The 232,981-nt window shown below is 33.9% G+C and overlaps 32 protein-coding genes, 1 long non-coding RNA gene, 2 other non-coding genes and 14 pseudogenes across 65 annotated transcripts; 23 read left to right on the top strand and 26 right to left on the bottom strand.

The window, feature by feature from the left end:
* The first annotated feature begins 8,379 nt into the window (after nucleotides 1–8,379).
* LOC111297290 (protein VACUOLELESS GAMETOPHYTES-like) lies at nucleotides 8,380–9,544 on the top strand. The gene has a single exon (XM_022891972.2). It carries the CDS (start codon nucleotides 8,625–8,627, stop codon nucleotides 9,489–9,491), a length of 867 nt encoding a protein of 288 aa, XP_022747707.1. The 5' UTR covers nucleotides 8,380–8,624; the 3' UTR covers nucleotides 9,492–9,544.
* A 135-nt stretch (nucleotides 9,545–9,679) lies between these two features.
* LOC111297847 (NADPH-dependent aldo-keto reductase, chloroplastic-like) lies at nucleotides 9,680–12,555 on the bottom strand. Its single transcript, XM_089741704.1, has 3 exons — nucleotides 11,009–12,555; nucleotides 10,675–10,920; nucleotides 9,680–10,540 (listed from the first exon to the last, which is right to left on the bottom strand). The coding sequence occupies exons 1-2, from the start codon at nucleotides 11,327–11,329 to the stop codon at nucleotides 10,879–10,881; spliced, it is 363 nt and encodes a 120-aa protein (XP_089597830.1). The 5' UTR covers nucleotides 11,330–12,555; the 3' UTR covers nucleotides 9,680–10,540; nucleotides 10,675–10,878.
* LOC149515929 (aldo-keto reductase family 4 member C10-like) lies at nucleotides 11,427–12,573 on the bottom strand. The gene is made up of 6 exons (XM_089741820.1): nucleotides 12,566–12,573; nucleotides 12,365–12,409; nucleotides 12,111–12,249; nucleotides 11,868–11,906; nucleotides 11,682–11,758; nucleotides 11,427–11,553 (listed from the first exon to the last, which is right to left on the bottom strand). The coding sequence occupies exons 1-6, from the start codon at nucleotides 12,571–12,573 to the stop codon at nucleotides 11,427–11,429; spliced, it is 435 nt and encodes a 144-aa protein (XP_089597946.1).
* Nucleotides 12,574–13,514: 941 nt separating this feature from the next.
* On the top strand, nucleotides 13,515–15,783 carry LOC111296384 (CASP-like protein 5B2). Of its 2 annotated transcripts, XM_089741493.1 has the most exons (4): nucleotides 13,958–14,055; nucleotides 14,198–14,307; nucleotides 14,893–15,025; nucleotides 15,430–15,783. In XM_089741493.1, exons 2-4 carry the CDS (start codon nucleotides 14,261–14,263, stop codon nucleotides 15,628–15,630), a joined length of 381 nt encoding a protein of 126 aa, XP_089597619.1. In that variant the 5' UTR covers nucleotides 13,958–14,055; nucleotides 14,198–14,260; the 3' UTR covers nucleotides 15,631–15,783. The 2 variants fall into 2 exon arrangements, with proteins under 2 accessions (XP_022746400.1, XP_089597619.1); XM_022890665.2 differs by lacking the exon at nucleotides 14,198–14,307 and having other exon boundaries at nucleotides 13,515–14,055.
* A 487-nt stretch (nucleotides 15,784–16,270) lies between these two features.
* On the bottom strand, nucleotides 16,271–18,652 carry LOC111296383 (mannose-1-phosphate guanylyltransferase 1-like). 2 transcript variants are annotated; one of them, XM_022890663.2, is made up of 5 exons: nucleotides 18,366–18,652; nucleotides 18,064–18,204; nucleotides 17,743–17,805; nucleotides 17,378–17,617; nucleotides 16,271–17,287 (listed from the first exon to the last, which is right to left on the bottom strand). In XM_022890663.2, the coding sequence occupies exons 2-5, from the start codon at nucleotides 18,172–18,174 to the stop codon at nucleotides 16,616–16,618; spliced, it is 1,086 nt and encodes a 361-aa protein (XP_022746398.2). In that variant the 5' UTR covers nucleotides 18,175–18,204; nucleotides 18,366–18,652; the 3' UTR covers nucleotides 16,271–16,615. The 2 variants fall into 2 exon arrangements, with proteins under 2 accessions (XP_022746398.2, XP_022746399.2); XM_022890664.2 differs by having other exon boundaries at nucleotides 18,411–18,594.
* Nucleotides 18,653–20,351: 1,699 nt separating this feature from the next.
* LOC111297150 (uncharacterized) lies at nucleotides 20,352–21,267 on the bottom strand (annotated as a pseudogene).
* A 2,052-nt stretch (nucleotides 21,268–23,319) lies between these two features.
* On the bottom strand, nucleotides 23,320–25,839 carry LOC111296023 (tropinone reductase homolog). Its single transcript, XM_022890023.2, has 5 exons — nucleotides 25,441–25,839; nucleotides 25,122–25,329; nucleotides 24,153–24,369; nucleotides 23,956–24,062; nucleotides 23,320–23,864 (listed from the first exon to the last, which is right to left on the bottom strand). The coding sequence occupies exons 1-5, from the start codon at nucleotides 25,527–25,529 to the stop codon at nucleotides 23,646–23,648; spliced, it is 840 nt and encodes a 279-aa protein (XP_022745758.2). The 5' UTR covers nucleotides 25,530–25,839; the 3' UTR covers nucleotides 23,320–23,645.
* Nucleotides 25,840–27,504: 1,665 nt separating this feature from the next.
* LOC149515928 (protein PSK SIMULATOR 1-like) lies at nucleotides 27,505–29,342 on the top strand. Its single transcript, XM_089741488.1, has one exon. It carries the CDS (start codon nucleotides 27,657–27,659, stop codon nucleotides 29,214–29,216), a length of 1,560 nt encoding a protein of 519 aa, XP_089597614.1. The 5' UTR covers nucleotides 27,505–27,656; the 3' UTR covers nucleotides 29,217–29,342.
* A 217-nt stretch (nucleotides 29,343–29,559) lies between these two features.
* LOC149515927 (ribulose bisphosphate carboxylase/oxygenase activase, chloroplastic-like) lies at nucleotides 29,560–31,098 on the top strand. Its single transcript, XM_089741492.1, has 2 exons — nucleotides 29,560–30,006; nucleotides 30,852–31,098. Exons 1-2 carry the CDS (start codon nucleotides 29,934–29,936, stop codon nucleotides 31,031–31,033), a joined length of 255 nt encoding a protein of 84 aa, XP_089597618.1. The 5' UTR covers nucleotides 29,560–29,933; the 3' UTR covers nucleotides 31,034–31,098.
* On the top strand, nucleotides 31,061–34,498 carry LOC111296022 (ribulose bisphosphate carboxylase/oxygenase activase 2, chloroplastic-like). 3 transcript variants are annotated; one of them, XM_089741491.1, is made up of 6 exons: nucleotides 31,061–31,193; nucleotides 31,303–31,408; nucleotides 31,490–31,575; nucleotides 31,788–32,260; nucleotides 32,345–32,626; nucleotides 32,747–34,497. In XM_089741491.1, the coding sequence occupies exons 1-6, from the start codon at nucleotides 31,102–31,104 to the stop codon at nucleotides 32,857–32,859; spliced, it is 1,152 nt and encodes a 383-aa protein (XP_089597617.1). In that variant the 5' UTR covers nucleotides 31,061–31,101; the 3' UTR covers nucleotides 32,860–34,497. The 3 variants fall into 3 exon arrangements, with proteins under 3 accessions (XP_089597617.1, XP_089597616.1, XP_089597615.1); XM_089741490.1 differs by having other exon boundaries at nucleotides 31,193–31,408; nucleotides 32,345–32,660; nucleotides 32,747–34,498; XM_089741489.1 differs by having other exon boundaries at nucleotides 31,193–31,360; nucleotides 32,747–34,495.
* Nucleotides 34,499–35,273: 775 nt separating this feature from the next.
* On the top strand, nucleotides 35,274–37,837 carry LOC111296320 (L-type lectin-domain containing receptor kinase S.4 pseudogene; annotated as a pseudogene). The gene has a single exon (XR_016326205.1). The product of XR_016326205.1 is annotated as an L-type lectin-domain containing receptor kinase S.4 pseudogene (transcript).
* Nucleotides 37,838–39,334: 1,497 nt separating this feature from the next.
* On the bottom strand, nucleotides 39,335–40,195 carry LOC111297152 (subtilisin inhibitor CLSI-I-like). Its single transcript, XM_022891779.2, has 2 exons — nucleotides 39,950–40,195; nucleotides 39,335–39,710 (listed from the first exon to the last, which is right to left on the bottom strand). The coding sequence occupies exons 1-2, from the start codon at nucleotides 40,014–40,016 to the stop codon at nucleotides 39,481–39,483; spliced, it is 297 nt and encodes a 98-aa protein (XP_022747514.1). The 5' UTR covers nucleotides 40,017–40,195; the 3' UTR covers nucleotides 39,335–39,480.
* Nucleotides 40,196–42,093: 1,898 nt separating this feature from the next.
* Nucleotides 42,094–44,685, bottom strand: LOC111296578 (L-type lectin-domain containing receptor kinase IV.1-like). Its single transcript, XM_022890962.2, has one exon. It carries the CDS (start codon nucleotides 44,412–44,414, stop codon nucleotides 42,405–42,407), a length of 2,010 nt encoding a protein of 669 aa, XP_022746697.1. The 5' UTR covers nucleotides 44,415–44,685; the 3' UTR covers nucleotides 42,094–42,404.
* A 5,146-nt stretch (nucleotides 44,686–49,831) lies between these two features.
* On the bottom strand, nucleotides 49,832–51,246 carry LOC111297292 (subtilisin inhibitor CLSI-I-like; annotated as a pseudogene). Its single transcript, XR_016326307.1, has 2 exons — nucleotides 50,453–51,246; nucleotides 49,832–50,229 (listed from the first exon to the last, which is right to left on the bottom strand). The product of XR_016326307.1 is annotated as a subtilisin inhibitor CLSI-I-like (transcript).
* Nucleotides 51,247–53,828: 2,582 nt separating this feature from the next.
* Nucleotides 53,829–56,273, bottom strand: LOC111296583 (L-type lectin-domain containing receptor kinase IV.1 pseudogene; annotated as a pseudogene).
* A 5,354-nt stretch (nucleotides 56,274–61,627) lies between these two features.
* Nucleotides 61,628–62,477, bottom strand: LOC111297056 (subtilisin inhibitor CLSI-I-like; annotated as a pseudogene). The gene is made up of 2 exons (XR_016326204.1): nucleotides 62,275–62,477; nucleotides 61,628–62,051 (listed from the first exon to the last, which is right to left on the bottom strand). The product of XR_016326204.1 is annotated as a subtilisin inhibitor CLSI-I-like (transcript).
* Nucleotides 62,478–63,397: 920 nt separating this feature from the next.
* LOC111297145 (L-type lectin-domain containing receptor kinase IV.1 pseudogene) lies at nucleotides 63,398–65,691 on the bottom strand (annotated as a pseudogene). Its single transcript, XR_016326203.1, has one exon. The product of XR_016326203.1 is annotated as an L-type lectin-domain containing receptor kinase IV.1 pseudogene (transcript).
* Nucleotides 65,692–82,712: 17,021 nt separating this feature from the next.
* LOC111297845 (subtilisin inhibitor 1 pseudogene) lies at nucleotides 82,713–83,587 on the bottom strand (annotated as a pseudogene). Its single transcript, XR_016326356.1, has 3 exons — nucleotides 83,519–83,587; nucleotides 83,355–83,433; nucleotides 82,713–83,132 (listed from the first exon to the last, which is right to left on the bottom strand). The product of XR_016326356.1 is annotated as a subtilisin inhibitor 1 pseudogene (transcript).
* A 2,890-nt stretch (nucleotides 83,588–86,477) lies between these two features.
* On the bottom strand, nucleotides 86,478–88,984 carry LOC111296587 (L-type lectin-domain containing receptor kinase IV.1 pseudogene; annotated as a pseudogene). The gene has a single exon (XR_016326202.1). The product of XR_016326202.1 is annotated as an L-type lectin-domain containing receptor kinase IV.1 pseudogene (transcript).
* Nucleotides 88,985–92,296: 3,312 nt separating this feature from the next.
* Nucleotides 92,297–94,044, top strand: LOC111297844 (putative cyclin-D7-1). The gene is made up of 6 exons (XM_022892442.2): nucleotides 92,297–92,699; nucleotides 92,814–92,900; nucleotides 93,011–93,109; nucleotides 93,206–93,410; nucleotides 93,573–93,709; nucleotides 93,808–94,044. Exons 1-6 carry the CDS (start codon nucleotides 92,448–92,450, stop codon nucleotides 94,042–94,044), a joined length of 1,017 nt encoding a protein of 338 aa, XP_022748177.2. The 5' UTR covers nucleotides 92,297–92,447.
* Nucleotides 94,045–94,780: 736 nt separating this feature from the next.
* On the top strand, nucleotides 94,781–95,676 carry OHP (one helix protein). The gene is made up of 3 exons (XM_022890972.2): nucleotides 94,781–94,997; nucleotides 95,116–95,238; nucleotides 95,433–95,676. The coding sequence occupies exons 1-3, from the start codon at nucleotides 94,854–94,856 to the stop codon at nucleotides 95,499–95,501; spliced, it is 336 nt and encodes a 111-aa protein (XP_022746707.2). The 5' UTR covers nucleotides 94,781–94,853; the 3' UTR covers nucleotides 95,502–95,676.
* A 101-nt stretch (nucleotides 95,677–95,777) lies between these two features.
* On the bottom strand, nucleotides 95,778–99,190 carry NDP1 (Tetratricopeptide repeat (TPR)-like superfamily protein). 3 transcript variants are annotated; one of them, XM_022890968.2, is made up of 12 exons: nucleotides 98,926–99,190; nucleotides 98,661–98,793; nucleotides 98,504–98,577; nucleotides 98,360–98,406; nucleotides 98,114–98,261; nucleotides 97,978–98,022; nucleotides 97,695–97,899; nucleotides 97,543–97,604; nucleotides 97,336–97,436; nucleotides 96,700–96,754; nucleotides 96,577–96,624; nucleotides 95,778–96,340 (listed from the first exon to the last, which is right to left on the bottom strand). In XM_022890968.2, exons 1-12 carry the CDS (start codon nucleotides 99,116–99,118, stop codon nucleotides 96,162–96,164), a joined length of 1,290 nt encoding a protein of 429 aa, XP_022746703.2. In that variant the 5' UTR covers nucleotides 99,119–99,190; the 3' UTR covers nucleotides 95,778–96,161. The 3 variants fall into 3 exon arrangements, with proteins under 3 accessions (XP_022746703.2, XP_022746704.2, XP_022746705.2); XM_022890969.2 differs by having other exon boundaries at nucleotides 96,577–96,618; XM_022890970.2 differs by lacking the exon at nucleotides 96,577–96,624.
* A 696-nt stretch (nucleotides 99,191–99,886) lies between these two features.
* LOC111297843 (thaumatin-like protein) lies at nucleotides 99,887–100,929 on the top strand. The gene is made up of 2 exons (XM_089741487.1): nucleotides 99,887–100,171; nucleotides 100,256–100,929. The coding sequence occupies exons 1-2, from the start codon at nucleotides 100,108–100,110 to the stop codon at nucleotides 100,927–100,929; spliced, it is 738 nt and encodes a 245-aa protein (XP_089597613.1). The 5' UTR covers nucleotides 99,887–100,107.
* Nucleotides 100,930–101,279: 350 nt separating this feature from the next.
* Nucleotides 101,280–103,719, bottom strand: LOC111297922 (hsp70 nucleotide exchange factor FES1-like; annotated as a pseudogene). The gene is made up of 6 exons (XR_016326201.1): nucleotides 103,357–103,719; nucleotides 103,130–103,272; nucleotides 102,985–103,035; nucleotides 102,411–102,632; nucleotides 102,184–102,286; nucleotides 101,280–101,977 (listed from the first exon to the last, which is right to left on the bottom strand). The product of XR_016326201.1 is annotated as a hsp70 nucleotide exchange factor FES1-like (transcript).
* A 1,806-nt stretch (nucleotides 103,720–105,525) lies between these two features.
* LOC111297842 (uncharacterized) lies at nucleotides 105,526–109,680 on the top strand. Its single transcript, XM_089741486.1, has 3 exons — nucleotides 105,526–107,029; nucleotides 108,261–109,279; nucleotides 109,377–109,680. Exons 2-3 carry the CDS (start codon nucleotides 108,996–108,998, stop codon nucleotides 109,513–109,515), a joined length of 423 nt encoding a protein of 140 aa, XP_089597612.1. The 5' UTR covers nucleotides 105,526–107,029; nucleotides 108,261–108,995; the 3' UTR covers nucleotides 109,516–109,680.
* Nucleotides 105,640–107,196, top strand: LOC111296788 (E3 ubiquitin-protein ligase RDUF2 pseudogene; annotated as a pseudogene). The gene has a single exon (XR_016326200.1). The product of XR_016326200.1 is annotated as an E3 ubiquitin-protein ligase RDUF2 pseudogene (transcript).
* Nucleotides 109,681–110,883: 1,203 nt separating the features above from the next.
* LOC111296357 (laccase-17-like) lies at nucleotides 110,884–113,630 on the top strand. The gene is made up of 6 exons (XM_022890620.2): nucleotides 110,884–111,310; nucleotides 111,403–111,554; nucleotides 111,648–111,892; nucleotides 111,976–112,104; nucleotides 112,204–113,169; nucleotides 113,322–113,630. The coding sequence occupies exons 1-6, from the start codon at nucleotides 111,074–111,076 to the stop codon at nucleotides 113,450–113,452; spliced, it is 1,860 nt and encodes a 619-aa protein (XP_022746355.2). The 5' UTR covers nucleotides 110,884–111,073; the 3' UTR covers nucleotides 113,453–113,630.
* Nucleotides 113,631–114,446: 816 nt separating this feature from the next.
* Nucleotides 114,447–117,870, top strand: LOC111297311 (putative protein S-acyltransferase 16). Of its 2 annotated transcripts, XM_022892011.2 has the most exons (8): nucleotides 114,447–114,859; nucleotides 115,937–116,029; nucleotides 116,111–116,212; nucleotides 116,459–116,536; nucleotides 116,614–116,712; nucleotides 116,816–116,911; nucleotides 117,241–117,292; nucleotides 117,462–117,870. In XM_022892011.2, the coding sequence occupies exons 1-8, from the start codon at nucleotides 114,587–114,589 to the stop codon at nucleotides 117,473–117,475; spliced, it is 807 nt and encodes a 268-aa protein (XP_022747746.2). In that variant the 5' UTR covers nucleotides 114,447–114,586; the 3' UTR covers nucleotides 117,476–117,870. The 2 variants fall into 2 exon arrangements, with proteins under 2 accessions (XP_022747746.2, XP_022747745.2); XM_022892010.2 differs by having other exon boundaries at nucleotides 117,241–117,491.
* A 910-nt stretch (nucleotides 117,871–118,780) lies between these two features.
* Nucleotides 118,781–121,605, top strand: LOC111296995 (uncharacterized). Of its 5 annotated transcripts, none has more exons than XM_089741485.1 (5): nucleotides 118,781–118,927; nucleotides 120,028–120,662; nucleotides 120,888–120,957; nucleotides 121,060–121,091; nucleotides 121,188–121,365. In XM_089741485.1, exons 1-4 carry the CDS (start codon nucleotides 118,887–118,889, stop codon nucleotides 121,088–121,090), a joined length of 777 nt encoding a protein of 258 aa, XP_089597611.1. In that variant the 5' UTR covers nucleotides 118,781–118,886; the 3' UTR covers nucleotide 121,091; nucleotides 121,188–121,365. The 5 variants fall into 5 exon arrangements, 4 of the variants coding, with proteins under 4 accessions (XP_089597611.1, XP_022747249.2, XP_089597610.1 ...); XM_022891514.2 differs by having other exon boundaries at nucleotides 120,888–120,961; nucleotides 121,188–121,364; XR_016326199.1 differs by lacking the exon at nucleotides 121,188–121,365 and adding an exon at nucleotides 121,379–121,605 and having other exon boundaries at nucleotides 120,888–121,091.
* A 112-nt stretch (nucleotides 121,606–121,717) lies between these two features.
* LOC111296994 (laccase-17-like) lies at nucleotides 121,718–124,568 on the bottom strand. Of its 2 annotated transcripts, none has more exons than XM_089741483.1 (6): nucleotides 124,204–124,568; nucleotides 123,965–124,110; nucleotides 123,624–123,868; nucleotides 123,403–123,531; nucleotides 122,219–123,181; nucleotides 121,718–122,099 (listed from the first exon to the last, which is right to left on the bottom strand). In XM_089741483.1, exons 1-6 carry the CDS (start codon nucleotides 124,471–124,473, stop codon nucleotides 121,969–121,971), a joined length of 1,884 nt encoding a protein of 627 aa, XP_089597609.1. In that variant the 5' UTR covers nucleotides 124,474–124,568; the 3' UTR covers nucleotides 121,718–121,968. The 2 variants fall into 2 exon arrangements, with proteins under 2 accessions (XP_089597609.1, XP_022747247.1); XM_022891512.2 differs by having other exon boundaries at nucleotides 123,965–124,116; nucleotides 124,204–124,537.
* Nucleotides 124,569–128,346: 3,778 nt separating this feature from the next.
* LOC111297179 (cyclin-dependent protein kinase inhibitor SMR4) lies at nucleotides 128,347–128,787 on the bottom strand. Its single transcript, XM_022891816.2, has one exon. The coding sequence runs from the start codon at nucleotides 128,665–128,667 to the stop codon at nucleotides 128,470–128,472; it is 198 nt and encodes a 65-aa protein (XP_022747551.2). The 5' UTR covers nucleotides 128,668–128,787; the 3' UTR covers nucleotides 128,347–128,469.
* A 3,020-nt stretch (nucleotides 128,788–131,807) lies between these two features.
* Nucleotides 131,808–133,587, top strand: LOC111297841 (putative WRKY transcription factor 49). Of its 2 annotated transcripts, XM_022892438.2 has the most exons (3): nucleotides 131,968–132,514; nucleotides 132,589–132,735; nucleotides 132,938–133,576. In XM_022892438.2, the coding sequence occupies exons 1-3, from the start codon at nucleotides 132,246–132,248 to the stop codon at nucleotides 133,437–133,439; spliced, it is 918 nt and encodes a 305-aa protein (XP_022748173.1). In that variant the 5' UTR covers nucleotides 131,968–132,245; the 3' UTR covers nucleotides 133,440–133,576. The 2 variants fall into 2 exon arrangements, with proteins under 2 accessions (XP_089597607.1, XP_022748173.1); XM_089741481.1 differs by lacking the exon at nucleotides 132,589–132,735 and having other exon boundaries at nucleotides 131,808–132,514; nucleotides 132,938–133,587.
* Nucleotides 133,588–134,289: 702 nt separating this feature from the next.
* Nucleotides 134,290–140,148, top strand: LOC111297321 (ATP-dependent zinc metalloprotease FTSH 3, mitochondrial-like). Its single transcript, XM_089741480.1, has 8 exons — nucleotides 134,290–134,524; nucleotides 134,620–134,848; nucleotides 134,933–134,998; nucleotides 136,231–136,349; nucleotides 136,944–137,429; nucleotides 137,552–138,319; nucleotides 138,741–138,968; nucleotides 139,506–140,148. Exons 1-8 carry the CDS (start codon nucleotides 134,465–134,467, stop codon nucleotides 139,983–139,985), a joined length of 2,436 nt encoding a protein of 811 aa, XP_089597606.1. The 5' UTR covers nucleotides 134,290–134,464; the 3' UTR covers nucleotides 139,986–140,148.
* Nucleotides 140,149–145,329: 5,181 nt separating this feature from the next.
* LOC111297323 (suppressor of disruption of TFIIS-like) lies at nucleotides 145,330–148,044 on the top strand. The gene is made up of 9 exons (XM_022892037.2): nucleotides 145,330–145,462; nucleotides 146,277–146,386; nucleotides 146,472–146,537; nucleotides 146,628–146,725; nucleotides 146,822–146,859; nucleotides 146,946–147,033; nucleotides 147,129–147,455; nucleotides 147,551–147,616; nucleotides 147,715–148,044. The coding sequence occupies exons 2-9, from the start codon at nucleotides 146,326–146,328 to the stop codon at nucleotides 147,865–147,867; spliced, it is 897 nt and encodes a 298-aa protein (XP_022747772.1). The 5' UTR covers nucleotides 145,330–145,462; nucleotides 146,277–146,325; the 3' UTR covers nucleotides 147,868–148,044.
* A 1,589-nt stretch (nucleotides 148,045–149,633) lies between these two features.
* On the bottom strand, nucleotides 149,634–154,075 carry LOC111296507 (scarecrow-like protein 9 pseudogene; annotated as a pseudogene). Its single transcript, XR_016326198.1, has 2 exons — nucleotides 153,298–154,075; nucleotides 149,634–153,212 (listed from the first exon to the last, which is right to left on the bottom strand). The product of XR_016326198.1 is annotated as a scarecrow-like protein 9 pseudogene (transcript).
* A 1,053-nt stretch (nucleotides 154,076–155,128) lies between these two features.
* Nucleotides 155,129–155,988, bottom strand: LOC149515926 (uncharacterized). The gene is made up of 2 exons (XR_016326197.1): nucleotides 155,734–155,988; nucleotides 155,129–155,521 (listed from the first exon to the last, which is right to left on the bottom strand). It is a non-coding gene; the product is annotated as an uncharacterized LOC149515926 (long non-coding RNA).
* A 665-nt stretch (nucleotides 155,989–156,653) lies between these two features.
* LOC111296209 (oxysterol-binding protein-related protein 3A-like) lies at nucleotides 156,654–161,341 on the bottom strand (annotated as a pseudogene). Its single transcript, XR_016326196.1, has 10 exons — nucleotides 161,060–161,341; nucleotides 160,665–160,758; nucleotides 160,027–160,143; nucleotides 159,855–159,927; nucleotides 159,663–159,778; nucleotides 159,398–159,522; nucleotides 158,499–158,680; nucleotides 158,141–158,279; nucleotides 157,392–157,570; nucleotides 156,654–157,127 (listed from the first exon to the last, which is right to left on the bottom strand). The product of XR_016326196.1 is annotated as an oxysterol-binding protein-related protein 3A-like (transcript).
* Nucleotides 161,342–162,706: 1,365 nt separating this feature from the next.
* LOC111296414 (RHOMBOID-like protein 2) lies at nucleotides 162,707–165,987 on the top strand. Its single transcript, XM_022890701.2, has 6 exons — nucleotides 162,707–163,236; nucleotides 163,346–163,509; nucleotides 164,225–164,388; nucleotides 164,501–164,757; nucleotides 165,014–165,140; nucleotides 165,635–165,987. Exons 1-6 carry the CDS (start codon nucleotides 162,920–162,922, stop codon nucleotides 165,755–165,757), a joined length of 1,152 nt encoding a protein of 383 aa, XP_022746436.2. The 5' UTR covers nucleotides 162,707–162,919; the 3' UTR covers nucleotides 165,758–165,987.
* A 3,492-nt stretch (nucleotides 165,988–169,479) lies between these two features.
* On the top strand, nucleotides 169,480–171,178 carry LOC111296073 (expansin-A4-like). The gene is made up of 3 exons (XM_022890120.2): nucleotides 169,480–169,806; nucleotides 170,003–170,321; nucleotides 170,553–171,178. Exons 1-3 carry the CDS (start codon nucleotides 169,644–169,646, stop codon nucleotides 170,860–170,862), a joined length of 792 nt encoding a protein of 263 aa, XP_022745855.2. The 5' UTR covers nucleotides 169,480–169,643; the 3' UTR covers nucleotides 170,863–171,178.
* Nucleotides 171,179–173,896: 2,718 nt separating this feature from the next.
* TRNAK-UUU (transfer RNA lysine (anticodon UUU)) lies at nucleotides 173,897–173,969 on the bottom strand. Its single transcript has one exon. It is a non-coding gene; the product is annotated as a tRNA-Lys (tRNA).
* A 448-nt stretch (nucleotides 173,970–174,417) lies between these two features.
* On the bottom strand, nucleotides 174,418–177,126 carry LOC111295933 (ABC transporter I family member 20-like). The gene is made up of 7 exons (XM_089741479.1): nucleotides 176,827–177,126; nucleotides 176,589–176,722; nucleotides 175,925–176,044; nucleotides 175,671–175,764; nucleotides 175,368–175,522; nucleotides 175,184–175,260; nucleotides 174,418–175,091 (listed from the first exon to the last, which is right to left on the bottom strand). Exons 1-7 carry the CDS (start codon nucleotides 176,993–176,995, stop codon nucleotides 174,857–174,859), a joined length of 984 nt encoding a protein of 327 aa, XP_089597605.1. The 5' UTR covers nucleotides 176,996–177,126; the 3' UTR covers nucleotides 174,418–174,856.
* Nucleotides 177,127–177,187: 61 nt separating this feature from the next.
* LOC111295932 (uncharacterized) lies at nucleotides 177,188–179,060 on the top strand. Its single transcript, XM_022889775.2, has 3 exons — nucleotides 177,188–177,339; nucleotides 177,424–177,592; nucleotides 178,627–179,060. Exons 1-3 carry the CDS (start codon nucleotides 177,280–177,282, stop codon nucleotides 178,821–178,823), a joined length of 426 nt encoding a protein of 141 aa, XP_022745510.1. The 5' UTR covers nucleotides 177,188–177,279; the 3' UTR covers nucleotides 178,824–179,060.
* Nucleotides 179,061–179,874: 814 nt separating this feature from the next.
* On the bottom strand, nucleotides 179,875–182,513 carry LOC111295931 (receptor-like cytoplasmic kinase 176). Its single transcript, XM_022889774.2, is given in 7 exon segments — nucleotides 179,875–180,026; nucleotides 180,029–180,369; nucleotides 180,700–180,823; nucleotides 180,935–181,077; nucleotides 181,165–181,300; nucleotides 181,547–181,872; nucleotides 182,167–182,513. Coding segments are annotated over 7 exon segments (1,179 nt in total). The 5' UTR covers nucleotides 182,219–182,513; the 3' UTR covers nucleotides 179,875–179,969.
* Nucleotides 182,514–192,577: 10,064 nt separating this feature from the next.
* LOC111296509 (transcription factor AS1 pseudogene) lies at nucleotides 192,578–196,199 on the top strand (annotated as a pseudogene). 2 transcript variants are annotated; one of them, XR_016326195.1, is made up of 3 exons: nucleotides 192,578–192,697; nucleotides 192,887–192,963; nucleotides 194,725–196,080. The product of XR_016326195.1 is annotated as a transcription factor AS1 pseudogene, transcript variant X2 (transcript). The 2 variants fall into 2 exon arrangements; XR_016326194.1 differs by lacking the exon at nucleotides 192,578–192,697 and having other exon boundaries at nucleotides 192,781–192,963; nucleotides 194,725–196,199.
* A 4,203-nt stretch (nucleotides 196,200–200,402) lies between these two features.
* Nucleotides 200,403–215,333, top strand: LOC111295838 (E3 ubiquitin-protein ligase PRT6-like). Of its 4 annotated transcripts, none has more exons than XM_022889595.2 (20): nucleotides 200,403–200,964; nucleotides 201,112–202,224; nucleotides 202,772–203,994; nucleotides 204,103–204,243; nucleotides 205,617–205,860; nucleotides 205,955–206,665; nucleotides 207,347–207,538; nucleotides 207,634–208,310; nucleotides 209,303–209,354; nucleotides 209,437–210,076; nucleotides 210,971–211,179; nucleotides 211,512–212,044; nucleotides 212,136–212,240; nucleotides 212,380–212,446; nucleotides 212,526–212,603; nucleotides 213,985–214,053; nucleotides 214,153–214,245; nucleotides 214,340–214,499; nucleotides 214,618–214,648; nucleotides 214,790–215,333. In XM_022889595.2, the coding sequence occupies exons 1-17, from the start codon at nucleotides 200,911–200,913 to the stop codon at nucleotides 214,225–214,227; spliced, it is 6,183 nt and encodes a 2,060-aa protein (XP_022745330.2). In that variant the 5' UTR covers nucleotides 200,403–200,910; the 3' UTR covers nucleotides 214,228–214,245; nucleotides 214,340–214,499; nucleotides 214,618–214,648; nucleotides 214,790–215,333. The 4 variants fall into 4 exon arrangements, with proteins under 4 accessions (XP_022745330.2, XP_022745329.2, XP_022745328.2 ...); XM_022889594.2 differs by having other exon boundaries at nucleotides 214,610–214,648; XM_022889593.2 differs by lacking the exon at nucleotides 214,618–214,648.
* Nucleotides 215,334–215,855: 522 nt separating this feature from the next.
* On the bottom strand, nucleotides 215,856–220,244 carry LOC111295839 (transcription factor MYB3R-3-like). Of its 2 annotated transcripts, none has more exons than XM_022889598.2 (9): nucleotides 220,094–220,244; nucleotides 219,512–219,663; nucleotides 219,102–219,153; nucleotides 218,808–218,865; nucleotides 218,459–218,553; nucleotides 218,267–218,370; nucleotides 217,900–218,028; nucleotides 216,652–217,736; nucleotides 215,856–216,326 (listed from the first exon to the last, which is right to left on the bottom strand). In XM_022889598.2, exons 2-8 carry the CDS (start codon nucleotides 219,655–219,657, stop codon nucleotides 216,662–216,664), a joined length of 1,659 nt encoding a protein of 552 aa, XP_022745333.2. In that variant the 5' UTR covers nucleotides 219,658–219,663; nucleotides 220,094–220,244; the 3' UTR covers nucleotides 215,856–216,326; nucleotides 216,652–216,661. The 2 variants fall into 2 exon arrangements, with proteins under 2 accessions (XP_022745333.2, XP_089597604.1); XM_089741478.1 differs by having other exon boundaries at nucleotides 219,512–219,660; nucleotides 220,094–220,229.
* A 339-nt stretch (nucleotides 220,245–220,583) lies between these two features.
* LOC111296918 (kinesin-like protein KIN-10B) lies at nucleotides 220,584–224,664 on the top strand (annotated as a pseudogene). The gene is made up of 12 exons (XR_016326355.1): nucleotides 220,584–220,649; nucleotides 221,528–221,700; nucleotides 221,805–221,972; nucleotides 222,225–222,618; nucleotides 222,710–222,918; nucleotides 223,029–223,306; nucleotides 223,391–223,432; nucleotides 223,577–223,626; nucleotides 223,760–224,049; nucleotides 224,132–224,178; nucleotides 224,372–224,434; nucleotides 224,524–224,664. The product of XR_016326355.1 is annotated as a kinesin-like protein KIN-10B (transcript).
* Nucleotides 224,665–225,370: 706 nt separating this feature from the next.
* On the bottom strand, nucleotides 225,371–226,282 carry LOC111296919 (metallothionein-like protein type 2). Its single transcript, XM_022891399.2, has 3 exons — nucleotides 226,138–226,282; nucleotides 225,885–225,965; nucleotides 225,371–225,790 (listed from the first exon to the last, which is right to left on the bottom strand). Exons 1-3 carry the CDS (start codon nucleotides 226,200–226,202, stop codon nucleotides 225,700–225,702), a joined length of 237 nt encoding a protein of 78 aa, XP_022747134.1. The 5' UTR covers nucleotides 226,203–226,282; the 3' UTR covers nucleotides 225,371–225,699.
* Nucleotides 226,283–229,715: 3,433 nt separating this feature from the next.
* Nucleotides 229,716–229,788, bottom strand: TRNAK-CUU (transfer RNA lysine (anticodon CUU)). Its single transcript has one exon. It is a non-coding gene; the product is annotated as a tRNA-Lys (tRNA).
* Nucleotides 229,789–232,981: the final 3,193 nt, after the last annotated feature.

Below are 232,981 nucleotides of genomic sequence, written 5' to 3'. Positions count from 1 at the left end.
AATTATTTGAGTTTAAATTTTGTTCAATAATAATTTAAATTATATTCAAAATGAATCTAAATAATTTGTTAGAATTAATTATAGGGACTCTCGATTTTTGGCCTTTTTGTCAACTATGTTATCAATCATCACTTCCGTGGGGCGTGGGGTAAAGAGGAACTTTTGTCAATGAATATTTCTATCCTTATTCGCAATATTTAAACAATAAACTATGCCTTCTTGCTTAGGTCTGCTATTGTAAAGAAGGGTAAAGAAGGGTTGGGTACGTGGATTTGTAAGGCAAGCGGTGCCCTAAACTCTCTCTTACCTTGATATGGAGCTTCGTGTCATTTTTATTAAATACGTATAAAATATAAAAATAATTATTTTATGTTATACGTTTTAAAAATAGCATCAATTATTATCTTTATTTTTTAAAAAATAATTTCTTTTATAATTTTGGATTGTCTTGTTCTTATTATTTTTTTTATTTCACTTTTTTTATAAAATTTTCTCTTGTTAAATTTTTAATTTTTTTTAAAAAATATTACTTCATTTTTAATTGAAAAAAATAAATTGAAACTTTGTTATTGAAAATTTTTTAAAATATTCAGTAACATTAAAAATATTTTTTTATTTTGAGATTTTTTAAAATTTATTGTTAAAATTCTTTTAAAATTTCATCATCGAAGGTTTGTACTTATAATTAATTAATGTGAATAATATTAATATATTATTATATGTAATTTTATTTTTAATTAAAAAATAATAAGTAAATAAAAATATTTTTACGTCAAATATATTTTAAATACTTTAATAATTTGATAATATTTTTAAAAATTTATTTTTAACTAAAAATTTTTAAAAAATTATTAATCGAAGTTCTTTTATATCTCTTACCAGAAGGATTTTCAATTTTATTTAAAATTTTTTAAAAAACTTTTTTTTTAACAGGATCCCTTCAGCCGATCTTCTTCTTGTTAAAAAAATGGTCTCTTATTTTGATCTTTTGTTGTGTTCTTATTGTGCTGATATGAGACCGAATCCCTTCTAACTCGAGGGACTGCAATCCCAGATATTGACATTCCGGGACATTTAATGGTTGGATCGTTTTTCTTCTCTATTAATCCAGAGGACGGAGAAAAGAGATGTATGGCCAACATTTAATGCTTGGGACCTTTTCTCTAAATTTTTTTTGGAATCTTTTATTATTTTCGGATAAAATTAATTAATTAGGTGCCTATTTGTTTGAAAAGTATAAGGTAGTACGAGATTGAGGACGCAGCAAAAAGACGTGTGGCCAACATTATTGGGAATTTTTCTTTTTTATTTTTTTGATCTTTTATTATTTTCAGATAAAATTAATTATTTAAGTACAATTGATTAAGCTTTTTTTTTTAAAAGATATTAAATTTAAATTTCATTAATAATTATTTGTTAAAATTATTTAAAATGTATAATTTATAATTATTTATTTTAAATTATAAAATAAGATATATTTTATCTCGAGGGATTAAATAATCCATTTACCGCGGATTTCTCTTAAAAAAAATAAAGTATAAGACAGTGAGAGATTAATACCTACATCCCTTCGGCTAAACAAGGATGGAACTTTGGGCAATTCCGCTTATTATTTTCGCTGCAATTTTCTGTATTGGTGTTTGCCTCAGCCTATGTGGTTACGGAGGCGGTAATTTTGGTGACGGCGGTGGTGGGGGTGGTCATATGCCTCATGACTCTGGTGGAGGAGGTATTGATGGTGGAGGTTGTGGTGGTACCAGTGGTGATGCTGGTGGAGGTGGGGGCGGTGGTTGCGGTGGTGGAGGTGGCGGTGGAGACTAATCATGTATGTTACATCGAAGGCCAAATTGCTTTCGAGCAAGAAGCCAAGCTTTGCTCGTCGACTACATGGGGAAAACGTATTTAAATCAGCTATAGGTAAATTTCATTGTTACTGTCAGGACCTTCTTGTTTCTTAAAGTAGACCATTTGTGTTTTTAGTCCACATCGGAGACAAATTGGAGGATGCTTTTATTGATACCCCTTCTCTACGGAAGAAAACAAACAAAAAAAAAAAAAGTGCAGAATCGATATAAGCAGTTAGCTCATATATGCTTATAGTTGTTGGGCAAGCTGGCTGCTAATGTTTCTTTTAGTTGTACTTGATTCTTAGTTACTTCTAGTAGTTTCCTAGTGTGAGTTTAATGTTAACATAATGTAAACGTCTTACCTTTAGAAAAAAAATGTTTGTTGTGAATGATTTTACGCCTATGCATTATTTTCTGTTCTTGTTTATTTGGTCCTTTTCTCCATGGTTTGGAATGGATTCTTAAGTCCATGCATGCTGTATGTAGTTTTTGTCATTTTTGAAGTGAAATGTATGTATATGTAAACCTAGATAAATAACAAGCCTAGGTAACAAGAAAAAAGGTAGTTGCCATCCGATTGTAATTCATTCAGATCACTTCCGTGGTTGAGGTTGGGGTCTCTTTAATCTTGTCTGAGCTTAAACACTTGGTAAGGTGAACCTGTAAAAAGACAATGACGAATTTGTGGCCTTCTTCCATTCAGTACTTGGCTTTCGAGGCGTTACCATTGCTTTCTTTTTCTATTGGTAATTTCCAAATTTCCTGCTTCTTTTTTTATCCAAAGAAGTTTAAAGTCAAAGAAAGTTATATCATTTTTAAAATCAAATTAAACTGTTAACTTATAAAGTAATTTACGAATTTGTTATATATATGTATTTGAATTCTTTAAATTTACATATCGCCTATTAACATAAGACCTGAAGTTCACATTTAGATGCTTTATATTCAAACCATTAATATAAGCAATTACATTCTTTTTTACACCTACCTGTCCAACCTTATATCCTGATACCTGGTGACGATAGAATCCAGTCACATTATGCCACTTGTCTTCAATTCATTGCCTGAATTTATTTTTCAGAATCTTTTTTCCCCGTTTTAAGATTATGCAATTTGTGGTAATTATGATGACTCGTTATATTTCGCCATTTGTCAACGATGTTATAAATCATCAGTTCGGTGGAGCAAGGAGTAAAGAAGAACTTTTGCCAATGAATATTTCTATAGGTATTCACAATATTTAAACAATAAACTAAGCCTTCTTGCTTAGATTTGACCTTGTAAAGAAGGGTTGGATACCTGGATTTGTAAAGCAAGCCGTGCCCTGAACTCTCTTTTACCTAAAAGCTCATTTATTTTTGTTATTATGTATAATTTTTATTAAATACATATAAAACATAAAAATTAACGTATTAAAATTTTGTTGACATATCAAATGCAAAATTTTTTTTTTTATTTTTTTAAAAATTGGAATCTGCTGAAGAAGAATGATATTATGACACTCGTTGCTGTTCAGCATCCACCCAAATGGCCCGATTCAAACTTAAATTCGACTTCTTTTGCATTATGACCCTACTAAACAAATAGTAGCAATTATGTAACTTCAAAGGCAATAATGAACCCGAGACTCTGAAGATTTGAGTAATTGTGCCTGCTCAATCGTATTTTATAAGTTAATGAAATTGCGATACTGTCAAACGCCGCGTTATTCTGGCAGAACCAGTCAAGCTCCGCCCACCGCCCACCACCACCCCTCCCCTATAACCAATTCAGCTATTTTGCTTAAAAACATATTTGTTTGACCCGCAAACGTAATGCTCCTAAATTATACTGATTTTTTATTTTTAAATTTTTCATTAATATAGCCAAACGCGTTTTATGAGTTTATTTGTTTAAGAAGTGTAAGATAATAAGAGATTAATACCTACGTCCCTTCAACTATAAAAGGAGTTGATGAATAGACAACTTCATCATCGTCATCAAGACCATCAAACCTTTTCTGTACATTAGAAACAAAGAGGGAATGGAACCTTGGGCAATTCCGCTTATTATTTTCTCTGTATTTTTCTGTATGACGCTTTTTTTTGCTTGCCTTAGTCGATGTGGTAACCTAGGGGGTGGAGGTCATCACTTTAGTGGAGCTGATGTGCCTGATGGCTTTGGCGGAGGAGGTGATGTAAGCATAGATATTGGTGGCCCTGATAACGTTGGTGGTGATACAGGGTTTAGCAGTTGGGGAGGTGGAGGAGGTTTTGATGGTGGAGGTGCTGGTGGTTTTGGCGGCGGTAGTGGCGGTGGAGGTTGTGATAGTGGTGGTGGTGCTGGTGGAGGCGGTGGTGGAGGTGGAGGTGGTTGTTAGTGAGACTAATCATGTATGTTACATTAAAGCCAAATTACTTACGAGCAAGAAGCCAAGCTTCGTTCGTCGACTACACAGGGAAGACGTACTCAAATCAGCTATTGGTAAATTTCATTATTACATGTAAATTTAACAGTTTCATCATTCGTTATTGTAAACAAATAAACAATGCCTATAGGAAAATCCGAAAAAGAGAAAGATTATTTTCATTATCGACCGCTCGGACATACCAAGTATCTAACAAATTATATAATATTTCAATGCCTAAGCCAATAATCATTTAGTCAGCAGAACAGAATTTCTTTCACACAGAATAAGCTAAAAACTCACCAGAACTTTTAAACTTGGTGATGATGGGCTCAACAAATCAAAATTACACATACGTTGTTTCTTCTTATTTTTATTTTCAGTCATGTACCATAGCTTCGATCTCCTGCATCTCCAAGTCCAGGAATTATAAACCTGAAATCGCTCAAGTAACAGTTATCGAATATACAACCGCCGACAACATCCATAAGTCCTGTGAAAAGACAGAGCTTACCCTTTCTCATTGACAGTGGGATCGATGATTCCAGTATATACATAATGCCTGAAATTCACAAAAACCAGTAAAAAATTTAAGCTGCTATACAAAAGCCCAAATTTTGCGTACATAGATTTTATATTCAAACTTCATTTATCCAGGGAATTTCTCACTGAGCTTTTGAAGGGCTGAAGGAGCTGCCAGAGCAGATATCTGTAATAGAGTGGTTCCATTCATTAGTAAAATACATATAGAAAATGACTGTTTCTGTCTAAGTGAGTTGAAGATAGGAAAATATAAACAATAAATCATATTTGATCTGGGTTTTCCCGTCTGCATATGCTTGCTATGTGGGAAATTTAGTAGCTGAGGCCCAACTATTGACACGGGGTGCTTAAAAACTTCCAAGAAAGGTCATGCTCCTCTAATTTATTTATGTTGACACAAGAACATGCAGACAATAGAAGAAACTATTAAAACCGATTGATCCTAATGCAATAAGAATTTGATATCATAAAAGAATGCTTTAGTAACGATGTGAGAATGCAGTACTTAACTACATATCTGATAAAATGAAATCTTTGACAAAGCGCAAGCATTCCAAAGAACTTCCAAAATATAAATTCAACTGAAACAGAAAAGAATCTTCCAAATTATTTACCACTTTCATTTGTTTGTTGTCAATTCCACATTCCTTTAAAAGGCCAAGTGCTGCCACAATTGTGCACCTGAAATTTTTAACAAGAAAATTAGCAAAAGGTCAATAACAGAATAAACCTCAGTCTCAGGAAAAATAATCACTTAAAATACGATGCACACAAATGTAACAATATCTTCTGCGCTGCTACAAGCATAATAGTTATATTATCTTCACTTTGAATGAAAAATCAATGATTTTCTTCACTTTGAATGCTGAAATGAGAGGGAAAATGCTAGAAATATTTAAAGTTATATCGGATGCATATGACATAAGATTTCCAGCTGTTAGATGAAGATTAGTACCTGTTGCCAACATAGGATCTACCACAAAAACGCGAGATCCTTCAGGAAATTTGTCAGGCAACCTACAGAGGACTTTACCATAAGTTACACACACAACCTAACATAAAATAATAAACAGCCTTAATGATAACCCCTTCATTCACAAAACCATAAATAATCATAAACTGTTTGCAAAAAGTGAAGTATGTTCTTACTTATTCAGATAAACTGTTGGCAAAAGTGTCTCTTCATCTCTGCTTACCCCTTCAGTCACAAAACCATAAATAATCATAAACAACTAAACTAGTTGGCCAAATAAAGAACATGAGGGATGAAAGCTACAGTCTTGAAGAACAAATAGGATCAAAAGCCAAAATAAAGAACCCTTTGAACACATGAACCACAGTATTTTTGTACGTTGGGTGGTGGAGTGGAAAAATTGTAAAGATTATGCATCAACTTTACCTAAATGGTATATTTTTTGTAGCCGGCAAAATGGATGATGCCTGTTCAGCCAGAGCAAGACCAGCTCTCAAAATAGGAACAATGACCAGCTCTCAAAATAGGAACAATCTAAGAAACTAAAAGAATATAAGTATTAGTTACTGGCTTAACATATGTAAGTGTTAAACCGTGATGTTGTTGGTGTTGGGTTTAAAAGGAGGAAGGAGAGAAGGGTTTTTGAAGGGGAGAGATGTGGCCAAGAAACACGGCGTATCGGAGGAACAACACCGGAGACTAAAGTTACTGCGGCACGCCATGCATCCGATAATGATTTCGATTTCCCGCTTGTTTAGTTTGGTTGGAACTGCTTTTTGGTTTTGTCATTTGCGATAGATTTTTTTAGGTTCCAAAAGGAGATTTGTTTTTGGATCAGGTTTTTGGGTCCAGTTTCGATCATTGTTGGCCTTCTATCGCTTCTCTAAATTTATAGCAGACGTTGGGTTTTAAAATTCAAGGAGATGTGGATTCGTTTTGGGTTTCTAGGTTGAGTTAGCCAGCTGGCTGATGGCCTCCTTTTGCATTGCATCCAATTATCATTTTATATCTGGGTTGGAGTCGTTAAAATTTAATTTAAAATTAATTAATAATAAGGAAAGAAATTTACTTTAAATATAAAATAATAAAAAATAATATTTAATAGTATAACATAATATTATTTTAATAAATTTTTATCATGTGTAAGTGAAGATAAAAAAAATTTATTACGTGATAAATTAAAAAAAAATGAACGAAATAAAACATAAATTTTGATATAATATTAAATATTTAACTTAAAAAATTAATTAATAACAAATAAAAATATCCAACTTAAATATAATACTACAAGTGACCAAAGACTTAATATGCGATAATACCATTTAAAAAAATTCCATCACTCATAGGCAGGGATAAAAGGTTATACCATATGAGAAATTTGAAAAAAATAACAAGTAAAAAATAAAATAGAACCTGAAATTTGATACTTTGAAAATAAAATGATAAAAAAGAAGAAGCCATTAAAATAAAATTTTATATCATTTTCTTTTGACGAGTTAAGTCGGTAATAATTTTTTTTGTGAATGATTTGGAAATTTAATATATATATATATATATAATTTTTTTTATAGAATGTCTTGATCTAAAAGGAGAAGCACCTTCACCCAAAACTTTTATTAAAAAATAAGGCTTGGCAAATACATTTTTTAATTTTTTTTAAATAACTAAAAGTTGTATTTAAATTCAAAAAGAGCAAATATTAATTTTGTATCGCTCTAATCTCACATCAAAATAATTTAAAGTTTTGTTATAATATATATGTAAAAATTTAAATTTAAACTTATAAAATATTTTTTGTGAGATAAAATTATAAAATCTTCAGTTAAAGTGAACAATATCTCGTAAGTTGAATGCAAGCTTTTACAAATAGTATCAGAGCTCTAAGTATTATTACGTGATGAGAGTCACCTTTATAATCTTAATATCTAATGTGATTTTATGCTTTTGGTGTGAGTCTATGCTTTGTATTGAGCTTATCTAATATTTGATGTGATGTGATGGATTTACGTATTTTGTATTGAGCTTGATAGAAACATCAAGCTTTAAAGAGGAAGCCTAAACTCAATTTTGTGAGATACATATCATGAGATTTTTAAATTAAAATAAATTATATTTTATAAGTTAAGTGTGAATTTTTATAAATCTATTAATTAAAATACATTAAGAGTATAACTTATATATATTTAGCTACGGTGATTTATACTTCACCATTAACAAAGATTTCTATTAACATCAGTATTGTAGACATTAAAAACAACACCAAATCGAATTCTCACAACGACAGCAACAATTAATTGGAATAATTCCTCTGGAGATTCCCATCTTGTTGTGTGCTTCATAGAGTTCCTTTCCACCATAGATAGTAAATGGTATCAGTCCAAACAGAACACAATAAGATAGCCTTAAAAAACTTACCCCTGAAAGTAATGATTGCCCAATGAAAATCGTCACCCCATCTTCTAAAAGTTCTCTTAAAATAAGATAATTGGAGTAGTGTTTTATTTTAAGATTTTAATAAATAAATCTTTCTTGCTTATTATTTTGTTGCCATCGTTGGAACACACAATATGTTCCAAATCGGCATCAATGTCAAACAGTAACAATTTGTTGTTTTAAATGAATTGATTCTCTCTCAAATTTATCAAACGTTAAACAATTTTAAAATTAGCAAGACTACTTCGTTATGGACGTCTGTCATCATCAATTAACAAAATCCAAAGTCGCATTTGGACAACATTTCTTAATTAAATCTTAAATGTCAACTTCTATGCTCAATAAACCTTTAACCAATTTAATCTCAACATGTAATTTTCAATTCAGTTTTCAATCTATATCAACAAGCAAGTAGCAAGCCCTTGCAGAGAGAGAGAGAAAGATGGCTCCATTATCAAAGAAAACTATACAACATTTCACCCATTGCCATACGTTAACAGAAACTTCCGCAAACATAGAGTTCCTCTGCAATGGCTGCTGGACTCCAGGTTTTGGCACAAGGTATCGATGTGAACCCTGTGATTTTGATCTCCATGATCACTGTGCCACCTGCTCTATGGAGCTCTCTTCTTTTATGCACCAACATGATCTCAAACTAGTAGTTCGCAAGCCACAGGCTACGCGCCAGAACGACCGTGTCTGTGACTTGTGTGGCGACCCTGTCGAAGGGCTTTTCTATAGGTGCAAGCTTTGCGATTTCGATGTGCACCCTCTTTGTACCCAATTGCCTGAATATGTACGGCACGTGATGCATAAGGATCATCCTTTGAGGCTCCAACGTTCGGTGCCTGGTAGGTGCAAGGTCTGCAAAGACACGTGCACGTCTTGGCATTATAGATGTGGGATTTGCTGCTTTGATCTTCACCTTGAGTGTGTTTTAGCACCTTGTGCGGAGGCGACGAAGACTACGACAACGTCAACGCCTCGATCTTTGAAAACACCAGCTCCACCACCATCAGCTCCGCCATTTTATGATGCTTGTTATGCTTATGGCTATGGGGCCATTCCGCCGCCACCTTATTTTTCGTATGCTTGCGGGGTCCCTCCTGCACCGCCTTATTTTGGTCCTTATGCTCATGGCTATGGAATCCCCTCTAGCTCTGGCCAACATAACGTTAATAGTCAGCATAGTAATAGTAGTCAAGTTCAGGGACGTAGTGGAAAAGTTCGAAAGAAAATGTACGCAATTGCTGGGAATCTGGCTCTTGGAGTGCTTAGTAACGTTGTTTTTGGAGCCTTGTTCTCGTGATCGAACTCGTAAAAACATTGAAGTTTCAATTGCTTTCTTTGCATCAAATTTACTATTTGTTTGAAAGCCAAAACATTGTAATTTCAGCCTATTGACAGAATGTTAAATTTTAGTTCCAGTGATCAGAAATCAATCTTGACAATCTCAAGTATAAAAATAAAATATCATAGTTTCAGTCAATTAATATTGTATAATTCCTAGAGTATATAATTCCAACATAGTCCATCTGTTGTGATTATTTCTCTGTTTTCTCTTGCTCATTATAAAGTTAGAATTTGAGGGAAGGAAATATTAGAAGCATAACATGACTTCGGACTTCAATCTTCTATAGCTATTTTTCATCCAAATTTTGAAGCTAGTCAGGTCAGACTTTAGCTGCCTTTCTAATGTTTCCAGAAAATTTTTTGTCTGGATCAAGCATGGCGCATAAGCATAACCTTGCATAATTATCTTATTTAATGAATAAGAATTTTATGATACAGCTTCTAGGAGTGTTGGGTAGCTGAGAAGTGAAAGATTCGTATGGCAGATTGAGATCTTGATCATTGGATGTCAAATGATTGATTTACCCATTAACAGAATATATCATTTCTTGTAACCAGCCTGAAAAGGGGTTGTAGTCTTGTAGATAACATCAGATGCTGGATATCTCATGCGGACCTGTTGAAGTAGTTCAACAATGGTTCAACACATTGTTGTCCGTAAAACAAATTTAGTTCAGTCAGTATAGAATTTAGACAAGTACTCAAAGGCCAAGAATTGATTGTTCCTGAATTAACACAAAACTTTGCCTAGTAGTCAGACATGAAAAGCTACAGTTTCAGAATGCAACTGCTATCTATAACTAACTATTGCTGTGAAACAGGATTGTCCTGATTCTTTTAAGGAATCAATACTGGAAACTTGCCTCTGCCTCGATTTTGTGTAGAGAAAGTAGGAAACATAATAGCATCGACATCATCTCATATTTCACCATCCCAGAGTTCTTCAAGGCTCTCGTAAGGACTACGAGTTTCATGTACTGCAAATTCTGCTCGGAGGAGCCTTTGCTGCAGAAGAAATTGGAAAGATTTATTAGTGGCAGGCAGTATAAATTCTTTATTATGCAAGCATGTGTCATGTGTGTCCATGTGATGAGCGATTTTTTCCCGCGAAATACAAACATGAGACAAGGCATCTTGACCTGATGGATGCCTGAGAATTTTGAAAACAGCTCGGGAGGTATGGACCAATCAAACAAGCTAAAATTTTCCTTGATCCTAGACTCATTCACACTTTTTGGAAGGACACTGTGACCACTCTGAATACCCCAGCGCAGAGCGACTTGTGCTGGAGACTTGTTAAGTTTTTCAGCAATTTCAACCAAAATTGTCTCCTTTAAGATTTCTCATTTAATCCAAGACCCTGGAGATCCTAGAGGGGAATATGCCTGGACGGATATTCAAATTCATATGATTAGAAAAATCAAGTATTTGAGTGCATATAAAGATTAAAACTAAATCAATTAGGCTTTATACCAATAGAAGAACTCCAGTGGACTTGCACAAGTTGTGTAGCCCAGGCTGCTGCCAAACAGGGTGGCATTCTACCTGATTGACAGCAGCCGGCACTTTCGTGTAATTGAGCAGGTCCTGCAGCTTCTTAGTCGAGAAGTTGCTGACACCAATGGCCCGTGCTTGACCAGACCCATACAAGCCCTCCATTGCACTCCATGTCTCCGGAAGACACAGAGGAGCCATGATTTCAGGATCCCACCCTCTCATGCCAGACTTTGTACGAAAAGGCCAATGTATCTGTAATGCAAAGGTCAAATTTAGGTGCTTTCCAAGCATCATCATTTCAGTTCAAACATATAATGAAAATGGGGAATGAACTAAGATAGCAGATTTTCATTGATGGTTTGAGGCAAGATCAATTCTGCTTTTAGTGGTAATTTTAGATCTTCCTATTACAATTAAGAGCACAGGGACATACAAGATACAGATCAATATAGTCAAGTTGGAGGTCTTCCAGAGTTTTGGTCAATGCCTTGGAGACGTCTTCACGTGCATGGTCGCTGCACCTGTCCAGGTTTCAAGAAAGGAAAAAAAAATGGAACTAAATTCAAAATAGGCAGCCAGATTCTTTAACCTGAAAACAACATTTGGGTTTCAAAGCTTAAAGTCTTTCTCACAATCATATAAACTAAACCATAGTTTTGATGTAATGAACATTTCACTGCGCTTCACAACCCCTGTGGAAAACACTCCCTTCAATGCAAGCCCAACCTACATTGCATCAAGCATATAGCAAAATAAACAATTAGCCATATCAGGTGCCATTTGTAAACAAATTGGAAAATTAAAAAAAAAAAAAAAAGAAACGGGAAAATGTTACCTCTTTTTCGTTATCATAAACATGGCACAGTCGATGTGCCTATAGCCAGCCTGCATAAAAATGATACAAGAGTAATCAACGCTTCAGAGATTGTTTTCGATTTTAACAGTTGAAATTCATCTGAAATTTTATTAATTATATTGGAAAGTAGAAGCAACTCCCTGGACAGAATAAAATTGATGAAAACTGGGATCATTAACGGGTAATGGACCGAGATCAAAAGCAATAAATTAAAGATCAAACCTTGACTGCGGCAATGACAGCTTCACCCACAACACCTGGAGGAGCCATTCCACGTTCCCAAACCAACAGATGGCATCTTAGCTCCGGTGTTATGCTCAAAATAAAAAGGTCCATGTCCAGTTTCCATGTCCATTTTACTCTATAGGAATAATCAAAACAAATAGCAAACACCAACAGTAATATTAACTTTGTACTATTATATGGCAACACAATTTAAATACAATTTAAAGAGAAACGATTTCAATGATACATACCTTGTTTGATCCCAATGATAAGCAGCAGCTCTTTGGAATAGATTTCTGGAAGAAAGAAGAAAAGATATAAACCAAATCAGAGGATAACCGGATCACGATTCCTCAACTTCAGACCCGGCAACTAATGGTCAAGTTTAGACACAGGTTGTCAAACATTAATGGAATTGCACATGTAACAGTTTTGTACACATCTATATGGACAGTACCATATTCATTTGGATTAGAAATTTAGAATCCTTGCAGTAATAAAGTTTTATCTTCATACGAAACTCAAAAAAAAAAAAAAAAAACCAACAAAGAAAAGAGCTTATTTGACTCGTCTTTCATATTGAAATTGCATTTTACTACAAACTAGAAAGAGAAATTAATGAAAATAGCACACCAAACAATAAAATATAGCTTAGGGCCTAGATTTTATAAATTTTCTAAATATATGTTATAGAGCACCTTTTAAATGGACAATGTAGAAGATATGTGAAAAGTAATTGGCAGTAGATTTTGATATTTAATTGAAATGTGAAGGGGAAATGAAGGTTTCCTATTATGATGTGTTAAAGTTAGGAAGTGATAGCTCTAGGGATGTTTTTCCTTTCACAGTTTGGTTCAAATTTGTACATGATTTGTTCTTTAATTTTATGTTTAAAAATTGAAATTTTGAAGAAAACATTTAAGATCTGAGTTTCAATGGCTTTTATTTTTTTTTTGGCTTTGTTAGGTATGCAAGACAACATCCTTGCAGATTGATATTTGAAATACATTTTTTCATTTTTCAATGACAATAAGCACATACATTATAGATAAAGAATATAGAATTAGAGGTTGAATTAAGTAGCTGCCTTGGTTCTTAAAACCCTTTTGACAATTTATGCTTATTTTCCTTGCCACCCTCATTGATGATGATTCGAGGCCTTAGTTAATATGGAAGCTAGGCCCACTGACTCCCTACAGAGCAGGAACACTCCAGACTAGGCCATTAGGCCTATAATTGAAGATGTCCTTTGTCTACAAAGTAAAGTCCAACTAGTAACCTCCAAGATAGATAGAAGCATTCGAACTTCAAATTAAATATTGGCCAAATTCATACTAGATTATATGAGGGAAGAAAATTACTGTTTTTAAAGTTGGGACAAGGTCTTTAATCAAACTGTCTGAAAAAAGAAAAAAAAAAGACACCCACGTAGTATGCTGTCAGTCACTTTCATGTCAACCGCTAAACTAAAAAAACACAATCCTTCTGTTGCTCTTTATCGAGTCAAAACTATCAATATCACCAAGTATATAAATCATGATCTGTTAAGCTAATCAAAAGTTTCAGGGTATCGCTTAAATCCTACGCTTTTAATTTTAGCTGGGTGGTCCAAACTCCAAAATCCCTACATCCTACTTTTATCTTTTTTGTTTTCTTAATATATGGAACCAAAAAGATGCTGATTTGGACTCTGGATTTGGGTTGCCATTAATGGAAGCGCTTTAAGATTCTAGGGTTGCTTTTCTTGTATTCTGAAAGGAGGGCCCTTTGATTTTAGGGGATAGGGGGGCCCTTTCGCTAGAAGGAAGACGATGAAGGAGTTGATAGGGAGTCCAGGAACGGTGAGTGGGTTAACCCTAAGGATAACCCAATGTGCATTTGCTGCTGCTTCCATTGCAGTCATGGTTTCTGCCTCTGGTTTCTCAACCTACACCGCTTTCTGGTATTTTTTTTTGTTTTCCATTTTCTTCTTTTGGTTCTGCTTTCAAATTTACAGTTTTAGATTTATTGTGAATTTTTTCTTTTATTTGTTCTTAGGTTTAATCATTAAAAAAATTTTAGTTAAAATGATGTTTTTGAATCAGATTTGTCTTAAGCCAAGGTTGATTGATCAGGTCGGGAGAAGAGTTTGATAAGCAAAAGTATGGATGAAAGATAGTTTCCTAACTGGTAGAAAGAATAGGAAAAGTGAAAGGTGAAGTTGACCTGATTTTCAGACATGTGGATGTTACTTCTTTGCATATGTTTAATAGTAATAATAGCTAAATGTGACACCCCAATCCTACATTGGAATGTTGAAGATTTGCTATGATATATAAGTTGAGATTTAGACCTAAACTTGTGAAAAGCGTGGTACAAAATCATAAAATCTTTGGGTTAAAACGGATAACACATCACAGGTTGGGTACAAGTCTCCACACTAAAAAATGAATCAGCTGTTTTTACTACTCTAGTGTTTGGTTTGAATTTGTTGAATAAGGTTTAAGTTATAGATTTCTAGTTTGCAAATGTGCATGAGGAGTGGGTAAAAAGACTGCCCTTTCAGTTTTAAGTTTAGCTCAATTTTCTATTTTGGGCCCAAGTTTTTATGATTTCATTTGTCAAAGTGGCTGTGGATGTTATGGTTGCTATTCTAATCTTTCATCATACTATATCCCTAGGAAAGGGAAACGGAGGTTAGGTCGGATCGGTAGGCAAAGAGTGTTAAAGTAGAATATAAATGCACTGTAATAATTGTTATTGTCTGCAGTTTTGATGTTTATTATGTACTCTGTTTCAGCTATTTGATTGCATCTATGGGGCTACAAATGTTATGGAGCTTTGGACTTGCATGTCTTGATGTATATGCTTTGAGGAGGAAGAGAGATCTTCATAATCCAGTTTTAGTGAGCCTATTTGTTGTAGGTGATTGGGTATGCAGCCTCTCTAATATCCTTTAGTCACCAAATGGATGCATGCACAATGATGTAAATCATGTTTTTATTCTATCAAATACAATCTTTCCATATGTTATATTGCTAGTTTTTATGATAACTTGTTCGCATTTCTGAATGACAATAGAGTACAAATCTTACATCGATGCAAGATCACTGTGTTCATAATCTGTATCTTAACTCTGTGTGCATTTTGCTTTAATTTTTTTAATGGTTGTTGGGATATTCAGAATTCATTCTTCTTAGTTTTCAATCAGTTTTTCCTACATGCAGCTTAAGTTTTGCAAAATCCTTTTTCTTCTTGATACACTTCAGCCAAAATTGTGCATCACCTGGCTAATCAAAATTGTGCATCACCTGGCTAATCCTTCTTGAATTTGCAGGTTACAGCTATGTTATCCCTGGCAGCTGCATGTTCATCAGCTGGGGTTATAGTCCTGTATGCAAGAGACTTGGACTTCTGCAGAGTTCAAAGTAATCTCTCTTGCAGGCAATTCGAAATATCGATAATTTTGGCATTCATAACGTGGGTTCTGATTGCAATGTCATCTCATGTCATGTTCTGGATCTTAGCTGCTTTCTGAAGGACTTGGGGGTTCCCATCCTTATCAGTGACATGTAAATGCTTCTTTTTTCTTTTTCTTCCATGCCTTAAGTTTTGACAATTTTGGAGAATTGGAGAAGTTTTGCATGTGCACATCAAAGATTTTTGTTTTTTATTCAGTTTCATTGAAATCTTTCTTGTTCTCAACCTAATTTTCAACCATTAACAAACAATCTTGTCAAATTCTTGTGGATCGCTTGTCGGTGTGGGTAGCATCTTTGGGATCTTAAATAAGGTCTTGAACTGAGAGGCTTGTGAACGTGCTTTTCTTACATCTTACAGACTTCATGTTTTGTCTAATGTGTAATAGTGTCATGTTTGATCAAGAGATAAGCACCAATAGCCATCAAGCTTACTCCTACAAATGGAACATGTTACATGCTCGAAAAATCTTAAGTTGGTGGTTTAGATTTCATCTAGGAAATCTTTATTTTCCAGGGCTGTTGATCATCATGAAGAAAACATGGATCAGATTATACCAATCAATTAAGAGACTTAGATGACCAAAGGATCCCAAGTCCCAAACTTAATGCTGAAAGTGGCATTTTGAGAATGAACAAAATCTGTCCGAACGGTATCATTCTGAGAAAGAGGGGAGAGAGAAGCAACTACACAACAAAGACCAAAGATGTGATGCAATTAACTTGAAACTTAATCAACATATAACTTAAGTTTATACAATGTCACATGTTTGTTGTTTATATTTCTTTTTTTTTTCCTTGCACTTTGGTCTCCCTCACAGATGTTTGCCTCTGCATCTCGTCATCACCAAAGATGTCCTCCATTGTAAAAATGCCCGCTGCTCTCCTTGAGTCTACAAACCTATCAGCCACTTACCCTTCGAACTTATTCCAACAGGAATTTTGCCTAACGAACAAGAAAGAAAAGCGGGAAACAGGACAAGGTAGACAACCAAATTGCAGTATTGAACTCTCAAACTGCTAATTCCAAGTTCAACCATGTGATCACATGACAATTTCTGGCTTCAAAATGCTAGACTTTATCTCCTTGTGAGGCAGGACAACACCTCCATTGCTGTAAACTTCATCTCCAAGATGAACATCTTCTCCTAAGATTGTCATGTTCTCCACCCGAGCCCATTTTCCAACAGTGGAATGCCAACCAATAATGCTACCGGAGATGCAGGCATGCTTCTTGATACGAACTCCACGCATTATAGTACAGCGCGACAGCCTTACCCCAGACTCAATGATACATCCAGGACCAATGGCTACATCAGGCCCAATGAGGCACCCATCGCCTATTACAGCACTCTCATCTACCAAAACATTACCGACAAAGTGAGATCCAGCTGCTAATTCTGTAGAGGATTTCTTACGCAAGGAATCTAGGTACAATCTCAGGCCAGTAATGTAATCCTTTGGTTGTCCAATGTCCATCCAGAACCCAGGTAGCACCATTGCATAAAGCTTATCCTCTGCTGCAATCTTTGGGAAGACCTCTTTCTCAATTGAGGTGGGTCTCAGTTCAATTCGGTCAAGAACAGATGGATTCAACAAGTAGATTCCAGCATTGATTTTGTTACCAACAAATATCTTTGGTTTCTCAACAAACTTTTCAACTTTGCCTGTAGTTTCTTCCATGACCACAACACCATATTTTGAAGGCTCATCCACCTTGAAACAAAAGTAAGATCCTTTTAGTAAATCAAAATGGTTTAGTCCTTGACTAAGAACAAGAATTCTAGATCCATTTTACTACTTTACCTTGGTCACCATAATGGAAGCTTCTCCTCCATGACCCTTGTGAAAATTTATCATTTCTTTTAGTGGATACTCACTTATAACATCACTATTAAGGACAAAAAATGGCTCACCAGAGCCATCGATCAACTTGTCTCTAGCCAGAGCTAGAGGACCTGCTGTGCCAAGTGGTTCAGTCTCTTGTGAGCAGGTGATTTTAATGTCAAGCTTTTTCTCAAATTCTTTCAGGAAATTCATCATAACCTGCAAAAAAATTAGGATAAAAAACCTACTAAGCATTATAAAAACTAGCTTCAAGAAAAAAAGTCAATAACTCATTGTTATCAACGTCAAATTTGCAGCCATAAAAAGGGCCCTTTCGATGTTACCTCTGGTTGGTAATTGATGGCCAGAACAACTTCAGTAACTCCAATTGCTTTGAGAGCTTCAATCTGCTAGCATTAAAAAGAAACAAACAAACTAGGCTTGATTCACACGTTTAACACATAAAAGTAAAGCCACACACAGTCACACTTTGTTATTAGAATCATCAAATATATCTTGCAAACAAAGCTCTGTCTTGACAAATCTATTGTAAACAGGATTACCCGTTATTGAAAAATCTACAAAAATTTCAAGTCAATAGCGCATATAGAATTACCACAAACAATAAGTAAACTAAAGGCAGTCAGGGAAAAAAAAAGGAAAACCTGGTGCAGTATCATGGGTTTGTTAGCAAAATCCACCAGAGGCTTTGGCACGCTAAGAGTCAATGGTCTCAATCGGGTTCCGAACCCACCAACAAGAATGAGTGCTTTCATTCTGATAACTCACCAAAAAGTCAGTATTTCCTGTAAAATATCAGACCCATAACCACAAAAAAGTGAGTCGATAGTGTATCTAATAAACAAATCCCATAAATCATAAACAAAAACATGGGCAAAGAATTTATCATAGATGGATCTAAGGTGGCAAAGACGTTGAAAAAGTGGGGAGCTTAACATAGACTTACAGAGAGTTGTTTTTCAATTGCATTAATGGCAGAACAGGGGTTGACCTGAGTTTAGTCGTTAAGAGCTGTGACAGTGATCTTTGCGGGCTTTGAACTCTGAACAAATCTGAAAGCATACAGTTTGTTGATACATACGCAATTGAACGGAAATAACAAAGCTGTGATGGGACTCTGCGTCGGAGTCCAGCAAGGCTTTTGATTCTTTGATGAATTTACAAGGCCCTTGTCCCCTGAGGCCATCTGGGCTAGCGTAATAAGGTGGCCTTTCAACTCTTTTGATTTGGTCACGTATAAGGGTAACTGGGCACATGAAAATGCAGTCTTATAATTTAGTCCATCAAAAACTCAAAACAATTTTTTGGATCATATATACATTGCACTTTGATAATTTTAAATAAGGTGGTACGACATAAAAATATAATAAAAATATATAAAAGTTATATGATATTAAATTTTAACAAAAAAAAATGATATATGAATTTGATAAAACAAAAAAATATGTGTTATATTTATTGTATCGATATAAATTATAATATATTAATATTTTATATTTTATACATATTTAATATAAAATAAATACAAGATAAATACACGAACTTGAAAAACAACAAAGCTGACCAAATAGTTTTAGATATCGCATGGTTAATGTGAGATTCATTTACAAAAGCACACAAAAAAATTTTAAATGAAACTATCTTACTTCATTCAAAAGCAAGTAGGACTATGCTACTTATATTTTAAAATTTTCATAGAAAAATTACATCCCAACCTTGCTTTCCATCTTTACCATATTATTATTATAGTAATCATTAAACATATCCTAATCAAAACCATTAACACTTGTGATGTTTGATCATATCCATATATTTTAATTTTATTCCAAGGTCGAGGAATAAGTTTTTCCTGCTAGAAAATACTTCGCTAAACCATTGCTACGTAACTGATAACAACAGGACAAGTTTACTACATATAGATGACATAATTCTAGCATACTTTAACAATGGAACTTGTATAATTTGTGTTATTAGTCAACTAAATTTTAAAAAACTTGAAAGTTGAAATAGCTTGAAGGGATTAGTCTGTGGATTTTGTTAACAAAAAGATGTTGTTTAAACTATTTTTTTTTTTTAAAGATTCTCAAAATTTAAATTATTAAAATTAAAAGTTCAATATTTTATTATTCGCGACCGTTGACAATTTAGAAAAAAATTTTAAAGCATTTCTAACGTAACATTTATAACTTTTTATTACTTTTATTTATGTCAAATTTAAAGAATAGGGTTCCTTTCATTCTTAATAGTAGTACATAAAAAGGTTGACTATTTCTTTCTCTCAATTAATTGTGAATATTTTATAAAAATATCAAATATCTACTTATTCATTGAAAACAAAAATCTAACCAATTTGTGCAACTTGTTTCAGCAAAGGTATTTTTCAAGTTATTTCTTTCAAAGTTAAATATCTTTCTCAAACCCCATTTCTTATTGTTTTCTTGTGAACTTATCCAATTTCAGAAAATGACAGTCCAACCGTGACAAATACCAAAAGTAAAGTTTTTATTAGGAATCCCTTCCATAAAACACTTCTCTTCTCCAAGGATATGTAACAGAACAATTAAAAGTTTTAGCTTTAGATATGATATTTTTATCTTATTAGTACATACCAATATCCACAAAATTAGTGTTTATTCATTCAATGGAATTAATACATGTAAGATAAGAAAATGGAACAACTATTTGATATAGTTTTCATTGATAATTTTCACGAAACCAAATTCGTAGAATTATTACTATTTGTATTTGTCACATTTGTAATATATACGAACAAAAAAAAAATCCCAATTAACCTTCAGTCCAAATTAATAACCTTTCAAGTTTAACTTAATTTATTTTTTAATTTTTGTGGGCAATCAAAGTTTTTAATATTCATCCATCAAAGCCCTTCTGTGTTAAGAAACAATAACCACTCAGTAACTCCCCAGAAGAATTCAAAGAGGAAAAACACAAGCACAAACTGATTATTACTATATTTGATTCCACAATTAACATAATAAGAAGCCCTTTGGCCTTGAAATATTGATGAAAACATCTCTCAAACATTACAGTTGGATATATTTACACACTAGCCTAATAACAACACAAAGGCATAAGGCAATCCTTTTGGTCTCCCCACACCCTTGACTCTTTGTTCATCCTTTTTCTGTTTTGCTACACGATCCCTTCATATTTCACACTAAAGAAGAAAAATACAAATTACGCATATGCTTCCCCTTTGGGCTTTCCATACGCTTATTAATTGCCCCAAACCCATACTTTATTTGACTAGAGTTGCATACACATCTTCGGCTTCCTTCAGACATGTCACTGCAGTATGTAATGTTTAGCTTCGATGATGATGATGATGATTATCATGTAACGACGCGGCGAGAAGTCAAACGAAGACAGGAGACTGAACTCCGGTTGACAAAATAATCTTAGTAGTAGAAGAAGAAGTAGCCAGGGAAGATGGTGATGAAGAAGAAGTAGAAAAATTCCCATAATCTGATTGAAAGACTTGTTTATCAGATATCTGAAACCTGCCAGAATCTCCAGTAGGGAGTCTCATGTATGAAGGCGAGGGTGACTCATTGAACCAACTTGCTAAAACATGGCCTTCTCTTCCATTCTTGTATTGGACTATAGCCCTGTAAACAAATGGAATAAGACCTTCCATTTCTTCTTTTTATTGTGTGAAAGGAATAAATAGAGCGACAGAGAGGGTACTTTTGGTTTTTGGAAGAAAACCAAATATTCTGAAAATATTGGTTTGGTCTGAATCTGATTGAAGGAAATGAAGGGAGAGATCGGTTTTAAAAGACAAGGTTCGGGTGGTGACCTGGCGTAATGGCGTGGAACTCCAGCTCTTCACGCTAAAATCAAATCCCCACGAAGTCTTAAATTACAAATTCACATTTTTATTTATTATTATTTTTTTACAAAGGAAGCTGCATATTGAGGATAAGGGAAATATTATACATATTGGGATTTAAACGTGTTTCTGATGACTATATAAACCGACTGAGGTTTATTACCCTTTTGAAAGCTATAACCTAACTGATTTGGTCAATTAATTTTTAGTTTCCATCATGTTTTTTTCTTGTTAACAATGTTTGTCTGTTTGGACATGGTTTTAGAGTAGGGTATTTGATTAAAGTTGGTGGTACATCATGCGCCCACTTGTTTAATCAGTACCAAGCTTTATAGAAAAAAAAAATTCTTGCTTTACCATATCCTGTTGAATACCAGAGAGGTTATACCAAGATCAGATATCCTGGATTATTTTTGTTTTCTGTTTCCCTTCCAGTTGTTCAATATTGACTATACGTCCCAATATATATATATATATATATTTTCCTTCAGAGGAATATCCAATACAGTGTAAAATAATGAATATTAAAGCCCTTCCAGTTGTTCACTAAGCATTCAGATATAGTTTGAATTTGGGTTTGTAATGAAAAAATTGCCACCTCTTGACAATTGGTTACCTTCTAAGACAAATCCCTTGCCTACCAGCCAACTTGGTGGCTCCAACCTATCTTTGTCAGCATTGACAGATATTTTTCCTTTTAATCAACCACTTCTAATAAAAACCAGGTAAGATGGCTCAAGTTCTCATGTTTTATCCAAAAGTGACCAAACCAGGTAAGAAGCTAAATCTACCCTTTGACTCAATTCAGATTCCTAAACAGGAATTTCCATGGTTAAAAAAAAAACCATCTTTCAATCAAAGGATGAGAAGCTATCAACCATTTTCCATTGCATCTTAATTCTGATTAATCAGAAACCAAAATCTAGAATTAGGGAAATTAATGAAAGATATGGATAGAGTAAAAAACCCAAATAAGGAACTTCTGAAACACCTCCATCCACATATTCATCTTGCTGTCAATGGTTTCTATTAGCTCTATTTCAAAATCATATGGCTAAACAGAAATTAAAAAAAAAAAAAATTGCCAATCAATACCTTGGGTCGGCACATAGCCATAGGACAAGATCAGCCGTGCAGAAAATAAATTCTTGACCACTTCATACTGTGAAATTATATAAATTTAAATTAGCTCTTGCAAAAACTAAAAAAGTTGGCAAGGCTTGAGATGAAAAGATTGCAAGTTACGAAATTTAAATTTCAGATTTATTGTATGCTATTGATCTGTTAAATTTTGATTTTTTTTTTCTCCTGTTTTCTTAAAATTAAAAATTGCTTACCGACTTCATTGTCTCAGTTGTAGACTAAGTCATTGTTTGCATCAACATACGGCTGGAAATTAATCTTCGACAAGTCCTTTTCTTAATGCAATAAACAAAATTTAGCTTCAAAGGAGCGGTGGATGATCATGCCAACTCCGAAACAAAACCAAAAACTGCGTGTGCCCTTTTACTTTGTGGAGGGTTAGGTGATGAGAGAGCGCAAAGCTGGTGTCACACTACACGGTCTCCCTTAATATTATTTTCCCTTTTGAACTTTGTTTGTTCCTGCCACCATCAAGGCTTAGCTGTCTATGTTTTTAGCTCATTTCAGTCATTTTATAACCTCAGTGGAGGTCCAAATTTAATGTTTCGAAAATCATACGCACAAATAATTTTATAATATCATTTTATTTTATTTTATTTTATTTTTATATATCAAATATGATCTAAATATACTGTATGATTCTTAAGTATATAATTTACATATAATTGAAATCAATTTAAATATTATAGGACCATTATTTTCGCACAAACCAAAAAGAAAAATTCATAATAAAAATGGCAATTTTGCACCCTAAGGTTGAAAGATTTGGGTTAGCTTATTTTTTGAGTCCAGTATGATTGCGCCGAGTATCTAGAATGCAATCAGTTTTGTTCTTTTGCCTGGCGGAACTAATTTGGTTGAAGTTTTGCTCATGTTTCAGCTATACACACAAAAGGCTGAATTTCTGTTCTGTTGAACAAACAAAGCCCAAAATGTCTGCCTTTCAGCCCAAATCCAGGACGTTTTCCTGGATTCAGCCGCTTGTGTTTCCAACTTTGGAGATTCCAAAAAGATGTTATGGTTACTCTTTCAGCTTTGCTTGTCTTACATTTATAGAAGCACTAACAAAGGAGAAAAGAAGATGGCAATTTCCACCCAAGATTAGCTTAAAAGTTCCATTTAACACATAAGCACTTAATCCATATAAGAAAATGATCCTTGAACCCCTATTGATACATTTTTTGGACAAACTTTATGTTTGACACATGCCGGTAGCTCGACGCTCGGAATTCAAGAACTAGAGAAATTAAAGGTAAAATTTTGAAATGGCCAACAGCCACCCGCTGTATACCCTCCATCCACAGAAATAACCTGTCCAGTGATGTATGAGGCAGCAGGAAGGCAAAGGAATGCCACTAATGATGATATCTCTTCAGGTTCTCCGATCCTGGGCATTGCTGTTCCAGCTATTAGCCTGAGAAATTCCTGAACGGCAGGTGAGCCTGGCTCCTGGAAGAGAAATACAAAGAATCTTAACACAAATCAGCACGAAAAGATATGTCCATAATTCTTCTTTAAGGTAGGTTTAAAGGTAATTTACTGGTGCTTTAATCGAGGTTCTGACACCCCACGGTGAAACAGTGTTCGTCCGAATGTTATCCTTTGCCCACTCGCATGCCAAGTTCTTTGTAATTTGGTTGATTGCTCCTGGAATTGCAACAACCATGTTTAATTTGTATGATTCTGAATATCCAGCAAAACTTAAGCTTGCTAGCATCTACAAATCACATAACACACCTTTAGATGCTGAATAGGCTGATAATCTAGGTAGAGCCACTGAACCAGCTACTGAGGAGATAAACACAATACTTCCATTTCCTGATGCTTTCAGGAACCGATGTGCAAGTTGACAAAGATGGTAAGGAGCCTCAACGTTGGTAGTCATTACAGTTGAGTAGTCTTCCAAAGTGTGTTCCACGCAAGGTTTGATCATACTGATTCCAGCATTATTGACCTAAGGAGAAAACTTGCTTTCAATTAATTATTCTAGTTGTTGTACTTTCCCCAAGGAAAAGTAATTTGTTTTCCTCTGAGTATGAGTTAACAACTAATCAAATTGCAACTTATTTGACAACTTGATATCCAACTACAAGTATTAAATGTGCAGCTAGGCCTCAGCATCAATAGTCAACAATAGCAAATCACAGAATATTAGATTAAAAAAAAAAAAAACAAAAGTTTTTCTTATGGGTATGAACCAAATATTATTCAAACCTTGTTAGTAGGTAGTAGATGTAAGATATGTTTGATATATAAAATTATGATAAGATATGATAAAATAATATTATGAATAAAATTAGATTAAATAATTTTATTTTATTTTATATTTGATGTGTGTAAAGATTAAGATAGGATAATTTTATTTATTGGTCAAAATTTTTTTTTTTTAAAATTTATATAATTTAAATTATTGATATAATTTTTAAGAGTATAATTAGACATGTAAGATTAATCTTATAAATTAAAAATAATTCTCTCAATGTTAGAAGGATTAAATTATCTTATACCTAAAAAATGATTAATTATTCTTGCAATCTTATTCCTTTCGTTATATACAAATAAAATATAATATAAGATGATCTTTTTTTTTTTTTATCCGTCATCTTATGCACTGACCATAGTTTACAGTAGTTTACAAGACAGTAGTATTTTCAGCTAAGGCAGCTTGGCTTGCTTAGAAGAACATATTCTTAGAGCTAAACTTACAAGGATGTTGAGTTTGCCATCAAAAACAGAGGAGACAGTCTCCATAAGCTTCTCTCTCTGCTCCCTAGATGAGAGATCACAAACAGAACCACTCACTTTAAACCCTTTACTCTTCCATTCTTGTAAGCTTTCATTAATCTCAGTCTGGTTCCGGGAACATGTATGAACGACTGCCCCAAGTGCTGCTAGTTCTTCCACAGTGGCATATCTGACATACAATTAAACCATCATACTAATGAAAAGTAGCATATGAAGTTCAAGAGCATATAAAACAGAAAGAGAACATGAAAAAAATGGAGAGAAAAGATGGAGGTCGAACCCTATGCCTTTTGTTCCACCAGTGACAAGGGCAGTCATACCCTGAAGAGACCATCTTTGATTCTGACAACCTAGTTCTGCTCCAGCCATCTCTGACACTGCAACTTTCTTTTTCTTCAGTTTTTTGGATGAATAGAAACACTAACTACTGCCAGTTTTTTATACTAGCTTAACCTGAAACGTCTATCAATAGTTTATATCAAGCATTCATTGGCTATTGTCAACCCTTGTCACCAGACCAAAGAAAATTAGAATCCAGAAAAAGACAAACCAGAAACGTCGAAAATATCGAGTTACCTGCTTTTTTAAAATGGGTTCAAAAAATTTTCTCCTGAAAATCTAGCTCACGATTTCTCTTTGCAAACTCTTCAAGTCTTTCTTTTTTTTTTTTTTTTGTGTTTTTAATTAGGATCAGCCGGCAGCGGCATACCCCAAGAAAGAGACTGTTTTTCTCGTCTAAATGTCTAATTGTAGGAGCTGTCGCCAGCATTAACTTTGTAACTAGAGAAACAATAGTCACTATCCGATTGTCGCTTTTTCCTACTAATTTAAGATTTAAGACTTCCAATCCTTCTACCTTTTCAACTGAAAAAATTGGGTTCAGGGCAAGGTATTGTTCTGGTTCAGGCCCATGTTTTGTCGAGTCGTTGTCATTGTATGAAACTCTAATCTCCATCACCAAAGACCATAATAAAGCCCATAATTGTTCGTTCTTCTTTTTGGTGCTTGGTCCATTGATTAACTATTATTTTTTATTTAAAATTATTGAAATTTTAACTGTTCTTGATTGGTCAACAATAGGATTTCTGTTGTTTGATCCCCTCAAACTCAGATCCATCACGTCATCTCATGGTTTTGCCATTAGACCCTCCTAAACGTTTTATTGCAGTAGAAGTCGTCATTACATAATTTTTAGTAATTTTTTTTTTGTCTTCAGGTCTTTGACATAGTCAAAGACTCGAAGTCTTCTTGACTATCAGGACAATAAAAGCAGTCTCAACGACTCTTTTTCGTACACAAGAATTCAGTCCAAACTGAAAGTAGAAACAAAAGCAGCGACAGTAACCCATCGATGATTCAAAGATTTGATTTCATTTGCCGTATAATTTTCTAGTTGAACCAGTCAAACCCTACGCGGAAATTGAATTACAATGTGAGGCGGGCCAGATTGGCCTCGTTGGCCCTTCCCAGCTGCTTTCCTACCGCAAAATGCTCACTGGTAGACAAACAGGAATTAAAAACATATTTCCACTACGTTAATACGTAATGGGATTACATTTGCCCTGAAATTCCAGGGCAGTTAAAAATTTTTCGTACACGATACGGCCATAAATGCAACTTATTTTTGCTACATATGTCATTATGCAGTAGTTAGTGAAGAAACTTGGACTCTAGAGACTTGGTAGTGTTTTTTGACTGAATCAGCATCCAATATCTCAAAATTCTTGGTGTTTGAAAAAATACAGCACACCCCAAAGCCAAAGGCAAAATCAACACAAAGAGGGAAAACAAGACTTGGATTGGACTGACCTTAAAGGATTGTTTTTCTTTTGTACTAATGTTCCGATACTGTATTTCACAAAAAGTATATGCATCCATCGATTACAATTACAGATGCATAAAATAAAAGAGATGAAGTGAAGGTGATGGGAATTATTATCAACCATCGGATCAAGCAAGTCAAAAAATTTGTCAAAAAGTCAGACCTCAAAACAATTTTCTCCCTGTTGGCACAGACATATATAGATGATATAAGCAAAAGAAGATTGAATTGGCATACTGTTGGTTGAATTATGGCTAAAAATATCGAGCTAAAGCGACATAAATAGAAAGAAAATGATAATAGAATCCTACGTGGCAGTAAAACCTCAAAAGTAGACCATGAAAATTGTCTCTTTCTCTCTCTCTCCTTTCAGACACACCCAAAAAATTTTCATAATTTGTGTTACAATTATCCGTATCTTCCTCTGGTAGACCAGCAGAAGAGGCCAAGCGCGTCCCAATGAAGAAGCTTGGAAATATCCCTAAATCTGCAACGTCTCCTTAAATACCCATTTCTCTCCTCTACAATTTTATGCCTAAAACCTTACCAACCAAACCCCAAACAACATAACAGATTAACAGAAACTATTACAACGTTGGCAGCAGCAAAACCAAAAACAAGAAACAAAGTCGGAAGAGGACACTTGGCTAACGCCATAATTGTGGCGTACGTCCATGGCGTGGCACACTGCAAGGGTAGATAAAGCTGGTTCTGTCTCCAACAAGTGCACTATTTTTCACCATGAAAGGCCTCCTTCTCCCAAGCTTGAAATCTTAGCCTTCGAGACAGCCAAAACCATGTCCCGCCTTGTTGCCCTGTATAAGTCTCTGTCTGATGATGAATTCTTCAAACTCCGGACAGGTCCCATGAAATCCACTGGCGTTGCGGTTTTGAACTCCACAAATGAAAGCTATCTTCTTGGCCTTGCGTGTAAAGAGAAGTTCGATGATCTCGATCAGGCTGCCAGCATAGTTTCACGTTTGGGTAAAAAATGCACCGTTGAAGAACTTAACAGGTTTGAATTCGCTTACCACAAAATCAAGCAGGGAATTATTGATGTCAGTAACCTTCATTTTAACTCCAGAAACGTTGGAAAAATCATTGAGAAGATGCAGAAATACGCGAATGCGACATCTATTCTGTACGCATCTTTGGCAGCCCTCAACGAATTAGAAATATCAGAGAAGAACATGCAGAAATGGAAGAGAAACGGCTGCCCCAAAAAATCATCAGAAAGGACCAACATTGACTACTTCAACAAGAAAATCTCTTTCCAAAGAAAACAGGTCCAACATTTCAGACAGATTTCCCTTTGGAGCCAAACATTTGATAAGAGCGTTGGGTTAATGGCTCAAATCGTTTGTGTTGTTTATGCCAGAATATGCACCATTTTTGGACCCTTTGTTCCTAGCCTGCCTCGCAGCACCAAGAACAGACATTTTCATACGCGCCTTGTTATGTCGAACCCCAAAACTTTACACATGAAGGTTTATCCAGGGACCAATTATAGCCTCCTTGTAAATAAAGAGAAGTACAAGAAACAGGCCTCCAAATCGGCTCCAATCATGAAAACTTCCAGGATCAAACCAGGTTCCACCCGTTTCCACAGCAGGGAACTGTCACCTGAAGATAAAAGCTTAGGTTTCCGAATTTCAGCTGTCACCATAACCGATAAAGTCTCCTCCAGAACCAACAAAATTGAGGGAAAAACTAGAAGAAACCAAAAGCTGATCCATTCGGCTCCAGATAACACTGTAGGAGCAGCAGGGCTCGCAGTTCGTTATGCAAACGTAATCACCATGGCGGAGAGCTACTTCTACTCAACAACAACCATCAGCGACGAGGCAAGGGAGCACATGTTCGAGATGTTACCAATAAGCCTGAAACACAGACTGAGAGGGAAGCTCAAAAGCCATTGGTGCAAGGAAGCTGAAGAACGTGAGGGGCAACAGGATTTGGCAGTAGGGTGGAGGGAGGCCTTCGAGGCGATAATAGGGTGGTTGGCTCCAGTGGCGCATGATACGTTGAGGTGGCAGCAAGAGAGGAACTTGGAGCAACAAAAATTAGATGCAAAGTCGACAGTTTTACTGTTGCAAACATTGCATTTCTCGGATTTGGAGATAACCGAGGCTGCAATTGTGGAGGTTTTGGTGGGGTTGAGTTATATATATAAGTACGAGAGTAGGCGGGAGAGGAGTGGTGTTGGCTATAGTGAACCCAACGTTAGTAGATGATCATGATATTGGGCTTAACCTAGGAGTAAGCTGGGATTTTTTATTTTTTTAATTTCAGATTAGGTTTTCTGGTTCTTTTTTCTTTGTTTTAAAAACTATAGTATACTTGATTGGTTGATTCTTTTATGTTCTTGTTCAAGCCCTTCTCGACGAAGGGGAAAAGAAGGAAGTGAATGACAGATATTGTTTGGTGGAAGAATAATTAGGGGGTAAATTAAACCTATAGTCAAGACTAATAAACTTCTGTTCCTTCTTTGCCAAGAACTCAAATGTTTCACGCAGAGATTGAAAGGAACTAGGGGCTTTATTTGCTGCCGTGTGGATAATAGATTCTTTACAAAAGATGAGGTACGTACAATAATTTGCTATTTGTGGGAAAAACAGGCACCGGAAATAATTAAACTGATACGATGTTCTCGATGGGAAAAACTAAGGGAAACCTGGTGAGAGATTGCTTTGTGTCTCAAATAAAGGAAAATTATCCTTACCTTATAGCATTGCTAAAAAATTGTACATTAAAGATTGATACTGACAGAAAATCATGAGATTCAAACCCAAAATGAAGTTTTAAGACAGAATGAAGTCATAAACTTTGGCAGTGATTAACTGATTAGCTGCATTGGGGAGGCTTTCAGACTCAGGCTTGCAGGTACCACCAGGACTTCCAGTGATCCTGTAAACAGCAATCTTTGCTCGAGCTGGGGCTTGAGTGACAGTATGTTTGGATTGGAATTGTTTCCTTTGCGCTCTCTAGATTTGCTACATCTGGCAATTGTTATGCTTCTAACAGGTTTTCCACTTATCCTGTTATTTTCTTGAGTAATAAAATTTTCAATTATCCATAAAAAAATAATAATAATGAACTTGCCCTCAAGCAAACCCCTTTTTAGCAACATGGATGCTTTACGGCCACATACCTCCCCTTGGACATATGGAACCGAAGCCCATATTTTTTGGGTCAGAAACTTCTCCAAGTGAACCTGGGCCCATATTTTTTGGGTCAGAAACTTCTCCAAGTGAACCGAGGCCCATTTTTTTGGGCTACATAAAAAGCTAAAAATTTCAGAAAAGTCCAAGGCAGAAACTGTGAAACTCCTAACACCGCCTATTTAACTTGGGCCTAATTCCAACAGCAAGTTCCAATGGAAAATGCTACGCTATCCCAATATCCAAACCAAGCCGAATTTCATCTTCAAAACACTACGCTCCAAAAACTATTTTGGGTTTTTTTTTCAGTTTCATTTTGTCTTGTAGCCATTAACCTTCCTAATTATGATCTCAGCCGTTGAGTCATGGCTACTGTTGTCTCAACCGTAGGAGCTGTTAACTGAGTGTCTGTACTACAATGTTTTTTCCCGCCTGTTTTGCTTTTGTCTTAGTCATTGCCGAAGCATCTCTGGACTTTGCAGTCCTTCAACCATCTCTTTTTCATTGTTTTAATCGTCTTTTATCTTCTAGGTCTTAAGAAAATGTAAAACGAAATGCATTTCCAATCATCTGTTTCTTGCTTCCAATTCAATTTGAAAACTGTGAATTCTTTTCTTCTTTTTCTTGGTTTCTAGTTTATAGAAAATTAAGAAGAAGATCATAAGGATATGGATTCAGTTATTTTATCACAATCTTGTGGTGTTGTAGAAAAAAAGACTAAGTCTTTGTTGCAGTTGAACTTGGATGGCTCTGCTGCTGGAGCATCAATTTCAAGCTCAGCATTCTTGGGGAACAGTCTGAAGAAGGTTACCTCAAAAATCAGCCACCAGAAGTTTTTCCCCAAGAATTTAGAGGTCGTTTCTGAATATGAGGAGTCAAAGCAGACCTAAAGGACAGGTGGAAGGGACTTGCCTATGATGAATCTGATGATCAACAGGATATTACCAGAGGAAAAGGAATGGTGGACACTCTCTTCCAGGCTCCTATGGGGACTGGAACTCACCATGCTATCATGAGTTCCTATGACTACATCAGTCAAGGTCTTCGCATGCAAGTGGCTAAGGAAATTCCAAAACAGTTGTTGCAAATTTAAGGTTAATTCAAGGAATTGCGGTTTGAGATTGAATTTTGACAAGGGACACTGCTGAACTGTTTGTAGGTACAACTTGGACAATAGCATGGATGGGTTCCACATTGCTCCTGCATTCATGGACAAGGTTGTCGTTCACATTACCAAAAACTTCTTGAACTTGCCAAACATTACGGTTTGTTCATAGAATGTCTTGAGATTCGTTTAATCAGCAAGTATATCATTTTGTTGAATAATTTGTGAATAACTGTTACAGGTCCCTCTCATCTTGGGTATTTGGGGAGGTAAAGGTCAGGGCAAATCATTCCAATGTGAGCTTGTTTTGGCCAATATGGGAATCAAGTAAGTTAATATCTCTACTGCTTTCCCTTTCTTTTACTTCAATGATTCAGGAAACTTGTAGAAAAAGAGTGAGATAATTGAAATATTGTGAGCATACTAGTAATTGTCTTGACAAAATGATTGACACAATGTTCTTGATTTGTAAAAGACTAGAACCTTTTCAATATTCGTTTAAATCCTTACTCTTGAATCTTATGACAATGAATTTTCAGTCCCATCATGATGAGTGCTGGTGAATTGGAAAGTGGGAGTGCTGGAGGGCCTGCAAAATTGATTAGGCAAAGGTATCGTGAGGCAGCAGACATCATCAGGAAGGGAAAGATGTGCGGCCTCTTTATCAACGATCTTGATGCAGGTGCTGGAAGGATGGGTGGAACCACCCAATACACTGTCAATAATCAAATGGTGAACGCTACCCTTATGAACATTGCTGATAACCCCACAACCGTTCAGCTTCCTGGCATGTACAACAAGGAAGAGAACCCTCGTGTTCCTGTCATAGTTACCGGTAATGATTTCTCCACACTGTATGCTCCTCTCATCCGTGATGGTTGTATGGAGAAATTTTACTGGGCCCCTACTCGGGAAGATAGGATTGGTGTGTGCTCTGGTATTTTCAGAACGGACCATGTTACTTGGGAAGACATCATCAAACTTGTTGATACTTTCCCTGGACAATCTATTGGTAAGCCTTCCTTACCTTAAGGATACTTTCTATTGAGTGCAAAAATGAAGTTGATGGGAGAATACTAATATATGTTTATTGCAGATTTCTTTGGTGCCCTCAAGGCAAGAGTATATAATGATGAAGTGAGGAAATGGATTTCAGAAGTTGGAGTAAATAATGTTGGGAAAAGGCTTGTGAATTCGAAGGAGGGTCTTCCAACTTTTGAGCAGCCAAAAATGACTCTTGAGAAGCTACTTGAGTACGGAAACATGCTTGTCCAAGAACAGGAGAATGTGAAGAGAGTGCAGTTGGCTGATAAGTACTTGAAAGAGGCAGCTCTTGGAGATGCTAATGATGATGCCATCAAGAAAGGCCGTTTCTATGGTTAGACCCTTGATCCTAGAGGCCTTGATGGAAGGTTTTGCATCTGGCTTTCGGATTATAAATACATAAAAAAAATGTAGGAAGAATAAAATTAAGCTTTTCATAATTGTTTGGATGCAGGCAAAGCAGCTCAGAAGGTTAATCTTCCTGTCCCTGAAGGCTGCACTGATTCATCAGCAGCACACTTCGGTCCAACCGCCAGAAGTGATGATTGGAGCTGTGTTTACAATTAAAAATGTTCTTAAGAGAAAATAATCTCCAAAAGTTACTGACCTACTCTGTTTGATAGTATTTTTTTAGTTGTATTTTAGCAGTTTTATCTGTTTCCATAATTCAATCCCTATAGTTATACAACTTAATAGACATAGTTATGTATAATTGCAGTGATGCTCTCTCCTCATCCAAATAAGACCCTCAACCATGTGCTACTTGTATGATAACCGGAATGTGGTTGCACCTATTTTCTAATTTCCAAAGGGCACAACCGGAAAACAAGCCAACAAGAAGCCACTGGATTTGTCATTTGTGTACAGCAAATGATTTATGCTAACTTTCCCACTTGGGCTAGTAAATGTTCAAGAAATTATCCCAATTTTTTAACCCAGACAACCTGACGTTTCGATCTAGCTTCAAATGGGCCAGTCTTAGTCTTTATACTTCTACATATTTGTGCAAAAAGCTGTACCTGGTATTTTTGTTACCAGAAGAGCAACACTGTGATTGTCAGATAATCAGTTGTAGATAAATAATTGTACAGTTTTTTAAATAAGAAGCACATGCTGATTCTAATTGTCAGAAGGGTCCGGACAACCATTGTCCGAAAAGCTCCCCATGCTCCAACTATTTGCAATATCTGTAAAAAGTTCAACTTAATTTAAGCCAACTGGGGCGAGGTTGCTGTTTTTCGTATTGAATTTTTCAATAAACAGAGAATCTAGGCTGCAAAAAAATCTGTGGACTCATCTCTTCCTCTTGGTTTCTCAGGGTTTAAGTTTGTTCTAATTTTTTATTGTCTTCCTCGAAAAGAGTTCACAATACAACGGCAGTAATCCTAGATGGGGTCAAATCTTAACAAGGGTTATCAGACAATAGAATCATCATCACGTCTACGTGGCATGAAGTGAGGAATAAAAAGTTTCAAGTGCAAGTTGATCTGTGATTAAACTAATGAGAGCAACATGTTAAAATAATCCTTTGTTTTGTCCCCAAGCCAAGTCATCTGAGTCACTCTTTCTTCCCACTTTTTCTTTCATAAAGTCAGCAAAATGAGGTTTGAACTTGGAAAGTTTTGAAATCCTTATCTTCAATCAACTGTCAAATCACATGCGCTCAGACTTCATCCAGAAGCAGATTTGAGTCTCTATTAATTTGGGCTGCTTGAAAATTGAAATTCCTTTGAAGATGTTTACCCATCAAAAGAAGACAAGTTCCTGAGTTTTGTGGGCATTCACTCATCTACTAATTCTATCCTTAGAATTTCGAATTTTAAGACACATTTTGCTGCAGCACGTGATGCTTGTAGGGACATGTTATCATTGCATCAAGAAACATAGATGAGAGACAGAGAAGAACGTCAGAAACAGAATCTTACGATTCCTTATCTTCTCATTTCAAGTTAGGTCGAACACTAAGCCAAAAAAAAATCCTTAATCTTATGTTGAAACAACAATTAAAGTGATTTAAATCAAACTTGCCTGGTGTGGTGGGGCAAAGCCTGGCAAGCTCAAGCTTATTTCTCAACCACTTCCCTCTCTTTCCTTTAGCCTCTCTTACAAGAAAGAATGGCAAAAGAATGCAAATTTTATTTGACCTCTGCAAGCCTTCTTTTTGTTGCCACAAAACAATATGCAAAGCACTGAGTCATTAATTATTCTTCTATAAGTGTCAGATCAGCTCCATGGAGTGTGATTTTTAGGTTTGCTTTGTCCCACATCCCCCACCTAAAAGAATAAAAGGTATTGCATTTAAATTTAAAAAAATGTGTTCCACAACCTTTATGCCATCGATTCAAAGAAATGATTTTAATTGTTGGGAGCATCAAGAAGAATGTCTTACTTTTAATTTTAACAGACAAACATTTTAAAAATCCAAGATTTTAGCTGTAAACTTGAAATTCTAAATTTTTTTAAAGTTTTTAATTTATTTTTAATTTTTTTATCTTATTATTTATTTGAATAAAAAAAATTACACTTATAAACTCCTTTAAAGTTATAATCTTTAAATATCAATTGATTCAAAAGAAAATCACTGGAATTCGCTGTAAGGAACCTGTAATTGTCAAACAAATTTGTTTCCAAGGGAAAATAAAAAAGTTCGTCACTTTTATCCATTGACTCGATCCACTCCAGAAACATGGCTTACCCTTCTCCAAAGGGTACGTTGAAGACTTGACGTGGGCTCATCAGAAAAGGAAAATCACGTATGCATCATGAATGAAAACTTTTTTGCACAAGATGAAAAAATAAGCCACCCCCTGCTCGTTTCTCATCAAGAGTTCACTCTGGCTCGGGATGGTCTGCGCCAAAACCTGACCATAACCCAAATTAAAGCGCCACTCTTTCTCTTTCTTTAGTAATCAATATCTGTTGGCCCATGTGAGAATTGGACAAATTGATAGCCAATGTTCCTGCTTAGAACCCACCACTTCCCCTTTAATCTCTATCATTGGATCTCTTTTAAGTTTCACCAACACTTTGCTTTCTTTTTTATTTTTTATTTTTCTTTCTGAATCAATCACCAACCTTTTCTCTTTCAACAAAAAGACCTAAAAAATGCTTATAGATTCTTCAAAGCTTAAATTCCGTGATCACCATCGTTTTCCAAATTCTTATCCCTTTTAATCCTGGTGCCCTTGATTTCGTTCTCTCTTGTCCTTAACATGGTTTATTTCCTTCCACTTCTGTCTACTCTCTTCTTCCTCTTAATCTCAGCTTCTTCTTCCCAATCCACCGAACTTTTCTTTCCAGGATTCAAAGACTCAAATCCCAACAACTTCATATTAACAGGACTTGCACAGATTGAAAAAAAGGGCATTTTACGCTTAACCAATGACACCAGTCGTTTAGTGGGTCACGCTTTTTATAGCTCTCCCTTCAGATTCAAGAACTCAACTAATGACCAAGCTTTTTCCTTTTCTACCTCCTTTGCTTTGGCTATAGTTCCTGAGTATCCAAAGCTAGGTGGCCACGGCCTTGCTTTCACAATCACCACTTCTAAAGATCTCAAAGCACTTCCAAGTCAGTATCTAGGAATCCTCAACGCAACTGATATCGGTAACTTCTCAAACCATCTTGTTGCAGTTGAGTTCGACACCGTTCAGGATTTTGAGTTCCAGGACATCAACGACAACCATATTGGCATCGACATCAACAGCTTGGTCTCAAATGCCTCGGTTCCTGCCAGCTACTACACGGATGGTTCCACAAAGCAAAATCTTACTCTCAAGAGTGGAAAAGCAATCCAAGCTTGGATCGATTATGATTCAGTTGAAAACGTCATCAATGTAACGGTCGCACCAAATTCTACAAGACCAAGATTGCCGATCTTGTCTTTCCATGTAGATCTTTCACCGTTTCTTCAGGAGTTTATGTACGTTGGTTTCTCAGCTTCAACAGGGTTACTTGCTAGCTCGCATTATATTTTAGGCTGGAGTTTTAAAATCAATGGACAAGCTCAGGCTCTTGATCTATCTTCTCTGCCTTCGCTTCCCGGACCACCAAAAAAGCATACAGCTTTAACAGTTGGTGTCTCAGTTTCTTCTGTCATTCTTGTCATAATTGCTCTATCCATTGCCATTTATTTCATTATCAAAATCAAGAACGCCGATGTGATTGAAGATTGGGAGCTGGAGATCGGACCACAAAGATACTCTTATCAAGAACTCAAGCAAGCAACCAATGGTTTCAGTGACAAAACCTTACTTGGACACGGTGGTTTTGGTAGAGTTTACAAAGGAACGCTTCGAAATTCAAAGACTGAAGTTGCTGTCAAGCGAATTTCTCATGAATCAAAGCAGGGTTTGCGTGAATTTGTATCAGAAATTGCTAGTATTGGAAGGCTTCGCCATCGAAACTTAGTTCAGTTATTGGGATGGTGCAGGAGAAGAGGTGATCTTCTTATTGTTTATGATTTCATGGCTAATGGCAGCTTAGATAAGCTTTTGTTTGATGAGCCTAAAACAATCCTGAATTGGGAGCAGAGATTCAGGATTATAAAGGATGTGGCTTCTGGTCTTCTCTATTTACATGAAGGCTATGAACAAATTGTAATTCATAGAGATGTTAAGGCCAGCAATGTGTTATTAGATGATGAGTTGAACGGAAGATTAGGAGATTTTGGCCTGGCAAGATTGTATGAACATGGTTCAAATCCGGGGACAACTCGGGTGGTTGGGACGTTGGGGTATCTGGCACCAGAGCTGCCCAGGACAGGAAAGGCCACAACAAGCTCCGATGTCTATGCTTTTGGTGCACTCTTGCTCGAGGTTGCTTGTGGGCGTAGGCCCATCGAGCAAAAGGCATTGCCAGAGGAATTAGTGTTGGTTGATTGGGTATGGGAGAAGTTTAGGCAACGGAGGATCCTTGATGTGGCAGACGCTAGGCTCGGTGGCCAATATGATGAAGGTGAAATGATGATGGTGCTTAAATTAGGCCTAATTTGTACAAATGATGCGCCTGTGGCACGGCCTACCATGAGGCAGTTAGTGAGGTATCTTGATGGAGAGGCTGAAATACCGGAAAATTTGAGGCCACCGGGGGCATTTGAAGGAGGGAAGGGTTTCACAGAAGGGTTTGATTCTTTTTTGCATTCATTCGCGTCCTCATCATTTGATAAAATGAGCTCACATTCATTCATGGAAAATGGTAATGGTGGTACTGGTTTGGCTTCTCTTTCAACCTCTCCACTTTCCCTTCTTCGAGAAACTAGATAGTGTAATACGTTTGAAAGAGTGTTTTTCTTTTCTAATTTTTTCGAGGGCTGTGCTTGTAGTATATGCAAAACTGTGGAAAATTTTAACCAAAAGGGCAAAAGACAGTGATACTTCAACGAGGTTTTCTGTTCTGACAATGTCTGGCCAAATGTTTGATGGGTTTTTCCTTTATTTTCAGTTGTGACCTCCTCTTTTTTTGTGTAGTGAAAAATCCTATGTCCTTGTATGTTGTATGGGCATTATTGTCCCAGATGAAATTAGAAATTAGTTCACTTAATACCATAAGAGATCTCCATTCCTTTTCTTCTTTTAAGCAATAATTAGTAGCAGTAAATATTCTTGAAATTCTTGAAGTTTAAAGAGTTGAAAATGATATTCAGAAACTGAGCTGCAAATTCACCAAATTTAAAGGTAATTGGAATGAGTATAATAAACTAATAAAATATAGCAGAGTCAATGAGTTATAATGACAAATTTTAATGGAACAGTTATATGTTAGGCGTGGGAAAAACTCATTTTGAAAGGGAAATGCTTTAAAGGGACCATCTTTTGTACCAAAAAGCAAGGTAAATTAAATGAAAGATTATCAATGAATGATTAATTTAATTGATCAAAGCTAATCTTTTTTAATTAAAAAATTTTATATTCAAAATTTATCGATAATTATTTGTTAAAATCATTTAAATTATCAAGATTAACCTATCTATTCCAAATTCTTTCGTAACTAAAAAAAATTAAACGATAGATCAAAGTCAATCATAAAGCAAATGATTCACATTTTTTTCCAAATGGGTTGTTGGGATTTCTCAAGTTTTAAGGCTTGAAGAGGTGGGCCTGGCTCTGAAAGTTGAGCAGTTCTCTATTTGAGTCCAGGACTCTTTGAAAGAATCAAAAGAAGTTATGAACTTAGTGGAGTTTTTCCGGTGGACAGTATCTCCTTTCCCCTTCCAAACGCTGGAGTATTCCTGGGGACTTTGCTGACCAAACTATTGACCAAGTGGGACTTGGGAGTTTGATATTTTTGAAGGGAAATAGCCAAAGAAAAGAGCACCACAGATCAGTCAAAACTCAAAATTCTGGCTGAATGCACAGAAGACGAGAAGAAGACTTTTCTCTTTTCATTTCTTGAAGATGTTTTTTCTTGTTTCCTGATAGAGGAGCAGAAGATGATTAAATACTCCAAACTTCCTCTAGGCTTTTGGACCATTTCTTCAGCATTTGTCTACACGGAGATGAGATAATGAATAAAGATCTCGAGGCACCACGTTTATTTGGTAATCTTTTTCTAGAATGGATCATTATTCAGTGGGATTTTCTGCTTTTCTCCATAATCCGTCAATGCAGTTTGTCGGGCTGGGCATTATAACAATATATCAGTTGAAACACAACATTGGCTAAGCTTCATTCTTTTCAATCCATCTTTGATGAAACCATTTATTACCAATATTGAACGAAAACGTCATCAAAATTGTCAACTTTGACAAGTGAATTCTACGGTTCAAGGAATTTAGCAACCACGACCACCACCTTTCTTTGACTTCATAATTCCTTCCCCTCAAGAAGGTTTGTAATTATGAGGCTCAAGGTCGGCCTTGTTGTGCCAAGCATTTTGTACTTTTGTTGGTGTTTTCAGTTTCGCAATGCCCTGGGCCTCTTAGTCGGGGAGGAAATTTGCTTGGTTGCTAATACCATAGTTTTGTTTAAAAGATTAACTGTAATAACAAGTTCTTTATCGTCCATTCATGTAATAGTGCAATAGTACTAGAAAGAAAGAAAGAAACAACAATAAAAAACTTTATACGGCAAAGGATATTCACAACCGATGAACAATTTTCAAAGTCCAAAGACATTAAGAAAAATTAAGGACCTGCTGTTTCAACAGCTATTATGCAGTAATATAATTTAGAATGGAGACAAGCTGCTCTTAGCCAATTTTTGGAGGTCTCTGAACTTTTCCCGAAGGGTCAAGATACAATCGAACCCGTCCTTGGTTGAAATCCATGGTAACAAAAGAATTAGCTTCTACCACCTGAATCTGGACTCTTGGCATGTCTTCCTTAATCTTTTTCTCTGCTTCCTCTGGGGTCAGCCCTACTAACTCGGGCCATTCCATTTTTGGAGCAGTGTTCGATCCAAGCAAACGCCCGTAAGTTCCTGCAAGAGCACCAGTAAATATCAAATATAGCATGCAAATTGTTTCATTCTGAAGAAAATAAATATTTAATCAGGTTCCCTGTCAAAGTATAGGAAACAATCATTTAGATCAAGCTACTCCTCAATGGTCAAAAAACAGGATAATCCCATCGAAGATACAGCAGAATAGATGCCTGATTATTTCAATAATCAAATATCGGAAACTGTTGATATAGGAAGAAGGGAAGCAAATAACTTACTTGGTAAGATTGGTGTTGAATCTGTTAATTCACCAGGTTCTTTTTCAGTGAGCTGGTTCTCAGCCATGGCAAAGCAACACTATTTTGGTGACTTATGAAGGGCAAACTGGTTTATATGTCCTCTTCCTGATTGATTTTATCGAATTTTCTTTGGTTTTGCCACATGGAGAGTGTTCCAGAGTCCAGACAACTCCTTGACATGGTTGGCATAGAATTTGATAATTACTATGCGCCACAAGAATGCCCCTCTCGTGCAGGGCCAGCTTGTTAATGTTGACTTTCTTAGAAAATTCAGGATATAGCCTTGAAAAGCAGGGACAATGGCCCAAAAGCATGAACCTTCAGCCTGTGAATCCATCCACTTAATTATCTTTAATTCATATTATTAGGCTTTTTTTTTCAGAGTTCAACAATCTTAGCTTCCTGCCAAAGGCCCAAATTGGTATTTATTGCCATGCTCTGAGCTCTCTGTTACCAGTCTTGCCCTGGGACTTTTCTCTCTTCTGAACAATGGGCCTCTACGAGCATTTGCTTAATCTACTAGAATAATGATAAAAGTCATGTTTTGCAGGTGTAGACAGAAAAGATATTTGATATTAACGAAATTCCAGAAGTTTTTCAGGGCATATGTCCAAGTTATTAGCGGTCTAAATCAGAGGAATTTGAATCATGACAAATCTTGTGGCCTGACTTGCCAAGCATGAAAAATACAGCTAAATATAAATTCAATTACTTGGTTGAAACCTGAAAGAGAGATCACCAAGGATTAGAAATGTCACAAACAAGTTCTTTCACACGTTATATACTCTTTTTTTTTTTCTTTTAATGTGAATCATTACAGCCAACTTTCAGTAGATTGGACAAAATCCACATTTTTTCAAATTTTCTATGTTTTTTTCTAAGTTCAGTCACAATTTTTCATACAAGTGTATAATAGTGCATTAAAACATAATGAAATTTCAAATACCATGCATTTCTCACAAATTACCCATTTGCATAGGTAAGTCACGGCTGCCTAATTCCTTCAAACTCCCTTCTCAAGGTATTTTAATAATATTTTCTTTAAATTTTGTGTGAACCTAATTTTTTTTTATTTTTTGGAAATTTTCATATATCCATTTTCTTACCCATGTTTTACTAGCAACTTGCAATCATAGCGATTGGGATGAATTTCAGAGACAGTCACTGAATTTTGTAGCAACTTGCTACAAAATTATGTTGATACTGTATTAGTTGTGGTTGAATCTTTGAGTACGATTGAATCAGGTTTCGGGTTTAAAGAAGAGGACACTCCAAAATTCTAAGACCAAGGTTATGGTAAGCAATTAACAAAAGAAAAAAAAAGTTTCAATGGTTGTCAAATCTTGTGATTTCAAGAAAATGTTGTTGGGTTGGTTTTGTTAGATAGAATTATGAATTTGGTTGTTTGTCCAACGGTTTATATGCAAGAAAGTTTTAACCTTTATTGAATATTTTATTATTTTCAGCGAGAAAGTTTTGTTTTCCCTATTTTTTTTGCTGCATCTGTTGGCATCGTCAAACTTGGGTTTGGTTGGAAATTCTTGGATTCAGTATTATTGATTAGAAATTTGGTATAGGAGAGTGGTCCTGAATCTCTTTGCCTTTTTCTTGTTGTAGCTTCGTTCATATAGATCTGAATTCTGCTGTTGATCTAATAATGGATCTTTGCTGATAACTGAAAGGTGGAAGAATTGCTGTCAATGGGGGCTGTCAATGGTGGTTTTTCTAGTGGTTATGGCGAGGCTGAGTTGATTTTTTTTTTATTCGCCCACTTCAGGCTGAGAGCTTGGTCAAATGAAAGGTGAAATGGATTTTTTTGGCTTTGGCAGCTGATATTACAGTCTATGTGGCTGGCATGTCAGTTTTTTGTTAATATTTTAGATAAAATATATTAAAAGTGACTAAATTTTTATATTTAATAAACTTCAATGACATTTTTAATTCAAATTAAACTTGAATGACAAACTTGAAAAATCGGGTATAATTTAGTAACCATTCATGTAATTTACTCCAGCGTTTCTGGATTAACCATTTCTAAAAGCATAACCAATAAGATTAATGGGATTTTATGGCAATAAGATGATGAATTACAGCATTATTGGTATTGAGGAAGGTGTTTAAAATTGAAATTGGGTTCCACATCAGACATTTTGGACCCCTTTACTATGCTCCAAAATTAAGTTGATTGGTTGTCGGGTTCGCATTTCATAATTGCAGAACATTCCAAGCAACCCACTCACCCTACTGGCCTTGCATGGACGGGGAAGAATGTTTTGCGGTTGAAAAAACAACATCTAAAAGATATAAACACACAAATACCAGGTTTTTAAATATCTAAAGGAAATAAAGATTGAACCTCTGCCGAAATTTTCTATTTCAATGTATACAAAGCAATGGATTCAGATTTATTAAAAACCCCGAAAAAAGTTTACAATCATCGACCTCCTGAAAGTAGAGACTCTGCAACAGAAGATGCATCGGAGAATCCCTTGTAAGCAGAAGATATATATGGCATGGCAAAGTCATCAAAGCCTTCTCGATGGGCAAATGTTAGGCCACTGTACGAGAGACAAAGTGATGACATTTCTGGGAAAGGAATATCTCCTCCTAAAAACTGAACAACTTGGCGCATGGTTGGCCTTGCTTCAGGCTCTGAGTGGGAGCAGAGCAATCCAAGTTTTAAGACCAACTCAACTTCCTCTGCTACATAATCTGTACCCAAATTCGGATCCTTTGCCTCATGAATATTACCTTTGTACCAACAAGAGTACACCCAGTCAACCAAGATTACATCTTCTATTGGAGATTGTGCCTGTATTGGTCTTCTTCCGCAGGCAACTTCAAGCAAAAATGCTCCAAAAGCGAACACATCAGTGCGTGGTGTGGCTTTCCCAGTTCGAGTATGCTCTGGAGCCAGATAACCAAGAGTGCCTACAACGTGAGTTGTTTGTGGATCCGTTCCATGATCATATAATCTAGCAAGGCCAAAATCTCCCAATCTTCCATTTAATTCACCATCTAGCAAAACATTACTAGCCTTAACGTCTCTGTGAATCACTACCTGCTCCCATTCTTCATGTAAATAAAACAATCCTGATGCTACACCTTTGATGACTCTGAATCTTTGTCCCCAATTCAGGGTGACCTTTGGCTGGTCATGCAAATACTTATCGAGACTTCCATTAGGCATGTAGTCATAGACCAAAAGAAGCTCACCTTTACGCCGGCAATATCCCAAGAGTTGAACTAAATTCCGGTGACGGAGACGACCAATGCTCACAATTTCTGCAACAAATTCCTTCATCCCTTGCCTTGATTCATGTGAGACTTTTTTCACTGCAACCTCGAGTTTACTGGTTGGTAGAACTCCTCTATACACCTTACCAAATCCACCAGCACCTAATAGCTCCTTGTCTTTGAATCCTTTTGTAGCAATATATAGATCTTTATACTTGAATCTATGAGTCCCATACTGACGCTCCCAATCTTCGACAACTTCAGCAAACTTTCTCTTCCTTCTAATGTAATAAACCAAACCTGAAACTGCTGCCAAAACCAAACTCGATAAAATCAAAGGCAGTCCAATTGTCAAAAATTTTGATATTTTCTTTGGCCCTAACCGAGGAAGCTTGGGAAGTTGAGACAGGGTAAGCTCTTGCGCCTGACCATTAATCTTAAAGCTCCAACCTAAAACATAATGAGATGGGTGAATAGAACCGGTTGACGATGAAAACCCAACATACATCTCGTTGTTAATAATTGAAGAAAGATCACGAGACAAAGATAAAAGTGGAGTATTGGGTTTAGGAACATTAAATGGAGCTAAAGTAACATCCATTCTCTTCTCTAGACCATGATATTCAACCCAAACTTGCATCCGTTGCCCACTGATCAGAGTCAGGTTTTTGAACTGATGGGTGACATCCTCATAATATCCAGCCGGAAAAGATTTATCAGACACTAATCCATTAATATCAATCCCAACGTGATTGTCATTGATGTCAAAAAACTCGTTATTTTGTATCGTATCGAGTTCCACAACAACAACGTGGTTTGTATCATTGCCATTGTTGGTCCCATTGAAGAGTCCAAGATACTGGCTTGGAAGAGCTCCAGGGAGCCCCCTGGTGGGTGCAATCACGAAAGCGATTCCATGGCCGCCGAGATTTGTATATTCAGAAACAATAGCGAAGACAAATGTCGTAGAGAAGGAAGAAACTGAACCGTTTGTTGAGTTCTTGAAGCTTATAAGGTGAGGGTAGAAAGCATGGCCTTTTTGTCGACTGGTTTCATTGGTGAGCTTTAGGAGTCCATTGGAAGTGAATTCTGCGATGCCATCAAGGCTTACATTAGCGGACCGAAATGCGTTGTATATGAAACCAACATCATCGGCAGCGGCTAAGTTTATCAGAAGAGTTAGCTGAAATGCTAATCTGAAACACATGGCCAAAGTCTGCTTGCCCTGTTCTCCTTCTCGGTCTTTGTTTTTCTTTGCCTTTTTTTTTTCTCGATCATCTAATAGTGCTTGAGATCAGTATGAAAGTTCATAGAATCTCTCACTCATCAGCCGTTCAAGTACTTGGCCCGTTACTATAGTAGTAAGAAAGTTTTAAATTTACCCGCCACCACTGCAAAGCAAGCTTGGTCATATGTTTATCCCAAAAAACATGGAAAAAGAAAAAGCTTGATCCTTAAGTCTTTACCTCTAACATTAAAAAAAGAAAATAAAGGTCTTTACCTCTGAAGTTGCTGTCGCACGGTAAGGAGTGGGGACAAGAGACTAGTAAATTCGACGCCGGTTTCCCCACGCAATTCTCAATGATCATTGAGACTAGGGTGTTTGTTCGTCATTTGATTTTATATATTTAATATTTAAATTTTATCTAATTTAATATTAAAATATTATTTTTTGTTTGAATTCGATTCGATTTTCATATATACAAAACAATAATTAACATGATTAGAGTCAAAATTAATAAAATATTTTTAATATAAAATATTATTTTTTAAATATATATATAAAATTAAATAATTAATTAAATAATATTTCATATATCAAGTTAGGTCAAGATAAATTTATCTAAAATTTAACTCTAACGTTTAGAAAAAAAAATCAACTTGATCATACCCGATTTTTTTTAAAAAATTTAATTTTATATTTTACTTTTTTCTTTTTTTTTTTTTGCATTTTAAAAATATATGAAGAAAAAATAGGGATAATTATTCTTTAATTTAATCAAACTGAGAATAAGAGAAGAGTTAGTAAAAAGTTTAGGTGATAAATATATATTGACAATTAAAATTGTCCCTGTAACTTTTGAAATATTTATTTGAAAATAAATATAATAAATAATTTTATATTTGAAATGTAATGAATTAATTAAAATAATAATAAAATAATATAAATATTTTCATATCAATAATATTTAAAATGTGAATAACATACTAATTGATGTAATTAAAAATATATATTTATAATACTTAAAAGCATAATATTTGCTACCAAAAACCATGATTATTAATTTAAAAATATTGTTGTATTTTTAAATTACATCAATTATTATATTTCAAATGCTCTAACTATCGTTGAGATGAAAATATTTATATTTTTTTTATTTTTGTGGTTTAGAGATTACTTTTTTTTCATTGTCAAGTACGTTTTGAAAGAAAAAAATATCTTTGATAGATTATCAACAATATTTTTAAATTAATAATCATGGTTTTTGGTAGCAAATATTATGCTTTTAAGTATTATAAATATATATTTTTAATTACATCAATTAGTATGTTATTCACATTTTAAATATTATTGATATGAAAATATTTATATTATTTTATTATTATTTTCAAAACGTACTTGACAATGAAAAAAAAAGCAATCTCTAAACCACAAAAAATAAAAAAATATAAATATTTTCATCTCAACGATAGTTAGAGCATTTGAAATATAATAATTGATGTAATTTAAAAATATATATTTATGATACTTAAAAATATAATTTTTATTAATAAAAATCATGTTTATTAATTTAAAATTTTGATTAATAAATTATTAAAAACGATTTTTTTTAATTTTAAAATATAATTAATAATAAAAAAAAATTAAATTTAAAAATAATTTAGACTATATTTTTACATAAAATATATGATATTTGAACCATAAAAATTACATAATCTTTGACAAAAAAAGATCAAATTTCTTTTCCTTGCATCTATCTCTCACCTACTCCACCATCCAATTTTTTTATTTTATTCCTTTATTTTCTTTTCATATTAATCTCTCTAACTAACCTATATAATTATTCTTACTCATTTGACCATTTTTATGAACCTGTCACATCTCAATTTGAAAATCAGTCATTTTTGTTTTTACTTTTCAACTTTCTTCCCTTTTCTCTTTCTTTCCTTTCACTGTCACATCAATGCAAAATTAAACATCATTTATTTATTCTGACACTTACCTTCCATTCCATTTTCCCTTTCTTTTATTTTCTTCTTTTATTTTTCTTTTTTAATTAATATAAACACAAAAAGTATTACTTAATTTACACGTTCATTGAAGAAGGATAATTAGAGAAAGTCAAAATTACCGCGTAATCAATTGGAATTAAACGAAAAGCTGATGTAGAAATTGATGTTCATGATATTTAAAAATAGAGATGATAATTAGCGTCATTATATCATATAAAATAATATATTTTATATAAAAATTATATGTCATCATTTATATTAATATAAAAATATAAAATATAATTTTTAAAATTTTATTAAATTTATTTATAATTTTTTTAAAAATTTAAATTATATTATTTTTATATATTTTATTCATATAATGTAATTATTCCTATATTAAATTATTAAATTTACTTAAAAATATGAAAACAAAAAAACTAAACCGACGTTATGCTAAAGTCAGTGTTCACATTTCTTTTTTTTTTCCCCTTTTGATTCCTTTTATATATATTTTACCTTTTTTTTTTTTTTTTTTGACCTAATTTCTTTCATTTGGTATCTTTGGTAAAGATATTAATAAGTTAAAGTAAAGATGATAAAATAATTCGGTTTTGTGTGGTTTAATTCATCCCGACCTAATTGTTGTTTTATTTTATCCAAGCGTGTAAAGTTTTTTTTTAAATGATTCGGATGGATCATAAACGAATTTTGGATGTCCTATTTTTTAAAGGTATACATGAAAATATGGTTTTGATTTTTTAAAATTTATTTACATATGACATATTTTTATTAATTTATTATTTATTTTTGAAATTTTATAAATACTTGTCACATTTTTATTTGACTTTTTTGTCATTTTTCTAAATCAGGACACATTTTGAAAACAAATATTACAATATAAATAGAAATTACAAAACAATTTATATTTAATAGGTTTCATTTACCTTAATTAAATAAGTGTGATTTAAAAAAAAAATCAGGATCGAATTTTTTTTTAATTGAGGTTAAGCTTAGATAAGGTTTTAGATCTTTTGATATATTTTTAATATATACATATATATATTTTATTATTAAATTTGTTTTATATTTATATATCAAAATTATATTAATTAAGTTGTTCCTTTATACTAGTTGACTATCCGCGCTTCATTGGAATGTTTAAATGAGAGAAATATTTTTTAATTAGATTTAATAACAATGAAGTGATGAATGGTAATAGAAATATGAGAAAAGAAATAATAAGTTTTATTAGATAAAATATGTAACGAGAAACAATGCATAAAATAGTTCAACACTGCATTAGATAAAAAGTTAAGAAGAGAGAAAGAGCTTATATCAATAGATGGAAACAAAAATTCAAAATAAGGCATTTTAAATAGATATAGTTGAAAGAGGAAAAAGTAAATCAATCATCAGCGAGATAGTAGCAAAAGAACATTAATAATAAAGAACTACAAAATGATGCTATTTGATATTAACAAACAGACTTGGAAGGAATACATGAAGTAGCAATCTTGGAAATAGACAAATTTTCTACAAACTTTATAAAAAGCTAATAAAAACGGTGTAGTTTTTCACATTATTCCACAAAAAGTTACCTAACATAGTTGGACTCTCTACACCATTTTGTTAAAAATATTGCATTTAAGTTAAAGCATGGAATTCAAAATAATATTATACTTAGCAAATTAATGTGCCGCAATTTTTTATTTAGTTAAAGGATTACCCCAAATAACAATTAATTTTTTTCAAATTTAGATTGATGGAATAACTAAAGGTATGCAAACTAATATCGTGTAGGAAAATTTCTTATAATAATTTGCAAAAGCTAAGCAAAATAACTAAAACTATCATGATAATCAGCATAAAATGCTAAGCAAACCAAATTTATTATATTTTAAGAATCCAAAGCTAAGCACATTGACCACTCAGGTAGGCAGCTAGTAAGAGGAACAAATAGCCTAAAGTACAAATATCATTGTCAAAGTTACAACTATAGAGAAAGCCTATATACACTCGTAGAATTAAAACTGCAGCAGTGTTCGGACATACATAATTTGATCATCAAGAATATGAGTAGAGTAAGCAGTTGAACTGGAAAAAAAATCGTTAGGTCAGCATGCTTTTCGAAATCATTTGCTTGAATCAAGAAATAACATTTATGATAGATTTTTTAAAGGAGATTGATATCATCAATTGATGTCTATGAATGAAAATGATTTTGAAATATGCATGTTTGAGATGATTCAACAAGAGATACTTCATGCCATTATCTATTGTGATTGTGTGTGAAGCTCTGCGAAATGTATATTCAATCTTAACTATACTACTCTAACTTTACCTTAAACTATCATGCTATTTTGGACATTTAGTTTTTATGTTCTTTCAATTTCCTATGATCTTAACTTTGGACTGCACTGCTTTCTTTATTTTGTTACAAGCTATGTGTAGACATGATTATCTTTTCTTTTTTCTTTTTTTTTTTTATTACCAATTATATATTTAATTTTTTTGCCTGTGCTGTTACTTCTGCTTTTAATGTCTAAACAAAAAAAATGCACCTGCAACATAGCGCGGACACATCGCTAGTTATTATTAACTAATAACAATAACACTCGGAAAACATGAGGCAAAAGCAAAGAAATAAGTTGTTAATTAGCTGTTTGAGAGTGTAGAATCCATATCTCAAAGGAAGCATTTAACTGAGAAACCCAGTAATTTTTTTGAGTATCAAGAATAGTTGTTTAAGTTGATTTTCCGAGTTTTGAAAAACGAAAAGCCAACCTATCTAAATCAAAGTAATTAGTGAATAAGAAATTATGTCATGTGAGATGATGAAAGATTACGAAAGCATTGATTTTTTTTTTTTTAAGATGCATCAAATTATTTATTAAGATTTCATTTGATAACTCTTCAATTTTCATTTTTGCATTTCTCAAACAGAAAAAGTATATAACAGCATCAGTTGCATCTTTTTCTCAATGAATCAATGGGTAAATATGGGGCATATATTTAGCATTATCTTTGATTTTGAGAGTTCTTACATTTTTTCTCTTCCAATCAACTCCAGTTTGATTTGAAAATAAAAGATTTAATTTCTTTTTCCCTTTAAGATACGTTCAATATTGAAAAAAATATTTGTGTTCTTTCAGTTGCGATTCAATCAAGCATAGAAACTAATTCAATCAAACTTAGAAATTAATGAAACATTCATGTCGTTCATATATACTAATTCTAGGTCAGTGAAGTCTCTAATTCAATCTAATCTGGCAAGTTACTAAAACCTGTCCTCATTTGTAAGCTAGTCCAAGCTTATACCATATTTTAAGAGCTTATATCATATTGCTTGGTAGTTAATACCATAGTTTTCGTTAAAAGATGAACTGTAACAAGTTCTCTAATTGTCCATTCATATAATAGTGTAATATTATTAGAAAGAAAGAAAGAAACAACAATCAAAAACTATATATGGCAAAGGAAGTTCACAACTGATGAACAATTTCCAAACACATAAAGCAAAATTAGGGACTTGTTACTATGATATACTAATAAAATTTAGAATGGAGAGAAGCTGTTTTAGCCAATTCTTGGAGGGCTCTGAACTTTTCCTGAAGGATCAAGATATAATCAAACCCGTCCTTGGTTGAAATCCATGGGAACAAAGGAATTAGCTTCTACCACCTGAATCTGGACTCTTGGCATGTCTTCCTTAATCTTTTTCTCTGCTTCCTTTGGGGTCAGCCCTACTAACTCGGGCCATTCCATTTTTGAAGCAGTGTTTGATCCAAGCAAACTCCCGTAAGTTCCTGCAAGAGTAAAAATAAATATCAAATTTAATTCTGAAGAAAATAAATATTTATTCAGGTTCCCTATCAAAGTATAGGAAACAATCATTTAGATCGAGCCACTCCTCAAAGATCAAATAATAATATAATCCCATCAAAGATCTAGCAGAATAGATATCTGATCATTTCAATAATCAAAAACTGGGAACTGTTGATATGGGAAGAAGGGAAGCAAACAACTTACTTGGTAAGACTGGGGTTGAATCTGTCAATTCACCAGGTTCTTTTTCAGCGCGTTGGTTCCTAGTCATGGCAAAGCAATACTAGTTTGTTGACTTATGAAGGGCAAACTGGATTAAACGTCCTCTTCCTGTTGACTTTATCGAATTTTCGATCTTTGGTTTTGCCACATGGAGAGAGTTCTAGAGTCCAAACAACTTCTTGACACGGCTGGCATAGAATTTGATAATCTCTATGCGCTACACGAATGTCCCATTCCTGCCAGGCCGTCTTGTTAAATGTCGACTCTTATAAAATTCAGGACTTAGCCTTGAAACGCAGGGACAATGGCCCAAAAGTATGAACCTTCAACCTGTGAATACACAAACTTTTGGGCTTTTAATCCAACCATTTAATTATCTTTAATTCATAATATTGGGCTTTTTTTTTTTTTTCAGAATTCAACAGTCTTAGCTTCCATTATCCTGCCAAAGGGCCAAATTGGTATTTATTGCCACGCTCTGATCTCTCTGTTACCAGTCTTGCTCTCTGGGACTTCTCTCTCTTCGGAACCATCGTTCCCACGAGCATTTGCTGAATCTCCTAGAATCATGATAAAAGTCATGTTTGCAGGTGTGGACAGAAGACGAAATTCCAGAAGTCTTTCAGAGCATATATTCAAGTTATCAGCGGTCTAAATCAGAGGAATTTGAATCATGATAAATATTGTGGCGTGACTTGCAAAGCATGAAAAATACACGTAAATAGAAAATTCAATTACTTGGTTGAAACCTGAAGGAGAGATCTCCAAGGATTAGAAATGTCACAAAGAAGTTTTTTTTTTTTTTGGATAATTTATAAGTTTATTGTCTAAAAACAGTTATTTACTGCTACCAATATATCACTTATATAATTTCATCTCTCACTCTTGCTTCTATACAAATATATCCCTTCTTAAACCCCATTTCTCACGTAAATCTTTATTTACACTATCAAAAGCAATATGTTTCAGTCCCATCAATCTCAGTTGTATCACTTCTTTTATCATTCTAAGGATCTGCCCTTCATTACTTTCCTCAACAACAAACTGCCTCTTGTTCCTTTCACTCTAAATCAGATAAATGTATGCACCCCATGCCAGTCTCAATATGATAGATATTAGTGCCTTCCCTCTCACCCTGCTTATAGCCCAATGGAATTCCTCTTTCCAACTAGATACCTCTCTATGTAAGTTGCAGAGCTATAAAACCTGTTTCCACACAGCTTTAGAGTAATTGCAACTAAAGAAGATATGGCTCCTAGACTCATCCTCTTGTTTGCATAGCACACACCCTATTTCATTTGTAATCCCCCATGCGTTCAATCTATCCTTGGTAGGGAGTCTATTTAATATCGCCATCCAAGCTATGATTGCATGTTTGGGTACATGCATCTTGCACCATATTAGCATGTGCCACACTACCTTCATTTGCTTCGGTCTCAATTCTTCCCATATAGCTGTAACTGAGTTCTCAGTACCTCCCCCATTCCATCCTATCCTCTGTTTGCAATCGAGTGGCATGTCTCCTCATTTGTAATAGTTTTTTCATGCTCCAACTGCTACTTTGTGTAATAGGTACCTCCCATATATTGCGCACTTTAAGCACATAACTATGCACCCATGCAATCCACAATGAACCTGCTTGTGAGAAAATAGACCATAGATTTCTAATCATACAAGCCTGATTCCAAATGAACAAGTCTTTTAACCCGAGTCCTTCGGATTTAGGCCTACATAGAGTTTGCCATTAACCCTTGCCCCTTTAGCTGATTCATTCTGCCCTTTCCAGAAGTATCTAGAACATAGCTGTATAACCTTTTGGATCACCCTTTTTGGCAGCATAAAATGTCTGCACCAGTAGCTTTGAATACTAAATATGATCGATTGTATCAGCTGCAGTTTACCTGCATAAAATAAATTTTTTACTGCCTAACTACGTATTCGTTATCTTCTCTATTAGTGGAGTACAATCCTTTATGGAGATCCTACGTGTTACTAATGGAACCCCAAGGTATCTTACAGGGAGTGTGCCTAGTTTGAATCCTGTCACCTACATTATCTCTTGTAATGCACTTCTTGGAACACCTGTAGAAAATAGTTCACTCTTCTCGCAATTAAGCTGAAGTCCCGAATATGAATAAAATAATTGTAGTACCTGCTGTATCCCAGAGATGGACTCCAACTTTCCTTTTGTGAAGATTAGCAGATCATCAACAAAGCACAAGTGCGTTAATCTTATCTTCTTGTATTTTGGATGATAAGAAATAACCTCATAATGTGCTGCTGCATCCAAGAGCCTCGATAAGACATTCATTGCTATAACAAAGAGATAAGGCGATAAAGGGTCACCTTGCCTGACGCCTCTTGCACCTCGAAAGTAGCCTACCAGCCCCCCATTGATGGATAAAGAAAATCTTGGAGTAGTTAGACAACTCTTAATCCATCCTACAAATCTCCTTGGAAACTCCATAGCTAACAAAACATTTATTAGAAATTCCCAATTTAAGGAATCAAATGCTTTCTTCAAGTCTACTTTTATCGCACATCGAGGAGAAAGTGTTGCTCTACTATATCCCTTTACCAGTTCTTGGCCCATAAGAAGTTTTTTCACACGCTAAATACTCTTTTTGTGTGTGTGTGTGGGGGGGGGGGTGTTATTGCAGCCGACTTTCAGTAGATTGGACAAAATCCACATTTTTTCAAAATTTCTATGTTTTGTTTAAGCCACAAGTTTTCATGCAATTTCAAATACAGTGCATTGCTCAGAAATTACTTACTTGCATAGGCAAGTCAAGGTTGCTTAATTCCTTCAAACTCCCTTCTCAAGGTATTTATTATTTTAATAATATTTTCTTTAAATTTTGTGAGAACCTTTTCTTCTTTTTTTTTTTTTTGTGAGATTTCCATTTATCCATTTTCTTACCCATGTTTTACTAGCAACTTGCAATCATAGTGTTTCTGGATTAACCATTTTTAAAAGCATAAGCAATAAGATTAATGGGATTTTATGGCATTAAGATGATGAATTTTAATATCAGGTATTGAAAAAGGTGTTTAAAATTGAAATTAGGTTCCACAGCACATTTTGGACTCCTTTACTATGCTCCAAAATTAAGTTGATTGGTGGTCGGGTTCATATTTCACAATTGCAGAAAATCCAAGCAACCCACTTATCCTGCCACGGACGTGGAAGAGTGTTTCGAGGGTTGAAAAAGCAACATCCAAAAGATATAAACACACAAATACCAGGTTTTTAAATATCTATAGGAAATAAAGACTGAACCTTTGCCGAAATTTTCTATTTCGATGTATACAAAGCAATGGATTCAGATTTATTAAAAACTCCAAAGAAAGTTTACTGTCATCGACCTCCTGAAAGCAGAGACTCTGCAACAGAAGATGAATAGGAGAATCCCTTGCAAGCAGAAGATGTATACTACACAGCAAAACATCAAACCCTTCTCGATGGGCAAATGTTAGGCCACTGGAAGAGAGACAAAGTGATGACATTTCTGGAAAAGAAATATCTCCTCCTAAAAACTGAACAACTTGGCGCATGATTGGCCTTGCTTCAGGCTCTGAATGGGAGCAGAGCAACCCAAGTTTTATGACCAACTCAACTTCCTCTGCTACATAATCTGTACCCAAATTTGGATCCTTTGCCTCAAGTATATCACCTTCGTACCAACAAGAATACACCCAGTCAAACAAGATTACATCTTCTGTTGGAGATTGTGCCTGTATTGGCCTTCTTCCGCAGGCAACTTCAAGCAAAAATGCCCCAAAAGCGAACACATCAGTGCGTGGTGTGGCTTTCCCAGTTCGAATATGCTCTGGAGCCAGATAACCAAGAGTGCCAGCAACATGAGTTGTTTGAGGATCCATTCCATGATCATAAAATCTAGCAAGGCCGAAATCTCCCAATCTTCCATTTAATTCACCATCTAGGAAAACATTACTAGCTTTAACATCTCTGTGAATCACAACCTGCTCCCTTCTTCATGTAAATAAGACAATCCTGATGCTAAACCTTCGATGACTCTGAATCTTTGTCTCCAATTCAGGGTGACCTTCGGTTGGTCATGCAAATACTTATCAAGACTTCCTTTAGGCATGTAGTCATAGACCAAAAGAAGCTCACCTTTACGCCGACAATATCCCAAGAGTTGAACTAAATTCCGGTGACGGAGACGACCGATACGCACAATTTCTGTTACAAATTCCTTCATCCCTTGCCTTGATTCACGTGAGATTCTTTTCACTGCAACCTCGAGTTTACTGGTTGGCAGAACTCCTTTATGCACCATACCAAATCCACCAGCACCCAATAGCTCCTTATCTTTGAATCCTTTTGTAGCAATATATAGATCTTTATACTTGAATCTATGAGTGCCATACTGAAGCTCCCAATCTTTAACAACTTCAGCAAACTTTCTCTTCCTTCTCATGTAATAAACTAAACTGGAAGCTGCTGTCAAACCCAAACTCTCTAAAATCAAAGGCAACACAATTGTCAAAAATTTTGATGTTTTCTTGGGTCCTAACGGAGGAAACTTGGGAAGCTGAGACAGGGTAAGCTCTTGCGCCTGACCATTAATCTTAAAGCTTCAACCTAAAACATAATGATATGTGTAAAAAGAACCGGTTGACGATGAAAAACCAACATACATCTCATTGTTAATAATTGAAGAAAAATCGCGAGACAAAGATAGAAGTGGAGAATCGGGTTTAGAAACATTAAATGGAGCTAAAGTAGCATCCATTATCTTCTCTAGACCATGATATTCGACCCAAACTTGCATCCGTTGCCCACTGATCAGAGTCAGGTTTTGAACTGACGGGTGACATCCTCATAATATCCAGCTGGAAAAGCTTATTAGACATTAACCCATTAATATCAATCCCAACGTGGTTGTCATTGATTTCAAAAAACTCGTTATTTTGTATCGTATCGAGTTCTACAGCAACAACATGGTTTGTATCATTGCCATTGTTGGACCCATTGAAGAGTCCAAGATACTGGCTTGGAAGAGCTCCAGGGGGGGCCCTGGTGGGTGCAATCACGAAAGTGATTCCATGGCCGCGGAGATTTGGATATACAGAAACAATAGCGAAGACAAAGGTCGTAGAGACGGAAGAAACTAAACCGTTTGTTGAGTTCTTGAAGTTTACAAGGTGAGGGTGGAAAGCATGACCTTTTTGTCGACTGGTTTCATTGGTAAGCTTTAGGAGTCCATTGGAAGTGAATTCTGCGATGCCATCAAGGCTTAGATTAGCGGAACGAAATCCGTTGTAGATGAAATCAGCATCATCGGCAGCGGCTAAGTTTACCAGAAGAGTTAGCAGAAATGCTAATCTGAAACACATGGCTGAAGTCTGCTTGCCCTATTCTCCTTCTCTGTCTTTGCTTTTCTTTGCTTTATTTTTTTTTTTCTCGATCATCTAATAGTGCTTGAGATCAGTATGAAAGTTCATAGAATATCTCACCCATCACCCGTTCAGGTACTTGGCCCGTTACCACAGTAATAGGAAAGTTTTAAATTTACCCTTCACCATTGCAAAGCAAGTTTATCATATATTTATCCCAAAAAAAAAAAATAGAAAAAGAAAAAGCTTAATCCTTAAGTCTTTACCTCTGAAGTTGCTGTCGCACAGTAAGAAGTGGGAACAAGAGACGACCGTAAATTTGACGCCGGTTTCCCCACGCAATTCTTAATGATCATTGGGACCCCTGACACCGGCACCATGCAGTCAAGTTCACCATTGGAAGTTTCCAAGAGAAGGGCATTGGTCAACCCCAGTAAGCGATAAAGGTCCAGGCAAGGTTGCTCTGTTTTTTGGAATTTTTTTTGGATAACCAGTTTTTGAGTCTAAAAAAGGTCTGTTTTTAACAATTTTTATTAACTAATAACAATAAAATTCGGAAAACATGAGGCAAAAGCAAAGAAATAAGCTGTTAAACTGATTAATTAGTTGTTTGAGAGTGTAGAATCCATATATATTTCGAGGAAGCATTTCACTTATCAAAGGTGTTTAAGCTGATTTTCCGAGTTTTGAAAAGTAAAAAGCCAACCCATCTGAATCAAATTAATTAATGAAAAAAGAGATTATTTCGTGTGAGATAATGACAGATTACGAAAGCATTGATTATTTGTTTAAAATGCATCAAATTATTTATTAAGATTTCATTTGATAACTCTTCAATTTTCATTTTTGCATTTTTCAAACAGAAAAAGTACATAATAGCATCAGTTTCATCTTTTTCTCTGAATCAATGGGTAGATATCCATGGGATATATATTTAGCATTACCTTTGATTTTGAGAGTTCTTATATATTTTCTCTTCCGATCAACTCTAGTTTGATTTGAAAATAAAGGATTTAAATTCTTTTTCGCTTTTGGGTACGTTCAACATTGAAGAAAATTCTTACGTTCTTTCAGTTGCGATTCAATCATGCTTAAAAATTAATGTAAAATTCATGTCATTCATATATACTAACTCTAGGCCAATGAAGTCTTTAATGCAAGCTAATCTCGCAAGTTGCTAATGTTAAAAAAAAAAAAGTAAGAAAAGAGAAATAATAAAAAAAAATTTTGGTTTTGAAGTGTAAATAACACTTAAAGGTAATTATGTCTTAAGGATACAATAAAGCTTCAAACTCTTCAGTCAAAAGCAATGAAAATTATTATACTGAAAGATTTATTTATAATGAATAAACAGACATAAATTCATATTCAGATGGTTATGACCTTCAGTATAATCATGACTTTTATGAATAATAATCTATTTATATTCAAATAGTTATGACCATTTGTTATATGATAGTTGTTTATGTTTAAACATAATTATTTAAAATATCAATAAAATTAATACAAAATTAATTTTATTAATCAATAATTAAATATTTCTATCCAATATGAGATGCATCATATTCTAAACTACTAACAATCTCTCATTAGTTTGGAATGTTGGTGCTTAATTTTTACCTTTTACACAAATAAATATTATGAATACAAGAAGATATATCTCAATTTAAACATTCAATTAGCGTATATATATCTTAAAATTTTAATGAAGTTGATGGTGTCCGTAGATTAAACCTCAATTCCTAGTAATAAAATTGAAAATATAACACACATAATATTTATTTATTCTTCTATCAGAGGTTTATAACTACTTTTAGCACTATTATGGTCATGTGTTTATCCTATTCACAAATATTTACAAGAGAGACTCCAATTCTTATTGTTGAAGCAACATCACTTTTATGTTTATATAGGTAGAATTCTCGTTATATCTCCATTGCTTTAGACATTTAAAATTTTATTAAAAGTATAAAAACACATCCTTCACACGCAATAAATCACACTAGTTTCTAAAATTTGAATGAATTTTACTAGTATTTAACAGACACATAACAATAACTTGTTTTTGCCTATTAAATTTTGTAATTAAAGGTTACTAATTCAAAGTTAGGTTCCCATTATTGATGTCTAATAGTAAAAGTTTAAATCCATTATACTTGTAGTACTACTAACTGATATCTTGGAATTTGATTTTCTTTTATGGTAATTACCTCCCCTTGAGATTGAATCTCTAATATAATCACTTCAGGCTAATATGTTCAAACTTTTTATTTTATATGTCATTTATATGCTCCAGACATTATTGCCTTATTCTTATCAAGTTAAGAAACAGTTGGTTTTAATTGTGGTCACAACTTTATATTTATTAATTTTAACCATTTTATTTCCATACTTTTATATATTTTTAATACAATTATATTTATAGTACAATTGAAAAAACTCAATGAATAAACCAAACGATTTTAGTCCTTTTAAGGTTTTTAAGGACCTTTTTATAACTTTACTTTAATAAGTGTTTAAATTTATTAGCTTGTATAATTTGCTTATAAAATTATACTAAAATCTTACAACATTATGGTGGTAATTTTTATTTTTTTTTTATTTTTATCCCCTCCAACATGCGCAAATATGCATTTTTTTATTAAAGAATAGCTCATTTAATTATCAAGATATATACTTAATCAAGTTGCCATTTCATTTATCTTTTCACTATTTGGTTTTTTTTTTTAAGTATGAGGCCTCTAAATCCACTCTTAGTGAAAGATAATTAGCTAATATCTTAATATTTCAATAAAAGTTTCAAAACTTTTATATTTTAACTCAATATAAGAGTTTACACCAATAAGCAGATTTCAAATATAATCATGTTTCTATAGTCTTCTTTTAAAATTGTTATGTCAATTCATAAATATTTATATGAATCTTTTCATCATGGATACTGTTAATATATTTTTATTACCATGAACAAGACCATTTTCATCACTTAAATGGATCAAATAGCATTCTTTGTTATAAAAGTTTTCAAATTCATAAGATCTTTGAATCACTTATGGCTTTCAAAGTAAATATACGTTGAAATTTTCACTATATTAAACCATAGATGATAAATCATTTGTACAATCAATGAAGTAGATCATATACATAACAAAAATTACCACAATGTGATCAAGATTGTAGTATCAATTTTGGCTTATGGCTATTCTAAGCCAACCATAATAATCTACTTTATACCTACAAATCATGTAGATTTGGTTATTAAAATTATCATATTTATAATAATGACTTTTAGTGAAAATCAACTATTTTAAATGTTATCATGAGTTTTCAATACATATAGTAATTGTCCAATAGCCAATTTCAAGTTCATGATTATTGAAACTTCTAAACTTGATTTTAAAATTTTATAAAAACTTTATTTCTCCATCATTGTGTAGCCTATATATCTATGTTATTTACCACTTTAAATTGGTCATAACATTTTTGGATATATAATAAATTCAAACTTAACTCATATAACCAATATGACTATATACAATAAAAGTTCATAGTATATTAAACTCAAATTTCAAAGACTTTCACAATCATTTTGTGATCATATGTTCATTTCTAAATCACCATATCAATACAAGTCACGAAACATGAATCCAAAAAATTGTTTTCATATAATAGTATAAACAATAATTATAATATGAGTTCTACTCATATTTCAAGCAAAAATTCGTGATGAATTTGTATTGATTAAATTATTGATTGACTAACTTTAAGGTTTACGGTTTTCACAAATCAATATTATTATCTAAGCTCATATGTTAATATGATATATAACCAGCCATATCCTTGCCATTGTCATAAAACTATTGAAGACCTCGAAAACTTATTCACATTTCATTTTAACATCCTGTAAAAAGCCATTCTTTCAGGTACAAAAAGCAAAAATATCTCCATTGTATTTAACTAATAATGTACTAATTGGATGATGGCATTCTATCTCTATAGCTCATATCTTTCTTATATGTATAAGAAAGAAAATTTTATCTCATCCAGTTCATTTTCGTAATATATGGCAAACTATACCTATGTTCTCCATGCCATCACAAAATGGAATTAAACACATATATGTATTGGTGCCTTTGGAACTTTTAATTTGCATGTTCTTTTCTAATTTATAAACATGCCTAATTAGACATTGATGGGCATCCTTCAAAATGCTAGTAATCGACAAATGCATCAATATTTTTTATGACATGCTTTTTCGTTTAATCAATATCCCATATGCGAAAAGCAACAATGCTTTTTTGTAGCTATTTATTAACTCTTTAACGGCTTTTTATGATTTTTATTTTGTGATTGTTCACAATAAAATTTTATTTTGTAAAATCACTTTCAGTGTAATACACCTAGTAGGCAAAATACATGTCACACTGACCATATTTCTAATAATAACAATTATTTGATTTATTATCCACCAATTAATCCAAGAAACACCATATCTTAATAATAATTATTCACATATATCAATTTAATTTTAATTGATTTTCATGAAAATTGAACACAAATCAAAATTTAAACCAATAATAAATTTAAAATATATATATCAACATTTGATTTATAAAGATCAACAAAGATAAACTATACAAATAGCTTGACTCAACTTATTATCTTAATTTTGCTGTCATGATTTAAAAATAAAACTAATCTTGTGGTCAAATCTTATTTTCTACATATATTCTCCACTTATATCCAATTTTTCATGGTAAATACCTTTACTTATTTTCAATTGTTTTCATAAAAACCATGAGACAACTTGCCTATTCTATATATAACCAAGACTTGATAATTAAATAATTAGTTATTCTATTAGAATCCAATTTAATTCGTTACTTGATAATAAATGATAATTCTTTTGGTTATAAATCAATTCATGTCTTTCTTTTTTATGTTATCATGCTATTTCTCATCCCAATCTTAATAAGTATCAATTTTTCAAATAGATAAAATACAATTGTAGAGCCAATTTCAATACATGTATAAACTTATGCAATATAATCAATAGTTTGTATATTATGTTTTGACTTTACACACTAATAAAATTAATTGTTAACATATTTATCTCATTCAGTCAATCTTTTTACCAAAAATTATGCAAAAAATAAAAAATCTTTATGAAAATTAATATTTTGGTCCATAGAAACATTAATCATTTGACACTTTGAGCCTTCTCCAATAATAATCTCCAAATCATGCCAATTTCTTTTCTTTATATTTTCGTCATACAAAATATAACTTTCTCATAATTACCTTTAAATTGTAAGAAAAAATAAATATGAGAAGAAAAATAATAAAAAAAAAAATTTTAACTTTGAAACATGAAGCACACTTTTTTAAAGGCAATTATGCTTTTGGGATATAATAAAATTTCAAACTCTTCAATCAGAAACAATAAAAATGATTATACTAAAAAATTTATTTATAATAAATGAATAGACAAAATTTTATTTAGATGATTATGATTTTTTGTATAATCATGATCTTTATAAATAATAATCTATTTATATTCAAATAGTTATCACCATTTGTCATATGATAATTATTTCTGTTCAAACATAATTATTTAAAATATTAATAAAATTAATATAAAAATTAATTTTATTCATCAATAATTAAATCTTTCTGTCCAATATAAAATACATCACATTCTAAACTACTAACAACTAAAACCTATCTTCATTTGCAAGCTAGTCCAAAGTTATATCATATTGCTTGGTAGCTAATACCATAGTTTTGGTTAAAAGATGATCTGTAACAGGTTCTCTATTAACCATTCATATAATAGTGTAATAGTACTAGAAAGAAAGAAACAACAATAAAAAACTATATATTACAAAGGAAGTTCACAACTGATGAACAATTTCCAAGCACATTAAGAAAAATTAAGGACCTGTTACTATGATATAATAATATAATTTAGAATGGAGAGAAGCTGTTTTAGCCAATTCTTGGAGGTACTCTGAACTTTTCCTGAAGGATCAAGATATAATCGAACCCGTCCTTGGTTGAAATCCATCGTAACAAAAGAATTAGCTTCTCCCACCTGAATCTGGACTCTTGGCATGTCTTCCTTAAATCTTTTTCTCTGCTTCCTCTGGGGTCAGCCCTATTAACTCGGGCCATTCCATTTTGGGAGCAGTGTTTGAACCAAGCAAACTCCCGTAAGTTCCTGCAAGAGTACCAATAAATATCAAATTTAATTCTGAAGAAAATAAATATTTATTCAGGTTCCCTGTCAAAGTATAGGAAACAATCATTTAGATCGAGCTTCTCCTCAATGGTCAAATAACAGGATAATCCCATCAAAGATCCAGCAGAATAGATGTCTGATCATTTCAATAATCAAATATTGGGAACTGTTGGTATGGGAAGAAGGGAAGCAAACAACTTACTTGGTGAGACTGGTGTTGAATCTGTTAATTCACCAGGTTCTTTTTCAGTGCGCTGGTTCTCAGCCATAGCAAAGCAATTCTAGTTTGGTGACTTATGAAGGGCAAACAGGTTTCAATGTCCTCTTCCTGTTGATTTTATCGAATTTTCTATCTTTGGTTTTGCCAGATGGAGAAAGTTCCGGAGTCCAGACAACTCCTTGACATGGTTGGCATAGAATTTCATAATCGCTATAAGCTACAGGAATGTCCCATTCCTACCAGGCCGGCTCGTTAAATGTTGACTCTTATAAAATTCAGGATTTAGCCTAGAAACGCAGGGACAATGGCCCAAAAGATTGAACCTTCAACCTCTGAATCCATCCACTTTGGGCTACTAATCCAACCACTTGCTTATCTTTAATTCATAATATTGGGCTTTGTTTTGAATTCAACAGTCTTAGCTTCCATTATCCTGCCGAAGGCCCAATTTGGTATTTATTGCCATGCTCTGATATCTCTGTTACCAGTCTAGCTCTGGGACTTTTCTCTCTTCGGAACCATCGGTCCCGCGAGCATTTGCTGAATCTACTAGAATCATGATAAAAGTCATGTCCGCAGGTGTGGACAGAAGACGAAATTCCAGAAGTCTTTCAGGGCATATACCCAAGTTATTAGCTGTCTGAATCAGAGGAATTTGAATCATGATAAATATTGTGGTGTGACTTGCAAAGCATGAAAAGTACACGTAAATATAAAATTCAATTACTTGGTTGAAACCTGAAAGAGAGATCTCCAAGGATTAGAAATGTCACAAGTTTTTTCACACGCTAAATACTCTTTTTTTTTTTTTTGGTGCGTGGGTTATTACGGCCGACTTTCAGTAGATTGGACAAAATCCACATTTTTCAAATTTTCTATGTTTTGTTCTTAAGTCAAGCCACAAATTTTCATACAGGTGTATAATGGTGCTTTAAAACATAATGCAATTTCAAATACAGTGCACTGCTCACAAATTACCCATTTGCATAGGTAACTCACGGTTGCCTAAATTCCAAGCAACCCACTCATCCTGCCATGGACAGGGAAGAGTGTTTTGGGGGTTGAAAAAGCAACATCCAAAAGATATAAACGCAGAAATACCAGGTTTTTAAATATCTAAAGGAAATAAAGATTGAACCTTTGCCGAAATTTTCAATTTCAATGTATACAAAGCAATGGATTCAGATTTATTAAAAACTCCAAAGAAAGTTTACAATCATCGACCTCCTGAAATTTCAGACTCTGCAACAGAAGATGAATGAGAGAATCCCTTGCAAGCAGAAGATATATATGACATGGCAAAATCATCAAAGCCTTCTCGATGGGTAAATATTAGGCCACTGGAAGAGATACAAAGTGATGACATTTCTGGGAAAGGAATATCTCCTCCTAAAAACTGAACAACTTGGCGCATGGTTGGCCTTGCTTCAGGCTCTGAGTGGGAGCAGAGCAACCCAAGTTTTAAGACCAACTCAACTTCCTCAGCTACATAAGCTGTACCCAAATTTGGATCCTTTGCCTCAAGAATATCACCTTTGTACCAACAAGAATACACCCAGTCAACCAAGATTGCATCTTCTGTTGGAGATTGTGAGTGTATTGGCCTTCTTCCGCAGGCAACTTCAAGCAAAAAGGCCCCAAAAGAGAACACATCAGTGCGTGGTGTGGCTTTCCCAGTTCGAAAATGCTCTGGAGCCAGATAACCAAGAGTGCCCACAACGTGAGTTGTTTGTGGATCCTTTCCATGATCATACAACCTAGCAAGGCCAAAATCTCCCAATCTTCCATTTAATTCACCATCTAGCAAAACATTACTACCCTTAACATCTCTGTGAATCACAACCTGCTCCCATTCTTCATGTAAATAAAACAACCCTGATGCTACACCTTTGATGACTCTGAATCTTTGTCCCCAATTCAGGGTGACCTTTGGCTGGTCATGCAAATACTTATCAAGACTTCCATTAGGCATGTAGTCATAGACCAAAAGAAGCTCACCTTTACGCCGGCAATATCCCAAGAGTTGAACTAAATTCCGGTGACGGAGACGACCGATACTCACAATTTCTGCAACAAATTCCTTCATCCCTTGCCTTGATTCATGTGAGACTCTTTTCACTGCAACCTCGAGTTTACTGGTTGGTAGAATTCCTCTATACACCCTGCCAAATCCACCAGCACCCAATAGCTCCTTGTCTTTGAATCCTTTTGTAGCAATATATAGATCTTTATACTTGAATCTATGAGTCCCATACGGAAGCTCCCAAACTTCAACAACTTCAGCAAACTTTCTCTTCCTTCTGATGTAATAAACTAAACCTGAAACTGCTGCCAAAACCAAACTCACTAAAATCAAAGGCAACCCAATTGTCAAAATTTTTGATATTTTCTTTGGTTCTAACCGAGGAAGCTTGGGAAGTTTAGACAGCGTAAGCTCTTGCGCCTGACCATTAATCTTAAAGCTCCAACCTAAAACATAATGAGATGAGTAAAAAGAACCGGTTGACGATGAAAAGCCAACATACATCTCATTGTTAATAATTGAAGAAAGATCACGAGACAAAGATAAAAGTGGAGTATTGGGTTTAGGAACATTAAATGGGGCTAAAGTAACATCCATTCTCTTCTCTAGACCATGATATTCGACCCAAACTTGCATCCGTTGCCCACTGATCAGAGTCAGGTTTTTTAACTGATGGGTGCCATCCTCGTAATATCCAGCTGGAAGAGATTCATTAGAAACCAACCCATTAATATCAATCCCAACGTGATTGTCATTGATGTCGGCAAACTCGTTATTTTGTACCGTATCGAGTTCTACAGCAACAACATGGTTTGTATCATTGCCATTGTTGGACCCATTGAAGAGTCCAAGATACTGGAGTGGAAGAGCTCCAGGAAGCCCCCTAGTGGGTGCAATCACGAAAGCGATTCCACTGCCGCCGAGAGTTGGATATTGAGGAAAAATAGCGAAGATAAAGGTCGTAGAGAAGGAAGAAACTGAACCGTTTGTTGAGTTCTTGAAGTTTATAAGGTAAGGGTAAAAAGCATGACCTTGTTGTCGGACGGTTTCATTGGTGAGCTTTAGGAGTCCATTGGAAGTGATTTCTGCAAAGCCATCAAGGCTTAGATTAGCGGGCCGAAATCCGTTGTAAATGAAATCAACATCATTGGCAGCGGCTAAGTTTATCAGAAGAGTTAGCAGAATTGCTAATCTGAAACACATGGCCAAAGTCTGCTTGCCCTGTTCTCCTTTTTGTCTTTGTTTTTCTTTGCCTTCTAATAGTGCTTGAGATCGGTATGAAAGTTCATAAAATCTCTCACCCATCAGCGGTTCAAGTACTTGGCCCATTACCATAGCAATAAGAAAGTTTTAAATTTACTAGCCACCAACGCAAAACAAGCTTGATCATATATTTATGCCCAAAATAATAGAAAAAGAAAAAGCTTTATCCTTGAGTCTTTACCTCTGAAGTTGCTGTCGCACTGTAAGGAGTGGGGACAAGAGACTACCATGAATTCAACGCCGGTTTCCCCACGCAATTCGTAATGATCATTGGGACCCCTGACACCGGCCAGCACTATGCACTCAAGTTCACCATTGGAAGTTTCCAAGAGAAGGGCATTGGTCAACCTCAATAAGCGATAATGGTCCAGGCAAAGTTGCTTGGCTTTTTTTTTTGTCTATTTTTTGGAATTTTTTTTGGATAACCAGTTTTTGAGTTTGAAAAAGGTCTGTTTTTAACAATTTTTATTAACTAATAACAATAACACTTGGAAAACATGAGGCAAAAGCAAAGAAATAAGCTCTTAAGCTGATTAATTAGTCGTTTGAGAGTGTAGGATCCATATATATTTCCAGGAAGCATTTAACTTATCAAAGTTGTTTAAGCTGATTTTCCAAGTTTTGAAAAGTAAAAGGCCAACCCATCTGAATCAAATTAATTAATGAAAAAGAGATTATTTAATAGTTAAGACAACCTTAAACAAGACATTAAGATCGGGATTCTAGCCTTTTCCTCTCTCTTAATATAAGATTCTGTCTTTCTTAAATGATAAAAAAAAAAATTATGAAAAGCATTGATTATTTTTTAGTATGCATCAAATTATTTATTAAGATTTCGTCTGAGAACTTTTCAATTTTTATTTTTGCATTTTTCAAATAAAAAAAGTATATAATAGCATCATTTCCATCTTTTTTTCAGTGAATCAATGGGTTGATTTTCATAGGATATATATTTGACATTATCTTTGATTTTGAGAGATTTTACATATTTTTTCTTCTAATTAACTAGGTTTGATTTGAAAATAGAGGATTTAAATTCTTTTTCCCTCTGGGATACGTTTTGTTAGGATTGTGAGGTCTAATCCCTTTTTTTTTTTTAGATCAATCAAAGATCGTTTTGTTAGGATTGTGAGGTCCAATCCCTTTTTTTTTAAGATCAATAAAAGATTATGGGCTTTTTGACTTTTGGCTTTTAATTAAAAAAAAAAAAGAGTCCTAAAAAGGTGGGACTGTTTTTGGCGTGAAGAAAAAACGAGGGTGTGGCGCCGAAACTGAGAGGAAAAGAAGCTAAAAAAGATAGAGAGAAAAGGGTTAACGAGAAGAGAGAGTTAGCTTGAACATTTAGCTAAAATTTTATTAGTAGATTCATGATTTAATGTTTTATGTTATAAGAGATTGGATTTAAAGATTTTTAAGAATAAATTGAGAGTGTATTTATTTATTTATTTATTTGATTATTTATAGATATTTAATTTGATTTAGGTCCGGATCAATTGAGCTTGATTCAAATAGGTAAGTCTATGTTTTTTTTTTTTCTTCTTTATTTTATTTTTATTTTATTTTATTTTTATTCTATTTCTATTTTATTTTATTATTATTATTATTATTGTTTTTATATATATATATATTCTTTTATTTTTTATCTTAGATATTTACTTATTTATTAATATGTATATATCTTGAATATTATTATTTTTTTCCTGTTAATATTTATGTATATCAGATTATGTATTATGTATTATTTAATTTTAATTTATCTGTTAATTTTCTTGATTTATCTGATTTATTTTCATCTGATTTTTTTATTTTTTATTTTTATTTTTTGGTTTATCCAGTGGGAAATTGGATTGGGATTCAATCAGAAGAGTCCATGTTGGATTCAATGATTGAATCTCGATCCAAAGAGAAATTGAGATTGATCAGAAACTCCTTTGATCAATCCCTATAAAAAGGATCTTCTGGAATAGAAGAACACACAAAAAAACAGTGAGGAAAAAGCTACTGATTGAGAGAAAAGTGCATATAGAAGATTTTTTAAGGCTAAGAAAAGGTTTAGAAGTGTTAGAACAGCTGTAGGAATCGAAAAAAATTTTTGAAGATTTTTGGCGAAATTTTTTTCTGGAAATTTTTGAAAAATTTTCAGATTTCGGTGAACTTTCCGATGAAAGTTGAATTTTTCGACTACAATTTCGGTCAAGTTTGAAGTTTTCGGCCAGCTGCCAAGTTTTCGATGAAGATTCTCAAAAATCGACCAACTTTTCAACAAACTTTCGATAAAAAACTCAAATTCCAATGAAAAATTTCAAAATCTGGTGAATATTCAACCGGAGTTCTTCGACCGTTTTAGAGAGAAAAGAGAGAAAAAGAAGGAAGAGAGAGAGAGGGGAGAAGGTTTCTGTCGAAAAAATAAAGGAAACAGCCTTATATACCCTCCCAAAATGACATCGTTTTTGCGTTAAATAACCTAGAGGATCCGCGCGTTTTGCCAAGATCCGACCCGACCCGAGCGTCGACCCGCTTTTTGATCCTCCGTGTTTTGCCTCCCCGAGCCGTTAACCGAGCCGAGCTGACATCCCAAGCCGCTTCTCCGAGCCGTTTCTCTTCTCCGAGCCGAGTCAAACTTCGAACCGCTCCAAGTTTCTTTTATATTTATTTATTTATTTATTTTATTTATTAAATTAGGATTATTTAATGTTCTTTTATCTTTATTTTATTTTTATTTTTTTTACTTTTTTTCACTTTTATTTTGTTTTATTATTTTATTTTCTTTAAATAAAACCTAAAAAAAAATATTTTTGGGAAAAAATTGAAAGTATCAATTTTCCTTAAAAATAAATTTTCAAAAAAAAGTTTTTGAGGAAAAGTTGAAAGTATCAATTTCTTTAAAAATAAATTTTTAAAAAAAGTTTTTGAGAAAAAGTTGAAAGTATCAATTTTCCTCGAAAATCAAAGTTTTCAAAAAATATTTTTGGGGAAAAGTTGAAAGTATCAATTTTCCTCGAAAATCAAAATTTTCAAAAAATATTTTTGAAAAAAAGTTGAAAGTATCAATTTTCCTTAAAAATAAATTTTTAAAAAAAATAAATTTTTGAGGAAAAGTTGAAAGTATCAATTTTTCTCGAAATTAAAGTTTCAAAAGAATATTTTTGGGGAAAAGTTAAAAGTTAATTATGTCATTCATATGCATGTGCATAACATGAGCTCTACACCCGAGCTCCGTCCCTCTAGGAGGGAGTAAAGTACCTATTGCTTTCATGAGGTCTAATACCTCCGCAGTGGCTAGCGAAATACTTCCACTCAAATTGAACCTTTTTCGCTTGTAGCCTGTAATGGGTGAAGATTAGGGTACCTTACTAGTCTGTGATGGACAAAAATGTAAGGAGCAATTTTAGGACCTTTAGATTTTGACCTTAAAATCGCATATAGTGAACCTTAAGAGCACCTAACCTATAGATAGAGCCATCACTCTTCCCTTTTAGAATTGACCAAAAGCATAGGACTCATCCCTTTTACTCTATGTGATGTTACTTAGTTATTTATTCTTTTTTTGGGTATACTAACCTTCTTCTTATTCTTTTGCATTGGTTCATACGTATATCATAAAGTTACATAAAGAACATTTGCTTGAAAAACAATCTTCAACAAATTTTTTCATAGATTCCACTGAACGACTAATTTGTTCTTCATCCGTATTATTAGGATGATAAACTCAATGTAGATAAAAATTTTTTGGAATAAATGAAATCTTTTAGTTGAATACCGTTTTTAAGGCAAATGTTCTTTGCATACATGCATTTTTCATTCATTGTATTCTCATTCATTACACTTAACAAAGTAACTATGTGATAGTCATGTAAATTTACTAATTCTAAGATATGGTACTCAAGGTTCAAGGATAGCTCTATCTAGCGAGAACCCTGCTCATCGATACAACACAAGATCCAGAGCAAGGCAAATGGAGCAGAAAAATTCTCATAGATTTGAAAAGATAGAAAAGGCATAAGAGAAGATTAAAAGTGAGTTGAGCAAGATTCTGGATACTCAAGTTCAAGGATAGCTCTATCTAACGAGAACCCTACCTATCGATACAACATAAGATCCAGAGCAAGGCAAATGGAGCAGAAAAATTCTCATAGAGTTGAAAAGATAAAAAAGGCACAGGAGAAGATTGAAAGTGAGTTGAACAAGATTCTGGATGCTCTTAATAACCTGAATAAAGGAAAGAGAGTTGAAGAAAATACAAGCCAACAAGTTCCCCCATTACAAAAAGTGGCTGACCCTATATATCCTTCAGGTTTTGGCCCACCTCAAGCTCAATCTGCTCAAGAGGTCCCACCGTAATACTTCACATATCTAACATATCTTGAAATATCGTAAGCTTCCAATCCAGGGCATTATAATAGCTATGTAAATCCTGTCTTCACTAAAAAGACAGTAGAACCAATTCTTAATCTAGATGATTTGAAAGAAAAAGAGAAAGAAAAGATAAGAATGAAAAATCAAGAAAGCTCAAAGATTAGCACGCTAGAGCAAAGGCTACGGGTTGTGGAAGAATTTAGTTTTTATGGGTCGGTGGATGCTGCTGGGCTCTGCTTAGTCCCTGATGTGGTTATTCTTCCTAAGTTTAAAGTATCAAAATTTGAAAAATATGACGGTATAAAGTACCCCAAAACTCACATCACAATGTATTATCGGAAGATAGTAGCTCATGCTCATGATGAAAAACTATTAATGCATGTCTTTCAGGATAGCCTTACTGGCTCTGCTGTCAGGTGGTAGATTCAGTTGGATAGGACCCACATTCGCTCTTGGAGCGATATGACACATGACTTCATCAGTCAATATCGACATATTATCGATTTGGCTCCTAATCGTTTGTCTTTACAGAATTTGAAAAAAAAAGTAAATGAGTCTTTTAAAGAGTATACCTAGAGGTAAAGGGATGTTACTTCTCAGGTACAATCTCTTTTGACCGAAAAAAAGACTACAGTACTGTTTGTTAGCACTTTAAAACCTCCTTATTATAAAAAGATAATAGGAAATGCAACGAAAACCTTTGCTGATATGATAATTTCGAGAGAAATTATTGAGAGTGCCATCAAGAGTGACAAGCTAAAAAAAAATGAAGCATCTAGCAAGAGAGTCCTGAAGAAGAAAAAAACTGAAACTCAGGTTGTGAGCTTTGATAAACAGTAATTTGAAGGCTATCCACCCTACTCACTACCAAAATATCTGCCCTATTACCCTGCTATAAATAACACTTTTCTTCACCCATACCAACCATTTGCACAATCACCATACCCTCAAACATATCAAACCCCTCATATGCCTCAAAATACCATGTACAGTCCTAACACTCAGCCTACCCCAAGACCCTAAAATCATCCAACTAACCCTATTGGTGGTTCGAAGGAGCAACGAACTACCCGTGAGAAACCTGTGTTTGACCTAATTCCAATGACTTATACGAAATTATATAAAGAGCTTTACAACAATCATTTGATTGATACAAGTAAATTGGAACCTCTCAAGCCACTTTACCCCAAGTGGTACGATCCCACAGTCCACTATGATTACCATTATGGGATTATCGATCACTCCACCGAAAATTACACCACCCTGAAACATAAAGTGCAACGGTTAATCAAGGATGGGATGATTTGCTTTGATATGGAAGGGATTACTGCATCAAATGTTAATGGAAATCCTTTGTCGAATCATAATGTGAATGCTATAAGTAGAGATAAAGTGGGGCTTAATCAAGAGGAGTGGGTTCGTCTTTGTCCGTCAGATTATGAGCTGAATAATTTAAGTGCTATCGAGATGCCTGTGACTTTTGAGATTAAAATAATGTAATTGTAACATCCCAATAGCTATTGCCCAAGGCATTAGGGTAATCTTTCTTGTTTGGGCCATTCATCATTTATTATTTTTAATAAAAATAAGAAAAAAAACATTTTCATTCATTTTTTCTTATGTCTTCATCTTTTCAAGCACATCTTGCCAACATATCCCATTTCATTCAATTTCAGGTCTTTAAATGAACATGAAGATAATCATGATAACAATCAAGAGGTTAGCTTTGAGAATTCAATTAACATTGATGAACTTGACAATGAAGAGAATTTTGAAGAATATGTTATGCCTTTGGACATAATGAGGATGATTAAACAAAAAAATAAGCCAATTGAGCCTCATCAGGAAGTAGTGGACTTAGTGAATCTGAGAGATGAAGAGAATAAGAAAGAGGTCAGAATGGGCACTTCACTTTCATCAGGAGATAGGCAACGATTAACAGACCTACTTCAAGAATTTATAGATATATTTGCTTGGTCTTACCAGAATATGCTAGGACTGAGCATAGAGGTAGTGGAGCACAGATTGCCCTTAAAGCCAGAATGTAAGTCAGTTCAGCAGAAATTAAGACGGATGAAGCCTGAAATGCTACTAAAGATTAAAGAAGAGGTGAAAAAATAATTTGATGTAAGTTTTTTACAAGTGACTAAATATTCAGAATGGGTAGTCAATATAGTCCCAGTTCCTAAGAAAGATGAAAAAGTATGAATGTATGTAGACTATCGGGACTTGAATAGGGCTAGCCCAAAAGATAACTTTTCTTTACCTCATATCGACACACTGATAGATAACACGACTAAGCATTTGATTTTTTCCTTTATGGATGGTTTCTCGGGGTATAATAAGATAAAAATGGTTGTAGATGATATGAAAAAGACTATTTTGATAACCATGTGAGGAATCTTTTGCTATAAAGTCATACCTTTTGGGTTAAAAAATACTGGGATAACATATCAAAGGGCCATGGTAACGTTTTTTCATGACATGATGCACAAAGAGATCGAAGTGTATGTAGACGATATGATTGCAAAGTCTTGTGATGATAAAGATCATGTCACCAGCCTCAAAAAGTTATTTGAGAGGTTGAGAAAATTTCAACTCAAATTAAACCCAGCCAAGTGCACCTTTGGGGTAAAGTCAGAGAAGTTGCTAGGCTTTGTGATCAGTGAAAAAGGAATTGAAGTTGATCCAGATAAGATACGGGTCATTCAAAATCTGTCACCTCCTAGCACGCCAAAGGAAGTTCGAGGTTTTCTAGGGAGATTGAACTACATTTTTTGGTTTATCTTTCAGCTTACTTACAAATGTGATCACATATTTAAGCTTCTCCGTAAGAATAATCCTGAGAAATGAAATGAAGAATGTCAAGAGGTGTTTGATAAAATTAAGCAATATTTATCGAACCTTCCAGTATTGATGCCACCTATTCTAGAAAAATCTTTAATTTTATACTTAACTGTATGTGAAAATTTAATTGGATGTATGCTGAGACAGCAAGACGAGGCTATCCGAAAAGAGATAGCTATTTACTATTTAAGTAAAAAGTTCATGAAATATGAATCCAAGTATTCTTCATTAGAGAAAATGTGTTGTGCATTAACGTGGACTACCAAAAGACTCAAACAGTATATGCTTTATCATACTACGTGGCTCATAGCGAAACTGGATCTCATTAAGTATATCTTCGAGAAGCCTTCTTTGTCTGAAAGAATTGTTAGATGGCAAGTAATGCTCTTGAAATATGATATTATATACGTGAGCCAAAAAATAATAAAAAGGAGGCTATAGCAGAATTTTTTACAGATCGTGCTACTGAAGAGTATGAGCCAATAAAGTTGAAATTCTCTGATGAAGACTTAATGACTATTTCTCAACTGAAAGAAGGGGAGCATGGAGAAAAATGTTGGAGAATGTACTTTGATGGAGCTACTAATGCCTTGAGGCATGAAATTGAAATAATTATGATCTCTTCAAAAGAACAATATTACCCTGTAACAGCAAGATTAAATTTTAATTGTACAAATAACATCGTTGAATATGAGGCATGTGTCATGGGCTTACAAGCTGCTATAGATAAAAAAGTAAAAGTACTAAAAGTGTTTGGAGACTCAATTCTACTTATATATCAGTTGAAAGGAGAATGGAAGACGAGAGATTCAAAATTCATTTCATATTATAAGTATATTTTATAGTTGACGAAACAATTTGAAGATATCCAGTTTGACCACTTACCTCGAGAAGAAAATTTGATTGCTGATGCATTGGCTACTCTAGCTGTAATGATTCAAATTAATGACAATACTGACATTCAGCCCATCTAGCTAGATGTTAAGGATATACCAACTTATTGCTCTAATGTAAAAGAAGAAGAGGATGGAAAGCCCTGGTATTATGACATCCTACAATATATTAAGGATCAGCAGTACCCAGTTCAAGCAATAAAAAATAATAAAAGGATCATCCGAAGATTGACTATGAGCTTTTTCCTGGATAAAGATGTCTTATACAAAAAAAATAGGGATCAAGTATTATTGAGGTGCGTAAATAAGACTGAAGCAAGGAGAATCATTGAAGAGGTGCATGATGGAATATGTGAAGCACATACTAGTGGACATATGATGACGAGATAGATCATGAGAGCAAGATATTACTGGTTGACGATGGAGAATGATTGTATTGATTATGCTCATAAATACCATAAATACTAAATATATGCTGATAAAATCTATGCTCTGCCATCTGTTTTACATGTTATGGCACCACCATGGCCATTCTCAATGTGGGACATGGATGTCATTGGTCCAATCACCCTAAAGGCTTCTAACGGGTATAGATTAATTTTTGTGATGATAGATTACTTCACGAAATGGGTAGAGGTAGCATCATATGTAAATGTGACACGCTTTGTGGTTTGTAAGTTCATAAAGAAAAAGATCATCTGTAGATATAAACTTTCAGGGAGAATTATTTCAGACAATGTCAAGAATCTAAATAGTAAAATGATGCAAGAAATATGTGTTCAATACAAGATCAAGCATCATAATTCGATACTATACCGTCCAAAAATGAATAGGACAGTTGAGGTAGCCAATAAGAACATAAAAAAATTTTTGGAGAAAATGATTGAGACTTACAAAGATTGACATGAGAAGATGCTATTTGCATTACATGCATATCAAACGTCAGTTCGTACCTCTATTGGGGCAACCCTATTTTTTTTGGTTTATGGGATGAAAGTTGTACTACCAGTGAAAGTAGAGATCCCCTTTTTGAGAGTTTTAAAAGAAGTTGAGTTGGAAAAAGTTGAATGGATTCGAGAACGTTATGAGCAATTAAATTTCATAGAAGAAAAGAGATTGACTGCACTGTGTCATGGGCAGCTATATCAAAGAAGAATGATGATAGCTTATGATAAGAAGATTTGACCTCGTTGCTTTCGAGAAGGAGAGTTGGTCTTGAAAAGAATTCTCCAAATCCAGCATGATAGTAGAGAAAAATGGACTACGAATTGGAAAAGGTCGTATGTGATGAAACAGGTTTTTTCGGATGAAACGCTGATACTGACTGAGATGGATGGAAATGATTTATCCCATCCTATAAATTTTGATGTTGTGAAGAAATACTATACTTAAAAAAATGAAAAAAATGAAAAAAAAAGTGAATGAAAAAGGAAGACTCAAGACGAAAACCCTAAAAGGGCAGTTTGAGTCATAGGGGGTTTGTCTAAGTTGAAAACCTGAAAAGGTAGCTTAGATAAAGAGAATACAACATTGAATTTAAAAGTCCGCTGACATGGAGGCTAGCAAATTCAGAAGAGTTCCAAGTTGTTAAGTACATCAGAGGGTTAGATTTTTAGAAAAAAAAAACTTTGAGATGTGTTATCATGATTATCTGATTGTTCATTTTGGGCTTTGTCTTCATACTTATCCTTGTAATTCTCCCTTGGCCAAAATTAGCCAACATTTTGCTAATAAAAGACATTTTATTTCATTCTTTATGTCTTTTTCTGATGATTATTTCTCAATCATTCATATTCCTTTCTTCTTAGTACCTCACCATAGAAGAAATGTGTAAATGCATTCTTACTTTTTGAGTTTGAAATAATGATTGATGAATGAATAACAACATGAAAAGATTTTTACATTACATTGAATAAGTCAAGAGTGATAAAGGTAGAATCGAGATGTTCAGTTCTTGATTAGGATATTAAATTTGGGAAGGGATTTCTTACAAAAAGAATGTGAGTGGAAAAGACAATTGAGAGCTACATTGGTTCGATCTTAAAAGAACAGTGTAATTAGATCTTTGAAGAATCAAAAGGCTTGATGCCCAAGAAAAAAGCTTGAGAAACTTGAGTACCATACATTGAATAGGAATTAATTGGCCAACATTTGCATAGCATGCATTGAAATTCATATGCATTGCATAGCATACACTACTTTCAGAAAAATATAGTGTATAAATTCAAGAAGCAAGGGTGTTCCAAGATCCCACATAGAGAAGACAGATATGAAGATATTTTTCAAAGTTGAGAAGAAACTTGTCAGGTAAGTTCCTAATCCTTGAAATAGGATGTCTTTTGGTATCAGGGTTGATTTATAAGATTTTTGGGCATAATCTCCTGAAATTTCTTCAAACATAACTTTCAACTCCTTTGGACATGATTGCTAAGGAGTAATTTACTTTTCAAAGTCGTGGTGCCTCTATTTAGAGGAGCAATTTACTTTCCCAAAGTCGTGGTGCCTCTGTTTAGAGGAATAATTTACTTTCTAAAGTCGTGGTGCCTCAATTTAGAGGAGCAATTTACTTTTCCAAAGTCGTGGTGCCTCTGTTTAGAGGAGCAATTTACTTTTCAAAGTTGTGGTGCCTCTTTTTAGAGGAGCAATTTACTTTTCAAAGTCGTGGTGCCTCTGTTTAGAGGAGCAATTTATTTTTTCAAAGTTGTTGAGCCTTTGATTAGAGGAGCCATTTATTTTTCCAAAGTCGTTGAGCCTCTGATCAGAGAAGCTATTTATGTTTTTCAAAGTCGTTGAGCCTCTGTTTAGAGGAGCTTTGATCGAAAACAAAAAAAATAAAAATAAAAAGTAAGAAGGTCGAATTGAGTCTTGATTGGGTGTCTACGTCTTTGCGCAATTTTTGTTTCACAAAAAATGTGCAAAGAAGGGCAGCTGTAGACACCCAATTTGGTCTAGGCCTGAATCAATTGGGCCTGATCCAAATAGGTAAGTCTATGTTCTTTTTTTTTTCTTCTTTATTTTATTTTCATTTTTATTTTATTTTATTTTTATTTTTATTCTATTTCTATTTTATTATTATTATTATTGTTTTATATATTTTTTTTTCTTTTATTTTTTATCTTAGGTATTTACTTATTTATTAATATGTATATATCTTTATTATTATTTTTTTCTGTTAATATTTATGTATATCATATTATGTATTATCTATTATTTAATTTTAATTTATCTATTAATTTTTTTTATTTATCTGATTTATTTTCATTTGATTTTTTTATTTTTATTTTTTGGTTTATTCGGTGGGAAATTGGATTGGAATTCAATCAGAAAAGTCCATGTTGGATTCAATGATTAAATCTTAATCCAAAGAGGAATTGGGATTGATCAAAAACTCTTTTGATCAATCCCTATAAAAGGGATCCTCTGGAACAGAAGAACACACAGAAAAATAGTGAGGAAAAAGTTACTGATTGAGAGAAAAGGGCATATAGAAGATTTTTGAAGGCTAAGAAAAGGTTTAGAAGTGTTAGAACAGCTGTAGGAATCGAAAAAAAATTTTGGAGATTTTTGCGAAATTTCTTTTTGGAAATTTTTGGAAAATTTTCAGATTCCGGTGAACTTTCCAGTGAAAGTTAAAATTTTCAACGATAATTCCAGTCAAGTTTGAAGTTTTCGACCAGCTGCCCAGTTTTCGATAAAGATTCTTAGAAACCGATCAACTTTTCAACGAACTTCCGACGAAAAACCCAGATTCCAACGAAAAATTCTAAAATTTGGTGAATATTCAACCAGAGTTCTTCGATCATTTTAGAGAGAAGGGAGAGAAAATGAAGGAAGAGAGAGAGAGGAGAGAAGGTTTCTGTCAAAACAAAATAAAGAAAACAGCCTTATATATCCTCTCAAAATGACGTCGTTTTTGCATTAAATTACCCAGAGGATCTGCGCGTTTTACCAAGATCTAACCCGATCCGAGCGTCGACCCGCTTTTCGACCCGTACGTGTTCTGCCTCCCCAAGCCGTTAACCGAGTCAAGCCGACATCCCGAGCCGTTTCTCCGAGCCGTTTCTCTTTCTTGAGTCGAGCCGAACTCCGAGCCGCTCCAGGTTTTTTTTATATTTATTTATTTATTTATTTGTTTATTTATTTATTAAATTAGGATTATTTAATGTTCTTTTATCTTTATTTTATTTTTATTTTTGTTTTACTTTTTTTATTTTCACTTTTATTTTGTTTTATTATTTTATTTTCTTTAAATAAAACCTAAAAAAAATATTTTTGGGGAAAAGTTGAAAGTATCAATTTTTCTTAAAAATAAATTTTCAAAAAAAAGTTTTTAAGGAAAAGTTAAAAGTAGCAATTTTTCTCGAAAATAAAAGAATCCAAAAAAAAATATTTTTTGAAAAAAGTTGAAAGTATCAATTTTCCTTAAAAATAAATTTTCAAAAACGGTTTTTGAGGAAAAGTTGAAAGTATCAATTTTCTTTAAAAATAAATTTTCAAAAAAATAAATTTTTGAGGAAAAGTTGAAAGTATCAATTTTTCTTGCACAAGAACAATCATTCTTTTCTTCTTTTTTTTATTTTTTTTGTTTATGTTAAATAATCCGACGATGAAGCCTCTGTAAGTGAAACAGTAGTTTTCTTGCATACACCTGAGGTGAGAGAATTTTCTCAATTTTTTACTAAAAGTATTAGAGTCAATTGAGAATAATTTTTAATAATTAATTACTTGGTAAAATTTTAAGGCTCATTGGATAACACAAATTTAAGTTGGTACCATCTTTTGATGGGCGTTATGAGGGTGCTATAACCTTCCTCACACGTAACCGAACTCCGAACCCTGTTCTGATTAGTAGACCTGAACCTATTCTTTTAAGAACTTTTAAACTTAGGTGTTCCCTGAAAGGACAGATTCCTTAGGTGATCAATCACACCTAGATAAAAAAAAATTGGTGGCGACTCCTAAAAGTTAATGTCTAGCGATAGATTCCTGAATCTAGACGTTATGACACTATTTATGTATAATTGTTAGAAAAATTAGAAAGTGTTTATAAAAAAAAAAAACATTAATAAATTTTTTTTAGAATAATTAACAATTATCCAATGATGAAACTTTTAAAAATTTCATATGATAAATTTTTTAAGAAATCTCTAAATGAAGAATTTCTCTAAATTTAACATAAATAGTAAAATAATTTAGACTAAATTTCAATAAAAATATTTTTTTTCAAATAAATATTTTAAAAATATAAAAATAAAACTTAAGAATTTAGGTGAAAATATATGATAATTATCTAGCGATAAAATCTTTAAAAAAATTACAAATAGTTAAATTTTTATAAAATTTTTAGGTGGAAGGTTTTATTTAAATTCAACTAAACTGGTAAATGAATTTAAATGAGACTTCAAAAAATAATTATCATATTATTTTTTTCAAGAATTAAGAAATTAATAAGAGTTTAGATTCTAAATTTAACCCAAATAGTAAAAAATTTAGAAATAAAACTTATAGGAAAATTTTTTAAATAAATTCAAATGGTGAAAATTTTAAAAATAGAAAAAAATTCTAAGGATAAAATTCTTAGTAATTATAAATGGATTATTATATAAGATATTTCAAGGTGAGAAAATATTTTTAATTTTAGCTCAAATAATGGAAGAATTATATATTTTTTTAATAAAATAAAATTTTAACAAAAAATAAATTTTATTAAGCTTTTCGACGATTGAGCCTTTTCAAAAAAATAAATGAAAATTTTAAATACTCTTAAGGTGAAAAAATATTTTTTAAAATTTTATTAAATTGATGAAAAAATCTTATAAGTCATTTCCAATAATGAAACATTAAAGTAAAGACCATTGAACTAAAATGATTGCTAGAATAATTTAAAATTAAATGATATTATCTTAGGATAGATGTTGTGGAGGTGCTGTAACTTTCTTCATACTTAATCAAACTTTGAATTTAGTTTTGTTCAGAAGATTATAACATATTTTTTAAGGACCTTTAGTTAAGTTTAAGAACTTCTTAAAAGAATAAATTCATTAGATAATTAATCACACTCAAATAAAAAATTAGTGACGACTCTTTAGGTTATGTTTAATTATAGCTTTATGGATCTATACCTCATGATATTACACGAAAATCGCATGTTATAATTTATGTTGACATGAAAATATAAATTATAATTTTTTGATTTTATTAAATCTATTTATAATTTTTTAAAAATTTAAATCGTATTATTTTAATATCTTTTATTCATATAATATTATAATATTGTATTTCAAATCATTAAATTTAGATCCACCCAAAAATATGAAAATTAAAAAAGTAAACCCACATTGATGTCAACGTCATTGTTTACATTTCTTAAAGTTTAAATTAACCCTGATAGTTTGTTAAAAAATATATATTAAAAGATAGATTGGAAATCCTTTAATTACTTTTTAATATAATTTTTATCGTCGTTTAAAAAGTGTAAAAAGTATAATTTTTACAATTTAATCTTACAAATGTTAATGATATATGACAATAAATATATTAAAAATAATAAATATTAAATAATAAACATGAATTATCATTAGAAGTTAGAACCCACAAGAATTACTAATTTGCTAAAATTATTTATAAAAACAAAATAAATATATACGACTAATACTTCAGTCAATACTTTTAACCTTTTAAGTCCTACTACTGATATCATGCAATATAGGCAAAAGAAATCAACTGGCCATTAATGCCAATGGTTTTTGCCGTTGTTATTTAACCCATGCAACGACTTTTATTTTTATTTAATTAATAGTAGGTCCTACCATGGGTCATGTCAATCACATTTTTTTTTGTTTGTTTTCTTAGAAAATTTTAAAAAATTTTAATTTAATTGACAATGGGTTCTACCATGATTTATGTTAGTCAATTATTAAGAAACTTAAAAATTAGGTTATTATAATAAAAATATTTAATAATTAAAGAAATATTAATTTTAAAATTGAAAAAATAATTATTTTTTATCTTATTATTTAATTAAATATAAAGTTATAATATGTATATTTAATTTTTTGGTTACTTTCCTTTTGATTCCTTTTATATTTTACCTTTTGTTATTTTTTGACCTAATTTATTTTATTTGATATCTTTTGTAAAAATATTAATCAATTAAAGTACAGATGATAAAGTAATTTGCGTTTTGTGAGGTTTAATTCACCCTGGGCTAATTGTTCTTTTATTTTATCCAATTTTTTTTTATTTTTTAAAATTATTCGGATGGATCATAAACAAATTTAGGATATCCTATTTTTTAAGGGTATGATTTTGATTTTTTAAAGTTTATTTATATATGATTTATTTTTATTAATTTATTATTAATTTTTGAAATTTCATAAATATACGGGACATTTTTATTCGACTTTTTTGTCATTTTTCTAAACCAGGACAAATTTTGAAAACAAATATTACAATATAAATAGGGATTGCAAAATAATTTATATTTAATAGGTTTTATTTACCTTGATTAAATAAGTGTGATTTAAAAAAAAATCAGGATCTGAGTTTTATATTTTTTTAAATTGAGATTAAGCTTAGATCAGGTTTTAGATCTTTTGATTTATCTTTAATATATTAATATGTATTTTATTATTAAATCTGTTTTATAGTTATATATCTAAATTATATTAATTAAGCCATTCCTTTATACCTTGTTTTGATTAAACATATTGGCTTTAGACATATATATATATATATATTTATATTTATATACTAGTTGACTATTCGTTGTAAAAAAAAAAAAAAAATCAAAATAAGGCATTTTAAATAGGTATAGTTGAAAGAGGAAAAACTAAATCAATCATCAGCAAGATAGTAGCCATCAACAACATAGTAGCAAAAGAACATTAATAATAAAGAACTACAAAATGATGTTATTTGATATTATTAACAAACAGATTTGGAAGGGATAGATGAAGTAGCAATCTTGGAAATTGTCAAATTTTCTACAAACTTTATAAAAAGCCAAGGGAGATGGTGTAGTTTTTTACATTATTCCACAAAAATTACCTAACATCATTTGACTATCGACACCATTTTGTTAAAAATATTCATTTAGGTCAAAGCATGGAATTCAAAATAATATTATACTTAGCAAACTAATGTGCCACAATTTTTTGGACAACCTAGCATGTATGTTGCAAAAATGTATTCCACATGGTAAAGCAAAAACCATATCAAAAGACATTTTTATTTTGAAGATCAAAAAGTGTCTTCCAAGTCAGCCTTTTCATCATTTTTCACATTTTTATTCACCAAAAATTTTTTTGATTTAGTTAAAGGATGCAAAACCCCAAATAACAATTAATATGTTTCAAACTTACATTGATGAAATAATTAAAGGCATGCAAACTACTATTGTGTAGGAAAATTTCCTATAATAATCTGCAAAAGCTAAGCAAAATAAGTAAAACCGTCATGATAATTAATCAGCATAAGATGCTAAGCAAACCAAAATTATTATTTTTTAAGCCAAGCACATTGACCACTCAGGTAGGCAGCTATTCAGTGAAACAAATAGCCTAAAATACAAATATCATTGTCAAAGTTACAGCTTTAGAGAAATGCTATGCACACTCATAGAATTAGAACTGTAGCAGTGTTTGGTCATATATAATTTGATCATCAAGAATAAGAGTAGATTAAGCAGTTGAACCAGAAAAAATGGTTAGGTCAGCATGCTTTTTTAAATCATTTGCTTGAATCAAGAAATAATATTTATGATAGATTTTTTTAGGGAGATTGATATCTACGAATAGTTTTTTAACTGAGAAACACTGCAATTTTTCTGAGTGTCAAGAATAGTTGTTTAAGTTGATTTTCCAAGTTTTGAAAAATGAAAAGCCAACCCATCTGAATCAAAGTAATTAATGAATAAGAAATTATTTCATGTGAGATGATGAAAGATTACGAAAGCATTGATTTATTTTTTTTAATATGCAGCAAATTATTTATTAAGATTTCATTTGATAACTCTTCAATTTTCATTTTTGCATTTCTCAAACTGTAACAAGTTCTCCATTATCCATTCATATAATAGTGTAATAGTACTAGAAAGAAAGAAACAACAATCAAAAACTGATATGGCAAAGGAAGTTCACAACTGATGTACAATTTCCGAACACATTAAGAAAAATTAAGGACGTGTTACTAGATATAGTAAATAATTTAGAATGGAGAGAAGCTGTTTTAGCCAATTCTTGGAGGTCTCTGATCTTTTCCTGAAGAATCAAGATATAATCGAATCCGTCCTTGGTTGAAATCCATGGTAACAAAAGGATTAGCTTCTACCACCTGAATCTGGACTCTTGGCATGTCTTCCTTAACCTTTTTCTCTGCTTCCTCTCGGGTCAGCCCTACTAACTCGGGCCATTCCATTTTTGGAGCAGTGTTTGATCCAAGCAAACTCCCGTAAGTTCCTGCAAGAGTGCCAATAAATATCAAATTTAATTCTGAAGAAAATAAATATTTATTCAGGTTCCCTGTCAATGTATAGGAAACAATCATTTAGATGGAGCTACTCCTCAATGGTCAAATAACAGATAATCCCATCAAAGATCTAGCAGAATAGATGTCTGATCATTTCAATAATCAAATATTGGGAACTGCTGGTATGGGAAGAAGTGAAGCAAACAACTTACTTGGTAAGACTGGTGTTGAATCTGTTAATTCACCAGGTTCTTTTTCAGCGCGCTGGTTCTCAGCCACGGCAAAGCAGCACTATTTTGGTGACTTATGAAGGGCAAACTGGTTTCAATGTCCTCTTCCTGATTGATTTTATCAAACTTTCTATCTTTGGTTTTGCCACATGTAGGGAGTTCCAGAATCCAGACAACTCCTTGACATGGCTGGCATAAAATTTGATAATTACCATGCGCTACGCGAATGTCCCTTTCCTGCCAGGCCGCCTTCAAATGCAGGGACAATGGCCCAAAAGTATGAACCTTCAACCTGCAAATCCCTTCATTTTTGGGCTTCTAAACCGACCACTTAATTATCTTTAAACCATATTTTTGCGCTTTTTTTTCAGATTCAACAGTCTTAGCTTCCATTATCCTGCCAAAGGCCCAAATTGATATTTATTACCATCCTCTGATCACTGGCGTTGCTCTGAAACATTAAAATTTATATATTTATTTTATATTTTATATAAAAATTATATGTTATAATTTATTTTAAAATAATATATATTTTTAATTATGTTAAATTTATATATAATTATTATTAAAATTTTAATTATATATTTTTTATATTTTTAAAATCATATCATGTTATATTATTGTATAATATTTTAAATTATAACTCTATCCACGAAGATTCGTTGAATCCACTAGAATCATGATAAAAGTCATGTTTGTAGGTTTGGACAGAAGAGATATTTAATATTTAACCAAATTCTAGAAGTCTTTCAGGGCATATATCCAAGTTCTTGGCAGCCTAAAGCACGGAAAATTGAATCTTGATAAATCATGTGTCATGACTTGCAAAGCATGAAAAATACACCTAAATATAAAATTCAAAACACTTGGTTGAAACTTGAAAGCGAGATCTCCAGGGATTTCACAAACAAGTTCTTTCACACCCTAAATACTTTTTCGTTTTTGTGTTATTACAATTAGAAGTGAGAAAAAAAATTTTAAAAATTAAAAATTATTCGGTTTAATTTGGTTAATTTTTTTATTTGAATTGGATTAAGTTTGAATATTAAAAATATATATATTAAATTTAGATTAAATTTAAAATTAAGATATAAAAAAAATAAAAAATTAAATCAAATCAAATTATATATTTTTGTTAATTTAAATATATTTTAAATTATATATAAAATAAAATAATTATTTTATATATAATTTTTTTAAATATATTAAAAAAATTACATAAATATACCATGAAATTTAATGCGATTTGAGTTTGTTTCTTGAGATTTAAAAAGTAACATTTAATCACTATGAATTGTGTATCCGTGATATTCCGTTAATTTTTATAAATATGTTAACGCTTAATCAATAAACCTTACCTCTTTTCTTATTTTTTTTGTTTGCTTTTTCTTATATTCAAATTTTAAAAAAAAAAATTAAGTTGAAAACATGAATTCTTCAAAATATTCAGCAAGTGAGAGATCAAATGTTGAAAAAGTATATTATTATGGTGTGTGCCACTAGTTGATCTTTTTCCTCTTTCTCTTTCTGTCTCTATTTTTAAAAACTTAAAAATTCTTAAAAAATTCAAATTAAAACCCATAGAAAAAAATCCTTCTTGATGAGTTGTTGTGATTGTTACGTGAATTTATGTTTGTTTTGAGGGTTTATTGTGTGTAAGTAATTCATGGTGGATTTAGATTCTGTAAATTTTTTTTGTAAGTGTTGGGTTTGTTGATGGTTGTCTCTAGATTTTTAGTGGCTATCAAATGAAAATTAGTTATTTGTTTGATGCTTGACATAATTCATAATAGCAAAAATTTCATTTCAAAAAAGACACAAAATTTAAAATTTGCATATAAACAGATAAGCAAAAAAATTGAAAGTCTTAATAAAAAATAATCAACATAGCCAAAGAACACCATTAACAGCAGCATCCAAGAGCAAATCAAAATTTTAGGTTTTAATTTGAGATTGTTTTTCTGGGTTTATGAAGAAGAGTTTTTTGTTAGTTTTGGATTTAGTTGTTTAAAAAAAAAATTCATCTAATTTTAGAGAGAGAAGATGAATTGAAGATGAAGAAAATAAAAAAAAAAGAAGAAAAGGTAATGATTTTAGAAAAAAATACAATAAAACAAATCATAAAGTAATTAAATATCACTTTTTAAACATAAAAAAATAAACTCAAGTAGGTTAAATCTCATTGTATATTTATATAATTTATCTTATATTAAAATTTTCATTAAAATGATATATAAAAAAATTAAATTTTAAAAATCAATAAACTAAACCGAATTGATAAAATTCGATTTAAATCAATTTTAAAAAAATCACTTAAAATTCGAATGATTTTTAAAAATTAATAATATTATATATTATTTAAAAAAATTAAATTCAATCCACTTCAATCCAAACTATTATCATTCCTAATTACAGCAGATTGGACAAAATCCATATTTTTTTCAAATTTTCTATGTTTTTTTTTCTAAGTTCAGCCACAAATGTTCGTACAAGTGTATGATAGTGCTTTAAAACATCATGAAATTTCAAAACCATGCATTTCTCACAAATTACCCATTTGCAAACGTAAGTCACGGTTGCCTAATTCCTTCAGACTCCCTTCTCAAGGTGTTTTTTGTTATTATTTTAATAATATTATCTTTAAATTTTGTGTGAACTTTTTTTTTTTTGAGATTTTAAAAATGTATTTTTCCACGTATCGATTTTCTTACCCATTTAATATTTGAAATGTCGGTGTAGAAAAATATTCTACCGACACGTTTTACTAGTCAACTTGCATCATAGCGTTTCAGGATTAACCATTTTAAAAAGCATAAACAATAAGATTAATGGGATTTTATGGCGTTAAGATAGATGAATTACAACATCATTATTCGTATTGAGAAAGATGTTTAAAATTGAAATTAGGTTCCACATCAGACAATTTGGACCTTTTTACCATGCTCCAAAATTAAGTTGATTGGTGGTAGGGTTCACATTTCACAATTGCAGAACATTCCAAACAACCCACTCACCCTGCCAGGCGACCATGGACGGGGAAGAATGTTTTGGGGTTGAAACAGCAACATCCAAAAGATATAAATCACAAGTACCTGGTTTAAAATATCTAAAGGAAATAAAGATTGAACCTTCGCTCAAATTTTCTATTTCAATGTATACAAAGCAAAAGATTCAGATTTATTAAAAACTCTGAACAAAGTTTACAATCATCGACCTCCTGAAAGTAGAGACCCTGCAACAGAAGATGAATCGGAGAATCCCTTGCAAGCAGAAGATGTATATGTCATGGCAAAATCATCAAAGCCTTCTCGATGGGCAAATGTTAGGCCACTGGAAGAGAGATAGAGTGATGAGATTTCTGGAAAAGGAATATCTCCTCCTAAAAACTGAACAACTTGGCGCATGGTTGGCCTTGCTTCAGGCTTTGAGTGGGAGCAGAGCAACCCAAGTTTTAAGACCAACTCAACTTCCTCTGCCACATAATCTGTACCCAAATTTGGATCCTTTGCCTCAAGAATATCACCTTTGTGCCAACAAGAATACACCCAGTCAACCAAGATTACATCTTCTGTTGGAGATTGTGCCTGTCTTGGCCTTCTTCCGCAGGCAACTTCAAGCAAAAAGGCCCCAAAAGAGAACACATCAGTGCGTGGTGTGGCTTTCCCAGTTCGAAAATGCTCTGGAGCCAGATAACCAAGAGTGCCCACAACATGAGTTGTTTGTGGATCCGTTCCATGATCATATAACCTAGCAAGCCCAAAATCTCCCAATCTTCCATTTAATTCACCATCCAGCAAAACATTACTAGCCTTAACGTCTCTGTGAATCACTACCTGCTCCCATTCTTCATGTAAATAAAACAATCCTGATGCTACACCTTTGATGACTCTGAATCTTTGTCCCCAATTCAGGGTGACCTTTGGCTGGTCATGCAAATACTTATCAAGACTTCCATTAGGCATGTAGTCATAGACCAAAAGAAGCTCACCTTTACGCCGGCAATATCCCAAGAGTTGAACTAAATTCCGGTGACGGAGACGACCAATACTCACAATTTCTGCAACAAATTCCTTCATCCCTTGCCTCGATTCATGTGAGATTCTTTTCACTGCAACCTCGAGTTTACTGGTTGGTAGAACTCCTCTATACACCTTACCAAATCCACCAGCACCCAATAACTCCTTGTCTTTGAATCCTTTTGTAGCAATATATAGATCTTTATACTTGAATCTATGAGTCCCATACGGAAGCTCCCAATCTTCAACAACTTCAGCAAACGTTCTCTTCCTTCTAATGTAATAAACTAAACCTGAAACTGCTGCCAAAACCAAACTCACTAAAATCAAAGGCAACCCAATTGTCAAAATTTTTGATATCTTCTTTGGTCCTAACCGAGGAAGCTTGGGAAGTTTAGACAGGGTAAGCTCTTGCGCCTGACCATTAATCTTAAAGCTCCAACCTAAAACATAATGAGATGTGTGAATAGAACCGGTTGACGATGAAAACCCAACATACATCTCATTGTTAATAATTGAAGAAAGATCACGAGACAAAGATAAAGGTGGAGTATTGGGTTTAGGAACATTAAATGGAGCTAAAGTAACATCCATTCTCTTCTCTAGACCATGATATTCGATCCAAACTTGTATCCGTTGCCCACTGAGCAGAGTCAGGTTTTTGAACTGATGGGTGCCATCCTCATAATATCCAGCTGGAAAAGATTTATCAGACACTAATCCATTAATATCAATCCCAACGTGATTGTCATTGATGTCAGCAAACTCGTCATTTCGCATCGTATCGAGTTCTACAGCAACAACATGGTTTTTATCACTGCCATTGTTGGACCCATTGAAGAGTCCAAGATACTGGAGTGGAAGAGCTCCAGGGAGCCCCCTAGTGGGTGCAATCACGAAAGCGATTCCATGGCCGCCGAGATTTGGATATTCAGGAACAATAGCGAAGACAAAGGTCGTAGAGAAGGAAGAAACTGAACCGTTTGTTGAGTTCTTGAAGTTTATAAGGTAAGGGTAGAAAGCATGGCCTTTTTGTCGCATGGTTTCATTGGTGAGCTTTAGGAGTCCATTGGAAGTGATTTCTGCAATGCCATCAAGGCTTAGATTAGCGGGCCGAAATCCGTTGTAAATGAAATCAACATCAACGGCGGCGGCTAAGTTTATCAGAAGAGTCAGCAGAATTGCTAATCTGAAACACATGGCCAAAGTCTGCTTGCCTTGTTGTCCTTTTTGTCTTTGTTTTTCTTTGCCTTCTAATAGTGCTTGAGATCAGTTAGAAAGTTCATAGAATCTCTCACCCATCAGCCGTTCAAGTAGTTGGCCCGTTACCATAGTAATAAGAAAGTTTTAAATTTACCAGCCACCATTGCAAAGCAAGGTTGATCTTATATTTATCCCCAAAAAATAGAAAAAGAAAAAGCTTGATCCTTAAGTCTTTACCTTTGAAGTTGCTGTCGCACAGTAAGGAGTGGGGACAAGAGACTTCTGTAAACTTGACGCCGGTTTCCCCACGCAATTCTCACCAGCACCATGCATTCAAGTTCACCATTGGAAGTTTCCAAAAGTAAGGGCATTGGTCAACCCCCGTAAGCGATAACGGTCCAGGCACGGTTGCTTGGCCTTTTTGTCTGTTTTTTGGGATTTTCTTTGGATAAACAGTTTTTGAGTTTAAAAATGGTCTGTTTTTAACAACTACTATTAACTAATAAGAAAAACAGTCAGAAAAAATGAGGCAAAAGCAAAGAAATAAGCTGTTAAGCTGACTAGTTGTTTGAGAGTGTAGAATCCATATTTCGGGGAAGCGTTTAACTTATCAAGAATAGTTGTTTAAGCTAATTTTCCAAGTTTTGAAAAGTAAAAAGCCAACCCATCTTGAATCAAATTAGTTAACGAAAAAGAGATTATATCATGTGAGATAATGAAAGATTACGAAAGCATTGATTATTTTTTAATATGCATCAAATTATTTATTAAGATTTCATTCAATAATTTTCAATTTTCATTTTGCATTTCTCAAACAGAAAAAGTGACCTTTTGGTAGATATCCATGGGGTATATATTTGGCATTTTCTTTTATTTTGAGAGTTCTTACATATTTTCTGTTTCGATCAACTCTGTTTTGATTTGAAAATAGAGGATTTAAATTTTTTTCCCTCTTGGGTACGTTCAACATAAAACAAGATCCTTAGGTTCTTTCCGTTAGGGTTCAATCAAGCTTAGAAATTAATGTAACATTCATGTCATTCGTATATACTAATTCGGGTCAATGAAGTCTTTAATTCAATCTAATCTGGCAAGTTGCTAAAACCTGTCCTCATTTGGAAGCTAGTCCAAGTTTATATCATATTGCTAAAACCTCTCAATGTCTGATATGAAGAGGGAATTTGATCCAACAAATTATCTCTTATTCGTTTCTCCTATATCTCATCTGTTTATTCTAGTGATCTTCCCGTGGAGTTGAAATTATAAGAAACATAGACATTTCAAATCTGTGAGCCTGACAAATCAAAGATACATGCAAAGATGGCGGCTTTATGCACATTGAAGATGATGATTTCTTCCATTTTAGACCCATTCAATCAATTAAGAAATATGATATTTACAAGTAACTGCAATGCGTGACTCAGTTCCTTGGTTTCTCATAGGGTTCATTACATTCTCAGCTGATAGAATTTCTGATTGATCGGTGGATTCACTAATTTTTATCAGAAATAAAAGCAATGAATATTTAGTGCTCTTCATTCTCACTTACTCACTTATCAGGTATCTAGTTTTCCCTTCATTCTAGGCTATATTGTCTAGATAAAGATTACAGGTTTGTGCTTATGTTTTTGGCCCCTGAGATGGAAATAAGTTCTATAATTCAATAAAACAACAAATGCATGCATACATTCATACAGAAACAATTAATATTAGCGGTTGAATACAATAAACGATAGTAGACAAAGTTTAATTAATTTGTGAAGGTGATAGTTAAATCAAGTCAAACAGTTTCAACTGGAAAATTATGCGCGTGTACTACTAACTATATCAGTTATATAGCAAATACAATTAACGATCTGCAAATAGCAATGAGTCAGTGACTGTCATGGTTGCTACGGATTCCTTTGTTCAGGTTAATGAGTAATCAAGGGACTGTTCGAGGAGATCCAGCGTACGAAAAATTTGTTGGATTAAAAGTTTTCAATCCAATCACATCAACGAAAGTAAAATTAAATAATAAATCAAATACACAAAAAACAATAATTTAACGTGGTTCAATCTAATCAACTTACATCTACGAATGAGAAACAAGATCCATTAGTCATAGAGAATTACAAACATATATCAAATCATCAATCTCACTCAATAATTAATACTCATAAGATACTCTCAATCTACTTTAATCTTATGGAATATTCTCAACTTAAACAAACACAAACCCTTGTACACCCTTTTCAACATAACCAAACACATACCCATATACTCTTATACTACATACTTATGTGGACCCTCTTAGTTTCCTCTAGTCCACTCATAAACAAACATGCACATCCATAAAACGTAGAGTCCCAATAGTCCTATGAGATGTCTATCCCACAAAACCTTAGAACTCTCTTACATCTTTTTCTCATATCTAACCCTGTAAAGACTTCACATATTTATAACCATACAAACTTGTCCATTAAAAATCTCTTTCCTCTTAGAATTCTTTTCTTATAAGTTAAACTTGCCTATTAAAAATTCATTTCTTTTTAAAATTCTTCTATTGCAAGTTAAATTTATTTATTAAGAATCTATTTTTTTTTTAAATTCTTTTTTTACAAGTCTTCTTGTTTATCATGTAATATTTAACAAATTCCAAACAAATTTTTAACAAATCTTAAATAAATCTCTTACGAAATTTGAGTCATTATTTTCAACAAAATTGTATCCAATTTTTCAGGGAATGAAGCTTGGCCATTCAGATATGAGATAACTTGCGACATATTTGGCATTATGTGGGCAAAATAGTCCAACCTTTAGTACTAGCTCAACTTCTCCGACCTCAAAATCCTTGTCAAGTTCAGGGTCTGCTGTTTTCAGGATATCTCCTTCATTCCAATATTTGAACACCCAATCCACAAGATGCACCTCTTCAGCTGAGGCTCGTGGCATGACTGGCCTTCTACCACAAACAACCTCCAGGCAAAATGCCCCAAATGCATAAACATCAGGCAAAATGCCTTGTAATCATTATGGTCAACTCTCTTTCTTTCTCCTCCTTCCTCTTTCGTGTTCAAATGGTTGACAAAGTTGTCCTCAATGAACTTGCAGTCCTTTTCAGAAGCTTGAGCTGAAATCCACCAACGAAGGAAGATCTGGATTCAGTTTTTCATCATATGAATTGCAGTAAATAAGAATGTAGGCTGTTGATTCCAATATATATCAGGGTAAACTTGATTTCTCAAATAGATGTGAACTTCGTGATTTACATTTTCATATGTTATTTTGTCACTCTACTTTTTTTTTTGGGATGAGTCCTGGCAGATGTTCACCTGCTCTGATTAACTAGTTGGCTGTGCAGTTACTGCGGCCTCATGATCAACTGGGTTGAGAGTTGAAACGTGGCCCCATGAACAACTGGCAAACCAAACGTGAAGTGAGACCCACATTGCCAAACACAAACTGCTTGATTAAAAAAGAAGTACAGTGATTCTTTCCCAATGTTTAAGGGCTGTTCATTTATGAAACGAGCTCTACCATCCTCGTGCGCTCACGCAATTGGTTACTGCACAGTAAAAAAAAAATCCCTCCAGCATTTACCCCTCTTCATGAGGGACGTCTCCTCCCTTTTATGTCTTCCCCTCTCTCCCCATTTCTCCATCCAACTACCCCACGAGCCCCTGGAAAAAGACTATAACTGCCCCAAAGCCCCTTAGCCCTTTCTGGCTCAATTGTTTATGTTGCTTTCCCTTTTTATTTTGTACCAAAATATCCAAGGAGGGTGACTATCCATCTCCCTAGTGGCATTGTCATTGAATAATTATAAACTTACGTACCTTTATCTATGATTTCTTTGTGAAGAGCAACAAAAGCAATGGAGAATTTGCTTTGTGAAGAGGTATGGCTTTCGAGTCCTGGAACTCCTGACATTAGCCATGAACTTGAACATTGCACTTTGAAGGGCTATGCTGATTCATTTTACACGACAAAGGAAGATTCTGAGCAGGCTCTTGCACTATGCCTGGAGAAAGAGTTCAGTTACATGCCTGAACCTGGATATATAGATTGTCTCCAATCAAATAATTTGGTGTTTCTTAGGTTTAGAGTGGTTCAGTGGCTTATTAAGGTTAAGTTTCTTTCCTCATCAAAATCCTCACGCTTTCCCCTAGCTAACTGTTAAGTTGAAATGGTTTTATAATAAATCTCAATCTGCACTTTTCTCTCATTTTATGTTTTTCAGACTTGTACTCGGTTAAACCTCTCGATTGGAACCGTGTTCAATGCGGCAAACTACCTAGATCGTTTCCTGTCTCTTAGTCAGTGCCATGTAAGGAGGGGGTTTTTCTTCTTCTATTACTTGCCTTCTTTCCCTTAACTTCGAAGCAACATTTTGTGGTTTAAACATTAAATTAACTACTTTTGTACGTAACATTCTAGGGATGGAAACATTGGATGGTTGAGTTACTATCCATAGCATGTTTATCCATTGCCTCCAAGTTCAATGAAACCTGCCTTCCTTCCTTGGATGAACTCCAGGTGATTAATCAATATTGTTTTATGATGGCACTAATCAGTATTTTTTTTATGAAAATGTTGATGTTAAACAGTTGGCCGTTAATGTTTTGGTTGAAGATGGAGAACTTGGAGCATTCTTTTCGATCAAGCACAATCCAACAGATGGAACTGATGCTGTTACAGGCTTTAAAATGGCGTATCAGTTCTACAACAACCTATTCCTATATAGAGCTGATTACATCAAATATTTTCTATCTCAAATGTCACCTTCAGAAGGAGTTAATCAACCAAGTTAATAAAACCCTTCTCAAAGCTATATTGGGTACAATTTGGATTCCCTTTTCTCTTTGATTTTTAATTTCCCAACTGGACAATGCATTTGATTATATCGTTCAACAATACAGATGGAAATTAAAATAAATCTAGTGAATTTTTGTTGTTGTAATGTAATGACCATACTGAAAATTAAAGTAAAATGGTGCAGATTTCAAGTTTCTGCATTATCCACCCAGCGTTGTTGCAATATCTGCTCTTTGTTGTAGTCTAGAAGAGTTAAATATTCCGTCATCCTATAATGTTCATCTCACCAATATCATGAATCTCATAAACCAAAATCACGAGGTAAAAGATATTAAAATCCCAGTTTTTCTTATCTTGAAATTATATATATTTCTAGTTTACTGTTCCATTGATATAACTAAAATATTCCAAGTCTGCAGGATGATATTAGCAAGTGTCGTAGGATAATGAAACCATGGTTGGTTGATCCATTCTACAGCTTCAAAGTTTCTGAGAACTCCCACTACAACCCTTCAAGTCCTGTGACTGTTCTGTTGATGGAGCGGATTGACATCAATGATTGCCAAGTCGATCTCTCACTCTTCAGGATGCCAAGTTCAAATGTCAACATTTCTGAATCAAGTGGGACTAAAAGGAAGAGATCTGAAGAAGAGTAGATCCTAGAAACGGTCATAATGTGGTCGTAGAATATGTTATACTTATCATTTTCACTCGGTTCATTCATTTAATCTCGTTACAACTTTTAATATCACGTAAAAAATTTATGTGATGGATAGTTGTGATTGGAAGAGTGAAAATGATGAATAGATATATTTATAATATGCCATTATCATCTATAACAAAGTTGGTGTGCAAACTCTAATTTGTTAATTAAATCATGCAAGAACTAATAACACAGTGCTGAAAGTTCGTCTCAAGACACAAATTTTCAACTTGTAAAGCTTAATTATAAAGCTTTTCTTCAATGCATGATCTCATAGATTGTAGTAATTGATAAGATAGATATCCTGATCAATAGCTACCATTTTTTCTTCTCCATTGAATTATAGCAATATTCCATATTTCTATTGGTGAAATTATGAGATTGGTTCTTGTATTTATGCAAAAATAAGAAACTAATATTTATATTTTTGAGACATAAAATGTCAATTTAAAATATAATAGAATTATAAAATCATCATCAAGTTAATTAAAGAAATCATACTATATTTTTCTGAGAAAAAAAATAAGATTATTTCAAATTGTATTTTAGGGAAATAAAATCCTTTCCATGTAGAGCATCATCCCACGAATAATTTATTCGAACCGCAATGAACTGTCTGCTTGAAAACCGAATGTAACCGAAGCCCGACACCATAACCACATGCTCTTCTTGTGGGGGGACCCACTGGCTTTTGAGGTTGAAGTAGGATAAAGCACAGACAGCCACGCGATTCGCCTTGGCTTTGGAGGCAGACCGAAAGCAATGGCTACTTCTGCACTCATTTCCTCATCATTTCTTCTTCCCACTAAGCGCTTAACAATTCAACGCCAAAACCAGCATCATCACACGACTAGCTTCAGGAACCGAGCACCCTTCAAGGTCCAAGCTGCCAAGCTTCCTGCTGGGGTACGTTCTTGGTTTTGGGTTTTCTTCCATTTCTTTTCATGGGTTCTTTTTATTTCCAAATAATGCTGGGTTTTTGTTCATAAGAAAATTTGTTTCCCAAAAATAAACAAATTTTCAGGTCGAAGTGCCAAAAGTAGAGCCTAAGTTCAATGCACCTTTTCTTGGATTTACAAGGACTGCTGAAATATGGAATTCCAGGGCCTGCATGATTGGCTTAATTGGTATTTTCATTGTAGAACTGGTAAGTTTTGTATCATTTTGTCTCGGTCATTGGCAATAGAGTAAAGGGTTACACATATAAGATAACTGTTGCCTTCGTCCTTTGACGTGCTTCGCATGGTACAATCACTGAAGATTTCAAGGAAGCTTACGGCAGTTTGGGGCTTTTGAATTATGGTAATTGTGCCTAATTGTGTGGGCTTTTGGGTTTTGCAGATACTAAACAAGGGAATTCTTCAGACTATTGGGGTAGATGTTGGTAAAGGTCTTGATCTTCCTCTATAAAGATTCAGGCCAAGAAGACAAGTTAGCTCAATCTAAATGGCGCTTTCTTTTTTATTTGGAACAAGAACACACACTATTTTGTAGTGAAAAATGAAAATATTGTACTCCATAACTTAACTCAGTTACACTTTGACGATTATATGAAGTATTTCATTACACTTTGACGATCATATAAGTATTTCATTTTCCTCCTGTTCAACCTCGAACAACATGGAATTCGTAATATGATGCCCCCAAATGACATTGAAAATATAAACTGATCTCAGGCTAGATCAATGAGGCTAAACTACTCCGTCTCACCAACTCTGAGACGGACGAGGTCTGTACAATCTATTTTTTAAAATTATAAAACTGTCAACAATGTTACATACCCTGCAGCACAGGGTCTCTCGCATTAGATTTAGGTACAGCCGTCTACAGATGCTTGTTTTGCACACTGCATCATCTACAATCTGCTGAATAGAACTTATTGCCAAGGAAGGATTTCCTAACAAATTAACCTAACCAGATGAAGAAATGGCAGGATGATTTAACTTCCTTTCGCAGTATGTGGAGGAGGTGAATTATTGTTTCAGAGGCTCAGAGAAAATTATCATATTTCTTTTTCGATGCATAAACAAACCATATTCAACTGCCATAATCAAACAAGAACAAAATGATCTACAGCACTCGGCCAATTCGAGCATCTATAACTGGCACCTTATTAGAAGGCACTGAGAAGTCCAATGCATCGGCTAGTGACATACGACTGTTACTCCATGCAGCTTCTGCCCATGTTTTCATTTTCTCTCCTTCAGTCTTCCTGTTCTGTTGAACACAAAGTACTTCTGCATACCCACCTGCACAAATAAACGACCAGATTATTGCAGTGCACTATGAACAGATACATGCTCAGAGCCCCTTGAAATTGAATATACACATCTTGTTGACATTGCAGAATGCTCAACTTATATCATATTTGCTGCTTTATTTGTGTTAAATGTTAGCCACATCACACCAAAGTTAAGTAGGGCATATCATGCTCAGATTATTATCTCTCCAAATTAAAGAAAAGATGTAACACATTTGACTATACCTCTTGCAAGGGCTAAAATATCCCTTCTATCAGGTTTTGTCTCTGCACCTAAGAAATTAAAAGGTGAAATAGTAATTCACTTGCTTAAACATCTAGCAAGAGAAATATTTTAATATTCCAAACCTTTAGACTCCAATGGTGGAGCTTTCAGAAACTCTATTGCCCTTCTGTAAAGTCCCTGCCGGTCACAAAGTATCAAAACCATTACACCACATAAGTCCTTAGATAGATTAAAAGAATGGCTACTATAACTCATGCAAAGTGCATATTATTATGCTCATTTCAACCCAAATTTTAATCCTAAATAAGCTAGGATTACCTATATGACCTTCTTGGCTTCTTCTGTTTCACCTGGTCTGTGGCAATCTTGCTAAGATGCAAGATAAATATACATGCAAACTCACAGCATTCATACATCAAAAGGCAGGTGATTAAAAAGAGATTAATAATCTTTCAGAAAATAGGGTGCATTACATTTACAAATTATCATTTTCTAATGCTCAAACTTCTCAAATCAGAATGCATTCTAAATTTTTCTTCTTTCACACTGGATTACAGATCCAGTCCCTCATGCAACCTCTTTCCTCCCCTCTTTTACAATTTTCCCATAGAAAATTAAAAAAAAAACAAAAAAAAAGGAAGGTAAGGAGATATGTGTCCTACAAATGAACAAATCATGCAAAACTTCAGAAACCAGATAAATAAATGCAGGCTAATGCAGCAGAGCCAGAATTAAATACACAAGGTGGAAGTTCTGACCTCTTGAATTAGAAGAGAGCTTGAACGCTCTTGTCTTGCTTTGTTTCGATACATGAGAGCTATACAGGTTAAGACAACACCAACCTTGGGATGATTAGAGCCTGCATGAAGTCAATAAATCACAAGGAAAATAATAATGTAATAAGCAAGCAGAATCAGAAGAACACTAGAATTTGAGTACATTAACATAAATCCAAAGTTAGGCACCAAAGTATTCTTCTGTTTTAGTTAGTGCCTTTGTCAATATCTCCTCTGCAGCACCAAATTTCCTGTATAACAGGTTGTTTTAGACATTGATAAGAAAGAGGTGTTGGAACAGATTAGGAAACAAAGATATAAACAAGTGACCATAAAATCACCCCATGTGTGACTCAAGTTGCCCCAAGGCCAAGGTTGCAGCAACTAAAACTTCATCTGAAGCCATATTGCAAACTGCTAATGCATTTATGTCACCAAAATCTTCATTTTTAGGCAACCCTTCAATAATCTTTTGGTATAATTCTTTGGACAGAGAAAAGTTTTGTGTAGCATGCAGAAATTCTCCATATGACAAAGCAACACTGCCTGCATTGCCCAACAGCAATTATTATGCAAGAGACTCTACTATAGCCAATTAGCAACTGATAAACTGAAGGACCTCACCATTCCAATCATTATTATCTTGGAGACCTTTAAAAAATGATTCGGCTGCAAAGATGCAGATCACATTCAATACTTACACAAATCAAGGAGACAACAAAACAATGAACCAAAATTTGGACAAGGCCTTTAGCTTAACCTGACTCGAGGTTACCACTGACAAGCTCAACTAGCCCCTTCACTGCTTTGGCACGAGCAACCACAGAGTCTATGCTCCCACCATTACTTAAATCATCTTTATCCAAAAGTTCTAAGCATTTTTCTGTGAGCACTGATGAAGTATCATCCTATATAGGGAGAAGAACCATCTCCAGGTAAATCAAAATCATATATGCTACAAGCCATTAGTTTAAACTAAAAAATAATGATCAACGGCTTCACTTACCTGGCCCAACTGCAAATAGAGACCAACAAGAGCTTCCATAGCAGCAACTATACCAAATACCAAATTTAGTGAACAACCTTTTCGGCAATGGAATTCCAAAGAAGAAATAAACTGAAAAACAATATTGAAATAGTCAAATTTGACCTCTAACACCCAAGGAAGATCGCTTTAAATCCTGAACTCTATGGAGCTTTTCAATTGCTTCTTCAAAACTTCCTCTAAAAGCAGAATCATCATCAGTTCCCAGTCAGAAAAAATTATTTTAAAAGAAAGAAAATAAAGAAGTAAACAAAAGAACTACCTTTCATACAACAAAGTGGACATTGCAAGTAACACCGTTCCAACAGAATTTTGAGCAAATTGACCTTCAGTTTCACTTGCCTGAGTAGAAAGACACTGCTCCAATATCAGCATGCCTTGAGCATATGATTCATCTACAAAACCCAATCACTCAAAATTTAAAAATAAAGCTTCAATTTTGAGCAAAGAACAATAGAAAAAATAGAAGCTTTAAACTGATATCCATTGAAATTGGAACTTTAGATAAATGGGATGATTGTATAAACCTGATTTCTGGGATCTGGCATGTGATAGGGCGTAATTGATCATCTGAACAGCAACTGGGTTGGCACTAGGACCTTTCATTCCATCGTGGAGGAATCTCAACGGCTGTGATGAAGTTCTGGCAATGTGTCCCACTCGGGAGGTCCGAGACAAGGCAATGGCCGATCTTGATAGCTTAACTGTGGCTTGAATCATCGCCGCTGATTATTGTTCTTTGTTGCTAAAACCCTAATTAAAATATCCAAAGGGGTTTAGGAGGTTTTTAGAAATCTGATGAAGCAGGAGTTTTAATCACCTAATAACTGAGTTTCTTACACGTGTAACGTGCACTTATCTAAACGACACCGTTTCTTCTCTTGTTGTTATCTTTTTTGAAATATTTTTCAATTCATTAAAAATTTAAAAAAAATACTAAAAATAGAATTGATATCAATTCAAAGATTTTTTTTTTAAATTTATAATCTATCCTTAATCCTAATTTCTTTATTTCAAAAAAAATATTATATACATAAATTTTATCAAACTCATAATTTTAAAATATTAATTGATTTAAAAAATAATCAACAATACAAACTATATCTATAGTCATAAAAGCTGCTCCCCCCCCCCCCCCCCTCGACAATACAACACAGCCTGTTATCTTTTTTTGATTATTTAAATCAATTTTTTATTAATCACAAACAAGCTTGGCTATTTCGGTATCACATGATATCCTTTGAGACCAAAGTGAAAAAAGATCTTAAGCCTCATGACTAAGAAACTAACAGGCATAATCATATCTCCTGAATTCCCTTTCACTTTTCTCTTTAATTGTAGTTATTGCAATTTTCAAGGTATCTTTTAGCAGTATCTGAATTTGGAATTGTTTTAAACTTGGTTGTTTTAGTTTCAAATCACATATATTATACTCTTAATACAAAAATTTAATATATATTTTTGGAAGGAAAAAACAAACCCCTGATTTGAAGCTATGGATATATGCCATATTATCATCACAGTAAAAAGTGAAAAGAGAGTTGAAAAAGAAAGCAAAAGGCACCTAGTGATGCAACTGTTGAGATTTTCTGTTCTTATTTACCGTTCAAGTTAAGCTGTCCTTGTGGAGCTGATATTTAAGCTTCACTCTATGGCAGCTCAGTACAATAGGGCAACTTCTCCTTAATCCAATTCAGAAACTTGAGACAATGCCAACTTCTTCAATCTTCTTTTCTCTCTTCGTTTATCTGTTAGCATTTTCCTGGATTGCAGGTACATGGTAGAATATTGTTTGCTTGTTCTTGTGTGTAAATTTAACAATTTTTGTTAAGGGTTTGGTTTTTTTTCCCCTCGCAGATGGGGAGCAAGTCATACTGGTGAACAACTGCAAGGAAAGCATTTGGCCTGGGATACTTGGCAATGCAGGTCAGTCCACTCCTAAAAATGGCGGCTTCCATCTTGGTAGCGGCAAAGAGGTAGTTCTTGACATGCCCAAGAAGTGGTCAGGGAGGATATGGGGCAGGCAAGGTTGTAATTTTGACGGTAATGGGAAGGGTTCTTGTGATACAGGTGACTGTTCTGGAATGCTTCAGTGCCAAGGAACGGCAGGTGCACCCCCTGCAACTGTGATAGAAATGACTCTTGGGTCATCTTCTTCACCATTGCATTTCTATGACGTTAGTTTGGTTGATGGCTTTAATTTGCCGGTTTCGATGAAACCAGTTGGTGGCGGAATTGGTTGTGGACTTGCATCATGTGAAGTTGATATGAATGTTTGCTGCCCATCAGCGTTGGAAGTGAAGAAAGGAGCCAAGGTAGTGGGATGTAAGAGTGCCTGCTTGGCCATGCAATCAGCTAAATATTGTTGCACAGGGGAGTATGCTAATCGAAAGACCTGCAAGCCAACGCTTTTTGCACATCTCTTCAAGGCTATCTGTCCAAAGGCCTACAGCTATGCTTTTGATGACTCTAGCAGCCTCAACAAATGCAGGGCTTCACGTTATGTTATCACTTTCTGCCCTCCTAAATGATCAATAGCAATAAAAAGTCAATGTTGGTGCCATGACAGTGTTAAAAAATAAATGCCAACACCAACAGATAACAGAGGGATCAGTCAATTTTTTCCCTTTCTCTATATATGATAGCTGTTACGATTATGAAGATATGTCAGTAATGAAATGGATGGAAAATTGTCCTTTCTCTTTATATCTTAGCTAATTCCAAACTCTTGTTCCGAGTATCCAATTACTCCCCTAATGATTGAGCAACAACCAGACAAAGAAGAATGTTATATTTAATGTGCTACAGATGTTTATTTTGGCAAACACAATAGAAAAACAAACTTGTTTACATCTACGTAAACATTTTTTCAAGAAGCCAGTGGAGAAGATCATATATTAGATTTAAAATTTATGATACAGTAAGCAAAAAACAGAAAACAGACGAAAATACAATTCTAGGTGAAAAATAGAGGAAAACAAACAAATTCTATTGCCTATATTATTAGGCCTGCCCTTCAGCTTCAGCTTCTTGGCTTGTGGTACCTTGAATATTGGCAGCATCAGTTGGAGCCTGTAGTGCCTGCTCTCAATAATAGAGGAGTCTCTTGCTTTTTTGTACTGGACTTGGAATCAACAGTGTGATTTGCAGCCCAACCTCTGAGAGGAGGTTCAAAATGCTTGCTGGCAACATCAGGTGGACGTGCATCTTCACCAGGAAGAGCAAGAAGTCCCTTCTCTCTGAGAGAAGAAGGCTCCTTAGCATGTACTCCAAAGGGAGTCCACAAGTTGCCTCTCTTCCTCCGCAGCCCCAAGATCATCAGGAGACATCAAGCTAATGCCTTTAATTCGTTCTTCAAGAAGTTACTTCAGCTTCTCATCTTCTTCACCTAATCCACCATTGTTCCCACCTGTCTTGTCCTGAGCAAGCTCAAGAAGGCCGCGGAGAGCAGCTTCTCTTACTTCTGCATCCTCACTTGATGCAAGATGCAACATTATGCAGGGAAACCCCAGCTCACTTGCAACACTGCAATCTGAACTATTTTCATGCAGTAGGTAATGAATCAAGTTTAAGGCTTTCCTGGAAGAAAAAAAATAACAAAATGAGAAAACCAAAATTAAAACTAACTAGAAAGAAAAAACCTATTACCAACATTTAACTCTAGGAAACTATTTGACGATCCAAATTCTATTTATTTTTATTTCGGATACATCTTATACTGAAAACTAAAACCTATTATCAACAAAAAGAATATTCATAACTGAAAAGAGTTGATCTAAGATTACCTTTGGAATCCTACACTCTCAATTCCCAAAGCATCTCACAAGGCAGCGTAACCATTTGCGAGTCGAAATGCTGCAATACCAGGTTTATTATGGCGGATTAAAGCCGAAAAACAACGGAAAAAAGATTTCATGTCAAAATACTTTCAAGATTCTGTAGGAGCATGTTCAATTGAATTTATTGGTGTTAATAACCATAAGATATATTCTAAAACAAAAATTGTACTCACAAGATATTGCACCAAGTGCTTTGGTTTGAACAGTTACATCAGGATCAGAGGTAAAATTAGAAAGGAGAGGCTCTAAGCCATTTGCTTCCATAACCATCTGTTGACTCCGAGGATTATTCTGTACAATAGTTGATACAACTTCTGCTGCTTTTGCTCGAATGTTGGCATGCGAATTCTTCAGATAACCAAGGAGAGGGACCAAACCACCAATCGAATGTAGATCTGCCACAAATGCATACAGACCGTGTAAAAATGTTTTTTCTGAAAAAAGATGAAAACGAAGAGGCCAGAGATCAACTGAAAAGCATGAAAGGATAAATAATGGGGAACCATTTTTCATTTAGTCATTTCAAAAAAAAAAGAAAACTTATTCTTGCAAGAACAGTAACAGGACCAGAGAAAGAAAACGAATATATTGCCAATTCCATCATTGGTAGCATCCTGTAGATTAATTTATCACATAAAACGCAAAAAGATTCCCCTTGTTTTAAGCAGCCAAAAACTATAGCTAACACGACAATTATTAGAGATATAATGCATCAAGTTAAGCATTCCATGAACAGAAAAGACTTACCATTTGCCATGTCAATAGACTCAACGTGCTCTTGTAACTCATTCAACATATCTGCCACCATCAAATAAGCATGTAAAACAAAGCTACCCTAAAACCCAGAAACGAAAAGAGAGCTTGAAACAACTTGGCGATTTTGCAACAGTACCTTCAATATCAGCAGCAGTAACTCCTTGAGCTTCCAAGACTTGCTCTGGAGTTTGCATCACCAAAGTTATCTCTTTCATTCGCTTAATCACATCAACGCTCTGCTATTGCATTGCTTCCATAAACCATCTTCTATCCTCCTCACTGTACCAACAACAAAAACCCACTTAATAATCAATCGAAAATGGGCAAAGAAGGGTCATTCAAGAAAAAAAATGATGGGGTTACCTCAAATTACGAGTGGGTCGAGTTCCATCAGAGTTAGCAATGCTCCACTTCAGCAATCCATCCCAGTTGGGTCCGTCTTCAGCCATAGTTTTTGTGATAAGTTAAATCACTTCCTTCGTTTTTCTTGCTGATGAATTCGACAGTGATACTAATACAAGATAATTTGAGAACCGTTCAGGGTCTCTCTTAATTGAGGGTTTTAGCAAGAACTCCGAACGATTCGAGATTATTCATTTTAGAGCGACAGTCGTTTGCTGATTTCTCGACTGAATTGACCCTTCTGACCTAAGCTGATTATTTTGATTGAATCTACCATCGGCCCAAACTAATTATATGTCGGTTTGGGATTATATAATTTTACAATTTGTGCATCTCTATTGTGTAGAATATTAAAAATTTATATATTTATATTATATTTTATATAAATATTAAAATTTATAATTTATATTAGTACGAAATTATGAATTATATTTTTTTGATTTTATTAAATTTATTTATAGTTTTTATTAAAATTTATAGTTATATTTTTTTCATATTTTTTATTTATACCACTTATATGTTATATTATCATATTATATTAGAAATTATCAAATAAGTTTAAAGACTCAAAATTTTAACTCTTTTTTAATATAAATTAATTTATTATCTAATAAATAAATAAATTTATGATAAAATAATTTAGATTAAGAAAGAAAGAGATTTAAAGTTATAGGATTACTCGTTTGAAAAATTGGGTACTGTATGCATTTTATTTTTTTTATTTAAAATTATTGAAATTTAATTATTAATTATTGAAATTAAAAATTTGACATACTTATAAATTATACATTTCATATCATATCGAATTATTTGTGCACAAATTAATAACCCAAAACAAAATTATGCAAACATTTTTTTAATAATATAAATATGTGAATTACAATTAAATGGTAATTTTCAATAATATGACATAATTATTATATAAAGTGAAAAAACATGAACAAAAGCAAATAAAAACACAAAGATGAACTAACCTAAACATAATGATTGCTACTATAACATTTTTACCAAGCATAATATTTTCCATTACTCAACCCAATGGTAACTATAACCAATATGGCCACCTTTTCACTTGCGGTTAAATATCTAGCTTAGCCTTTTCTCAATCTTTCCGATTTTTTTTTTTCAATGTTAATGAAAAAGGATATAGTAAGCAAATATTGGAGCAATGATTTTTCCTTGACCATGATTAAATTATAAGAAATTAAGAATAAGAGCAGGCAAAGTGACATGAAAACAATCTAGTCGTTAGTCACATAACAATGTCTAGTAATTTCTCAACCTTATCATCAATCCAATGACAAAAACTATAATTATGTCTCATGTCTAATAATAATAATAATAATAATAGTTTATCAATCCAGTCATCCATGGCAAATTAATTTTTCAGTGCTTTTGGATTGATGTCCATGCCTTGACGATGCACATTTAAGCCTTTTAACTTATTATTGTTAATCTAAATCTATAAATACTATATATATTTGATATAATTAAGTTAATTTGATAATTTTAAATATAATATAATATAAATATATATTATTTAAAATTTTAATAAAATTTATATATAAATTTAATAAAATTAAAAATATATTTTATATTTTACGTATCAATATAAATTATAATATAATAATTTTTATATTTTATATATATTTAATATAAAATTAATATTATATAAATACATAATATTTAATATTAAGTTTATTATTTCGATAAATACAAAAATCAATTAAGTTTTAGGATTGGATTTATTATTTGCTAAGAAAAGGCTATAAAATAAAGGAACAAAAAAGGAAAAAGTGATTAGACACATGACCGCTGACCAACAAGTTGAGAGGCTCTAGGCATCTAATCTATGATCCGGTTCGCATCATTTGGCAAAAAATTCCTGAACCGGTGGACCCTGTCTCCCCCTGGCGTGGCCCCCACCATCCAAATTCCAACGCTTTCTCTTTAATTTTCACTAACGCCGTTAACTGAACAACGCATCAAGCAGCTAAATTCCGTTAAGTACTCCCTCTTAAAAATAATTAAAAGCGTATAATCCACGTTTAATTAAACACCACGCGCTTACACCGTTGAGTCTTTGTGCCTCGACTTCCCCATTTTATCATTTCTCTTACTCTTCCTCTCTTGGCCTCTCTCTCTCTCTCTCTCTTCCTCTCTGAAATTCTAGGGTTTTTAATTTTCTCCGATTTCTCAAATTTCTTAGTTTTAATTTCTTCAAGTCTTTTAGTGTTTCTTTCGATGGAATCGATTAGATCTCCATATTGGTGCTACAGATGCAACCGGTTTATCCGGGTCCGATCCCATCAAGATTCTGTCCACTGCCCCGATTGCGGCGGAGGATTCATCGAAGAAATCGAAACGCCGTCTCGATCTCCCGTCCACCATCGTTTCCCCGCCTCCTCCATGTACTCCGACGCACCCAGCCCAGCTCTCAGTCCCAGCCCACCTGACACTCCTCGTTTCTTCCGAGCTCGACGAAACGCTGGCGATCGGTCCCCTTTCAATCCCGTCGTCGTCCTTCGTGGTCCCACACCGGAAACCGACGACGTAGTTCCCGATAGAGGGAACAATAATTTCGAACTTTATTACGATGATGGGTCCGGGTCGGGTCTTCGACCCTTACCTGCTAGCGTGTCGGAGTTTTTAATGGGTTCGGGTTTTGATCGGCTTCTTGATCAGTTATCTCAGTTAGAAGTGAACGGAATTGGCCGTTTCGAGCATCCGCCCGCTTCAAAGGCGGCGATTGAATCAATGCCGGTGATTAAGATCGTTGGAAGCCATGTGAGCACAGAATCTCACTGTGCAGTTTGTAAAGAGCCTTTCGAGCTCGATTCCGAAGCTCGGGAAATGCCTTGTAAGCATATTTACCATTCGGATTGTATTTTACCTTGGCTTTCGATTCGAAACTCTTGTCCAGTTTGCCGCCATGAATTGCCAACGGAAAATAACGGAAACAATATAGGGGGAAATGAGGCGGTTAGAGACGAAGAAGCTGTGGGATTAACGATATGGAGGTTACCGGGAGGTGGGTTTGCGGTGGGGAGGTTTGCCGGAGGAAGGAGAGCAGCGGAGAGGGAGTTTCCGGTAGTGTTTACGGAGATGGATGGTGGGTTTAATAATGCGGGTGCTCCTAGAAGGATATCGTGGGCGCCTAGTGGGAGAAGGTCACAAGAGAGTAGAGGATTGGGGCGGGTTTTTCGGAATTTTGTTTCGTTCTTTGGGAGGTTTAGAAGTTCACCTCGTTCAGGTGCTGATTCTGGGTTTATTAGAAGTAGTAGATCGAGTTCAGTGTTTGGTAGGTCATCTAGAACGGACAGTAGCTGGGATTTCGAGGATTGAATGTTGGTTGAATGTATTTTTTGTCCATTTTTAGGGTAACCTTTTTTTTTCTTATAATCTGATACTGTAATGTTGCAGTTTTCCTTAAGGAAGGGAATGTCTGTAGATTGTATGATTTTACTTTGATGTAAATAACAACACTTTGGTGAAGGATTGAAGAATTACTCGAGTTTAGTTTCTGTCGAAAGAGAAAGAGGCTTTGATGAGTCGTTATGTGCATCAATGAGGCAGAAGAAGTGGATGAAGGATAAAGTTTTGTGGTTAGCACGATCCTTTAGTGGTTGCTGAGGTACTAATCCTCACATATAAATTGATGTTAGTCCTTAAAATTTTCAATTTGTATGTTTTGTCATGATAATTTATTTTTTTTATTTCTTTCTTATGTGTAATTCGTTATCAGGAATTATGTTGTTTATTTGCAGTTCTTAGTACAAATTATTGAGTTGTTCATGTTGATTTTTCTGGTTTACTTTGCTGGTTTGGGGTTATTACTTATCCATGTGATGGATTCAATAAATTTTAAGTTTTCAATCAATTATTCATTATTGAGCATAAATGTGATATTGCACCAATGAAGCATTGATCATTAATGTAGGTTTGGATAGAGACATATGTACAAGTCAAATGGATTGCTTGGTTGGATTGCTTGGGTAATACCTTTACCATATTAAACCGTTATCAGTCACACTGATGCAAGGGGGGGGGGGGGGGGGTGTCCTACTGCCTTTTGTTCTCCTTTATTTCGTTCTTTCAACGTGAAGGCCTTAATTAGTGAAATTAATTGTTATCTTGAAGAACACGTGCCTTAGAAGTTTGGTTTTAAAATTTTTGGTTAGATAGGGCTGCTTCTGAATCAGATAGTACGCATTTCTTTTTTCCCTATAAATTTGTGCAAGTTTTGTTTTTCTTCCAAAGAGACATTTACTTCTTCAGTTGATGTGAGAGTTTGAAATGATGGAAATCAATAGTCATATGATGCATGGTATTTTATCTCACAGAGGTTATCGTAGAGAAAAGCAACCAAAAGCTGCAATCAAGAACCTCAGCATTTTACAAAATTTAGAAAGCAGATATCCTAAATACAAATAGAACATGGTAGAACGTTTTGTGGAGCATATATTGTACCATGAATTTCCTGTACTTTTCAGTTACAGTTGTTCTAATATTAATTTATCATTTACATCTTCATTTCTTTTATATGCTTTGCATGTCATGAATACAATGTTTTTCTTTGATTTCCTAGTATTCTCAAATTAGAAGGCCAGGTAAAGTGTCTTTATGATTACTTTTTTATTCTCTATCTCTCTCTCATGGACTGGGTTCTTCTGTCTAGAAAAATTGTGATGTAAAGTTTTTGAAAATTTGATTGATAGTTTATCCATCAAATATCTATATAAAGAATCCTTGAACAGTTCTTCACTGTAGCTTGCGGTTTGGATGTCATTTAGGATCAATGTTGTCAACACTTTCTTGAACATCATTGGTGAAATTGTGTTGATTACTTTATCTGTTCTTGTTAGTTTGAAATATTCGACAGCAGCACCCATACTTAGAATCTAATCCATTTCAACATGTTTGCGGCTTTGTGTGTACTGATGTACGGAATCACATGCTAACAGTTGGTGTAGTTGGCACTCTGGTATACTGCTGTGTTAATTGTTACCAAGGTTTGTTATGAAAACGTGGCCTGTGATGTGAAGGTGAATTTGAGCTTTTGAATTGTTTGTATATCTATCGGGAATGGCATCGCCCGTGCAATATGGATGTTAATATCTAGAAGTTAACCTTTGTCAAGTTTCCGCCTTACTTGCATAAGGTAGTGTGAGGTATTTGCAACCGAAGTGCCTATTTCGGATTTACCTATTGCAGATTGTGAGTTGATTTACTCGAAAGTTGTCAAGAAAATTCCTGATTGCGAGAGGTTAGGCTGCAAAATAACGGCTCTTGGTCCTGGATTCCTTGCCTGTTAGAAAGGGGGTAAAATTGGGCATCAAAAACGAATAAATCTTTGGTGGGGACCATCCCTATCCAGGAAACCACAAGAATCTTGAGTTCTGACGTGGCCTTATCCACTAGTTAGCAACCAAATCCATTGATACATGCTAGATACAACCCCGGCGCAGAACCTGCAATGTGTCACTTCTAGCATCCACAATATAAACCCTCGTTCTTATTTCTCCAAGCCGATATAAGGACACCTTAGGATGCTTCTCCCCTTACTTCCGCGGTTACAGTAGGAATTGAACCTGTTAGCAATGGCATCCGTTGCATCTTTCCAGTCTTTATATGCAACAAGTCTGAAACAATCGCCCGTGTCAAGGAGTCATTCTCTCTCTTCCCGTTATGCTGTGGCAGCAGCACCCCTGAGGTCAACAGTTTTATCCAGGACCAAGAGCCAGAAGAACCAAAAGAGATCTCTGACAGTGGTTGCAGCAGTTGGAGATGTATCACCTGATAGTACGACCTATCTAATTGCTGGCGCAGCCGTTGTTGCTCTGGTGGGAACAGCCTTCCCACTCCTCTTCTCCCGCAAGGACATGTAATTACTCTGTTTCTCTGTTTAAATTAAGCGCCCTTGAGCCCTTTTGTTATCTTGTGTATGGCATTCCATGTTTGTTTGTTGTGCTTTATCTCAGCTGTCCTGAATGTGATGGTGCGGGCTTTGTTCGTCAATCTGGAGTGGCTTTGAGGGCAAATGCTGCACGGAAGGACCAGACTCAAATTGTCTGTGCTCGTTGTAATGGCCTTGGCAAACTGAATCAAATTGACAAATAAGCGCCTTTACATCCTTCTCTGTTATGTGATTTTAATCCCAATTTCTGCTGTAAAGTCCAAAGACACTATCTTTCTACTCTAAGTCAATTTTCCCTACAGTTTGTCTTCAATCTCCTAGATGTACATATTTATATCTAATAATTGAATCATATTTGATGTTAATCATTTTTAGTTTGTTTTTCTTCCTCTTTTATAGTTCACGAACAGCCTGTATCAGCAAGAAAACCGCTTATATATTCTCCACTTTAATGTCTCTGACAAGCCCAGCTGAAATGAGCTAAGTTTTAGGGCCTTTAAGTTGGGGCAGATCTTGGATTTCTGTTTCATCTTGGGTTGGTATTGTTGGCCTTCATTGGTCTAACATATTAATGGTTTGGGTCTCACATTTTTACTAAATTCAACCTTCAAACCCTTATAATTCTTTTTCATTTTACAAACTATAAAGTATGTATTTGATGTATTATCATTATATAAATATTATATATTATCAATAAATTACACAATAATATCTCATAAAAAATTAAATTAAATCCAAGTGACATAGTTTCAACAGTTTAGATATTTCAAAAACTATAATTACTTTATGTTTTTAAAGGGATGGAATCATCCATCAATAATAATTTTCCCTTGTTTAGAATTTTCTTTTAAACATGTCCAAAACCATTCCTTCCCTGTCCAAATCCCAAGTTTATGCTTTTCCAATCGTTTAGAATATGGTAGTTAAGATTAGGCATAATGATGAAGAGCTAAGTCAAGGGGTTTCCTACGAAGAAGGGAGCTGAAAGATGAAGCACAAGGTTAACATCAAAAGCTGTTAGATTTGAACAGCAAGGAACAACCGACCACTAGCCAGATTGTCCAACACCTTCCTTTTGTCTTGATTAGCAAGTATCTAAACAAGAGTTTGAAGAAAAGTAATCCCAACCCACACATTACTGATACACATGATTCACGAATATATCAAGTTACCATTAATAAATTATATCTAGCAATTATTTTCATTTAATTTCTACTCAAACTATAGAGTTTTCTTACTATATGCATTGTACTAAAATACCCCTGAATTGTAATTCATACCACAATTACTATATTTCTATTTCATCCCCTTTCAACCATATCTTAATGGGGTTACAGTTTATGGCCTTTTCAATTATTATAATAGAATAAATTATAATAAACTTTGTTGATCAATATCTTGATTAAGTCTGAAAAAAACATTGCTTTTAGTTTGCATTTTAAAAAAGGCACATAGGAAATTTAAACTGAATTCAAATGGTTCATTCACCTCATTCTTAAAATGTAAAATTTTATAAGATTGAAATTCGATTCTTAGCACTTGCAATTTTCATTTATCTGTCTTCTTTAAGTTTGGTGTCTTTTGTACTATATACAAGAAGGCATTGGAAAATTTGGGAATAATTTATTACAGTTTTTAGGATTATTAAACTTGAACATTACCACCAAATTCAATAACTTGACCAGCAGCTAGTTGGGTTAATGGGATTTGTTGCAGAAGTCACCTAATTAACAAACCAAACCATTTGTCCGTCGCTATAAAATGACTATCTCTTGCATATCCAATCAAAACATTGTTTACTATCCTTTTTCGCAATATCATTTTCGTATTCTCAACAGTTTCAAGGGAAATCTCAAAGGCAAGATGATGGTTTCCAGTCTTCCACCTTATTCATCAGCATTTTTCAGAGCTGTTTTGCTTGCATTGTCTGTTCTGTGGTTATTACCAGAGATGGCATTTGCAAAGCATGCAGCTATTACCAGGCACTACAAGTTTGACGTACGTATCAGCTCCTTCCAAGAGCTTGTCTTTTTGAATTAATGCACTACCCTTTTCTACTCATTTATCTGTTTCATATACATTTTGGGTAGATCAAGATGCAAAATGTGACAAGATTGTGCCAAACAAAGAACATTGTGACAATCAATGGCCAGTTTCCAGGGCCTCGGATCATAGCAAGGGAAGGTGATCGTCTTGTTGTCAAAGTGGTTAATCATGTTCAATACAATGTCTCTCTTCATTGGTGCGAAACCGATCAATGTTTTTGTTCCAATATTTTTGTTTTTTTGTTTTTCCCAAAAAGTCCATTAATATTGCCTTTAACCTGGAGAAACAGGCATGGAGTAAGGCAACTAAGGAGCGGTTGGGCGGATGGACCTGCGTATGTCACACAGTGCCCCATTCAAACAGGACAGTCCTACGTATACAACTTCACCGTCACAGGCCAAAGGGGAACATTGTTTTGGCATGCTCACATTTCTTGGCTCAGAGTAACTGTTTATGGCCCCATTGTCATCCTCCCCAAGCGACATGCCTCTTACCCATTTCCCCAGCCCTTCAGAGAAGTTCCCATAATTTTTGGTAAAACGTTTAGCTTCTCATATCAGGAACTGAGTAAAGCACTATAGAAATTGACATTAATTAAGCTTTGCCTCAAATTACAGGAGAATGGTGGAAAGCAGACACGGAGACAATTATCAGCCAGGCCCTGCAAACTGGAGGTGCACCAAATATCTCTGATGCCTATACCATTAATGGCCTGCCAGGTCTCTCGTACAACTGCTCAGCAAAAGGTAGATATATACTACTAAATATACCATATCAAACATCCACAATTGTCCATTTCTTTAATTTTAGCGTTGGACATGGTTTGTGAAACTCTGTTCGTGCAGATATATTCAAGCTCAAGGTGAAGCCTGGTAAAACCTATCTCCTCCGTCTGATCAATGCTGCACTCAACGACGAGCTCTTTTTCAGCATTGCAAACCACACCCTGACCGTGGTGGAAGCCGATGCAATCTATGTCAAACCCTTCAAAACACAAATTGCACTCATCAGCCCAGGTCAAACCACTAATGTTCTTCTCAGGGCCAAATCTAAGGTTCCCAGCACCACCTTTGCTATGTCAGCTAGGCCGTACGCCACTGGCCCTGCCGCCTTTGACAACACCACAACAACCGGAATTCTAGAATATGAGAAATCTTCTTCAGCCTCAAACTCTACGATTAAGAAACTCCCTCTTCTAAAAGCAGCACTTCCAAAGTTTAATGACTCAACTTTTGCCATGAAATTCAACAAGAAAATCCGTAGCTTGGCCAGTGCCAAATTCCCAGCAAATGTCCCTAAAAAGGTTGATAGACTCTTCTTTTTCACAGTTGGGCTCGGGACACTTCCATGCCCACAAAACCAAGCGTGCCAAGGTCCCAACAATACCAAACTAGCAGCTTCAGTTAACAATGTGTCGTTTGTTCAACCAAACATTGCACTTCTTCAAGCTCACTTCTTTAACAAAGCAAAGGGCGTGTTCACCACTGATTTCCCTGCCAACCCTCTAATCAAGTTTAACTACACAGGCACACCACCAAGAAACATTATGGTAAAAAATGACACCAAAGTTGTGGTTCTACCCTTTAACACTAGCGTGGAGTTGGTGATGCAGGACACTAGCATAATCGGAGCAGAAAGCCACCCTCTGCACCTTCATGGGTTTAATTTCTTTATGGTAGGTCAGGGCATTGGCAACTTCAACCCCAACAACGACCCTGCAAAGTTTAACCTTGTTGACCCTGCAGAGAGAAACACAGTGGGGGTACCCTCTGGTGGATGGGTCGCCATTCGATTCCTTGCAGATAACCCAGGTATTTCACATGTAACAATTAAAATCCATGAATACGAAATTTAATAATCCGCAGCGAATTGAATTAAAAAAAAAAAAAAAAAACTCTATAGCCAGCATATGGTGATACTATGTGATCTGATTTGTTGTTGTTTGTGATTATGGTATTATCAGGAGTTTGGTTTATGCATTGCCATTTGGAAGTGCACACCAGCTGGGGCTTGAAAATGGCTTGGGTTGTGAACGACGGAAAGGGTCGCAAACAGAAGCTCCCACCACCACCTTCTGATCTCCCTAAATGCTAAATTTTCACTATCCACATTTTTTTTTTCACTTCAATTTGTCTGATCTTTTATTCTTTCTGACACCATAAATAATGTAACATAGTCGACCTTCCATGCACCAACCCATGGGAGTTTTTGAGCAGATTTTTAGTCTTTATAATTGTATTCCCCTCATTGAAATGAAAGCGATTAAAAGTTTCTATTATCTCTAGATTATCTACTTAGTTTAGAGCAATATATGGCTTGATTTTCTATATAAGTATTATTACTATTATTATATATAATCATGCACATAAAGTAAGTTCTAATACATATGAATTATTGCATTGAAAAAGGAGAAAAGGGAGGTACAATTTGTTGAAAATAATTGGTATGTTTTATGATTAACGCACCTCTAATTTACCAAAAAATAATAATAATAATAATAATAAAGGAATATAATTGGTATGTTGATAAATATAGTAATCAGTCTTCCTTCAATTTTTTAATATATATTTAAGTTGTTGTACCTATCTAATAATTAAAACATATATTTATATATATATATAAGAAAGATATATATTTGTTTCATGTCAATACCCCTACTAATATGTAATTTTTTTAATCCACTAGTATCTTATTAATACATAATCAAATTTGATATTAATACGAACAAAATTTTAATTTAATTAATTATTTATGTAGTTAATATTTTAAATTTCAATAATGCATAAAATATATAATGACAAAAATTAATGATTGAATTAATTAGATAAGTTTAAGATTCATAAATTCAAGATCCTTACCATACAAACCTAGAAGATTTAGATTCGAAGTTACCAAATTCGACTAGCCAAGCCAACAACTCGCTTGTCCGTAATTACCAAAAATGTAAAATCAAAATCTAGGGGTCAATCTGAGAAAGGAATAAAACAAAGGGGCATTCGAGTAAAAAAAAAAAAGAGAACCCTTTAGCGGCATCGTCTTAGATATAAACAGTTGTTTCCCACAGCTTCCGAAATTAAAGCTCATTACTTTTCCCCACAAACAAAACCAAATTTAAAAAAATAAAAAAATAAAAAATCCACCTTGAAATTCACCAGGACCGGAGACGCCGTCGTTTTCAACGCCGGCGCCTCGGCCGCTTGCCTCAACATTATAGAAAACAGCTAAACCATGAAGCGAGGCTTCAGCTTTTCGTTGCCTGTAACCGTTGTCGTTTCGGCCATCGTTTTTATTTATTTTTGTACGGTATTTATTTTCATTGACCGCTGGTTTGGTCTTATGACCTCTCCTGGTATTATGAACGCCGTCGTTTTCACCGGTGTTGCTTTCATGTGTGTGTTTAATTACGGCTTTGCCATCTTCACGGATCCGGGTCGGGTCCCGTCTACTTTCATGCCGGACATCGAAGATTCCAAAGTTCCTATCCATGAGATCAAACGCAAGGTACTCTCAGTAAAACAAACAAATTAAAAAGCATAGACAAGTTCGAATCTTTCGCTATGTCTTGTTAAGATTGTTTATTTTTCCTATCTGAAGTACGAGAACGCTTGATTGTGTTTTCCGGTTGTAATAATTCTGGTAAAGTTTTATTTTTTTAATAGAACATTAATTCTTGCAATTTGGGTTTGTTACTTAGAAATGAATAATGTTGGGGTTGTTACAATTTTGATGCAAATGAGCTGATTTTGGAGTTGGAACATATTAGCAAATTTTGCATGTGGGAAAAAAAGGATCTTGGGGGATTTAATTAGGTCTAGATTTGGTGAAAGTTTGGGAATTTAGTAGAAATGAGATAAATGCAATTACCTGAATAGAGGATTTAATTAATTTTTTCTTAATGTGTCAAAGATGGCCAAAAATAAGATGAGCAAAATGCATTATCAAAGACATTCTATTCTACTATGAGTAGATGACCTATTCGAAAAATCTGAGTCAAAATAATTGATTCATTAGTGTGGGAAAGAAAGCAGAATAAGTTACTGCCCCTAAGCTGCTCCTGTGTTTGAGGGTTTGATTGATTCGTTCCGCATTGTAGAAAGCCCTTATAATAGTACCAATCATTTTGTTTGGATGACACTGTAGCTGTTGTTGAGGTCTCTCTAACTGCTAGTACTTTTGTTGCTGTTATCAGGAGAACGATTGTCATCTTGCGTCACCATTATAATTTCCTTGTTTTTCAAAGGGATAAATTAAAAGCATAAGTTGACTTAATTGTGGGTGGGTCACGTTTGATCACACTTATTAACATTGACTTTTACTTGGAAACAGAACAATTAAAAATTTGGTTTTTCCTGTTTGCTCAAATGTTTTCTTCCATTCAAAGACTGAATTTGATTTTGTTGCTTGTTAAGGATTTGTGCGGAATTTTAAAGTCAAAATAATCTCAATGGGTATTTAATAACAGGAATAGATGTAGTTGATGAAATTGTATCTGAGAGGTTAATAGACTTATATTTTTGCATAACTTTTATTTCAGTCAACCATTTCCAGATTATGACCTTTGTTTGGAATGTTTTGTAGGGAGGGGACTTGAGATACTGCCAGAAGTGTTCTCATTTTAAACCTCCTCGCGCACATCATTGTCGTGTGTGCAAGAGATGCGTTCTGAGAATGGTACGTGCAATCTATGTCATCATTCATGCATGTCTATAATGTCCTCAATAACGTACTAAAAGTTCTCTCTTTGATTGTAAGGATCACCATTGCATTTGGATAAATAATTGTGTCGGCCATGCCAACTACAAGATCTTCTTCATCTTCGTTGTATATGCTGTAATTGCTTGCATCTATTCTCTGGTACGTTGTATCATAGTAACATATTTATTTCCCCTGTGATCCTGAAATTGTCATTGCTGATTTATGAAAGCTCTTTCTTATGCTTTAATTATGTACTTGACTTGATTTCCTTGCACATAAGTACCTCTTCTTCCTTTGGATTGACCTCTGCCATGGTGGTTTAGTTTTACAGTGGTATCCCAGCTGGATTCTTATGAGGTCTTTTGGTCCTTTTCTCATGTATATTTTATGTTCCTTAAATTTCAGGTTTTACTTGTGGGTAGCCTAACTAATGATTCCCAAAATGATGAGCAGCAAAGTGCAGACTCTTTCAGAACCGCATATGTAATGTCAATGATTACCTATGTTCTAGAGCTAGAACTTATCATATTTGTGGTATGCTTATGACTTAGCAATTACAGGTTATTTCTGGACTGTTGCTAGTCCCCTTGAGTGTGGCTTTAAGTGTTCTCTTGGGTTGGCACATCTACCTCATTTTGCAAAATAAGACCACAATTGAGGTAATTAGGATTATTTTTTTGTATTTTGTTTAGTTATAATCTGGTTTTACTCATAGAACGATTTTTCTACTTATTTCTTTGATTTTTGTTTTAAAATTGGCAGTATCATGAAGGGGTGAGAGCTATGTGGCTTGCAGAGAAAGGAGGGAATGTCTATAATCATCCATATGATCTTGGTGCCTATGAAAATCTAACAATGGTAATGCTTCTCTCCTTTTTCTATGTTGAGGGATGTAAGATGTTGCATTTATGGCTTTTAGAAGATTCCATTATTAGGACTTTTTCCTTGATGAATCAGAGAAAACTTCACTTTTTTACCGATAGCTTTAGATCATAGTTTGTGGGTGTTCAAGTATTAGCCTGCCTACTATGATGATCTGATCATCTAGTAGGCCGGCCGAGGTCGATCACCCCTGGATCCATCATCATTAACTTGGTGCATTCCCAGTTTCCTTCTCATTTATTTCTATAGAAGGCTAGAACATATTTATAACTCTTATTTCAGCTTTTGCTATCTGATTGTTTCAGGTATTGGGTCCTAGTATCTTCTGCTGGCTATGCCCCATATCAAGACACATAGGTAATGGTCTCCGCTTTCTAACAGCCTATGATGGCATATCTGCTGCATCAACATCAAAATGAAGTTTAAATTACTTTTGACTTTGCATTGGCAATAACAAGAGCTTTTGACGCTTGAGTGATTGATGAATGCTTATCTCGTGATCATATCTGGTTGTCCGTTTTCCTAGCGCATCTGTGGTAGTCCAGGAAAGTGACCATTATACTTTCTGTCAACAACTGTGAGTCAGAGAGCTTTTGAAGCTGTTGCTGCAAGTGATAATGGATGAGGATTTGAAAAGGCCCCATGTCAATAACCAGGCAAAGCAGTCTGAAAAGCAATTAGAAATAGGATTGGTGGGATTTTACTCTTCTTTTTTTCTCTTGCCCTTTCTTGATCTTCTGGTTGTAGGGGGTTTACCGATAGGTTTTGTACTTTTGACACCTTTTCCATAAAGAGGCCTTCAATGTAGAAGTGATCATGCAAATCAACAGACAAAAGTGTATCAATCATTTTAAAAGAACTGTAAAATCCTTGTAACTCTAAAATACAAACAAAAGTTTTGATACATTCCTGTTTCTTACAGTGTTCTTTTCCTCAGTACAATTGCTCTTCTGCTTCTATCTCTTTGGTCATCTCCAGCTCAACAGTCATAATCCTAAAGACAGCAAAGTGGATTCATTTGTTTGATGTCTTTATCCCATATCTTTTACAAAATTGCAGATACAGACAGCTCATCAAGAAGTGGCATGCCAAGCCAATCTTTAAATCTTATGGTGTTTGGTCTCAACCTTTCTGTCTCCTTTCTTGTCTTAAAATCTTAAAAGAAAAATAATAATAATAATAACATCATGTTCATACACATGTATATGATAAAGTACAACTGATGTAGCAGTACAATTTTGTAAGTAGTAATTACAAACTAGTAATAAGTATTTGATTTTAGTTACATCCGATAATTTTATATGTAATGCGAAAATGATATTAAAATATATATAAAAATAATATAATTTAAAATTTTTATAAAAATTATTTATGAATCGAAGAAAACAAAAGTATTTCTTGTTTAGCTTATCAAAATGAATTGTGATATAATAATATTTGATATAAAATACGTAATTTTAATAGAAGTGGTTAAATATAAATTTTCTGAAATGTAAATGGTTATGAGTGTAAATTTGAGAAAAATACAGGTAGATTTTGAAATTTACCCTATTTAACAAAAATCATTGACGTAAACAAATACCAATACAGTAATTAAGAGTAATAGATTGGGTAGTGGGCCCTTATCCACTGAACATAGCGCCAGCGCCATCGCCATCTTCGGGAAACTCACGTGGCCTAAGCGTGGTCCTTGTTTGAGTTACCATCTCACGCGCTCTCACAGAATGCAAAACAAACGCTTCGAAACTTTAAACAAAGTTTCCACTTTTCAACATGCTATTTGCTCGTGTTTTCCACACTAATTGACTGAGACTTTATAAAGTTTTCAACAGCATGCGAAGTTAAAAAAAGATAGATTTTTTCTGGGAAATCCGCGCAGATGGAAAAGGGTAGTCTGTAGTCTAAGTTTCCTCTTCATCAGGGAGTTTCAGGCGTTCTGGCATTGTCCGAAATGGAAGTAGAAAACGAAACCAACCCGTCTCAGATTAAGAGGTTTGGCGTCTGGTTATTTGATCATGTTTTGTCTTAATGATCTGTAGCTCAGTAATTGCATGTAGTTGTTCGTTAATTTCTTCAAATAATGAAATCTTTGTCTTGATACCAGCATGGTTTTTTGTTCTTGTTTTTGTTTGTGAATCATCTGACACCTTTACTAAATTGATAATCGTTTAGAATTTTGAAGGAGGATTTTGTGTGTGAAAGTCTTGATTATGTGTGTTAAGTTAATAGTTTAAATTTAATCCTGGTCATTAGTTAAGCAACTGCTATTACCAGCTACGGTTCTCTTTTTTTGATCATTTTTTATTGTTTTAGCTTGTTAGCGTAAGTTTTGAGGGAAATTATTACGACCAGTTTTTATTTGTGGTTGATCAAGAACTAGACATGTTTTGTTCTGTTCATGATTTGGATCAAGTTCTTGCCTTTTTTTGCCAAAATTACTAAGTATGGTGATGATTCTCTGTTTCGTCTGCTAGCTTAGGATATTAAGTTAAGGACATAACCTTTGTTTGCCCATCATCTTCTGGACCCCTCAAAATAATCTTTTTAAACTAAAGGAAGGCATTTTAAGATCAAGGATGATGTCTATGATTCCTTGAAGTTGGTCACTTTTAAGAACATAGCCAAGTGCACTATGCATTGTGATAGTCAACACACATGACCTGATCCCTCATAACTTAAATACCACTCTAATTCCCAATATTTGAACTTGAAGCCTCCAAGTGGGAACTCTCAAGATCTAACCATTTGGTTGTGCCCTTGGAACAAAATATCAATTTTCATAACTAAGAAAAATAATATTAATTCTTTGATGGCATCATTTCTGCTTGTGTGAATCATTTAAAGGTTTATTGTACTGGAGTTTAGGTGCCTTAACTTGTAGGTCTGGTCTTCAACCTTAATGGTGCCTTAACTTGAAGGCATCTTGAATATTTTTCTATGTTTTAAATTCTGGTCAGCAAATGAGAAAGAAAGTCGATCTGCGAAGTAGATCGCCTTCCCTTTTTCTTTTTGTATGTATCATTGCACCATCTAGCCTCTTACTTGCGAACACATCTCCTTTTTCTTATTCCCATTTCTATTATCATTTTCAGCTTGCTCAACATTGATCACTTGAGCAAGAAAAGGAAATTAGGGGCTGAGCTGTTGGGTTTGCCTGTATCGAAGCATCAATGTTGGAAGCGAAGCCTATCATCAAAGCCTCCTACATCTGGCGGTATACTGGAAGTAGAGGGGTTTAGTCCATGCACTTTCAGAGGAAAGGGAGGGGCTGTTTATGATATATCCGAAACTGGATCGGCAAAAGATAGCAATAGCTTTGCCAAAGATTCTGACTCTGCGATGTCTGTGCATGCTGAAGCTAAATTTCGAACAGAGGATGCAAATTACTTACAATATGACAGGTCTTCCTCCTTCTCATCTGATTGGGGATCCAGCTTCCAAGTTTCCCATTATTCTTCCAGTGGTACAACAGTAGCATCAAGGGGTGTCGAAAAAGAAGTACTATCTTCTCCAGGTGGGGAGCCTGAACCTGCTGATGTTGAACTAGCTGAGAATCTTGAGGAGTCCCTTGTGGAGTATGGAAGTCATATAGATTACATCTACTCAAGATATGGAAACTACAACATAGAGCAATACCAAGATAAGGAAATTGAAGAAATTCTCAACTCCAATGGGGCAAAACCAAATGTTTATGTTCTTTCATCCGGAAGATGGAGTGTCAACCTAGGTAATTCCTATGACTTTGAAAATATATATGCATACATAGGAAGCTTATGATTGTATGCGTGATGCAGAGCCATTTGGGGCGGGGGGCAAAGTTTCTTACTCTATCCCTCCCTATCCTTTGCTTTGTTCATCTGCACTGCACATACAACATCACTAATTGAACACTATTAAATTTGGTTTTCCTGCATATACTGAAAGGAGAAGTATACTTTTTACTTTAATGCAGAGGCTCCACAAACCAGAAGGAAACCAACTATTGATCAAGAATTTGAGCAGTATTTTTCGATGCTTATGCTGTAGGGGAGAGTATTTCAAACTGAATGTCTAAGCTGTGTATATATTGTTTTATGTGGCTTTACTTTAAAGTCAAAATGTAAACGTTGGCTTGTTTTTTGCAGTTGTCTAAGTAACCATTTGCAAGAGATTTGAGGTAACGCTAGCTTTGTCTTTTCCCTTACCATCTTCAAGCCAACTTAAGTTAGGTTGTATACACTATTTGATACTAATAAAATGCCGTTTTATGCAGCTATTATGATTACTCTTTTCATAATTTCCGTGCAATTTTTGTCTTTTTCATGTTCATCTTTCTTTTGGCTTTTGCTCGTGGAATGCTTGTGCCTCTGGGGATCGCAATTCCCACTTGATTCAAACATGATGGATGTTCCCTGCTAAACGTGTTGGAAGGTGTATTATATCTGGTTCATTTTGTGTTGGCAGATAAAATTTTAGGTCCTTTACACTATCTAGCATTGTGGATTTACTCTACGGCTGCTAGCTATGATAACAAAACCAGTTAAGAGTTTCATTTTTCATCAAATTGCATGTTGTCCTAACTGCTGGATCTTCCCTAAGAAGATCCCAACATGGTCAAACAGGACTGCATTTGCATTGTAAAATGATGCAATAGGGATGGCACCTGATTATCCGCAATCTTCTAGAATTAACCATGGATGTCAAGTTTAGGTGGAAGTTATTAGATCAACTTCTGTTTGCAGCAAACTATTGATGATAGCAGGAAGGAAAGTAATTGAGGGAGGAGGATGGTTGAACTTAATATTAAAAGCAAAATAAATAAACAAATTAACTGAGATAAATCCATCGGATGTTACATCTCAGCTGCTGTTCTTTCTCTCGGCCAACAAACCAGACCATTCATCCATCCGTCAATGTCATATGTACCACATCAAAGAAAACAAAAAGAATAGCATGAAAATGAGAATTAAGTTACAAATGGAAAGTGCAGACAATTCAGAAACACTCAAAATGTGACCAAAAAGGAAAAATCGTATAGCCCTTGGGTATTAAAATCAACACTGTGGAAGATCGGACGGTGGTGGCTGCAACTTCTGATTTGGTTGCGGACCATCCAGGACTATCCATGCCATTCTCAGTCCCCAGCTTGTGTGAACATCCAGGTGACAGTGCATGAACCATGCTCCTGTTCATAACTCAAACATAATTTCCCAAGTCAAAATAAAAGAGAAATCAGATTATTTCCTTATTCATAGGTACCCCATTTTCCTTTGTTGCGGGAAAAAGAGAAAACGTATTATTTACCTGGGTTGTCTGCAAAGAACCGAATGGCTAGCCAACCACCAGCAGGAACACCAGCTGTATTCCTCTCCATGGGGTCGACAAGATTGAAGTTGGCGGGGTCCTTACTAGCATTAAAGTTGCCAAAACCTTGTCCAACAACGAAGAAATTGTAACCATGAAGGTGAAGTGGGTGACTTTCAGCACCAAGAATGCTAGTGTCCTGCAACACCAGCTCTACACTCGTGTTAAATGGTAGCACCACTGTGCGTGTGCCATTGCTCACATTTGTGTTATTTGGTGCTGTGCCAGTATAATTAAATGGAATTAATGGTTGTGTAGGAAAATCTGTAGTGTAAACTCCATTAGATTGTCCAAAGTAGTAAGCCTGGAGAATAGCCACAGATGGGAGTTGAAATGACACATTGTTAACTGAAGCAGCAAATTTGCTTGAATTATTAGGTCCTTGGCAGGTTGTGTTTTTAGGACAGGGATTTGTTCCAAGTCCTACAGTGAAGAAAAATTTCTTGTCCACAGTTTTTGGTACATTCGCAGGGAATTTAGCATTGGCCAAGCTACGAAATTTCCGTGTGAAGTTTGCAACAAATCCTGTAGCATTAATAGAAGGGAGGGTTGGTTGAAGTAAAGTAAGATTTTTAGAGGATTTGTGATGGGATGGATGTTCATATTCAAGAATTCCTACAGTGGTGGAGTTATCAAAGGAGCCTCGTCCAGTGAAATAAGGTCTAGCAGCCATGAGGAAGGAGGCATTTGGGAATTCAGGCTTGGTTTTTAGGAGAACATTTGTGGTTTGGCCCGGGGTGATGAGGAGCTTGTCAGTTTCGAAGGGTTTGACATAAACGGCGTCACCTTCAACCACTGTTACGGTGTGGTTGGCGATGCTGAAGAAAAGCTCATCGTTGAGTGCAGCGTTGATTAATCGGAGGAGATATGTCTTCCCTGGCTTCACCTTCAGCTTGTATGTGTCTGCAACACTCACACAGAAACAAACACGTTAAACCCAAACTTGAATGGATGGCTTAACTTAGATTGGAAAATAGTCAAGATACAAATAGTACTGCAGTCTTCCTAAGAACCTTTTTGACTAATCTTTTGTGACAAACCACGTTGTCCAAAAAACATAAAAGTTAAAGCCAACCTGTCCATTTCATTAAAAAAAACGTTTATGCTTTAGCATTAACTGGAACCTTTAGAAGAACAGTTGTAGAGTAGCCCTGGAAGCCCATTGATAGTATATGAATCAGAAATATTGGGTCCAGCTCCTGTCTGGAGTGCTTGGCTGATTATAGCTTCAGGGTCTGTATTGAACCACTCTCCTGAAATCCCAAACCCATGCAGATAGTAGTTTTAGAAAACCTGAAGACATGAAGTTAATGCTTATGGATACATTATTATGTCAATTTCTTACCAAACATGATGGTGACTTCCTTAAGGGGTTTCTCAAATGGGTAAGATTCATTGCGCTTTGGGAGGATGATTATTGGTCCATGGATCGTTACTCTCAACCAGGAGATGTGAGCATGCCACCAGAGAGTTCCTCTTTGTCCTGTGATTGTGAAGTTGTAAATGTATGATTGGTTTGTTTGTATGGGACACTGTGTTACGTAAGAAGGTCCATCCGCCCATCCAGTAGTTAGCTGTCTAACGCCATGCCTGTTTCCCAAATAAAAACAAGAAATTTTAAAATCACCAAATTACTAAAAGTTTAACAATACGGTATGCATTAACATTTGAATTAAAGATTCATACCAATGAATGGTAACATTCTCTGCAATATGGTTAACCACCTTAACAATGACTCCGTCACCTTCCCTTGCCACTAAACGAGGCCCTGGGAACTGTCGGTTCACGCTCAGAATGGTCCTTGTGTGGCATAATCTCGTAACATTGTGGTACTGAATCTTTAATCAGTGAACAAGAAAAAGATATTAACATCAAACTAAAAGTTCAAAAGGAAAAGTGAATTAAGAACTGTTCCAATAATGTACATTGAATGTGTAGTGCCTTGTTTTGCCTGCTGCATTCTCCAGTAATAGCAATAGAACACAGAAAAAAAAGAGCATTGCCATTGAAGGAAATGAAGGGAGATGTGAGGTTGCCATATTCTTTCTTTCAGCTGGTGACTTGGCAAAGAAATTATGGGCAACTTTGATTTGCTGTAAGTTTGAAGAGCAACTATGGCTGCAGAATGCAAGGCTACAAATATATAGGGATATATATGATTGTTGTTGATTAGGTACTAAGATTTTCATTTCCATCGATGAGTTGCACGTCCAATGTTATGATGGTCACCTTGTTTGGTCCGTATTGGTTTTGGTCGAGCTGAATTTTAGAGTGTTGATAAAGTAAGATTTTTCTCTTAACCATTCAAGTAAATCTTGATTACCAGAATGACCTTTCACTAGTGGTCCTCCAGAAAAGACATGAACAGGTAGATTATACACATCAAATCCTCAGTTAAAGTCTACTTAGTATTCCTTAATATGCAATTAAAAAGTCAATTTACTAGGAGTACTATATGTCTTTCAAGAAAATCCCATAGCAGCCATTATACTGTAATTAAGCTAAGTGGCACAAGAAAGTCAATAAGAACCTTGACCTTCTAATCAGCTATATGCCATATGTTAAATCTAGTACCTGAAGAGCACATTGAAATGCCATATGCCATATTCTGTTGCCATACTTCTATTCCCATTTTCCTGGAGCGCCTCTTTCCTCTCTTCAGTATCAAGTTGCATAACCAATAGATGGTAGGCTCCGTGGCAAAGAGAATATGCTTTTCCCTTTGTTGTTTGTATTCGAATCCAGTGGGAGCCTATGGAAAGATAATTTCCCATGAATTTACTAGATTCGGTGTAAAACAACCTGCTTGAATCGACCTGAGGAGAAAATGTATTGGGCAAAGTTCAAAAACCGCTTACCGCTTAACAAAAAAAATTATGAGAAATTCTTTGCAAGTTTGGATGGTAAAATATCAGGGCAGGAGAGGCTATTAAAACATTGTTTTCCCAGGGTGCATGTCTGCAGTTTCTCGGTTTTTTTTTTTTTTTTTTTCCAGGGTTTTCCATTTTGAACTATATTAGAATTTTCATTGCAGATTTATACAGGCTTTAGCAATTAATGGTCTTTTATTTGCGTGCATAAGAACCAAACAATTAATTCTAATAAAGCAAATATGATGAAATTTCAAACATGGGATTAAGAAGCCTCGGCTTATCGGAGAGCCGAGTTTGTTGCAGGTACCTGCCCTTGTTACCATATTCTCAAGGTACTTCCTACTTCCCTTGTCTCTAAATTCTTGGAGCCTAAATTGGATCTCCCTCAACTATTTTGGCTTTCAAACTAAGGAATAACGTTGTCGCCGTATTATTAAATGATTTTCATGTAAGTAAACATTAATTATGTTAAATTATATTGTTAAACATCCGTTTCATGTTTTTTCAATCTAACTCTTTATATCTTTGTTATTCTCCTCGTAAGAACGGTGAGATATAAAGTATCCAATAATCTTAAATATAATATGATAACACGATACGAAAATTATATAAATAAAAAATATAAAAATAATACGATTTAAAATTTTAATTAAAATTATAAATAAATTTAACAAAACAAAATATATATATTTCATTTTTTATGTCGATACAAATTATAACGCGTAATTTTCTTATAAATATAATATGAATATACGAATTATTAATATTTTACATGAAATAAATATATGAATTATCATATCTATTTTTAAGATGATTATAAAAAGAGATTAGGCATAGAAAACTGTCTCATGTATGACAAAGAACTAACTTAGAAAAGTTTGAAATTTTAAGATATTAAAGTTGTAACAGTTGAATAGTCCCACCATATTTTTTGCGTTTTTCATGTTCAATCCTTTTCTTCATCTGTTGCAACTGCAAGTTTTGAATGAAACCAAAGACAGCGTGTGGAAACTACAAAGACATTCCAAACTATACAAAAGTGTGTTGAAAACCAGGCATTGAAAGTTTGAAACAAAAAGACCAGAAGACGTTTGATATGTTGGGTTTAGTTGGCAAAAGTTTCTTTCTACCGCATCGTTCGGAGAGAACGATGTGCCATCCGATAAGTGTCCACTCTTGAAAATGAATGATATCTGCTTCTTAAAAATGGGGTGGATTCTGATAGAATCCATGCTTATGGCACTAGTTAAGTGATGTTTGATTAAGGGTCATGATCAAACAAGCTCAAGTGCTTCAGTTGCTTGCACTGTGAACAAAATTGATTGGTCAAACCTATAAATCTTCGACATCACTGGTTACATTGCGAGGCCTTACTGTTGGGCTTGGTTTCCCATGGAGGTGGCCTAATTCAAAACTCATTCATCATGAAATTTTTTAGTCATTTTATGTTTGGTTACAGAGTTTTAAACTCTTATACGACTGAAAAAGAAACAAGAAAGGTGTAGCGGCAACAAAGAAAAAAAAGGATTTTGTGTAATTTCGATTAAGTAGTTTAATTGATATTAGTTGAAATTTTATCAGTGTATTCACGATTCATTATTTTTTAATTTAAACGGTGAATATCAAATTTTGAATTTTTTATTTAATTTTGTGGGTATCTATTAATTTCTAAATTTATTGAATTTTTTTTTTTGTAATATTTTTTTTTTATCAAGATGATTTAATCTTGAAATATTATGATTATATATCTTATGTTTTATGTAGAGAAAACTTTGTATTTTTATTATTTTGATAATAAAGATTATTTGTTAGTGTCTATAATTTTTATTTTTTGTTTTAAAGAGATTTTTTACGTAAATTACTTGTGTCTTTATATTTGTGATTTAGAGATTTATTTGTTGGTTTTATTTATTTAATTCCTATTAATTTCACATAAAAAAAATAATGTAATTTTTTTTTTGTTATATAACATATTTGATTTGAATATTATTTAAAATTATTTTATCCTATCACTTACACTTTACACGAATCAAGTTAGTTGTAGACAAAACTTGGATCAAGAACTAGACAACTCATATTTTCTGGTTTAAACAATGTACAATTATGAGATCAATGTTATATAAAGTTACCGTCTTTATATTAGCAATCTCTCCTTTTCACTAAGATGATTAGTTCCTTTTTTTGTTCTCAATTTTTAATTTATTTCTGAGCTTTCACTTTGAATTCGTACTATGATGATTAGTTAATTATTAATTTACAGCAGAACAATCAATTTTGATTAAGCTGCAAATTATCATTAACCTGTCCCAAGAGTAGCAAATATCATGTAAGGTGGGATTGCAACTTCAATCCGAAATGCAGACATTTTTTTTTACCAGCAATTAATTTCTATTACTGGAAGTCTAATTGTTATGAGAAATTTAAATTCTGAAGAATTGTTATTTGTTGTGGATCCATTGGATTCCTGTAGTCACAAACTTATCTGATCTGACAGAACAGGATTCACATTTTTCAAATTGCATCTTTGCCAGCTATTGTTTCGAGCAGGAAAATCATTGCCCTGACAACACCCACATCCACAATATTGGAAATTGGAATAAACAAGTAAAAGAACATTACTAATAGCCCCAAAATTTCAACGATATGAACGTTTCCTTAGATTTTTTTTAGATAAAATCCACCAATTCATAGCTTGAAATTGGCTACAATTATCAGCAAGATTAGCATCACCATCAAAATGAAGGTGGGAACTACTCACCATAATATACTAAAAATTAAAGTTATAGAAAAAGATATGCTATCACTTTAATAATAAAAAGTTTTTTATGTTAAAAATGTACATAATATATTTTATAAAAAAAAATACATAATGAATATTATCTTAGGATTGATATGATCCTATGTCGAAAGAAAACTTTTCATTGTGCTGTGATGTCGTCTTATAAATGTGACACTTTAATATTATACGAAATAAATTTTAAAAATTTATTATGATATATAAATAAATATTTATATTTATGAAATAAATTTTATAAGATAAAATTATAAAAATTTTAAATCAAACGAATAATGTATTTAATATGTCATATGTCATAGTAACAATTTTTTTTGATAAATCTTATTTTCATAACTTTAGAACAAAATTTAATATGTAAGAAAAGCAAAGAGCAAAAGAGAATTAAGCAGAGGGATAAATTAATAAAAATAAATCAATTATCTTCTACATTACAAATTTGAAGAAAATAAGAATCTAAATCATATATTTACGATTGAAATTTATAAAATAAATATATAATGCAAATTAAGTCTTTGAAGTCTCTAAGCACAAGCTTCACGAATAGGCTGCATAGTGAAAAGAGCATCAAGATCAGGCGGCTGAAAGTAACCGTTCTTCGGTGGCTCCCTCTTTGCTCCGCCTTGTGATTTCTTCCTAGGCGGTGGTGGACATTGAAACGCCTCCGGAATTCTATGCTTCGGCGTCGTACAGCCTTCTTCTATCGAATCAGATCTCTTCATTTTTCAAAAATAGAATTGAATTGAATTTCGTTTCCTTTTGAAAATTTGAAAAATTGGGGGGGGGGGGGAGAGGAAAAAATTGGAAATGTCCGTGCTATCGTAGCGATGCTGTTGAAATATAAAAAAGACTGGTATTTTTTTAATCGTGCGGTGGACGGGTGACAGCTAAGCAGGATTTGTTGGGTCCATGTGGCGGATGATGAGTGGGTTGGTTAATATAATGCGTACTCGTGGCCCACGTTGAGCCGCGTTCTGATAATCGTGGGCGCTTTTTCAGATAGGCGGCCACCGACCTGGGTCGGCGTTTGCGCGGGAAAATTAGGTCTTTGAATCTTGACCGCCCGTTTTGGGGTTTTTTTTTTTTTGTTCAGAGAATTTTATGTTTTCTTTTAATTGGATTTGAGTCGGTGGTCATAAATTGGAGTACTGAAACGCTGTCGCTGTCCATGGGCCCACTGGTAGAATTGTTAATGGGCTTTATAATGAAGACAGTGCCACGTCGAAAGAATATATGGCCTTCAATTTGTTGGGCCATGACCCAAAGATAGAACTCTCGCCACCATTCTTGGGCTTAACTTCTAGAACAACGATTAAGAAAAATAATTACACTTTTAAAATGAAAAAGGATTTTTATTAAAGTTTTTTTTTTTTAATGTCGAGTTTATTGAAATAAATATTCATCCTTCAATACTCAAATATAATGTTTAATAAATAATTTTTTTTTCAAAAAAATATGATTATAAAATATGGCTTAAACGCGTTTGCTTCTAAAATATATATAAAAAAAATAAGATGAATGAGAAACATAAAAAATTTGGACCCACTAACAAAAAAAAAGGTAGAATAAAATAAATAAATAGTAGATGGGCTTTTTGGGGTTAGAGACAGAGGATTTGAACCCTCATGATTTTTAAGGTCGATGAATTTTCTTTTTATTATAAAATTTTATTATTGTTGGTATTGATATTAACATGTAGAATGAAACTTTATTTTTATTCTTGTCCTATTAATTAGTTTTTAAAAAGATTTATCAGATTATAAAATGAATAATTTGATTAATGAATGTTTTTATTTTATTTTTTCTTCAAATTGGAATTGATTTACAATAAAATTTTCTTTTGCTTTTCATAAAATTTAATTTTACATATAAATAAAAAAAGGTTCAAATCATCTTTTTTGAAATAGTTTTTTCATTTTAATAATACTTATTTATTTTATATTTTATATAAGTATATCTTGACACAAGGTGAGTAAATTAAATTTGATGATCATAAATCATAACTTTGAGTCTATGATCATAAACATGGCTTGTTTTATCAAATATATTTTAATTCAATCACACTTGTGTAATATTTTTTTATGTAGAAGTGATAACGATTTCATACAGGTCATATTCAATTGCTTTTTTAAAAATATTACGTAATAATATAAAATTTTAAAATTAAAATTAAAATTAAACCGAAACGAATTTTATTAGTTTAATTGGATTTAATTTATCCATTTTTAATTTTTAATTTATATATATTATTTTAACATATTTAAATAAATTTTAATATAAAATTATTATTTTATTTTATAAAATTTAAAAATATATATAAAAATTTAAAATTATATAATTTTATTTAATTCAATTTATATAATTTTTATTTTTTTAATTCGAATATAATATATATAATATTTAAATTTAATCAAATTTAAATATAAAAATATCAATTTAAATCAAATCAAATACTATAATTTTAAATCATATTTCAGTTCTGTCAAAAAAATTTTTTTTCATCCCCACTCATGCACCCAAGACAAATTAAAGGGGTCCCTCTTCTGTTTTGCGCTAACATGGTTTTGTTGGTTGCACCGTCTCTCCAGGGGCTTGATCGACACGACGGGGACAGCTCAAACTGCTCCATTTTCTCCGCACGTGAATTTTGACCATGACTGGGGCCCCCCAATCGTATACACGTGTAGCTAAATCACAAGCCAGATCCCACATTACAAAGGGTTGACTTTTTAGAAAACGTCCACCTTAAGCAGCTAAACCCAAACCGATTCTGACAGTCAAAACCAATTTGTCTTCACGTTCCAAGAGGGTCAGGGTTTGGCTCACCTTTGGATTTCTAGGATTCACAAAGTCAAAGCCGAACCGATACAAAACTTCCCTCACTCTGAAGCAACTTCTCGGAAATCGTCTTTTCTTGAAGATAAAGTTGTAAATACAAATTGGAACAGGGGAGATTGCTCCCCCTTTAAAAGGATTACATTTAGATTGTCTACCTAATTCATTCATTCAAGCAATTACTTTAAAAAAATTTTGTAAATTTTAATGTTTCGATTGAACTTAAGCCACCTTAATTTATCATCATCTATCTAGTTTAATCAATGGTATAGATGCTCAACTGCCTAAAGGCTTTCAATGATATGGGCAAAGAATATATAAACTTATGCTTAACTGATTTTAAGGGTATATAATTATACCTTCTTTAGTGGTTGACTCTTGCTTTGGTTGAAAATGGGGTCAAGTGTCCGGTGGCTTTGGTCCACCTTAGATGCATCTATCCCATCAAAACAACGTAAGAAGACAAAATCCAGAATGAAAAATACAGAGAGTCCGGCAAATTTAGAGACAATCAGCTCAAAATATTGAGATGGCCACCATCTATGGCAGCTAAGCATGAAACGCGATTTGAATATGCTTAACTCTTTTAGTTACTGCCTATTTACTTCTTTCATTTTACATATTAATGGATGATTTGTAACTAAATTTATATAGCTAATTGTTGATGTCGAACTTCGAATTGAAAGTTAAATTTTTGAAATCATAATAAAAAAAAATGATTAAAATGACTCTTTACCTTGACATTTTGACACTCAAATAAAAGATTAATTATTAAAGATCGAAAAGAGAGTGAAAAATAAAAAAAGTAGAAGAAATGTAAAATGAATAAATAACATTTCAATGGTTTTATTTGTAGATAAAAAGTGAGAGATTTATGAGATAAAATAATGACATAATATTGTGTATATCAAGTCAACTTGATATATTAAATTAATCTAAAAATAAATAATACTTCTAACTATCTGTTAATAGCCTCTGATGAAAAAAATTAATTTGCTTTTTGAATTTAAAAGTGTCCCTCACACTAACTATATATGAAAAACACAACATAGCATATTTAACTAAAATAGTATCCATCAATATGATAATAGTTTTTTATAAGAAAAAAAAACTCATAATCTAAAATATATATATGTATAAATATTAAAATTTGAATCTTGAATCTTGAATGCCACAGGTGACTGCATGCAAAGAGACGAAACCCAATTAAGAAAGTAATTAAGGAGGGGATGCTCCAGTGTACAGTTAACCAAATTTTGTAACAACTACAAGGGCAGGAAATTCTTAGCAAAGTCAAACATATATATGTACAACTCTTATCAACTTATCTGCTCCACTACTCTCTTCCTTCCCCATAAATTTTCTTCTTCCTAGCTACTTAATATTGCATTATCTTACCGGATTCTTCTTGTTGTAATAGCTAAGTTTGTAGTGCATCTTGGTCTAATGCAAGGTTTAATTAGTTATGGCTGAGAGAGCTGTGATGGAGAAAGATCAGAAGGATGATTGGTTTGATGGCTCCGAAGATGAACTTGTGAGAGAGCTTCTTGATGATGAGTCTCCTTTCTTTGTCCTACCTCAAGAGACAATTCAAGCCAAATCAAAAACTTTAGAAGAAGAGGCCTCTAAACGACTCATCTCCACTGTCTATTCAGGGCCAAGGATTGAAGATATCGAGAATGCTTTATCAGTGACAACCTGGAAGGATCAATGCCCAGCACAACAGCAAACCAGGTATGAGTGATGAATTTTTCTAGAGCTCATGACTAATCTTCATTTGATATTAAATGAACAATCTTTTTTCGCAGAATTAATTCATTATTGGAAAGAGGTTTGACTAAGATAGAGAATAAGTATACTCTAAAGATCAAATGCAGTGGCAATGTCATGGCAGATGATGGATATAAATGGAGGAAATATGGGCAAAAATTGATTAAAAACAGCCCAAATCCAAGGTAATTAACTATAGATTTGCATTGCTTATGAAAACTAAAACATCTGAATGTGTTCAGTATCCTCAAATGGAATATCAAATCCTTGGCAATTCAAACATCAGCTTCGCATTTAAAGCTCATGTCCTATTGCTTTTGTCATTACTATCCCCACCCAGATCATGAATTTAAGTATGTGATTTTCCTTTGAATTGGCATGAAACAGGAGCTATTACAAGTGCACGAACCCAAGATGCAGCGCAAAGAAGCAGGTGGAGAGGTCCAGAGATGACCCAGATACACTCATCATCACCTATGAAGGGCTTCACCTACACTTTGCCTACCCATACTTCCCACTCAACAACCAGCCTTTTCAAGATAATTCATCACCAACCAAGAAGCCCAAGAAGGTAATTTCAGAAGCTGAATCACAGGCTTTTGGAGCTTCGCAAACAACAAAACCCCAAGAAACTACAGCAGTATTGCCAAGCTCATTCCATGGCTGCCCTCAAGAACTAGCTCTGGAAGGATTTAGTCAACAAGGGTTGCTTGAAGATGTGGTGCCTTGGATGATAAGGAACCCATCACACAACAATAATATTTCCTCCAATTCCTCTTCCTGTTCATCTTCCCTGTCCCGTTCTCCTCCTGCTTCACCTTCTCCACTGTCTTGGTCTCCTAATTATAACCCATGCTTTGATATAAGCATAAACTCTAGCATTAGTTGAATGTGTTTTGTGGGTTGAAACCAATTAATTAAAACTATAGTATGCCCCCGTTAATGTTTTAATTAATGTGCTCTTGTAATATCAAATTAACTTAGAATCTAATTTGCATTTATTTTCTCAATCTCATACTCCTAACCAAGGTTGCTTTACATTGCTAAATCATTTTCAAGCCATTTTTTAATAACATTAGATTTATTGCTAAAGATTACAATTATATAATTAAATAACTCATAATAAAAAAAAATCTTATTTAATAAGACTTAAATTTGAGATTTAAAAGTTTCTCTAACTTTCTTCATACTACTGAAGCAAAATTTTATTGATATTTTAAAGTTTTTTTTTTAAAGAATTTTTAATGAATTAGAAATATAAGTAAAATCACGATCCAATAGAATTCAAATTATTCAATTTATTTATATAATTATTTATATAAGATAACATTTAATAAATTTAAAATTATGATTTTTTTATTAAAAAAAATCATAATCACAAAAAAATAAATCATATCGTTCCAAAAACAATGGCCCAAACAAAGATGAGTTTAAAAAAAAAAAATTTTAAAAAAAAAAGGAAAAGAAGGTTTGGAAAACCCAATAAAAGAACCCAAATTGATGAATGAAATATTTGGCCCATTTGGTTTGAAAATTATGGATTCTACGAAAGAGTTGTGGATTACAACAACCTCTTGCCACAAGCGAAACAGAAACTCCATTTGAAATGACAAAAAAAACCTTATCAAATATCGCAGAAACGCTTCAATCAGTAAGGTTAGAATGGGGAATTGTGTCACGAAAAGAGGCCGTTCCCGAACTCTGCAACAAATCCGACCTTTTTTCACGTATTACGTCCCAGGTAGGCAGGTACTTCAACTTCAACAAAATCAAGCAAATTTCTTTTTTTTTTTTTTTTTGTATTTTTTGTATTTTTTTCTCATTAACCAAACGGACCCCAGAAGCGCAATAACCCTTCCTTTGGTAGTTAACTATTCTGAATCGATTCATGTTACCATCATCAATACTATTACAATGATTTTCTCCAGAATTGTTCGCACTCTCTCCCGCTCTTCTCGCTCCACTTTCCAAACAGTAATAATATTTCCTTCCCTTATTTTAATTAATAACAGTATCATTTTGTTTTTTTTTTCTGTTTCTGGTAATGTTTTGAGTGATCGTTTTTGCAGAATTTATTATCGAGAAATCTGTTATCGAGCGAATCGCATGTCCCTAGGCCTGTAGGAAATGCGTTGATTTCACGCGTCAATCAAGGTTTAGGGCTTGTAAGGGGTTATTTTGCACCAGCTGGAACTGGGAAGCAGCTCGTTTCAAGTACGCCATTGTCGAATTTGGATTCGATTCTAGCAAACCCTAGGATTAGGCGGTTTTTCTCCAGTGAAGGACCCAAGAAAAGAAGTGAGTTAATAATCGTCGATATTTTTATACGTCTCATTTAAATTTTACACTTTTTTAATTTATTTTTTAACTGAATTATTGTAGAATATGAAAATTACTACCCAAAGAACAAGAAGGGTATTGCTAATGAACAGAAATCTGGATCCAAAGGTACGTCATTTACTGGAAATCCTTTAGAGTGTATTTGTTTAGGAGGAATCCTAAAATTTTCTCGCAAAATCTTAAGATAGGTATTTGTTTCTCACATTTGGCTTAGAGTAATCCAATTACGGGGAAAAATGTCAGATTTTCAATAATACCCAAAGTCCTGGAATCAGAAATTTACCTTTCCTGATGGCATTTTAAGATTTCGCGGGGGAAAGTTGTCCTATTTCTAAATTTGATTTAAATAAAAAATTTGTCATATATCCGTTACCCTTTTGAAAAGCAAGTTTGAAACTCAGTTGTAACTTTTTTTAAAAGAAGTTACCTTATTTTTAATTCAGTTTTAATATGTGGTAATTAAGGCATTTGTAAGAAGCGTTTTTTCCTACAAACGCCTTAATTGATATCAATTAAGGCATTTCTTTCTACAAATGCCTTTTTTGATATTTTTTCAAGAATTTTTGCAAAAGCATCAAATAAGGTGTTTCTTTGAACAAATACCTTATTTGACCCATTCAAATAAGGTATTTTGTTTTTACAAACGTCTTATTTGATAGACGATCTTCTAGAATATTTACAAAATCGAATAAGGCTTTTTTTGAACAAACGTCTTATTTGATGTTTTTTCTAACATATTTACAAAAGTAAATAAATTGTTCAGCTCTTCCAAAAGTCATAATTGATTTTTTTTTTTATATTTTAATACAACTATTATGGTTGATGTCTAGTTAAACACCGTAATTGGGTATATTTAAAAAAATTAAAATCTTTCTTTTCTTTTGCTACTAAAGGCATCATTTGTCATTTGGGTTTTTTTATTAAAACAAAATGAAACGTTACCTAAAGCTTGTCAACGACATTATGGTAATTATATATGAATTAATAAATCAAAATTTCCCTCAATCAAATGAGTGAATCTAATTACAGGATATCCTGAAAATCAAACAAAACCCCGGGTATAAAACTTTCCTGGGTATTACACTTTTTCCTGGAATCCAAGATTCTGCGAACCAAACGCCCCCTTAAATTTTTTTCACATTTAGTTACAATCTTGATTGAGATTAGTGAAAGTTGACAAAAAATTGAAAGATTTTGTTGAAAACGCTTGTGAATCACTGATATTTTCTTATGTTCATGACATCACCATTTGTAAGATGTTGACTAAATTGAAGATTTCATGGTGAATGTAGTTAAGTAATTCGAGCTCTTGTGATATTTATGTTAATGTGATTCTCCAGAGGATTCTGATCCTGGCAATTCCCAGAACATTGCAAAGTTGATGCAGCATATGGTCACTGCTTTATTGTTGGTTGGGTTTTTGTACTCGACATTTTCAGGTCCTCATGATCAGAAGGAGGTTAGCAGCATTTCCCCCTTATTTTTAGAAATTGTTCAGGTTGGTTCTTAATAATACATTGGTTGTTATAAGGCACGATCTCAATGGCAACTTTTCATGTCATGTTAAGACATGAGCTACCCTTTTATTGGCCTTGCCGTGAAGTTACTAAATATGAATTTAGATGACTTAGTATATCGAGGAATCAAGTTTATTGGCTCTCTGGATTTGCCATTCTCCCTCTGATGAAACTGATAATCTTCATGGTTCTTGTTCCAGTTGGTCTTAGCAACCCTTTGGACTTAGCCTAATCCCTTTGTGTATATCTTGTTCAAGAATGTGACTCTAATACCCATGAGAAAACCCAAGTTCAAGCAAAAAAAGTATGAATGAAACCAGAACCAGAAACAGTATCTTGAAGTAAATGCCTATCGTGTGTTTTATGGGATTTATTGGGAAAAAACATGGAACCACCATTAGGTGAAAAAGAAATTGTATGTCTTAGGCTAGGTTTTAGTTTTTATGAATTTTTTTTCTTACAACCATTTTAATTTCCAGTTCTACTCTCTCTTTTCAATTTTTTCTTTTCTTTAAGCTGTGTGATGTGTTCTTCAGATTAGTTTCCAAGAGTTCAAAAATAAACTCCTGGAACCTGGCTTGGTGGAAAAAATTGTTGTTTCAAATAAATCTGTTGCAAAAGTTTATGTGAGGAGGTCACCACACAATGCAAATCAAACCATTGATGATGCTATAGAAGCTTCAACAAATGAAGCCTCTGCAGGAAGAAAGATAAGCCAATATAAGTACTACTTTAACATAGGGAGTGTTGAATCCTTCGAGGAGAAGCTAGAGAAAGCCCAAGAAGCATTGGGGCTAGATCCTCATGATCATGTTCCTGTAACTTATGTGAGTGAAGTGAACTGGTACCAAGAGTTGATGCGCTTTGGACTGACAGTCTTGCTCTTAGGGTCCTTATGGTTTATGGGGAGAAAAATACGAAGTGGATTTGGAGTTGGTGGTTCTGGGGGCCGAGGTGGTCTTGGAATATTCAATATGGGAAAGGCGCATATTACAAAAATGGACAAGAATACAAAGAACAAGGTAACTCATCGTTAGAAAATTTTTTTGAACCTGTATAGTGCTGTTATCTTACCTATATATAAAGTAAGATTTGAAGGTCAGCATCATGATAATTCTTTGCAATGGTTTACTTGCCGTACCAGGTCTTTTTTAAAGATGTTGCTGGTTGTGATGAGGCAAAGCAAGAAATTATGGAGTTTGTGCACTTCTTAAAGAACCCAAAGAAATATGAGGAATTGGGAGCTAAAATTCCCAAAGGTGCACTTCTTGTTGGTCCTCCTGGCACAGGGAAGACACTTCTTGCAAAGGCAACTGCTGCTGAATCTGGGGTGCCTTTCCTCTCTATGTCTGGATCAGATTTTATGGAAATGTTTGTTGGTGTTGGGCCGTCAAGAGTGAGAAGCTTATTTCAAGAGGCAAGGCAACATGCCCCTAGTATCGTATTTATTGATGAGATTGATGCAATAGGTAGAGCAAGGGGCCGTGGAGGCTTTTCACGTGGCAATGCTGAACGCGAAAGTACTCTTAATCAGTTGCTTGTAGAAATGGATGGATTTGGAACAACTTCTGGAGTCGTTGTGCTTGCTGGCACAAATAGGCCTGATATTTTAGACAGAGCCCTGTTGAGACCTGGTCGGTTTGATCGTCAAATTACAATTGACAAACCTGACATTAACGGTCGTGACCAAATCTTTCAAATATACTTGAAGAAACTAAAACTGGATAATGAGCCATCTTCTTACTCTCAGCGACTTGCTGCTCTAACCCCAGGTTTTGCTGGAGCCGACATTGCAAATGTTTGCAATGAAGCAGCATTGATTGCTGCAAGGAATGAAAGTGCAGTGATAACCATGGAACATTTTGAGGCAGCCATAGACAGGGTGATAGGTGGTTTAGAAAAGAAGAACAAGGTGTGTTGTTTCTCATCATCTGCCTCTTTTGTTTATTTATGCACTGCATTATTATAAATAGAAACCTCTATTCAATCTATGTGATCGGTTATTTTTCCTCAAATGTAATTAAGTGTGTGGAAGAGTGATTTGAATGTCTAAATGTCAAAATCTGGTTTTCAGTTTTCCTCTGTGGTGGTATAATACATTTCAGGATGTAGCTGTAAAGTTTGTATAGAGTATAGAACGTCGGTTAAATTGCTTGTTATATGTTTGATCTCCCTTCTTCGGCTGACGTAGTGTCTCAGAGATCTATGATCTATCTGTTTTTCAGTCAATAAAGAAGCTCTACATTGATTTGCTTAGCATCCTTCTGACTATTTCCTGCTTCCAGTATGGAATGAAGCTTTGTCTTATTTAACATTTTTGTTCTGGCATGCAGGTTATAAGCATGTTAGAAAGGAGAACTGTTGCTTACCATGAATCAGGCCATGCTGTTGCTGGTTGGTTCTTGGAATATGCAGAACCATTGCTTAAAGTAACAATTGTTCCTCGTGGTACTGCAGCACTGGGGTTTGCTCAGTATGTTCCCAATGAAAATCTCCTGATGACCAAAGAGCAGCTTTTTGATATGACTTGCATGATGCTAGGTGGTCGAGCTGCAGAGCAGGTGAAACTTCTGAGCACCTTCTCACACTTTTCTTTATACATCTCAGATCATCCTGAATCAATAGACAAAGGCTTCTTTAGAACTTAGAATATCATATGCTTGTTTTCTCTAACTTGAATTATGTATGTGTGCTGGGTGCTTGACCATTTATTTCCAAGGTTGAAACAGAAGCCGTTAGTATCAGGTCTTCAGGTGTCAACTAGAAAGGGACTCATTTGCTGCAGCTTTGCATTTTTCTTCTATATGCATGCTTTGATCACATTGAATGCCCAAGTTTATGAATCACCTTCCTTGTGCATCTGTCTGATATGCATATCTCAAGTTGAGATGAATCCTAGATGGTAATGCCTGACAACTGGTCTGGTTTAGGTAGTAAAGGAAGCCAACGTGTTTTGGCTGCAACAGTTTGCACTTTTCAATAGCATTTGATATTACGTATAAATATTTTGCTTGGGCATAAATTTTCATATATCTATTTTGCACGATAGATTTTTAACCAAGTATTTTATCATGTCATGTATATTTTATGGGGACTAGGTTATGTTGAGGAAGATTTCAACTGGAGCTCAGAATGACTTAGAGAAAGTAACCAAGATGACCTATGCCCAGGTGGCAGTGTATGGTTTTAGTGACAAGGTTGGTCTTCTTTCTTTCCCTCAAAGGGATGATGCATTTGAGATGACCAAGCCTTATAGTAGCAAGACCGGTGCAATTATTGACAGTGAAGTGAGAGAGTGGGTGGGTAAGGCATATGAACGAACGGTGCAGCTGATAGAGGAGCACAAAGAGCATGTGGCTCAGATTGCAGGATTGCTTATAGAGAGAGAGGTCCTTCACCAAGAGGACTTGGTTAAGATACTGGGGGAACGTCCATTTAAATCAAGTGAGCCCACTAATTATGATAGGTTTAAGCAAGGGTTCCAAGAAGAGTACAAGGAATCCAAGGAGGCAACGGAGGGCAAAATTGTGGTGGATGATGGTTCAACACCCTTGGAACCTGAGGTTGCGCCTGCATAATTTTCTAACATTATAGGTTAATTTGCTCATTTTGCGTCCCCTTCTTATCCAAACTGAACTCTAAGCAGTAAAATGGAAAACAAAATGCCTAATCTGAAAATGAAATGTTCTTTCTGGAATTCTTTGATATATCAAGAGGCATCTCGCAATTTGCAAAGCGAAAGTGAATTTTCGATATAAGCCTACGGAGCTCAATGGAGTAGTAGCTTGTTATTTTAAGAATTTGTCCTGGCCAAATTAACAAATGAAAGGACTGATTGTCTGATTCTACTTTCTGTCTCAGGCTCTCAGCCTAATGACCTTTTAGGTATAGTCATACATGATTGATTCAGAGAAAGAAAATGATTGAAAAACTCCAAATAAGCGAATGGACAGCGGTGATTGCATGGTAATAGGAAACATCGCAAATGCAGAAAACGAATGCCTTTCCATTTTCCAAGCATCTTTCTTTTAATCCTTTACATTTGGTTAAAAGCAGTGGATGACTGATGGCCACATGCTCATTCCATTAGTAGGGTTCACTTTTGGATGCCTTGATAATTTTTTCAGAGAAAAAAAACAGTTTTTTGAACTTATGGCCGACACATCAAGTAAAGACATTAATTTGTGGTGTACGACGACACACATTGACTTACATCTTATCTTTAGGTTCAGAGTTTTGTGAGTCGAGGAAAGCCTTAATTGCTGTTGCTATTGTGTACCAAACTGCAAAGAACTCTAAACCTCAAATTTTATTTCATGGTGTTGAGCACTCGATAATGTCCAAATCCTAGTTCTGGTCCCAACAATTGCTGTCGCCAGCTAAATTTAGCCACATAAATTGATTCGAAAACCAAGCAGTACATTGACATTATCTTCTCAGTTATAGATACACCAGAATTTAAGGGTCAGGGCCGTAACTGCAAAGCTGTGCTGATTGCGCTGAATCAGTTTATAACCAAGGCCATGGAAAGTGTGTGTCTTCTTCGTTCATTTATGCTTTTCATTAGGGTATAACAATGGCAGGATTGTGGGCTATCAGGAAGTGAAAGTGGACAAGACTTGGTGTTGCTTTACGTAAAAGACTGCGAGAAAAAAGCTTACCAATAAATGCAAACGCTAATCAATGGCCTCCTTGTTGGAAAGCAAAACTCAGATAAGCATGGTCTCCAGCAGGACCAATAATAATTCATCACCAATCATTTGTGGGGATATTTTTAATTTGGCTTGAAACAAAAATTCAAAACTGTTTTAAAATTTACCCTCAAGTCTTGGATTGATCAGGTTATCCTGTAGAAAATGACAATTTTATTACTACCGTTTGCAGGATATTCAAACTCTTGCTGCCAATGCCCCTAACAATGCAATTTGTTAATTTATTTAATTGCTTCAATTGATTCAAGAACTACCTTTAAAAAATAGCATCAAGGAATTTTTAAATTCTAGCACTTTCAAGTTGTAACATTTTCTTCCATTCTTAGACTGCGACTTTTTTCATATAAAAAAAAAAAAAAAACTGCTCTTAATCATGTGATTGGTGGATCAAATTAGTGAGGTTGGTCCTGTTCTAATAGTTTTGTTTAATCAAGTATAAACATTTTTTATAAACAAGACAAGTTGAATACTAAATAAAACATTACCCCAAAAGCCAAAAATGCACACAAATTTGTGCAATGAACAAGCATAACACAGATGATCAATAGACAAAACAACCAAAGACTCAACACCCTGTGTTTTACAACTCATCTCAACCCAAAAAAGGTTAGAAAGATTCAGTTTCTTTCCCTTCTCTCTTTCTTTTCTTTTCCCTGGATATGGGGTAAGGAAACCTGAAATCATAGTGGGTGAATGAATTCACCTGTCAGCTCTTTCCAGCATTGGGTATTGTCATATTGTGTTTGCTTTATCTGATGAAAATGGCATCACACAAATAATACATATCAAAGATTGTTGCAGTATTTTTGCAAGATATTTTCTCTTTGTAATGACGCTTTGGACACCATAGAACATGGCCACCGTAAAGTCAGAAGATCAGAGGTCAGAAACAGCCAAATCATGCACGACTCACCCATTTGCTGTCATGCAAAAATTGCAAAACAATTATACCCCAAAGAGCATATACCAATCAAACACTCCATGAGATATAGCATCTTAGAATTGCCATCTTATTGCCAATATTTCAAGTCAATCGTCTCATTACGACATTGGTTTCTGATTCGGATTTGAATTTTACTAAAAATCCTATGTTGATATTAGTCTTAAATGCATTACACGTAAAAATATAATACATCTTATCTTTTCATAAAGAACTAAGCACTTTATTTACTTTAGATTTTATTGATAAAAAAAAGAAAAGCTAATCTCTTGAGGTTATAATAAGTATATACACAGGGATGAAAAAGAAGAAATTTGATATTCTTATTTAAAAAGAAAACTTGGGGTCAAAAATACCATCTGTTCAAGTATAAGTTTCCTGATAAAAATACTTGAGAAATTGATGTTAAAGAAATTCTTGTTATGTCAAGAAACTCATGATTAGTTCTTCATGGGAAACAAGAGTTCAAGATCTGAATATTGGTACCATGATTGGCAGTAGTATCATTCTGTTCAATACCTTATTTGCTGTCAACATATAATCCAACACTTTGAATAATTTTTAAAAGATACTTTTGGCCAATGAGAATTATTGCCTGTGTTTAGTACAAACATATATAAATCAATCAACAAAATTTTTAATAAGAACAAATAATATAGTAACCTGATGACCTAAATCATCCATCAAGCAATATCTCATATTTTATTCTAATTAATCATAAAAAATAACACTTATTTTATGAGATATTATTCGTTTTGATTTAAAATTTTCATGATTTTATTTTATAAAAATTATCTCATAAATTTAAGTTTAAATTTCTACTTATATATTATAACAATTTTTTAAAATCTCTCTACATAAGATTAAAATATCATTAATTTTCACTTCAAATAATTTTAAAATCATATTTTGCTTTTAAAATATTTTCTACAAATATCAAATCCCTAAGAATTCGTGATTGCTTGATTAATGATTAAAATCAAATTTTTTATGAACAGATCCCCTTTTGTTGTACCTTTCATCAGTCAACCAAACCTCACCTATTGGAAGATAAAAGACTTCAATAATACCCATCATTGATCATTTGTTTAATACCATAATTCTAAATTTTCAGCATGAAAAAAACAAAAACAATATATTAAGTCACAGTCATTGCCTCCCTTTGAAGTTGGTTGAAATAATTGAGAGGAAAGAGTTAGAAATGTTCCTGTCAAACGACCCAGTCCTCCACCATAGATCAATGTTTTTTTCAAATACGTAACCACCTTCCTTGTAATTCATGGATTTGTGGATGAGAAAGGCCCAATCTATGGTTTCACCGTTTCCTCTTTGAATTTTTTTTTTTTTTTTTTTTTGAAAATTTTAAACCTCCGATTCTTCTCTTATTGAAAGTTTATTTGGTAGTAAAACATATTCTCATCGTTTTATAATTAAATTTAAATTTAATTATAAAATGTAATTATGATACGGTGAAAGTTTTTTTATTTGATGAATTACGCTGTCAAATGAACCCTAAATATATGATTTAACTTTTTTTTCTTGGTCTACATTAGGGTTAGTCCTTTTCACCTTATATCATTGGCGGCGTTACCTCCAATTATATACACATCTACATGAAAATTTTTTTTATCTTAGTTTTTTCAAATTTTTTATTGTTTTTTTTCAACAAACCCAACTAAGGAACCATTTTTAGTGTTATCATGCATTATATATACATCGGTTGATTGAAGCTTTTACCAAAAACCAAAATAAGAATTAATTTTGCCTATGGTGGCTAACTAAACGCATTTCCTATTGCAATCAAATCTATTATTTTTTTTAATTAAAATAAGTTTAAATTTTAAATTTAAATATTTATAATTATTTTTTATTTTCAAATTGTTAACTTCTTTTTTAAAAATTAACTAATTTTTTCAACTATTGATAAGTATAACTTAAGAAATTTATCAGCTATTAGTCTTAATATAAGTTTGATATTAATTGATGTAGATTATGATATAATAATTTTTTAAAATTAAAAGATTAGCAGATTGATTTTTTTTTTTTTTGTCTTTTTCTTCAATTATAGAGGTCTCTCATTGAAACTCTAGAAAATGATCCCACAAATATAATTATAGATAGATACATGTAAACATACACTCTCTTCTATGATTGATGCATGGAGTAATGTAAACTTCACCAGCATCACATGTGGAGATGTTCCCATCTAATTTTTAATTTTAACGATTAAAATTTAATTTTTGATAATTTAAAATAAAAAATTTGTAAATTAAAATAATATTTAATAAAAATTTAAAATAGTTAAAAAAAAAAAAAGGACACTAAACCAATGTTCACATTTAAACCAATACTTTTTATAGCCCAAAGAAACACGTGGCCTAATTCTTTTTGCTATAATTTGTGACAAGCACCAGTACTAGTTGATCAATGAAGATATAATAATAATAATAAAAGAAGCTGTACCCCATGTACCTGTCCATAGCTATTATAGAAAGAAAGGACAGATATTTTTTGCCATGGAGCCTCTAAAACCCTGAGAATAATGAACCACAAAAAAAAAAAAACAATATTCCTAGAATTATCTTGGAATGTTTAAGATTTTGGGTATCTTTGAATCAAAATTTTCAGCTCATGCATGAATGATTGAAGCTCTTATAAGTTGATGAAATGGTTGGATCTGAAATCTCTGGATTGAAAACAAATGCTGGCATCTTCATTTTATTTAGAAAAAAATTGAGGAAACTTACCTGTTTTTAAGGCACATCGTCTGTTCTGATCCTCTCTGTTGTACCAAACTCATTATAAAATTCCAATGAACAGATTAACAACTCAGCAGAGAAACTAAAATTTTTTGTAGTAACAAATTTTGTTCTTTTTTTAGAACTGAAAAAAAAAAAATTCCCCAATTGCATTAAACTTTTGCAGCAGAATTCTGGATTTTGCTGTAACAATAGACAAATGGATAACTTTGGACCGTTCAAAAATGGCGACAAAACATGAACTGTAAAGATTAAGGAGAGTCCTCTTTGGACAGCTAACTCTATTTTTACTTTTTGTTTTCTTAAAAGATTGCTTTTTGCGTTGTGTTACTTCCTGTAACTTTCCGCTGCACGTTGAATATAACCAAAAAAAAAAAAAAAAACTGTTTTTTTCAACACAAGTTAAATTAAACGTGATCAACTTGAATAACAAAAAGAAAAACAATTTGATTTTAAAATGACAAATGGAGCCAATCGTTTTTGCCTATAAAAACCCATTTGGCCTCTCTTCTTCTTCCCCCCTTCGCTCTCTGTTCTTCCCTGAGAACATTATTACAATCTCTTTCTCTCTGTTTCCTCTGTTTCTTAGCCTTCTCCAACACTCTTCCTTTTATTAGCTTTAACTTGGTTTTGAAACCTGTAAGGTATTAATTCATTACAGCCTTACTTAAATTGTCTTTGCATTTGCTTATCTATTGACATTTTCAACCATTGTTTGTTGTGCTTTTGAAAAGCTTTCTGCTTTCTGTGTTTTGTTCATCAAAGGCTTTTCCTTTGGGGCTCTCTCAAGAAACATATAAAATGTATCATTTTTTTTGGTCATTGCTTTCCTATCATGGTGAAATGAAAAAAAAGGCACAACGATAAAATTTTCTTCGATAGAAAAGTTGGGTTCTTGTTAAAAGAAAGTGGGTCTTTTTCTTTGTTTAATCATCACCAAACTTTTAGTGCCATACATCAAAATAGTGGTTTTTTTTTTTTGGTTAAATTATCATCACTTTTCAATTCCAACTCTTCAAGTTGTATCATTTGAGTTGTTTTTAACGCTAAAAGTGTTGTTAATAAATCACATTAGCTTTCTTTTAATGACTTTTAGTCTTTAATCATAGCTTAATGCCCTTCCCTACTTACCATTACCATGGAACTTTCTAGCTTCATAAATTTTAATATTAAAGTCTAAAAGAACACTAGCATATCTGTTTTTAATTCGATTTGTAGTTGTGGTTGTTTATCCACTCATGAACTCATTCAACTCTTGTCCAACTACCTGGGATTGGCTAAATGTTGTCCACTTACTAGGATTTCTTCTGATTTGATGGTGGTAATCTGAGTCACTTGTGTGTCCTTAGTTTGATACAGGCCATGGAAACTTGTTTTAAAATCAGTATTGATATTAGTTTGGGTGGTTTTAAGCTATCTTGGACTTCAATATTAATCACTTTCCATTGATTATTTAAGGTCCTCTGATCAAGTTCCCTTGCTGGTTATCCTATCATCAAGAGAGAAAATGGAATACGAGGACCGATACAGGCTAACTCAAAGGCCCAAATATGATTGCCTTCTGTTTGGTAAGCTAATCTACATGACAATAAGAGGTTAATATATGAATTAATGTCTGAGAAGGATGTAATAACCATTTGCTTGAATTTGCAGATCTTGATGATACCCTTTATCCCCTTAGTTCTGGTCTTGCAAGAGAATGTGGAAAGAACATTAAAGGTAAGGATTTGAATTATTATACTTGGGTGCTCCCATTTTTACTGTCAAGATTCCATTGCAATCTAAATTTTAAATGAATGCCACTTTCAGATTACATGGTTGAAAAGCTGCGAATAGAAAAGGACAAAATTGTTGAATTGTCCGACCTCTTGTATAAGAATTATGGGACAACAATGGCAGGCCTCAGGGTATTTCTCCTATTTTCCATTTTTTTTCTCCAACATCCTTGTCATTAGATAAAAATACAAATTTATGTGTTTCTTTCTCTCTTTTTTCCTTTGCAGGCAGTTGGTTACGACTTTGACTATGATGAGTACCATAGGTATTGAAATCCTTCTTTTCCTTTTTTTTTCCTTTTTTCCCTTTCTGTCTCCTTTTGATTGACCTTTTGATTTTCCTATGTAACAGTTATGTTCATGGAAGACTACCTTATGAGAACTTAAAACCGGATCCTCAATTGAGGAGTCTATTGCTGAGCTTGCCTCTTCGAAAAATTGTAAGTAGTTGGCTACCCCAATGCATAGCCAAAGTATTTACCATACTTTCATCGAATTGTCTCCTAACAAAACTTAATGTTTCTTGTTGAATTAGATCTTCACAAATGCAGACAAGGTCCATGCAGCTAAAGCTCTTAGTAAACTAGGATTAGAAGGCTGTTTTGAAGGGGTTATTTGCTTTGAGACTCTCAATCCTACCCATAAGAATACAGTTTCTGATGATGAAGATGACATTGAGTTTTTGGGATCAGCTGCTGCCTCAAATGATGTTCCTAGCAGCCCTGAAGTTTTTGACATAATTGGGCATTTTGCTCATCCCAAGCCAGGTGCAACATTACCTAAGACACCCATCGTCTGCAAACCACAAGAATCTGCCGTAGAGCGTGCTCTCAAGATTGCCAAAATCAACCCTCAGAGAACAGTAAGATGATCTATAAGTTTACTGTCACTTATATTGTAATTTATTGCTTTTTCAGTCTACTGACGTTTTTCATCATTGGATTTTTGCTGTTTCAGTTGTTCTTTGATGATAGTGTCCGCAACATCCAGGCTGGAAAACGTGTTGGTCTTCACACTGTGCTGGTAAGTCCTTGAAAATTTGGGTGTCTAATTAAACATAAATAGTTGCTCAGAACGAGGATAAATAGCTAATTTTCTGTCCTTATTGAAAATTTTTGCAGGTTGGCACTTCTCAGAGACCTAAAGTTGCAGATTATGCATTAGAAAGCATTCACAATATCAAGCAGGCATTACCAGAGCTATGGGAAACCGACTTGAAATCTGAAGTCAGTTACCCTGGCCAGGTTCCCGTGGAGACATCTGTGACAGCTTAGATCCTATGTTTATTTCTTCTTACTATTATAAAAAGGAAAGGCCATCATGTCCAGTGGGATCATATTGTCCCAATTCCTTGTTCAGATGATGTAAATGTCTTGTTCTGATCTTCATTATATAAAATATAATTAAATCTATAAAAAAAATGGAAAATTCTCCTTTTTTTCAGTTAAAAATAGACTGGAACGTCAATCAATCCTTCTTCCTGTTCCCGATCCCTTAACCAGTGTTGTCTTAATCGATCCAAAGGCCGTACTAATCCCGAATATAATATATGACACTGCATGTAATTTAACGATTTCTCTTATATAGTGGAGAAATTGTATATAATATACTTCAGATCAGGATGGGGGCAGATTTGATGCATGAAAAACGGAATGAACATGACTTGTTAATGATTAATAATGTAATTTATTTTCAGACTACAGGTGTAGCAAAAATGTAGTTCAAGCTTATCAAGAGGGATAGACACAAAGATGTGTAAAGTTTAAGGTTGTTGAGGCAGCTGGCTTAAGCAATAGAAGTCCCTAAAATTTCGTCAGCGCTAATATCGGGTTGGTCCACTGATTGCTCAGGACCCAAACCGGAATATAAATATTTGATTCAGGAGTTTGGCAGATCTACAGCCTAAGTTTTCCTCAATTGTGGGCCGCAACTGTTTACCAAACACCATAATTTGCCATCATGGGTCCTGACCCACTGCAGAGTAGGGCGTGGGAAAAGGAGAGTGGGCTTTAGAATCGCAGCGTAATCCGGGATAAGGCTAACCTGGAAACAGAAACAGGATTAGGAAAAATCAAAATAATATAAACAACGTCAACAACCTCTTTAACCACTAAGACAACAGCAGCAAAACCTGAAAAAAGCAACATTTATTCCTCGTCCCGGTTGTCGGATTTTGCTTGTTTCACCGTCGGTCGGATGAATCTCAGTCAAACCAACTCTTCTTGATCAATGTTTAAGCTTACTGTAGGTCGGATTTTTCTTGTTCATTTTGATCAGTCCTAGGAGCATAAAATTACTCAAGATTTCCTTATGTTCACAAATCTTGTGCTGAATCTGTTACTCAAGACCTTTGCTCTGATCAACCTGAATTCTGATGAAAATAAAAAGAGGATGGTAGTGAGATTAGGTCTTCATAAAGCTATGTAATTAGATATAAATAAAGAGCATATGAGAAAAATCAGAATAACTGATCTGGTCCCCACAGAATATGATCTTCAACTATGGTTCCATGTGATTGGTTTCCATTGTTGAGGAATCAAATTTGCTTCGATTGCGGAAGTCTAACTCAATCCAAACAATGTCCTTCACTTCTGATTGGACCACCATTATCAGCTTAGGAACTTTGCCAGATTATACAGTAATAAATAATCAAATGTCTTGGAGAAGGCTATATGATAATTGGTAAGTACCAACAAAAAAATATGTATACTTTTCTGAAATGGTTTTGGAACATGGGTTGTTTTCATTACAAAAGAGAATCCCTCATTAGCTGCTTGCCAATTTTTTATGTCAACTTTTAATGTACTAGGTTTGGGTTTAAGTTTCACAATCCAAGTGACCGTTAAAAAAAAAAAAAGTGATAAAAAGAAAGCTATAGTGAAGTGATATCAGCACTTCTCAGAAATTCTATTTGCTGAATTCTAACAAATTGTTTTATATGGTATTGGCCTGGTGTTAATCAATTTGTATTGAGAGATTTGAGTGCAATTGTATAAGATCTTTGACACAATTTGCTTGGAGCTTTTGACAATACTGGAGAGAGAGAGGAATTGACACTGTATATCCACTTCAACAAGTTAATTGCAATCATGTTTATATGTATATTACAATTCTTTCCCTTTCCAAGTTGCCTATGGAACCCTGAGAAATCGGCTAAGATACAACAAAGCAAGCATAGAGTACACTTTCCAATTCTGTTGTTGATGTTCTAATGACTTTCAGTCTTCTAGATGTAAACCAGATAATCAGCTCCATGTGGCATGACCTGTGGTCATTGAAATGCAATCTGTTATCTTATCTGCACATCTGCTGGTAATCTGATAAAGTGACAACATGGCAAGAATGAAGAAAAAATTGAGATAGCATTACCTTAGTTCCCTGATTTTTCCTGTTAGAGCACCCAAGAGAAGAAAGGAAGACCTTGAAAGTAAGCAAAATTCAAGTTCATTATTATGCTGGCTTCCAAGAAGAAAGGGCATAAATTATTCTTCCCTTCCATCCTTGCAACAGCCACCCGCTATCTTCATCAATTACAAAATCCTTGTGGTAGAATGACCTCACTCTATCAGTTGCCTCCTTCACTATCAGACGTCAAAATGGCTGTTGCACAAAGCCAGCCCTCAGATTACGTGCGTGCCACTGCTTGAATGTTTCTGGCCGCTCCACTCTCTCCCAGCTCTCACAAGCTATAACATTCAAGACCTCCCTGCCAAGAATCTCTTTCTCAACCACCATCCTCTCCCAATCTTCACGGGGCACAATAGTTTCGAATATATCAAACATTGAAGAGAAATGAAACAAAGCCTCCCGTAACCGTGTTATGAAGAATGGAGCATTATAGACTCCATTCATAATCCCATGGATCAAAAAATTTGGATTAATCTTCCGTATCAGATTGAGAACAATACTTCTTGCACTATCTACTGCCACAGTTTCATCAAGCAAGTTCTTAGCACGATATAGACAGTTAACAACAAGAAACTCATCCTCGTTAATGTCAAGTTCCTCGACTTGAATGTTATCCCATTTCTTTGCTATGGCCTTGAACAGAAATGGCACCTTGAACTCTTCAGCAAAAGCTGCTAAACGCCTCCCTGTTTCCTCAACTCGCTCAGCTGGCCTGAAACCAGGTTGTGGAAAATCTTTTCCTGTAATCCGAAGTTTTGGGGGCCCCCTCAGGTCTCAAAGAATGCCGTTCAATAAGGGTGGGCCATTGAAAACCATAAAGAATACCAAAATCTATAACATGAAGCTTCATTGACTTTCTTGATGCAACATTGATTCACTTGTTTGAGATGAAATGAGAAGCCTTGCTAAAAGGGCATGCAGCAACATACAGAAGGTAAGCTTTCAAGATATCAGAAGCTGAAGTTCTCTTACTGACAAGGCCTTTATAGATTTGGCTACCTGTACCAGCCAAGCGTGCCTCAAGACCATCAGCAAAGCAATGAGCTAATCTTCGATTCCCGTCTCCATATAGAGATGAATGTTGTCTCATTTGCTTATCAATTCATTTGCACTCCCACGATCATCAGCTGCAACAGCTTGTGCACAATGAATCAGAAGTGTCCTCAAATCCACCACCTCCTTTTTTCCATTTTGCTTCTTACCACGCCCTTTCCCACCATTAGGTCCTTTTGACTGTCCATTTTGCTGAACCATTTTACTAGTTCCATTGCGCAAGGACTCACGAAGAGTTGTGGACTGAGTTGGTCCGTTCCCTGAACTACAGAGCAACACCACATCAAACATCTCTGCTCGGACAGTGGATTCTGAATAAACTGCTGCCTGGTTGCTGCTTCTCTCTTCTTCAGTATCTACATCTTCTCTGTCAGAAATCTTCCTTTCCATTGAACCGGTAGGTGGGTACTCTTCCTCATCTTTTTTCTATTCCTTCACCAGCACACCACCAGTCCACGCTTTAGACTCCTGAGATTCCACCCCATAGACCTCCAAATTACCAAAAAGGTCCTCACTTCTTGGAATAAATTTACAGACCTCCTCAACCCCCTTTCTGAATTGCCAAATTAATTGGATCTCGCCATTCATATCGGGGGCCTGAAGATTACTATTTGGAGACTGCAGCAGCGCATCTATGCTAGTGATTGAAGAGCTATACGATGATTGAGATATGCTAGAAACAGGAAGATTTTGCGCCTGAGTGGTACTAAAATCACCTAGATTTTGCATCCACCCGTTGTCCACGAAGTAGCTCCTACCATTAGCATTACAGCTACTACTAACACAACTAGTATAATTTCCAACGAAATTATCATCAGTGTCCTCCCCATTTTCATAAGCAAAATTAGTGGAGTTCTGTACAGGAGAAGGTGGATTCTTCTTGCCAAGTACATCATAAAATGATTTCTCAGCAGCTTGAAGATCCAAAGACTCTTGAAGCATACATGGCTTGTCCTCCATATCTTCTTCCATTAGAATATCGTTTATGTATCTCAATACTGAATCGGAAAAATCACAGTACTCTTCAGACGGATCTTCCTCATGGTTCAAACTTGAAATAGGTGCTCTATTACTTGGTGCTGGATCAGGTGGATGGTAATGAAATTCCTTCAAGTTGTTATCTATCTGGAATCTGGGACCGGCAACAATGTTCTGATTCGGAAAAACTGATACAGGTTGATTTTGAAAGATAGGCACGGTTTGATTCCTCAGTTGGAAATCCGAAAACCCTCTTAACCTAGGATCCATAAACATCTATACTCTGGCAAATAACCCCAACCAAATTCCCAACTTGAAAACACAAATGCAAACTGCAATGAAGTTATTTTCAGAAACTTCCTATTGATTAACCATCTTGTTTTCAATGAATCGAATTCTTTATATTCCAAAAGCTATTGAAAGTAACTCCAAAATATAATAAAAGCTTAGAACTTTCAATGAACTACTAACAAAGTCCACACTTTGCAGAAGTAAATAGAGAGGAATAAACAAAGAGATTCAGCAAATTCACCTACAAGCCTAAGTTATAGCCACCCCAGCCTGGAGAAAATCCAATGAACAAGAAAAAGAGATAAGAATGTTGAAGTGGTGGAAATAACATTTAACCGATACTAAGGGGTCAACAAGAGAAGCAAGGAAATCAAAAGCCCTTCACAGAAACCAATCAACTTTTTGTGTAAAAAGAAGAGCAAAAAAACGTACCCTGGAGAAAACCCAGTTCAGAAAGAGAGGAAAGAGAAACACAAAGCAGACAAAAACAGAGAGAGAAAGAAACAAGGTGGGAAAAAATGGAGGCAGGGCAGTGTATTTCATTTCATTTCCATTGGAACTTATTATGATGTCTTTCACAAAACAAAAAAAAAAAAAAGACTATATTTTTCTCCTAGGATAGTGAAGCAATAACCGCCATTGATTTTACAAAGCACTCTGACAAAAAAAAGTCACTAGATGCACGCAATCTTGTCTCTCCACCTAAAATTATGACTGAGTAGGTCTTAAACCAATGAGTTAACACCACGTGTCAGTTTTGGCTTACCAGGTATTGTGTTTGGTTGAGCTTTAACCTGGTCTCACTCCAGTGAATGAATCACTCTCGCTTTCAGCTGCTTTGCAATGATTAAAGTACGGGAGTGAACTTGTTCAATACGCAGAAGCAGAGCTGTGCAGAAAGAGGCGTTAAAGTTAAAACAGAAATTTCAGTTCAGACAAAGAAAGAGAAAGAGAGAGATACGATTGACTGGTACCTTTGGAGTTTGGACATGAATGTGAGTGTCCTTCGTAGGTTGACTCTCTCTGCCTACTTGGACACACGTATCTCCATGAATAACTGCTAAGAACCAAACCAGCTCCAGTTGTGAATTTCCATCGCAACTCTTCCCGTTATTGCCACTCAAACTGCTTTCCAATCATTGTCTCGAGTTTGACTTCAAGTTAAAGTCTCGAGTTTGAATTGAACAATTACCTTTGCTATGCTTTGTGCTGTACAATTGGGGCTTCACCTTTTTGAACTGTCAAATGATGTTGATGATTAAGAAAAACGTTGGTGTGGCTGAGAAGCAACAAAACCATGGCGCTTTGCAACTTTTTGATATTGCCTAATAATGGCCTCAAACTTGAAAATATCAAAACAGAAACTAAAAGAGGTAAAACAGTCAAATTCAAAATACTTAATAATATCATTAATGGAAGAATCCTTTGATCTTAATGCCCAATAAAAAAGATTTTGTTTGAATTAGAAAGTCATTTCCAAAACGTGTCAAATTCATTGTTTATCTAAATTAGTACTAATACTGTGGCAAAAAAAAAAAAAGACTAATACTACAATTTTTTAATGCAATAAAATTCAATTGGCTTGTTCACACTCAAACTCTTCTCAAAAAATTAAGATTGATCAACAATCCACTCCTAAAGAATCTATTAATAAATTTCCTTGCATCTTATAAATTTTTTAATTCATTAACTCACACATATGTCAAACTCTTTAATTCAAATTAAAATAAAAAAAAATGTAAATGTTAGTATTTAAGTTTCAACCATATATTTTTTTTTAATAGACAACATAAATTAATTAAATTAAATTTTAAATTCTATTATTTTTTATTACGGCTTAATCAATGCAAAGACAATGAAAACCTAAGAATAAATAAAAACTTTTATTACATTATGCTTGCTCCACCCCATTTTAGAATTTTAAAGTAACACTTTTTTTAGTGTTTATGTTCATTAGCCCCAAAAGAAATGTTATCCAAGTATGTTGGGACAAACGGGTTAGCCTTTTATTGTATGATAATTAAGTATAGACATAATATCAAGCACAAGAATTAGCATTTTAAGAACACATAGGTTGCTTATCCTTTTGCTTCTGTTAGTGGGTTTCGGATCCATCGTTTTCCTTCGTTTTCATTTTAGATCAGAGAAGAAGAATATCTAAATAGATTTTTTTTTTTCCTATTCAACTTTTGAAAAGCTTTTTCTGCAGAGGAGAATATAGTTTTGATTATGGAGAATAAAATATTTTATCACTTAAAGCCATCAAAAATTAAGGATCATAACATTATTTGCAATGAAGGGCAGCAGTCCATTTCTGTTATCTTAGTAGCCATGTGAGCTTCCCCAACCATGCTACCAATCTATTGTCATTGGTTACTTTTCCCAATATTCTTTTGTTCTTCAAAAGCAAAAGCTTTATTTCAACTTGGTCTTTTTATCAAAAAAAAAAAAATCAGGTTTGAAGTTAAACCTAAAATAAATTCATTCTCTTTTCACCCCAATAGCACTTAAATTCTAGTCTCATTCCCAATACAGACAGAATCGGATCTCCACTTGGTCTTTATCCAACTAGAAGAGCAGCGAGGAAGAGTGTTTTGAAAACAACAGAGAATTTCATGAAGATTTCTGGTTAACATTTCTACTCTGGTTCAATTTGCGTGGCTTGGATTCATGCCTATCCTATGAACAGAACAAACTCCAAATCTTTAGCTTGATTTTGCGTTGTTTCTAACATTTGTGATAATGCTGTAAATAGAAATCTATACTTTCAATTATCCAAAAACAAAAGAGAAGATTGAAACAATGTTGGAAAATAACTTTATGCTACTACATAAGCATATATGCATACCTTGTTTATTGAACAAATCATCTACAAGGAATCGAAATCTATCCAACAATGGCAGTTCGGTTGCAGATCAACATTGAATATGAGAATACTACAGAATTTTCATTTACAGAAATTTCATTACATCGCAGATTTACAAGATTTACCTGACACCTGATTTGAGCTGTTGCTTGGCCAGGTGTTGGGACCAGTGGGCATTGGCAGCTAGAACCCTGTCTAAAAGCTCCTGGAGCACATGCTCTCCCCTCCTTTGCTGAAGGGAGATTCTTGCTGTATGAACCAATGTCTTCCACTTATCCTGTACCATCCCCATAACACGTTATGGAAGAAACTTTGCTTTAGAAAACCAAAACCTGGACGAATGATGATGGAAACCTCAGAACTAAACATACATTTTACACGAAAAACACACCATTGATGTAAAGATAATATGGAAGGCATAAAGCATAATAAAATGGTAATGAAAGGTTAGTCAATTGTTGGGAATCGTTACAGACACAGTCATACAATGTAACGACGTGCATAAACTTCCAAACTGGAGCAGAAACAAAGATGGATCACTCACCTTCAAATCCACAGATGTACGATGCTTGGCATTGTAAAAAGCACGCAATTTAAAAGAAGCTTAGGACTGAGAGCACTGCAAGCCTGCAATCAAACTTCTCAAATTCTCACTTTCTTAGAGACAGAAACTAACTTAACTTCCTTCTAGACATAAAGTCCAATATTCCACCAACCAAAATAAAATGTCTGATACAACCTCAAAAAAATTAAAGAAAAATTAGCAAGTTTTAATAGCAAGATAAAAACATTAAAAAAAAAAAAACTCACCTTTAAAAATGGGTTTTTTTAGTTTGTGTCTGATCAACATAAAACCCCCCTGAAAAGTGATAACCACCCAAACTTCAACCTTGTTTTTTAGTTAAACACACAAAAACAAAACTGCTTGCTTTATATAACTTGTGGCTTTTTAACTGGAACAACCGACCATTCGGCAGTTCCCCCGTTTTGGGTGATCCTCGCCAGTCCTCATAAGTTCTATAGCTGACACGTGGATGCTGTCCATCCATTTTGGTTAATCTTATCTTGTTCAGATAAATTTTTTTTTTTTTTGGAATTTTGGATAATTGAAAATTGAAGTGTTTTGGACAACTTTTTGCCATCAAAATGGGGCAAGGATCGCTGATTCACTGTCCTGTTTTCCCCATTTCTCAGTTTCTGACCTTTTTCCTGTTTTAGTCTTCCCACAATACCTCAAATCATTGAAATTTTTACTAACATGGATTAAGAGATTGCCAAAAAAAAAAAGAAAGCTTGAAAGAAACTACATTGTGATGTAGTTTAACCATTAAACCCAGATGAAATACCCATTTGGAACTTTGAATCAAGCATTTTGACATCAAAGCAAAAAATAAAAAAATGCTGAATTTCATTTTTGGGGTTTCTCCAAGAAGTTTCAAACTTCTTTGATTTTGGGGAAAAAAATTGATTCCAACTTACTTCTTTGCTTCTCACAGCAAAAATAATTTAAGAATAAGAAAAGAATACAAGGAATTTTCTTAAAAATTATGGATCAAAAACAACAAAATTTTTGGGAAATGAGAATGAAACAGAACTGAATACCTATAATTGACACTAAGGCAATACAAAACTAAGTATAAAAGGAATAGAAAAATATATATTATACAGGCAAAGCACACGCAAAGATATGCTTTTAGTTAGCAGCCAAATCTTCGTACTGCCATGGGTTGAATTCAGTCGACTTAATGTCAATCTCTTCACTGCTATTTGAACTATCTATGGCAGCCCGGTGTTCAGCATACTTGCCATTGAATTGATACACTTCCAAGTCACCCCAAGGAGAAACTGCGACTTCGTTGGTGAAGTCAAACCATTTGGGAGTGAATTTATGGCTATTTTCCTCTCTGTTTTTCTTTTCCGCTCTGTCTTTCCTCCAAACTGTACAACAAAGAGAGCTTCCGATATTAGTTCACTTTCCATTTCCCAGGTAGAAAATCATTTTGACAATCATAAAATGAACAATGGCATTATAGACAACTAAACACTATATCTGAAGGAAATAAAACACCTTTACCCCAATAAACTACGTCCTTCACACTGAAATGCACCGAAGGAGAGAGAATACTCATGAGAAAGAAACACATGACAAATAGTATAAAGGCAAACATAAAATGCAAGATCTAATTTGAGAGAGAGAAAGACCTGCTCTTTTCAAAACTAGCTTTAGAGAGGTTACCCTGCTCTAGTGCATATCTGTCAGGACGTAAACGAGAATCGGATGCTAATAGCTTCTTGGGAGCAGTATCATAGCTGTTAATCTTATGCGCAAAATATGTGTATTGGAATTTATCATTTTTTGGAGCATCAGCAACTCTCCATGCCTGCATAACAGCAAAAACAGAATAATGACAAGCAGATAAGTACTAGGGACAGGGACAATCTTTTTTGAATTTTTGAAAACTTCACAAATTTATTTGCACAGGTAAGTATATTAGTCCTTGACTGCTTCAATTTTTAAATCAAAATATTCATGTTGATAGAGAAAATGTTATAATGAGCAAAGATAACTTCCAACATCCTCCATGTGTAGCAGTTAATTTGCTACTCAAACCAGGCTCTCTTGTCCATTGTGAGAAGCAGAGCACCATTTATTTGGTATGCAGAAAGCTATCAGGAAAGTATGATATCACACAGTAAGAAGACCAAACTCTTTTCACCATTTTGATACAAATTTGTTTCAAAAATCAAATTTAATCACTAAGGGGAAGGCTCAGCATGAATAATCTGCTTTCTGGCTAAGAACTGCATGTAAAGAACATGATTCTTCATTATTCTGGTAAATTTTTTACGGGAAAAGTGAATTTCAGATTACAAGGATCAAGAAAACTAGGGAATGTTTATGAGAAGAATAAAAGATGAAAACAACTAAAGAAATGTTGAAAAAGACCAACCTCCTTTAGTTCAGTGCCTGGAAGTGGTTCCCCTTCACTGTCACAAGGTTGATAACTCATTGACTCATTCCATTTCCCGGTCATCAATATCTTTGGCTCCTCAGCGGCGTTATATATCCATCAATCTCATACCAACCAGCTCTGTGAACAACCAAGTCCTAAAGTTAAATTGTGTAAAATCAACGGACAGTAGAAATTGGCAAATGAAACTAAATAACTAATGTTACCATTTATCAAGTGAAATCATTTCAAAATCTTGATGAGCTATTTTTTTTTGTCTTCAAAGAACACAGAGAGGAGAAAATTTGGCAGTTGGTGCCAACAGATTCAGCTGAATAGTAATTTTTCAGAATAAAACCATAGCCAAACCAACCACGCGGTTGAAAATCTAGCACAGCTTTGTCCCCTGTTGTAAGGTTTGTCATTATCATCTCCCCTGATGAGTCAACCCAAGTTCATCCAAAAATTAAGTTGTTAACTTTGGTGGGAGGAGGAACCAAACCAAGAACTACGCCATCTCTTTTAAGGGTCACACAGGTCCTGCACACAAAATTATTTTAGAATCTATGCATGAGCACAAACTGTAAACTTTAAAAATAAGCTCAGTTGTCACTTTCACTGATATCAAACACCGTGAAAGGATAATCCAAATGAGTTCAATTTGATCAGATGAAATGCACCCTAAGAGACGGATGATCCAAAAGAAGATTAGGTGGGAAAGCATAAAAATCAATTTTATGTTTGACAGCCACACAATCTCTGAAAGCATAAGAATGCATATAAACAAATTCTCCCCTCCCCATTGTAATGTTACTCTTTTGAAGGACACAGATAAATCAACATATGGTAAATGCATAAGAACTCAGGCATTAAAAAACTTCGCTCAAATTTTCAACCCATATTCGGCTCAACTACAAGTAGAAAATTCTCCAGCAAAAATCAATAAAACTGCAAGAAGAGAACTTTGTATAATCAGAATTAGAAATTATTGTAAAACTTCACAAACTCCAGGTGTTAATGCTGCTTCTGTTAGCTTATAAAACATGCTAATAATGTACATGATGGTGAATTGAAAAACAAAAAAAGAAATAGTAATTATTGTAAATTATCAGAAACTCCAAACATCAATGCTGCTTCTATTAGCTTACAAAACATGCTAATGATGTACATGACAGTGAAATTGAAAAACAAAAAAACAAATAGTAGTAAATAAGCTCTCTTATTGTGGAACAAGTTTCAACAGAGAGAATGTTTTACCTTCCAAGTGGATAGATATCAATTGAGTTTCCCAAAAATTTGGTTTTCACTTTAGAAGAAATATCATAAATGAAATGATCATTTTCAGCATGACCAGCACTCATTGGGGGCTGATGACTAACCTGGAAGGGAAAAATGTCTAATAAGGATCTTAAAATAGCAGTCATTTAAAGAAATTATACGAAAAAAATGTCAGAAATAATAGCCCAAAGCATCAAAATGAGAGAAAAAATGAACCATGACTTAGGTCTGAAAGATCTTCCTGCTCAGCTATCAAAGTAATGCCACCATGATTAACCATTTCATAAGTCTCACCCAGTATGGGATTGAATGGTTTCCAGGCACGTTGATAGGCATGGTAGACAGATATAGCCCATGATGCTGCAATTAGCTACTATTAGTCCATCTAATTAAACTTACAGAGAACTTTAAAAATAGAAATTAAAAGAAGTCTTACTGGAGTACACCAATTGCATGTAAGGATCACATTATTCATCAACCAGATCTAGCAGGTAGGAGTACTCCATCAACTGTCACAGACAATGAGATAGATAAAATCCCACCAAGCAAAAAGAAACAAACACAGCAATAACATTACAGCAATGAAGTTTGGATATGGAAACACAAACCTCAGCCATTTTCTGCAACATTGACATTGGCTCAAAATTAAGTACTGGAAGTGTCACCATTGATGTGACATCAGATCCTATATACTTTTGCATCATTTTCCAATAACTGTCCCTGTCCTGTTAAACAAGAGAAAGAAAAGTGCACATACCCATACAAGTTAATAAAATGCTAATCTTATCATATCAAACCAGATAAATTTATCATTTTTGTGAAAGAAAACTTAGGCGTTGGCAAGGTGAGTTATTCATTGTTCCAGTAAATGTTGAGGATGCAAGTCTTTTGGTCATAGCCAGTGAACAAAGTTAGCTTTTCTCTTCATAAGGATCACATGCTGAGCAACATTTGAAGTTCTAAGAAACAAATAAATGGAGAGCAAGTCCTCACCTGATGAATGAAAAATGTTGCATATGTTCCAGCAAAACCAGTTGCTACATGTTAACCAATGCTTTATTTTGATTTCTTAGCAATGTAAAGGTAATTGTTACTACTATATAACCTTGATAACAATTAATGACTTTGCTGGCACCGCATATTTCAAATTGAAGAATCATGATCCAAATGATATGATAGAACCAGGCATCAAGGCAAATGCTTTTGTTACTTATTTTCTTCAATAAACAGGAAAATTAAGCATTACCTCCTGTTTCCACCTTCCTCTTCTTGCTTCCTCTTCCGCATCTTCAGTCCTGCCTTCTGGATTAACAACTTGCAGCCCTTCATATCCCACTAAACTTTATAAACAGAAAAACGACTGTGAATTCTCAATGAGTTAAAAAACTTTTTAAAACATTCAAATTAGTTCATTCAAGATACTAATTATTCAATCTAAATTGTCTATTCATTGATCTGATACAGCAAATTCCTTTTAAACCACAATTATTATGCATTCAAAAACAAATTCAAATTTGAACTAAAAGTATATCCACGTGAAGATCGAAGAAATCAAATGAGAATTTCAAAAAAAAAAATCAGAGAAAAAGGAAATTAAATAAAAATAATAAAAAAATAAAATTAGAGGATGGATCTTAATACCCGTTGATTGACTTACTCATGGCGCTACCAAAATTAGAGAAACTGCGATCGACGCGAAGAAACCATCGCTTTGTTTCGGATCATTCGGCGCCATCTCTCTTAATTACTTTTTTTTAAAATCACAGCTCGTTTTTGAAGCGAAATCCGAAAGAGAATAAGAGGTTTCAAAAGGAAATGAATTTTAATTTTTAATTATGGGAATATATTTATATTTCTTAAATGATTGAAACAGCAAAGACTGGCAAAGATGCTCGTTGGTGGTTCTTTGTTTTGAAGTCAAATTTGAAGATTTTCTTTTCATTTTTTCTGTTTTTTTCCTTTCCGTGTTCCACCACGTGTTGATTGGTGAGCTAGTGAAATTCCAACTAGGCGGCTTTCGAAAAAGCACCAAAAAGGCTGGGCCCCAATGCAAGTGGACTGGACCTGGGTTCCTTAGCCGGCAAGCCTAGTGCCGTGCGTGGTTCTTTTGATTATTTCAGCAATGAGTTTGGACCATTCAAGGCTATAAAAAGTCTAAGGCCAGTTGAATATCTAATTATTTCTTTTAAATTAGTCAATAATGTATATTGGTTTTAATATTGTTAAATTTATTTTGATATTTTAAAAATTTATAATTTAAAAATAAACGAAAAGATTTATATATATTAAGATTTGAATTTTAGATTTATTAAATACATTATTATATTATTATAAAAAAATAAATTTGCAAATTGCAATATAAAGTTTTTTATAAGACTTAAAATTTAGGTTAAATTAAATTCAAATGTTTGAAAGAAATATAATAAAGTTTACAAAATGGAAGAAGCTCAAAATCTACGGGTCTTTATATAAAAAAATTTACAACAAATATAGAATCTAAATACTAACGTTTTTCCCTTTAAAATCATAAATAAAATTGCACATTGCACACGAATTTCAAGTTTATACATGTTTAAACCATTGATATTAATATAAATGTTAAAAAAAAAAAAGGAAAACAATATAAATGGATCGTAAACTTGGGTTTTAGGGCTTCCCACAGTGGCACAAAACATTGCGCCTTTTGAGCTGTCATAGTGGGCTTGCTTCTATACATAGATAACAATTAATTTAATAGATTATAACATTTTTAAAATATTCGTTAATAAAATTCATATTTAATAAAGATTTATTTGAGTTGGCCAAATAAATAAAAATTTATTTGGCAGCCTGACAAAAAAATTTCTTGTCACATCATAATTGTGTTTTATGATTAAATATTTTAAGATTCAATAATAAAATGAGATGTCTAATTCAGTATTAATAGCTAGAACTAGAAAGAGTCCAGTATGGAAGCCAAGTAGCAATTAATTAAATCAATAATTATTGAAATAATTAGTTCATGGCTTTCTTGATGGCTCTACATAAATTTGATGACTTGTTCAAGATAAAAAAAAATTCATTTGGACTTTTTTATTTTTCTCATATGACTTTAATTTGTCTTCTTAAATCTTAAATACACCAATTTTTTTTTTGGTAAGTTAAATACACCATTAAATACTATTTTATGAACCATATTTTTATTTCTTCATGTGGTAGGTTTTAGACTTTTAGTATCGGAGTAGGTGTACAGTTACACTTGCCGCAATATTTTTCATTGAATACTTTTAAAAAATAATAATAAATACATGTTCATGACATATATTTCGTGTATATGGAAGCTGTCTGAATTCTGATCGATTCTACTAGCAGCCAAATTTGTCTGTCGTTGAATAACTGCCCAAATCACTTCACATTCTTATTCTCTCATGGCTTTTTTTGACTAATTGAGCTGAATAACTTTGTCTGAATTGTGAGAACTGGTTTGGATTTTGATCAAATCTTTTGTCAGTTTCAGCTTCCATGGCTACAGACCCTTCACCACAGATCCCAACCAGGGTTAATTCAAGGAGGTCCAGCAACTTGATACACCCAGTTGATGTAGAAACGCCACCTGTTGGGACTCCAGGTCCAGTCGTTTACAGAGAAATCAAGCATTTCAAGAAACGGATACCTTGGTTGATTCCTTCTTTTGTTGTTGCCAATACTGTTGTGTTTATCATCACCATGTACGTGAATAATTGTCCCAAGAATTCTGTTTCTTGCATTGCTGATTTCTTAGGTAGGTTCTCCTTTCAGCCTTTTAAGGAGAATCCTCTTCTGGGTCCTTCTTCTGCCACGTAAGTAATTCATTGCTTTTGCTGGGTTGTTTTTCCTTGTTTCAGTTGAAATTTTTTTTTCTACTTTTTACTACGTTTAAGCTGATGAGTTCATGGTTATGGGTTCTAGGCTGCAGAAGATGGGGGCTCTAGATGTAAAGAAAGTAGTTGATGGACACCAGGGATGGCGTCTCATCACTTGCAATTGGTTACACGCAGGCGTTTTTCATTTGCTGGCAAACATGTCGAGTCTTTTAGTCATTGGAATCTGGCTTGAAAGAGATTTTGGATTCAGTATGTGCTTTAATTCATAGTTCATGCTTGCCGTCAAATTGATGCATAGAGACTGCAATTTGTAGAATCCTCTGAACTTCCATGCTATACTGCTGCTTTTATTAAATTGTTTATGTTCTATACCTATTTTCAAAGCTCAATTTATGCATGTATGTTCTATGGACCTGACCCCCTTATGAATTACTTTATAAAGCCATACCTGCCAACTCCTTTTATTCCTGTTTCTCCATAAGGTCTCTTCTCTTGTTGTCCACATCAGTATTGAAAGCGATCCAATCAAGCCGAAACTGTGTTTGTTCCAAATGTATCCTTTAGTCTCTTTGATAGTCATTCAAGGGATTTTAGTCCATCGTTAGCTCATTTGTTCAAACCCTTCTTTAGTTTGTGTTGCATCTGTCAGACTGTCATAAGCATCAAATTAAAGCAAACTCATTTGCTGCTGGAGGGCATGAATGGCATCAAGGTGAAGCATTCTCTGCAACTCATATTTGATTAATAAGTTCCATACAGCACCATTCAGGACATGATTTTGAGTTAAGACCATAGATTTACAGAATTTAGTGCCATAGTTAATTTTGCAAGACTTTGTTTAATCATTTTGTCTGCTGAATTTTGAGAAACTTTGGTGCCACCACAATGAGAACGTATCTATTTTATGCTACAATTACTAATTTAGCATAAAATCCTACTTTATTTTTGTGTGATTGTGTTGCAGTACTGGTTGGATTGCTGTATATCATCTCTGGATTTGGTGGGAGTTTGTTGTCTGCTCTTTTCATCCAGTCAAATATCTCTGTTGGTGCCTCTGGTGCGCTTTTTGGGTTACTTGGAGGCATGCTTTCTGAGCTTATTACTAATTGGACAATATATGCTAATAAGGTACTTTATTGCTCAATCATTAATTGAATTACAGACATCCAAATATTGAGACTCTGGTATGCTATTACTTGTTATCAGGCCAAAATGCCTTCAATTTTGGGTGCTTTTGTAGGTGGCGGCCTTTGTGACTCTCCTGGTCATCATCGCCATAAATTTAGCAGTAGGAATCCTACCACATGTTGACAACTTTGCTCACATTGGAGGATTTCTCACCGGTTTTCTTCTTGGATTTGTGTTGTTCATCCGGCCCCAGTTTGGATGGGTTAGTCAAAGATATGCTCCTCCGGGACATTCAAGTTCAGCTCGACCTAAATTCAAGAAATATCAGTACATTTTGTGGGTGGTTTCTTTGATCCTGTTAATTGTGGGGTAAGCAGATAAACCATTTTATCTTTTGGATGATCTGACATTCTTATTAAATTGCGGTTTTAAAATGTTGAAAAAAAGAGTGAAAGAAAAATGGAGGAACATAAGAACATGATATCTATTTTGACTGATGAACTACATAGTTTAGTACTATGTACCATGCTCATAGACTAGCTTTCTGGCATGGTGCTTTGATTACATAATTGACATGGTGAATTTTTACTTCTGTTTTCACTTAAAACCGACACTAATTTTGCAGTTTAACTCTTGGATTGGTTATGCTTCTCCGTGGAGTTGACGCAAATGATCATTGTTCTTGGTGTCATTACTTGTCCTGCGTCCCTACTTCAAGATGGAGCTGCAATTCAGAGCCCGCATACTGCTCGGTAACAAAATCAATACTGTTTTTTGTTTCACACTTCTCTCTCTTTATGCTTTAACACATATCAATGGCTTCAACCCTTTTATCAAAGTTATGGCTCCTAACTATAGATCCTTTCATATGGCTATGAAACAAATAGTTTGACCATGTCACCAAGTAGTGAATCTTATGTTTGTTAGTTAGAACAGCAAAACTGGAGAAATAAGAATAACGAGATGTCAGGGAAGGGATACAACCTCAGGTTTTATCCCTTTAGGGTCCATTTTGCAGCCTGATTGAAAGGCTCCCACCACACCGGAGGGTGCATTTTATGGCTGGAGCCTTAAAATCAATCGGTCTTCCATATGGAGCCTTAGCCAATATATGACCTCAGAGGTTCATGCTTATATACAAGCATTGTTTTACTTGGTGGAAATCAGTTTCTGATTGCCAATCATTATCGCATATCAGTGTATATAAATGCATGAATTTAATCTGTGCAAATTACTACTATTGCAGTCCACCCAACTAGGCAGCCAGGTAAATGTAACTTGCTCCACCAGCGGAAAGACCACCACATACTTTTTGCCAGGCGCAAGCAATTCTCAGATCCAGAGTCTATGTTCTCAGCAGTGCAGCTGATTCTACATGCCAAAAGATGGAAGTTCGATCATGCATCACTTTCATGTACAAAATATTATCAGTAGCCATTCCTTTTATACGTTTCTAATACATTGTCTTCCCATATATACTACATTGTTCTGTAAATTGACCTTCAGCGTGGCACCGATGATTGATTTACGATTGGTTACTATGATTTAGAAGTGAATCAGACGAATAGACGGTAGTATGAGAATGCAGGATTTCTATTATGCAGTACTGCAGCAGTTTCAATAGGCCAACTCTAGAATGGCTCTTTCAAATAACCCACCAAGAATTTAGTAACATAGTAATGTATAGCATCATCTTGACTTAATCCAAATCATGCATTACTACAACAAAGCAACAGTTAAGCTAAAAGTGTTACACAATTTGCTCATTGTATGAATTTAAAATATTCCCACGATTTTCCTTTCTCACCTTTCTCAATGTTCCTGCTTTCAGAATGAAAATTCTAATCAATATCTCGGGGGTTTTCACATGATTTAAACACTTTTCATTGAAGTTACAACCAACAGCGAGTTGTTTTAGGGGTTTCGATCACCATGCTTTCAAGGCACGTGCTTGGTGTGCTAGCAGTAATAATGTTTCAGCCACTGGTAAAACAAGTCTCAACTTGACCCCAGTGAGCCGGTGAACCAGTGCCCACCGAACACAATATGTTGGCGCTAAGATTCCCTCCCTTCTGGCTAACCACTTTTGGTCTTCCTAGCTATGGAAGTTTAGTTGTTGTGGTAGTTGAAGTTGATCCTTAAAACAGTTTTGAGTGGGTACATACATGCAATGGCAATTCAGTAAAGAACCGAGATGAAAATTTTAACTAAGGTAGGATGAAGTTTTTTTAATGTCCCAACTCCCAAGCAACAAGGAACAGGAGGGTAAAAATGGGACAGGAACAACTGTTCTTGTCCTTACTGCAGACTTCAATTCTCAACTTGAAACAGAAGTTGGTTGAAACACAATCCAGAAAACTTTTGGAGAAAATTGTCTCCTTTTTCTTTTATTGTTTTTCCATTTTTTTTTTCAGGCAGGAGACTAATTAATGCTATGTATATCAATTGAATTGAGTGTTCCCAATTAGCTGAAGCTGTCTTGTTGTCTACTCCCTATACGACACGTTTAAGTGCATGTTCATAAATTTACATCAAAATCGTGACCTGTAATTTACAAAAACATGGCTGCTTGTCCTGTAAAATCGTAAAATTGAGGTTGCCATAAATGACCATAAAATGCCTTCCCTTGACTAAGATATCACCCTGTTTCATGTCTGTTGCCTTATTTTCGAATAAACTCTGGAGTCTGGAGATGTGAAATATAATAAAAAACTTCTCTCACTACTTAAATTTCTGCAACTGAATTCAGACTTTTCCCCAAGAGTTAAGACACTGTCCAGCTAGCCCTTCAAAAATTGTACTGCCGTGAATAAATGTTGGAAGGTAAAACAACTACTGACAGCAATGTTTTTCAGTACCCGGGGTCCTTTATCATTAGCTACATACAATTGGGTTTTTAAGTTAATAGGAAACTGGCACAAGCCTAGGCCTGCAAAATAAAGAATGTTGGACCATGGAAGCTTGAGAGAGAGCTCCAAAATGAGGTAGGCTTGGCTCTATAGCATGTACAACGTGCAGCAATAAGTTATTATAAACATGGAAAGCTATCCTTACCTCGATAGCAAAAATGTATTTTTCAATGAAACGGGGGACCATGAAAGCCCCAATGAGAGCACCATTGATTCTTTTTTATGATGGTTTCTTATGGAAGGAATCTAATACCTTAGATATAAAAGGGTATTTGGACTTTCTACTTCTAGTGGTTAAGAGACAATTAAAAATCATGTAGATGTGAATTTGATCCCATCATTCTTCCTCTCTTCCTTGGAAGAGCACTAATCCTCTTTTGCAATCAAAAAAATAAAAGGGTATCTAAAATTCTTGTATATCACATAATCAATCCGCCATTGTTATTGCCAACCAACCAAAAAATATGCTGGTGATGATTAATTTGGAGTGCATTATCTTCAAAACTTTTTTATTTCTTTCTTATAATGTCAACAAAAGGACATTAAATCACGAAACCCCCAAGTGATAATGGTTTCAAAAGACTTGTTTGTTCCATCTTAACTTTACATGCAAAATCAAACCCTAGTAGGAGAGTAGAAGAAAACTGGGACACCCTAATTTTTTATTTATTTTTATTTATTTGTAATTAAATTTGGTCTCATATAGCCATGAAAGGATGATAAGCTATGAAGAGGAAAGACAAGGAAAGGACGAGTTTTGGATTTGAGGGGTGGTGCGTTCACATGTTAAGGCAATCAGACATGCAAGCATGGACGCATGTTTATGGATCACGATTTGGTAATGTGTTGGTGAAGATGGAACACTTGGAAATCTTCAATACAAGAGAAGCTGTTGTGGCAGATTTGCTAGATATGGTTGGTCGGTGGATGGAATACCTCTCTAGCTTCAACACCGACAATCATTCAAGATTTTTCGAAAGCATCAGAGTTTTTGTCTTGGGATCTTCACTATTCACTATTTATCACTGCCATTTTTTTTTTGGTAATTTGGAGGGCATTTATCACTGCCATGAACTTTCTTTTTCTTGAATGTTTAGTAATTCAAGTCGAGCTATTTCAATTCATCAAGATAATAATGAAAATTTTTAAAGAAAAAGAAAGAAAAGAAGGATGAGAAACCTTCTATAATAACTCCAAAAGAATGACCAAATGATAGATGTATGTGAAAGTGAGATCATTATAAGTGAAGAAACACAGGACAAGAGTTAGATATATTATCTTATTATTAAAAGTATGAAAATTTATGTAAAAATATAAATGATAATGCAAATAAAATAATAAATAGGCAAATGGAGACAATTTATTAAAATTGAGAAGAAAGCAAAAAAATATATAATATATAAGCAAAAAGTAAGGCACATGGTGATGGTGGTGAGTTATAGTCTTATAGATTGGGATGGAAAAGAAGCAACCAAAACAATAATTCGATTCACATGTCAGAGTTGGGCATGGATTTTTTTTCTTGAGTTTTTCTTCAATGATAAAAAAAGTGGCTCTGGCTTACGGTTTGTTAGAGTGGGGGGAAAGGGCACTTTTCTTGAGTATTATTTTTCGATGTGACACCATTTTATCAGCTCAAAAATGATGACATTTTGTGAGGTTTGAATTCGAATTGTACTACTATGGATTTGCCTCTTCAATTCTATGTTTTCCAGGTGTAGAACATGGGTTTGATTTGTCTTTTATACAATAAAAAAAATTTTTTTTTTCGAATCTTTTATGATTCAAAAGATAAATATTTATAGTACATATATAAATAATCCCCGTCAAATATTTTTAAACGAATTCAACATCGATTCTAATCTTATCATTTGAACGTCGAATTACCTAGATTTAATATTTTTATCATATTAATATAAATAATATTTTTCAGGTATTATTAAATGAACACGATTTCTATATCTGTTCTTAAGTTTTCTCTTCTATTTATTTTCTTCTTGAATACTTATTTGAGTTTCAAAATAAAATTATTAATAGATTTTTTGAACCTTTATTTTTTACCGACCTCCCTTATAATTTCATATTTCTACACTCATCAAACAAACTCCCAAATATTTAAAAAAAAAAAAAAAAAAGTCTGTGAGAAATGGACTAGCAAATTGCATTAATTACATATAGTAATAATTTATTTTTTGCTTCTCTGATTCCCTTTGCAAGTCCTCCCCCTTTCAGCTCCTCAATAAGTACTCCCACCTTCTTCATGCTTTCCATTCGACCCAAAATCAACACACCCACTATTTCTCTCTCTCTTTCTTTACCTCTTCCTTTTTCTCAAAGAAGAAAACAATGGCTGTTGCTACATCTTCTTGGATGAGTGTGCTCTGCTTTGCTTCATTGCTGTCCCTTTTTGCTATTGTGAATGCAAGGATACCTGGTGTTAACTCTGCTAGCTCTTGGCAAACTGCCCATGCTACTTTTTATGGTGGCAGTGATGCTTCTGGAACAATGGGTATTTGCTTCTGCTCTTATAATCTTTAACTTTGACCATAATTTTCTACAATAGTCCAGCTTTGTTGTAGTGAGATCTTGTTCTGTTTTGGGCTGCAAATTCATATCAATGGCCACACTTTCATTCATGTAGAAAAGCATTTTCACTGAAACCATTATAATGTGTCTGAAAATTTGTTACTTATTGTTTTGTTTAGGAGGTGCATGTGGGTATGGGAATCTCTACAGCCAAGGCTATGGCGTGAACACAGCAGCTTTAAGCACAGCACTTTTCAACAATGGCCTTAGCTGTGGTGCTTGCTTTGAGATTAAGTGTGCAAATGACCCAAGGTGGTGTCACTCTGGAAGCCCTTCCATTTTTGTCACAGCCACTAACTTTTGCCCTCCTAACTACGCTCTCCCAAGTGACAATGGCGGCTGGTGCAACCCTCCACGCCCTCACTTTGACCTTGCCTTGCCTATGTTTCTCAAGATCGCCGAGTACCGTGCTGGTATTGTCCCTGTCTCCTTCCGTAGGTGAGTAGAGTTTTACGCTACGTGTATACATTTTGTGCATTCCTGAGTTTTTCCTGTTTGCCGATTTCTTAGGAACCAAATAGTTTACTTATAATTATTAAAAAATGTTTTTGCCCACCCCTTTTTTGGGAAAGCAAAAACTGGGTCAGGGTAGTATTGTAATTTTATACTTTTTTAATGTCCACAATTACCCTTCCCTGTCCTCGATTAGTCAATCGTTTATTTTCACAGAGTGCCGTGCCGAAAGCGAGGGGGAATGAGATTCACCGTTAACGGATTCCGTTACTTCAACTTGGTTTTGGTCACCAACGTCGCGGGTGCAGGGGATATCGTGAAGGTGAGCGTCAAAGGAACCAAAACTGGTTGGTTGAGCATGAGCCGTAACTGGGGTCAAAACTGGCAGTCAAACGCCGCTTTGGTAGGCCAGGCACTCTCGTTTAGAGTCACGGGCAGTGACAAGCGAACCTCCACTTCGTGGAACGTGGCACCATCTAATTGGCAGTTCGGCCAAACTTTTACGGGAAAGAATTTCCGCGTTTGAAAAACATGCGGTCCCAGTTTCCCCTAATTTTTCCTTTTAAACTTTTTTTTCTTTGTTTCCCGCCCCTCAATTTTCCTTTATTTTCTCGGAAAGTTTGAAGTGATCGGTGGGTGGGTAAAAGTAAAAAATTGAGCTGGTGGTAACAGTAAAAAAAAAAAAAAATCAGCAAATGCTTGGTTAAAAAGTTGCAAGGGGGGGCTGAAGCGGCTGCAAATCAAAGAAAGCTTGTAGCCCGCAGCTCTTGGTCTACAGTAATCTCCATTTTTACTGCTGTAATAAACTACTTTCTACTATATAAAATTTATTGCTTCTTCCATTTATCTATCTTTATGTGTCTTTTTAAGATATAAGCTTTTAAAGGGTGTCTTCGATTTTGCACCTTAAATCAATCAATGCTTGTAATGTAGTAGTTGTGACAGCCATTATTATGAGCCTTTGATTTATGTCCATAGCATCAAAGTAACTGATAATAATGTTGGTTCGGAATTTTTTTTTTTTTAATATATTCTTAAATTTCTTATTATGTTACTTCTTAAAAAAACATTATGCATATAAATTTTTTTAAACCATCAAGTACTAATTCTAATAATATGATAAAAAATAATCAATATATTAATTATAAACATAAATTCTTTCGAATTCATAATTTTTAAATATTAATTCTAATAATATATCAATTGATTTTAAAAAAATCGATGTATTAATTAAAAATTAAGTTTTAGATCATATACATGTTGCTCGTATGTATATGAAGTAACCATTAAAAACATAGAAATGAATGAATATATCATCTTAGGTATCATTTTCAAATGACCCAAAAATCTGTTGAACTATGTCTTTCATGTTCACAACTTGTTTAGAGAGTTGTTATGTTACATTGAAGAGCACTAGAGAGATTAATTCGTTTGTGTGTCTCTATGGTATATTGAAGAGCATTTGCTTCTGGTCTTGTTCTATGACAAGCGTGATCAACAATGTGGGCTTTTTTTCTATGGACATCACATTCCACAGATCCTTCGGCCATGTCCGAATTGCACTACCATTCGAATGTTTTGACCTAACTCTTAGCCGTTATTTTTCATTCTAGTGACAGTAAAGATGCTTTTCTTAACATCACTGATTTTCACAGACAAATAGCCTGTCTCTCTTATTATTTTTATTATTTTAAGAGAACTTTTCATATAAAAGTTTCAGATTCAATTTTTTTTATAAGAAAATATTATGTCTTTTTAGGTAAACAATATGCCGTTGGAGCAATGTCATGTTAAGATTCCAATATTTAAATAATTGGTAAAAATCCTATTTTATATATAAGGTAAGAAAAAAATTAAAAATTGATTTGAAATTATAATATTCATTTTAGCTGGAATTAATTTTTTATTCAATTTGAATCAAATTTGAATGTTACATGTATATATTAGATTTAGATCAGATTTTGAATCGAGAGGTAAGAAACAAAAAAAAGAACTAAACCAAATTTTTTTTTTTAATTTTATATATTTTGTAAATTTTTATAAAATAAAAATAATAATTTTATATCAAAATATATTTAAATATATTAAAATAATATATAAAAATAAAAAATTTAAATTTAAAAATCAAAAAAATAAATCGAACCAAATTGATAAAATTTGATTCGATTTGGATTGTATAAAGGTTAGATTCAAATTTGAATTGGATTTTAAAATTTTATAATTTATGCAATATTCGAAAAAATTAAATCAAATCTTATTCGATCTGAACTATTATTACATCTATCTATATATCCTCAAAAGAGAAGTAAAAAATAGAATATATATATATATATGAGCAAATGGATACTTTTCGTTTGCTCTCCTTCCAAAAATTTGTATTAGTCATAGTGATGCATTTTTTTTAGTTTATTTATTTATTTATTTGAAATATCTGGTGTTCAATAATCATTTTGAGCTTTAATTAATTTAAAGTTGAGTCGGATTGAATCTCATAAGGGGGCAAAATTTCTTAGCATTTGTCTTTTCTATTCACAAAAGTCGAAATCAAAATTTTGCTTAAGGAAAATCGAACTTCTAAGCCACTTGAATTAACATGTGTTGGTATGGTGATACAATTTTAGATTTGGTGAGAATGGAATTAAGTTGAAAGTTAAATTAGTGAGTGTGTTAGGTCTATAAAAAAGAAGAATGTCAATGGTATCAAAACTTAAATTTTAAAACACGCTTCAATACTCAAATCAATTAAATATATAAAGAAAATAAAAAAAGTAAACAAAAAAAGAAAAGAAGTTATCAAAATAAAATAGAAAGAATGTTGAGAATAATTACATACTTAGTTTAATGCTTTTTTTATACCTTATTATTGATAATGTGATAAGCTGAACATACTTTTTGCCTTAAAATCATATGTGAGATGTGTGGGTATTGATGGCCTAGCAGCTAAAATGCTGATGACTTGACCACTAAAGTATAACACAATTCAATGATGCCATTGAGTCTTGAGGTGGAAACTATAGTCATGGTCGGTTAAACTAGCAAGTCAAGAAGAATTTAAGAACCAAGCATACAAAAAAGTTATTCTCAAGTTGTATTATACTATCCTTTTTGCATATACTGGCCAAATAGTGAAAAGATATATATAAATATATATATGTGTAATTTTTTAACAATTGGGAGAGGCTTTTAGAGACAGACAGGCAATAGTGGAAATGGAATATGTGCCAAAAACAATCATTTTCTTTGCTTGATCACTATCAACTTTGCATGAAATAATTTCTGCCAATGGGAATTGGTTTTTACTTAAAGGTTCGAAGTGTGTGGCAAGTTTTACAGTTTTGTGTCGGAGAATTGCTGCCATAGAATTGGAATAATATTTTGATTGAATAGCAATTTGCCTGGGATTGGGTTTTTTTTTTTTAATCAAAATAAATTGATTAATGCATCACTGAAAAATCACGTTTTGAGAGAATATTGTGGGGGTGAAATGGGCCTCAATTGGGTTTGAACAGATATTCGGGGTGAAAGACTGAAAAAAAAAAAAAAACAAAAGGAATTGGAAACGCCGTCTGTGGGAATCGAACCCACGACCACGTGGTTAAAAGCCACGCGCTCTACCGGCTGAGCTAAGACGGCTGAGTTGGATCTTTACTCGGTAACCCCCCATTTATCTTCTATATTCAACATAAATGCATTATATGAACTTTAACAGAAGCTATTGATAACCTCAATAAATAGATATCGTCGATTCATTTTTGTTGAATTCAAATTATTATAAACGAATAATTAATAAATTTTAATAAAATATTCAAATAGGATAAGAATAATATCTCTTAATATTTAATATTTGAATTTATTTAAGTATTAATAAATAATAATTAAATATCTAAATTCATTATCTATTTACATATATAAAATATGTAAAATTTTATATTTATAAAAATTTTCGAACCTTAATAAATAACTTTTACTCTTTTATTTTTTTTAATTAAAAATAAAATTAATTTTAAATTAAATTAATTTTTTATTTATTTTATATTTTGATAAAAAATTTGAATAGACAAATATTTTAACGACTCAAATATTTAAATAAATAATATTTATTTAAACAGAGTCTAATATTATAAATATTAAACTTCTAAAATATCCAATATTTACTCCTATGCCATCCCTACCCTAACCATCCCTAGTATGGGTGGGGGCGGAGGGGTTAAGTATGAGAAGGTACATGAATTCTTTTCATAATGCATAAATAAGATGACACTAGCTATGCTTGACCCTATACGCTCACGTTACAGAGGCTTGACTATGAAAAAATAACACAACAAATCAAGAACATCTCTACATGATCGGACTCCCCACCATTATTCCTCGGATTCTTGCAAGGACAACAATTATGGACATATTTCCATGTTTTCATTCTACATAATAAGAGCCTAGGCAAGACGTTGGGGATGAGAATTTGTTGCATGTTGCAAAAGTTCTTCAGAAAGCTCAAACAACTTGTTGCAAGTTGAGTTTATCTATTGCCTTAAAACTCTGTTTGAGCTGAAGACAAAGTTTTCTTCACAAGTGGAGTGTAACCTGCCGGCAGCCCAGCCATTGTTCAATGCGCGAACAGCAGCTCGTGCTGGATCCCCTGTCACACGGCTTCCCTCAATCTGGCTTTCAAATTCAGGAAGACCGCATGCCTTCCTTTCCTTTCTTTTCTTTCTTTCTTCATCTCTTTCTTTTCTCAGCCAGCTCTCTACTGTTCTCCGCAAATTAAAACCAACAAGGCATTTCACAATGTTCAACAAGCTTCACTCATAAACAGAGGACATTTCAAGCATCTACCAGGAAAACTAATCATTAGCGACAAATTGCTAATCTCTTTAACCTTATCCATTGGCATTGCTAATTGCAATTTCCCATGAGCCATGTAAACCTGAAACAAAGATGAGGGTTTTGTCACTAAGAAGATATATAAAAATCATCTATTTTACAAATTCATTTTGAAAGAAAGGTCGTTCTTAGAATGGAACCGAGACAGACAATATGTGATGGCCACTTTTCTAGACCATCAAACATATGTGTTGCATAGATTATTGTGGCGCCTCGCTCTTCACATTCCTTTCTAAGGAAATTCAGAAGGTTAGCCCTTGCCAGCACATCAAGGTCAACTGTTATCTCATCCAGTAGAAGAACCCATAGAAACAGGAAACAGCCTTGAGGAACAATTGTTATAAAAACTTCCAAACTTCCTTCTGGAAGGAAAGGAGGTCACAGCTCTACAGAAGACCAGACAATGGAAGTATTGAAATTAGAATACCACCATCTAGGAAATTGAAAATACCTGGAATGGCTTGAGAAGACCCATACAAATTTGGACACGTCTTCTCTGACCATCAGATACCTTGTGCATCCTCCACGAGAGATCAATATCGAATACCTAAAACAAAGAGCAAGTATCATTTTTTTAAATGCTTAGCCAAATTATTGAAATTTGTACATGGTTTTCTTGAATCATTCAATGGAGAATAATGAGCTATCAGATACTACCACCCTTGGTGCTTTCATATGCTGCATCATACTTCTATAAAAATGCATACCTTGATTAGTTCAGCTCTTCTTTGGGGATCAATACCTGCAACTCCAAAATTAATTTTCTCCGCAGAAATGTCCATTTGAATTGGAACATCAAATCCTCCAAAAGCAACATCACGCCTCCACTGCAAAAGAAAAAACTACCCTTTATTTTATCTTATAAAATTCTACACAAAAACCAATAGCACCAACGTCAAATCTTCTTGCAAACTACAGCTAAATGAATTCAATGCAACTACGAAAGAAATCCATAGCAATGACTTTTCCCATTATTTCCCTTCTTGATACAATTTACATTTTTCCACCAATTATGTCTCACTGACGCAGTTCATAGTTCATTCAACAATTCTAAAATAAATTGATCTTAAGGTCATGTTTGGTGCATATGATGATGGATAGGATAAGATGATAATCATTGTATATTATGTTTGGTTTGTATCTAAAGAAAGGGATAGGATTATCCTATTCTAATCCTTGCACACATCAAACACAAGATAGGATAATATTATTTAATCTAATTCTATTTATAATATCATCTTATCCTATCCTATCATTATCTTATATACCAAACACATCCTAAATTCGTCATATTGGCAAAATTTTTCAAAATTCTAACTTTGGGGAATTACTAAATGAACATATGCAAACAGAGAAAATTACTTAACTAACCTCTCCTCCAAGATAACAAAGATCACCGGAGGAAGCCAAAACGGTGTCGTGGAAAGCGGATCTTCCCAACACTCGAACCATGTGCGGTTCCACCATGTGCTTCCCTCCCAGTATCTTCAATATCGTTGTTTTCCCTATCATTCATTGAAACAAATAAACCAAAAAAACTGAATAAAATTTGAATTTTATCATTCCAATTTCCTTGATTTTCTCCATCAACGGTAACTGATTAACTAACCAGCGCCATTGGATCCGACGAGGAGACACCGATCGCCGGCGTTAAGAATGAGAGAGAAATCATCGATAAGAGGGGTGGACCCTGGTGGTGGGTGACCGTCGATTCCAGGATACGTGAATCGCAAACCGTTGATCTCCACCGTTGGTTTCGAACTCTCCATCACCGCCATTTCACTGAGTAGTTGAGTTCTCACCCACCAACAATGTCAAAAGTATTTATAATTTCCTCTTCTCCCAAATACGCACGGCATTTTCCTTTAAATTTACGAAAGCATCCTTGCTCCTGTACGTGGCGCCACTAGAGCCAAGTCCGATGTAATTTAACAGTAAATTGGTTTGTAAAGAGAGGGCAAAAACGTCAAATAAATTTGTAAATAAATAAATAAACAGAAAACACTAACAGATTTATTTCTAAGCAACGAGTTTGAGGGTTTTGAATTCGATTCCCTAGACAATGGCGGCGATTTACAGTCTTTACATAATTAATAAATCGGGAGGTTTGATCTTCTATAAGGTATCATTACTTTGAAACATTTCCTGTTTGTTTCTCGAGAATATTTGGTAAACTTTTTATGTTTTCTTTTTTTTTTTTTTAAAGGATTATGGATCAAAGGGTCGCATGGATACGAATGATAGCTTGAGAGTGGCTAGTTTATGGCATTCCATGCACGCGATCTCGCAGCAGCTATCGCCTACCACTGGTTGTTCAGGAATTGAGCTACTTGAAGCTGATACCTTTGATCTCCATTGTTTTCAATCCCTTACTGGTAATTTTTTTTGAAATATCAATTATTATTATTGTCTTATTTAATTTTAATTAATGGGAAATTTTGAAGTGTGAAAGTAGAATCGGAAGAAGCTGATTTGTAGATCTGATTTTCCCACTCAGTTGACTGAAAGTTGTATAATATTGGGAATTTATATAATGTAATGTAAGATGATGAAAATAAAATTTTTGTGGAAATTTACTTCTATTTGATGCTTATGTAAATCCGTGAAGCCTGCATAATGTGTTCTTGATGCAGTTGGCAATGCTTCTTCTTTTTAACCATTTACTTAAAATTTTTCTGGTGCTTGCTTTTCCTCCAGTTTGAAGCTTAAAACTATAGTACTGGAACTGTTGCCAGTTAAGTAATCTGTGATTTAATGCCTGTTGGGCAATTGTTTATGGTACAACTTGAAGATATGATGTTACAATTGAAAGAAATTCATTGTCTGATTGTGCTCTTAGTGATAGAGGTAGGTTAGTTAAGTCTTACCAATTGGAAGGGGGAAATTTGTTTTAGTTCTGGTTTGTGCTGCTTTATGAAACTTGTTACACCTGTCTGGTTACTTGATATGTATGACTCTCTAGCTTTGTATTCTATGACTGTTTTAAAAATAATCTTTCTAGGACATATCTACTTATTACAAATCCTTTGGTTTATGATATGAACCCCATCCTGGGAGCCTCAAATGTGTGAAAATGGATAAAGAATAAAATGATAAACATGATGTAGAGGAAACTAAAGATGGACATCCATATCGGAAGATGTTGGATCCAACTTTAACATGTTGAGATGATCTAAGGTGAGAATTTTTAGTGATAAGTTTAACCCTTGAAAGTTTATTATCAGAAAATTGGCGAACTAGAAGGCTTGATTACTTGTTTCTCTTTGTTGGTCTAGTGACAATGCTGAATAAATCTTTTGTTTCTTGCGCTTGACTTGAAATGGTATTTTGCAAACATATGTTGTACAATTTTGGAAGGTACTCTCGCATTTGTTGACTTTGCAGAGATTTATATTGTTATGATATACAGGGACGAAGTTCTTTGTGGTCTGTGAACCTGGGACACAGCACATGGAAGCTCTCTTGAAAATCATCTATGAGCTTTACACAGATTACGTTTTGAAGAACCCCTTCTATGAGATGGAGATGCCTATACGCTGCGAACTCTTTGACATCAACTTGACACAGGCAATACAGAAGGATCGTGTTGCGCTGTCGGGACGATGAACTGTCCTGGAACGTGCATCTCACCAAATTTTCACCTTCTCTCATCTTCATTTGTACATTTTCAATGGAAGATTAATGTCATGTTTGTATCAGCTATTTTAATGTGATATCTCTCAGACTCCTGTGATCAGTTCATATATGCTGTGTCATTTACAGCATTGGATGATTACGAGAGTTGTTTTTCTCAATTAACAGTAATAAAAATGGTTCGATCAGCTGTTCCGAATTAATGAAAAATCTTGTTACTGGTTTGTTCCCCCTATTAGTTAATTATTGTTGCCGCTATATTATTAAACTTTTATCTACTAAGAAGTTTCTAGCTGGCATTCACAAGTTTTTCCTTTTTAAAACAAATTCTAAAAATTAAAGCATATATCTTTTATCTTGTTGGTAGATGTTACAGCAGAACAGATGTTATAAATAGAGTGTTCATGGTGAACCATTTGCGTTCATTCAAGGTGAAAGTCATTGCAACTGAGATATCTCCAGCACAGGCCTTATCAGGAAGGACGAATCTATACTTGCCTTTCAGCTTTTCCTGTCTCTGCACCCAAGGACACAGCATCCTTTAGATATATCCTGCAATACCAAGTACCAAACAATAATGGTCATGGTTGGAAAAGAAAGGAAAAATGGAAAGGGTCAAAAAGTTATGAATTACTATTCCTTATTGCCTTCAACCTTGGTTGAAAAGAAACCAATAGGGTGGAAAAAATAGGAAAAAGTGAATAGAATTACCAGGGAAGAAAAAGGAGCTGGAAGAGAAAATTTATGTTGTTTCGCCAATGAGAACGTCCGTAAACAATTTGTGCTTGTCTATGATGTGGATGGCCTGGGTTGACTGCATTGCATGCGAGGACTTTGATTCCAGACTGATTTTCCTCCTTTTCCTGTATACGTGGTCTTGATTGGTTTGTTTTCTACTCCATTGAAAAATAAAGTTTGGTTATGTTCAAGTTAAATTCACCTTCATCACTCTTTTGTTCTTGATTTCTTTATTGGATAAAAACCGTACAAATTCATCTCGACTGAGACATTTGCATCAATATACTAATCCAGGAAAAAAAGGAAATTGCACCATGCATACTATTACAAACCTTGTGTTCACAAAAATCATTCAAGAACACTTAGGAAAACATTCATATTTTAGGTAATATATACAACAGCTTTACCATTGGAATGGTTATGAGCATTTACAATTTTACATGGCGTTCCTTCTGAACGCTTTTTGACATTTCACCTGGCTCCTGAAGCTGCTCAAGCACTGTTACCACCTCATCCATGCTTGGCCTTAACTTGGGTTCTACAGCTAAGCACTGAAGTGCAAGGTTAGCTGCCTTTTGAGCCCGGTTTAATGAATATTGGCCTTGGAGACGGGTGTCTAGTACACGGAATATCCTACGTTTGTTGGTTAGGTAAGGTTTTGCCCACTCCACCAGATTGTGTTCTCCAGATGGCCTGTTCTTGTCTATAGCTCGTCGGCCAGATGACATTTCCAGAAGAACAACTCCAAAGCTGTATATGTCACTCTTGGCAGTCAAATGACCTTTCCAATAGAAAATGAAATTGATATAATCATATCAATACTAGTGTATCAACTTCATTTCATATGATACAATAACAAATTACAAAATAGAGCTGAAAATAGCTGATATGATACAAAATAACTTCTATGCTACATATGCATACAAATTGGAGATGACTTTTCTTCTTTTGGTCGTAATACAGCCAACAGCTTCATTTCATTGAAGAACTCGATAAAATCAAATTTCGGGGCATCCAAAGAAAAGTAGTAGATAGAGGGTTGGAAAATAAATGCCGAATGGATTGACAAAGAAAAAGTATTTGCAGAAGAAAACATAGCTGGGAGCAATACCTGTGGCTAGATACTCTGGAGCAGCATATCCATAGGTTCCCATGACCCTAGTGGAAACATGGCTCCTGTCACCAGTTGGTCCATCCCTAGCTAACCCAAAATCAGATAGTTTTGCATTGTAATTCTGCAATATCAAATGAAACAGCAGTATATAGCACGTAAGCAAAGTGGATAAAATTCCAATATTTTCACCATCCTACAGAATGCAAAGGGAAGCATTAGCTAAGTTACATACCGAATCAAGCAAGATATTTGAAGTTTTAAAGTCGCGATATATGACTTGTGTTTTGGCATTGTGGAGAAAGGCAAGTCCTTTGGCAGCACCAAGTGCAACCTTCATCCGGATGCCCCAAGAAAGTGGTGGGAAGTGCGACCCCCCTGTTCCAAAATTAAATTAGGCACACTAAATGGAGACATATGCTTCACTTCATAGATATGAATGTTTCATTAATACAAATAACTCACTCCTGAATAAATGATTCTCCATGCTACCCCGAGCCATGAACTCGTATACTAGAAGCCGGTGCTCATCTTCTAAGCAGTAACCAATCAACTTTACAAGATTAGGGTGATGAAATTGTCCAAGATAGTTGATTTCAGCCTTTACACCAAAATATAAAAGAAAATCAAATTATCATCTTATAAGAGAAGGTCCTGAATAACAAAGCCTTCACCAAAAATGCATTTATCAGATCATAATTTTACCAAATTGAAAGTTATTAAGATTGTGTGAAAATCCTAATTCCTAACCAACTGGACTGTTTTTTGTGTTAATAGAATAATGGTAAGTCAATTTAATGACAGTATCCAACTTTAAACTGAAACTGAAACAGACACTGACACTAACCAGCCATTCCTTGTGACCCTGGAACCCTTCTTGTTTGAGCCTCTTAACAGCAATTACAATGCCAGTACCAGGCTTGGTAGCTGTAAGTGAATGTTCATCAATCCATCCTTTGAAGACAGAACCAAACCCACCTTCTCCTATGACACTGTCTGGCCGGAAGTTTCTGGTAGCTGTTCTGAGCTCACTGAAGGTCAGAGTCTTTAAATTTGAAGACTGCAAAATCTCACCCTCGCTCCGAGGAGTTTGTGGTATAGAAGCTGAAGAAACCCTCCTGCTTGAACCACTCAAATTGTTTCCATTTGTGCTGGCACTCGTCAAATTAACTCCTGTATAAAACAATAGTTAACTTCACTTATTTTAAAAGATAATATACAATTGTCTCCACCAAGAACCCACACTTTTAAAGCTCCAGACAGGATCTATATTACAATTTGAGCTTGTGCTCATCAAATTTTGACTATAAACAAAATGACACACTCAAAACACAACAGAAATCAAGCCCTTTTCGTTGATTTAAAAATAGGAAACAAGGCATGCAAGTTCATTTTTAATCAACAAAACAAAAAAAAAAAAAATCAAAGCTTTAAGCAAAATCAAGAACGAAACAACATTCAACTAACCTGTGCTAGAAGGACTGACAGACTTTATGCGATTGCTCCAGCAAGCTCCCATCAAAACAGAATAAAACTCAGATCTTTCTTTCAATCTTTTCCTTTTTCTTTTACAAGGCCAAACTTCCTACAGAGAAGGACAACCACAAAACACTCAACTTGCCTATTCAGAAAGATCAAAGTTGAGTAGTAGGTGGCAATTGGGCAGCAAGATTTTGGATATGATCTCTTCTGAGCACCCTTTTTCTCACTTTTTGGAAGGTGGGTTTGGCATTGGATGATGATGAGAAAAGATCAGCAAACCAAAAAGTAACATAAAAACTGCTTCTATGCTATTGGATTTGCTCCCTTTCCTTCTTCCTTCCTTTCTTGCTTTATGAGTAGCTCTTTTTTGACCTCGGCCAACCAAATATTGTAGACGGTTGACTCACTTTTTACCTCTTTATTTATTTTTTTTGTCTGTTTTCCCCAACAAACAACCATGTGCATTTCCATTTCCATTTTTACATATTTCATTAACCCACGACCCAAAAATAACAAATAAGATAAGAGAAATAATTAAATTATACTTTTAAGATATAATAAAATTTTAAAATTTTTAATTAAAGTAAAAATAATTATATTAAAAGATTTATTTATAATAAATCAATAAATAAAAATTTTTATTTAAATTGTTATGATATTCTATATAATAATAATTTTTATGAATAATAATTTATTTTATTCAAATATTTATGACTATTTATCTTATAATAATTATTTTTATTTAAATATAATTATTTAAAATATGAATAAAATTAATACAAAACTTAATTTTACTCATTAATAATTAAATCTTTCTATCCAATGTGAATGCACTACAATTTAAACTACCAATAATTCTCTATTAATTTGAAATATTGATGTTTAATCGTTAACCTTTCACATAAATACATATTACAAATATAAAAAAGTTTCTCTTGATTTAAATTTTTAATTAATGTATACATATTAAAATTCTAACGAAATTGATGGTGTTTGCAGATTAAATCTCAATTTTTAGTATTAGAATTAAAGATATAACACATATAATACTTATTTATTCTTCTATCAGAAGTTTATAACTGCTTTGGCACTATTATGACCATATGTTTATCCTATTCATAAACATTTATAAAAGATACCTCAATTAAAGCGACACTACTTCTATATTTATAGAGATGGAGTTTCTATTATATCTCTATTGCTTTAAATATTTAAAACTCCATTAAGAGTGTAAAAATCCATCCTACTCACGTAATAGATCATACTAATTTTTAAAATTTGAGTGAATTTTATTAGTACTTAACAAACACATAACAATAACTTATTTTTACCTATTACACTTTATAATTAGATGTTACTAATTCAAAATTAGGTTCTCGTTATTGGTATCTAATAGTAAGGATTTAAATCTATTTTATTTGTAGTACTACTGACTAAATATCTTAGAATTTAATTTTTTTTATAGTAATTACCCTCACTTGAGATTGAATCTATAATATATTCACTTCATAGGCTAACATGTCCAAACTTTTTATTTTGCATATCATTTATATATTCTAGATATTGTTGTCTTGTTCTTATCATTTTAAAAAATAAATAGTATTGGTTGTGGCCACAACTCTATACTCAAAAATTTCTACCATTCTATTTTCATACTTTTATTACATCTTTAATACAATTATACTTACAGTATAATTGGATAAATTAAATGAATAAACTAAACCATTTTAGTCCTTTTAAGATTTTTAAAAACTTTTTAATGATTGTACTTTAATAAGTATACTAAACTTATTAGTTTGTATAATTTGCTTATAAAATTATACTAAAAGCTTACAACATTATAATGATAATTTTTATTTCTTTTAATTCTTATCACTCATATCATATGTAAGTATGCATTCTTTTATTAAAAAATGTTTCATTCAATTATCAAGATATCATATATACTTAATTAAGTTGTCATTTTATTTATCTTTTCACTATTTGATATATATATATATTTTAGTAGGAGACCTCTAAATCCACAATTTGTGAAAGATAACTAATAAATATTCTATATCTTAATATTTTTTTTTATAAAAGTTTCAAAATTTTTATATTTTAACTCGATATAAGAATTTACATTAATAAGTAGATTTCAAATATAATCATGCTATATAGTCTCATTTTAAGACTTTTTATGTCAATTCATAAATACTTAAATAAATTTATTTAATTATAGACACTATTAATAATTTTTATTATCATGAACAAAACCATTTCCATCACTAAAATGGATCAAATAACATTCTTTTTATTATTATAAAAGTTTTCATATTCACAAGATCATTGAATCACTCATGGCTTCCAAAGTAAATATACTTTTAAAATTTTCACTATATTTCAAAACTTTTAATAAAACCATAGATGATAAATAATTTATACAATCTATGAATTAGACCATATACATAACAAAAAATTATCACAATGTGTTAAGATTGTGACATCAGTTTTGGCTTATGGCTATTCTAAGCCAACCATAATAATTCACATCATACCTATAAATTATATAGATTTAACTATTGAAGTTATCTCATTTATAGTGAAGGCTTTTAGTGAAAATCAACTATCTTAAATGTTATCATGAGTTTTCAATGCATATATTAATTGTCCAATAGCCAATTTCAAGTTTATGACTATTGAAACATTTATACTTGATTTCAAAATTTTATGAGAACTTTATTTCTCCACCATTGTTTAGCCTAAGTATATATCTCTATTATTTATCACTTTTAATTGGTCATAACATTTTCAGATATATAATAAATTCAAAATTTTACTAATGGAACCAATATGCCTATGTACAATAAGAGTCCATATCATTTTGTGATCAATATGTTCATATCTATATCACCATATTAACGCAAGTCATAAAACATGAATAAAAAATTATTTTCATAAAATAGCATAAAAAAATTATAATATGAATAATACTAATATTTCATGCAAAAACTCGTGATGAATTTGCATTAGTTAAATCATTGATTGGCTAACTTCAAGCCTTACGGTTTTCACAAACTAATATTATTATCTAAGCCCATATATTAATATGGTGTATAACTAGCCACATCCTTGTCATTGTCATGAAATTATTGAAAACCTCGAAAACTTGTGCACTTATCATTTTAACAACCTACAAAAAGCCATTTTTTCAAGTACAAAAAGCAAAAATATATTTATTATCTTTAACAAATAATGTATTAATTTAATAATGGTATTCTATCTTCATAATCCATATCTTTCTTATATGTATAAAAAAAAACATTCCATCCAATTCAGTAATGTTTATCAAACTATACCAATATTTTCTATGCCATCACAAAATGAAATTAAACAAATGCATGTACTGATGCCTTTGGAACATTGAATTTGCATGTTCTTTTCTAATTTATAAATACGACTAATTAGACATTGATGAGCATCCTTCAAATGCTAGTAATCAACAAATGTTTCGATTTTTTTTAATGACATGTCTTTTCTTTTAATCAATCATCTATTTAGCATAAATTGTTAACTAAATTTTAGTTAGTGATACTATCATAAAATTTACAAAATAAAGGGATGCTATAGATTTACATAATGTGTTTTTCATTACCATCAACCACAATTCTTCATGAAATTATATATTCATTACATATAATAAACTTGCATTAACTTATTACATTATAAATTCAAACAATTTATAAATGCTATCATCAACAAGAATAATATTTTAGAACCTATACCTTTATAAACCTCATAATTATAATTGTTTGATATTTTCTTTTAAAACAAGCATCTCTTTAATATCTTACCTTTTGTAAGTTAATTTCATCAATCATAGTTATACAGCAAGGACATTTATATTCCAAATTCTTGAGTTTATTGTTTTACTTATCTTGGCCATCAAACATAATTTGAGTTGTACCTAACTTTTTCTTTGTGATTGTTCACAATAAAATTTTATTTTGTAAAATCACTTATAGTGTAATACACTTAACAAGCAAAATACATTTCACATTACTCATGTTTCTGATAATAACAATTATTTAGTTTATTAGTCATCAATTAATCCATGAAGCATCATATTTTAATAATAATTATTCACATACATCAATTTAATTTTAATTGGTTTTCATGAAAATTGAACACTAGTCAAAATTTAAACCAATAAAAAAAATCAACTTTTGATTTATAAATGACCAACAAAGATAAAACCAAACACATTGCTTGACTCAACTTATTATCTCAATTTTGGTGCTATGATTAAAAAATAAAACTAATTTTACAACCAAATATTATTTTCTGCATATATTCTTCACTTGCATCTAATTTTTCATAGTAAATTATTTTACCCATTTTTTATTGTTTTCATAGAAACTATGGGACAATTTGCATGTTCTATATATAACCAAAACATGACAATTAAACAATTGATCATTTTATTAGAACCCAATTTAATTCATTACTTGATAACAAGTAATAATTCTTTTGATCTAAAATCAATTCATGTCTTTTTCTTTTATATTTTCAGACTATTTCCCATCTCAGTCTTTATAAGTATCAATTTTTCAAATAAATATAATACAATTGATTAAATTTAATTGTGGAGTCAATTTCAATATATGCATAAATTTATGTAATGTAATTAATATTTTGCATATTGTGTTTTGACTTGACATATTAGTGAAATTAAATGCTAACATGCTTATCTCACTCAGTCTATCTTTTTACCAACAATTATACAAAAAATAAAATATATACCTCTAGTGAAGATCGTTATAAAAATTAACATTTTGGTCTATGGAACATTAATCCACTCTAATATTGACCTCTAAATCATGTCAATTTTTTTTCTTGTATCTTCCTCATGTGAAATATAAATTTCTCATAATTACTTCTAAATTATTTTTAAAAAAATAAGAGAAGATAAATAATAGAAAATAATTTTAGCTTTGAAACATGAAGAACATTTTTTTAAAAGCAATTATGTCTTTATGATACACCAAAAACTCAAACTCTCTAATCAGAAGTAATGAAAATAATTATACTGAAAGATTTATTTATAATAAATGAATAAACATAAACTTCTATTTAAATAGCTATGATATTTTATATAATCATGACTTTTATGAATAATAATCTATTTATATTTAAATAATTATGAGTATTTATCTTATTATAATTATTTCTGTTCAAATATAATTATTTAAAATATGAATAAAATTAATACAAAACTTAACTTCACTAATTAATAATTAAATCTTTTTATCCAATATGAATGTACTATATTTTAAACTACCAACACTTAAATAATTAAAAACTTGTATAAAATTAAGATAAGATTAATTTAATAATCTACATGGTTGTTGTGTTGATGAGCCATTGGATACCACGGATTAGACTTTTCCTGTTGATTCTCAATGATTAGTCAAGTCAACCTTCTCCAACTCCTCTTAAGAACGTTGTCTTAACATTTGGATTTATGTTAAAAATTGTTGTTTTGCCATGTGATTCCCTGTTTTGAGAGTTTTTTTGTTGCATCATGCATGCACCGTGGGAGTTCTGTAACCGTTAGATTTTGATCAATGATTTAGTAAAGCATTTTTACCATTGTTTGATTGTTAAGGTTAAGAGACATGGATTAGTCAGTAGTCAACATGAAGCACATTTTCCTACCTTGGTTTGATTTTGTAATAAGAGGAACTTACTTGTAGGTGGGCAGATGCATGTAACAAGACACAGGAAAACACTCCTTTTTCCAAACACTGTATAATCCCTAATAATTGCAGCCAGGATGTAGATTCCTCATATTTACAAATATTTTATTACTTTAAAATCAGCTGACTGTTGGCTAATACGAGTACTATGAGAGAAAAGCATCAAGCATCTACAACATGCTCATGTTTTGGTCCCCACGACAGGCAAAACCCAATGTCAGATTCAATGGAAAAATAAAAGCTGAGGAACCCTTTTTTTTCTAAAAGTTTTGAAGGGTGGTGTGGTAGTTTAAAAAACAAGAAACAGAAAGGCTTGGTGATGTTGAACCCAAGCTTTGTCCGAACTAGTTTGGGTTGGAGTTGGAGTTGGAGTTGGAGTGGGGGTTCTCAGAGGGGTTAGACTTATGTATGTGGTAATGATCTCAGAGTCAATGGTAGGTTTTAAATACTTTACCCAAAACAAAAAGTACTGTACACTACTCAGGAAAGAAATTGCAGCAGCAATATCAAAAAGTTTTCTGCTAATTCAAGTATTAAAAATGAAGTGGTATAGGAGAAGTAGTTGGTGGACCGTCTTGGAATGGCTGTGTTGTTACATTGTGTTCCTTTTCAATAGTTTTTGGAATGTCACCTGTCTCCTCTATTGAACCTGTTCAAGATCTATCACAACCTCCCCAGTCTTCGGTCTGAACTTGGGTTCCACAGCTAAGCATTGAAGTGCAAGATTGACCACCTATTGGGCCTGGTACAATGAACAGTTGAACTTCTCTCCTGAAACAAAACTGGAGGCCAAATATTTTAGGCCGGCAACTGCTTACCAAAGGTCAGACCTAATAATACTTTGTTGAACTCATTTCTCTTCTTTGGTCCAAATGGTAAGCTATAAGTATTTCAAGTGGACTGACTACATGATAATAAAATAAGAAAAAAGGGTCAGTTGAAAACACTCGTATCTGTATTTTCCCCTGTGATATGTTTCCCTTTCACGGAGCCAGTAGGGATAAGATGGCTCAGAGAGGTCAGGCAGACAGCATTGAGCTCACACATTGGGTCACACGCTCCCCATCACCACTTTCACCGATCCCCATCCAAATTCTGCAGCCTTTAAAAATAATAGTACCAACATTTATTACTGTACTTTACTGGTGCACCCGACCGCTATGTCCTGTAATCCTCAATCAAGGACCATTTAAAATGGTGTTGATCATGGGTTTGGTTCAATCAAAGGGTAAGCGCTTAAGGAGGAGGAATAGGTAGGGAAAGTTGAAAAGTACAGTCCTAATTTCCCTTCATTCCCAGCCACAAAAAGCTTTTGGGTTTGTCAGGGGAGGGGGAATGTAGGGGCTGGGTTGGTGTGTTGAAGGTGAAGTTTAGGGGAGGATCTCCCTCAATTTTACAATCTGTTTGACAGGTCAAATCAGCTTTATCATGCCAAAGACACCAACCCTTCGGCTCTTCTTTCAATTTCCGGTTTTAGCCCACCAAATTTCCCTGCTAAAGTTGTAAATTAATTCAGAGCAAAGAAATTGAACATCTTTAATTTTTTTTATCACTCAGTTGCTTATTAGTATTAGTATTTTACTGGTGACTAAAATTTTAAATAAATTAGAAATATAAAATATTATATGATGATATAATATGAATAAAAAATATAAAATTAATATTATTTAAAATTTTATTTAAAAATTATAAATAAATTAAATAAAATTAAAATAATATATTTTATATTTTTATGTTAATATAAATTAAAACATATAATTTTGATATAAAATATAATATAAATGTATGAATTATTAATATTTGATATGATATAAATATATAAATTATCAATTTTAAATTTAAATATTCACCTCACTAATAATTAAAGAAAATATTTTAAATTGTATTTTTAAAATTACACCCTTATAATCACATATTATCAATTTTTAGGTGTGTGTATATATATATATATATATATAATTATCTATCATCGCACTATATTCTATATTGAACTTTCACAAATTTCCTATACGGGATGTCACATAAGTAATCTAATAATCTTAATAATTAACTTAAAAACTTTTTATAAAAATAAAAAAGAAAAAAGAAATTTCAATAGATGGTTAATTAAAATTTTAAACTTCTCTAATGAAATTTAAAAAATTATTAAAAATTTCATTAGGTTATATTTTTAAAAAATAATATTAATATAAATAAATAATAAAACACGTGAGGACATTCTAATATAAATAGACACAATTTTTTTTTTCTTTTTGTTAACTCTGGAATTGATTCATGGTAAAAAATAAATCCATAAATTAAAATTAAAAAATAGAAAAAAAGAAACCAAAAAAAAGGGACGTAACTTATCACTGACATCTGAGAGGCGCATCTGAGCGGAGCAGAAGGTCGAGTCTCCATCAAACTCGTCTCCTTGTGCCGCGAAACACGGACTAAAGTCCCCCCTTCCCACCACTTTTGGGTCCCACTTTCCTACGTGGCATCCCACCCTCCCCTTCCCTCGATAATCCCCCTCCTAATCATAGCCCTTCAAATATTCTTTCTTTCCCCATTCCCCATTCCCCTTACCCTGCACCCTCGCCCCATCCCGCATCAACAACTCCTCTTTTCGATCACAACCGTTGTTTAATGACAGGTCAATTCTTGAAACCAATTTGTCGATGTTGATGGTTTGAAAGCCGATATACAAAAGTCATATTTTGATTTGAACGATTTTCATATGCCCCAAATAACAAATTAAAGACACTACTTTTCCTCGTGTGTGGGTCCTATTCCAACGAGAACTTATGGATGGTCAGCTTTATTTCTCGCTCTTGCTGCTACGGCGGGTTAATTAATGCATCGCTGGACTCAGTGAACTTTTTTATCTTTTAAAAGGGATGAAGAAAAAGGAAAATTGATTTAAAATTATAGTATTTTGCTTCGTTTGCAGCGATTTTTTTTATATTAAATTTAAATATTAAATATATATATTAAAATTATATTAAATTTTAGATCAAAAAGTAAAAAAATAAAAAAATTAAATTATATATAATTTTTAATTTTCATATATATTTTAAATTTTTATAAAATAAAAATAATAAATTTTATAAAAAATCTACTTAAATAAATTTTATATTAAAATAATATTTAAATATTAAAAAATTAATAATTAAAAACCAATAAATCAAATAAATAAAATTTGATTCGATTCGAATAAAATAAAAGTTCGATTTGAATTTAGATCAAATCTTAAATTTTTATAATATTATATAATCTCTAAAAAAATCGAACTGAATTTGATTCTAATTAAATTGCTATTATCTCTATCTTTTAATGAATTTGTTTATATCTTTTATTATATTTTTTTTATTTCGAACTTTTGATGATTTATAATCATTTTGAATTTCGATTAATTCGAAATCGAGTCGAGTCGAACTCTATAAAAAGAGCAAATTTTTTCAAACTTAATTTTTCTATTCACAATACTCAAAACCAAGATTTTATTTGAAAAAAATCGAATTCTTTATTACTCGAATCACAAAACATTTGTTATACTTTAATAAAATGTGGAGAGTATATATTTAAAATCATTTGAAAATAATTAAGTCTTGGTTCAAATTTCCCGTTATTTTTGGTGCAATGCAATTAAGCTTATTGTATAATCAATTAAATCTAAATATCAATTATGGTGAGATTAAATCAATATAAATTTTTTATTAATTTTTTTAAATTATAACTATAATAATTTTTTAAATTATAATTATAACAAATTTTATTATTATTTTTAATCTTATCATAATTAATCACATCGTTTATCTAAAAAAAACTTAAATTAAAATAGAATCTAAAAATATCTTGATCATTTGATCGGTATTTAAATTATTACTATTCAACAAAATTTAGTTGGTAAATAAAAAATACATTAGTCGAAACCGATAGGATTTTGAGTTAGGACTTTAGGCCATAGGGGACCATTGGGACCTACATTTTATCTGATTGAAAAAAATACCGAACCCGGTTCCCAATAAAAATTAAAATGTAATTTTCTTGGTCCAAATTAAATTTCGTGATTTGAGTATTAATATCATATAAAATATTAAAATTTATATATTTATATTATATTTTATATAAAAATTATATATTATAATTTATATCAACATAAATTTATAAAATATATTTTTTAATTTTATTAATTTTATATATAATAATTATTAAAATTTTAAATCATATTATTTATATATATAATATCAGTGTATTATATTTTAAACTATTGATTTATCCCGAACCCATAAACAACCCTGGTATAGCTCCCTTCCATGACCGCCTCGCCTTGTTATTATGCAACGGAAATCCAAACAGAATACCGCCAAAGATTGGAGGCGGGCAGGCGCATTTTAAGCTCTGAAATTGAGCGTACGGCATTTCTTTTTCTCACGGTAGTTTTCATCGAGGTTACTTTTAGCTTTCCTTCAAAAAAAAAAAAATTGTCTGTCTATAATGTATAGGAAACGTAGGGTAGGGATGGAGTGAAACCGTGAAAGGAAGTTAGTATAGAATGAGAGAGTGAGGGAAGGGAAGGAGTTTTGCAGGGTACGCTGACGCAATCACATTCCTCAAAACACGTCAGCATCGACCCTTTCGCTACGGTTTTTTTCTTTTTTTGCTTTTCCTTTTTCTTTTGATCTGCCGTTCGTTTGGTTCCGTTTTCCTTTCTCAAGTCCACACGCGTGCCCCTCCTTCAGGCCCGCCACTGTCAGATTTCTTTCTCTCTCTAAATTTCACTGTTTTCCAGAACGGTAACTTTTTTTTTTTTTAATTTTTACTCTCTCTCTGTATCCTTTTCTTCTTATTTTTATTTCTTCGTTTTTTTTCTCTCTCTAGGAGACGTTGTATTTTTTCCTTGTTTGAGGAGTGCTTTGTTTGGCAGTATCGAATTTTCGATTTTGTATTTTGATTTTCTTTTTTTTCATTTTGTGTTGTCGCAGATTGATTTAAATCTATTAGATCGAACGAAGACAGAGTTTAAATTTGGACACTTGATAGTTGAAACAAAGGAAATGTGGTAAGCTGTCATGTTTTATCATTGTCCAAGTGCAGAAATTTATTTCATGCCTGGAGTTCTCTTTGTACTCGAAAGAATCTGTTTTGAAGGCTCTGTTTGCTTTTGCCGTAATTTTTTAAATTTTGGACTTCGTTTATATTTCTTAGTTTTTTCGGCAGCCAAACGGTGTACACAAATTCCTTGACTGGTTAAGCATAATATGTTATGGCGAAAAGATCTTACTTTTTACTAAAGGTGTCTCCTTTTGTATAAGAAAGTGTTTTTTTTTTTTTTAATTTATTCTTAAAATTGGGTTTCTCAAAGACATAAAGAGTTATCTATGAACCCCTTTTCTTGCTAAAATTGAATGATATCCCGGGTGTTGATGAATCCTATACTTTTGTCCTGCAGCTGTGATTTTTTGAAGATTTTGTATCATAAATATGGTAGATGATTTGAATAAATATCTTGAAATTTGTGGGATTATACAAAGGCATAACATCCTTGTTTGATTGATTATTTACTTCCCATCTTGAATAAACTATCATTGGCTTTGTTTATATAGCTTTTTAGACACTTTTTGTGGGATATTTTAGTAGATTAGTTTTAGTTAATAGCTAAATGAGGGTAAAAATGGTTTAGTTTATAGATGAGTAAGGATGAAAGTCTCCTGTATTGCGGTGTATAACAGCTGTTGGCGTACAATTTGGTTGTAATCTGGTGTCAGGGGCCGTTGGGGAGCTTTATGTACACAAATTCAGCATTATATAGTCATGGGTACCAGTTTTACCGATTATTGTAACACGTCATGTTTTAACACATTGTTTTGTGGACTTCAACATTGATTGTAATCGCTGGCTGCATAATTGGTTTTGCTATGGCGGAGCAGAAAGTTTTGTATTCAGTCATTGTTTCAAAGCATTCCTCTAGCGATATTCATTTCTTTTTTCCAATTCGAACTTTTTCTCGTCATCTTTGTGCAGTGTTTGGTAGTATTATGCTGCTTCAAATTTTGTATTTGACTTTATAATCAATGCCAACTTGTAACAGCATTTATATACACATTGGCTTAACTGCATGATTGTGCATCCTCATTTTGATGATTGGCTAGGCATCTATTTATTGGTGTACCAGCAATTTTGTCAATTCTTCGTTTAAACTAGAGAATTTTAAGTGTTATATTTTGCTTTGCCTTTATATTATTTTTTCTTTGTATAAGGCGGAAATCCTGACATTGTTATTCAATGAGTTTCCTTATACATATTTGCTGTCAGACTTGTTGGTATCTGGCTTTTGGTATTGTGAGCAAAAGTTGCCAATTCTATATGGTTGTAAACTGTTAGCTATCTGAGTTGAGAAGATTTGGAAGGTATTTGGAGTTCTTGGTTCGCACTATTAGTTGTCTGAAAATTTATTCTTGTACATGCTAGAGAAGTTTCCAGCCCATACAGTGGTGACTTATGTGTCGGGTGGTCGTTATAATTCTGCATGAAGATTGCGGTTAGAATAGATACCCGGGGTGCGTCATGCACGTCGTATTTTTCCATCTAATTTTGTTGTGTTATACCCTTGGTTTTATGATACTTGTTTTAGTTAAGGACTAGAAAGTGCAGTGGAGAAAGAGCTCTATGTTTCTTCTATGGGCTATGGCATTGTCATAAGTTCATCCTTAATTACCTATGTCATTTAGTCCTCTTCCCGATTTTGAGTTTGTTACTGTTGGACATGGTTGTTATCACTTGCGTGTTAACAAAGCGCTGGTTAAATTTGCTGATCTTGCAGATACATTATGAGGAGCTTAGGGCAATGGGAAGTGGTCTTTGCACCTGGAAATGAAGGAGAGGCAGCGGTGGACAGCTGAAGAGGACGCATTGTTACGTGCATATGTGAAACAATATGGACCAAGGGAGTGGAACCTTGTGTCACAACGCATGAACGCACCTCTAAACAGGGATGCAAAATCTTGCTTGGAAAGGTGGAATAACTACCTCAAACCTGGTATCAAGAAAGGATCTCTTACAGAAGAGGAGCAGCATCTTGTAATCTGTCTCCAAGCCAAACACGGCAATAAATGGAAGAAAATTGCAGCTGAAGTCCCTGGCAGAACTGCTAAAAGACTGGGCAAGTGGTGGGAGGTCTTCAAAGAGAAGCAACAAAGGGAACAAAAGGAGAAGAATAAGACAGATGATCCAATTGAGGAGGGCAAGTACGATAAGATATTAGAAACTTTTGCGGAGAAACTAGTGAAAGAGCGTCATAGCTCAACCTTTTCCATGGCTACTTATAATGGGGGCTTTCTTCATACCGACCCACCTTCACCTGCACCAACTCTACTTCCATCTTGGCTTTCTAATTCCAGCAATGCCTCCGCTGTCAGGCCACCATCCCCTTCTGTGACTTTAAGCTTATCTCCCTCAACAGTGGCAGCTGCTCCCTCAATCCCATGGCTGCAGCCCGAGAGAATGTCAGAAAATACCCCTGTTGTTTTGGGAAATATTGTACCCTATGGAACAGTTCCTCCTTGTGGTGAGAACTTGCTGGTATCTGAACTGGTGGAGTGCTGCAGGGAGCTGGAAGAAGGGCACCATGCTTGGGTTGCACATAAAAAGGAAGCAGCCTGGAGGTTAAGAAGGGTAGAGTTACAACTGGAATCAGAGAAGGCATGCCGTAGGAGGGAGAAAATGAAAGAAATAGAGTCGAAGGTCAAGGCTCTAAGGGAAGAGCAGAAGGCTACTCTTGATAGAATTGAAGCTGAATACAGAGAACAGCTAGACAGGCTAAGGAGGGATGCCGAAGCAAAGGAGCAAAAATTAGCTGAGCAATGGACTGCAAAGCACTTGCGTCTTACGAAGTTTCTTGAACAAATGGGGTGCAGAACCAGGCTTGCTGAGCCTAATGTCCGGTGAGGAAGATCTATTTTGATGCAGTCTGCACTTTGCTTTCAAAAGACTGCATTGCTGCACATTTTTGATCATGTGTCCCATTCTCTTCTCGAATTCCACATGCATGAAGGCATGCCTGTCATACCTGCAAATGGGGGGGAGGGGGGGTGTTGTGAATTGAGAGATGAAATGTTTGTATGTTATTGTATTGTATTCATTTTCACCCCTGATGTAATTTCAAAATCGAAGTTCTACCTGTTTGTACCTCTCCATTCTATTCATCTCCAATGTCCACTTACATATATATATATATATATGTGGGGTTAATGAAATATTTCACCTACAAATAAAAAAGAATAACATATGTATATGGTCTATTCTAAGACTTGATTTTGAGTCAACATAAGTATATCTTTATTTCAATGAAAAGAAGATAGAACAACGGCAATATTCTTCAACCACTCTTACTAAGTAAAGAGCCACAACCTATGGGGGATATGGCTTTGGAGAAAGAAACGAAATCAGAGAGACTATCTTAGAGTTTGCTAGGAGAGACTATCTTAAAGTTTGCTACTGCATTTGATTTAACGATATTAAACAATGTTTTAAGAAAAGAGAATCACACTTGATGACATTTAGGAGTGGATCAAATGTTAATCAATTTGATTTTTTTTTTACGAGGAAAGAAACTACAAGTAGTTGTAAGAATTGCAAGGTTCTATTGTGTGAGTGTGGCCACACAACATAGACTAACGTGTTTTAAGAAAAGGAATCACACTTGGTGACATTTAGGAGTTGATCAAATGTTAATCAAATTGATTTCTTTTTTACAAGGAAGGAGAATAAAAGTTGTAAGAATTGCGAGGTTCCATTGTGTGAGTGTGGCCATACAACATAGACTGTTAGAACTCAATTTATTCCACCTTAGGGGGTAAAAGAAAAGACATTAGAGTTAAGTGGTGGAACTTGAAAATGGACAAAATATCAACATTTAGGGATGGACTATTAAAAAAAGTTAATTGGAAGCTTGATGAGGATGTAGAAGTATTGTAGGAAAATATTATAGCCAGAATTTAAAGGATTGTTAAAGAGACACTTGAGAAATCTAAGGGTACGGCACCGTTAGAAAAGGAATCTTGGTTATGGAATAAGTATGTGAAAAAAGCAATTAAAGCTAAGTGGGAGTGTTATAAAAATTTATGAAATAATAAGGATAAGAAGAGTTATTATAAGTATAAAACAGCAAAAAAGCAAACCAAGAAGGCTATTCAAGACTCAAAGAGTAGGATCTATGATAAGTTATATAGAAAACAAGAGACAAGAGTTGGAGAAAAAAATTGTTCAAATTTGCTAAGAGGAGGGATAAAAAGATTATAGATCTTAATGGCATTAGATGTATCAAAGGTAAGAATGAAAGAGTTTTAGTGAAGACGATGAGATTAAAAAGAGATGAAAATATTATTTTGATAATCTCTTTAATAGCAGTTTTGAGTATGATATAGGTGGGTTGAACATACCTTCTCAGAATGTAAATCGTGTATTTAAGTGTAATATTAAAAGTTACGAAATTAAAGATGCTTTGAGAAATATGAGATTAAAAAAAGCTGTAGGACTAGATGGAATCTCGATTGAAATTTAGAAATGCTTAAGTGAAACAGGGATAAGATGGTAAACGAATCTTTTTAACAAAATTTGACATACCAAAAATATACCAAAAAAATGGAGGAAGAGCATTCTTGTGCCTTTATACAAGAATAAATGTGATTTACAAGATTGTTCAAACTATAGAGAAATAAAAATTATGAGTCATACTATGAAACTGTGGGAAAGAATAATTGAATGTAGGTTACGATGTAAGATCACTATTTTCAAAAATCAATTTGAGTTTATGTCAAGACGCTCCACAACAGATGATCAACCTTTTAAGACTTTTATTGCAGGATTTTCTATGAGAAAGAAAGATCTACATATGACATTTATCCACTTGAGAAAATCATACTATAGAGTTTCTCAAGAGGTGTTTTGGTAGGCCTTAATGAAAAAAAAAGTCCCATTAAAGTACATCAACATAATTAAAGATATGCATGACAGATAGCTTCCCTATTACCTTAAGATTACACCAAGGTTTAGCACTAAGCAATTTCCCTTTTACATTAGTTATGGATGAACTCACTAGATGTATCTAAGGGAAAGTGACATGGTATATGTTGTTTGCCAATGATATATAGTCTTAATAGCTGAAATTTGTGATACTCTTAATATAATATTAGAATTATATAGGAGTTCGTTAGAGTCACAAGGTTTTAAATTGAGTAAATCTAAAACTAAATATATGAAATGCACATTTTGTTGGCCTTAAATTGATCAAGAGTTTTGATTTGACAAAACAAAAATTTGCCTAACTTGAATCAATCTTTTCTAAACTTAAATTAAATATTTTTCCACCGTTCTATTTTGCCAAAACATATTTGAGAACCAAAATAAGTCAAATTCTCGGAACAAAATCTGAATAATGCAAGTTTTGATAGAAGGGATCAATCCTCTAAGGGAAGGGATCGATCTCCTCCTTACCAGATCGATCCCCTAGTAAAAGGGATCGATCCTATCTTATTCCAAAACTGAAAATTACTCATGTTTTGGCATAAATCAATCAATCCCCTCTCTGTAAGGACCGATCGGTTGGGGTTTCAAAATGACCAGATCCATCCTCTCATTCAAGGGATCGATCACTTTTTCATACAAAAAGTTTTCATTATGCATTTTTTCAAAAAATGGATCGATCCCTTCACATAGAGGATCGATCACCTAAGGTAAGGGATTGACCCCTTTTAAAGGGATCGATCGATTGCTCAAACAGAATGCTTTTCAAGTTCGAAAACCAAAAAAAAAGATCGATCCCCCACATAGGGGATCAATCAGGTAAGGCAATTTAGGCACGAAATCGAGCATTCTCCAACATGAACCAATCGATCCCCTAAGACAATGGATCGATCCACTGAAGGCTAAAAACTCACAACGGCTATTTTTTGTCTGAAATTTTTACAAGTTTAAAGCATTAAATGCTACCCAACGACTCTCAACTACTTCCTACCTATAAATCAAGCATTCCACTGCAGACCAAGGGTAACAAGAGCCAAGGAAACTTATTGTCATTCACCTATCAATTTGCTCAAGCATTCAAAGCTGTTCCAAGTCTGAAAAGTGCAGAATTTATATCAGTTTCTCTCTATTTTCTTGTCTATACTATTGTGTACTTTAAATTAGCAAATACCTAACCTTTGTGAGGTTTTTAGAGTTTGCAAAACACTTTAAATTTTTGTATTGTAAGTTTGTAAGCTTAAGGGGGAGAATAACCCTTAAGAGTATGTAGTGTTGAGTTTGTAAAGCTTTGAGAAGCTTAATTGTAATTTTCAACACATATAATGGATTAAACTCTTTAGCAAAAGAGGCTAAGAGAGAGGACGTAGGTGCCTAAGGAATGATCGAACCTCTATAAATCGCGGTGTTATATTCTCTATCTCTATCTCTTATTTACTTCCAATTATTGTGTTTAATTGTTTAGCAAATTTTGTGCTTATTAAATATTATTTTTGAAAACTTCATTAAAACCAATTCACCCTCTCTTTGTTTGTTTCAAATATTTGAGCTAACAAGTTTAATAGTCACAAGAAAATGAGTACTAGTGTGATTAAGTTTGATGGTAAGAGAGTATCAAAGAGTAGCCAGCTTCAATATTTGAGATCAATTATTTAGAATGATATTGAGATAGAAGTAGATATCAAATATTGGATTCAAGTAGAATTGGTGAGGTGATGAAGTTTATCGAATATTTTATGTGATTGCAACATGTCTTTAAAGTTAAAAATAAAATTGTATAAAACAACTGTAAGACCTACATTACTTATAGAACTGAGTGTTAGGCTGTTAAGAAATAATATAAGAAGAAAATGAATGTAACGAATGTGAAGATACTTAGATAGATGTGTGGTAAACTAAAAAAAACAAAATCAGGAGTGAAAATATTCGAGAAAAGTTAAAAGTAGTTCAAATTGAAGAGAATACGAGAGAGTGTCATTTACGATGATTTGGATATGTAAAATATAAGTTTAGTTGTGTACCGATTAGAACAATTGAGTCTTTAGATTTATAAGAGATCAAAACATCTAGAATTAATTTATGAAAAATATAGATGTAAAAAATAAAAAATAGAATAATATGATGATTAAGGAATTTGATAAAAATAAGTGACATAAAAATATTCAAACTATAATGTAATCCGTTTTTATTATTTTATTTTTCGTACAATTGATTCTAACGCATATGATATAAAAGTTAACGTGTTGTATTTTTCATCGAGAAAAAAGATAAAAATACAATAAGATCAAATCTAAAATTTAATTTAATTAATTTATATATATATTTTTAAGACATAACATTCATATGTCTCTAATTAAGTTTTTAACTACACTAAATCCTTTTTATTTTTAATAATATTTTTATTAAAATGTACCAAAAAAAAAAAAAAAGAGAGAGGATCTAAATGGTTTCAATCAAATCCATTAAGATTGGATTTCTTAGCCCACATAAGAACCATAGACTTGGCTCGAGTCATGACTTCACCGAGTCAGAACCGAAAGTTTGAAACAACTTCACAAAAAAAGTCCAAAACCGGATGAACTAAAAAAGAAAGCAAAAAATAAAAGGAAATTATTATCCAAACAGAGGGCAGCAAGAACACGCTATCCCTCCAAAGATTATTCCCGACGATCTTCAACCACCGCCATATCAAAGGAAGGAAAGCAGTAAGAGATATTTATTATTTATATAAATAAAGAATTAAAGAAAAATAATAATGAGAAGAATCGAAGGGCCTATTTGGTTCACTGATCGCCGACAATGACCGATTAGAAAAATGACTGGGAATTGGGAATGATTCAGGGCTTCTGAAATTAGGGTTTTGTTTGGAAATTTGATAAAATTCGTGGAAGAAGTAAACCTGGGGAGTGAAGAAGGCTCCAGATTAGGGCCGTGTTTGTCTTGCGCCGATTGGCTGCTTCGTTTCTGCCACTTAATTTTCCGTCATAAAATGGAATCGCCTTCAGATTCGCCGCCGCTTAAGCCTCATGATCGAGTTGTAAAGGTACGTTCTTTTCGTTTATTTATATATTTTTCTGATTATTCAATTAGGTTAAATGTGAAAATGTTGAATTTTTTTAATTATTTAGCACTTGAATTGGTTAATATTGAGTTTAATATCTGAAAAAAAGTTCTATTGATTTATTATCAGAGGATAGCTGCTTTAAGGATTCCAGTGGAGTACCTTGATAGGAGTTATAAGGGGATGGTTGATTTTGTTATGGCTAATGGATTACTGTTGCCAGCAGTAGTTTACGCAATCTTACCTACAGATGAAGAAGTGGCGGAGTATATACAGGATGCTAGGTTAAATTCTAAGAAATTGATGTTGGAAGCTTTGAAAAATCAGTTTCGAGAGAGTATGGTTTGGTTGCAGTGGCTGATGTTTCTGGGTGAGCCGGTGAATGCTTTGAGCAACCTAGCAAAATTGAGTATTGGTCAACATGGTGTTTGTGGTGCAGTTTGGGGATTGAATGACATTGCATATAGGTGCCGGACATGTGAGCATGATCCAACTTGTGCTATTTGTGTTCCTTGTTTCCAGAATGGGAATCATAAGGATCATGATTATTCTATTATTTATACGGGTGGTGGTTGCTGTGATTGTGGGGATGAAACGGCATGGAAACGTGAGGGTTTTTGCTCAAAGCATAAAGGTGCTGAACAGATTCAACCACTTCCTGAGAACTTAGCAATTTCTGTTGGCCCAGTGCTTGATGCACTCTTTGTTTGTTGGAAACACAAGCTATTCTCTGTGGAAGGTATCTTTCAGGAAAATATGAGAGCAAGTGATCATGGTGCTGAACAGAGGAAGGTTGCAAATGAGCTAACATATGTGGTTGTTGAGATGCTTTTAGAATTTTGCAAGTATAGTGAGAGTTTGCTCAGTTTTGTGTCTAGACGGGTGATTTCTTCAGATAGTTTATTGGATATTCTGGTCAGAGCAGAGAGATTCTTAGGTGATGGTGTTGTGAAGAAACTCCATGAACTGCTCTTGAAATTGCTGGCAGAGCCTTTCTTCAAAAATGAGTTTTCTAAAGCATTTTTAAGCTATTACCCTACTGTTATAAATGAAGCCATAAAAGAGGGCAGTGACGACATTCTCAAAAATAAGTACATGCTAATCTCAACTTTCTCTGTCCAAATCTTCACAGTCCCAACCCTTACCCCTTGTCTGGTGAAGGATATGAACCTACTGGACGTGCTACTGAAATGCTTGGGAGACATTTTTATTTCTTGCGCTCGGGAAGATGGCCGTTTGCAGGTAATTGCAATTGTTATTGTTTCCTTCTATGAACTGGGCTACAGTTGCTTGTGGACAAGCTCCATTATGGTCTTCCTAATTCGTTTTATTTGTTTGCATCCTGAGATGAGCTTTATGAGAGGCTTCTTAGATATATGCATGTAATCCCATTTGTGCTGACTTTATAAGTAAAGACATACATGAGTAGTTCAGTCTTACGTGGCATATCACCATAGTGCACATTATGTTTTTCATTGGTATTCCTTCTATTATTGGAGAAAAATGCTATAAAAACTTGAGTTTCTGTTAATACATCTGTCTGTTGGGGCCTTAGGGGGGGGGGGGGGGGAGAAGCTAGCATAGAGAGAAGACACAGACAACCTCTAAGTTTGTATCTGCATGAACTCTTATCGAATCTTTTATGATAATGTTTAGGTTTTGATTGTAAATGGAGATGTCTACATGTTGATTCCTAGCCTGGGCATTTTTTGGGCTTAGGTTCTAGTCTGGTTATTGTGTTTGATTTGACTATAAAATAGGTATGTATTTGTTTTTGGTTCTTTTGCAGGCTGCTAAGTGGGGAAGTTTGTATAACGCCACTAACCGTGTGGTTGGAGATATTCGGTTTGTTATGAGCCATGATGTAGTCTCCAAATATGTGACCCATGAGCAGCAGGACATCTCGAGAACTTGGCTAAAGCTTTTGGCTTTTGTGCAAGGGATGAACCCTATAAAGAGGGAAACTGGCCTCCATATAGATGAAGAAAATGATTATATGCCTTCGCCTTTTGTTTTAGGCCATTCTATTGCCAATATTCACTCCCTTCTGGTGGATGGGGCATTTTCTGTTGCTGCAAGTGAAGGGGCAAGTGTTCTTTCTTATACTTATGAGCAAGATATGGATGATGGAGATAGCATGAGGCATGCAAAAGTAGGAAGGCTATCCCAAGAGAGTTTTGTTTGTAGTGTAACAGAAAGGACTGTGTCAAAGGTTACTGAAGTTGGATCTGATTCCACATCTCATCTTTTAATTCCTTCCTCTGTAATCTGGCTCATACATGAGTGCTTAAGGGCTATGGAGACTTGGTTGGAAGTTGATGACGGTGTCGCTGCAGCTCTTCAGCGTATATCCTCTCCAAATAGTAGTGGCATTCCTGAAAGCAGTTTTTTAGGAATAAAGAAAACATTATACAAAATTAGAAAAGGAAAATATTTCAGTAAATTAACTGGTTCAAGTGAAAATCATAGCTCACAATCTTCATCACCAGTGTATACTGGACATCAAGCAAGTGATGACATGGAGATTGCTGAAAATTTAAGCTCAGATGCTAAAACCTTTTCAGCTGAAATTGATCCACCCACATGTGGTTCTATAGGTTTGGGTGTCAGTACCATGGAGACAGACAGTGGTACACGACTAGCTATGCTACGTATTCTGAGTTTGTGCGAATGGCCTGATATTATTTATGATGTTAGTTCGCAAGAGATATCTGTTCACATTCCATTACATCGATTACTTTCCATGCTTCTGCAGAAGGCATTAAGAATGTTTTATGGTGAATCTGTAATGCCAAACATGACAAATGCTTGTTCTGCAACTTCATTATCAGCAATTTATGCAGATTTCTTTGGCCACATCCTCAGGGCCTGCCATCCATTTGGGTTCTCTGCCTCTGTTATGGAGCATCCCTTACGGGTTAGGGTATTTTGTGCTCAAGTTATTGCTGGGATGTGGCGCAAGAATGGGGATGCTGCCCTAGTATCTTGTGAGTGGTACCGCTCAGTTTGCTGGTATGTAAATTGTGCTTTCTTTATATGTTGCATGTAATTACGGGAAAAAGTTTCCCTCTAAATTTACATTTTTTAATTGTCAAGTTCTTTCTGATTCTTTACTTGCAGGTCTGAACAAGGTTTGGAGCTTGATTTATTTATGCTGCAGTTTTGTGCTGCAGTAGCTCCTCCTGATCTCTATGTTAAGAGAATTGTAGAGCGCTTTGGGCTATTAAACTACCTTTCTCTAAGTCTTGAAAGATCAAACGAGTATGCATTTATCCCCTTAACTTCTATGTTACTTTGTTAAAATGCTTTTAAAGTCTTTTAATACCTTTTACTGATTCCATAGGTTACTAGAGATCTGTGTGCTTGAATATGGGTAACATAGTACATGCTGTTTACTGGTGAATATAATGGACAATGTTACTCATAATGGAATAACTTTTGCTAGTTTGGTCCAGGCTTTCTTGCATTGTCCATTTGAATGGAATCTTTAAGTAACGGGTGCACCAATTTATTAGGAAATTTAAGGCTTCACTAGGTTGCCACTTTTGCTACTTGGTTTTTGTGCCTACATTTTACTTTATCAAAATTTGCTATAAAATAAATAGCAAAAAGCAAGATTGTATGTGTAAAATATAAATCCATAGGTTACTACAGATCTGTGTGCTTGAATATGGGTAACTTAGTACATGCTGTCTACTGGTGAATATAATGGACAATGTCACTCATAATGGAATACCTTTTGCTAGTTTGGTCCAGGCTTTCTTGCATTGTCCACTTTAATGGAATATTTAAGTAATGGGTGCACCAATTTATTAGGAAATTTGAAGCTTCACTAGGTTGCCACTTTTGCTACTTGGTTTTTGTGCCTACATTTTACTTTATCAAAATTTGCTATAAAGTAAATAGCAAAAAGCAAGATTGTATGTGTAAAATATAAATCCATAGGTTACTAGAGATCTGTGTGCTTGAATATGGGTAACTTAGTACATGCTGTCTACTGGTGAATATAATGGACAATGTCACTCATAATGGAATACCTTTTGCTAGTTTGGTCCAGGCTTTCTTGCATTGTCCACTTGAATGGAATATTTAAGTAATGGGTGCACCGATTTATTAGGAAATTTAAAGCTTCACTAGGTTGCCACCTTTGCTACTTGGTTTTTGTGCCTACAATTTACTTTATCAAAATTTGCTATAAAGTAAAAGTAAATAGCAAAAAGCAAGATTGTATGTGTAAAATATAAATCGATAGGTTACTAGAGATCTGTTTGCTTGAAAATGGGTAACATAGTACATGCTGTTTACTGGTGAATATAGTGGACAATGTCACTCATAAGTAAATAGCAAAAAGCAAGAATGTATTTGTAAAATATAAATCCAACAGAGCATGATGAATCCCTATTGAGGTGAAATCATTCTTTTTGCTATCCATAAAAGTCAATTTTTTAATTTTTATTTCTTTCTATATCCAAATGTTATTTTTACCTTTGGGCAGCAAAAATCAAGTAGCAAAGATGGCACACACGCTCTCACTCCCATTCTGCATGTACAGCCTTAGAGACATTTATAAGATTCTGAATTCATGTTGGATATAATGTGATACTGTTACTTTGCTAAATGATACTGCCTTCCAGGTATGAGCCAGTTCTCGTTCAGGAAATGCTTACTCTAATTCTGCAAATTTTACAAGAAAGACGATTTTGTGGACGCAATACAGCTGACAGTCTGAAAAGAGAGTTGATTTGTAAGTTAGCCATTGGAGATGCTACTCATAGTCAACTGGTGAAATCTCTACCTCGCGACCTTTCTAAGTTTGACAAGCTTCAAGAAATTTTAGACAGGGTTGCTTCATACTCTAATCCATCAGGCTTTAATCAGGTTGGAGTTTGTGGTCTGAAATATCTTTTTTAACGTTTATGGGTTGACAAAATAGTTTGATTAGTTAATATTTCTTAATAATGATGTATGTCAGGGAATGTATTCATTGCGTTGGGCCTATTGGAAGGAGCTGGATTTATACCACCCTCGTTGGAACTCAAGGGATTTGCAAGTTGCAGAAGAAAGATACTTGCGTTTCTGTGGTGTCTCTGCAATGACTACTCAGCTGCCTAGGTGGACAAAAATATATCCTCCTCTTGAGGGAGTCGCTAGAATTGCTACATGCAGAGTGACACTACAGATTATTCGTGCAGTGTTATTTTATGCTGTTTTCACTGAATCACGTGCTCCTGATGGTATCCTTATGACCGCATTGCACTTACTTTCATTGGCATTAGACATCTGTTTACAGCAGAATGGGTCCGGTGACGTGGAACGTCATATAGGATATTCAAATTCTATGCTATCTTTTGCCGGTGAAGAAATTAGTGAATCATTAGACTTCACTGCTGGCAAACAAAGTTTGTTGTCACTTCTTGTTGCATTAATGAGAATGCATTGGCAAGATAATCAAAACAACTATTTGGAATCCAGCAACTTCAGTTTTTCTCCTCTGATTGAAAATTTATTAAAAAAGTTTGCTGAAGTTGATTCCCATTGCATTGCCAAACTGCAACAACTTGCCCCCGAAGTGGTCAGCCATCTATCAAAATCTATTCCTATTAGTGATAGGAGTACAAAAGGTTCAGCCTCCAATAGTGAGATGCGTAAGGCGAAAGCTCGCGAAAGACAAGCTGCTGTATTGGTGAGATTTTGCCTCAGAATTACGTGAGTTTATGTTAGGAATAAAAATGAAAAGGAATTATGCACTTTGATAGAGAAATGCTGTTAAATTATATATAATTCAACTTCAATGGATAATATTGTAATTGTAAATTGTATGGAATAGGACAAATATAGAAGTGTATTCGAAGGAAGCTTGAGAAAATTCTAGTATGGTGCAGGTGAAAGATCTAAACAATCTTGATTTGTAGAGATTTGCTTCTCAGCTAGCATTAATTACAAAGGCTTCTACTTTGACTGTGTAAAATTCCACATGTGATTGCCTCTAAAATGAGGATCATTTAAGTCAGGGCCCAATATCTCTCTTCTGAATCTGAGATTCTCATGTAAGTGGTCTAGGTTTCCCCTCATCATGTCAGATTGCCTCTGGTTTGATTAGCCCATTTGTCATTTATTTACTGATCTGGTCAAATAATTTGTACTAAATGCTAAATAGACAGTTTCCTGCATTTAAGTGCTAGGTGCATTGCCTGACTATTGATTAACAAACTGAATAGCACCCTTTAACTGTGCCAATTCTGTGCTGCTGAATTTTGGTCATCATCCGACCAATCACATGTGGTAGTTAAACTAAATGGAACATTATCTCAGTGTTTTAATTGGTTTCAGGCTTGAATCAATTTCTCGTAATATTTTCCTGCAGGCTAAAATGAAAGCAGAGCAATCCAAATTTTTGTCAAGCATCAATTCCAATGCTGATGATGCTTCAAAATCTGAAGCAGAAATGTCTAATTCTGATGCTGAACATGAAATATATGGTGCTGTGCAAGATAGTTGCTCTCTTTGCCATGATCCTACTTCCAAAAGTCCTGTTTCTTTCTTGATTCTTCTCCAAGTAAGTGATTAGTCTTTAGGTTACCTATTACTTGAGACAAATGGAATCTTTTCTTTCCCTGCAAGAATTAACATTTTATTGTTTCTTGGAAAAAGAACTCTAGGCTTTTGAGCTTTGTTGATAGAGGTCCCCCATCATGGGATCGAGGGTCAGACAAGGAGCAAGGTTCTTCTATTCCCACAAATAGGGTGACCGATCAGTTTGGATCAAATGGCTCTTCCAGCAATTCAGGATTGGCTTCTCAATCAGCGCATTTGACTGAAAATCCTGTTGTTGAGACTGCCAGTAATGAGCATCGGCGACGTAGTGAAGTAAATTCCATTCTTGAGTTTGTCAAGTCTAGGTTTCCTCTGGTGAGGAGCATTCAAGCACCCTTAACTTCTAGTGATGTGAGGGGCAGTACTGTATATAATTTGGAGACACTGGAAGAAGACATGTACTTATGTATTTGTAAAGAAATGTGTGATACTTTATCAAGCTCAAGCTTTAAAAAGGATGAAGTATCCTCTGCTCCTGAAAGTTCTCCAGAAAGCAGGGGTACTGAATCTGACATTCTTGGGAAATGCATTGCTGCTGTTTCAAGTGAGACAAGTGAAAACTCTTTGGGTTGTAAAAACATTAATGGTGACATGGAGTTGATAGAATCTACTTCACAGCCTCTTGTTTATGATGGATTTGGCCCCTTAGATTGTGATGGGATTTATCTTTCTTCCTGTGGGCATGCTGTACATCAGGGTTGTCTTGATCGCTATTTATCATCGCTGAAGGAAAGGCAAGGCTTCAAAAAAAAGTTTTTTAGTTCTTATTCTTAACGTAACTCTGAATGTGTCTCTAAGAAATGAAATTTAAACCCTCATGCAAAGCTATATGATTGATCTTTCTCACAACTATTGTGTGGTTTGAATTTATACTTTAGTTCTGTTTGTGTTGGACTCCATATTGTCCTTTTATTAAGGTTTTGCTCTATTGGAACCTCAAAATGTCTTAAACAAACTTATCAGTCAAAATAATTGCTATTCATAGTTAATGAAATTACAAGTGTTATGGACTTTGCAGCAGGAATCACAAGATTGAAGTTTTCAGTACCTAAATTTAGTTCAAGAGTTGAGACTTGGTGCACAAGAGTGACAATGGTGAAAGTTTACTTGTGGCTTGTCAGTGTTTGTAATTTTTCAATTGCATTGGAGACGTATGTCAGATAAAAGGATATGGTGGCAAGATGTTATGCTCTTTTACATTGCATTTGAAAGGGATCTAGGAATAATAGTTTATCTAATTGAGTTCCTTGCACAAATTTTCTTTTGGTGTTCTAGTTATTAAATAGTAAGAGATTGTGTTATGAGATGAAAATATGTGATGGACCACGGTTGGAATTAGAGAAAATAAAGGTATAAGCTTTGTCAAAATTTAAAAGTTTATATGTAAACATATATATATATGTATATAATATTTCAAGCAACAGATAAGGTATATGTGAGCCTTTAAATCCCCTAACCATGTTGTAACTATCTTTGTATCCTGGGTTAATTTGAGCTTCAGAATGTCTCTTATAACTGTGAGTTTTGTTAGTTGAACCTTGAAGACACGTTGAGGAATCTTGAGTTTATGACTTGGATGGTTTGTCGATTTTATTTGTAATTCCATTTAACAAGGAACTAAAAGTCACGGAAATGCTTTTTATTATGTGTTTGTCCGTACATGTGCTTGCGTAGAAGTGCTCTTGCATGAAAGTGCTTAACATATCTTCTTCTTCTACTGTCACAGATATGTTCGAAGAAGTTTCTTTGAGAGGGCACATATTGTGGATCCAGATCAGGTACAAGCTTCCTGAAAATTGTTCTTTTGCAAAATCCTTATCTTACATTCGATGTTGATCTAGTACTTGTTTGCTTTGTCAGGAAGAGTTTCTGTGTCCTGTGTGTCGTCGACTAGCAAATTCTGTCTTGCCTGTGGTCAATGGGACTTTCCAGAAAGCTGGAAGACAGCCTATGACTGCAACTGTTGATCCCGTGCCTGCTTTAGGTTCTCCATCTGCAAAAAATAAAGAAACCTGTCCCCTTCTGCTTCAGCAAGGGTTATCTCTTCTAAAAATCGCTGCCAAGGTGGTTGGGAAGCCTCATTTCTTTGAAGCTCTTTCTCTTCAAAGAAAAGAAAGAACAAGTCAGAATCTTGAACCTATATCTCGTGTGCTGTCTAAACTGTATTTTTCAAAACAGCAGGATAGGTTCTTAGGATCTTCGAGGTTAAGCCACCCAATGATTTTATGGGATACTCTTAAGTATTCTCTTATGTCAACAGAAATTGCTGCTCGAAGTGGAAAGACTTCTATGGCCACAAATTATACTCTTACTTCTTTATATAAGGAATTTAAATCCTCTAGTGAATTTATATTTTCCTTGTTGCTAAGAGTTGTACAGAACCTGTGCAGTACAAATTCTCTTCATGCTCTTCACAGATTCAGTGGTCTCCTACTGTTTGCTGAGTCTATTTGCTCCGGGGTTTCCTTTGATTACCACAGCACCAGACATAGACAGGAAGGTATGATTTTCACTATTTATTGCTTTGAGAATCGCTTGAAATTTGGCACTTAGATTTATGCAGAATATCTGCTGGTAAATTCTAAAGGTTGTAGATGTATTTTAAAAGTAGAAATCATGGTTTTCCAAGTAGGTTCTTGATAAACTCTGGATGTGTTATGAAGGATTTATTCTGGTCTTTTGATTGTTTGTGAATCACAAATTCATCCAAATAGGTCATGCCAAAAACTGAAGTGAAATGGTAAAATATTCCACTCATGCTAATGAAACAGCTTTTTTCTACTTAACCAACAACAAGAGGGATGGAGGGACAGAGGGAGAGAATGTTTCTTTAAACAAGTTAACAATTTAATGAAAGGAGCAGCATTATTATATATGTGTGGGTGAGTGGGTGTTATCATCTATGGCATTAAGGTCATGTTTGGTGCATAGGATAATGAATAGGATAGAATGATAATCATCCTTAATTATGTTTGGTGGGTATCTAAAGAAAGGAATAGGATTACGAAGATGATTAATCATCTTCTTGGTATAAGATGATTCAATCCTCCCCAAGTGGAAAGGATTATTTTTAATCCATGGGATTAAACTTACATGTCCTATTATACTGTTAAAAATTACATCAATAATTTAAATTGTATAAACTTTGAGGAAGTATAATTTTAACCAATAAATAAATTATCCTATCCTAATCCTTGTACACATTAAACACAAGATAGGATGACATTATTTAATCTAATGATATTCTTGATATCATCTTATCCTATCCTATCCTATCATAATCTGATATATCAAACACATCCTAAGTGTACATAAATTATCAAACAGCAGATAAGTTCTCTTAGCTTTGGAAGCTTGTGGTTTAAATGTTAGACTCATAATAGTGTGATGACAGATAAACCCCTTCGTATCTTGAACCATGATGATAAGGAAGCATTAAAACCTGATATTCAGTTTTGGAATCGGGCATCTGATCCTATTCTTGCTCGTGATCCTTTCTCATCATTGATGTGGGTTCTCTTCTGTCTCCCATGCCCATTTATATCATGTGAGGAGTCGCTGTTATCCCTTGTGCATGTCTTCTATGTTGTCACCATGGTTCAGGTTTGCCACCATTTCTCTTGATATAGATCTCTTTGGTCTATTTAAGCTTTTTTTTTTTTTTTTGGATTTTCTGGTCTCTGATATAAACAACAAAATTTGGTTATGGACAATGTTTTATGGTCAAATGAAAAAATATGAAGAAAATTTGAAACTTCTAAATTGTTTGAGATATTTCTATTGCTTTATACAAGCAATAAGAGATGTTTTGTTTTAAAGTAAGATATTTTCTTTATAAAAGTTTCCTCAAATCAGTCATTTTCTATGAACAAGAATATTAGTCACTCTAATTTGGCTCTACAACAAAATTTCTGAATGTGATATGCTGATTTCAGGCTGTAATTACATGTGGGACACATGGTTTTAACATCAATGAGTTAGGTTCCCGTCACTGCCTTATTACTGATATCTGTGGGATTCTTGGAGGGTCTGATTGTGCTCGGTGGTATTTTGTATCAAATGATCTTGACCTTTCTTGTGATATTAAAGATATGATCCGAAGATTGAGTTTCCCTTACTTGCGGAGGTGTGCATTGTTGTGGAAATTGCTTAAGTCTTCTGCCCCAGCACCATTCTGTGATAGGGATAGCATGTGGGAGTCATCTTATGTGACGAGTGATATGATGGATACAAATGGAAGTACTTTAGTGGATCTTAATGAAGTACAAGAACTGGAGAAGATGTTTAAGATTCCTCCTATAGATTTTGTTCTTGAGGATGAAGTCTTGCGATCATTTGCATTAAAATGGTTTCATCATTTCCACAAGGTATATGAAGCCTGTAGTTTCCAAAATGTTTTCTACTGCAATCCTGCAGTTCCATTTAAGTTGATGAGTCTGCCTCATGTTTATGAAGACCTAGTGCAAAGGTTTGTTGCAAAATTCATCCCTAGACATGCTGATATTGGTCCTCTTTTTAAGAATGTCTTTATTCATAAGAAAAGATGCATCTTTCAACAGGTATATAAAGCAGTGTTGCCCTGACTGCAAAGCTATGCTTAATGAGCCTGCATTATGCCTGTTGTGTGGTAGATTATGCTCTCCAAGTTGGAAACCCTGCTGCAGGTTAATGTTCAACTTTCCTTTCTTTAGCTGATTTTGTGCTTAACCTGTGCATTTATCCATGATTTTTGTTATTCTCATTGTTAAGATTTTATACTAAATCTGAAGCACTGACATTTTTCTTCAATATTTTCCTTCCTAGGGAGAGTGGATGCATGGCTCATGCAATGACCTGTGGTTCTGGTATTGGTGTATTTCTGTTGATAAGGGTATTGATCTCCTAGTTTTCTGTTTGGAACTTTTACCTAATATTTCATGATAATAGCTAACAGTTTATTGTTGTAATAGAGAACAACAATCCTGCTACAAAGATGTGCACGTCAAGCTCCTTGGCCATCTCCATATTTGGATGCATTTGGTGAAGAGGTACAGATTTCATTTTAGTACCAAAGTTTGTAACTATGACGTGCTTGGAAACTCTAGGATGAAGCAAATAAAATATTGATTACTATGAGTGTTGTAGGATCAGATATATTGCACAATCAGCACTTATACTCCTGCACTGCAACTATATGAGGGCCTTAATTTACTAAGTTTGTAAAGTTCTTGAGCCTTTTTGGACCTTGCCATTTGTTGTAAGTTAAATGCAGGACATAAACAGCAGTTTAGCATTTGCTGTGCTTAAGTTTCAAATATTTATTTTCGACCTAGAGGTAGTTTGGTGATTGAGACAATGACTTGGCTTGTTGAGGAGGAATGAAATTTTACACCTGCACACTTTTGCACACCCAGACAAACTATCTCAGGTTTATCTTCATCTTAAAGTAATCCTTTGGTACAGTTTGCTAAATGTAAAATGAAGTTGATGGGAGAATAACTCAGGATGGCAGAAGGTCCCTTGCAGCTATTAGAGTCAAATATCCCACAAAGCACAGAGGATATTAGGTGACTTTATTTGGTAATCTGGAGTGCATGTCCTTACAGAAAGAGTTTTTTCCCGAAAAGAAATTTGAATAATTGATTGCCAAATCAAGAGTAGATACTACCATTGAATCCCAAGGGAAGTGGGTGCATAATCTCACCCTACCAACCTAGTTACTCATCAATCAAGGAAGGCTAAAATAATAAAAAAGCCCATGAACTTTACAACTTTACTTAACTTTTAATTTGTACCTAAATATGTCCTTAACTTTTAATTTGTATCCAAATAAGCCCTTAAACTTTTAATTGTACCTGAAAAAGCTCTTAACATAAATCATTCTTTTATTTGAAATAATGGTTTATTTGGATATGAATCAACGTATAAGGGCCAATTTGAATATAGTAAAAGTATAGGGTCTTATTTAAGAAAAGTGAAGTAGTTTAAGAGCTTTTTTAGTATCTTGGCCATGAAGGGACCACTTCAATACTTTTTTTTTACAATTCAATGCTACTAGACTTGGGAATATTTGAATGAATGATTATTAAAGGCTAATCTACTCGATATCCTATTTGAATTTATTTTTAAACTTTGTTGAACCTATCCAAAAGTTGGAAATTCTGGAGCTGATTTATTTTCCTTGCTATAAAAAGGTATATAAAAGATTTAAGTGCTCTTTAGAAATTATATATTTGCTTGAAACTTCTATGAGATATCAGAACTCTTAATTTGAATTCCATATGGCTGGCTATTGGCATGTTATGGTAGTGACTTTTTAAAAAATGTCTACACATTTTGGCTTTTCATTGTGTTTCTTTACTTACTTGTCATATTAAAGGGTTTTCTTATGATCTATTTGTGTTATTCTACATCATTTTCTTATTTCAGGATATTGAAATGCTTAGAGGAAAACCATTGTACTTGAATGAGGAACGTTATGCTGCTCTAACTTACATGGTGATTTGGGAATCTTTCTTTTTGTTTTGTAGTCCATGACACTAGAGGTTGTTTATTATTTTATAATATTCATAAATAATCTATTTCTCTCTTTAATAGGTTGCTTCTCATGGCCTTGATAGGAGTTCAAAGGTTCTCAGCCAAACTATCATTGGTACCTTATTCATGGTTTAGTTTGGTTTGATGACCAAGGTGGTGGTTGACCTTTTGCATCTTTTTATTTTTTTATTTGCTAGTAATCATGAATATGCTTGGGCTGTTGGCTAAATACTTTCTGGATTTTTAGGTGGCGATGTATTTGAATTGGATAATTATCATTAAGTGCATAGAATGGTTATGCGAAACTGAAGTTTGCCAGTATCCATAAATTATTGTGCAAACTAAGTTAGGGATCTTGGTTTTGATGTTGGCATGTGGCCATTGTGGCTGGACATTCTGCTAATCAGGTTAGTTTGGTGGAGCATTATTTGTGGCCTTTACTTTTTTTCTTTTGAGTTCTTTGAGTTATAGAATCATTCGAAAGCATTTTTCTCATTGTGTGTCTTTCTTCTCTAAGGAACATAGAATATGTTAATGGAAATGATGCATGCATAAGGTACAGAAGTCCTAGATTTTCCTGTAAAAGCGGCTCTTTTCTTCTTTTTTGTTAGACAAGTATCATTCTAAGTTGCTAGAATCTATCAAGATATTATGCCTCACCCAATTTATTTTTCTCTTTTTTTTTCTTCTTTGGTAGCTGCTAAGATTCTTCTCCCACATTTGATCCGGCCACTTTTGCTATTCTCTTCCTTGTCTTGCATTCCGTCAATGTATGGTTAGATCGAAGAAACCCCCAGCAAGTATGAGTCCCAAGCTTTGATCCATGAGTCTTCAGTTAAACATCTTCTGGCATAAAGAGAATGGTTTGAGACAACATAGTGGGACAACATTTTGAATTTTTTTTTTTTTTTTATAATTATTTCTTCGTTTTCTCTTTATTTCTCTCCTTTGTTTGCCGGGCTTTGGGGATACATGAGCTTCCATCTTCATATCCAGGAGAGTGCAGCTACAGTCTCTAATGTAAAGGGGTTAAATCATAATTTTATGGGCTTGTAGTATGTTGTAAATAGTTGAATATTTTCACATGACAACAGCTCTTCCCTTCCAAGATTCTGGTTCAAGTCGATGGCTGCAGCCATAAGAACTCCAGGTGGCATATGGTTTTTTCTTTTTTTTTTTTTTTACATGATTGGGAACTTGGATTGGTTTTGTAAGTGCTTATAAATGTGTTTTGACTTTAATGAATGGCTTTCCCAAGGTTACTGTTCGGTTCAAGGAAAATATTATCCTGTTCTATTTTCTAGTGTTTGGTGAGGTTAACATCGAAATTGTCTAGGAAAAAGTTAATCAACCATTTGCTGGGGAAAGAATTGCCCCGCCCAAAACGTGATAGATCCATACTTGAGGTATATTTATTTGAATGGGCATTATATCACCATTGACAGACTAGATGGAAAAACTAAATTCTACCATTAAGATGTTACATCAATTAACTTGATACACTTAAAAAGTAAGTACCAAAGTTTATATGGTTTTAGCCTAAAATTTGTTTTAGGTGTTCATGTACCATTAAATATGTTTGAAGGCATACTCGCAAATTTTAGTAAAAACTTGTTCATATAATCTATGGAAAGGCAAAAGAAAAGGAGTTCGATTTTTATGATTTTGATCCCCTTGCATTTGTTTATGGCTATGGTACTTCATTTGGTCATTTGTAGTCCGGCTGGAGGGGTAATTTGGCAAGAGAATCAACTTTCACCAGATTGAAGAAATGTATTGTTAATTTTCTATTCAAATGTGGAAAACTGATCATAATGAAAGACCCAAAAACCCTTTGTTTTGGTAGCCATCTTAAATGTCTTGAAGTCTAAAAGAATCTTACTCTTTAACATTCTATTCGAGACAACTCTAATATTGAGATCTTTCCTTTAAAATGGCACACTGTACAGAAGGGTCTGTCAATATTCTTCAAAATGGATTTGGGTGCATCTCTCTTTTTGTTTTGACACAGGCTGGAAAATTTCTGCCATAGAATCTTGACCATGATGGCTTGATGTAGGTCTTGATATGATGACTAGTGTCAATTACCAATTGATTTAGCAATGGCATTGAAGATGCTCCTGACAAAGAATATTATACCTTCTTCGATCTTCCAAGTATGCTAGGATTGGAAACTCAGATGCCATTGCTGAAGAGAAACAGATACTCAACTTCAAGAGAATATTCGCCTTATCCTATAAGAAAAATGAGAGAGAGATAGAATTGTTACATCTTTAATTTGATATTACTGGTAGAACAATACAGAACTGAATAGGATAGAAAAACTGGTGATTCAAAGTTTCAGTAGGGGTAATGTTTACAGTGATAGTTTAATCTATGTGAAGTTTTTTTTTTTTTTTTTTGGGGGGGGGGGGGGGGGAGTTGCAGATGTTTCATCCTAAGCATTAACATAATCAATGTAGAAAACCACGGAAAAAGTATAAAATTTCTCTTTACTTTTTGTGCTTTGAGCAAAGATTGGACAGAATTTAAAGTAGGAAATGCAACACCATAACTTACAGTTTAAGCCCTATGTGATCCCCATCTTTGTTGCATGCGAGCAATCTTCAATAGGAGAGCTACCATTCACTGATAGATCTGAAGATTTTGGATTATCTTCATGCCTCTCTCTATCAAATGTGAACTCAAGTTGTCTCTCCACAGACTTAAAAACAGAAGTCTTTTTGGATCTTAACCGGTATGGAGGAGATGCATTAAATGCTGTGCAATCAGGCCCAATGCTGCTATTGCCTTGACAAGCAGGACTCTCACATGAACTCCCATCATGACACTGAGCCTGTTCCAGACTATTTTCAGTTCTTTCCTGTTCACCAGATGGTTGAATCCCATCCTCATTCATTCCAATTTTATTAGGGAGTGTAAGTGATTGAGCTCCTGTCTTTCTCTTTCGAAATATAGAAGGTGTATTCGGGAAGCTCTTAGCAGCAATTCTAAGAATAGAATCAGGACTGTGTGCACTTAAACCACTGCCCTTCACACAAGGCGGAGTGAAGAAGCTAACGGGTGATGTGATAGGACTAAAGGTCCATTCATGCTGCATGCCTTTCTTGTTTAAATTATCAGAATCTAATGAAGTACCACCTAGTAACCTTGGTGGTTCATAACATAAAGAACCATAAATTGGAGTATCATGCCGTACTTGTTTCTCAACAACTTTGTCTTCAACAATTGCAGCACTGATTTTGTGACTCTCGAACTCCGCCCATGACTCTGAGTTACAGCAGCAAGTATTTACGTCAAATGACCGGGTCTTGCCCTCTGCACTTTCAGTATCAGCAGACTCATTTGGAATAACACTTGATGAAGCAGCAATATATCGAACCGGAGCAAAGGACTCCAACTGATCTTTTCCATCTTCCTCTGGCTTACATATATCTGTAGTTCCTGATGAAGTTTGAGCAGTTGAATCTGATTCTTTTTCTGAACAAACAAGCAAATTTTTGGATGCAGAAGGTGTATTTATATCCCTAGTCCCATTTTGCAGACCATTCTTCACAAATGGTGGAAGCTTCCCTGTAGCCAAATAGAAATCTAACTTCTTCTTCAAGGAACTATTCCAGTGATTCTTTATTGCATTATCAGTCCTGAATAAACAAAATTCACCATAAGCTAGAGCTAGTATGCTATTACAAACTCTTCAAATGGCATGCAAAATAATTTATCAACAACACTTTTGTTAACTATGCTAGAGTAAGCTTTAGAACTTGAATTATGTAACATGTGCTATAAATTAGCAAGGAATGATACCTTCCAGGTAAAACTTTAGCTATTTCAGCCCACTTGTTCCCATATATACGATGCGCATTCATAAGGGCCAATTCCTCCTCTAATGTCCAAGCATCCTTCTTTATATCAGGATTCAAATGATTATGCCATCTGCAGAACATTGATTAAGCATGGAAAAATCAACAAGAAAGTGGATTACAAAAAAAACATCAATAGCCTCATTATACAAAACTTAGTCAATAAACTTTTGTTCATAATTTACTTAATATGCATAAAAATAAAAGGCAGGCATCATTTGAAGTGTTGGAAATCATATCAAAATTAAAATCTTCGGCACTTGAAGAACTCTTAGGGAATCCAAATAAAAAGAAGTAAAAATTGAAATTACCTCTCGCGGCATTGTTTCCCTATTCGACCAGGCAAAGATTTTGCAATAACAGACCATTTTGTCGGCCCATATTTTGATACAAGCTCAATAATTTTATCATCTTCCTGGGAGAGAAAAGCAACAGAAAGTTTAATGCTTTTTTTGTGAACTGCAAACATAGGTAGCATAAAAGAAAGACCCTAAAATGCCTACCTCTTGAGTCCAAGGTCCTTTAACAAGGTCTGGATTTAGGACCTTCTGCCATCTATGTAGACATTGCACTTCTGATCTATCAGGAAAAAATTCAGCTGCACAAGCATATGAAAATGTTAAGACCAGTTACAGGAAGTCAACTAGACAGCTGCTACAATAATTACAACTAGTGAAAATGTCAGCATGATGCTTTTATTCAATATTCATGACTTAGGTTTATTTTGTTAGATAGGATATAGCAACTTCTAGCAAGAAAATCAAATATCAGATTTGTCATATTGGAAAAAACAGCTAGTGGATAAACATAGCAAAAATAACAAATAAGAAGACTCTGAGGAATGAAGGAAACCTATTTTTTTCCAACTCTTCCCCTTAAAAGATGCAACAGCATTTCTTAATGTCTCATCCTGTAATCAGTAAAAAACATAAAACAAGGTTAACAAACAGGCACCAGTTGCAAAGAATGAACATGAGTAAACACTGAATGAAGCTTTAATTGTTCTCAAGTCCAAGCTAGAGTATTAAACAACTCACCTAGACTGAATTCACAATAATTATCTAACCAAATTATAGGATCTAAATAAAAAGAAGAATTTTAATTCGTATAAATTAATGCAAATACAACAGGAAAAACATGTTTTACCTCTTCTGGTGTCCAGCCACCTTTTGCCCGCCTAATAGGACCAGTGGTCCTCCTGCAAATTCAGTATAACACAATTACTCTCAGCTGGCAGAGACATTGTTCAAAATAATAAAACTCAATATATATGGTTAAATGACAGGTTCGAGCACTAGTGAGTAGGAGAACTGCAACTTCTCAACAATCTGTGCTGGTGCATCCACATCTAATGTAATCCGCAATTGTTAACTCAACCAAACAAACAAAAGGGTGTAAAAGCAAAAGCAAAAGCAAAAGCAAAATCAGCAGAGTCCTAATGCTACATTTAACAAAACAATCCAACCCCAATTGTGATGCAAAGAACTACCATATTATGAAGCAAGTTGAGCTATACGCAAAAAAGAAAGGCTAAAGAACTTATTAATGGACAGTACCGATGATTTGGTGATGTTGGTGCTGGACTGGATATGCCTGGGGACTTTACAACTGCAATGCCACCGCCTTCGGATACCGAAGAACTTGAAGCGGTTGTTAATTGTTTATTCTCAAGACAAGATTCCTCTATCTTTAACTCAGCCATCTCCTTCTATAATCAACTCCAAAACCCCAAAATCATAATCAACAAAAACGCTAAGAAAGAGAAAAGAAACAAACAAACAAAAGAAAGGAAAAACCTTTAACAACTTATTCATGATCACGGCAAACCCTTAAAATCCCACCTTTAAACCCAAATCTCCAAACCCACACCACCAAACACCGAAAAAGACAAAACCCAGATCTTAAATTCACTAATCAGATCAAAAACAAATCAAAAACACCAAAATCCGACATCACTTGAACATAATTCTAGGGTTTAAAACCCCAAAAAAGTAAAAACCCATAAACGTTTCACGAATCCAAGGTGCTTGAGGTTCAGGAAACATGATCAAAACAGTGAAAATAAATAAAAAAATTAAAAGAAAAAAAGAAACAAAAACCAAAGAATTCTGATTCAAGATCAAGAAAGCTAAACCCACCTGAGTGGCGGGAATCAAACTCCCAGCTCCCTCAAGAACAATCCGTTTCGAGCCAAACAAGAAAACGTTTCTTTGTTAAAAGGAACTCCAAAGTTTCTTCCTTCGTTTCGAAAAATCCTCGCCCGTTGAAACAAAGAGAGAGAAAACACACAAAAGGAAAATAAATATAAAAAAGGTAAAGGTTTTATTATAACGAATATATCACACCGACGTCCCCGTTAACTGCCGTTATGGTATGGAGAATTAAGGCGTTTTTTTTCTGTTGTTCACGCCCTAATCACTTAACGGGTGTTAACGGTACTAAGTTAACGTTAGGGGTGGGGTGGTGGCAAAGGTTTGAACCTCAAACGGCACTCTGGCTTGGACAGTGCCCCACATAGTGGTTAAATGTCGAATAAGTTTGGCACGTGTTTGATCCACCATGAGGTTTCGCGGGTGTTTTGAACCGTTGGATTGGGGAATGGAATTCGAGGTTTAAAAAGGGACGAGAATGGAAAGATACGTTTTAACTGATTTTTGTGTGGACTCGGAAAGTCTTAATGATGGAAGATCAACGGTTGATAACTAGATACAAGCTTTTTTTTTTGTTTAATTGGGACGGTTGAATTGTGATAATGACGTAGATCTTTCAACGATTATTCAAAAATAAATTTGATTTTCTTTTATTTATTAAACTTAATAAATAATTTAAATAATATATTTATATTTATTTATTAAATAAATTAAATATAAAAATATATTTATTTAATTCATTTATATTCACAATTAAATTTACTTAAAATGAATTTAAAACTCATTTATCTAGAATTTATAAATTTATTTAATTTAAATGAATCAAACATAAACATAAATATTTTATTATTTAAATAAATTAAATTTGAACGTAATAAATAATATTTTTATCAAACATAAATTAAACATGAATAATTTTAAAAATAAATAAATAAATTATAAGTATACATTCATTCCTTAATTTACAATTTATTTGTATTTCGCATAATAAGCGAATTTACTTTCAATAACTTTTTATATAACTATAATTAAAAATAAAAAAAACGTTAAATGAATAATTTATAAATAAATTTAATTTTTATTTATCAATTTTAATAAATAATTATAGATAATATTTAGAATTCGATAATTAAAATTGGATGCCGATCTTTGCATTCAAGCCCTCGCATCTCCATTTATCTTCAATCAACCGCCTGGTTTTTTTTTAATAATAGTGGCCCCACATCCCAACGGACGAGACAAATTCAAATGGAAAAGAAAAAGGCTGACGGCTGACTTTCCTTCCTTTGCATTTTCCCAACGGTCAAATCTTTTAAAATCCAAAATCCGCATTAAGCAACCTTCTAGTTGTTGTCTGTAAACCGCTTGTGTCCACGTTCTCCGCAAAATTTTCTCTCTTACTCTCAAAAATTTTTGCTTTAATGGAAACAAGCCATCGTTTCTAAGGTCAGGGTGGTGGTTAGAGTCCGTCCTTTTCTTCCTCAGGAAACTGCTGCAAGAAATGGCAACTCAAAGTCGTGCATTTTTCTTCTGGATCATCAAGATAATGACTCGTCTGATGAAGTTTCTGTTCATCTTAAAGATCCATTTACCAGGTGAGAGATTGATTCTTTCTTTTGGGAGGAGGTTGATGTTTGTGCAAAGGGAATAAATTTTGTTTTTGATTATGGGTTTTTCTTTTTGTTGTCGGATGGAATAGCCGAAATGAATGTTATAGATGGACTCTTTCTTTGAGCAAGAAGATGATAATGTCAGAAGGATATTCTACAGAGAAGTGAATTCTTTGATTCCAGGAATCTTTCATGGCTTCAATGCCACCGTGTTTGCTTATGGGGCTACCGGTAGTGGAAAAACTTATACCATGCAGGTATGGTGAAAAGACAAGCTCTTATTTATATGATTTTCTCCTTTAGGTATTTTAATACAAGACTTGATTTTTACAATTAAACTTAATGTCAAGGCTTTTGCCAAGTTCAATCTTTCAAACCCCTTTATCGTTACAATTAAATTTGATTAAGTGAATGGTTAAGTTCGGCTTCTATTGTTCTTTCTGATTACTTGTCTTTAGAATGTTATTATGCTAATGGTGATGAGATGAACCACATGTTTGATGTTGCAGGGTACAGACGAGTTGCCAGGTTTAATGCCTTTGGCCATGTCCACAATTTTGTCTATATGCCAAAGCACAGGTCGCATGGCAGAGATTTCATACTATGAGGTCTACATGGATTGGTGTTATGATCTTTTAGAAGTCAAAACGAAGGAAATTTCGATTTTGGATGACAAAGATGGGCAGATTCATCTAAGGGGCCTAGCTTTGGTGCCTATCAATTCCATGTCTGAATTTCATGAAGTCTTCTCTTGTGGAATTCAGAGAAGGAAAGTTGCACATACTGGTCTCAATGATGTTTCTAGTAGAAGACATGTTGTCCTTGTGATTGCTGTTTCCACTCCTTGTAGTGATGGTTCTGGGCCTGTTTTGATGGGGAAGCTGAACCTCATAGATTTAGCAGGTTGTTAATTTCTGCACATTTTGAATTGTTTGTGGTATTTGAGGTAATATCTTGCAGGTCACATTGCTAATGTGTAATTATGGTTTATTAGAAGGTAATGAGGATAATAGGAGGACCTACAATGAAGGCATTCGTCTTCAAGAGAGTGTTAAGATCAACCAGTCCTTATTTGCTTCGTCAAATGTAATTTATGCATTGAACAACAACAAACCACGAGTACCCTACCGAGAAAGCAAATTGACTCGAATATTGCAGGACTCCCTTGGAGGAACTAGCCGTGCCTTGATGGTTGCTTGCCTGGTAGGAATTTCTCAGCTAGCCCGAAATCATTGGTCATCTTACCCTTTTGACCCATGTTACTCATAAATGTCTCAAATTTTGTTCAATTTTCCCCTTGTTTTCATGGACAGAATCCTGGAGAGAACCAAGAATCTGCTCACACTGTTTGCTTGGCTGCTCGGTCTCGTCATATATCAAATGTTGTTTCTTCAGCCCGAAAACTAGAGACACCAAAGGATAAAGTTGATACGGAAGCAAAACTGCAAGCCTGGCTTGAATCAAAAGGCAAGACAAAGGGTGCACAAAGAATAGGACCATTTGCTTCTCGATATTTGAGGAAAACACCCAGTTCTATAAGTTCTGTGAAGAAGCTTAATTCTTGTAAAGTCAAAAGTTCAGCCAAAGATAGGTATAGAATAACTAGTATTTGAATTTCCTTCAGAATTGGCTGAGCTCTAAAACTCACTGCTTCATTTGTTAAACAAATATGCAGGGCCTTATCTGTGACTTCCAGAAATTTATTCAACAATGAAGGATTCTTATTTGGAGGTAAGTTCTATTAACTAAGAAATATTACTAGCTTTTACTTTCTTCTGGAATCTACAATTCTGCATTTCTCAAATACCAGAGTTCCATTCCAGAGTTCCCACTTTTCTTCTGAGGGCAGTAAAAGGGAAACCTGATCCGATGTTGAGGAGATTATGTTGGAATCAACCGTGAACTTAGCTGGTATGTTATTTAACTATGGAATTTATTGACAACAATCTGTCCGGACTGCCTTGTGCTGAATTAATCAAAATTTTGGACTTTTTTGTTTAAGTGATTGGCAAAAAGTTTCTTGTTGACCGTACACAATTTTTAGAAGAACCATCTAGCAAGGAGGAGGATACAACTTTAAAAAACTTGGTTGATACCATTGGATTGTCTCCGGTTAATGAGAGAAAAACTGCAATGCAAAATCCTCTAAGAAAGGTCCTATCCCCCATCAATTCCAATGTAATTCCAGAACCCCTCAAGGAACAATCATCCAAGGACCAATGTTCGTTATTATATGAGCCAAACACTCCCCAAACGCCTCCCAGTTCAACCAACAAATTCCCAAACGTTGGCACCCCGCATGATAAATTTAACGCATGGTGTTCTAACTTAAAGGTATTTTTATATGTATTACACTAATAAATTTCTATTGACGCTATCTCAGCCGTTGTTCTTACTTCTCCAAATTTTTGTATAGAGCTCTCTTCTTCAAGAATACATCGAGTTCTTGAATACGGCTAGCAGGTCAGTTTTATTGTGTCAGAACCTCTACCTCTATATTATCATTGTCTTCATTTTTTGGGGTGAAAAGTGAAGCTGATTTCTTCATTGGCTATTATATTTGCAGAGAAGAGTTACTGGGGCTATTATATATTTTTTTTTCTGATAACATCTTATTATCCTTCTTTCTTAATTTATTTGGTAATTTCCATAAAAGGGTATTGGAGAGAAGATGACAGCGTACATAATTGAACTTGGAGAAACCAGCCCTTTGAAATCGGTATGGAGTAGGCTTTTCTATGCTATTTCTAAAACAAGTTTTTTGAATAATGAGAAAAGCTGAGCAGTCTGCTTCTTCACTTGTTGCAGCTAAGTGACTTGGAAAAGATCGGCCTTTCATCAAAGCAGGTTTACAACTTGTTGAGCAAAGCTGCTAAAGGAATATTTGATAGACAAGAAATTTTGCAACACCCAGACCCACTTGTTCATAACAAATGCTTGCATTTTGAAGCTAGATCCTTTCTCTAGCTTGCAACGGTCTTAGTTGCAATATCTTGAAACCATTATGTCTTTGTCTGTCACTTTAAAATTGTAGTAATATTCATATTTTTTGGTTTTAAGGAAGGCAAAGCCTTGGTTCGAAACCAAATTTTTATGTCTTTTAAAGACTTTTGTAGCCACTAGACTAAAAAACGAAAGACAATATTCTTGACATCATGATTTCAGGCAGTACATTCATTATTCAGAAGAGGGCAGTAGAATTTCCCAATTGCACAAATTTACCTGAAACATTATTACCATATGATTAAGGTAACAGAAAGATAATTGGAGCAAAAATTACTTCCCATTCATGTTCACAGAATTTTCACTCTTTACCTGATGGTTACTTTTTCCATGTGCATATAATTTTACCCATCCAAAAAGCTTAAATTATTGGTTTCCTAATGTCCTTTTCAATGCCAAACGAAATTGAGGAACTTGGCTTCACATTAAAGAAGGCTCTTATAATTTGGATGTGGACCATTCTTTCACTATTTTCACTCATTAAACTGTCACCCAAAATCACAACTCCTCAGTTCACATCTAAATGAAAGTTATATCCCACCAAATATTGTGGGGGCCTTACATGATTCTGTATCCAAATCCCCTAATCCTTTCCATACCATCCGAGAAATATCACATTGAAAAATTAAAAAAAAAAAAAAAAAAGAACATCTTTAAGCAAAGAGAAAGGAGCTTCCGTTCATTCATTAGAAAACTGACTTCACTTTCTTACACAAAATATATGTAGTCGTAAGATATTCTGAGACAGCAGAGACGCTCATAAAAACTAGTAAATACTATTACCTCACTACATATCATATACACTACACGCCAAGCAATCATGGCCTTACCAGGCAAATCCTGGTGAAGATTTGCTGATAGACAAGCCGTGGCAGCTTTATTCTAATAAAGCAGACACACATAACTCCAAATACATACTGATTATTAGAATTATTTGGTTAAAGAGAAAGGCCTCTCTGCTTCCATGGATCTATCTTTCTCTCATTTACAATTGCAAGGGTTGCAGGTGCAGTTGTCTCCGCACTTGCAGCCGTTCTCAGCCGCAACTCCCATCTCAGATCCCTCGAAGTGCCTGCATGCATTAAAGAACAGGTATCAGAAACTTAAAATACCAAAACTTTACAAGAAGATTTTATTTTTGTTGTCTTGATCTTTCTGATACGTACTCTTTCTGGGGTGCCACGCCAAGAACAAGAGTCTCAGTTGTGGTCTTCTCGGCAAAGCTCATGTCAGGGTACATGTTGCATCTACAACATCATCGACAAAAGGATTTTCAAAACTTTGAACGCAATAACATTAATCAAATAAGAGAGTTTGATCAACAACAAAAATAAACGATTTTTAGCAGACCCTTCGATGGAAAAGAGAATTTTAACTCATTTGAAAAAAAAAATTTCATGGCAGGACTAAGGAAATTACCCTCCACAGCCACTGCCGCACTTGCAGCCAGAGCCGCAGCCACAGTTTCCTCCACAGCAAGACATTTTCCCTTTTCTGATTAAAAGGTTGAAGAGATTTTGCTGAAACTTAAAATAGATTTGAAGAAAAATACTCGTAATTGAACGAATTGAATGGGAGCCACGGCCTTGATTTATAGACGGGGACAGACGAAAGAACTTAAATGTTAACCGCCAGGTGTCATGATTTTACATCGTGCTTATCCCGCGGTTATCGTTCCAAGTACCCGCTTACCTGGTCTCTACCACGTATCTGTCGATATTATCTCTCCTCCTTTTGTTCTCTTATACGGTGGAATGCTCTACTACTTTCTAGGGTGTTCCTCTTCCTTATCTTGATTCACCGTTGACCTACGCGACTCAATCAAGTCAAATCAACGGTGATGATTTAGGTGGTGAACACCCTTTGAGACGTGTTGCTGTTGATTTCCAATCTCCAATCATGGGCCACATTAATTTGTCCATTTGGCATCGTTACTTGTTTTGGTGAAACCATTTGGTATATTTTGATGTATTTTATTTAAGATCTTTTTATGTAAAGGACGTTTCAAATTTTAAATTTATTATATTAATATATGAATTAATTAAATTAATTTTAAAGTTATTAAATATTAAATTACTTGAATCAAGTTGGGCATTGCAGTAGTTCACGGAAACATGATTGTTTCCAAGAACAAATTACGGTCTGCTTTTGTCTTTGACTTTTGATGAAAATATGGGTTCGATTAGTTAAATGGTTTGCTTACCTTATCTTAACTTTACTTCCACATTCACGCTCCCGAGGCGCGTGCCGAACGACGAGTGCACTTATAAAGTAATAATTGGTGAGAGTGATGATAGTTTGGATCAATTGATGTGGAATTTAATTTAAATTTTTAAATAATATATAATATTATAAAATTTTAAAATTAATTTAAATATGAATAGATTTTTAAAATTGATTTGATTAGAACTTAATTTATTAGTTTAATTTAATTTTTTATATTATTTTAATGGAATTTTAAATATATTTAAATAAATTTATATATAAAATAATTATTTTATTTTATAAAAATTTAATAATATATAAAAATTAATTAAAATATATAATTTAATTATTTTTTTATTTTTATAATTTAATTTAAAAATTGATTCGAATTGAATATATATTTAATATTTAAATTTGATTTGAATTAAATAAAATAAATCAATTCAAATCAAATCAAATATAATTAAAGATAAAAACGAGTCGAGTTAGGTAGATTTTTTTCGTTTCGAACTCGACCTGATTTTATATTCATAAAATTTGAATTCAATTTGAATTTTTTTTATTTTTTTATACCTGAATTTGATTTAATATTGTATAAATCGTACTAAATCTGATTTAATTTAAAATTAATAAAATATTATTTTTTAAATATAAATATAAAATTAAATAAATATATAAATATATATAAATAATTATATATATTAAATCGAATCAAGTCAAATTTATCTAATATTTGATTCTAATTTAATCTTGATTTTTTCATATTATTATTCGATCTGGTTTAATCTAAAATATAATTTAAAAAAATTAATTTTATGAGATCGAATTGAATTGAAATTTATAACAAGTTAGACCGTCAATCCTAAATATTATAATTTTAAATTAATTTTTAATTTTTTCAAAATTTTTTCAGTTGGAATTGAAAACATTGACATAATCTGATAGTGCTTTGCACCCTCCTTGAATGCGAGTGTAAGAACAGACAATCTCCTTGACAATAAGTGGAGGAGTAGAACAGGTGTGGAGTAGAGTGGCGGTGAAAATGAAACGGAAGAGAAAGGCATATCATAACACGTAATGAAAATGTCAATGCTTCGAAATCTTAGCCCAAAAGATAAGTTTAACAAATTATTATGATAAAGCTAAGGATAACCTTTTACCTACCTCTCAACTAATCAAACGGTGAAGAGTAAATCATCAAGGACTCTCATATGACCATTTCTAAGGTCGCCAATGGCCTAAATGGTAGGGCCCATCCACAATAATCTTCATGGGTCCAATGAAAAAGAAGAGCCATCTTTTGATTCTCTCCTGATTTTCGTGTATCATAGAAAATAAAAACCCTTTCCTTTTGCTTTGCCTTTCGAAAGAATGGAGGAGGACCATCACAAATAACAAAGCCTTTGCTTTTTAATTTAGATGCCAATATAGATATTGTTCAAGCAAATAAACAAAGGGGAAAGCATAGTCAATTATAAAATATTCTCCCACATTGAAATGAATTAAATTATTTGTTAAAGATATTTTTAAGTTCAAAAAATAAATTAATTTTTTTAGTAAAAGTTGTCAATAGACAATTAAAATATTTCAATTTTTAGATAAATTTAATATGTTAAATCGATCTAATAAATATAATATCCCGTCAATTTACTCATATCATTAATTTATTTTATAATTTTTTTTTCAATCTTTTATAATCATCTTTGAATATCAAAATATAAACATAAAAAATAGTTTTTATCTTTATTATTATTATTATTTTATGATTTCAAAATTTTGTCTTTCAACTCGGGTTCGACATCAACATTATTAATAGTAAAGAACCCAAATTCTTCATTTTCTTTCTGTTGTTGGATAAGTAAAAGTTCTTAATGTTTGCTCAATTCAGAAAGATGAAATATGAAATCAAAATGCCATTGATTCTCTTACGCACTTTTTGGCAAAAAGGGTGGCTGAGGCTTATCTCTGTGTTACCTTTTCTTCAAGCTTTTTTTCCCTCGGCAGCATACAATAATGCATTAGCACCTTTTTTTCTTATTTTTTAATCTTAGCCATAGGGCAGGGTGAAGGGTCTTATCAGTCAGCAGACAAGGTCTAAACGAATAGATAGAGCCACATAGAAACAGTTACCATTGGCACTGCTCATATGGTGGGTCCAAAATGCACCGAGTCCGATTGCTGTGGATGTGGGAATAATCTTTTCAGACAGTCCAATCACTTTCATCATTTCTGAAAGCATTTCTTTCTGCTTTAATCTCATAACGGCATATGGAAGCATATCACTTTTACATGCATGCGTATTCTTCCGCCCCATGCCCCATGCGTCGTGCTTCGCCCTAGGTTTTTGCATTGCCATTAAACATTAACAATCACTTTGTTAATTAAAGCTACTATATGACAGAATCAAACCCGTCCCATATCTGTTTACTGTGCGGGCTTGTTATCTGAGCGGAGCAAAAGGTTTCAGGTGGCTTCTTATCAGATCACAGAAGTAAAAAAACAAGCTGTTTTTAACAACTTAGCATGGAAAAAGCTGTTATTGAAGTGGCCATCAAATTTCGATTTGTTTACTATTGATTTTTGAAAAATGCTGCAAACTTTAATGATAGGCTGTGTTTGTCAATGGTCATGCAAATGGTGTCATATCAATCTGATTTATTGCAATAGCAGCGTACTTCACTCTGTCCCTTTTTCATTGGATGTGTTTTGTTAGTTTGCCCGGATGGCAACCAATCCTGTCTGAACCTTGATCAGTTGAGTCCGAAACAAAAATGGCGAGGAAGGAAAACTTACGCCCACCATGGGGCTCGAACCCACGACCACAAGGTTAAGAGCCTTGCGCTCTACCGACTGAGCTAGACGGGCTTGGTTATTGACCCCAAAAAACAAATTTTAATTAAAAATATCAATAACTAAAATTACGCAAACATTTACCGTACTTTGCTGTCTTCAATTATAAATGAAGATTCGTTGACATTATTAAGATTCCATTCCCTTCTTGATTAGAAATTTGTCAGCATTTTTCCTTGGAAACGAAGCAAAAGTGCATAATGGTTCACAATTTTTGTATTTGATTGCACCATTTTAGAGCAGATGGAGTTGTTGTAAGTTAATCATTTTTTTCAGAAACTGTTTGGTGTTTGCTAAAAGAGCTGTAAACGATGGTTTTCCAAGCAAATTTATATCTGTCAAGGAACCTTAAGAGTTAAGCCTTAATTATATGCCATCATTTCAAAAGAGGAAATGTTGAGATTGAAGGGCAGATAATTGTTAATAGAAACAAGCAAGGTTGACTTTTTTGCCTTTTGCTCAATTTCCCTAGAGTTCCTTGTATCTAACGTTTAACCAACGACAGCAGAGAGAATAAGACAGGTTTAAAAACGGAATCTTCAGCTATTGGTTAGAATCTTCATGCTATGAAGATTCACAAAAACCTGGAACCAGGAAACTGTAACATCTTATAGGCCTCAAGGTATATGCATGTATCTGGCGAAGCAGGAATTCGGAACACTATAAAGATAAAATAGATTGAGTTCTTGCACCAACAAGAGGTTTATTGTTTTTCCAAGAGATATAAATGAGAAGAAAGTTTGGGTTAGTTTCTTATAGTTAATGAATCTGTACAACCTAAAAATCCTCCTCGAGGAAACATGCATGATTTAATTTTATAGACAAATTTAGTAGTGTTCCCACTTGTCAATGACTGTACAATATGTATGAAAAAGACCAAGAATCCAAGATCTATTTCTTTATAATTTCAGGCTTAATGTATTGTTCACTTTGAGAAACATTGTCCCCTATCATCAAGTTTCCCGACTGATCACTAGTTTTCCCCACCTGAGCTATTGTCTTTCTGTTTATAGATGAGTTTGATGCTAACAGATCTGAAGAAACTGAAAATGTTTCCGTAATTCCAATCAAATTCTCTTCGGACTCAATTTCTTCAAGGGTATCTAATTGTGAGCACTGAGCAAGCAGTAACCCAAAGCCTCTTAAACATCTAGAATGTTTTGTTCAGTTAAGCTGTTTATGCTTAAAGTGCTATCCACGACAGTAGTTGGCATATCTGAAGAATATGCATCAGAAGAATCCTCACTGAGATAAAAATAAGAATATAGTTCATGTGAGGAAAGCATTCTTCCCAGGGATTTTTGGGCCTCTCCTGCGAGGCAAAACCATCCCTTCTTCTCTTCCGTGGCAATCCATTGCAGAAACAAGGAATCTAATGCTTCAAGGGTACTTAAAATGATTAACAATGTCCATTGTCAAGTCCTTGGAAAACCCTTTCTTGTGAGGAATTTTGTTAAGGATGCATCCATGGCAATCCGATGCCTCTGTTTCTTGCTCTCCGTAATAGCATGTTTCAAATTCTAAGATGTTTGAATCTCATTCATAACATTTTGCTTTCCCATAACGATCCGTTTATTCAAGTATCAAACTCTAATTAAAATTCAAATTTCCACTAGTTTTCAATCTGTTTTCCAATGTACTGCTCGAAGAATATAATTTTTAGGAAAATTCTCGGTTTCGAATGAGATCATAAAACACCAATGCCAATGTTGGTACTTAAGAACATGAAGGGATTGAGATGCTCGAGCTGTTGTGTTGCATGTGCTTTAAATTGCCTTTCAGACCTGCTTGACCGACAAATGACTTCAGTTACAAGCTTGTTGAACCTGATTCAAGCTGAAATAAATACTATCAAGTAACAGTCAAACCTATCTCTTTTAACCAACATTTGTTTAGCACTAGATTGCAATGATATGTTCCAACATACAATGAATAGTAGCAATTCCTATGTCTTTACAAAGGAAACGCTTGCATTTTTCCAATCTTTTCAGTCCATCAACTGATTAAGATGAATTTTGCAGCTTCACTAGCTGTTCAGTTACCATGAAAACAAGGGGAGGAAGGAAAAATTGTTCTTGAGTAATACTGCTATTCAATCTTCATAAAATAAAGACCTTAAGAGTTTTTCTTATACCTGTCAAATCATGGATCCATATTTATTTCATATAATATAAAACCAAGAACCACAATTTTTTTTTTTTCTGATTGCCAGTTATAGAATATAATATAAAGTCTCAATTTGGAAAAAAAACCTAAAAGCTGATTTTTTTTTTTATTATTATTTTTGGTGGGCATTGATTCTTGAAGTGTATATTGGCAGTGGTCACAAAAGATTCAAGTTCCTCAAAAGCAAAATAGAATCTCCAAAACCGTGGTCACCCCCTGAATTGAAAAGAAAAGTACCACTAAGCAGCCAATAATGCGCTTGCTTCAAAATCACTACAAAATAAATGCAAATATTAAAAATAAAATATAATTTTTTTATTTAAAATTATTAAAATTTAATAATAATAATAATAATAATAATAATAATAATAATAAATCAAATGTGATAGTTCTAGATAAAAGTAAAATTCAAAATGCTAACATATACTAGCCTCACTTTTTATTATTATGAAAAAAAAAAAAAGCTTGAGAAAGTTTTTTTAATGTGAAAATTTGAGAAAATTTGGTTTAAAAATTGTTAAAAAAGATCTGACAAAATCTGAGAGATTGAGATTTACAGAGCAATTGACAAATCATTCTTTGGGTAATTGATTAATACACATTGCATAATAATCCATTAGCTGTACTTAAAATTAATAGCCCTATTTCAAGTAATGATTTCCATATTTACCCTAATAAAACATAATAAATGAACCCACTAATATCCCCAAACCTTTGACTTTGAGATTTCCTTAATCATTTTAGGTCTAATTATGCTAGTAGTCCTTGTACTTTTGAGAAAATACAAATCGGGTACTACACAATAATTTAAAAAGTTGAGTTTATGTATTTTTTTTTGAAATTTTAAATTTCAATCCAATTATTAACATAATTTATTTTTCACCTGAACTCTAACTCTATGGATAAACAATATGAATTTTTTTGGCTAATTAATGAAGTGAATTTTTTTATCCACTTGGCTTTATTCTTATTTCCCTAAAAAAAATTATATCATTTTGAAAAAAAATTTTAAATCTTATAAATGAGATTAATAATATATTAA

Source organism: Durio zibethinus, chromosome 12, assembly GCF_047325235.1.
Source record: "Durio zibethinus cultivar Kanyao isolate XHJ-2024 chromosome 12, ASM4732523v1, whole genome shotgun sequence".
In the NCBI taxonomy this organism is placed as follows: Eukaryota; Viridiplantae; Streptophyta; class Magnoliopsida; order Malvales; family Malvaceae; genus Durio; species Durio zibethinus.
This window is presented reverse-complemented; position numbering and strand designations above follow the sequence as displayed.

Bases quoted from the DNA above. Each gene is read 5' to 3' on its own strand.
- LOC111297290 (XM_022891972.2), top strand. From the start codon at position 8,625: ATGGCTCCATTATCAAAGAAAACTATACAACATTTCACCCATTGCCAT.
- LOC111297847 (XM_089741704.1), bottom strand. From the start codon at position 11,329: ATGATGATGCTTGGAAAGCACCTAAATTTGACCTTTGCATTACAGATA. The intron at 10,921-11,008 runs GTATAAAGCCTA...ATATCCGTCCAG, and splicing joins CCACTGGAGTTCTTCTATTG to GCATATTCCCCTCTAGGATC.
- LOC149515929 (XM_089741820.1), bottom strand. The intron at 12,250-12,364 runs GTATGTATCATT...TTATTCCTATAG, and splicing joins TATCATTGGGATCAAACAAG to AGTAAAATGGACATGGAAAC. The intron at 11,907-12,110 runs GTTTGATCTTTA...GGCTGGCTATAG, and splicing joins CTGTCATTGCCGCAGTCAAG to GCACATCGACTGTGCCATGT.
- LOC111296384 (XM_022890665.2), top strand. From the start codon at position 13,925: ATGAAGGAGTTGATAGGGAGTCCAGGAACGGTGAGTGGGTTAACCCTA. The intron at 14,056-14,892 runs GTATTTTTTTTT...ACTCTGTTTCAG, and splicing joins TCAACCTACACCGCTTTCTG to CTATTTGATTGCATCTATGG. The intron at 15,026-15,429 runs GTATGCAGCCTC...TTGAATTTGCAG, and splicing joins TATTTGTTGTAGGTGATTGG to GTTACAGCTATGTTATCCCT.
- LOC111296383 (XM_022890663.2), bottom strand. From the start codon at position 18,174: ATGAAAGCACTCATTCTTGTTGGTGGGTTCGGAACCCGATTGAGACCA. The intron at 17,618-17,742 runs GTAACATCGAAA...ATTTTTTTGCAG, and splicing joins CCATCAATTACCAACCAGAG to GTTATGATGAATTTCCTGAA. The intron at 17,288-17,377 runs GTAAAGTAGTAA...TTTTGTTTCAAG, and splicing joins CTTCCATTATGGTGACCAAG to GTGGATGAGCCTTCAAAATA.
- LOC111296023 (XM_022890023.2), bottom strand. From the start codon at position 25,529: ATGGCTGGAGCAGAACTAGGTTGTCAGAATCAAAGATGGTCTCTTCAG. The intron at 25,330-25,440 runs GTTCGACCTCCA...ATTGTATGTCAG, and splicing joins GGTGGAACAAAAGGCATAGG to ATATGCCACTGTGGAAGAAC. The intron at 24,370-25,121 runs GTAAGTTTAGCT...TTTTCTCCTTAG, and splicing joins ATGGCAAACTCAACATCCTT to GTCAATAATGCTGGAATCAG.
- LOC149515928 (XM_089741488.1), top strand. From the start codon at position 27,657: ATGGCGTGGCACACTGCAAGGGTAGATAAAGCTGGTTCTGTCTCCAAC.
- LOC149515927 (XM_089741492.1), top strand. From the start codon at position 29,934: ATGTTTGGATTGGAATTGTTTCCTTTGCGCTCTCTAGATTTGCTACAT. The intron at 30,007-30,851 runs GTTTTCCACTTA...GTGGTGTTGTAG, and splicing joins AATTGTTATGCTTCTAACAG to AAAAAAAGACTAAGTCTTTG.
- LOC111296022 (XM_089741491.1), top strand. From the start codon at position 31,102: ATGGTGGACACTCTCTTCCAGGCTCCTATGGGGACTGGAACTCACCAT. The intron at 31,576-31,787 runs GTAAGTTAATAT...ATGAATTTTCAG, and splicing joins TTGGCCAATATGGGAATCAA to TCCCATCATGATGAGTGCTG. The intron at 32,261-32,344 runs GTAAGCCTTCCT...TGTTTATTGCAG, and splicing joins TTTCCCTGGACAATCTATTG to ATTTCTTTGGTGCCCTCAAG.
- LOC111297152 (XM_022891779.2), bottom strand. From the start codon at position 40,016: ATGGCTGAGAACCAGCTCACTGAAAAAGAACCTGGTGAATTAACAGAT. The intron at 39,711-39,949 runs GTAAGTTATTTG...GTGCTCTTGCAG, and splicing joins TTCAACACCAATCTTACCAA to GAACTTACGGGCGTTTGCTT.
- LOC111296578 (XM_022890962.2), bottom strand. From the start codon at position 44,414: ATGTGTTTCAGATTAGCATTTCAGCTAACTCTTCTGATAAACTTAGCC.
- LOC111297844 (XM_022892442.2), top strand. From the start codon at position 92,448: ATGGAGAATTTGCTTTGTGAAGAGGTATGGCTTTCGAGTCCTGGAACT. The intron at 93,110-93,205 runs GTGATTAATCAA...TTTTGGTTGAAG, and splicing joins CTTCCTTGGATGAACTCCAG to ATGGAGAACTTGGAGCATTC. The intron at 93,710-93,807 runs GTAAAAGATATT...CCAAGTCTGCAG, and splicing joins TCATAAACCAAAATCACGAG to GATGATATTAGCAAGTGTCG.
- OHP (XM_022890972.2), top strand. From the start codon at position 94,854: ATGGCTACTTCTGCACTCATTTCCTCATCATTTCTTCTTCCCACTAAG. The intron at 94,998-95,115 runs GTACGTTCTTGG...ACAAATTTTCAG, and splicing joins CTGCCAAGCTTCCTGCTGGG to GTCGAAGTGCCAAAAGTAGA. The intron at 95,239-95,432 runs GTAAGTTTTGTA...TGGGTTTTGCAG, and splicing joins GTATTTTCATTGTAGAACTG to ATACTAAACAAGGGAATTCT.
- NDP1 (XM_022890968.2), bottom strand. From the start codon at position 99,118: ATGATTCAAGCCACAGTTAAGCTATCAAGATCGGCCATTGCCTTGTCT. The intron at 98,023-98,113 runs GTTAAGCTAAAG...GCATCTTTGCAG, and splicing joins CAGTGGTAACCTCGAGTCAG to CCGAATCATTTTTTAAAGGT. The intron at 97,605-97,694 runs GTGATTTTATGG...CCTGTTATACAG, and splicing joins CAACTTGAGTCACACATGGG to GAAATTTGGTGCTGCAGAGG.
- LOC111297843 (XM_089741487.1), top strand. From the start codon at position 100,108: ATGCCAACTTCTTCAATCTTCTTTTCTCTCTTCGTTTATCTGTTAGCA. The intron at 100,172-100,255 runs GTACATGGTAGA...TTCCCCTCGCAG, and splicing joins AGCATTTTCCTGGATTGCAG to ATGGGGAGCAAGTCATACTG.
- LOC111297842 (XM_089741486.1), top strand. From the start codon at position 108,996: ATGGCATCCGTTGCATCTTTCCAGTCTTTATATGCAACAAGTCTGAAA. The intron at 109,280-109,376 runs GTAATTACTCTG...GCTTTATCTCAG, and splicing joins CTCTTCTCCCGCAAGGACAT to CTGTCCTGAATGTGATGGTG.
- LOC111296357 (XM_022890620.2), top strand. From the start codon at position 111,074: ATGACTATCTCTTGCATATCCAATCAAAACATTGTTTACTATCCTTTT. The intron at 111,893-111,975 runs GTAAAACGTTTA...CTCAAATTACAG, and splicing joins AGAAGTTCCCATAATTTTTG to GAGAATGGTGGAAAGCAGAC. The intron at 113,170-113,321 runs GTATTTCACATG...TGGTATTATCAG, and splicing joins ATTCCTTGCAGATAACCCAG to GAGTTTGGTTTATGCATTGC.
- LOC111297311 (XM_022892010.2), top strand. From the start codon at position 114,587: ATGAAGCGAGGCTTCAGCTTTTCGTTGCCTGTAACCGTTGTCGTTTCG. The intron at 116,537-116,613 runs GTAATGTCAATG...TAGCAATTACAG, and splicing joins ACTCTTTCAGAACCGCATAT to GTTATTTCTGGACTGTTGCT. The intron at 116,912-117,240 runs GTAATGCTTCTC...TGATTGTTTCAG, and splicing joins CCTATGAAAATCTAACAATG to GTATTGGGTCCTAGTATCTT.
- LOC111296995 (XM_089741485.1), top strand. From the start codon at position 118,887: ATGGAAGTAGAAAACGAAACCAACCCGTCTCAGATTAAGAG. The intron at 120,663-120,887 runs GTAATTCCTATG...ACTTTAATGCAG, and splicing joins AAGATGGAGTGTCAACCTAG to AGGCTCCACAAACCAGAAGG. The intron at 120,958-121,059 runs GTAGGGGAGAGT...TGTTTTTTGCAG, and splicing joins TATTTTTCGATGCTTATGCT to TTGTCTAAGTAACCATTTGC.
- LOC111296994 (XM_022891512.2), bottom strand. From the start codon at position 124,473: ATGGAAATGAAAATCTTAGTACCTAATCAACAACAATCATATATATCC. The intron at 124,117-124,203 runs GTACATTATTGG...CACTGATTAAAG, and splicing joins CAAGGCACTACACATTCAAT to ATTCAGTACCACAATGTTAC. The intron at 123,532-123,623 runs GTAAGAAATTGA...TTGGGATTTCAG, and splicing joins GGAAGTCACCATCATGTTTG to GAGAGTGGTTCAATACAGAC.
- LOC111297179 (XM_022891816.2), bottom strand. From the start codon at position 128,667: ATGAAGAGATCTGATTCGATAGAAGAAGGCTGTACGACGCCGAAGCAT.
- LOC111297841 (XM_022892438.2), top strand. From the start codon at position 132,246: ATGGCTGAGAGAGCTGTGATGGAGAAAGATCAGAAGGATGATTGGTTT. The intron at 132,515-132,588 runs GTATGAGTGATG...CTTTTTTCGCAG, and splicing joins CCAGCACAACAGCAAACCAG to AATTAATTCATTATTGGAAA. The intron at 132,736-132,937 runs GTAATTAACTAT...GGCATGAAACAG, and splicing joins AAAAACAGCCCAAATCCAAG to GAGCTATTACAAGTGCACGA.
- LOC111297321 (XM_089741480.1), top strand. From the start codon at position 134,465: ATGATTTTCTCCAGAATTGTTCGCACTCTCTCCCGCTCTTCTCGCTCC. The intron at 134,849-134,932 runs GTGAGTTAATAA...GAATTATTGTAG, and splicing joins TGAAGGACCCAAGAAAAGAA to AATATGAAAATTACTACCCA. The intron at 136,350-136,943 runs GTTAGCAGCATT...TGTGTTCTTCAG, and splicing joins GTCCTCATGATCAGAAGGAG to ATTAGTTTCCAAGAGTTCAA.
- LOC111297323 (XM_022892037.2), top strand. From the start codon at position 146,326: ATGGAATACGAGGACCGATACAGGCTAACTCAAAGGCCCAAATATGAT. The intron at 146,726-146,821 runs GTATTTCTCCTA...TTTCCTTTGCAG, and splicing joins CAACAATGGCAGGCCTCAGG to GCAGTTGGTTACGACTTTGA. The intron at 147,034-147,128 runs GTAAGTAGTTGG...TTGTTGAATTAG, and splicing joins GCTTGCCTCTTCGAAAAATT to ATCTTCACAAATGCAGACAA.
- LOC111296414 (XM_022890701.2), top strand. From the start codon at position 162,920: ATGGCTACAGACCCTTCACCACAGATCCCAACCAGGGTTAATTCAAGG. The intron at 164,389-164,500 runs GTACTTTATTGC...GTGCTTTTGTAG, and splicing joins GGACAATATATGCTAATAAG to GTGGCGGCCTTTGTGACTCT. The intron at 164,758-165,013 runs GTAAGCAGATAA...CTAATTTTGCAG, and splicing joins TTGATCCTGTTAATTGTGGG to TTTAACTCTTGGATTGGTTA.
- LOC111296073 (XM_022890120.2), top strand. From the start codon at position 169,644: ATGGCTGTTGCTACATCTTCTTGGATGAGTGTGCTCTGCTTTGCTTCA. The intron at 169,807-170,002 runs GTATTTGCTTCT...TGTTTTGTTTAG, and splicing joins TGATGCTTCTGGAACAATGG to GAGGTGCATGTGGGTATGGG. The intron at 170,322-170,552 runs GTGAGTAGAGTT...TTATTTTCACAG, and splicing joins GTCCCTGTCTCCTTCCGTAG to AGTGCCGTGCCGAAAGCGAG.
- LOC111295933 (XM_089741479.1), bottom strand. From the start codon at position 176,995: ATGGCGGTGATGGAGAGTTCGAAACCAACGGTGGAGATCAACGGTTTG. The intron at 176,045-176,588 runs GTTAGTTAAGTA...TTTCTTTTGCAG, and splicing joins TTTGTTATCTTGGAGGAGAG to TGGAGGCGTGATGTTGCTTT. The intron at 175,765-175,924 runs GTATGCATTTTT...TCTTTGTTTTAG, and splicing joins GAAGAGCTGAACTAATCAAG to GTATTCGATATTGATCTCTC.
- LOC111295932 (XM_022889775.2), top strand. From the start codon at position 177,280: ATGGCGGCGATTTACAGTCTTTACATAATTAATAAATCGGGAGGTTTG. The intron at 177,340-177,423 runs GTATCATTACTT...TTTTTTTTAAAG, and splicing joins GAGGTTTGATCTTCTATAAG to GATTATGGATCAAAGGGTCG. The intron at 177,593-178,626 runs GTAATTTTTTTT...TATGATATACAG, and splicing joins TTGTTTTCAATCCCTTACTG to GGACGAAGTTCTTTGTGGTC.
- LOC111295838 (XM_022889593.2), top strand. From the start codon at position 200,911: ATGGAATCGCCTTCAGATTCGCCGCCGCTTAAGCCTCATGATCGAGTT. The intron at 200,965-201,111 runs GTACGTTCTTTT...ATTTATTATCAG, and splicing joins CTCATGATCGAGTTGTAAAG to AGGATAGCTGCTTTAAGGAT. The intron at 203,995-204,102 runs GTATGTAAATTG...CTTTACTTGCAG, and splicing joins TGGTACCGCTCAGTTTGCTG to GTCTGAACAAGGTTTGGAGC.
- LOC111295839 (XM_022889598.2), bottom strand. From the start codon at position 219,657: ATGGCTGAGTTAAAGATAGAGGAATCTTGTCTTGAGAATAAACAATTA. The intron at 218,029-218,266 runs GTAATTTCAATT...AATGTTCTGCAG, and splicing joins GGGAAACAATGCCGCGAGAG to ATGGCATAATCATTTGAATC. The intron at 217,737-217,899 runs GTATCATTCCTT...TTGTTTATTCAG, and splicing joins GCTAAAGTTTTACCTGGAAG to GACTGATAATGCAATAAAGA.
- LOC111296919 (XM_022891399.2), bottom strand. From the start codon at position 226,202: ATGTCTTGCTGTGGAGGAAACTGTGGCTGCGGCTCTGGCTGCAAGTGC. The intron at 225,966-226,137 runs GTAATTTCCTTA...ATGATGTTGTAG, and splicing joins TGCGGCAGTGGCTGTGGAGG to ATGCAACATGTACCCTGACA. The intron at 225,791-225,884 runs GTACGTATCAGA...TAATGCATGCAG, and splicing joins GGCGTGGCACCCCAGAAAGA to GCACTTCGAGGGATCTGAGA.